Source organism: Sapajus apella, unplaced genomic scaffold (assembly GCF_009761245.1).
Source record: "Sapajus apella isolate SASKATOON/1434 unplaced genomic scaffold, GSC_monkey_1.0 scaffold17, whole genome shotgun sequence".
Classification (NCBI taxonomy): domain Eukaryota; kingdom Metazoa; phylum Chordata; class Mammalia; order Primates; family Cebidae; genus Sapajus; species Sapajus apella.
In genome coordinates, this window is record NW_022436957.1 from 10,290,402 (window position 1) to 10,538,778 (window position 248,377).

At 37.3% G+C, this 248,377-nt stretch overlaps 1 protein-coding gene across 5 annotated transcripts; it reads left to right on the top strand.

Annotated features, from left to right (window-relative positions):
* The first annotated feature begins 31,268 nt into the window (after positions 1–31,268).
* GLRA2 (glycine receptor alpha 2) lies at positions 31,269–240,762 on the top strand. Of its 5 annotated transcripts, XM_032285934.1 has the most exons (11): positions 31,305–31,514; positions 31,951–32,128; positions 32,988–33,205; positions 34,246–34,379; positions 69,678–69,745; positions 76,437–76,660; positions 99,228–99,310; positions 102,065–102,202; positions 103,947–104,161; positions 186,215–186,364; positions 239,161–239,533. In XM_032285934.1, exons 3-11 carry the CDS (start codon positions 33,186–33,188, stop codon positions 239,437–239,439), a joined length of 1,311 nt encoding a protein of 436 aa, XP_032141825.1. In that variant the 5' UTR covers positions 31,305–31,514; positions 31,951–32,128; positions 32,988–33,185; the 3' UTR covers positions 239,440–239,533. The 5 variants fall into 5 exon arrangements, with proteins under 5 accessions (XP_032141823.1, XP_032141825.1, XP_032141822.1 ...); XM_032285932.1 differs by lacking the exon at positions 32,988–33,205 and having other exon boundaries at positions 31,269–31,514; positions 239,161–239,439; XM_032285935.1 differs by lacking the exons at positions 31,305–31,514; positions 32,988–33,205 and adding an exon at positions 69,837–69,904 and having other exon boundaries at positions 31,782–32,128; positions 239,161–239,439.
* The last annotated feature ends 7,615 nt before the right edge of the window (positions 240,763–248,377 follow it).

Below are 248,377 nucleotides of genomic sequence, written 5' to 3' on the forward strand. Positions count from 1 at the left end.
TTTCTCCTTGAAGACAGAAAAGGATACAAAATGTGATGGACCTGGGCTTTGCAAACAGTAGCTAAGTCACAAACCACAGTACAGTCCTTGGAAACCTGGTGAGAGAGGGGCAGACTGAGCTTCCACTTCCATCGAGACACATGATATGTTTGCTGGGAGCATTTTCACTTCACTCATTTCATAAGGGGGCATTTGAACCAGCCTTTAAAAGGCAAAAGCTCGATTTTTCTTAGTTTTAAAAAATGTTGTGATTTATTAAACCTGTGGGACAGTTGGCCTCTAAGATGTACTTTGCTCCACCCCCTCCCATCTACCTCACAGCTAGGCAGACCAACTCTGTCAAAATGTGTCTCTTAAAAATCCTGTTTCCAAGTGGCTCTGCTTAAGGAGGTGCTCTAACCCAGCAATAACATCCTGGAATAGAACAGACAGCAAGAGGGATTATGCATCACAAGTAAAGTACCTGCAGTCACAATTACAACTCTGATATATAGTGAACACTAACCTATAGCTTATGCTCTTTCAAGGAAGAGATGTTATTTTCATTTCTTCAGAGTTCTTGCTAATGTGAGAGTTCTTTAAAAAGTAAAGAAGTTATGTAAATACTGAGAGAGAGTCATACCATACTGATTGCAAATAATTCCATGGTTACCTAAAAAAAAACTTAGTCTCAATTAAAAGGAAATTGTGTGACTAGAAGTAAAATAATTTGGTAAGGTGTTAGTTACCAGGAAAAATATTTTAAAAACCAACTGATTTACTCATAGAAACCAGATAGAAATAGAACTGGAAAATATAAACCTCATTAACAATAAAATAAAAACTACAAATTACATAGAAAGAATTTAACAAGGAAAGTGTAACATTTATTTAAAAGAGCTAAAAATTTTATTGAAGGACATAAAATGAGATCTGAATAAATGGATTGATAAACCATACCCCTTGATAGAAAGTATTTTCCCCCTTAGGTCATTGACATTTATTTTTATTTAATTTTTTATATCTAATAGATGTATATATTTCAAGGGCACATGTGATCATATATTTATATAATTTGTAAAGATCAAATCAGTGTAATTGGGATATCTGTCACCTTAAATACTTGTCATTTCTTTATGAAAGAAACATTTGAATTATTGTCTTCTAGTTATTTTGAAATATATAATAGATTATTATAAACTGTAGCCACCCAACTGATCCATCAAACATTAGGTCTCATTCATTATAACAAACTGTATATTTATACTCATTAATCAACCTCTTTTCATTTCCCCCTCCCCTGTACCCTTCTCTGCCTCTGATAACCACCAATTTACTCTATATTTTTATTATATTCACTTTTTAGGCTCCCACATGGGAATAAGAATATGTGATATTTGTCTTTCTGAGGTTGGTTTATTTCACTTAACATAATGACCTCCAGTTCTATCTGTTGCTGCAAATGATGGAATTTCATGGTTTTATGGCTGAATAATATTTCATTGTGAATATATACTACATTTTCTGTATCCGTTCATCCATTAATAGGTACTTAGGTGAATTCCATATCTTGGCTATTATGAATAATGCTGCAATAAACATAGGAGTGCAAATATCTCTTTGATACATTGATTTCCTTTTTTTTTGGATATATACCCAGCAGTGGAATTGTTGAATTATGTGGCAGTTTTATTTTTAGGTGTTTGAACCTCCATACAGTTTTCCATAGCGGCTGTACTAATTTACATTTCCAACAGCAGTGTACAAGTATTTCTCTTTGTCTACATTCTCACCGGCATCTGTTATTTCCTGTCTTTTTAACAAAAGTCATTTTAGCTGCAGCGAGGTGACATTTCACTGTGGTTTTTATTTGTATTTCCCTTATGATTAATGATGTTGAGAATTTTTTCATACACCTTTTGGCCATTTGTATATCTTCTTGAAAGGAAAGGAAAAAGGAAAAGAAAGGAAAGGAAAGATGTGGAATCAACCTAGGTACCCATCAATGGTGGATTGGGCAAAGAAAATGTGGTACATATACACCATGGGACACTACACAGCCATAAAAAATGAAATAATGTCTTTTGCAGCAACATGGATACAGCTAGAGGCCAATATCCTATGCAAATTAATGAAAAAACAGAAAATCAAATTATCACATGTTCTCACTTTTAGTGAGAGCTAAATCTTGGGTACATAAAGATGGGAGCAATAGACACTGGAACTCCAAAAGGAAGGAGTAAGGGAGAGAAGCAAGGGCTGAAAAACCTCCTTTTGGGTACTATGTTCACTATCTGTGTGATGGGGTTAACAGAAACCCAACCTCAGCAATATAACCTTGTATGATAACAAAATAACAAAACTACACCAATACCCCCGAATCTAAAATAAAAATGGAAATTTTTAAAAAAGAAATATCTATTCAGGTCTTTTGCCCATTTTTAATTGGATTATTTGTGGGGGTTTTTTTGGTTGCTATTGAGTGGTTTGTGCTCCTTAAAGATTCCAGTTATTAATCCCTTGTCAGGGAGATAGTTTGCAAATATTTTCTCCCACTTTGTGTGTTGTCTATTCACTTTGCTGTGCAGAAGCTTTAGCTTGATATAATCCCATTTGTCTATTTTTGCTTTGGTTACTTGTGCTTTTGCAGTCTTCTACAAAATATTTTTAGCCAGACTACTATCCAAAGCCCTGGAAACTCTGCTGTATATTGTGGCCAAAGGAGACACAAAATCTGAGTGGCTGTTCAGCATCACCATGCTGTCTCTTTCTTCTTTCCCAGCTAGATCACTGTGTCTTTTCAGCAGTAGATGGCTGCCAGGTTTTCTGAGGCCCAGGTTTGCCTTGGTTCTAATACACAGTTAGGGTGCCATCCAACCCATATGGGAAAGTTCCAAAGGGATGTCCCAGTAGTATGAAAAGTCTTGCTAGGAGTTCATGCTCAGGGGACCTGAAACAAACCTCCTACAGCATGGTGATGCTGAACAGCCACGTTGGATGGTAGTCCTACCTCACCCCTTTGTCTTTGACTGTCCTCAGGGATGTTTTTCTTTTCAGGTACTCTTGATGCTCCCTGTGAGTTGAGGTAGGGACACATCTCCTGCCAGGGAACCCAAGATGGTGGAGAAGCTGGTTGTTTACCTTGATCTTACTTTTACCAGTGTAGAAACCATGGGTCAGGGAAAAATTTTCTGTGCATTTAGTGGTGGACAGATTGTAGGGAAGGGTGTCACAGATGTACAAATCCAATTCTCTTTCCATCTTTTCCGTGGCCCCAGAAATGGTCTCATCCTCATATTTTACTTCTTAGATATTGCTGGTGATCATCTTCACACTGTATATTTGCTTTTGGTTCTCTGTGGTGGTGGGAGGAATGAAGCCAGCTTATATCGACACCACCATTTTGGAAATGGAAGTCCTCAGAAAGTCTTAATGAAAATACAATTTCTTTTCAAATAAATACATTTATTATCATTTCAATCAAAAACCCAACAGCGGTTCTTTATAAAATTGATAAAATGATTTTTAGTGCATATAAGAAAACAAAGTATGCAAAAATTGCCAAGAATGTTTTTTAAAAAGTAGTAAAAAAAAAAATTTGTCCTACCAGGTATTAAAATTAAAGACTGCAGTATTCCAGAATCTTCCTCTCAGCATCTGTTTTGGAGGAACCCACCATGACACAGTAATGATCAATCTGTCACTCAGCCATATTTTGACGGGATGTCAAAATTTAATTTCAACAGTTTTTTATACAGATAAAGGAACATGAAAGGAAAGTGTATTTAAACTTTTTAAACCCACATATTGTGGCCAGTTGGGTCTCAGGTGGGCTATGCATTCATAGCATAGTCTTCATGATCCATCTCCTATTGTCTTAGGCCTTTTGTGCTTTGCTTTTTAAACTTTTGCCTTTGTGACCTGGTCCTCCTCCTTGACTGGATCGTTTTGCTTGTGTTCTATCCAGTACAACCCTTCCCTGCTTTGCTTGTCCTTCTGTGATTTGGCACCCCTCCTAGTGCTTTGTTCTGGCTTGGCCACCTTTATGCTCCACTTGGCTTTTGCCCAAGAGACAGCACTTTTTCTCACTTGCTCCATCCTTACAGGCAGTTCCAGAATTTCAAATTTAGTCATAGCCTCATTCACATCTATACTGCTCTCCCACTGAAGAAAAATATCTCCAGTGGATTATAGCAAGTGGCTATACTTAAGAAATTTGGAAAATCCAGGCATGTTTTGTTTATCAGCCAGGCATCATAACTGTAGTTTTATTAGTTTGCTCAAGCTTCCATAGCAAAGTACCACAATCTACGTGGCTTAAGCAACAGAAATGTTTTTTTTTTTCTGAAAGTTCTGGAAGCTAGAAGTCTGAGATCAGTGTGTAGTCAGGGTTTTTCTCCTGAGGTCTCTCCCTTGGCTTGCAGATGACTGTCTTCTTCCTATGTCTTTATACATTCTCCCTCTGCATGAGTCAGTGTCCTAATCTTTTCTTATAAAGATACCTGTCATATTGAACCAAGACCCACTCCAATGACCTCATTTAGCCTTAATTACTTTATAAAACTCTATCTCTCAATATAGTCATGTTCCGAGGTACTAAGGGTAGAATGTCAACATAAGAATTCATGAGACTCCACAGTTGGGCCCACAACAGAAATTTGGCTGCCTGGATCAAACATATACTCACCACTTTCTAGTTAAGGGAGTCTGAGCAAGTTCCTTCATTTATTTAGGCTTCAGTTACCTTCTCCATAAATTGAAGAAGTATTTGCCTCATAGAACTGTTGTGAAGATTAAATAAAAATGGATGTGTAAGGTGCCTGATTCATAGTTAGCACTCAATAAAGATTAACTATCATTAGCATCTTTAACATTTGAGCACCAACACAGAATCAGTACAAACACACATAGAAGATATTGATATACCTAAAAATGTGCAAATGTGAGACTTTTATTTAGTTGCTCATTTGCTTAACAGGTATTTATGGAGTACTTATTGTATACAGTCAACTCTTATGATTTGAGATGATTATGTTCTCTAAAGTCACTGTGAACACTGAATTATTTAATATTGAACCATTGCTCCTAGGGGAAACCCAGGATTAGGTTCCTATAAGCCTCTAGCCACAATATTTTCAACAACTGACCAATATACAACTTTGTTTCATGTGTGTTTCTGTTTCAAAACACTTTGTCTAATATATATTGTTAATTTATTAAAATTGAACTCATGACCTACAGTACATCACTCATACTTGAACAAAGCTTATCTAACATATGTGTTTTCTCTGTAATGCATACCATGGCGTTTTTATACTTAGCGACATTAGACAGCTCTCCAGCACTACACTACATTTTAAAAAGTGAAATTACCAAGAAAAAAGCATAAAATGCAAAAAATAAATGGCAATGAATATACTACAAAAAGGACGCTTGTTTAGAGTCTGAGAGCTGAAACACGAAGGCAATGTCACCTTGATCAACCTCAGCTGGGAGCATGCATGCATATTGAGAGACTAAAATTTTTTATTGCTTAGCACATATCCATGAATGACCATAAAACTGCTGCTACTATTTAGGAGGTTGCAAATAAATTTTGGCAAGTAAGTTAGTTCAAAAATACAGAATCCTAGAATAATGAGAATCAATTGTACGTCAATCACTGTATTAGGTTCTATGGCACACTACAGAACAAGGCAGTTTCTTCCATGTTGCTACTGTCCAGCAGGGGACAGAGCAGTAGAGTGGCGAAAGAGGGACTTAATGAGTGACCTAGTGATTTAAGGAGTTTACGGAAATATTCTGATTCTTTGAATCCTCTGAGGAGGAAGAGGATTTCAAGTATCTGCCTCCTGAAGGAGCACTGCTGTCACTCCACTTTCTGATGATTAGTTTCTTTCCAGAGGGTACCACAATTGGGGAAGACCCTCTTGAAGTTCAAATTCAGTTATGTAGTATGTCAGCATGTTTTTATGTGTCCTCTGTCTCTTGGGAAATGGTTGCACTTGACTGAGATGGAAATAGCATTATCTCTTTTACTCAAATGGTCCCTGGCTGCAATACTTTTCCTCTTCAGTGTGTGTCGCTGACGTTTTGGTGCCCTCTTCAATGCCAACTGCCAGCATTCGTCAAGGTGAGGGCATGAGGGCAATGAGCAGATTTCTGTTGGGGACTCATATGGACTTGTTCTACTCCACACTCTGCCACTGAACTTTAATACAAGGATTCCGAATTTCCTGTGTGCGTGAGAACCTCCTGGAGGGTTTTTAAAAACCAACAATGCCAAGCTCTATCCCTGACCAATCAGATCAGCTCTGAGGGTGGGGCCCAGGCATCTGAAATTTAAAAATTAAAAAAAAAGAATCCTAGATGAATGTAATGTGCATCCAGAGTGGAGAACCACCACTTTCATTTATTTGTGCTTCAATTTCCTCATTTATAGGAAAAGACATTGGCATCTGATGAGTCCCAAGAAAATATGCTATAAGCTACAATCCTAAATTCTGTTTCAAAACTACCAAGACACTTCTTCCTGCAGTCCTTTCTTCTACTAATATAACTACTATAAGAAATATGCTCATTAACAGATTTTCTTCCTCACAGTATGTTTATGACATCATTGATGTCTGTCTCCCTATTCACAAGTTTGGAAGGAAGTAAAGTGATGTTTTTCCTTCCAAAGAAACAAAAACAAAAGAAGCAAAAATATAACTCAGCGTGTACTGAATGGGAACAAAAACACTATGATCTTTCACATGATAGCTGAACTTCAATGCTCTGTGACATGAATTTCAATGTCATTTTCTGTCTCTAATCACATCCCTGAAGCACTGAGATCTGAGTGCCATCGCTGTGGCTAGAGGCAGCAAAAGAGACACAGAGTTGAGCCAAACAGGTTTTTTTGTTTTTGTTTTGGAAAAAGAACCTGTCTGGGACTCTGAAAAATAGTTCAAATCAGAATCTACAAAGTAAACCTAGAATAGATTTGAGTGGGCAGATGAGCAGAGCAAAGGCCACCAGGCTCTCCCCACAGGCCAAATTATGAGTGAAGTAAGAGGACACTTTGGCAGAGTTCTCATCAAATAAGACACTAAAATTCCATGCTTGAGTTACTTAACAAAACCCTCTTTGTATTATATACAGCAAGTCTCCTTAAAGTAAAACAAAATTGTGAGAATAATTATCTCCTACTAATCTGTTATGTTTGTATGAATTGCCTGGGGCATAAAATATATCATTGATATCCAGCAGCCAATATATGATGTTTTTCAAACCTGTTGGCAATAAAAGGAAAAGGTGATGGAAAGAAGCTCTGAGAAAAATTTGAGTTTGGGTCTAGGAACTTCCAGAATATACCAGAAATTGGGCAGTATTGATTAGTAAGGTGTCAGCAGTTACTGCAATTCACATGAATGGCAAGTGACACTCTGACACTCAGTGACATCTTCAAAGACTACACATCATCAGATCCCAGGGAGAAAAAATAAAGCCTGGGTAGAGGGTGCTGTCCATGACACAGAGAAGTAAGCAGGTAGAATGTGTCTACAGAGTCATGAATCAGAAACTAGGAGGTCAGGAAGCAGAAATTAGCAAACCAAACTCGAATATTGAGTTCCAAAGGCTAAAGCATTCTGTGAGTCAGAAATCTAAAGTGAGACAAACTTACCTAGAATTCCAGCAACAAGTACAGAGCTGTTAATAAGAAAAGATCTGGGAACTGGAGACTTCCTGATAGAATGACCAACCCTTCTGGTTTGTCTGGTACTTTGTTGGTTTTAGCACTGAAAGTCCTGTACCCAAAGATAGCTTTTCAATCCGGGAAAACAGAAACAGTTGATTATTCTGTTGTTATATAATCCTGAGCCAAGACTGAACATTTTCTGAGTAAGAGGAGGCCTATTCTAAGGAAGACTACAAAAGGATACAGCCAATTTGAGGGAAATGTCAGAGAAAGAATAGGGAATCAAGAATGAACCTTATAGCTAATACATCTGGCCATGGGTTAGACATTCTTCTGAATATCCTTTCATTTATTGGGACTTCAGTTTCCTTATCTGTAAAATGAATACTTGGGATTAGGGAAGTGACTTTCAGTGTTTTTATTGTTCTCCTTTAAAAGGAGCAGAATGTTTTTACAGAAATTAATATATAAATCAGATAAAGCAGAGCTGCTGGGTTGAAGCCAGGTTGGGAGACCTATAACCCTGACCGCTTGGCTGTACACTCATTTCTGCCCCCAAACAGCCCCTGAGACATCTGTGCTGGACCTATATGGCTCTGAAACACACAGTTTTAAAACCAACAACTGGATGATCTTCACATTTTCGCTCAGTCAGAAATCCCATGATGCCTTGACCATCTGCAACGTTACACCTGTTTTTCCCGAAGTGAATTAACTGTCCCTGCCTCAGTTATCTCTCCCTCTCTCCAGCACATACACTATTCAGAATACAGTCAAGGAACCAGCTTGTTTGGGCTTTGCTTACTCTCAGAGTCAATGCATAGAAAACATAATGAATTAATAATCTCTGGTGGGTATGAATATGGGTAACAGATGTTTTGTGGTTGCATAGAATGTTTGTGTCTATGTTTCTATATTGTCTACAATCTGAATATATTTATTTAGTTGATCTTATTTAAGAGGTCAACTGTTTACTTGATCTTATACAGTAATCAACTGTTTGTTTACCCAGGACTGAGAGACTGTCTTTGGGTACAGGCTGTCTTTGAGTCTTGGACAAGCTTTGGCCTCATCTATTCTATTTGATCTACTTACCTCCTCCTGCGACTTTTTTTTTGGTTCCTCCCTTTTGCCTTGCATCCCTGCTTTCACATTGCATGTTTTCAGTTTCTCCTACATCATTTTCCACCCTGAATTTTCACCCCCTTTGCCATGTTGGCTTCTAATGTGAGTTTCATACTTTAATTTCATAAATTAGCTTTTATGTCCCCTGTTCCTAGGGGACTGAACATGCCACACTGTTCCTAGTGGATCTACGTGCAAGCTAACTTCCTGGCCAGAGGCCTCTTTTCTCCTTGCAAATAGCTTAGTAATCATGCTGTACCCACCTGTAAGACTTAAGGGGTGATTGATTCCCATTTTGTTAGGCCTCACAGGATGTGCTTCCCAGTGAAAAAGATGTTCTGATAAAGAGGAGCCAAGTCCTTGAATCTGACAACCCTAGATGGTACACCATTTGGTCTTCCAGAGGATGAAGACACTCTAATTGAGCCTCAAATCTTGCCAAGGTATGTATACTTCCCTTTGCCATTTATAATCAAACTCTATGGATAGATATTGATGACCATGTCACCTTAAAAGGATCAGGACCACAGAAGTACAGCAAGCCCCACTTAGTACATTGGAAGGTGGTGGAAGAATCAGGTGACAACTGTTTGTAAGAATATGTTTGGTTTACTTAGGAAGAAAGGATACTAAACAAAAGCAAAAATCTTTATCTGAGTAATTGCTCATGAATTATACTCTGCATTCCAGCAGTTTACCCAGTTTCAACCATTCTTTTCTTCAATTACCTAGTACCTGATCATGCCCAATTAGATTTTCTTGGTCTTCTGCTTCCACATTAATTTGTGTCCTTGGACTATCAGATCTGATTCTGTACAATGTCATTTGTTCCTCTGTCAATAATTCTGCATATTTTAAACTGTCCAACCTTGCTACTTCCTGATTCTTAAAAGATGGTAATGGATAGATTTAAGTTAGGATGAAATGTTCTACCACTGATTAATTTTATGAGTCTTTGCAAATTACGCAAAGTCACTAAATCTCACTTTTTAGCTATTAAATAGGAAAGATTTGCCACATAAGATTGTTGTGAAGATTAAATTATAACATTTATCAAATGTTTAGCATGATATCTGCCCCATAAAAGGCGATCATTGTTTATAGAAAGCAGGACTACTCCAAATGTGGTTCATGGAGCAGTGCTGCTTGTTTGTTACTGGTTTGTGATGAAAAAGTACAGAAATTGAGAGTCAGCAGTTAGAAACTTTTAGATTGGAAAATTTTCTTTTAAAAAAGCTGGTTCTTTCCTCACAGATAGTTTGAGAAGCACTGATATAGTTGGAACCTCAGTTAAGAAAATGTCTGGCCGCTTAACATATACCACCAGGAAAGACATTTTTTTTTTTTTTTTTTTTTAGTCAAAGTCTCGCTCTGTCACTCAGGCTGGAGTTCAGTGGTGCAATCTCGGCTCACTGCAACCTCTGCCTCCCGGGTTCAAGCAATTCTTCTGCCTCAGCCTCCCAAGCAGCTGGGATTATAGGTATGCACCACCACACCCTGCTAATTTTTGTATTTTTAGTAGAAAGGGGGTTTTACCATGTTGGCCAGTGTAGTCTTGAACCCCTGACCTCAAATAATACACCCATCTAGGTCTCCCAAAGTTCTGGGATTACAGGCGTGAGCCACTGCACGACATTCTTAAGGATATTCAATGACCTCTGAATTTTTTTGCTGCTGATTGTCTTCATGGTATTGTCAATCCTGGAAATCCCGTCTGTCATACTATTACATTTGTGAAGGATCTCTTTCTCTTTTTTGCTCATCTGTTGGTGTCTGTTAAAGAAACACAAATTAACATTAACACTTGTTCAAAACATAGCTCAGAAAATCTGTTTCAAAAGCACACGGGATGCATTCCAAAGCCAACTGGCATTTCTGATTTGTGTTACTCATGCCATTTCTCAAAGCTGTCAGGGGATAATTAAAAGTCAGAAAGGAAAATTTAATTCTTTTCATGTTAAAGTATAATGACTGTAGTAGAAAGAAAACATTAACATTTTCAGAGGAGGAGGAGAGGAGGGCTTGATTAAATCTAAAGAAAACAATCAATTCTAAATGTATGCTGTGGTCACTTTATACATTAGCTTCAGGACAAGAGTGGCATTTGGAGCACAGACTTTTCAAGGCATTGGCACTGGGCCATTCCTGTAGCACGCAGTCATTATGGAGACATTTAATTAGTGCATTTTGCATGATTGCCTATGGACATAGGAAGGGCAATGTGCCATCTAGCACTTTTAGGGTCAATTGATGGCTGAAGAGAAGGCCAGCCTGCAAAATCATGATAAATTGTATGAGATTAGGGACTTCATATTACTTCAATTTTTAATACACTCCGTGCCTAGAATAGGGCCTGGAACATAGTAGACTTTCAATAAAATATTTGTTGAATGAAAAAATGAATTTCAAGGTCACCAGTTAAGAATACAACATTTTGTCATTGATTTGGTCCAGGATACCTGGTCATGCGAAATGGTAGAACCAGGATTCAAACACATAGATGTCCAAATCCAGACTTCATGTTCATCCTACTACAGCCTGCTGCAGAGATGACACCAGAAACAGATGTCATGTTCTTCCCAATTAGCCCTAGGATATCTCATCTAGGCCACCCACTCCCCAGATTTCACTGAGACTGTGTTACTCCTCACGTCTCCCACTCCTCTCTAAAAAGGAATGTATAGTAGCACCTCTTAAACTTGTTACCAGGAAGATAAAGTTGGATGCTTTTACTGTGGGCAAGAAGTCTTCCATTTCTCTGTCTTCATCTATAGAATGTGTTCTGGCTTTGTCTTAAAGAATTCAAACTAGCCCTTAGGGATACAAAAGTAGAAATTACTATAATAGATTGAAGAATAAAGCCAAAGTGAAATTTGATTCTAAAGATTCATTCTAGTCTTTATCTTCCCTGTTCCAGCAGCTTCATGTACTATATTACCCCTGAGCTTCCTTCACTTGAATATTTTTAATACAGTAACAGAACTAACAACAGTGTTTAGTTTAAGTAAACATGATAGCACTTTCCAAGTAAATTGACCTCCTTTCATTGATCAGCAAAGACAACCAAAAATTAGATGAGCTCAGTATTGTGCCCTGAAGGGAGGAAGATTCACACTTTGTTATATTGAGGGGGAAAATGACTTTCAGACTCATAAACTCAGAATTCTTTAATTTGACATCAATAATCTAATGTAATAGCTTCATAAAGTGGGGCTTAGGACTTAAAGTATTGTAAAAATTGAGGCCAAGCGAAAAATAGCGATGAAGGCATGGGTTAAAATGGAAAGAAATTAAGAAAGGCTGGAAAGGAAGAGAAACAAATCAAGGAAAAATGAATAAAAATTTCAAATCCAGCTCCTAACCAGTGTTGCTTCCTGGCTTAGATGCTATGAGAAATGTGAAGAATGAATTTCTGTGTCATCTTTTGATGAAATATGTTTTACACCTAAGTTAATAATTATACCTAAGTTTACAGTAAAGTGAAAAGGCATAATAAAGCAGAGAAAATTTTTGCTAGAGGTGATTTAGAAGAGGGAAAAGTAATGTTTGCTCACAGCTAGCAAAACAAAAAGGTGAAAAATAGCAAAGTGAGTTAAAATCAGAAGAGAAGCGTTTTTTAAAGACAATCTCATAAGCCATGTTAGGCTTATGTGGGGAAGGGTCCTGGCAGGAAACAAGATACACTCAAATATGGTAAATTAGAGAGGATTTACTAAAGGGACTTTATATAAAAGCTTGTGATTAAAATTAAGGGAAGAAAACTAGGGATGGTAAAAACACCCAGGGGCCAACAATAGCAGGGAGCTGTTATCATCCTAGGTCTAAAAGCACAAGAGTAGAAAATCATTATTGAAAACTAGGAAGAATTTTAGCAATAGAAGAGAGTCGTCTTTCAGGAACTGTGGCCTACAACAGAAAAGCAAAGCTACCACCAGGTTTCTGCTCAGCTAGGAGGAAGCTGGTGAAATAAATACCCCAATTTGTCTTTCCTTCCTAACTCTCCTGCTGGTGCCTTATATTGGCTGAGCTGAATTGTAAGCCAAATGTCAATGAAGCCTAATTTTTGCAGTCCATTAACATTGGCCGGCAGAAATATAGAGCAGGATGAAATGTGGAGAGGGAATCTGGAGGAACAAAGGGAGAAAACAGAATGCCCAGGAGTCATGGGCCCTTGGTGATGAAAAAATACCAGAAAAGAATAGACTGTCAGACATAACTGGAAAGTAGAGTGTGCCATCCTGGTCAAGGAGCTGGAACTCCATGGTGAAGGGACATATCCCTGGGGAAAATGGGTCTGTTCAACATAACAGAATCAAAAAGTCTGAAGTCCACAGTCAGTTTTCGATATCCTCATGGAACAAAATATGAATTATGGCATCATTTTATTTTAATAGTTAAGTGGCTTCTGGAAACTCAAGAAAATGATTTGTCATCCATTGTTCATAGCCCATTTCTCATTCTTATTTGTATCAAAGCAACTTTGTAGACAAGATATTGAGAATTACATTCATCCTTACTTTATAATACTTTATGAATAAGTAGAAAAGCTTATTTTCTAACTGTATGATGAAAGCCTATACAACTGGATTTGTTTAGCATTTAGCTGAAACCTGATTTAGTTTTGTAAAGTTATTTGGCCTTATGTTTAAGGCTTTGAAAAGTCTAGCATAAATAGTTTTACTTAAAAGGAGAAGTGGTTACTCATTTGTTTCAATATCTTGAGGTTACTCATTTGTTTCAATCTCTTGAGTTTATTATGTTTTTGGTATGCTACTCAAGAAGCAAACATAATTCAATTTTTTCCATAGACTTAGTCTTATATTTACATTAAATTATCTCAAGCCCCCTTTAAATATTTTTCTCTCCTAGAAGACCTTTCCTTTGTATCAATAGAATTCTCCCCTTTATTCATATTTAGCAATTTATCTAAGTCATTTGGCATGACTGTTAAACATGCTCAGAATTGCTAAAGTTAATAACTTAAAAGTTGAAGTATGTTTTTTCTCCAGAGTTTCATATAATAATTGCTCAGCTGAAAAATAATATAATCTTGTTTTCTTCATTCACATATATTTTGCATATATTATTCATCATCATTGAAAATGCATCACTTTTTAACTGTTTTCTTAAATTAATGTGAAATGTTGAAAACAAATTATAATCACCTCCTTACAATTAAGGAGGTTATTATGTAAAAAGCCTCATGTGATTGTGATAATGAAAAGTATTTATTCAACACTAACAACTTATATTTATTGGAGTCCTTGAAGTTTATATAGCCCTACAATCCATGTCATTGCATCCTTGGTACAACCAGGATGGTCTAGAAGAAAAGTGGTATTATTTCCCATTCTACTAAACTGGGGCTTAGAAAGGTAGAATAATTTGTCTAAGATTGCATAGCTGGTAAGTAGGAGAGGTAGAACTTGAATATATATCTTCTGAATCTTCCAATTAATACCATGCACCATAGCTGCATAGGCCTGTAAGAGGATAAGCGGGTTTATGAAAGAAACACGTTTTTTGAAAAGCACTGTTGATGGAGATTCCATCCATTTCTTTGCTGGTCTAACCATCAACCATTTGGCAAGAATTCCTACCATTTATGTGTCTTAGAATTATGGCCCCTATATGGCTGTCCAGAAAGGAGATGGGGAAATGCTGGTTTGGCATATTTTAGAAAGTGAAGCTGATATCCCTTTATGATTAAAACCCTTGGCAAAATAGGCGTAGAAGGGACATACCTTAAGGTAGTAAAAGCCATCTCTGACAAACCCACAATCAACATAATACTGAATGGGGAAAGGTTGAAAGCATTTCCCCTGAAAATTAGAACAAGACAAAGATGCCCACTTTGACCACGTCTATTCAACATAGTACTGGAATTTCTAGCTAGAGCAGACAAGAGAAAGAAATAAAGGGCATCCTAATTGGTAAAGAGGGAGTCAAACTATCACTGTTTGCTGATGATTTAATCATAAACCTAGAAAACTCTGAAGACTCCTTCAAAAGCTCCTAGAACTGATAAATGAATTCAGCAAAGTTTCAGGATACAAAATTAATGTATACAAATCAGTGGCTCTCCTATACACCAACAGTGAACAAGCTGGGAATCAAATCAGTAACTCAACCCCTTTTACAATAGCTGCAACAAAACAAAACAAAACAAAACTTAGGAATATGCCTAACAAAGGAGATGAAAGACCCCTACAAGGAATACTACAAAATGCTGGTGAAAGACCCCTACTAGGAATACTACAAAATGTTGCTGAAAGACATCCCAGATGACACAAACAAATGGAAACACATCCCATGTTCATAGATGGGTAGAATCAATATTGTGAAAATGACCATACTGCCAAAAGCAATCTACACATTCAATGCAATGCCCATAAAAATACTACAATCATTCTTCACAGAATTAGAAAAAAGAATCCTAAAATTCATATGGAACCAAGAAAGAGCCTGCATAGTCAAAGCAAGACTAAGCAAAAAGAGCAAATCTAGAGGCATCACATTATGTGACTTCAAACTATACTAAAGGGCCACAGTCACCAAAACATGGTACTGGTCCAAATCTAGGCACATAGACCAATGGAACAGAATAGAGAACCGAGAAATAAAGCCAAATACAGCCAACTGATCTTCAACAATGCAAACAAAAACATAAAATGGGGGAAAGAATGCCTGCTCTATTCAAATCGTGCTGGGATAATTGGCAAGTCACATGTAGAAGAATGAAACTGGATCCTCATCTCTCACCTTTTACAAAAATAAACTAAAATAGATCAAAGACTTAAATCTAAGACCTGAAGCCATAAAAATACTAGAAGATAACATCAGAAAAACCTTTCTAGTCATTGGCTTAGGCAAAGACTTCATGACCAAGAACCCAAAAGCAAATGCAACAAAGGTAAATAACAGGGACTGTATTAAACTAAAAAGCTTCTGCACAGCAAAAGAAACAATCAGCAGAGTAAACAGATAACCCACAGAGTGAGAGAAAATTTTTGCAATCTGTACATATAACAAAGAACTAATATTCAGAAGCTACAAGGAACTCATACAAATTAGCATGAAAAAAACAAGCAATCCCATCAAAAAGTGGGCCAAGGACATGAATAGACAATTATCAAAAGAAGATATACAAGTGGCCAACAACGATATGAAAAGATTCTCAACATCACTAATAATCAGGGAAATGAAAACTAAAACCATAGTGCGATACCACCTTACTCCTGCAAGAATGGCCATAAACAAAAAATAGTAGATGTTGGCATAGATGTGGTAAAAAGGGAACACTTACACAAAGCTGGTGGTAATGTAAACTAATACAACCACTATGAAAAACAGAGTGGAGATTCCTTAAAGAATGAAAAGTAGAACTACTATTTGATCCAGCAATCCCCCTGCTGGGACTCTACCCAGAGGAAGAAAAGTCACTATACGAAAAGGATGCTTGCACATGCATGTTTATAGCAGCACAATTTGCGGTTTTAAAAATATGGAACCAGCCCAAATGCCAATCAGCCAATGAATAGATAAGGAAATTGTGGTATATATATCCCATGCATTACTACTCAGCCATAAAAAGGAACAAAGTAATGGCATTTGCAGCAACCTGGATGGAGTTGGAGATCATTATTTTAAATGAAGTAACTCAGGAATGGAAAACCTAACATTATGTGTTCTCACTCATAAGTGGTAGCTAAGCTATAAGGATGCAAAGGCTTAAGAATAGTACAGTGGACTTTGGAGTCTCGGGGGAAGGGGTGGCAGAGGGGTGAGGGATAAAAGACTACAAATTGGTAGTGTATACTGCTTGGGTGATGGGTGCATCAAATCTCAGAAATCACCACTAAAGAACTTATTGATGCAACCAAACACCTCTGGTTCCCCAAGAAACTTATGGAAATAAAAAATAAAAATGTATTTTTTTTTTTTTTTTTTAAAAAAGGAACATTAAGGGCACACACAGAAAAAAGGAAATGGGGCTTATATTGCTGAAGACAACATTTAACTTGTCATTTAACATTCTCATATAAAGTAAAACTGGTATCTTGGACTCTGAGAGTCTGTTTCACTCTCTGTTGGGCTACACCTTTTAAAGTGGTAGAGAGTTTTGGAGTAGGATTAATACAAGGTATGCCTTGAGTTAGGAAGAAAAGCCAGAGAAAGAAAGATTATTTAATTCTCCAGTTTAAAATGTCAATTCTGGTGAACAATTATTTTAGCATTTGAAACCTTCAGCCTTTTACTCCCTTTATTTATCTCTCTGCTTATCTTCATCTTCCTTGGTTTTTCTTTCTACTTTATTCCAACGTGGTGTCATATTATAGTTTTAATCAGATTAATCTGGCACAATTTCTGCCTTTCCTAATAAAATCTCATTTTTTGCCTTAAAACCCATTAATATGCTGTGTACTTTTAATATTTACCCATTTGTATAGCAATTTCTGTTTACCACTTTATCTTGCATCTTATACTTTCCTTTGAGAGCAGTTTTCTTTTTCCTGAAATAGCCCTTTACTACTATTTTATTTTTCTTCTATTCCCTTTCTCAAGTTCTAATGGTAGTAAGCATTTCAGTTTTGTCTTTAAGTATGTTTATTTCACTCTTGTTTTTTAAAAGAATTTTGCAGATATATAATTCTATGCTGTCAGTTACCTTCCCTGAGTCATTATTGGTGATAATTCAGCCATTCAACTGCCACCTAGTAATTTTAAAAATTCTATTTCTGACTGATCTCAAGACTTTTTGTCTTTAGCTTTTAAGTTTCACGTTCAATACAATGTATTTAGGTGTGGCAATTCCGAATTTTTCCTGAATTTCACTGGAATTCCTAATCCCAGGTTGTTTTTTTTTTTTTATCAGTTCTGAAAAATTTTAGCCATTGTCTCTTCAATATCACCTCTCCTGAAATCTGTTATTCCTTCGAATCACCTGCTTGATATGTGTTAGATCTTTTCCCTCTATCCTTGGTGTTTCTTAACTTCTCTTTGATGTTTCCAAATTATTTGTCTCTGTCTGCTATTTTCTGAATAGAACTTTTGGTTTATCTTCCAGATCAATACCTGTAAGTTAAATCTAATATTATTTTAAATAGTTAGACTTCTATATGTTAATTATTATACTTTTCATTTCTAGATATTCAACTGGTTAGTTTTGAGTCACTTGTTTCTTACTCATTCTTTGCCTTTGTAATTGTTAGACATATTTAATACATGTTCTCTAGGTCTGATAATTCTGATATCTGAAGTGTTTGAGTATCTTAGCTATTACTTGTTGCTTCTCCTGGCTCTTATTCATGATGTTCTTGTTATGTCATGTATCTTGTGATTTGTATTTGCAAATCCTATCTGTTAGAACATTAGCTGAAGAAAAACCTTGAGATGTGTGTTAAAAATTTGTTTCCCCCAACTTAATTTTCATTGCTTCTACCAGAGATACTTGGGATCACCAACTTAAAATAACTTTAAATAAATTTTTGGTTTAAGGTATTTGGATCATAGAGTTAGTACTAATTAGAATCATAAACCTATATGATGTTTTCCCTTGTTCACAAATTCTCAGACACTTTTAAGTTCCATTTAGAATCAGGTTTTGAATAGTCATGTTTCCTGCTATCCCTCCTTTTGTGTAGCACACCTCATGGCTCATATAGTAGAGAATCTTCAAATAGATTATCCACCCTACCTTGGCTCTAGTCTTTCTCTCTCATCCCCTCCCTTCCCTGCCAATCTGCATTAAAACTAAAGTCATAGGTGTCTGGGATCAAAAGGCACTCTAATCTGTCTTTAGCATTTAAATTTTACTCTAAATTTATGCTTTCTTGTTTGGACCTCTGAGAATTTTTCTTACTTCATAGTCAATTTACGCTTTAAAAAAATTTTAGCATAAAATGTAGGTGTTTTATAGTGAGAAGTTTTTCAATCTATTTAATCTTATTTATTGTGACATGGAACTCTCTCTGCAAATATTAATACTGGCAATCCTTTTACATGACTGTTGTAACTAATGTTCACAGACAATGGCCCAGTGAACCGTACCTTCCAGAATTCACGCCCTAGAGAAGTTTCTTCCTGTGTTGAAACTGAGCTGGCCATACTTAACTAGTAAAATGCAAGAAACTGTGACACTATATGACTCCCAAGTCTAGGTCATATGAAGCCTTGTAGCAGCCTCTTGCTTGTTTTTTTGGAATGCTCATTGTTGGGATATACCTTCTTAGACCCAGCCACCATGGTGTAAGGAGCCCAACCTCCAGAAAGAGGTCACATGTAGGTTATCTTGTAACTGTCCTAGGTGAACTCCTATTCAATATCAAACAGCCAGCACCAAATATCAGTCATATAAGCAAGCCATCTTGGAAGTTTGGCCCAATTAAAACTTCAGATGACTCAAGCTTCAGCTTCCATGTAACAACTAGGCATATCCCAAACAAGAATCTCTGGATGAACCCACTCAATCTTCTGGATCATGAAAGATACTAACAAATTGTTGCTTTAAGCAAGTAAGTTTTTGGATAGTTTATTACACCACTATACATTACCACATCAACAATCAAGACTTTTTTGAATTAGCAACCCTTATATCACTTTGAAGTGAGTTTGCAAATCTATAGTCTAACATGCTGTGTTAATATTACAGGGCATTTTAATTTTTGAACTCTTAAAACAGGAACACCTAATTTTTGTATCATATATAATTAACACAAATCAATTAATAACTATGACTATATGAAGGTGGATAATTAATAGAGATACTATTTACTCTAGGTATTATTTAAATATGAGAGACATTTTAAAAACAGTAGAAGATTGTATTAGTCCATTCTCATGTTGCTATAAAGAACTGCCCAATACAGGGTAATTTATTAATGAAAAAGGTTTAATTGACTCATAGTTCTGCATGGCTGGAAAGGCCTCAGAATTTACAATCGTGGCAGAAGGGGAAGCAAACATGTCCTTCTTCACATGGTGGCAGAGGAGAGACTGAGTGCCAAGCAAAGAGGGGAAAGCCCCCTATAAAACCATCAGATCATGTGAGAACTCACTTACTGTCATGAGTGAGCATAGGGGTAATAACCACTTTTGTGATTGAATTACCTCCCATCGGGTGCCTCCCACAACGTGTGGATTATGGGAACTACAATTCAAGATGAGATTTGGGTGGGGACACAGCCCAACCATATCAAAGATAATGTAAGAACACACCTTCATAATCTCAGTATTGAAAAATATTTCTATCACAAGGTAAAAACAGTAAAAGCTAAAAACCATAAGGGGAACAATTAATAAATTTTACCGATAATATTTTTTTATAAAATTGATAAATTTTATTAATAACATTTGATTAATAAAATTTATTTTAATAATATGATCATGAAAGTGGAAAGCCACAAACCAGGAAAGGATATGTGTAAGACACACAACTAGCAAAGGATTGTTACAAAATAGTTTTTATACATATAGAAGACAAAGAAAACAACTTAATTGAATAGTTTTCAAAAGAAATAAGCAGGTATTTCACAGATGGAATACAAATGGTCAGTAAACATATTGAAACGGTACTGAACCATTAGAAATCAGATAAAAGTACACCAAAATCACAGTGAGATGTTATTTAATATTGTCCAGATTGGCAAAAATTAAAGTCTGAAGAGGCCAAGTGTTGGTAGAGATACAAAGTTATGTCTTTTTTTTACATTAGTTATAGCTTTTTTACATTATGGCAAGAACATAAATTTTATATCACTTTAGAAAACAGCTTGGCATCCTCTAATAAAATGGAAGTTGTGTATACATTAGGATCCAATAGCTCTTCCTCTAAATATGCATGCCAGAGAAACTTGCACATATACAACAGAAGAAATATACAAGAATACTGTGCAGCATTATTTATTATGGCAAAATCACACAAACAAAACTAGAAATGACCCAAAGCCCATCAGCAGTGAAACAGATAAAGAAATCATAGAATGTTCAAAGGATGGAGAAATACAGCATGAAACTTAATGAATTCTTGATATGTACAATTACATAATATTGACCAAAGAAAGTCGCAGAATACAAACATTCTCATTCAATTTATGCACTCTTTAAAACATGAGAGACTAAACAATGTGTGTGTGTGTGTGTGTGTGTGTGTGTTTGGTAAAACAAAGCAAAGAAAGAAAATGCTAAGAAAAATTTTCAGTATAAAAGTTAACATAAGAGATATGATAATAGATTACCATTCAGTAGGATTCAGAGGTGTTGGTGATTTTTTGTGTCTTATGTTATCTGTGGCTACAAGGCAGTTTATTTTATTATATGCAATTTATGTGTATTATGTACATTTGTATAAGTGTGTAGTATTTCATCATATCCCAATTTCAAAATGCAATGAATATTTCAATTAGCAGTGAAGTTAATCAAAAATGAAGCTTAAAAAATAAGTTTGAGAGATAAATCAAATCCCAATCCAAGAAATGAGTAAGGGAAGCAGATGTAAATATTCACTTTCTCAAATGAGTATTTAAAAGTTAGAGGTGATACCCTCAGTCTATATAGGTTTCACACAGCTCTTTCACATTTCAACTATAGTCATATCCCATTACCAGTGATAATGTCATGTTTATCACAAAAGCTTGCAAGGCAGCATGCACCCAGGAAGCTTACACACTGTCCAGGCCTACATGGGTTACTTGGCAGCCCAGTAGCTATATTTTCATTCTGGTTTTTATGTCAGGTTATTAGGTGTTATAGAGGTAGTATGTGACATTCATGGTTAATAACATATTTGAGGCTCTCACAAGATTAATTTTGTAAACCTGCAAAGCTAAGAACCAGAATTTAGACTGTGAAGAATACATGGATGAATGCCACATTTTGAAACGTCTTGGGTATCAGTAAGCTGATCTCCCTAGATACTGTATATAACCTACAGCCCCACTTTCATAATATTTATTTTCCTTATCTTCACATATAGATAGATTATAAGTCCCTACAAAGCAGAAAGAATGTTTCATATTACTTTGCCTTATCTTCGAAGAAATAACAGTATTTTGCATATAGTAAATGCCTGATTCATATTCATTGACTAGTTGATTGGTATGGGACTGTTGGGTACACATGCACTAATGAGTTACCATCTATATTATACTTCAAAATAATAATAAAAAGTCATTATCTATAATGTAACGCCATGTCAGCTACAAAATGCTAGCTGACTTGCAAATGTAAAACTATTGCTGTTGTTCAAGTTCAAGTAATGCGATCTTTCCAAATTCAGCTCCTTTTCAGCATTCTCTGAATCCAAGGCAATCCAGAAGAGGCAATTTATGGGATCAGAGGTAGACACTAATGAAGTCAGTAACAAACATTTAAATCGTGAGAACTCCCCAAAATACATTTTCAGCAAGGGTATCATAATAACGAAGGTGATGTCAAGGCATTTTTTACGTCAGTGGCAGAACCAGACCTAGAAGATTCTAAGACAAGTGCTACTGCAACAATCAATCTCATTATTATTCATTATTATCATCTTTAGAGTTGTAGCAAAGAAGAAATATTTCTAATACATCCAAGTGGAATTATACTTTATTTATCCTCCAAATTTTTGTTTGTCCTGTTAATGTTTATGAAAAGAAATGCTGCATTTCTCACATTAGCCAACAGGGAAGCAATCACTTGCCATGAATCATCACTGGAAATATGAATTGTTTCAAGCATTTGACATATTTGTGGCCTGTGAACATTGAACACTAATAAGCAGAACTCCAGTCCTAAAATAAATTTTCTGACTTCCAAACAATTTAACCCAGAAATGTTCTGGACAGACATCCAATTGCCTGCATGGAGCCTGGAAGAGCAGTGATTTCCCATTTAGGTTTCATGTCCTTGAAACTTGCTTCTCTTCATGGTGGGCATCTTTGTGCCTTCTGCAAAATAAAAAGGAGAGACGCAAGCTGGATTTTTGAAAATGAGAGAGAGTAAATGCAGAGTGACATCAGCTCTAAGCATTCTTGCTCTATGGACAATGCTGGCCATTGAAAACAGCTTTATATTCATCAGTACCAATGCTTGTAGCAGCCTGCACAAATCAACATACAGAACCTATGCTTTGTTTTTCACCATCCTTTTTTCATTCCTATTCTTCTAACAACTTATCTAATCCAACAGAGTGGGCTCTATAATATGCCTTTCATTTCCAATATAACCATTGCAGGGAAATAAAGGACATATGGGCCAATCAGTGGCCATGAAAGTCAAGAGCCATTGTGGACTCTGCAGTGGTAGCTCAGAGGTCTCAGTTTGAAAGAAACACTCTCTACCCGATCCCTGAGATATTTGTGATGTTTAATTTTAGGTGTCAACTTGACTGGATTAAGAAATACCTACAGAATTGGTAAAGCATTATTTCTGGGTGTGTCTGTGAAGGAGGGTGTTTCCAGAGGAGATTGGCATGTAAGTCAGTGGAGTGAGTGGGAAAAATCCATCCTCAATGTGGTTGGACACCATTTCATAGGCTTGGTTCCCGGATAGGACAAAAAGGCAGAGGAGAGGCACATTCATTTCTCTCCTCTACTGAAGATAGGACACACTTCTCCTATCATTGAACATCAGGACCACAGACTCTCTATCCTTTGGACTCCAGGACTTGCATCACTGCCCTCTCCCACATGTTCTCAGGGCTTTAATTTCAGGCTGAGAGTCACACCATCTTCTTCCTTGGTTCTGAAGTTTTTGGACATAAACTGAGCTATCCATCAGCTTCAGGGTGTCCAGCTTGCAGATGGCCTGTCATAGGACTTCTCAGCCTCCATAAGTGCATAAGCCAATACCCCAATAAATCTCTGTATATATCTACACAGGCATACCTCAGAGTATTGTGGATTTGGATCTAGACCATTGCAATAAAGTGAAGGTCATAATAAAGTGAGTCATGCAATTTTTTTGGTTTCCCAGTGCATATAATAGTTATGTTTACTATAGTGTATTAAAGCGTACAATAATATTATATCTAAAAATAATGTACATACCTTAATTTAAAAATACATTATTGTTAAAAATGCTATCATCTGAGCCTTCAGTGAGTTGTAATCTTTTTGCTGGTAAAGAGTCTTGCCTCTATGTTGATGGCTGCTGAATAATCAGGGTGGTAGTTGTTAAAGGTTGGGTTGGCTGTGACAGATTTCTTAAAATAAGACTACATTGACGTTTGCAGCATAGATTGACTCCTCTTTTCATGAAATATTTCTCTATAGGATACAATGATGTTTGATGACATTTTATCCCCAGTAGAACGTCTTCCAAAATTGGAGTCAATCCTCTCAAACCCTGCAGCTTTTTCAACTAAGTTTATGGAATAGTGTAAATACTTTGTTGTCATTTCAACAATGTTCACAGCATGTTCACTAGGAGTTGATTCTAACTCAAGAAACCACTTGCTTTGCTTATCCAGAAGTAGCAACTCCTCACATGTTTACAAGTTTTATCATGGATTTGCAGCGATTCAGTGATATCTTCAGGATCCACTTCTAACTCTAGTTATCTTGCTTTTTTACCACATCTGCAGTTACTTCCTCCATTGAAGTCTTGAACCCCTCTCAAAGTCATCCATGATGGCTGGCATCAACTTCCTTCAAACTCCTGTTGATATTTTGACATCCACTCATGAATCACAAATGTTCTTAATGGTATCTAGAATGATGAATTCTTTTTAGAAGGTTTTTAATTTACTTTTCCCACCTCCATTAGAGTAATCACTGTCTATGGCAGCTATAGATTTACAAAGTGTATTTCTTAAATAATAAGACTTGAAAGTCAAAATTATTTCTTGATCTGTGGACTGCAGAATGGATGTTGTGTTAGTAGGCATGAGAAAAACATTAATCTCCTGTACATATCTGTCAGAGTTCTTGGGTGACCAGAACCCTTGGGTGGATTGTCAGTGAGCAGTAATGTTTTGAAATGACTATTTGTTTCAGAGAAGTAGGTCTTAGAAGTGGACCTAAATGTTCAGATTAGCTGTCATCCAGGCTTTGTTGTTCCATTTATAAAGCAGATGCAGAGTAGAGTTTGTATACTTTTTAAGGACCCTAGGACTTTAAGAATGGTCAATGGGCATTGTCTTCAACTGAAAGTCACCAGCTGCATTATCTCCTAATAAAAGAGTCAACCTGTCCTTCGAAGCTTTGAAGCCAGGCATTGACTTCTATCTAGCTATGAAAGTCCTAGATGGTATCTACTTCCAATAGAATGCTATTTCGTCTACATTGAAAATCTGTTGTTTACTGTAACCCTCTTCATCAATAATCTTAGCCAGATCTCTTAGATAATTTGCTGTAGCTTCTACATCAGGACTTACTCTAGCATGTTGGATTTTTATGTTATGGAGGTGGCTTCTTTACTGAAAACTCATAAACCAACTTCTGTTAGCTTCAAACTTTTCTTCTGCAGCTTCCTCACCTCTTTCGGCCTTCATAGAATTGAAAAGAGTTGTTGAGGCCTTGCTCTGGATTTGACTTTGGCTTAAAGGAATGTTGTGACTGCTTTGATCTCCAGTCCAGACCACTTGAGCTTTCTACATATCAGCAATAAGGCAGTTTCATTTTCTTATCTTTTATGTGTTCCCTGGAGTAGCACTTTTAATTTTCTTCATGAACTTTTCCTTTGCATTCATGACTTGGCTGTCTGTGCCAGGGACCTAACTTTTGACCTATCTCAGCTTTCCATATGCTTTCTTCATTATGCTTAATCATTTCTAGCTTTTGCTTTCAACTGAGAGACATATGACTCTTCCATTCACTTGAATACTTAAAGGCCAATGTAGGGTTATTAATTGGCCTAGTTTCAATATTGTTGTGTCTCAGGGAATAGGGAGAACCAAAAAGATGGAGAGAAATGAGAATGGCCAATCGGTAGAGCAGTCAGAACACACATAACATTGATCGATTAAGTTTGCCATCCTATATGGGTGTGGTTCATGGTGCCTCAAAACAATTACAGTAGTAACATCAAGGATCACCAGTCACAGGTCACCATAACAGATATAATAATGAAAAAAATTGAAAGATTGTGAGAATATTGTCATTTCAACAATGTTCATAACATCCTTAGCAGGTGTAGATTCCATATCAAGAAACCACTTTCTTTGCTTGTCCATAAGAAGCAGCTCCTCATCCATTCAAGTTTTGTCATGAAATTGCAGCAATCCAGTCACATAATATGACATAAAAACACAAAGTGAGCACATGCTGTTGGAAAAATGGTGCCAATAGACTTGCTCAATGCAGGATTGCCATAAATCTTCAGTTTGTAAAAAATGCAGTATCTGTGAAGCACAATAAAGCAAAGTGCAATAAAACAAGATGTGCCTATATATACATATCCTATTGGTTCTGTCTCTCTGGAGAACTCTAATACAGTATTATGGGTAGTTTAGAAATGGCAGTCACCAATATTGATATCACAAACCATATGGCTTAGTAAATATCATAATGGCCATGTATCCTCATGCCAGAGGGTCTTCTCATCTAGAAATCTATTTTAATCTATGGCCCTATAGTGAGAAGAGAGTCTGTTTGAGACAGGTGAATCTCTCCTAAAATTCGGGAGGTACATTTTATCAAGGTGAAATTGTCTTTATTGTTCTCTGTGAGGAAGCATCTCTAACAACAAAAGATTTGGTAAAACAGCTTCTTGCCTTCTCTAATTTGCCTCAAACCTCTACTTGGTGGGTGTCTATTGCAAATTAATAGATCTTTTCTTAACTTCTACTTCATATATTTAAGTAGAGGAAAGAATATCTGTACTTGAGAAGGACATTTTTTCTGTATGAAGACCTGTTCTGTAAAAGTCCTGACACAGGGTATTGGTATATTAGAAATCTTTTGACTCTTTCTTTGAGGAAATTGACTCTGAGGCTCTTAATATGGGTATTCCATTCAACACATTTGTGTGTGTATATATGTTAATATAACGGTAACCAAAATTTAATGGAATGGAATCACAAAAACATAATTATTAAAAGTAGTTGTAGGCATACAGTAGGCTTTCAGTCACTTAAAAAATAACAGCAATCATACATAATGAGAAATAATTTTTTTCATGGGCAGTAAATATAAAAAGCATGACTGTCACTTATATAGACTTGAGTAAATTGATCAACTTACACAAACTATAGATTCCTCATTAAAATATACAGATGTCAATTATTTTTCTGCCACATAATATGGGTATTTTAAAAACTATAAAGCATTATGTATATGTTAGAGGTTCTTAAGATTTATCAATATCAGTAAATGATGTTAAGAAAGGTGTTTTTATTTGTTTATATCTATTTTTTAAAGTTTAATATGTAGCATCATATAGACCAAATATTGTATGTTGGTCTTTATGACATTATAGGATGGGTCACAATCTTTTCATTTCTCTTGCAAAAAGAGTACAAAATAAGATTGCCACAAACCTCAACCACTTATAATTTGGTTAAGATAGAGGCATAGGAGAATTAGTCTTCAGTTTCCACTGCATTGCAAATAAATCTTACTATCCTTGAAAGTGGAGTCGTTGGCCAGGTGCTGTGGCTAACACTTGTCATCCCAGCACTTTGGGAGACTGAGGCTGGCAGATCATGAGATCAAGAGATCGAGACCATCCTGGCCAACATGGTGAAACCTTGTCTCTACTAAAAATACAAAAATTAGCTGAGCATGGTGGCATGTGCCTGTAGTCTCAGCTACTTGGGAGGATGAGGCAGGAGAATTGCTTGAAACTCGGAGGCGGAGGTTGCAGGGAGCCAAGATCACACGACTGCACTCCAGTGTGGGCAACAGGCTGAGACTCTGTCTCAAGAAAAAAAAAAAAGAAAGTAAGTGGAATTGTCCAATGAACAAAGCTAAAACACAAATTTTAACAGTGAGTAGATGTGATTAAGTAAATTGAGTAAATGAGATTAAAAGTCTAAAAACACATCCTCAGCTCTGATTTAATGTAATTTTCAAGAGTATTCTACAGCGAAATATTTTATGTAACATGTATTTATGTAATTATATAATTTGTGTTATATATGTTTTACATATTATGAGAATGAGACTGAGAGGGATTAAATGGCTTGTCCAAAGTCACATAACCAATGAGTATTAAAGGTAGAACTCAAATCAAGGATATTGAATTCATAATCTCTTACTTTGATTTTAATTTTATGCTTTAGACTACTGTGCCACTGAACTTGATTTCCTTTCAAATAATCATAGATCTTAACTTGTTAATTCCCTAACAAGTAGTTTTTTGAAAGAACAATTTGTGAACTGTGCATATGTACTTCTGCTATTTTGCTTAAGCCACAAATTTCTGGTACATATTTAAAATTGTATCCTAGTTATCATCAATACCATTATTATGATTGTCATTATCATTGAATGTATGGAGATACAATGGTGGACCAAAACATGTACTGTCTCTGTCCACTGCAAAGCTTGCTACCTAAGCAAGCAATCATACACATGTATACATGCAATGATGATGAGCTCCTTGAGTCAGCATTACAGAGCACTATGGAGGCCTGTAATACAGTTGATAAAGTAATGCAGGTCAGGAAAGGCCTTCCAGAGATGTGAAAAATAGGCTGGTGTTAACCAAACAAAGATGGGGGCATGAGTACTTCATGGGATTAAGCAATACAGTAAGCATTAGGGACTAAGAAAAATACCAATATGGCTAGAGGGGAAGAAATGAGATGATTAGTGGATGAGATGAAGAACAATGTAGGTATGGGCCAGACCATGTGGAACTTTTAGGTCATTAAGTAGTTTCCTTGTTCTACACAAATATCAATGAAAAGCCATAGCATTAACCAGGAGCTGTGACATAATCAGATTCTGATTTTGAACAAATCATTCTGGTTTCAGCGTACAGGATGAGGTGGAAGAAGCCCAGCTGTTGGTTCAGGTAGACTAGTAAGAGGATGATTGCAGCAGTCCAGGAGAGAGATGAAGATAAGATGAAGACGAAGATAAGAGATGAAGACTTCCAACTGGGGTCATGGAAGTTAAGATGGAGGTAAGTGGAAAGATTTGGGAGGAAAAAGTAAATAGGACTTGGTGAAGAACTAGATATGGTGGATGATACAGAGGGAGTCCTAAAGATGATGCCTTTGCCTTTGGTTGATAACAATGAAACAGACACAGTAGAATAGGAGTAGGAGTTTGAGGAATATCAGAAGTTTGGTTTTAACACGAGGAGTTTGAGGAGCTTTTGAGACACCCATTAGGAATTATTTAGAAAGCAGCTGGATATATAGGTCTGGGTAGAAACATACCTTTCTGTGTCATGTGTATAAAATATAATGGAAGTTAAATTACCATAATATTGTCTAAGCGAGTGTAGTGTGAGAAGAAGAGACAGCCTAGAATATAGCCTTTAGGAAATCCAACTTTTATAGGCCAGGTAGAGGAGGATATGCCTGCCAAGAAGACAGAGGCAATCCAGGAGTGCACTGTGTCACAGGGTCAATAGAGGGAAGTGTTTCAAGAAGGAAGAAAAGGCCAATGACATTAGGTACCATGGAAATGTCAAGTAAGATGAGAACAGAAAAATGTCTTTTAGACTTAGTTACAAGAAATTCACTGGCAGACTTAGAGCTGTTTCTGTGGATTGATAGGGCTGGAATCCAAATTCAGGAGAGCTGAGAAGTAAAATGAGGAGGCTAAACTAAATCCTCTTTAATGTCCCTTACAACTCTACAGTAATATAATGCTGTGATTTCATACTGCCAGCCAGTCTCCTTTTGTCACAGATTTCCTTACTCATCCTACTCCTGGTTAATAACACAACTCTTGTTAAAAGAAATGATTTACAAAGACTCTATTACTTTAGGCATCCTTACAACCTTAAACAAATTTGAGACAAATCATTTTCGTCTATCTTTATACATATATTTTCTTTTGGAAAGAATCTTGAACACAGAAAAACTTGTACTGTTTTTCCATGTCGAACCAATTGGAGAAATGTTTCCAGGAATTGATTTTATTTTTTTGGGTCAGCACTGCAGGGATAAAATCAGGTCTAGAGTTTCCATGTGGATGAATTTGGAAGTGAACAAATTTGAAGCTGCAGTCCAGGGATGTCTCACACTACATCATACTGTTTTTCTTTTAAACTGAATCATTTTCTCTAGGCTTTGAAAGTTAAGAAAACACATTTGAAGAATTGATTCTGTATGTAAGTAGAATGCTTGGGCACTACTGCATTTCATCTAAAAAGAGATTCCTATATATTCACTGTCTTAGCGGGATATAAATCTTATGAAAAGGCATATAGACTCTTGTTACTCAAAGTGTGATCTGTGGACAAGCAGCATCAACTTCAGCTAGGAACTTGTTAGAAATGCAGAATCTGAGGCCCCACCCCAGACCTTCTGGATCATAGTCTGCATTTCAGTAAGATCCTCTGGTAATTTATCTGAACATTAAAAGGTAAAAAGAACTTGCCATTTTTTTTTTCTCAGAATCTACTCTTAAAGACATAGAATTCATTGTTACTCTACTGTAATATTTAAGTTAATCCAAAGTTAGTCATTTATGGAATAAAAATTAATCATTATTTTGTTTTAAAATTAAGACCTACAGTAAAGTGCATAGGTGACTAACAAGGGATATTTAACAAACAAAAAGTAGATTACTCTCCTAGCTTATGGTAGGACATGCATTTTTCATTCCCCCTTCTCAGGAGCTGCTAATCATCTGCATTGTACTATCTATCTTTCCTCTTTTTTATTAATAATAATATTTGTAATTTTAATTTAAAATAGCAGGGTTATCTGCCATAGTTTCGTATGGACTTAAGAACTTCCACTATTTTCAGTCCCTTTAGCCAATCTAGGAGAATAGCATATGCACTTTATTACATGACTGTTCCTAGTGATTAACATCTGGAATGGGCAGATGAACTGAACTCCCAGTCTCACTTTTCTTTGCTTCATATCTAACATGGAGCCCGGCTCTAACCTTTAACCAGGCCAAAAAAGGATTGCTACTGCCCCCTGCCGGCCCATTGTCTCTTTTCCTTTTCTACCAATCTGTGACTTAAGGATGCCCAAGCATTTAGAGCCACTAAAGAAAGCTCAGTTGGAAGGGGCTTTCCCTAGTAGAGAGGTAGAGAGATCCTTTGGTAATAGGCGGCTAAAATCAAATGAAAACATTAAAAAGGCGAGGAAGGCATAAAGGACTTCTAAATTAAATTATCAATCTTCATGAACCTTATTCTGCACACGGGCTTCTCTATGCCAAAGAAATGTCCCCTTCTCTTCAGCACAGGACTCCACTTTTTGCCTCTGGCTTCCACTGACAAAGAGTGACCTGTCCACACCCTTATTATAATTTCAGTACTCTGAATCCTGTTCTCTGTTTCCCTCAATTTCGTTTTCCCACGATTAAACCTTATTCCCTTCTCTTTTCTGCTTCAAGCTCCCGTACCGCCCACCCACGGGCAGGCTAGCATTTCTAGGAGCTCAGACCCCACCTCCCTCACTCTCTCCATCTCCTGACCTCTGTTCTCTTCTTGCCGTCATCGCACCCCCTTCAGTACCCTCTCACTGAACGGCCAGTTACTCTTTGCCTTTGAACAGCAGGCATGTCCCCTCTTGAATGCTTCTCCCCGACCCCCGCCCCAAGCGACTGAAAACGGAAACATGCGCACTTCAGAGCTTGGAGCTGTCCGAGTGCTGAAATTTATAGGCTGGGTAAGATCACGTCTCCGTCTCTTTCTATAGCCCTCATTCCAGCACAGGATCTCAGCAATTTTTCCCTCTTCTTCCCACCCACTCCAGCTCACAAAGTCCTTTCCTCTCCCTCATTTACAACTTCTTTTTAAAAAGGAAAATTTTCTAGAAAAAGGGCTTTGCTAAACAGAAAAGATATAAAACAAAAGCCACAGCTACCCGACTTCCAGCATGGCATTGTCAGCAGCCCCCTTTGCATGGTGATGCGATTAAGGTAGCAGCATTTTTATTATTCAGGAAAAGCAGCTGGGGGATTCATCAGTTCTGAGGCTTTGTCTTTCCTGGGTTAACTGATGGTCCCAAGCCTCAGTTTGACCTGACCATGATGCCCGAGATTGGCACTTTTTCTTTTTTCTCAGCAAACTGTACAAAACCAAATCTCTCTTTGATTTTAAAGGAAACTAGATTCCTGCCAGATTTTGAATCTGGACAATAAATAGATACTTTGTCCTAACATCTTTCTGGAATCATTTCGGGATATTTTCCACAAGCAACACAGAAACAGGAATGAACCGGCAGCTAGTGAACATTTTGACAGCCTTGTTTGCATTTTTCTTAGCGACAAACCACTTCAGGTAGGTGAAACGACTTTGCATGTTGATATTTAAATTGTTTAAAAAAGAATGTGTCATTCAATTGTTATCTATTTCTCTGTGCCCTGGACTATATTATTTTGATTTTATAGAGGAAAGTTAGATATCTTTTGTTCATTTAAAAAACCTAATAATAGTGGGAGGGTGGTAAATTTTGACAAAAGCAAGTTTTATGATGCATAGCCTCACTCTATGCAATTCAACACAAATTTTCACAGCCAATGTGATATTAAGGTAGTCTGATAAGTTGCATGCTCTTTACAATTCTATATAAGGGTGATATTTTTGCTTTCAAATTTTTCTGAAAGTGATTTAAAGGGATTATTTGGTATAGTGTTTTTCATATGATAAAATGATTGTATTAATTTGGCAGAAGCATGCTTATTTTAGATAAAATATAAAAGGTCCCTAATTCTCAGCCAACTTGGGACTTCTATTATATTTCAGAAACTAGAAACGTACTATGAGAAGTACAATTCAGTAATTTTCTTGAAATATCAAAAATCTCTTTTTGCTACTATATTCTATTCAGTCTGTTTGGAAATTGATTGCCTACCAAAATTTAATTAATATGACATATTTGTATTTATGTACATATAAGAAATTGAGCATCCATAATTAAAACAAGTGAGAGATTACTATTTGCATGTTTGCATTTTCTACATAGTTTACTAGTTGTCAAATCAGTTGATACCTCAAAATATCAAATCATTACCAGTAAGTTAAATAGTCATTCAATAACAGGGGATCTAAGACTCCATAGAGATAGGAGATGCTCTTAACAATAAAGTATAGGACTCTAAATTTAATTTTCACTAAATATTATGGCATTTTTTCACAGAACCAAGATAAATGGAACACGTAGTAATAATGCTATGAATACTGGGAAAACCCACTATGTTCCTTTCAGGTTTACACCTCCTACTATGATTAAGAAAAAATATAGGCTGCTTTTTATTAGAATCATCATCATCATCATCATCATCATCATCATCCTCACCACCACCACATGATAATCAAATAATATTTGATTAATCAGATGAATCTGCATATGAGAAAGTGAGTATTTATATATGATTGTATCAATTTTTAACTCCTACAAAATATTTATATCATCTTTGCACTTACTTTGAACACCCCTTCTTTGAAAAACTGGCAAGAATGTGTTATTTTCTTAGTGATAGAATTAATAAGACTATTTGTTAAACTGTTGAAAGTAAAGCTTGTAAAATATATACTTTAGGGAAGAAATTTCAGTTAACCACTATGTATTGTGAAAGAATTTTGCTACAAACCAAATATGCCCTTTTTAATAAGCTCTTTATTACTTTTAACAGGAAAATGAAATTCTGAGAAATTTTTCACTGAATTTTAGTGTTTTGATAAAAAAGTCAAAATGATTTAGAAAAGTGTTTTTATTAATATTTTTAAGAGTCAACAATTTAAATGCTCGTATATAAATAACTGATAAAATAATAGAAGTCACAGACATGCTCATTGTTGACCTATTTTAAAATGAAATTAAATGTTCAAATGAAGGTTCTCTTTTAGATATCTCATTGAAAAATAGTAATAGTTGATAGCTGGATTAGAACTAGCAGATGGTAAAATAAACAATGAAATAATAAGTTTGTTCTGCCCATATTATTATATATTTCTTATAAAAGGTAGAAGACTTATATTTAGGGCTGATATGCTGAAACAATTTTTTGAGGCATAGAGTAGTGATTTTTAGACAATCACTTGAATTTTTTAAATTATCTCATTTCTCTGACAACTCTAGATAGAAATAGTTTTAACTATATCTACATAAAATCTACAATCTAAAACTAAATACATTGTCTTTTCTCAAACATCTTAGGATTAAAGCTTGGAGATGTAGGAGATGTGATTCAGGATTTATAGTTCTTATCATTAAAAGTTAACTTTAGAACCATGTACAAGTTCAGAAGTTGGCCAAAAAGTTTGGATTTTTCTAGTTTTCTTCATACTAACATATCGAATATCTTTACCAAAATGTAATGTTAAAAATTCAGTGAGCATTTGTTCTCAAAGGATGAAAATGAAACCGTTGCTAAAAGAGTTAATGATGTGTTTAGGGCAGCTTTCTGCAAAGACCATGACTCCAGATCTGGAAAACAACCTTCACAGACCCTGTCTCCTTCCGATTTCTTGGACAAGTTAATGGGAAGGACATCAGGATATGATGCAAGAATCAGGCCAAATTTTAAAGGTAGGTTCTACTTTAACTTACGTTAAGCCTTTGAGAAATCTTCTAGATGTTTGAATAGTTAACTCTGCAAAACATTTTCAGGGCTTTTAATTATAAAATGAAAATTATAGTGTTCATTTTATTTTGGTATTCTTTTGCATTAGTTACTGACATTTACATTTTGCTCATCGCTTGCCACATTTGAAAACTTTCCTTGTTTGTGTTCTATTTAATGAATAAAACTAGTGTCATAAATTCTAACCATAGTCCCTGCTTTTTCTTAAGTGGAAGTATGGCTGAAAGTGAATACAGAGCAAGTGATAGACTTGACATCCTTGAATATCTACCAGGACGCATGCAAGATTCAATGGTTACACCAAAATATTTGATTTTAAATACCTACATCAAAGTGGAGTTTAAATCCCTATAAAATATGCCACTTTACATACTTCCAGGCCTCTTTAATTTTTAGACTTTGTAAGAAGAGATTCTAATTTTTCATTCCCTTTTATTTAAGCATTCACATTGTTTATTTGAAATTGTTTGAAATCAACAAAGATCACATAATTGTAAAGTGCACATGTCAAAGATGGTGGATACTTTCTTTGTTCAATTAGAAGCAAACCAATGTTTTTTGTTTTTATTTGTTGAACATTACAAAAATATAGTTAATAGTCTCTAGAAATGCTTTTTAAATATATTTAGTTTAATTTTATTCTGAATCAGGAAAAAACTAATGAGAACCAATGATTAATAATTGAATCATGTTGATGTTTTAATTTTTAAATATATAGTTTAAGTGACATTGTCTTTTATCTTGTAATGAAATTTAACATAAGGCATTTTGAGGTGTTTATAACATTTTGTAAAAGAAGAAACTTATAATGTTCTTGATATTATGTAGCAATTCATGCACTGTGTTAATTTTGTTTATTAACAATTTAATTGCACACTTTTCTTCAGTGTTGATTAATTTTTATTATTGAAAAATATAGGCATAAAACTGAATTCTGAATTCATTTCTTCTTCAAGTGTTACACCTCTGAATATACCCAGATATGGGCACATTTTATAAATAAATATGTCAGAATTTTGGTGAAACAGTATATTTTAAGTATCCCCAAGAGAGACAACTGAATTACACTCAGAGATCAATTTTTCTGAGAAAAAATATCTTCATGTTCATCCCATTTCTTAATTTTGTGGTCATTGCTTTGGAAGTCAATATCTGAAATAAAATCTTGTGAGTAACAAACTAAGAACCAGCTTTCAATGGGATTGCTCATTCATGTATTTACCCGCTAAGCCACTCAACAACTTTTGAGTTTGGGCTATCTGCAAAATACCAACTGTTGGGTGCTTTTTAAAATTGGGAGATGAAACAGTTTAGGTGCTTCTATTAAAAATTTTAATGGAGGGAGGAGATGTTACATGAATACTTTTAATATTAGATAGAAATAAGAAATTACCATTATTAAGTATAGATAAATTGCTACAGGATTCCAACAAATGGAAAGGTAATTTCCTATTAAGATATTCATGGAAGGCTTTATAGAGAAGGTCCAGAGATGGAAAACTGTTTCAAGTTTACAAGCATCTTGTTTCATAGCTGTTATTCATTTCTTTCCAGAAATACTTTTTCAAAAGGGCAGAAAAGTACAAAGCGTAATAAAACAAACACCCATGTTGACATTGGTAATTTAAGTGACCCCAGAAGAATCAGCTATCATTTCCACGTCCATTTTTTTCCTGGTTCTTCTGGGGTTATCACTTTTGGGAAATGACATTTATCATGGTTCCAAAGGATAAATAAATGAGGAGAATGTGAGGTTCAGCCAAGTGTGGCCATGTTTTCTTTGATCTATCTACTACTTAAAAGCCTAAGTACAGGGTATTTTAATGAGTTATAAAAAAGAAATGGGGTGGATATCACTGAAGACTCTAACATTAATGGGCTTCATTGAGTTTTATCTCCCTCTTCCTTTAACTTTCTACTTCTATAAACCACTGCTACTTCTTCATAAAATTTATTTACATAGGCCATTTATATCAGCTCAATTACGTGACCTATCCCAAAGTTCTCTTTGTTTGGGGGAGCTTGATTATTTCTGGATTTAAAACTCTTCCCATTATTTTAGACTGAAATCATTTTTCTTGATGTTCCCATGGAATTTTATATGTCTAATATGATCTTTCTACATATTTATATTTTATCTATCCACTCCCATACCACATCTGAGAGGGCAGGGAAGTACCTTATTTTATATATACATACATAAAATATTGGTAATGTAGGGAAAATATCCTTTTCTCCAGGATAAGGAAATTAGAACCAAGACAGAGAGAAAAAGCTGGATAAATTATGAAGATTAGTGCTTCCAACTAGTTGTTGTAGTAGAGTAGAATGTGAGGGTGGTAACTTTTGAGAGACCAGCCAGTATTCACAGTGGCAAGCAAAGATGATCTTAGCTTAGGTGGAGAGAAGGAAAGAAAAGACAGAGATAATAGGGAACTTGTAACATGGAGGAAGCTTACACAAACACTGTAATACTTCCCATAGTTGGTTTGCACTGTATCAATGAGGACTTTTATAAGTAGGTAGAAATGAAGGGAGATTAGGAAATGTGATTGAATATAGAATAGTGACAGTTTCCCTGTAAATGCGAAAAAGCACTTGACTGTGATAACTATAAACATGATGGTGATGATATTGACAATTAAAATAATGGTGACTGATAAGAAGACAGAAGGGCAAAATTTGGCCACCAGAATAAAATCAAGAGCCAAATATGTGCCATTGAGGTAAATGGAATGGTTATTCTAGAATTCTTATTAAATATTAGCATATTTCTCTGTTTTCCTTGCTGCCATGCATTGGCAAGGGAAAAAGAAATGCATAAGTGTAATTTTTCTTATTGGAAGGAATTTTCCTGTATCCTTCAAGTCACTAAAATATTGCATGTCTATTCCATATCCCTGATGGGCTTTGAAAGATGTAATAATGGGCATATATATATAAGGAGGAAAATGGATGTAAGCTAGAAAAGATAACCAGAAATGATTCAGACTTAGAGTTTGTCATTGAGAGACATTCTTAGAAACTATAGGAAAAAAATAGCTTTTCTGATGTGTTGAAGCACAAGTGTATAAACAAAGTCATGAGTCAGAGTTGCCAATTGAATTTCATCTGTAAGATCCATAGAGACCTGTTTCAAATCTTGTCAAAACATACTTTTCAAAATCCTCAATTTGATAAATCAGATAAAAACACAAGCTATGTCCATTCACAATTACCTGGTTCTGAAACCATGGCAAATGTTGATTCTATATCAAGAGATGAGCCTCTTTTCAAATCACCTAGGTGATTTGTTTCATTTTATGTTGAATTATCATGGTGTTATTCCATCATCCTATCAGATATTCTTCTGTCAGTATTATTGTATCATGAAAATGCCACATTAAACATTAGGCTTTTAATGAAATGTTCAAATCTGGGCAAAATGCATTAGTTCTGTTTCTTTCTTTTTGAAATAAAGCTTTTTTCTATTTTAATGAAATTTTCTTTGAAAATAAAATTAACTTAGAATTACATCCTCGTTTTCATCCCAATGTGAATAAATATATTTCACTATAACATTCTTTTTAGGATAGGATCTAGAGTAGATAATGCCAGGAGATGATTATTCATTCCACTTCTTTGTGCCTGCCATGCACACTATTTTTTCCCACATCTAGAGACCTAAGTTGGAAAGTGTAATGTGTGACATTAAAACCTACATTTGCATGAAATATGTTTTTCTGCAATTTCCAAAGACTTAGCAGCTCAAGAGGTGTTTCAAGTATCATAGATCCACTTCCATTAAACCAGAGGCCTTCAGATTTTGCCCCTTGAAAATAATCCTGTCTGTAGCCAAGTGGAGCTAAAGTTCAAATGTTGTGAATACCAACCCCTGTAGAAGGTGCTTGAGCACAAGTGTCCAGCAGGGACACTTGGAAAGGGTGCTTCTTTTAGTTAATGATAATGCAACTCCATCATCGCCATTTCTTTGATCAGCCTGGTGGGCATCAGACATTACTATGGATCCTGAGAAAAAAAGAGCAAAATGCTTGCAAGTATCAGAAGCATTGTGCCTGAGTGCAGAAAGTAGCAGAAGCCTCAAGGCACCTGAAAAGGTAACTTCATGGTCATGCTGACATTGTGGTTTTATTAGGAAATACAGACAGTATTTGGTTCAATTATAAATCACCTTGGAAGTGATTATGGAATTATCTGGATTATCTGCTTGACAGTTACCTTCTTCACAGAAGAATTCATATTCTCCCTTATTTCTAGGTCTCCCTTAATTAATCAAGAGGCTTGAGGTAAATCACTCCTTAATGGCAGAGATGAAAAAAAGCCCTAATGGCGCTAAGCTCACATTGAAACATATGAGAGTCATTGTTAGAAAGTATACAGAAAAATGAGTTTTCAGGTGTCTGTGAATGTCAAGCATGAATCAGAGTTGTCAATTATAAAACTTTTAAAATGATATGAATATAGCATATGATTTTTTGAGACACTATCTTTTAATTATGAAAGCAGTCATTTTAAAATGGCCTAGAACTAAGCCCAATTCTGAGACAGCTGACACTCCCATTAGGGAAATTACTCTTGGCTGAATACATAGGCTATAGTTATCAGTGGGAACCATTCATTGAAGAAATTAAAGGACAACTAAGGGAGAATCGAAAGAAGGAAAGGAAGAATAGATTTATTTTAGGATAAATTATTATAAATTATAATGTAATTTATAATAATGTCTATATATATACACAATGCTGTGTTTGTATATGCAATAGAGTGTCCCTAAAAGATACACAAGAGAGTGAAAATATCAGATGCTTCTGAGAAAGGGTACTGGATGCCAGGGAGACAGGGGTAGGAAGGAAAGTTACTTCTCTCTGTGTGCTTCTTGAATGCTGATCATTACATGTATTTCCAATTCAAAGGGGTAATTAATTGTTAAGTATTTCTAAAGAGGTAAAGCTGAAGGGAGCTGTTCTCTTGGGTAGTATGGCCCATGGTGGCAGATTAGAGTCAATGTCACTCTTACTTTAAGTGCAGTAACATGCATGTGGCCTAATTTCAATAGTGCTCAAGCCCTTAAAAGAAATCCCTTGCCCAATAACTATTTTAACCTAGCTTGCTACTACAATGGCTAAAATTACAACACTGTTGCTTCTGCTCTTGGATTAAAGATTTTATTTCATATTAAGACCACATGATGGAAATGACAGTAAGCCCAATTAATCGTTTGCTCCATAATTTAAACGAGAGTATTTGGTTGTAGTCTGGCACTGGGGAAGAATACTGATGGTGCAAGGATTTATAGAATAAGACAATAGGGGGAAAAAGTTATTGAAAGGAAAGGCTGGGAGTAGCAAAGGGGAACATATATGATAGTTTTGTTCACAGATGATATTGATGAAGATTTTTGAACATCCAAAAATCACTGGCTGTGTCACAATGTATTATACAAATGTGTTGGTTGGTGTTCATACAGCTTTTGCATGCTGCATAAACACCAACCAACACATTTGTATGCACTAGGCTCCTACTATGGGCCCACAAGGTTTTTCAGGAATTTGAAGTGGCATCAAGAGGGCATCTGCAGAATTCTAATGCACCCTGGTAAAGCATATTCCAATAAGTTTGTCAGCATGTCTTTCATTCCAAGATGACAGTGTAGTATAGTGGAAAGAGCCCTGAACTTGGATCCAGAAGACCTAGATTAGGTTTATGTCCTGGTTCAGCCATTTTTGAGAAAAGGTGTCTTCACTGTCTGTGCCTCAGATTTTCTTCTGCCTTTACCTACCTCATTTGGATTGTACTGAGGATCAAATGATATCATGAGTGTTAATTATTTGTTTTCCACTGTTACTATTATACAGATATTTGAATTATTGCAATTCCTCCATTTTTCTTTTACAGCCAACACTTACTTTGTATTGTGAAAGCTTGATCTTCATGATGATTAGGTCCTCACAGCTGCTTGATTTTCTAAATGGAAAGAAACAAGTTAGAGAAATTCTGGCATCTTAGATTCCTACCAGAGTAACCATAATGTAGATGTCATATGCCTCAGTTGGTTTTCCTTTTATTAGTTCACTGGAAAAATTTCCAACCTGAAATGGCTATTTCATATTCCTAAACATAAAACAAAGAGGGAGCCATTTGTGGGAAGGAATATATTTACCCATTCAAATCCCATGCCTGATTATTTTCTTAGACTCATTTTTTAAAATAAACCAAGTAAGAGACAGAACAAATTTCACCTAGTCCTATGAAGGAGGACCTTCAATTTAACTGTAGATAATATGTCTGCCATTTCTGATGTATTTTCTTGTCTAGTTACTATTAGTTGCAAGGTTCATTGCATAATAGTGCTGAATTGATTTCTTGTTTTAGAATAAGTATTTAAAAGAGAGCATTTTGTCTCACAATATGGCAGGTTAAGAGTACCAGAAATGGAAGCCCATAATTTAGTCTTTGAGAAAGTACTGCATTGCTCCTTGGTTGATTCTGGATGACCCCGTATCCTTAATTTTCATTATTGAATGAACTTAAAATTTTATCCTGGGTTTATAAAGCTTGCTGATCCTCCACGTCCTGAAGGATAAATCAGTCAATTTTGCTGATAATCTGAGGCTTCATTTAGAAAAAGCTAATGGCATCAATATTCAGGTCTCTGAATAGAGAGTATAATGTGTTCAGTTGGGGCAGTTAGGTTTAGAGTGAGAAAAAATAGTCATTAGTTTGTTGATACTGTTGGATATTTTTCTTGTTGTGTTGCATCACACACTTTGGAAAAGGATCTTAAAAACAGAAATATGTCCGACCAAACTTCAATAACAAGGTCTTTGGAAGCCTTCTGGGCTTCCTTTGGAATTAATGCCTAGGAGGTTGTCCTGACTGTTACATGAAGCATTTGCTCATTGACTATTTTCCTGAGTGGGCTACTCTGAACACTTATGACTGATTACAGACACCTTCAGCCATGCAGAAGCCACTAAAGGAAGCATATGAGCAAAAGGCATAGGCCTCAAATGGGTATTCTAAAGTGTGCAGTATATATAAGAACAAAGTTACTATGTTACTCACTTGGAGTCTAGTTTGGCCAGCCAACCAAAGTGGTTTTGAGGCAAATACAAGAGAGAAGCTAGACCCTCTCTTAGACTCATGCTATGGCTTGTGTACCCAACATTCTATTATTAACATAATACACCAAATGGTGGCTCTGTACACTCATCCAAAGGGGCAAAATGAATTCTGGATTCAGTAAAAGTATGAAAAGTCCATAGGCAATTATCTTTTGAGAAAAGGCATCTTCACCTATCTGTGAAGTATGTATATGACTGAATAAGAGTTGTTTTCTATTTTTTCTTTTTTTCTGATGAGGGTGGAACATATTTTCTTGTGAAGAAAAAAAGCCATACTTGCCTATGCACTATCAAAGCAATAGGATAAATTTGTGGCAAGGAAGCATAAATGTGGGCACAAAAAATTACATCTTTATATTTGAGTCTAAACACACAGTTCATTTGTTAATTCTCTTAATAAGTAATTAGTGACGAGTCATCACATGCCAGGTGCCATTGTTAGGTGCTAAGTGTACAGTAGTAAATAGAAATTTAAGCTTTTAAATGTCCGTTCTCACTATTACTATCTCACTTCAATAAAAATTGGAATATAATTTGTAGGTTAAATACTGTATTATCTAGGATCTTTGCAGGAAAGAGACTACAAATTTCTATGGTGTAAGAGAAAAAACAACCCTTAAAGGGAGAGTGTAGTATTCTGGGACTATCAACAGTAGACCTGAAGAAGCAAGGGAGGGACTGATTACCAGAACCTGGTGAAGGCAGCTATATAGAAGGGTCACCTAATAAAACCTGTGGAGCAATGTAGTCAATTTGTGCTATCCTAGCAGGGAGTAAGCCTGGGAATAAATATCTAGACCTTACTCTCCTCCTGTTTTCTATTATCCTGTGGAATCCTTTCATTAGCCAGATGACAGAGAGCAAGGGAGCCCATTGATACAAGCCCTGAAGGACAGCTTCTAGGGTACAGAGAATAGAAGAGAAGAGAGGGCGTGGGGTGGGGGAATGGAAGACAACCAGCACAAATGTCAACCTATGAGCAAACTCACCCCTCACCATTCAGGTGGTTGAGCAGACATCTCCAACACTGATGACAAATTTAGTAAGCATTCCTATATCAGTCTGGAGAAAAGCAGAGAAGAGAGAGAAATATAGTATAATGTGATTGTTCTGTCTCCTATATGGAAGAGGTGCAATAAATGGACTGGTATATATGTGTGTGTAAGAGAAAGAGAAAAGGAAGGAAGCAGGGAGGGTGCAAGGTGGGGGAGGAGAGGGAGGGGTACTAGAAATAAAGGGAGAGAGATAGGAAGAGATGGGGAGAAGAGAGAGAAAGAGCAAGGGAGAGAGAAAGGAGAAAAAGATCTTCCTGTGGAGCATATGAAAATAATACAGTTACCTTTCTGTCTGATTTAATATATTTGCTAATATTAATGTGCTTGTCCCTACAGTAATTCCCTCCAGGCTCCCCAAACCAGGTGTTGTAGGTTTAGAGTTGAGCATAAGATTTAATGCCAAGTCTCTTTGGGGCAGCATTTTTTAGATAAATTCTTTCCTTTCATGCTCTTTTGTTTTGCATAGACCTGAAAAAAAAGCGTTAGAAGAAACGATTGGGTAAGGGGTTAAAAAGGCATGAAGACCAGGGGCAGAGTAGTGTACATTTCCAGGAAATGGGGAGTTCTGGGAACAGTTGCTCATTTCCCACTCCTTGGCTGGTTTGATTATCACACTTGAAATGCAGCTACTTATCTTGGCAATTCTGCTACTTTAGGAAAAGCCCAGGACTACTTTACCACACAATATTTTTTTTCATTTTTAAAACACAAATGTACATAAAAGGTAATATAATGTATCTTCTTCTAATTTATTTGCATTTAAATACTTCAAGATGTTGATTTCTAAGAACCACTTCATGACCAACAAGACAGTCAAGATTTATTTTATAACACTTTCTATTAGAAAAAGCATTTTGCCCATTCCCTACCACCCAAATAAATGTATTTAGAAAACAAGGGAATCTGTTTATTTATATTTGAACCCCAAAGTTTCTGAAAAGTGAGTGAGGCACACATTTGGCAAACCACACTTTAACAACTCAAGTTAGATGATGTAATTCAGGATAATTTATAAATATAATGTATGGTGCTCACAGTGGATTTCTTATATTCTACTTTTTCCTTTGAATTAACCCTGGTTTATTACATGAACTTTGTATGTAGTATGCCAAATCAAAGGATTTAGGATTTAATACTAAAACAAATTAGCAACCAACCAGATGTGTTTCTCAGGCCACGTTTTTCAGAAGACCTGCTTCAGAGCCACCTGAGAGTCTGGTTAAAAATGCAAATCCTGGGCCCTACACCACTCCATCTACAAAACATATGGATGATGGGATCTTGGAATATTCATTTTGTCAAAACAAATCTATAAATTTGGAAAAGGAAAGGAGACTTTATTTCTTGTAGTGTTACAGACTGCAAAGTAGCCATCCTGCAGGCTGGGAAGCATGTCTTTGGCCAACACCAGAGACAGGTACTTCAAAGGAGGGGTTGGCTAAACATATATATCCAACAGGTTACAGAAGGCTATGAATATTCACAAAGGTGGTTCTAATGCATGTGTATAAAGCAAGCATGCATGTAACATACAACCCATGTTCACTTTGTTAACATTTAAATGTATTACAATTAGGGCCTATATGTCAAGGCCTTTTTAGGACACAAAGGCATGCAAAAGCGATCTCTGTAAACCAGCTAGAATCATCAGTCCATGGTTGGTGGTGGTCTTCTTATTAGGAGACAGTTACTGAAATGAGTCTTGTGTCTGGTCAAAGCTGTAGTTATAATTGGTGGAACAGGGGATCATTTAGTCAGCATCTGTGAATTGGATGAGTTATAATTGTTTTAATATTGCTTTTCTTGAGGCCAGTGCTCATTTAACTGCTAGAGAAGAAAAAAAACACCTTGTGGCAGTTCGAACATAGTTTGTTCTTTAAGTGTAGGGGTGCATGACTTACCCCTTGCCTAGCATGGTTTTAGGCCATATGTATAATTTGGTATCTCATTGCCACAGAGAGTCTGTTCTGTCAGCCTTATGATCTCTATTTTAACATTAATTCTGGTCAGTTGCTGTGTCTAAACCCCAAAAGAGAGGAGGTATAATGAGTTGTGTCTAACCTTCTGTCCCATTGTGACTGGGAACTCAATTTTATGGTTTTTCTGGAGTTGCCTTGGCTACAAGAGAATCCATTCAGTCAGTAGGGGCTTAGGATTTTATTTTAAGTTTACAACTTTGACAAAGCCTTTACTCCTTACAGGTTAAGACCTACAGGACTAGAATAAGAATGTTTTGGCCCTTATATCGGAAGGATGATATCTGCTTTATAGTATTTTCCCCAAGATCATATATGCCCATATTTTTTTACCAAATAAGGGTGGAAAATTCCACAAGAGAAAAAAATATCTAAATTGAGACTCATGAGATCTGGTTTTAACTCCAGTTTTGACATTTATGACCTGGAGTATGCCACTTAACCTCTCTGGGATTCACTCTTGTCATCTGCAAACTACAGGACTTGGAACAAGATGTCTCTCTATTTCATTTCTAACTTTCATGGTCCCTGGTTCTAATAGTCTAAATTAATATTTGAGTATGTCCTTTAGTAAATTGTTGACTCACCCACAGAACTTGGATGTATCCAGTCTTCCTAGATAATAAGTTTCCTCTCTGGGGAATTATTAATTCTGTCCAGCATTTTTTACAGTTGTCTATCTTATATCAACTTCCAATATTTCAAGAATTGTTATTGCAGGGAAGACCCTGGAAACTTATGAGGAGGTCACTGAAGAAATAAGCTATTAAAATTTTGCCTTGCTCTTGGTTTGGAGGTAGCAAATTCATGTACAAAGCCTGCTTCTGGGAAATGTAGCTACCAAGTTTATTTAATTCAGCATCTGGCCAAAGATGTTTACCAAAACACTAGTCCTGTGAAATGTTCTTTCTAATATAAGTTTTTAAATGTAAAATAAGTATAGGAAATTAGGCAAAATATCCTCTGAGAGAGACCAAATATCCATTCGCATATTAAAAAGATGTGAGAAAATATTTAGTAAAAATAAATTCACAAATAAATATTTAACAAACTTTTACACAGGGGTTTTCCCGATATTCACTTGATTACAGATTCCTTATAATAAGTAACATCCTGGAGAACTAGTGTTTTATGAATACTTTGGAAAATGTAGTCTTGGTAAAATCCAGAAATCTAAACAAATTTTGCCATGAAAATAGATGACGATGATGGGTAACTTAAATATATAAAATATAATAATTTTCTAGAAAGAGAATATTCATAAGACTGAGAAGGCCCTGGTATTCAGTAAATGAGGCTTTCATTTTGATACATGGTCAACATTAGCATTATGATGCCACAAGAGAATTACTCTACAAGTTAGAATATTATTGCAGTATACTTTTCTCCTGCTTCATCTACATGAATACATAAACAAACAGTGACACTTTGAAAAGCATAGAGAAAAAAAAATAGTCAATACATCAAAATACCTTGATCTAATAAGTGCCTTGTTTCAGTCTTTATGATTTACAAAAGCTGACTGACAAATATACATTTACACAAGTGACCTTTAACCTTGAACTAGAGACATTTCTTCAGCGGGATATGACAAAGTCTCATACCTGTATGAAGAATTTTCTTCTGTATTGCCATCTTCTTTTGCATGCAGCTTTCAAAAATGGGTAAATATTGTAGTTGTGCAATCTCCACTCGTTTGCTGAGAATATTTTTTCTATCACTTCCTTGGAATGAAATTTTTAAAATTTAAATCTATACTAAAAATCTCATTTAAAATTGAAATTATGCAATATGTGTCTTAAATGACTTGTGTAGATTTAAGATTAACTTCCTATTTATTAGTATTAAGGCATATTTCAAGTTTCTCTGCTTAAAAATGGTAATCTTTAATATACTTCAATATATAAATTCCTAGGAAAAACTATTGAAAATTATTTTCAATGAAGATGGATACAGAAAATGAAATACCTTTGAAATATCACTAAATGCTTGGGGAAAGGATGATTATATATAGATATTCTTAAATATAATATATACTTAACTTTTAAATTACTAGTTCCTCCCCCATGCTTTCTCCGAGAGTGTTTGTCAGGTAAGCAAGCAGGTTTTTTTTCTTCCTTCTTTTCACTCCAGGCTCTTAGCAAGAGATAAATAACAGAGTAGGGGTAGTGAAATAGTGAAGCCACCTCAGACTTAATCAGTGGCTTCTAATTCATGTCATTTATTTTACACACGAGGTGAAAACACATTGATGATGAAGCCCCTACCCATTCTCTATCAAACTAATCCTCTATTTGAGACAAAGTATCCACAGTGATGACATTAGCATTGTTAGTATTCCACTGCACAGCCCACAGATAATGGAATACCAATTGGCTTAGTGCATTTTGTGTTGCTCTGACAGAATACCACAGACTGGGGAATTGATGAAGAGTGGAGATTTATTTCTTACAGTTCTGGAGGCTCGGGAGTCCAAGGCTGAGGAGCCTGCATCTTGTGAGGGCTTTCTTGCTGCACCTTCCCATGATAGAAAGTAGAAGGGCAAGAGAGCATAAGGAGGAAGGGGAAGGGGACTGAATTCATCCTTTTATCAGGAAGTCATTCGAATGAGAACTAACATACTCCCATGACAATATCATTAATCCATTCATGAGGGCACAGCATTCATGACCTAATCACCTCTTGAAGGTATCACCTCTCAACATTGTTGAACTAGGGATTAAATTTTCAACACATGAATTTTGAGAAACACATTAAAACCATAGTACTGATTAAGTTTGTCTTTTGATTGAGGTCGGCAGTCTTAGATACACTGCATCTTGAAGAAAAACTGAATGAAGGTTAGCTATAAAGAAGTTAGTTGGGCATGCACACATTTGCTTATTTGTCTTCAAATTTTGTTTTATATAGACTGAGTGCCTGACTTAGATCCTTTGTTATAATTTGCTCTGAGGGTCAACAGCTTCTCCATTTCCAAGGGACAGATGGTGTCATTAGATATTCGGAATGGGAAGGTGGCTTTGCTGAATTATTAGTTATAGAAGTCAAGGAATATGAAGAAGAGGATAAGATTTTCTGTGGAATCCTGGGATTTTCTTTCCAAAGGAAGTATATACAGTGTCTTCTCAAAATATAAAAATTTAAGGCATCATCCCTGTTTGAAAGGGAATGTTACATATGCTCAGGGTCATGCCTTGTGAATAGGAAGCCTGGCACTGAAAATTTCACTTTTTTCAGAGGGCTATTTAAATAGATGAATGCCACTCTACCTGTTTTCTCCAAAATTTAAGGTCATAGTTTGATAATGTTTCCTGTACTATTCAGTATTTATTTAATCTGAAATATTACCGTTTCATTTCCTAGAATTCATGCCCCCTCTGTAATCAGTGGCATGCTTGACATGATTTTTATCAAACTAATCCTGTATTACCAGACATATTTTCTCTAGCTCTCCCAACATAAAAGGAATTATCCACAGTCTGGAATATGTGTTCCTTTTATGTCCCCCAAGTTTCTGACTCACGTTTGTTTATCGTGCACATATGCTTCATCTAAGTGCATCCTTTAATCAAATATTCTGAGCTAATATTCCCACTTAAAACCCAGCAGGCGGCTTCCTGTTTCATAGATTTCCTGAATGCCAATGAAGTCTATAACATGCAGGGCTTTCCACAGAGTGTATGAATTTGTGACTTGGGGCAGATATCCTAACGCCCATTAAAAGAAAGGATTTCCTTGGCAAAAGAATACATTTTTATCTCAAGGAGAAAATGCCATGATTCTACTTGTCAACCAGCTCTGCAAATAGGATAATTACACACATGGGATTTTTTTTATGTCTGTAGTTGAAACTGGGTTTGCAAATGGCTCCTGGGTAAAAAGTCTTCTATAGCACCCCTGCCTCCCAAATGAGTTCATTTGAGAGGTGCCAATGTATAGTTAACAGCACCGTAGTTTGGGTGAAGGAAGCTTTCTGAAGCTCTGTAAGAGTGGATTGACATGTGAAGCTTTCCTGATTGAGTTATTCCTTCATCATAGGGCCTCTCTCATTTCCCCACAGATTGAAAAGAATATAATTATTATATAAGAATTTGGAGCCATGTGCTAACAATATGTGTCATAATAAATTGTGCATAAAGTCTCAAGTAAGCAGGTAGCCTCTCAGTGTCTAACTTTTCATATAAATGCCAGAATAAATTATCTGCTTCAGTGATAGAGCGATGTATTTGAGGGTATTAACAAAAAGTGTCCATCAGTGACATCATGTAAGATGCCATATACATCACAGACTGACACCTTCAAAAAGTATTATTGACTTTTGTTGGGTGATGTGGCAGGTGCAAAGAAGGCAAAGAAATAAAGAGGGGATAATAAATAGATCCTAAAGGAAAGCTTAGATCAGAAATAAACTCCTGTACTTTTTTTAGAAAATCCATAGTGCAGCTGCTCTGGGGTGCCTGATTGGCTATATCTTTATCTGAATGCACAGAAAAAGCAAGCTGAGCTGTCACCCAAGGGAGTGCAGAGCTCAAAATACTAATATCCTTGATATTCTAGGTCTCTCATGACCCTTGAAACTCTCCTAGGCCTTCTCATCACTTTTGGATAAAGTCCATACACTTGCACGTGGCAAACAAAGGTCTTTATGTTTAGGTTCTTTACTATATCTGTCTGAGGTTGAGTTTCCAAGAAGCAGACCCTGTGTGAAAGAGATTTATTAAGAATAAGCAATCATGGGACACATATAAGACAGTGAGGAAATCAGACAAGGAAGTGGGAAAGCCAAGCAAACATCAATATTGTCAATTTCAACATCTTCATTCCACATCTCTAGCCTCGATCCCCATTTGCCATTCCTCAACGCTTTTATTTCTGGTGCTTGGCACTTGCATTTCTCTCTACCATGCCTGCCTTTCCAGCAGCTTACTCTCTACTCAGATTTTAGGTTAATGTCATTTCCTCTAGAAAACCTCTCTTAAACTACCAATCCCAACCTTTCCTGCATGTTCAGTCTAAAGTCTATCTTGTGATTAGCTGCTTCTCTATTTCTTTCCATCTTAGACTAGTTCAAGAAGGCTAGGATTAAGCTTATCTCATTCTACATTGTACTTCCAACAGTTGACAGTAGGTAGGTAGTCAATAGACATTTATCACATGAATTTAAAAATTGATAATAGTAATCTTTAACCTCAGTACCAGTGCAAACTTGAATATAAGAACTGAACTAGGTTATTAAGTTAGCTGCTAATAATTGTGACACACTTAAAATTCATGAAGTCCTTTCCTATGTATTATCTCATTTGACTCCTCATTTCATTTTTTAATATAAAACAGCCAGAATTTTATCATTCTTGTAAATTAGGGGGAAGAAAATGTTATTCTGCTGCCAAGTAGGACTTGGACAAACACTGCCTTTCCTTATATATAACCTAGGATGGATGGGTGTATAAGTCATTAGAAAATGACAACAGAGATACTCATTATCCATATGCAATCCTTTACTGAATATACTTGTAACATAGTTGTTCGCCTTTCTATTAAAGTTTGAATTGAATTCATCTTTGAAGTCCCAGGTTTTTGTAGGTTTTTGAAGACCCTGTTTATCTAGGAACTTAATAAATATTTAATGTTGAGTAAGTGGATTTATTCACATGTAGACATATATCACACATTTATTATGCATATGACACTGCACTAAGCACAAAGTAAAGGGTGATTCAAAGGAGAATTGTTAACTTGCTAGCATTCTAACCTACAACTTTACTATCCCATCTCCTTCTATTTTACCACTATTCCAGAACCAATATCCTATTTATAAAAAGTTTTCTTTTCCATGCCTAATAGCATGCCTAATAGATGCCATGGATAGTGGCATCTAACTTATCCAAATAGAATCCCTGGCCTAAGGCACTCCCCTGCTCAGTGTCTGCAGTGTTCAGTAAATAAAACCAAATGCATATAAATCATACATCATGTTAATATTGGACATACTTGGATTGCCAGGAAGTTCTGACTGCAAAAGTAATATCAGGTTTACTTCATGGTTATAGCCCATACTTCCTTCCAGCCAGTGAGTCTGTGATTGGACATCTTCTAAAATTCTGCTTCTGATCCCTCATCTTCCAGCTTTACAAAAAAATTGAAGAGTAGTTGTCAAGGTACAGGACTCTCCCAGATTATGAGACAGTGAATCAAAAATCTTTACAAAAGACTAGGGTATTCAGTAATAGTGATGACCTTTATATTTCTCTAGGGGGCCCTTGAAACATGAGAACTCAGTCTACCAAGGAGGAAAAAGAAGTACCTCTAGGTTTTATAAAAGAGAAAGTACGTGAATTTCATCTTGAGAGACAAGTAGGTGTTCAGTGAATGAAAAGGGGAATTTCAGATGGCGAACTGTCCATGTCTAGAAAGAATATTTCTAGTTTGGGGTATAATAAAAAATGAGTATATCCAGAGGAAGTAAAAGGGAGAAATCATAAGATGATGAGGATACAGAATAAAGTTAGTTAAGGCCAGAGTGTAAAGAAAATTACTGAGGCATAGATTTAACCACAGGTAACAGGAAAGCAATCAAGGTTTTTAAGCAGAAAAGGTGCATAATTACATATGGTTTCTAAGGAGATAACTCAAGATACCTTTCAAAGGATATATGAAAAAGGTAAGGGACCAGGGTGCCAGGACAATCACCCACAAAAGAGAGACGATGAAGGTTTGGGCTTAGGGAGTGGCAATGGGTTAGAAAGCAGGGGTTAGAAAGCAGGGCAAGATTCACAGGTTTATTCACAATAAACAAGGTGAAATTGCATCAGATAAGATGTAGAGGGTACAATAGAAAGAGTAATGTTTGACTCAACGTTCCATTTTGAGCAACTAAGCAGACTGATTTTGTTTATTCATATAAAGGACATATGATGATATCTAATCTACAGTTGAAAATGTTAATCTTGAGCCAAGAACAGATACCAGCACTATAAATGTAGGAATAGTAGTCATATAATGACACTATTAGCTAAGATCACCCAGTGACAATGTGTAGAATAAACATAGAAGATGAATAAGAATAGGATTTCCATGAACATGAACATTGAAAGAATAAGAGGAAGAGAAGGACTCAACAAGGGATACAGAGAAAGAGTGGTTGGAAAATCTGAAGGAGAACCAGAAAGAGATGTAGTCATTGAGGGAGTTCTGCAGATGAGGAAAGCGACCATTACAACAAGTGCAGCAGGAATGTTGAATAGAAAGAGCAAGAGAAAGAAGTCACTGGATTTGACCAGTGACATGTTTGACGTTAGTAAGGGCAATTTCCCTAGAGTGGTGATAAAAACGCCTATACTGAGTTGGTAGAGTAAATGAGATGTGACAAAGTAGGGAAAAGTAAGATTTATCATTTAGAAGATTGATGCCAAAGAGAAAGAGAGGGATTGTATATTAGATTACAGAGTTTGAGGGAAGGGAGTTTTATTTTATTTTATTTTTGATGATTTAGATATTTATTGTCATTCCTTTATATTTAATATATTTTATTTTATTATATTGGGCATTTCCCACAGCAACTATGCTTTTAATAATCAGAAAAATAAATATATATATATATATAATTATATAACATATAAATGTATGTATTATATAGATATAATTGTTATATATAATTATATATAAATATATAATTATTTTTAATTAAGACGAGAAGAACACATTTGTAGAATACAGGAATAGGAGATTGAAAGTACAAGTGAGATAGAGGATAATTAATGGAGCAGTTCTGGAAGGGGCAGCAAGAATCAATCTTATAAGGTAGATGAAGAGATTATCCTTGCACTGAAGGAGAAATACTATTTCCTTACTCTGATAATAAGTTTTACAGGTGGAGGGGAAGGTAGTCAGATAAGTTCAGATCACATCCAATGATCAGTATTTTCTTGGTGAAGTAGTATTCTGTCATCTGTCCTAGAGGGGCTGCTCCCACAAGCATGGGCTGGTCCTGGGCACAGTCACCATGAAGCTAAGAAAAGAGCACTAGGCCCTTGATGCTTTGATATCTGCCATCTTTACCACCAGGACAGACCAGCAAGACTCAAAAAGCATTTAAAAATTTTAAACACATCATGAAAACAGACTTTTCTAAAAATACATACATACACTTCTCAGTTGGCTTATTGAGTAGGAAGATATTTTATGTATTTCAAACATAGGTCCCAGAAGATCAAGCCAGAATTGTGTACAATTCTCAAACAAAATATGAACAGAAGTAAAGGGACTCAGTATCCAAGTTATCCATCAGCTCACTTCTTAGCCAGTGCTTTATTCCTCACTGCATCCATGCATATATTTCACACCATTTTCATTGTAGGAACCCAGATATTGTTAATAATAACATTGTTGGTTTATATTAATGACTCATTATGTGTCAAGCATTTAAGCACTTTGTGTATTAACTTATTTAATCCTTCCAATAAACGTATAGAGGTCGTTATCATACATGTTATTATCCCTATTTCACAGCTAAGAAAATGGAACAGAAAGCTTATTTGGTTGCTTATGGTCATACAGCTAGTAAGGGTGCAGAAGTGGCTTTTAATTCCAGGCAGTCTAGCATGAGTCTGCCCTCAATACTATTAGTGGGATAGTAAAAACCTTAAAGCTTTTGTTGGTGTATACCAAGCCTATAATCATTTCTTGAGTACAGCCATGCTAGGGGCTTGTGAGTCTGGAGATGTGCCTAAGGATGTGTTTATTATTTAACTTTACATTCTCAGATTTGAGTACATTAATAATTTTCCATAAATATTTGATGAATAATCAAATGAATGCACAAAGATTATTTCTCTCCAATCACCCAACAGCTTTCTGCTTGAGATGTATTGGAACTAGATTGTAGATCATGGGGTGGAGGTGTGGTAGAGAACGGTTGGTGGCTAAGGAAAGCAGAAGAGATACAGGGACTACTGCGTCCATGGGCTACATATTATATGATTTTGTCTGTGACTGATGGCATTTTGTAAACATTTTTGACATCTTCCAGTAAAAATTTGTGATGTACTGAACATATTTTAAGAAAATGCTATGATATACCAAAAACATGCCCTTCCATATGACATTTTATCTAGTCCTATAGTCTGCTTCCAAATAGTGTTGTTCTCTGGGCCCTAGGAATGCTTTCATTTAACAATCTCAAATCGTTTGGGCATAGTAAGAGAAAACTGTAAGTCTGAGACAAGAAGCCTATAATTTATTCTCTTTATTATTACTTTCCAACACATATGAAAAGCCCAAGCTTGCTCAGGAAATAGGAGAGGGAAAAATTCGAGGGCTGCTTGCTGGGATGATGTTTCTTCAGAACTAGGGAGACTGCTGTCTGAAATAATATACTTGCTATTTTCTTAAGTAGAGGACGTACTTGCTGCTTATGTTCAAATTCAAGTTAACTTTGTAGCAAGGTAAAAATTAATCGCAAAGTATTTATGAGGGACATTTATGATGTGCCTAATGTATAGCAACTTTGCGAACTCACAGAAGCAGTGACAGGCAACTTTTGTACTTCAGCAATACATCATCTTCCTTAGCAAATGAAATAACAGACATAAAACCAGTCTGAGCAACAGAAGCCAACTCCTGTCTATATAATTGTACAACTATATATGAAACTTATGTCATTAGAAGTTTTGAATAAGGGGAATTGATAATGGCTGAAGTGTAAGAAAGAAGTGGAAAATTAGGTGAAGACTTGGAGTATGGGTGGGGTATACAAAGGCAATGTGTTCCTCATGATGTGGCTGATAACATGTTAAGTGTGTCATATGTATGCTCTCATTTGTTCTCTACAAGTTTGAGAAGTACTACTGTTACCAATTTCCTTTTTCCAGATCCAGAAACTAATGTTCAAAATCCTTACAGCTGGCACAGCTGTGACAGACAGAGAAGCTAGTCAAATCCAGGCCCTTATGGTGGCTTAGGCAGGCTAATAGCGTCTGTATTTGCAAATATACAGATCATATGACTGGAGATGAATGTTTAGAGAGGTATGCATCGACCCAAGCCAATACCCAAAAAGGCTCTCTTAGTAGGATTCCTCCCTTTTGACTTGTCAGACTTTCTACCTCCATTACCTGAGGGTAGGAGAATGAGGCCATTTCTCACCAAAGGACTTGCTTTTCTATAATACTGCTTTAATGTGTCTGGTACAACACTTAAAATTAGAGACTCTTTAAAGCCTCAACAAATGTTGTCTCTAGCGTGAAAATATCACTGGTAAAAACTCTATTCTGTTTCATTAGCAACACTCATGTCCTCAAATTATAACCCTCTCGGGGTCCCAAGGTGATGCCACTGTCTATTATCATGAGCACACAGGCAACAATGGTGTCTCGTGGGAGAACGACCTCCTCAATTTCAAGTGTGAACTCAACTATGATGAATGAGAGGAGGCCACATGGCTTCTTTAATCTTGGAGGGACAACTGTATTCAGCTCATTAGCAGAGATCCTGTTATGTTGAGATGGAGGTAGAGATATGTAATATTAAAATGCAGACATAGAGCAGTTTCTCCATCACCTTAAAACTGTCTAACAATGCAAAATGTCGGGGGCTTCAAATCAGAAAAAGGATATGCAATAAAGAGCAATAATGCAGGTTCAGCCTTCAATTGCTGATTATACTTTGACTAGCGATATAGACTCCCTATAAGATAGAGGCATCTCTTCCCCCTCCTCTGCATGTGAAGAGATACAACAACCCCTTGCAAAGAACCTCTGCTCTCCTTTCCCTTTCTCCTTTTCTCATGCACAATTTGTTGCCTCCTCTGCTATGTTCCCTTAAACACTATTTTTATTATCACATGACATTGTAATTAGTCTAATCCATGTCTTTCTGCCTTGACAGATTATGGCTTTTTTGAATACAAAGATTCAGTACATTTTGGTATTCCCAGGACCTTACAAGTCACCAATGTCAGTGTCTTTCCTATATCCCCTGTCCCTTACCACATCAGTGTACAACCTGACTTCCACGTGGTGGCAGCTGCATTTCTTTGTTGAGGGCATTCTCTGATCCAAGCCATTTTGCCCACCCTTGTGGCAGACCAGAACTAAAGGTGAATTAATGTCTCCTGAGAGTACTCTCATCCAATGACTGATGGAAATCAATTTAACATGCAACAGCTCCTTCTCCCCTTGGGCAGAATAGCTCTGAGGAGTCCTCCTATACTGGCTTCCAGAGTTGCTCATGGGACAAAGTTTCATTTGCCATCAGAAAATAATGGACTTACTAACACATCTTTTCTTGTTAGCCTAACCTGTCTGACTTCCCCACTTCTCATCCAGCATATTACTTACATCCCTCACAAATGACTTTCACCTAAATCTTTGACTCAAGAAGAACACAAACTACATAAGCACCCAATATACAGAAGGAGTTCAGTAAATGTCCTTTTAATAAAATTGAATTACAAAGATGCATAGTGTAGCATGAGGTAAAACATGGAAGTGCTATGCTACATAAGTGCTGGTAGCCTATCAATCAAATTTGGGTATTGTAAACACAAGCACCATGATTTCAGGATTTCCCTTTGCAGTAGGAAGGTGGCTGTCCTAGTTGTTAGTAGAGAAGAATACATTATCAGAAGCTCTGTCTTCTATTTTTAGATTTCTTGCTGACATAGAAAACCTGTTTCCTAACGGTACAGTGGTGACCTTCCTACCCTCAGAGAAATGGTGCAGAATGGCGAAGGAAGAAACAAGTCCCCATTTGTGGAAGCCACAGAGGAACAGAGGAGAGAAATGAGTGCTTAGGTACTATTTGCTGGCAGACATGGTGCTTTTAGATCTCTTTTGACAGCTAAATAGAAAGTGTTGGGTTGCGTAGCAGTGCAATGGCCTTGAACAGGATTTAGGTCTCCAAGCTGCTAAAGCTTGGCTCTGAGCCCAAGACGTCCAAAGAGCAACAATCTCTTTCTTTTTTTTAAACTTCACATTAAAAAATAATTTTCCAAAATAAGGTAAAATAATGACTCTTACACAGCTATGTAATTAATACATGTTCAAGATTTTATTTAACTCATTAGTCAATGAGGAAACCAGGCAGATGGTATAATCAGTTCAAAAAAACTCTCAAAGAACAGACACATTTATAGATGAAAATATTGAAATGTGCAAATGGAGGCAAAATTAGCCTCTCCCACAGTGGGGGAAGGAAGTCACTTGAACCTCTACATGACAGTATTTCCATACCTATAAGCAAGGGATGTTTTTTATTAGTTATATAATTTGCAGACTTGTAAAATAGCTTCCATAGAATTAGAGTCAGATAACACTGAAAGGTATACTGTATAGACAATGTATAGTTTTTTACCGAAGAATAACTTTTTCCTCATGATTGTTAGATTTAATATAATGCAATATTTCTCCAATAAGAGGAATTAGACTTTTTCCTAGAGCTTACTTTTAAAATCCAGGTCATTTTCTTAACACTGTAAGTAGCGATGAGAGTAATAAAATACAGGGTAGAGATATTATGCTTGAGAAAAGTACGTCTGATTGTTAAAGAAAAAATCTCAAGGTTTAGGAGGAAGATCCTTCCTTGATAGGGGAAGGAAGGAGATGGTAACAGAAAAGTAGTAGCTGGTATTTCACATTTGCACTATTTTATTCAGTTTTTCCAATGAACCTGAGAGTTAGGTGAAGTTATTTCTCCTTTTGTAGGTGAGAAAATGGGAGCCCAGAGTAATTAAGTAGCCTACATAGGGTCATACAAATAGTATATAGTAGAGACAGGATTGAAACCCAGTCCTTTTGGCCCTGAAGTTTATGATTTTTTTCCCATTATGCCATACTGTACTGGTAAAGGATGATGTTAGGAGAGAGGGCAACAGTTAAGAATTTCCTGATCCCCACCTCAAACAGGGCAGTTCAGCAGTGGTTTTGAAGGAGCATGTAGCAATGCTTCTCATTGGTGATTGTCATATTTTTGTCATAATTTTCTCATTCTGTTGAGTGCTCTGGAGAGATAAGCAGAATTGTCTTATGATCTCATAGACTTAGCTTAAACAATTGATTTAAATGAATTGCTTTTTGAATGAATTGCTTTTTGAAGCTGAAGAAATGAAGGCTGATTAACTGGGTTAAAATGCCTTAAAAGTTGTTCTGAATCAGATTTCCTGGGTTGCCGCTAAGAGTTCCTTATATAAAAATGGCTTATATTCTGATCAGTAGCATTCACGGAACATTTATTGAATGCCTACTATGTGCTAGTACTATATTAATTGCCAAGGAAACACTATAGTGAATAAGATAAAAGCCATGTCCTGTCCAGAGCAAACTAGAAAAGATTAGACAGATATAAAAATTGACTCTAATACAACAAGATAAGGGTTATAGGGTTATAGAAATGCTAAGACAGGTGATATTCATATATGGGGAGAATCATGAAGAATTTCATCATTTAGGTATCATTTGACTTTGGAGGATGAGAAGATTTTACCTTGGAAACAATTATGTATATGTATGTATGTCCTATCAGCCAATTCCATTATTATAACTCCAAACATAGCATAGTTTCTCCTCAAAAATTATTAATGCAAAAAAATTGATTTCCAGTTTGTCAGGGCCAAACAAGTTGGTGAACTTGTTATTCATTTCACAAACTAGTAGAGGATTCAATTAACATGAGAGAAAGTCATCTTTAATTCTATTTTTGTTACTTCCTAAAAGGAAAGGATATGTCATTTGGGTTCATGAAAAATTATCAGGTCTTTATATTTCAAAACTAATTTCAAATGGCATTCAAAATCATTTTCTTCTAAGGCTAAATGGCCCTTTATTATCCACCCCAATCACAAATAGCGAGAATCCCATGTTTTCAAGAAATTGTCTGATGACATTTTATTATAGCACAAATCATAAATATATGTAAATTATTCTTACAAATTGTTCTCATTCTGAAGGTTCCATTTAGTCTCTGAGATATTTAAAATAGTAAATGAAGCTTGTTTCCACAAGCAAAGTGCCCTGAAACTCCAAAAACATAAACTGTTCCCTTTAAGGTCACTATGATCCTGCAATGAACAAAAAAGCAGCGTTCACTTGTGTTAGAAAAGGCCTAGTAAAAATGCCCTCTCTGTGACGCTTGGTTGGGCATACATATTTTGTTTCATCTGACATTTGTTGTAGAGTGACTCAAGACCTTTTCAGCAAATTGTTTCTGACTTGTCCTTAATGCCTGATTTTGTTTTATTTAGCACCATAATTCACCATCTAATTGTAAGTAATAATTAGTAGAAGACCAAGTATATACTAACACACAATGGGTATTCAATAAATATTTGTTGATTTAATCAGTGATTGAGGATTTGTAACATGCAAATACACGGAATTCAGCAAATGTCTGCAAATTCAATTTTCTGATTAACAAACCCAACAAAGGAGTGTAAGTTCTATTATACTGCCACCTTTTCACCCAAAGTATGTCTAAATATTTTTTAAAATCCACACTCATCCTGCAACTTTACTTTCTTTTTATACTTTAGTGGTTATCAACTAGGGAGATTTTATCTCATAGAGGACATTTGGCAATGTCTAGACACATTTTTGATTGTCACAACAGGGGGCATGGGGGATGGGGTACTACTGGCATCTAGTGGGTAGAGGAGAGGGATGCTGCTACACACCCTGCAATGCACAGAACAACTCCTAACAAAAAAAGAATCGTTTAGTCCAATAGTCCCAAGGTTGAGAAAGCCTATTTTAAATAAAGAAGCTAGCAGCAATGATCTCAAATTCATGATAGCTACATGGGTTTTCCAGATATGAAGAATGTTTATGCATAATTCCCAGAAACAAGAAAGATGTAAAAGGGTCCTGTCAAGAAGTCCTGTAGAGCTAAGAAGAAAAAACAAACAAAATAAAGTTTATGGAGAAAAGAGAATGGAAATGGGATAAGATGGTCATTATTTCAGTAAAGATTGGCGTAGAGGATGTTAGAAGATCTAAGTTGTAGTCTCTAAGATTTTAGTTTATATTAAAATGAATTTGACAACGTATTTCATACATAGGCATATTTTACAATCCAGTGAACTTACAACAATGATAATACTGCTACTACCATTACTATAAATAATAATAGTAACTATGATCTATTAAGGAACCATTATGTGCCTTCCATACCTTATTACTAATTATCACAATTACCATCAAAGTAAGCATCATTATTCCTGTTCTACAGAATTAGGCTAAGAGAGTTTTTGGCAGCTGTTTAAAGTTGACAGGTGGAAATAATCAGAGGTAGTGTTAAAGATAAAACAGGCTAGTAGCCACCATATTTCAAATATATCTTTAAGTAGTATGACCCAAAGTCCAGGTTTTCTCAGGACAGTCCTGGTTTATGCCTGATTTTCCTGTATAATTTTTAATAGCACTCACTTTCTCTTAAAAGTGATCACTCTTTATGAAATGATGAACTCTCTCTTATCTCTTATTTTTAAACTGGAGAAATCTGCATCAGGCAAAGATAGAAACTTGCTGGCATTCTCAAGGCCCTTTGACATGTATCTGAGCCATGTGTTTATTTGTCTATTTACTTACCCTTGTGTGAAAGGAGTTGACAACCGGTGGCCATTTGTGGGATGGACTCAGAAGATGTTATATACTATTTGGTTTATTGATATTAAAGATACCTTAGGTGTTAATTAATTTCTTTGTATGGAATTTTTTTTTTCTGAGATGGAGTCTCACTGTCGTTCAGGCTGGAGTGAAGTGGCACTATCTCAGCTCTCCACAACCTCCACCTCCTGAGTTCAAGTGATTCTTCTGCCTCAGCTTCCTGAGTAGCTGGGATTACAGGTGCCCACCACCATGTCCAGCTAATTTTTGTATTTTTAGAAGTGACAGTGTTTCGTCATATTGGCCAGGCTGGTCTTGAACTCCTAACCTCAGGCGACCTGCCCACCTCCATCTCCCAAAGTGCTGGGATTACAGGCATGAGCCACCACACCCGGCCTGTCTGGCAATTTTCTAATTTCTATCAACATAGCTGGTCCAAGTCAAATGGTTTTGCTAGCTATCAGGCTGTGGGAATGAGGAAATGTCCAGCATGTTTAGTTCTCTGAATGTTTTACCTTTTGCACAAACCTGGAATGTCAGCAAACAAGGTGGATGCAGTAAGTCTGGTAAAACCATTTGAGTATGTGTTGAGCAGAAGAATCAATGATATATAATTTACCTATGGAAAATTTTCAAGGAAATTAAAACAGTACAGTGGGTTAGATTGTGGGGCCATTTCTAATTACAATCTTGACATTTTAAAAATGTCTCTATTCTTTCAGATTAAATGCCTTAAATTCTCCCTCATAAAGGGAATGCCATGAAGAAAAGCCATTCCCTCTCCCTTGTGATCCTCCTATCTTCCAAGGCTCTCTGTTTCATGGGCATCAAAGCACTATGCCACATAGGAAGCCATAATAAGAAACAGTGCTTACTGACGTTCAGATATCAAGGCTCTGACCCTTAACTCTACAACTTCTTGCTTCCTCCGTGTGCTTTATTTTCCCCCTTTGTCTATTGAGCTAATGGCAAGAATCTTTATGCTAGACAAAATCTTTTTATTTTAAAGGAAATTTAATTTTTGTATTTATCTAGCACATATGTTTAATATTCCATTTCTATCCAAGGGCCCCACATTAAAGCAATTGTGGTACATGAAGATACATTATTCATGAGAAATTGCAAAGTGAAAATGCCATTTTTTTTCTATTTGTGACAAGAGTGAAAAATAATATCATTTTCATCTTGTAACTCAACATTTCCCTCTGTTTTCAAGTCGTCTTTTACCTTAAAATGATGCTGGGAAATAACTAAGGAAAACTAACAAATAGAGACGAATTGTCTTGGTGTTACACAGGATACTCTATTCTTTCCCAATGTTTACTTTTAAATGGAATCCGTCAAATGCTTTTCAAAAATTATTATTTGGCCAGATGTGGTGGTTCATGCCTATAATCTCAGCACTTTAGGAGGCTGAGGTAGGAGGATTGCTTGAGCCCCAGAATTCAAGAACAGCCTGGGCAACACAGTGAGACCCTCGTCTCTACAAACACTGCAAATTTTAAAAAATTAGCTGGGCATGGTGGTGCATGCCTGTGGTCCTAGCCACTCGGGAGGCTGAGGCAAAAGAGCAAGGCTGCAGTGAGCTGTGATTGTGCCACTGCACTCTAGCCTGTGTGACAGAGAGAGACCCTGTCTCAAAAAAAAAAAAAAAAAGAAGAAAGAAATAATAATAACATTTATTGTTAACTTAGAAAGCTATGGTAAATACAAATATATATACACACACATATATAATTTAACATACATACATTAACAAGTGTTTTAAAATATAGTCATGAATAATAGAAAACATTTTTGTGTCTAGTTTTGAATATGCAAAATACAGAAGTCTCATGTATTTTTATGAGCAATGCAAGTCATTATAATAGCTGAGTCATATATATTAAGTATTTGTTGTTCATATTATCTGGCTTAGCCCTGTTTGACTTCCGTATTACCTTCTAAGTGTTGTGATGGTGTTCTGATTAAGGCTTGATGGTTTTTCACCTGGGCCCACTCCAGTGCATCTGGCCCCGAGGCCATCATTTCCCATCCAGTCTTTCTGCTATGACTTTGTTCATGCTACACAGCACAATAACAAACTCATTGTAGATAGTCCTACAGGCAGTCCCTGTGCCCTTCCACGTCCATGGTCAGTCCTCACTTTTAGCTATGGAAAGACCGTGGAATTTTATAATAATTCCTGTTGTTCTCTAGCCTCCTAGTCTGATTAGGAGCAGGGCCAGGCAAACTTGGCTTACAGACCAAATCTGGCCTACCACCTGTTTTGTAAATAAAGTTTTACTGGAACACAGCCACACTCATTTATTTACACGTTGTCTACAGTTATTTTCACTACAAAATCAGAACTGAGTAGTTATGACGGAGATGTTGCAGCACACAAAGGCTAAACTATTTAATATCTGGCCCCTTAAAAAATGATGTTGGCTAGAGCACTGAGTTTCTAAGAGCTCAGCCAGGAATTAATAAGTTTGTAAAATCCAGTTATGAATAGAGCTTTTCACTCACACCCATAAGTTATATATGCAGACTAGAGAATTGTAAATTTAGTCTTAAACAGATAACTGGGAGAAGTTAAGCTGACTTTAATGATTTTCCTCTTCTTTTGCCCCTCTATCCTAAGTACCTACTCTGCCGCCCCAATATAACATTTCTTCCTTGGCAGGAGCACAGTTTTATAATAGCCCTATGATTGCTTTTAGTCCTTTTAATAGTTCTGTTGTTATCATCTAACATATATATTGTTCAATAAGAATGCTTTAATTGATTTAATAAATGAAAAAATGTAGATCAGCATTTTCAAAGCTATGTTTTACAGAATGCTTGCTATCTTAAATGTGCTCCATGAAAAAGATGGTCTATCTAAAAAACAAAAGAAACCTATGGTAATAAGTTTGGGAAATAATGACACACACTATTTTTTTCTTTTTCATGAGCACCACAGTTCACATGGGTGTATTAAAGTTTGGAGAAGGGAAGGGTGACATCAACAAAATGGCACAGTAGGCGGTTCAAGCTCTTGCTCCCCTACAGAAACATCAAAAAGAGTAGAAACTGTCAGAACTAATTTTGTCAGAACTCTGGAAAAGTCAAAAGTTTACAGCAACCAAATGTCCACTGATCAAGAAAAAGGTAACTTCAAAATGGTAGGAAAGTTTTGTGGCATTTTTACTCACCCTTGTCCCATGCCTTCCCTGGTATGGCAGTAGTTTTTGGTTTAAAATTGGTAGTAGCCTACACTCCTAGTATGGTGCCCTGGTCACTTAATCTAGAAGGAGTAGACCAAACCTTATTCACAAATTATTTTGTGTGTCTGTTCTAACCTTTCTATAGGCTACCAGAAAGACAAATGCAAGGAGTTTACATTTGTTTTCTAGGGCTACCATAACAGAATACCATAGACTGAGTGGTTTAAATACCAGAATTATACTTTCTCACATTTCTGAAGGCCAGAAGTCCAAAATCCAGGTGTTAACAGGTTTGGTTTCTTTTGAGGCTTCTTTCTCTGGCTTGTAGATGTCTGCCTTCTCACCACATTTTCACGTGGTCTTTCCTCTGTGTAAACACATCCCTGGTGTCTCTTTTCTCCTCTTCTTATAGGACACCAGTCATATCAGATTAGGGCCAATCCTCACTTAACTAACCTTTTATAGACCTTATTTCCAAATATGGTTACATTTTGAGGTACTGAGGGTTAAGGCATATGAATTGTGGGTGGGCGGGGGGGTGCACAATTCAGTGTATGACAGTGCTCATCTCTGTTTTTACCTAACTCAGGATGGAAAGGCAATAGCATTGATTAAAAAAATACTGAAAATCAAACTAAAAATCTTAAAGGGCAAAACATTACAATTGAAACACACAATAGACCATCTAAAAGCCTGGGACTAAAACCTGGAGAGAGTTTCTTAGGGAAATTAGGACATTCAAAATCGGCCATGCATATGGCCAATTTAGAAAGCCACTGCATTTTCAGAGAAAAATGTGTGCTCAGAAAATACCTGACCAAAACCTTAGCTTTCACCTTGGGCTGATTCCTAGATTCAGTTCAAGTCTAGCTAATTGTTGAAGGGCTCTAGCATAGAGCCAATCTGCCAAGACTGGGAGAGGTATATTTTGTTTGCTTGTTTGATTGGTTGGTTGCTTGGTATTTTAGCTCCTGATATTCAAGAAAATCTCTCATAAAACTCTAGCTGAACACAAGCTGACAAACAAAGACTACAGTGACCACACATGAGAAGGAATATTATAGTCCTTGAAGAAACAGTTTTGGAAAGTAACTAAGCAAATAGCCTACTATACCCTTCAACAATCAAAACATTCAGCAAACCCTAGAGAAGGTAGATAATTTTCAGTAACCACATTACGATAGTCAAGTAAACAGTTTTCAACAAAAATCACAATGCATAAAAAGTAACAAGAAAGTACTGGCCAATTCAAAGGGACAAAATTAATTGATAGAAATTATGCCTGAAGAAGTTCAGACACTGGGCTTATCAAACAAGGACTTTGAAACCACTGTCTTAAATATGCTCAAAGATCTAAAGGAAAACAAGGACAAAGAATAAAAGGAAATCAGGAAAATTATGTAGGAATAAAATGAGAATATCAGTAAAGAAATAGAAGTTATGAAAAGAAACCAAATAGAAATTCTGTAACTGAAAGGTAAAACAGAAACAGGAAATTCACTAGGGTAGTTTAACAGTAGGTTTGAGCAGGCAGAAGAATCAGTTAATGAAGATAGGAAAGCTGAAATTATCAAGCCTGAGGAACAGAAACAAAAAAATAAATAAAAATAAACAGAGCCTAAGATACCAATGGGAACCCATTAAATAGGCCAATATACCCATTCTGGAAGTTCCAGGAGAATAAAGAAAGAATGGAAAGAATATATGAATAAAAAATTTTGGCAAATGATGATTCTCACATTTTATGAAATATATAAATCTATAAATCCAAGAAGCACAATAAATTCCAAGTATGGTAAACCCAAAGAGATTCACACTGAGACATATAACCGAGCTGTTGAAAACCAAAAACAATGAGTACACTGTAAAAACAGCAAAAGAAAAATAACTCATTACATACATGGGATCCCTAGTAAGACTATCAACTGGTTTCTCAGTGGAGAATGACAATGGGATGATACATTTAAAGTGCTGAAAGAAAAAACTGTAACTGAAAGTTTATATCCAGCAAAACTGTCCTTAACAAATGAGGGAAAAATTAAGACATTACTAGACCAGCAAAAGCTGAGGGAGTTCATTACCACTAGACTTGCCCTGTGAGAAATGATAAAGAGAGTCCTTCAAATTGAAATGAAAGGATTCTAAACAGTAAGTAAAAGTCTTATGAATAAATAAAGATCTCCAGTAAAGGTAAATGTATGGGCAAGTATAAAAACATTATTATTGTATCTGGGGTTTATAATTGCACTTTTATCTCCTACAGGATTTGGAAAGACAAATGCATTAAAAAATTATTAGTTGATTTTATTGTGCATGCAATAAAAAGATATAATCTGCAACAACAAAAACATAAAGGAGAGAGAATGATGTTATATAAGAATGGAGCTTTTGTATGTTATTGAAATTAAGTTGGTATAATTTCTGACTAGGTTGCTATAAATTTAGGTTGTTAAATGTAATTCCTATGGTAATCACAAACAAAATATGTAAAAAGTTAAAAAAAAAAAAGGAAATGAAATGAAAATCCAAATGGTTCACTACAAAAAAGTCAACTAAACATAAAAGAGGTCAGTAATAGAGGAAATGCAGAACAAAAAAGCTATGAGATATTCAGAACACAAAATGACAGAAGTAAGTTGATCCTTATCAGTAATTACTGTAAATGTAAATGGATTAAACACCCTAATCAAAAGACACATATTGGCAACAGTGCTTTCCAAACTTGTTTGACTTCAGAAGTTTTACAAATAGACTACAGTTAACATTTCAAAGGACATTTATGAAAGAGAAACAAGGTACAAGGGATCATAATTTTGAAAAGGAGAAAGATGTTCTGCAGCAACAAGTCCCCCTTGTTAAAGTGCAGACTGCTTCAGTAGGTCTCAGATAGGGCCTGAGATTTGGCATTTCCAGCAAGCTCCTAGGTGATGCTGATGCTGCTAGTCCTCAGCCTACAATTTGAGTGGCAGGGGATATAATAGTACTGTTATATGAAGAATAGCACTATTCTTCATGATCTTGTTCCCTACCATAGTGAATTTCATCAACTGATATGAAAGTGAAGATGTTAATGGACAATAATCAACAACTTCTTATGCCTCCCAAGTAGCATAATTACAATTTTATATGGGGTTTTAAGACAAATACCTTAATCCAAAGAAGATACTCTGAGAAAGTGATATATAGCAACAAAGAAGATAAATATGGGACGTGGATTGTCATACTTCATGCTGGGGGCAGTTGAGGGGGAACTGTTTTTTCAAATACATTTAAAATATGCCAGATCCATGTCTTCCATTTATATTTAGGATTGCATACTTAAATTATGGCATATTACTCTGTCTCATAAAAATGAGGGAAAAAAATTAAAAACGAGAGCAAGAGAGAAAGGGAAGAAGGGAGATAGGTGACAAGAAAAGAACAAAGGATAGGAACGATAGTGCCACGAAAGACTAGATGCCTACATAATTCTTTTTACCTGTCAGATTTGTATTCATTTCATTTTGGAATGTTATCACTTTGCTGATAAATCAATTAGATGAGGTTAACTAGTGTAAAATGTTTCCTTCTGTAGTTTACAGAACACATTCATTTACTGGTGATCACATCTAAGAAAAAGTCCCTGTCAATCAGAACACCTGAGCAGACTATTATGCTAAAGGCAGATGAAAGGTTGTGCTGGCCCATAATAGGATAACTCCTCAAAGTGAGGGGAAAAAACGTTATCTACAAGTCAAGCCAAAAAACTTGCAGATCAAGTTCCATATTTAGGTAGCGTATACCACTAGGATCATTGTATTGGCCTCAGGCTTTTTACCCCTGTAGTTAAGAAAAAATGTCCTTAAAATTAGGTGATTTCTGCCTCTTATAAACTCTGTGACCTTGGGAAAATGAATGATTTTTATGCCTCAATTTCTCTCATCTGAGAAATGGGGGTCATGATAATTATTGAAGAATGAAATAAAGCACTCACTGGCACACAGTAAGGTTCAAATATGTGTCAGTTCTGAGTATATGCATGTGCTCATCCCTCATCAAATAAACTTACTTTTCTCTTTCTAAGGTTTTATATAGAAATCCAAATGAACCTTGAAACAAAATGCCCAAAATTGAAAAAGTCAAATGTAAAGAATTAAGAGAGGTACAAACCAATGTAAAATACCACGGTTAGCAGGTCAGGAGGGCAACAGGATACTATGAAATGAGAGTAGTGCAGCAAAATGGTTGAGAGTTTAGGTTTTTGGAATCAGAATGATGACACACTGAGTCTCGGCTTTTCTAATTATTGTGATGTGACTTCAAGCAAGTTAACCTCTCTAACACCATGTTTCCTCATCTGTAAACATTTACTAGAGCAATAAACAGATTCTTCTTTTGTGAGGATTACACTAGATAATTTAGATAATTTTTAATGCACTTAGCACAGTGCAGCAATATATGGTAACTTAAAAATTATTTTGACTTCCAGCAACATAATCATAATGCCACTTATCAGGAAAGATAAAAACAAATATATAATGGTATGACCCAGTTTTCTAAATGCTTTCAAGCCAGTTGGGTAGGCTAGACAAGCAGAAAAAGTGTAAGATAGACAATGTTTAAATTTTCAAATTTCTGCTGGTTAAATGACATTTCTCTTCTTCCTATTTCTTTTTCCCATCATTAATTTATCTGTCTTGCATATAAGAATTCAGGAAAGTTTTCCACCTTGAAGTGGATAATCTCAAAGAAAATATTTCATTGTGGAGAGAGAGGGAAAAAACAAACACATATAATTTCTTGTGACTTGCCTCTGCCTTGTCTAATTTATTTCTTATTAGCAGAAAAATATATTTGTTATAAAATAGAATTTTATGGCCAAGAAAAAGAAACTATCTATTTTGTTTTTTTTATTTTGAGTAAGCAATAAAGAAAAACAAAATCAAGCAGAGTAGAAAGTGACCATGGAGAAGAATTCATCATGGCAGATGCTGACATAAGAGGGGCAGGGTCAAATTTAAAATACTTGGAGCATTTCAAAGATGTCTACTGAAAATTGTTTTGGTAATATGGTGGTGCCTGTGATTCTGTGCCTGCAAATATTTTTTACAAATCACAATTACTATTTAATTAAAAACAAAAAAATAGTTATGTTTCAAAGAATAACACACACCTCTTTTACCAAAGCTCCTTGCTCCTTCTTTTACCAAAAAATTTTGCCTGAGGAGTTAAATTAGCCATTATATCCCAAATTTCCTTTCCTTGTTTCTAAAACCTGACATGGACTTCTGAAGAAGTTTCAGTGTTTAAGGAGTTTTCACTACCAGCCTTTGAGGGAGGCCTTAAGCCAAATTCCTCTTCTTTTGGCTCCTACAGGTTTGTTGAGTACTGAGCCAAGTAAGGTGTTTCTTGAACTGGGCTGCTGATCCTTTGTCACATGAAGACACACACATTTCTACAGGAGAAGGCAGCGAGTAAACAAATACTTCATGGAAATATTAGCTCAAAAAGCATTAGGTGAAAATTCCACAAAGACAATAAATATGTTCCCCAGCAAAATGTTAAACAGGGAATCATCAAACAGTGATTTACCTACTGACAAAAGATAAGAGAAAACGAGAGCTGTAGTCAGCCTAGTCACTGTGTCTCTGGAGATAAAAGTGGACCCTTTCCTTGTTCAAAGCACATCTAGGATGCAATAATCCTTTATACCATATTTACTAAGGCAACATATGGATATTACGTGATATTTCTGTTTGTGTTTACGTCTTAAAATAAGTAAATTTTCTTTGCTATATTTCCATACATCATTTTTCATTGGTGGTCAGGGGATATAAAGGAGTGGGGTAAATTCAGAGGTGTCAAGAAAATAAAAGTAACTCACTGATTTAAAGAATGTCATACAAAAGGAGGTGGATGTTCCTGACTCATCCATAACTCAAAATGCAGCTCCATTTTGACCTCATGACAAGGCTATTTCATCACTGTGAGGCAACTGCTGTTGATGTCTACAATGTTGATAATCCTAAGGTCAAAAATAAAGCCACCACCCAAAAGGCTATTTTAATAGCAATGTATGACAATGAATTCAGTTCAATAGGTTTCAGCTTATATTTTCCAATTCCAATACTCTTCAGGGTAAGTTGCCATTGCTTAACAGCCATAATCTGTTATCATTACGCACCTCTGGGTAAAACTTTTTTTTTTTTTCAATCTCACCATCATTTTCATTTTATTCACATCTCTAGCCAATTTCACAGATGTTAATGGAGCTGTATTTTTGTTTCAATGTATATTGCAATATTCTTATTGCATTCTGCAGGTCCTCCAGTAAACGTTACTTGCAATATTTTTATCAACAGTTTTGGATCAGTCACGGAAACCACCATGGTAAGTGCTGCAATGCCACTGGCAAGAGAAATACATGACTCAATTATGCTATAAACACAAACTGTCAAATTTTCTATTGTTCAACTTTCAGGGCCTCCTGTAAATGTTACCTGCAACATATTTATCAACAGCTTTGGGTCAATAGCAGAAACTACAATGGTGAGTGGGACTGAGCATTGAAGCCATCGTGTGAAGGAATGGGATGTGGGATTGAAGTGCACTGTGACATATTTGTGGGACATTTACTGAGTGCCAATTTCCAACTTTGCTCACCTCTGAAAAGCAATAATTTATACTACTTCATTTTTTAAGTCATTTGTCAAGTGTTCATTACTCAATATTCACTAATCTTATATCCATCATGCCAGAGAAAATTTTAAAACACTTGATGTTTTACTGGTTTTCTGTAGAATTATCCACAATAAACATGATGCATAGTTATGGATATTTAAATAGGTGCATCTCCAATGCTTCAGAAATATAAATTTCAAAGTTTGTGAGATGTAATAGTATACCCAGTTTTTTACATGTAATAGAATTTTTAAGATAGTTGAGCCTCACTTCGATGCCACATTTAAGATATATTCCAAGGGGCTGAACTTAAAAAAATATACATACACATACACACACACACACACGATTTTGTTGGCAAGAGAAAGTAGTCCCAAGTCCATAACAATTATACCATATGCATGCCTTTCCAAAAAAAAAAAAAAAAGAGCCCATAAACTTAAAGCTAGTTAGAAGCTCATTATAGAGTATGAGTAGACATGTTTCATATATGTGAAAAAGATTTCAGATGCTTTAAAAAATTTTTTCTTTTGATATGGAGTCTCTCTCCGGTGCCCAGGCTGGAGTGCAGTGGCATGATCTCGGCTCACTGCAACCTCCACCTCCCAGGTTCAAGCGATTCTTCCACCTCAGCCTCCTGAGTAGCTGGGATTACAGGCGCATGCCACCATGCCTGGCTAATTTTTGTAGAGACGCGGTTTAACCATGTTGGCCAGGCTGGTCTTGAACTCCTGACCACAGGTGATCTGCCTGCCTCGGTCTCCCAAAGTGCTGGGATCACAGGCATAAGCCACCACAGGATCTCACTCTTCTGCCCAGCCTTGGACTGCAGATCATGGCCCACTGAAACTTCGAACTCCTGGGCTCAAAGATACTCTTGCCTCAGCCTCCCAAGTAGCTAGGACTACAGGTGCACACCACCACATCTAGTTAATTTAAAAAAAATGTGGAGATGGGATCTCACTATTTTTCCCAGGCTGGTCTCAAATTCCTGGCCTCAAGCAATCCTCCTGCTTCAGCCTCCCAAAGAACCAGCATTACAGGCATGAACCGCCACACCCTCCTTATAAAAGTCATGGTCATGTTACCTGTGACATAGCCTATTGGATCATTACTCTTACCCCATAGAATTCTAGGCTACAGCATGGAGCTTGCATTTTGGGTGAAATATTTTCTTGGTCCCCATATATTTACTTTAAGTCCTAAATCAACTGGCTGGATCTAATTGGCATGACTATGTGAAGTTTACACCATTCATTCAATGAAACCAAAATCAAGTATAATTGAATTTGACTAAGTATTATGGTGCCTGATGTCCTAAAAATAATAAGCATAATAACACTGAAAAGTAAAAAAACAAATGTTCCCTTATTTATGTGAATTTTCTCTTTTTGGCCACAAGAATCATGTTTAATAAATTACTGTACTTTGTGGTGTCCTTCATGTTCGAAATAATGAATTTACCTTTACCACTTTTTTCTACTAGCAAAATTAGACATAATTCAACTATACTACCCATGTTGATATTACTCTGAAACATTATTACCCAGAAATGAGACTTGTGAGGCTTTGAAAGGATGTAGTGCATTTAAAAATTTACCTAAATAGGATAGTTTTGATAGGGTTATTAAATGACTCATAAGAAAAGCTAAACACGGACAGAGTAAACCAGCTCTCGGGTTGGCATTCAGTTTCTGTCTCTCCCCTCTTGGCTTTATTCTAATAAGAGAGGGGCAAAGCTTCCAGTAGCCCAAATCACTGTCACCAGCTTTACACGATGGCATTCAATGACAAAATTTGCACGACCTAATGCTGATTGCATTAATTAGATTCCCATGTTGCTTTGATTAAATCTCCTCATTGCATCTTATTCTCAATCAAAAATGTAAATGTGCACCTTTTCGATGTTCATTAATGCAAAACAAGTTAAACATTTAAAGAGATTAAAATGGGAGCTCTGGATATCCTTGTTTTCTGCTGTCTTTAACAGCTACTGACAGTGTTTCATAAATCAGCGGCTTTTTCCTGGCCACTTATTAAGTGACCTATGTCATACTTCCAATCAGAAAATCTGCAAACTGTTGCTCAAGGGTAACATAAACAGCCTGTCTCTTCTGTATAACACAGATTGAATTGCATGGTTAGAAGACCAATGTGTATTGTGCCTCTTTTGTTTTACTTCTTAGCTTTGTTATAATGACAACCTCATTTACTTTAAAAAAATGTATCTTGTTTCATTCAATTTTGGCTTTGGTGCAAAACTACAGAAAATATTTTTTGGAACTCTATCATGCTTGTCAAAGAAGGGATCCTCAGGCCACATAGGGTAGGATTGGCAAACTTTTTCTATAAAAGGCCAGACAGTATACTTAGGACTTTGAGAGCCAGATAGTCTCTGTCACAACTGTGCCATTCTGCCCTTTTGGCATGAAAGCAGCCATAAACAATAGTAAGCAAATAGTTGTGGCTGCGCACCAATAAAGCTTTACTTACGAAAACAGGCCAAGGCCCAAGTTAGCAAATAGGTGTAGTTGTACATCAATAAAGCTTTATTTACAAAAACAGGCTGAGGCCAAATTTAGGCCACAGACCATAGGTTGCCAGCCCCAGATTTAGGGCATCAATATTTAAATGGATGTATAATAGTAAGAATGTGAGAATTCCTCCAAGAAAGGGTCTTATCTTCCAAGATAATTGAGGCCCTGCCTGGGACTCCACCTAGTACACCAGTCTTAATTAGCTCAGGCTGTGATAACAAAGTATTATAGATTGGTTGGCTAATAAACAACAGAAATTTATTTCTAGCAGTTCTGGAGGCTGGAAGTCTGAGATCAGGGTACTAGCATGGTTGGGTTCTGATGAGAACTCTATTTGGGTTACAGACTGTTGACTTTTGGTACTCTCGCATAGTAGAAAGAAAATTCTCTGGGGTCTCTTTTCTAAGGGCAGTAATCCCTTTCTTGAGTGCTCCACCCTTACAACTTCATCACCTCCCAAAGGCCCCACTTCTAACCTCCAATATTATCACATTGGAGGTTAGAATTTCAACATAGGAATTTTGAGAAGACACAAACGTTCAGTCCATTGCACACACAAAGTGTCATCACAGCCCAACTTTCTTTGCCATACCTCTAAGATTTTACCATCTATGAATTTACTGCTAGTTTAACAAAATTTGACTCTGAAAAATTGGTCAAAAAAATTAAACAGAAACGGGTTCTTCCCTGAACTGCCTTTAGTTGTAGTCAGAATCCTTAGCTTTATGCACAGTGATGAGATCATTGAGAACATTGATTGTTGCTATTTTCTGGAGGTAATAGTTTTGATTTCTCTACATTTTCTGAAATAAATTATTTTCAATAATGCCTCAGAATTTTGAGTTTCTAAACCTACTGATTTTCCTCTCTTCCCTTACACTTTACTCTCACCCCATTATCCAAATAACATTATTAAAAGATTTAGTTTGGGGTATTTGTTTCCAAAGAAAAGGCAATGATTAGCTACTTCAAGAACTCAACATGACTTTCTTTGGTGCGATCTAGTCTTCCCTTCCTATGGTTAATGAAGTCCCACTAACTTATTGTGGGTCTTGTCTGCCCACCAATTCTCACTCTGATATGTTAATGTCAGAGATTTGTACTCACAAGACAACACATTTGTGTTACTCTAAGGAATATTTTTATGTTTCATTATTTTTATGGATAGGTTATTCAAAAAATGCATTTTTGTTCATTAAGAGGCAGAAGAATCTATTAGTGGTAATTTCTAGTTGACCCAGCATTAAGAGTATTCAGTGGAACAAATTTTGTGTGGTCCCAAAGATTTAGATGACTAATAAGAAGAAAATGATAAGACAGGTTATATTCTGTTTTCAAAATGTGAGTTTACCATTTTCTTTTCTTTTTTCTTTAGTTTCTGATGGCAAGTGAATTTACAGGATGGAGAGTATATTTGTAACCCCTATTTCCCAATATAAAGGCATAGTTTGAGAATTTTAGTAATGTCATTAAGGGTCAAGGGTGCTTGCATACCATCTGTACGTAGCTTTCCCCCAAGTTTGGGCTATCAGAAAATAGAGAAAAGCTGCTCTCTTCCCAGCTTCCAAATGACTGCCTGGAAGGATGTAGGTAGCTAGTATGTGATTTAGACATACAGGTGCTGGAAGACTATCCATGACACAGCAGTGGGTCCTAGTCTACTCCTTACTTAACAGATAGGAGGGTGAACTGAAAGTGTACAAAATGTGTCCACTCAGAGAACATCTCCAGAATATAATTCTAGCTCCCTCAAATCCTTTCCCCAAGCAAACATTTCACATGTTTTGCTGGTTACTTCTGCTGAATGAAGAGTTGTTTTATCTCCAATCTGAAATCACATTCCTGAAGAACTCAGATTAAGAAGGTAGACAGCCTCTTATTAGAATGCATGTTGTGCTATAACTGCTGAAATAAGACTGTGGGCCCCCTTTGATTCTATAGCTACATAAACAAGTTATAAGAAGATGCTAACTTTTCAGGGATAGCAGGTAGCTACATTTATTATTTCTGACTTCTTAAGAATGAAGAATCTACTATAAGCCTGACTTATTATTTATTTATTTAGAGACAGAGTCTGCCCAGGCTGGAGTTCAGTGGCACAATCTCTGCTCACTGCAACCTGCGCCTCCCAGGTTCAAGCGATTATCCCATCTCAGCCTCCCGGGTAACTGGGACTACAAGCGTACACCACCACGTCTGACTAATTTGTGTATTTTTAGTAGAGATGGGGTTTCATCATGTTGGCCAGGCTGGTGTCGAACTCCTGACCTCAGGTGATGCACCTGCTTCAGCCTCCCAAAGTAATGGAATTACAGGTGTGAACCACAGCATCTGGCCCAGGCCTGACATTTTTTAAACAAATATATAAGGGTGAACTTGGTCTCTAAATTAGCAGTGCAATGGTAAAGCCTCAATTTATCATAAAGTAACTGCCCCCTATAACTTCAAACTCAAAGTTAACTTCCCATATTAAAGCTCACACAGACTTGAAATTAGGCCTACTTGGGGAACTCTTCCCAAGAGTACTGCCTCCAAAACGCTCTATGAACTTGATCATCAGGATGAATTTGAAAAAAAAGTCACGGGAATTTGTATGGTTTAGTAAATAGATTTTAAAAAACCTGTATTGAAGCTTTTTTCCATATATCCTGATCTTTACAATTTAATTATTTCTTTTCCCTTTTGATCCTGGGGGAATTTGCCCAAACTTGCCATCCTAAAATAGTCTCCAGAGTACCCAGTAGAGTGACCAACTATCCCAATTTGCCTACACCAAGGAAGTTCCCTGGATGTGAGAGTTTTGGGGCCAAATTTGGGAAGTTCTCAGGCAAACCAGGACAAGTTAGTCACCATTAGAGTAATGTAAATAATGACCAAAAATCCAGGTACGAAATATGTGGAGATGGAGCAAGTAAGGGTAAAATATGTAAAGGAAAGAGAGTAAGAATGAATTAGTATATATCACACTTGTGGTCATAAGTAGCAATAATGCTTAACTACTAGCTCCAAAACCACAGGCTGGCTTGATTAGGGAATACTGTTGACGCCTCAATCAATGTCGAGATTATCAATTGAAGTAGTACTTTGAATGAACCTCAGTACAATTCCCCAGGACAGCAGTCACTGCCCCAAGCTATTCATTAGCACAGAAGAAAATTCCCAGACCAAATGGGAATGCTAGGGGTATACTTAAAACTCCTACAGTGTTCAGATTGAGAAAACATGAAGCATATCTGTTTGGATGAAGCATCAAGTTGGCTAGTGTAGATACAACCCATTCAGAGGAAATTATAAGAATTTCAAAAGGAAGTAGCTGCAAAGAAAGTATTTTGTTAGCATGAAAGATGTTGATGTTTATGTTGATAAATTTTAAAAATACTGCACCATCATGTCATGGTTTTGTAAGATTTTCACTACTCAAATTGCGTGGTAGGTTTCCTTCTGCCCAGAGCATCTGAGCAGAAAGACACTAGAGATCATGTGATTTCTGATTTGGAAAATGAATCCGTTTTATTTGACAATCTGCCATCACAGACTGATTTCTGTGTTCATGATTACCTTTTTCTGTAGAAAAATTGGCTTGAGTTAATATTATTTCATCCCAGAATGAATAATTTAAACATTAAAAAATCCAAGTCCACCTGTTTTATTGGTGTTCTGGTTTGGTTGAATCTTCCCTTTTCTTTCTCCCTTCTGTCCCTTCTCCTAATAGAACTAAATGGTTTATTATGGCCAAGGTAGAAACAGCTTGGTTTACTCGGACACCAAAGCTGTACCAAATCAGGGAGAAGAGTGAGAGCGAAATGAAAATATATCTCTTCTGCCAGGGTAATCAGTAATGCTTGTTCATGGCATTTCTGTAGGACTACCGAGTGAATATTTTTCTGAGACAACAGTGGAATGATTCACGGCTGGCATACAGTGAGTACCCAGATGATTCCCTGGACTTGGACCCATCTATGCTAGACTCCATTTGGAAACCAGATTTGTTTTTTGCCAACGAGAAGGGGGCCAACTTCCATGATGTCACCACTGACAACAAATTGCTACGGATTTCGAAAAATGGCAAAGTGCTTTACAGTATCAGGTAAGCCTCCATTGGCTGCACATGTTCGTGTCTCCATTTCTCTCCTAATGTAGAGTTGCCTGACTCTGCAGAGTAGGATGTATGTAACTATTTGACTTTCGTGGTTTCTTGTTATTGAATCTTAAAGTTGGCGGAGAGTGCCACAAGTCCCCTTGGTCTCATAAATGTTATTCTTCACAACAAAAATGTATTTGGTAGGATGGTATATGGGTAATGGTATTTTGTAATCACCTGCACAAATGTGTTCTTGATTGCTTCAATAAAGGAAGTAGAGGCTTTTCAGTTCAATTGCCATTAAGCATAATGTACAAAAATCTCATTTCAATAATTCTGACATTCTGTAACATTCAAACACACACACACATAAACTCAATAGCTCTGCATAGTCACTGTAACATACTTTTAGCTGGATAAGTGGAGGCCTGGTTCCAATGTCAGCTTTGCCTCTAAGTGAACATGTGACCTTGATCTCTTAGCTTTTCTTGAACTTGGGCCTGGGACAGACAATTCCTGAGATCCAGTTTTGCTTTTATATTCCAGTATAATCTTCTCCAGAAGTGTTATCACTCTAGGCTCAAAATAATCTCCCCCTTTTCTGAGCTCTAATAGCAGTTTCTCTGTGACTCTGTAAGGCTCTTGTTTTTTCCCACCTTATATTTTGGTTACTTTTGTTCATGAGTATAGCATAAAAACATGCATTTCTGGAATTAGACAAATATAGAATCAAACCCAAGCTTTGCCCTTACTAAGTTATGTAACCTATAACCCTCAGTTACCTTAATTATAAAACGGGAAACACCATGTTTATCTCTGAATATTCTTATGAGAATGAGTAATGTAGTAGTCAGCAAATATTTTCTGTAAAAGGCCAGATATTATTTTAAATGTTGCAGACCAAACTGCCTCTGTTGCAACTACTCAATTCTATCATTATAGCTCAAAAGCAGCCTTAGGTAATATGCAAACAGTTGGACACAGCTGTGTATCAATAAAATTTTATTTAAAAAAATAAGTGGTGGACTGGATTTGGCCCTTTGGCTGTAGTTTGCCAACCCTTGATATAAAGTATATTAAAAATACTTGCCATAGTACCTGATGCAGAATAAATGTTTGATAAATAAAATAATGGCTATCTGTATTTTAAAATCAGTTCTTTTTTTAGTGCTCAACATCTCAAATCATTAGAGAAATGTAAATAAAAACCACAATGAGATACCATCTCACACCAGTCAGAATAGCTATTAAAAAGTCAAAAAATAACAGATGCTGGTGAGGTCACAGAGAAAAGGGAAAGTTCAGTCATCGTAGTAAGCAGTTGGCAATTTCTCAAACAACTCAAAGCAGAATTGCCGTTTGACTCAGCAATCCCATCATTGGATATATACCCAAAAGATTATAAATCATTCTACCATAAAGACACATGCACCATATACATATGTGTATGCTCATTGCAGCACTGTTCACAATAGCAAAGACATGGAATCAACCTAAATGCCCATCAGTGGTGGACTAGATAAAGAAAATGTGGCAGCTGGGTGCAGTGGCTCACGCCTGTAATCCTAGCACTTTGGGAGGCTGAGGCAGGTGGCTCACAAGGTCAGGAGTTGAAGACCAGCCTGACTAATGTGGTGAAACTCCATCTCTACTAAAAATATATATATTTTTAAATTAGCCAGGTGTTGTGGAACGCACCTGTAGTCCCAGATACTCAGGAAGCTGAGGCAGGAGAGCCACTTGAACGCAGGAGGCAGAAGTTGCAGTGAGCTGAGATCGTGCCACTGCACTCCAGCCTGGGCGACAGAGTGAGACTCCATCTTAAAAAAAAAATGTGGCACTATACACCATGGAATAGTACACAGACATAAAAAAAGAATGAGATCATGTCCTTTGCAGCAACATGGATGGAACTGGAGGCCATTATCCTAAGTGAACTAACAAAGGAACAGAAAAATACTGTTCAATGAACAGTACAGTACCGTTCAATTGAACATGTAGTAGAAATGCTACATGTTCTTGCTTGTAAGTGGGTGCTAAACATTGAATATATATAAACACAAAGAAGGAAACAATAGACACTGGGGCCTACTTGAGGGTAGAGGGAAGGAGGAGCATGAGAATCAAAAAACTGCCTTATCGGGTCCTATGCTTATTACCTGGGTGGCAAAACAATCTGTACACAAAACTCCCATGACATGCAATTTACCTATACAAGAAGCCTGCACATGTACCCCTCAATCTAAAGTAAAAGTTTAGAAAAATTAATGTTATTTATCAATAGTAAGCTCTTAGCTCTTTAAATTCAAGATATTTGGTTTTTGGTTTTTTTTTTTTGTAACATCTACCAAAGGTTTAGGACAAAGTACTGTATATGAGAGAGAGTACATTGAATAAACTATTGGCATTTAAAGGTCCTTAAGAGAATGCCCCCTTTCTCTCCATAATTTTATTACCAAAAAAGTGGACAACTAGTCTCCTTGCAAATAATTTTTCCAAGTTTGCAGACTCACCATCATCACCACCTCATTTGACAACTCTATATATGATTTAGTTCTGTATTGTAAATTCCATTCTTATACCTAGTAATTTCATAGCCTGCTGATGGCTGAGAACCCCATTGTCTTGTGGAATAAAAGAAGCTGCTCATTTGTAAAAAGTGGCAAAATCACTGCTTGCAGAGAGAACCAGAAAACTTCCCCCAACCCAATTCATTTTTAAGGAAACACAAAATATTCTCCATGGTGATGTGTTTGGTAGGTGTAAAATCCGGTACTGAGCACAATGTAAGTTGATGGGACCTGACAAAATGGTACATATGTAGAGTGTGGTGCTAGGAGGGAGAGTTATAAAAAGCAGCACAGAGTATCAGCTGCCCCAGCTAATCCTCGGGGCCTTGGGTGGCGTTTGCTCTAATGAATACCAGACATCATGCACTGCTGAAATCGAACTAGGTTGTTGTTGCTGTTGTTGTTTTCTTGCTGTTCTATGAAGGTATTTACATTCTAGAATCGTGAAGAATATAATGCTCCCAAGCTTAGACCCAGAGGCAATTCTTGTATCTCTGGTTCTCTGGTATAGCACATTCAGGCCCTGAAATGCCCTAACAATTGCTTTAGATTAGGTGGGGTTTGTCCTATGTTAGGCTGTTTTAGACTTTTCTTTCATTGTATTCTCTGAAATAAAAACCTTGGTAAAGGAGAATTAGAAATACCATTTTAAGGAGGTACAAGCTGTTGGGAGATTTGAACTACAAGAATCTAATTATTTGCTTAGAATGAGCCAAATATCCAGAACTGGGTAAGATATGAACCTTCCCTTGGAATGACTTCAGTCTAACAAGGAAGGTGGACACATGATAAATTAAGTAATACGAATAAATAGGAAACAAGGAAAACAAAAGTGGCGCTAATTTTGCCAATGAATTATGTGACCAAAATATTGTTAGAATGTGGGTGTTGGCATCCACACTCTTGTTTTTCACTGGGCTTAATTTAACTAGAGGCCAAGGAGTAACTAGTGCTAATAAATACCCAGCTGCAGTTTTGACTCAAGTTTAGGCCAAGGGGCAACAGTTGTCCATGTCTTAAAGGTGCTGAAAAGTTTCTGCTGAAGTTCCATTAGAAAGTAATTTCCCTGCACACTCAGGTTTACAACACAAATACTCCCAGGAGAGGTAATCCATTGGCTTAAATCTATTGTAAGCTCTAAAGAGCTAATATAAAATTTATTTCTGATAGTAAGCTTGATGTCTGTGAATAGTGAGAATGAATACATTGGATTCCTAAGAGGAGAAATGGGATAGAATGAAGAAAGGTTGGGAAAGATACAAGGAAGGGGCTAGAAGTACCAAAGAAAAACCCAAAAACTGTCTCCACATTACACAGTAAATACTTAAGCAATTATTTAATTATGTAAGCATGTGGTCCACATGTTAAAAAGTAATGTTCTGCCTTGATACTCTGTATTTGCATTTTCCTGAAACCTAAAGCAAATACTAGTCTCATTTAATCCGGGAAAAATTCCATGCTTTTCTTAGCTTTGTAGGTGTAGGAGTAGAATTAACTCTCCATGGACACAAAAGCCCAAGGCTTTGATGGTCAAACAAAACAAATAGAGAACTATACAGTCCATTGATTTCATAACAAGTAATATTACATTTCCTAATACTTCATATATCTATATTCCAAAAGGTAGGGGTCTGGAAAAAAAAAAAAGAGAGAGAGAGAGAGGGCAGTAGACCAGAACTCCATTAAGTGCCCTCTTTACAAACCCTTGGGGTATTTGAGTAAAATTCAAACAAATATTTTAAATAGGAAGTAAAGGTCTTAGCTCAGTGTTAACAAACCCTTTATCTGGTGATGCAGGACACAATATTTGTTGATGAAAAAGTATCAATTAATTTCTGTCCATTTTTCTTCTTTAATATTCATTCTCTAATGTTTTATCTTACTCTCTATTTTTTCTAAGTCCTTTGTTGACCCACCCCATTAATTATTGATCATCTCTGACAAAAGTATACATTTTGCTTTGTAAATCCTCTTCAGAGAAAGTTAATAATCCAGAGACTGTACTGGGCCTAGAGATCAAGTACTGAGTAAGATGTCCTTCACCTTGGATGGGGAAAGAGAGTCAAATTCTAAATTCAGAGAGAGTCACATTCTAAATTCACATAACTTACAATGACTTGAATCCATACTGAAATAGTGAGGTGAGTCTTGAAGGTTGTATATACTATTGTTTAAACAGCATTTGTTGAATTTAACATAATGAGTTGAAATAAAGGTCAGGACATCATGGGATATGGTGGACAACATGAAAGTAAAAAGGAGAAGGTGAGTATTTTTGATGAAGACCAGATTGTCTCACATGCCCACAATACCTTTGCTGATATTGTCTTCTTTTTAAAAATCCCATTGCTTCTGAGAATTTAGTCAGAAATATGACTTTTATAGAGGGATAATTTTTAAATTTTAAGTTACCTTGTAAAATATCTATTTTTATTGATAAGGAAATGACTTCTTTCAGAAGTTGGATGAGCCAAAACAATGGAGCTAGTAAGTAGAAAAGCTAGGACAAGAATCAAGGCTCTTGACTTCTCTTTCAGTGCTGTCATCTCCTACCCGCCTTAATTTCTCATTTACTTCAATCCAACTCCAAAGACACAAACACAATTCATGATGCAGCAAAGGGCATGATTTCATGCTTTTTTATGGCTGTATAGTATTCTATGGTGTATATGTACCACATTTTCTTTAATCTACCACTGATGGGCAGCTAGCCTGGTTCCATGCCTACTATTGCAGACAGTGCTGTGATGAACATACAACTTCATTTGTCTTTTTGTAGAATAATTTATTTTCCTTGGGGTATACACCCAGTAATGGGATTGCTGGGTCGAACAGTAGCTCTGTTTTAGGTTATTTGAGAAGTCTCCAAACTACTTTACACAGTGCCTGAACTAATTTACATTTCCACCAACAGTGCATAAGTGTTTGCTTTTCTCTGCAGCCTTCCCAACATCTGTTGCTTTTTGACTTTTTGATAATAGCCATTCTGATTGGTGTCAGATGGTATCTCACTGTGGTTTTGTTTTCATTTGTCAGATGATTAGTGATGATGAACATTTTTTCATATGTTTATTGACTGCTTGTATGTCTTCTTTTGAGAAATGTCTGTTCATGTCCTTTGCCCATTTTTTAATGGGGTTATTTGTTTACTGCTTATTGATTGGCTTAAGTTCCTTATAGATTCTGGATATTAGACCTTTGTCAGATGCATAGTTTATGAACATTTTCTTCTATTTTGTAACTTGTCTGCTTACTCTATTTATAATTTCTTTTGCAGTGAAGAAGCTCTTTGCTTTAATTAAGTCCCACTTGGCAACTTTTATTTTTCTTACAATTACTTTTGGGGACTTATCCAAAAATTATTTGCCAAGGCCAGTGTCAAGAATGGTGTTTTCTAGGTTTCTGTCTAAGATTTTTTTTCTTTTTCTTCTGAGACAAGTTCTCGCTCTGTCATCCAGGCTGGAGCACAGTGGTGCAATCTCGGCTCACTGCAAACTCCGCTCCTGGGTTCAAACGATTCTCAGCTTCCCAAGCTGAGAGATTATTGCATGTGTGTACCTATGCAACAACCAAGCTTCCCAAGTAGCTTGGATTACAGGTGCATGCCACCATGCCTGACTAATTTTTGTATTTTTAGTAGAGACAGGTTTTGCCATTTTGGCCAGGCAGGTCTTGAACTCCTGACCTCAAGTGATCTACCTGCCTCAGCCTCCCAAAGTGTTGGGATTACAGGTGTGTGCCACTGTGCCCAGCCTTGTCTAGGCTATATTTTTTTTAATTGTATTTGGTCTCTGGGGTACATGTACACGTCCTGCATCCTGCGGGATTGTTGCATAGGTACACACATGCCATGGTGGTTTGCTGTTTGCTGTTTCCATCCCCGCCACCCACTCCTCCCCTCCGCCCGTCGCCTACATCAGGCATTTCTCCCGGTGTTATCCCTCCCCATCCTCCCCGTGCACCCCGCCGCTGTCCATCCCCTCCCCTCCACCCCCACACCGAACCCTGTGAGTATTGTTCCCTTCCCTGTGCCCAAGTGTTCTCATTGTTCATCACTGTCTATGAGTGAAAACATGCTGTGTTTGGTTTTCTGTTCTTGTGTCAGTTTGCTGAGAATGATGGTTTCTAGGTTCATCCATGTCTCTACAAAGGACACGAATTCATCATTTTTTATGGCTGCATAGTATTCCATGTATATGTGCCACAATTTTTTGTTCAGTCTCTCATCGATGAGCATTTGGGTTGGTTCCAGGTCTTTGCTATCGTAAACAGCTCTGCAATGAAGATACGTGTGCATGTGTTTTTATGATAGAACAATTTATAATCCTTTGGGTATATACCCAGTAATGGGATTGCTGGGTCAAATGGAATTTCTATTTCTAGATCCTTAAGGAGTCACCACACTGTCTTCCATAATGGTTGAACTAATTTACACTCCCACCAACAGTGTAAAAGTGTCCCTTTTTCTCCACATCCTCTCCAGCATCTGTTGTCTCCAGATTTTTTAATGATCGACATTCTAACTGGCGTGAGATGGTATCTCAATGTGGTTTTCATTTGCATTTCTCGAATGACCAATAATGATGAGCATTTTTTCATATGTTTGTTGGCCTCATGTATGTCTTCTTTTGAAAAGTGTCTGTTCATATCCTTTATCCACTTTTGAATGGGTTTGTTTTTTTCTTGTAAATCTGCTTTAGTTCTTTGTAGATTCTGGATATTAGCCCTTTGTTCTGATGGGTAGATTGCAAAAAATTTTTTCCCATTCTGTTGGTTGCTGGTTTACTCTAATGATTGTTTGTTTTGATGTGCAGAAGCTCTTAAGTTTAATTCAATCCCATTTGTCTATTTTGGTTTTTTTTGCCATTGCTTTTGGCGTTTTAGTCATAAAGTCCTTGCCTGTGCCTATGTCCTGAATGGTTTTGCCTAGGTTTTCTTCTAGGGTTTTTATGGTGTTAGGTCTTATGTTTAAGTCTTTAATCCATCTGGAGTTAAGTTTTGTATAAGGTGTAAAGAAGGGGTCCAGTTTCAGCTTCCTGCATATGGCTAGCCAGTTTTCTGAACACCATTTATTAAACAGGGAATCCTTTCCCCATTGCTTGTTTTTGTCAGGTTTGTCAAAGACCAGATGGTTGTAAATATGTGGCGTGGCTTCTGAAGCCTCTGTTCTGTTCCATTGGTCTATATCACTTGTCTAGGATTTTTACAGTTTGAGGCCTTACAGTTAAATCTTTAATCCATCTTGAGTTAATTTTTAAAGATGGTAAAAGGTGGCAGTCCAGTTTCATTCTTCTGCATATGGCTAGACAGTCATTCCAGCACCATTTAATGGAAAAAGGTCCTTTCCCCATTCTTGTTTTTGTCTGCTTTGTCAAAGATCAGCTGGTTGTAAGTATGTGGCTTTATTTCTGGGTTCTCTGTTCTGTTCTATTGGTCTATGTGTCTGTTTTTGTACCAGTGCCATGCTGTTTTTATTACTGTAGCCTTATAGAACAGTTTGAACTTGAGTAGTGTGATGCCTCCAGCTTTGTTCTTTTGCTTAGGATTGCTTTGGTTATCTGGGCTCTTTTTTGGTTCTGTATGAATTTTAGCATAGCTTTTTTCTAATTGTATGAAAAATGACATTGTTAGTTTGATAAGAATAGCATGGAATCTGTAAATTGCTTTGGGCAGTATGACCATTTTAATGATATTGATTCTTCAAATCCATGAGCATGGGTTGTTTTTCCATTTATTTGTGTCATCTCTGATTTCTTTCAGCCGTGTTTTGTAGTTTTGCTTGTAGAGATCTTTCTCCTCCTTGGTTAGCTGTATTCCTAAGTATTTGTTTCTTTCTTTTTTTTTTTTTTTTTTTTTAAGTTATTGTCAATGGTATGGTGTTCTTAATTTTACTGTCAGCTTGAATGTTATTGTTGTATATAAATGCTACTGATTTTTATACATTGATTTTGTGTCCTAAAATTGTACTAAAGTCATTTATCAGTTTAGGAGCATTTTGGCTGAGTCTTTAGGGTTTTCTAGGTGTAGAATCATATCGTTGGTGAAGAGAAATAGTTTCATTTCCTCTTTTCCTGTTTAGATGCCTTGTATTTTTCTCTTGCCTGGTTGCTCTGGCTAGGAGTTCCAGTTTAACAGGAGTAGTGAGAGAGGGCATCCTGTGTTGTTCCAATTCTCAAGAGGAGTGTTTCCAGTTTTTGCCATCCCGTGTGATGTTGACTGTGGGTTTGTCATAGATGGCTCTTAATATTTTGAGGGATGTTCCTTTGATTGCTAGTCTGTTGATGGTTGTTATCATGAAGGAATTTTGAACTTTATCAAAAGATTTTTCTGTGTCTATTGGCATGATCATATGGTTTTGTTTGAACCTTCCTAAAATATATGCATATTTTGTACATTAGGGTATTTAAGCTACTTTTTGTTTGTTTGTTTAGGGGAAGAGGTCCTTACCTTTACTTAAGAAGCTATGATCCTCCAACTGTTAAGAGCTTTGTTTCCAGATTTACTGCATGCCTCCAAAATGGGTATGCCTAAAGGTGAAGTTATTAAGGAAATATTTTTTGCTTTTAGTGTCTTGTCAGACCAGTTGTCTGGGGGCCTCATTCTATCCTCTAACTGCAGGTAGTCTTCCAAACCATAATAATTATAGAACTGCCCCTCCACAATAGCAACCTATATCACCAAATCATCTGTTCACCTCATCATCAATCTTTATCTGACCTAAAACTTACTCATTTGTGGCACTGGAGGTGATTTACTGGTTAATCCTTTTTTATTCTATTTGCAGTTCTAGGTGTTGATGATTCAGTATTCTGCATTCCCAGTAGTACTTGGGTTGTAATAGAGAACTCTTGGGGATTGACAAGCTTTTCCCTCTGATGATAGATTACAGGCACCACTGAGAATAGGCAGAGTGCAGATTTCTAGATAGACATCCAATGGTATTCCTCCACATAATCTTGTCTAATGACCAACTCTAGCCACATACGTAAAAGGCTAGCTTTTCTCACATGGCCTCCCATCCTTGACTCACCCTATAGTCTGATAAAAGAACTTCAAAAGATTCTAACTTTAGTTATAGATTTTTTTATGTCATAGGGAAAAAGGACATTCTCTATTTAGATGTCAGAGCCAAAAATAAAATGCACAATGAACTGAAACCTGCCTTAAATGTTACCAGTGATGATGCTTTGACTATCTTACTCTCAATTTTGATGAAACACATAAGCCTATATTTTCTATTAGAAGGCAGCTATGAAAATCTATGATTTCTTCTTCCTGTGCATATTTGGACCATTGTTTATCTTTATATTCTATAATCCAGGCAAAATTACATTTTCACTTTCTTTGTGTCCAAATCCTCATTAGTATTGTGACTTGACTAAATGAAGTAATTAATATCTGTAACATAAGCACCCACATCAGAATTAAGCAGTCTTCAGAGATGTACTAGGAAATGCCATGGAAACCACAATAATTCCATTCTTCCTAGAGGCAAGCAATGTTGGGAGGGTGGGAAGTGCTGGCATGCACATATGCTAGTGGATTCAGCAGGAGCTGTGGTGTGGAGGAACTATTTTTGGAGAGGAGCCCTTTAAAAAGGTATGGCTGAGAATGGAAATATAAAGGTCCAGAAAGGTTGTATATATGAAAAACTCTCATAAAGTATGAAAAGCTTTGTTGAGCTTCTGCATAGGTTAGAAATACATGAACACTATGAGACATAATATTGGTTCAGACACAACAGAATAAGGATCTTGTATTAGTCAGGGTTCCCTAGAAGGACAGAACTAAAAGTTACATTATTTGTGAAAGGGAGTTTACTAAGAAGAATTGACTGACTCACAGAATCACAAGGTAAATTCCCATGATAGGCCGTCTTCAGGTTGAGGAGCAAGGAAGTCAGTGGTGGGTGAGTCTGAGTCCCAGAACCTCAAAAGTAGGGAAGCCAACGGTGCAGCCTTTAGCCTACGACCAAAGGCCTGAGAGCCCCTGGCAAACCACTGGTGTAAGTCCCAGAGTCCAAAAACTGATGAGCTTGGAGTCTGATGTTTGAGGGCAGGAAGCATCCAGCAGAGGAGAAAGATGAAGGCCGGAAAGCTCAGCAAGTCTGCTCTTCCATCTTCTCCTGTCTGCTTTATTCTGATTGCTGGCAGCTGATTAGATGGTGACCAGCCAGACTGAGGGTGGGTCTGCCTCTCTCAGTCCACTGACTCAAATGTTAATCTTCTTTGGGAACACTCTCACAAACATACCCAGGAACAATACTTTGCATCCTTCAATCCAATCAGGTTGACACTCAGTATTAACCAGTACAGATCTTAGGCTTGTTGGAAGACAAAGAGGTACTTGCTCAATGAAATACATGGCAGCTAGCATGACCACTTGTTCTTGACTGTTTACCTGAATGGACTAGCAGTAGCAACCAGTAGGTTTTTCTCTATTTAGAGATAACTTTCCATTTCATTAACATTCATCAGAGTTTAATCTTCAGGCCATGTGCAAAGAACAGAATACTGAGAAGGTGACTCAGGGCATTGTGATCTCCACACTTCCTTTCATCATTTACTGTATCTCCCAGAATCATAGAACAGCCTCTTCAGCCCCATAAGTTTCTCATTCTGGGTCTCAGTTTCCTCTATAAAATGAGACTGAACCAGGGAATTAGACAAAGTATGAGGCTCTTTCTAGCGCCATTAATAGTCTATAACTCAAAATAACCTCCCTCTCCTTCCCAAACCACAAAACACTTTCATGATGAGTAAATAAGAGTGCGTTCTTCATGTCCCTTAGGGCTTGAGTCAGCAGAGGAGATTATGAATTTCAAGGTGCCTGTCTTAAACTACTTGGATCTTTGAACCCTTCTCTCCCCAACTAAATATACAACTCCTGAGAAGAGGAACCTGATTTTAGAGTAGATTAGGGAGGATTGGACTACCTGTAATTTAAGAGGCAGCATTAAAACATTCAACATGGCCAGGCACAGTGGCTCAAGGCTGTAATCTTAACACTTGGGAGGCTGAGGAAGTTGTATCACTTTGGCTCCGGAGTTCGAGACCAGCCTGAGCAACAAGGCAAAACCCCATTCCTACAAAAAAAAAATGCAAAAAATTAGCTGGACATGGTAATGCATGCCTGTAGTACCAGCTGATTAGGGGGCTGAGGCAGGAGGATCGCTTGAGCCCAGGAGGTTGAGGCTGTAATGAGCCAAGATAATGCCATTGCACTCCAGCCTCGGTGACAAAGTGAGACTCTGTCTCATAAAAAGAAAAATTCAACATAAGACAAATATGACATTTTACACGATGATAAATACTGAGTACTAAGTGCCCTGAGGAATTTTCCAGTCATAAACTAGATCATTTGTATCCTCTAATTCAATCAGCAGGAATATTTGTGAACTATTATTTTAGAATATGTTCATGGATCATGGGTCTATATACTTTTAGACAATTATACAAAGATGGTTGGCTGGGACAATAACTGAATATTTAGACTAAAGGAATCACGTGGTAGATTTGAGCCAACAGAGTTGAGCGTTGTCTGCTATTAGCCATCACCTGAATTTTCTTGTGGCAGAAAGCCAAAGGAAAACCAGAGGTCCTGGTGAGGAGGCTCAACTTTCATTAATGTGGGCTTCTACCTGGTCTACACTGCTGCTTTTGAAAGTCTCCCTGGATGACATTAATCCTAAAATAAACATGCATAATATCACCATGGCTCTTATGAAAAACATGAATTACTTTAGTGCATTCTCATAGCACATAATCCAGAGGAGAAGGTACCTTATTTTAAAATGGAAAAAATATTGTGTCCATCTTCATATCTCAACAGTCTCTCCAACAAGTTTCTTCTTGCTCGTGGCATTTAAAATTACAAACCAACATCTGTATCAAAAAAGATACAATATTTATCATTGGACAGTCATTGAAAAATGGTTAAGTACATATATTAATACAATTATGTGATGTTCCACATGAGACATACTCTTAGAGCAAAGCCATCCCATTTCTGATTGATCAGTTATTTCAAATGACAATAAAACAAAGGTTTTATTTGATGTTTCATTTTAGTATGGATATTTTGCTAAACTTGAGCAATCAGATGAAGGACAGAAAGCAAAAAGTAAGCTAGGGGATTTAAGACAGAATTCTATCAGGGCGGGACAAATGTCAATTCTGAGGGTCAGGAATGCTTAGATTCAAATCCAATTTTACTAAGTGGCCATAAGAAGTCATTTAACCTTTCTTTGAGCTGCAGTTTTTCTCAGTTCCAGATTCATAATAAATGTTCAATGAATGTCTTAATTACCCCTGACCTGGCTACAGGAAAAAAGGGAGGAAGGAAGGGCAACAATTCCTTCACCTTCCTTAACACATACGTATGGACACACCTGTACCATTCAGGTTCCACTCACCTTCCACACTTAGTCCAAAGCAGATGGATACTCTCCTTGCCTTGAGTTTCCTCTTTTTGGGAGACATGTAGCTTATAACACAGGTGACAGTTGCATCTACTTTCAGATAATAGACTAGCTGATGCTGTTCCTACCCTTTAGGTGCTTATTAAAAGTAAACTGAGGAATTGTGCTTGGTTTCAAAGTGTTACCCAGTCAAGGATGGACCATCCTATCATCTGAACAGAACTCTACTCTCTCTCCAACCTTTGCCACCAGAAACAGTTGTCAGTAAGTTTCTACCAGTTACCACAATGGAAGTCTTTCTAATGCAGCAAAATACCAGCCAAGTAACACAATTTTGCTCTCAGTTGTCAACAGGTACAAGGTTACTTTGGTTTTCTCAAACCATATTTGCAGTTCATAAGCAAGCTTATACTTGTTCTGTTTCCTCCTTTTTTTTTTAAAGTAAAATAAACTCAAAACATTTTAAAAATCGCCACATTGTACACTAACCCTCTTTTTCTTCACTTCAATACCATTATTAAATAGCTATAAGACTAGACACATAGTGACAATGAAAAGGCAGTTCTCATTATTTTAATGAGCAGTCTACATTTTATCTTCACCAATGTTTGGATATATAAATAAATACAAGATGTGAAATGACTTTGAAATTTAAAATGTAACTAAGATCTGGGGGAGTATTGATTATTTAAATCTTTGGTAATTTGAGCTTCTTCCTCTGATGGTGTTCAATTTATCCCTCTTCTGTTCAACATCTTCAAAACATTTTCATTCAGGAAATATCAAAGCACTTGGGAAAATTTTAGCTGCAGATTTATCAGTTGCTCTCCAAGTTGAATCCAATCCACATTTGGATTTAATTAACATGGGCCAACCATATGTGTGCTCACTTTCTGAAAGGACCACACACAGATGGGAGCAGATATTGTATTTTTGTCCTTCCCAGCTACTATTGCCCAATGCATATGGGTATTTTCTATGATGCCTTTATAATATTTGGTAAACATGGACCTTCCTACTCAGCCACCGGGATTTTAGTCAGGGGAGAGGAGAACAGTTGATGAGCCAAGCAGTGTTGCCATTTATCTCCTCCATATCCCAAGGTCAACAGGAAAAAAACAGAAAAAAGAAAAAAAACAGAAGTGCTTATTTGGAATTAATGGAAAGAGTCTAACCATACCACTTAGAATCAAAATGGGGTTTAGATCCAGCCTTAGACAATATTGAAAAAATGATATGTCTCTGGTGCCCAGTCACACTGTTCTGAGCCCTGTTTTTCATCTAGTTTCATCTTTCCCTTCGATTTTCTTAGTATGACAGTCTGCTCTTGGGGATATCAATAGGTAATCTGGGAATCTATCAATTCATTTAGCCTATTTCCCAGACAGTAACCTGATATGCTGCCAGCAGCCTGAGTAGAGTTCACTGCCTGGCCTTTGCACATTGGCATGTGTTAAAAGGCATGCTGGTTTTGGCTTCTTCTCTGTCTCACCTAGAAACTGTCCTCCTACCCCTCTTAGCAGCTCTCCTAGTTTCCTAGCCACACCTACCATATTCTTGGTTGCCAGTGGACTGATTTTGGCTTCACTGCCCTGACTTAACTAGCATACTTCTCCAATGTGACTGAAACCTATGATTAATACCCCCAACTTGTATCATTACTCTAAGTCAATCACTTAGCAGCCTACTTGAGGCTAACTGTGTACCCTGATGTTGAGAGGCTGAGGCAGGAGAATCACTTGAATCTGGGAGATGGAGGTTGCAGTGATCCAAGATCGCCACTGCACTTCAGCCTGGGTAACAGAGCAAGAGTCTGTCTCAAAAAAAAAAAAAAGAAAAAGAAAAAGTAATATTTCCCAAAGGAGTGCTGCTGTTAATGAAAAATTGTAGATCCCTTTCTTAATTCTCTTTTCTATTTTGCTTTCAAAATCTTCTCTTTTTTGTCTATCACATTGACAGAAATCAAAGTCATTCTTTGGGACATGTTGAAGTAGTACTCCTTAAAGTGTGATCCAGGACACCAGCATCGGTGTCACCTGGGTTACTTAACAAGAGGGCCTGACAATCTGCATTCTGACCAAGCCCACCAGAAAATGTTTATGCTCACCAGAGTCTGAAACCCGCTATACTAAAAGATGTTTGATCAGACAAGCAGCCTAGCAGTGTTTTTATCCCAGTGACTTCCTAATCTTCCCTCCCTCTCTCCATGTGTGGGTTGTATTAATGATGCACTTTTAACTTGACTTCTAACTTGCCCCCAGGCTGATTTCACTTAAGGTCTAGGTGGGTTAAGATGACACTCTTGTTTGATACTTGATGCATCCTGTCAAATCTTCCTGACACTAGAATGTCACATGGTTCAGAAATTTCAAGGTACAACTGGGAGGAAAGATTGAACTGATCAACATGGTAGGGGAAGGCCTTCCCTATGTTCACAGTCAAAGAATGGATAGTGCTCTAAGATGTTGGATGACAAAGCCCTGTGGAAGCAATAAATGTCTCACCTATCTGCCCAGATTGCCAAGAAGTTCCTATTTTAAGAAGTGTTACTTGTACTTAAAGCTTTTGTCATATTCAAGAGGGTAAATTTACCTATAAGAGGAAATCCTTCAAGCTGGTTGCCTTCACTTACAGTCTATAATTGCAGAGATGTTGAGCAGGATGGGGATGTTTGTTGGGGGAGGCCCAGACATTTAGTCAAGATCAAGTAGCTCTTTATGGGTAAGCCAGGTCTATCACCCAGGTCTCTAGGCTGCCGGGGGAGGCTGGAGGAGTGTTTAAAACAACAGGCCATGAGAATTCTCAGTGTCTGAGGAAAAATGAAAGGAGTATCCCTGACCAAGCACAAGGCAACTAAGATATCTGTGACCAACTCTGCTGACTTCAGAGACAAAGGAGGATAGTAAATTGGTAACAGGTTATTTTCGTAAGGAGGAAATGTGAAATACGGTAGAGTGGGAAATAATAAAGGGAATTTGATGTCAGTTAAAGTTGTATTCAAATCTAACTTTGGTCACTTACTGGTTTTTTTACTTTGGGAGCAAGGCTTAACCTTTGTGAGCTTCAGTTTGCTTATCTCAGAAATGGAGGTAACACTGTCTGCCTTGTGTGATAATACTCAGTGATTATAAAATAATAAGAATGCTTGACCCACAGCAGGTGTCAGAGAATTATGATTATTAATACTATTATCACCATCGCTTTAATTTTTATTTTTCCTTTCTAAGTGTTTTCATCCCAAAGGAGCACTATAGGTTCCAGCCCCTAGATATGTCCATGTGCCACTGAGAGTTTATGGTGTGTTGCCCCAAAAGAGGAACAGCAATACCTCCCAAAACTCTCTTCTTCGTTCTGAAAAACACAGAAAGATCCTCTTGTTCTTCCTCTCTGAACAGCAGAAACTATTGTTAACCATTAGAATTAACTCTCCAAAAACAGCATGTTGTCAGCCCTTGCTTTAGGGAAGCAAATCACTCACTAAAATGTGTATTTGTATCTGAAAATTCATCTTCTCTTCAAATGGTGTTTCTCCCTCAAGAGTTTCACTGGGAATGAACTCCAAGTTCTAATTCTGAGTTCCTTATGAACCAGTAGTTGCTTTATAAGTCACGCAGCCTGCTGTCTGCCATAATGTTGTAATGTTAAATGATTAATTTACATTTTTCTGGCAATGTGAAAACAGCCCTAGCGTTGGCCCCAAGTACTTGACCACGGTTCCAGGACAAGTGAGAATTTGCCAGCAACTTGGAGGCACCAGGCAAGCTATGGTAGTCCTGTAATTTGGCAACATCCTGTGAACTCTGATGACTGGCCTCATCACTTCTAAATCCTTTGTCCTTTCCGAATTCCACAAAATAAAATCCTGAAATCTTCCCACAAATTTTAGGATACTGATTCATTCATTTGTTCAACAAATATTTATTGGATATCTACTTTGGTCTAAGCATTATTTTAGATGGTAAAAGGGAGAGGGGTTCCGCCTTTATAAATCTTGCTTTGTAGTAGGGAAGAAAGATAAACAAAAAATATAAAAGTTATAATATTTGATTCAAAAACTGAAAAGGCAGTTGAAATAGTTAACAGTGTTTGCATCTATCGTCATTTAGATTTTAAGTGAGGTACAAACACAAGAGTTGGTTTTATGAGCAAGGTGAACTCAATATGAAAGTACTAAAAAACGGAAAGGGCAGGAAAGGTGAGATTTGGGGAGATGGACTTCCTTTGTTTTATTCTTTGCCTTTAAAATTGGAATGCTTGCTCAGCCTTCTTACTTTCAGTAAAGAAGCAGGGCCTCTGTGAAGGAACTTTACTCCTTCTCTTGTGTAAACAGGAGCAGGGGTGCCCTGAATGCACAGTGGGGCAATGGACAATAATGCTTCAGGAAATGAGTTGTTTAACGAAAATCAAAAGGAAGAGGGGCAGCCTCAGCTCAATGCCTTCATGTGCAATAGCCTTAATATTTCAGATTGTGGGGGAAGAGGACAAATCTGACATGCTGGTCGGTGTCTGCCAGTGAAAAGTCTGAGTTTCCAGGGAAGTTTGGAAGACTACTGACTTCCCAACTAAAATAATTAATTCTGTGAGATCCAGCCAAAATGGGTGAAAAGCCAGAGCAAAGAAAATAAAAATTGTCCCCATTTTAGTATATTTGTGTATATACATATCAGCCTTATTTGATGCAATTTCTGCATGTCTGCACAAAATAGTAACAAGTTTGCTTTTTTCCCAAAACTCATATTTTAAAAATCATAAAATAGCCTTTTTGAATAGCAAATGTGGTGACTCTTACTTTTGTAGTTTCTTGTCTGGGAGCACAGTGAAATATTCTAGGGTGATAGAAATGCTCTAAATCTGGATCTGAAAGCTTGTTAAATGGGTGGATATAGATGTAAAAAGTAATTGCACTGTATTTTAAGATTTGTGTAGTTTTACTGTATTTAATGTATACTATAGTAGAAAAAAATGAAAAAGGAAAAAAATAAGTAGAGGGAAAATCCTAGATTTTAGGCCTTGAGATGCATGGTAAACTGGATGTCATAATTTTTTTTTTATTGCATTTTAGGTTTTGGGGTACATGTGAAGAACATGCAAGATTGTTGCATAGGTATACACGTGGCAGCGGGATGTCATAATTTATGAGCTTTGAGGCTCAGGCAGGGACTGATTAGATCTTTACAATACCTTTCTATTTCCTCAGCTGATGACATGATTTAACAAACTGAGAAACTGTTAACTCTCCTCCTTATCATTGGCACCCATTGGGTTCCAATATAAAACCTATCTAGAAAGGAATTATTATTTTCTACATAATAGAAAAACAAAGAAGAAAAAAATTATCCACTGGGTTCTCAGCTGAGATGAGATTCAGGGATAGTATCATGCTTGTTAGGAATTTCTCTTAGTGGGGTCTCCCATGATGTTAATAGTTTTGACTCCCAAAATGCTGAGTTCCTCTAGGGTAGTTAGATCTGCCACAAAGGCAGTAATAATTGTGTGTGAGACCTCTGTTTCCTCAAGCAATATGAAAAGGTCATTTTGCAAAACAATCAAATTCAGCAAGCCCATGATTAGGAATATTGAAGTTGGGTTGCTTCCAATAACAAACCAATATATAGTTGAATTCTGTGATGTTCTTAAAAGAAAATGTTCATTTAAGCTGTGTTCATTTTCATTTTTATTATTTTTAATTTCTTAAAAGTAAACTTTTAAAAATCATAACGAAATTTCCAGATTTTCTGGTTTTGATTCACTGAAACAAATTATCCATATGCCATCTAATTATTTTCATATAATGAACATTTTTAAATTTAAATTTTAATTTTTTGAATTGTAAATTAACAAATTATAGTTATATATGATTATGGGGTAAAAAGTGATGCTATGATTTATGAATACAATATGGAGTTATTAAATCAAGCAAATTAGCATATCCACTCCCTAAAATACTTATTATTTTTTTATGGTAAGAACACTTGAAATTTACTCTCTTAGCACTTTTGAAATGTACAATGCATTATTATTTACTACATTCACCATGCTATGCCATATATCTCTAAGAGAAATTAATTCCTTCTGACTAATTGAGGCTTTGTATCCTTTTGTAGCATTATTCATAATAGCCAAATTGTGAATGAACATATTTTTGTATGATGAAATATTTATTTTTTTCTTTAAAAAACAGAAAAATTCTCATTGTGGTAATAATAATTTTAAGCTCATAGACCCTTTTGAGGTTTTTTTTGCCCTTAAAAAGGTGTCATTTTTTTTTAACCAGAAATAATCATTTTGATTCTTTAATTCTGTCCTTATTTCAAAGCATTCATGGCATTATTGTATACAAAATTTTGTTTCCAAAAGAATAAAGTCTTTATGCTGGGAAACAAAAACTAAATACCTGTATATTTATAGCTATATCTATAGATGAACTCCACAACAGACAAAAATATTTTCCTGACTAAAATGTTATTTTTAAGTCAGTTGTTTAGAATTATAAGCCACAATTTTTCCTTTAGAGGCATGTTGGGGTTCTCAGAATAGTCCATAGAAGCTAGCTAATTTATTTAGCAATGAATGTGAAATGCTGTATGTTTATGGCACATTTTAAATAATCATGATATGATTGTAATAGCAAAAAGTTACTGAATAAAATGGAATTTTATAATTTTACCTTTCAGTTACTGTTTGAAGAAAGGCACAGCTAATTATATGAAGATGAGAAAGCTGTTATGAATAGTTATTATGGACATTTTCAAATAATTTATACTTGTCAATTCAGATAATGAAAGATAAAAAATAAAAACAAAATATGAATCATCCCACTAACCAAAAATATCTAATCTTAATATAATGGTGTGTTTCTTTCCAAGACTGAAACATGTTTTTACATTGTACTGTTTTCTATCTTTCTTTTTCCTATCATTATAAATAATTTTGATGATTGTCAGCATGGATTCTTTGTCAAATCTGACTTCAAATCCCAAACCTGTCTTTTCTTTAAAATACATGTGCTAAATTTTGTTTTGTTTGCTTTTACTTAAATATATTGTAAAATAAAGCAGAGAAAGGAAAGATAAAGGAACCAGGAAAGCAGAGCAAGAATAAGCATGACAGCAAAGGAGAGTTTAGGTAACTGTGTGAGAAATTTGAGGGGCCTTTGGATATAAAAGTTGTTGGAGATAAGATGAACAGAATTTGAAGCAGTCAGCTTTAGAAAAATAGGGATTGTAGTATTAGGATCAAATGAGAGTAAGCATCAGCTTACATACCTCATCATTTGATTGATGACAAACCAATATTTAGCAAGTTTAAGGTCTTGTTTGGGAGAAGAGATAGTTTAGGGCAGTTCTAGAAAGGAACCAAGATTTCCAAGGAAATCCAAATTTCCTTCCTTGAGTCTTGGAGATACAGAAAAATGGAAGAGCAAGAGGTTCTGTATCATTCCCTTAAGGATTAAAAAGGGAAATGGTGGAAAATAGATGGTAGCTCAATGAATATCATGATATAAGGATCAGCCAGAGTTGACTGGAGTTCAACAAAGAAAAGAGGAAAGTTGACTAGAGTAGCCATTACTACGTGCAGAGCGCTATGGACTATGTATAAACCATCATTTATTTATCTTTTCTAGTTAGATAATGAGTAGTTTGTTTTTTCTTTTCTTTTAAATTTTTTTATTTCCATAGGTTTTTGGGGAACAAGTGGCATTTGGTTACATGAGTAAGTTATTTAGTGGTGATTTGTGAGATTTTGATGCACCCACTACCCGAGCAGTATACACTGAACCCAATTTATAATCTTTTATTACTCACCTCCTTCCCACCCTTTCCCCCTGAGTCCCCAAGGCCCACTGTATCATTCTTAGGCCTTTGCATCCTCATAGCTTAGCTCCCACTTATGAGTGACAACATATGATATTTGGTTTTCCATTCCTGACTTACCTCACTTAGAATAATGGTCTCCAGTCCCATCCAGGTTGCTGCAAATGCCACCAATTCTTTCCTTTTTATGACTGCATAGTATTAAATCATATATATGTACCATGGTTTCTTTATCTACTTTGTCCTTTTTATGACCTAACCCTGATGCCACTTATTTGTTGATTGATGGGTATTTGGGTTGGTTCCACATTTTTGCAATTGCAGATTTGTACTGCTATAAACGTGTGTGCGAGTATCTTTTTTGTATAATAACTTCTTTTTCTCTGTGTGAATACCCAGTAGTGGGATTGCTGGAACAAATAATAGTTCTATTTTTACTTCTTTTAAGGAATCTCCACTGTGTCTTCCATATTGGTTGTGCTAGTTTACATTCCCTTTAGAGGGGTTCCCTTTTCACCACATCCATGCCTACATCTATTACTTTTTGATCTTTTTATTATGGCCATTCTTGCAGGAGTAAGGTAGTATCACATTGTGGTTTTAATTTGCATTATCCTGATCCTTAGTGATGTTGAGCATTTTTTCATATCTTTTTTTGGCCATTTGTATATCTTCTTTTAAGAATTGTCTATTCATGTCCTTAGCCCACTTTTTGATGGGATTGTTTGTTTTTTTTCTTGCTAATTTGTTTGAGTTTATTGTAGGGTCTGAATAGTAGCCCTTTGTCAGATGTATAGATTGTGGAGACTTTCTCCCACTCTGTGGGTTGTCTGTTTACTTTGCTGACTGTTCCTTTTGCCATGCAAAATAAATGAAAACACAAAGTGGGGAAAGGATGTCCTATTCAATAAATGATGTTGGGGTAATTGGCTAGCCACATGTAGGAGAATGAAACTGGATCCACATCTCTCACCTTATACAAAAATCAACTCAAGATGGATTAATGACTTAAATCTAAGACCTAAAACTATAAAAATTCTAGAAGATAACATCAAAAAAACCCTTATAGACATTGGCTTAGGCAAGGATTTCATGACCAAGAACCCAAAAACAAATGCAATAAAAACAAAGATAAATATGTGGGATTTAACTAAACCATCATCTTGAAATGGGTTTTTCTAGCTCAAGAACTATTTGCTCCAGAATTATAAAAATTCTAGAATGAACGCTACAATATATTGTTAACCCATCCATGTAGTAAATGAGATGACTGTGGAGTTAAGCATTTGCCCATTTGATGTAAGAAGAACCAGCACTTATCACAATCAGTTTTACTTATTACATCATTTTTGTCCTTTTAGCAAAGTTCAAACTGTAATTCTAAAACAGTATAAACTTTATATTTTTTGGACATCAGTGAGAGTAAGAGCCTATTGTTCTTGTTACATTATATCTCAGTGGTCTTGTTTATTCTAGTACAAAGTTGAGAACAGCACCATTGTTAGGGAAGGAGGGAGAGTCAGAGGGTGGAAGATGAAAAATAGAGAGTAAGAGGTTGTGGTGAAATACTACAATATTTAAAAAAAAAATTATCAATGACTGCTCTTCATTTTAAAAACAAAAAGCACTGCCCCGAGTTGGAGCTTAGATTTCATTATTTGAATCAGTGTCACTTTGCTTCATGCCACATGTATTTTGTTTGTTTCTCAACAATTTGACTTCATAGATTTAAAACTGATTTTTATTGTTTTGTTTGTTTGTTTGCTAAGACTCACCTTGACCTTATCCTGTCCTATGGACTTGAAGAACTTTCCGATGGATGTTCAGACCTGTACAATGCAGCTGGAGAGTTGTAAGTCACCACTGTTGAAATGATTCCCTGCTTGTTTTAACTAATGATCTGGTTCTTTTAGTAAGTCATTAAAGAGAATGGGCCTTTATGACTCATTCCCTATCTACTGACCAACCCCCAATGTCCTATGGAAAGACAAATCAAAGTGTCTGTGTGCATATGTGTGTATGTGTGATACAAAATCTCATTATCAGTACAGCATAAACAACATTTCAAAGTAAAATGCCAAATAACTTGCCTTTTCTTAAAAAAAAAAAAAAAAAAAAAAAAAAACACCTGATTTAGTAAGCTTTTCTTTGAAATGAAAATGTCTCCTGGGAAAATTAAAATTTTTAGTTATTAAACCTTTATAGTCAATCACTCTTTAACCAGAAAATTGAATTTCTTTCCATCTTACGCCCATATAGACCATCACCCCAAAAGGAATTCAGGCAGGAAGGGATAATTGCTTTGAGATCAAGACATAAGGTCCACAGCCAGAGGAGAATGCAAGAATGAGGGGAATGAGATGAGGTGGAATTAGATAGAATAAGAGGCATTTCTCTTAGATAAGCAGTGGATACACAAAAGCATGGTGAAGCAAGTAAAAAAATGCCATCTACTTTGTCCTTTTTATGACCTAACCCTGATGTCACTAAAATCTTTGACACGTGCCACCACAAGTTGCTGATGTCTCCAAGGTAACACGATTTTCAGTTAACGGACATGAAATTATTTCTGGCTTGGTCTATCAGTTTCTCTGTTTGTAAAGTAGAGAGAATAATAAGTGCCACTGACCTACAGGGATGTTAGGAGATTTAATGAGACAGGGGCAAGCAAATACTTTTAACTTCTGGGTTTAGAAAAATAATATGTGTAAAAAGACTTATCTATTACTTAGAAAGAGGTAGTGATGGGGTTGGTTTCATTGTGAACATTTAAAATCACTATAAATTTCCCGTGAAATATCCCACAGAAATAAACAAAATGATGAAACCTCTTTATTTTAAGAAGTTGTCATAGATAAAATGAAAATGTCTGATTTAAAATAGGCTTTATGTATTCATTTTTTCCCTATTCGCTACTTCTCTTGAGAAGAAAGTTGAGAAAAATGTTTCCTTACATAATGACTGCTTCTTTGTGTCTTCTCTACTGCTCCACAATCTCCCCTGCCTCAACTCAAGACTTTTATTTTCTCTGTCAAACAGTAACCATAGCTGTCAACGGATGCTCATCCAAGGCTTAGAAAATTTGAATTAGCAAATATGCTGTGTTCTGGCATGACCTAGAAATAATGAAATCAAAGAAACATGATGTTATTACCACTAACTTTGTATGTGAATGGTGGGAATTATTATTTTTCCCTTTTCTACCCCAATATTACTTTCTTCATCCCCATGTTTTTACCTCTGCTGTCTTCCCCATGCTAGGGCTTCAGGTGCCTGACAAGTACTTTTATTATGGTGGCCAATGAGAAGCTCATCAGACAATAATAACATGGGGTATTTTGTGAGCTTAGATTATTTATTGGAGGTTTCCAAGGTGTACTCATACAGAGTTGCAGTGGAAGAGATAGGGTTTGCCATTCTCTTTGTGGACCATCAATGCTTTTATAGGGCCTCTTTGTATCTCCTTGCTTTCCATGTTCTTACTATTTTTTTTTTTTTGGCTTTATGTTTAAAAGGTAGTTCAAAGAAAAAGGAAAGTCGATTACAATTAAACTTGCCATTGATTTCTGGGTAGCTTTGGTGAGTCATTATCTTGTAGTAAATAAGAATAAGAATCTGTAAACTTAAGAAAAAAACATGCTGAGGCTTTTGGCCAGCCAAGACCTCACCTAATATCCTCTGTCCTCATCATTCTTATTTGAAAAATTCAAATATTACACACAAAGGGAGAAGGTAGAGAAATGTTCATGAAAGAAAAGTAGGCTTCATTTCTAGAGTAGAGAAAAATCCAGAAACAATTGACAGATTATGACCTAGCTAGCAGGAGCTTGGAGACTAAGAGCTAATTTTGGATTACCAAACTGATAACAATCTTATTTTGGATGGTTCGAGTCATATAACAATATGATCTTTCCTAAGAGGGGATCTGTTTTACTTCATATTAATAATTGTGATGAGTGGGCCCATTTAGCAAGACACTAGAACAAATGAATATTCTTAATTTGCATATTCTACAATTTTCTCTTAGGTTACCTGCCTATATTCTTCCTCATTTGCTAAAGTAGAAGGACATTAACATAAGCTTTCTGAAATGCAAAGCTAATAGACCCTAGGAAAAGGACCAAGCCTGCAATGGGAATGTTTTAGACAGGCCTGTGATGAACTCATTCTCATTTAAAAAAAAAAAGAATGGTTTTCATTTGAAGTACTAAGACTGGCACTGTGAGTTGGATTGTCTTATTGGATTGCAAAAGACTCAGCTCTTGCAAATAAAAATCTTCAAAGGATTTTTTATGTTTGTTTACTTGTTTGTTTTTCAGAAACAGTTAGTGAATAAAAAGGCAGAAACAAATAGACTTTTAGATTTCATTCTCTCATTACACAGAAAAAAAAAAACCCATCTATAAATAGCTTTCTGTCTTAAATTTCTTTGGTTCCAATGACATAGAGTTGTAGTGATGATTGCAGCTCTTTTATTAAGAATGCTCTTGAATTGACTGAACACATGTCTGCTTTAGATCGTTTCCTAATGTTTCTTTACATGGATAGACTTTCAAGCTTTCTTAGAAAGCCACCTTCAATTTTCACTATGATTTCTTTACTTCAGTTGGGTACACGATGAATGACCTAATATTTGAGTGGTTAAGCGATGGCCCAGTGCAAGTTGCAGAAGGACTGACCCTGCCCCAGTTTATTTTGAAAGAAGAGAAGGAACTTGGCTACTGCACAAAGCACTACAACACCGGTAAATTGTTTGTTTGTTTGTTTGTTTGTTGTTGTTTCAGCTGTTAAACACAAGTAAACTCAATTTGCAGCTTGGAGTATGTATCTTTTACTCTAATTGCTGCATATTTACCAGGCAAATAGACGTATGTGGCATGGACCTTTTTTATCTCAAAACTCTCTCAACAGATAAGATTTCTATACCCTCTGGAATAGGTCAGCAAACACAAGAGGTTATTCCTCCATAATATAGAGAGAAGGAGAGAGAATTTAGGATATTTTTCTGTTCTCTAGCTGACCATCTGTTGTTAAATGAGTCTGAGGAAGGGTGTAGAAAACCTCATTAGGGGTACAGAAAACATGAATTCTGGCTCCTTTCTGGCATCCACTCTTGCCATTGGATCCTTAGGTCAATTTGCACCTCCTGCCTAACTGCCTTAGTGTGTAGTGGAAAAGAGAGACAATAACATATGCCTTTGTAAACCCAGAAATAGAGCTGTTGTGCTATTCAGTCCTGGATAGCAATAGAAGTTTGGATGAAAGTCAACTGGCAGGAATTCAGCTGGCTCTAAAGTCATGTGTTATCAGTAGTGCTGACAGACACATGGGGTTGTGGGGCAGGTGGTGACGGGAGAACTTGAGGTGGTAGCAACAAACAGGCATCTGTGGTTATCTGGAAGATTATACCTGCCCAGAAAAGTTGATGGTTTTTCCCAAGAAAAAACATGGTGTTCAATACCATGCTAGCTGATCATGAAGAGACAATGAAGACATTATGGTTTCTCCAGTGACTGGTCTAGGTCCCTTGCTGAGGAAAATAGTTTATGCACACTTGTTCCAGCAGTCAACAGTGACGCCTTATGAAGTAACCAAAACCTGATTCCAAGGTGGTTTTTTTTTTTTTCTGACCAAGAAAAATTCAACCCTATGTCTTACAAATCTTGTAATCTGTATGGACTAAGCAAAATTACCTTCTGGAGTTCTAACTCCAACTCAAGAAGAAAAAAGTGGGAAGACATAGCAATATATATCTCTTAAATGGTAAAAGTTTTAATATCTTTATATGAACTCCTTTTTACAGGTAAAGAAACACTGTACATAGTTCCTAGGCATATGCTAAATGTCCTGAAGCAATTACCCAGAAGGCTTGGAAATTTTTACAATGAGTAGATTATACACAGGCTTATACAAATGTACATTTTTCTCTTGCAGTTAATAACACAATGATAGATACACAGTTCTTTAAGTACTTTGTAGTTTTATGTAAACTGCACTACTTTGGAGGGAGTGGCTTCAACTATTACATAGTGTATGCCATGTATTATGTATTATATGCTATATAGTATATGCTATATGTATATGCTATTAACATATTATATGCCATATATTACATATAACCCCACAAAATTTGAATATTTTATTTCCACTGGTCATTTTCTGTCAGTCTTGCACACTTTGAAGTTCTGTCTGAAACAATCAAGCTGCAGCAAGCACAGATTTTAAAAATTGAATATGTCTTATGGTTTTGGTCCAGTGACTCTTTAGATCACACATTCTCACACTATTATTATCACTATTATTTCACAGTAATTATTTCTATTACTGGTTCAGTTGGAGAAGAGTTGAATTGGTTATATAGGGTGATCATTTTGTGCAATCTTCCAAATCCCTCTGCAGTAGTCTTTTTTTTTTTTTTTTTTTAACAACGTGGGATAATGGAAATATAAATTCAAACTGGACTTTAAATTATCATTTCCTCCATCTAGGAAAGTTTACCTGCATTGAGGTCAAGTTTCACCTGGAACGCCAAATGGGATATTATTTGATCCAGATGTACATCCCAAGCCTGCTTATAGTAATTCTGTCCTGGGTTTCCTTTTGGATAAACATGGATGCAGCCCCCGCCAGGGTTGCACTGGGCATCACCACAGTCTTAACGATGACCACCCAGAGTTCAGGCTCCAGGGCATCTCTGCCAAAGGTAAGAAATCTTGCTTGACAACAGATGGTTTTGGTCCAAATGTTCCAAAGGTCTTGTGGGCTGGACAGTTCTGTGAAGACAGAAACACTGGCCACCCTATGGCATTGTCATAGATATGAATGCAGTAAGAGGACAAAAAGCTGAGTTTGAGAGAATCAGGGCTCTGGAAACATGGGGAACCCTCAAAATGATATCATTTAGAAGAAAGGGAAATTAGTATTGAGAGGGAAGAGAAATGAGTACAGGCAGAAACATAGCTTAAAGATTCTAGGAAGACCTTGAGTGCTTTTGACCTCGGTTGTTTATGAGCCATGAAGCTTGCAAGAATTGGAATAAGACTAATGCAATTTGTGCCATGTTTTCAAGTATTTATTGGTGAAGCTATTGCAATTAATATGTTCAATGAAGTCATTTATAGTAATAAAAATTTGAATTAGGCTCCTAGAAATTTACACAGAAGAGCAGAATCAATGAATATATGTAAGAGATAAATGTACAATATTAGGGTTCAGCAATCTGATATATGAAATATTGCTATGCTTTAATTTCCTTTAGTGGCTGATATGCTACTATTTTTGAGTGACACAGTTACTTAGAGAAGGAACAGTAGAGTCATCCAAAATGGTGAAAATTCCTGGAACTGTGGTATGGTGGCAGAGGAGTGTACGATCAATATCAGGGATATATAGACTTTTGTAGCACCTTAAATGATAATCCATAAGTAGCTGTGTAATCTATTTTTATATAAAGCAGGCCATCTGCATTTGTAAATATTGCTTAAGCAAGTAATGATAAATGTCCCACTTGTGAAATGCTCCAGCACTCCGTAAGTGTGACTTTGTGTGCTTCCCCCTTCTACTTAGTACACTGAGCCATTGGCTTCAAGTTTCCAGAAGTATGAGTTCAATTTATGATTCAGTGTACATTGTCTCACACTGGCTGAGCAGTGTCTCCAAAATCCATTTCTGGAAAATAATTGAAATGTAATCCCATATTTTTGCTGGCTTGAGTTTATATTTGGTTGTGCTGAATTTGACATAATGAGAAATGTTAGATCATGTTCCACATTATCTCCCATGTCCAGAAGATAAGATGACATATGGAAGAGGTCTGTGGTTATAATAGAGGTGGGCTGAATATTGGAGAAATAGTTACATAACTTCTTAACTCCCATGCCTCCAAAGGTAAATATTAGGTTTTACATGCTCATAGAGAAAAGAATGGAGATATCTCTAATACTTTATCTTCTAGAATAGTAAATGGTATAATGTACCTGTACTGTTTTTCTATTGGAATATAGTTGTCAGAAATAATAACAGCTTTTTTTTACTTACATAATCAAAAATCAATTTTATTTAATAGCACTTCTAATCCACTCTGTGTCCCTCCCAAACAGGTTCATTTGCTTATTTCTTATTAGTTATTAGCATACCATTAAACCTCAGGTTGCACAAACATATATTTCACAATTTAATAGACAGCTAAAGTACTGGCGAAAAATTATGAGCATATAATGTCAAAATATAACACATTTAGCCTCCAGCTGTTCATTTCTATGAAAACAGTAGTCATTTATCTTCAAAATGGGAGTTTGAGTTTTTAATTCATTCTATATAGCTGTTATGATTCCGCATCAATGGTCAAAACTATTACTAAATAAATGTTCACTGATCAGTGATCTTTGTATGTGGAGGCAATCAGGAACTCAGATAAACCGAAAAAGAGTATAATCAAAAATCATTTTATACTTGGCTCTGAACTCATGGTGATTAATTATCCTTTTGCCACCATTAGATTCATCTTTCTCCATGTACTTTTCTTATGCTGTTATTAAACATGGTTGGCTTTCAACTGACCATGAGAAAAATGTAACTTATATGGATGATGGTGTGAAACAAACATGGGATAAAAAGTGAGTCATGGAAAATAAAGAATTGGTCATACAATTACTTACACATGTACATGCATGTAAATACTCTTTTTAATTTATAAACGTTGCAATCCCCGAACAGATGCTCCACTGTGGTGATTATACAGTTACTGCAGGGCCTCCTTCAATGCTCTGTACAGAGTATACATGCACATTACACTTTAAGATGTTTGTCATAGAAAAGATAGAAAACAGAAAATATCATTAATGTTAACCAACCACTAAATAACCGTGATTAAGACTTTGGTGTATTTCCTTTCAGTCTTTTCTCTATGTGCATTTGTGGGCAAGCCCACTCACATGCACACACAGAAAACTGAGATCAAACTTACACCACCTTAGATAGTTAGAGTTTTGTTTTTTGGTTTTGTAAGTATGATAATTACAAATACATTTGCATAAGGGTATCTCTATCCCACTGTGTTCTGGATGACATATATACACACATACACACACACACATACATACATACACACACACATATACATACATACACACACATATATATAATTTTTAATTTTAAAAAATCTTCAATGCAAAAAAGGATGGGACTGGGGATGTTTAGAGTGAATGAGGGAAGATCTACAAGAAGATGTTTGATGGGATATATGTTCCATGCAGGCAAGAACTTTGTCTTGTTCATTCTGTTAACTTCAACACCTAAAACAGTATGTGGCTTAGAACAGATGATCAAAAAATTCTCGTTGAATGGATAAATTAATGAGCATCCATGTTCTCCCATGAGAGGTCATGTTGAAGATATTAGGTTAGTGCAAAAGTAATTGTCATTTTTCTCGTTAACAGTAATGGCAAAAATCGCAATTACTTTTGCATCAACCTAGTAGATTAGACTTGAAGCAGAATCTGTGGGTAAAAGTTACACAGAAAGTATTTGAGATTTAATATACAGAAGAATCTCATAATAATATGACATGTAGTATAAAGGACTGGAATTTCTCTAGAGTATGTCCCTTTTTTCCAGAAGTTCTCAAGCAGACTTCGGGAAGTTAAAAATATATGAACAAAGACATATTTCAAAATATAGGCAGGCCTTGATCTAAATCTTAGAGCCTTTACTTTGCTCAACCTCTCTAAGCTTGTTTCATTGTTTTGAAAATGAGAACATTATTATCTACCCCTTAAAACATTAAATGAGAATGAGATGAACCACTACCTATATAAATTGTTTAGCTCAGTTTTTCTACATAGTTGGTACTCAACTCATTCTGGTTAATTTTATTGTTACTATTCCCTGTCCATAATGTAGTAGAAAAGACTGTTCCATGGAATGAGAGGTTATATTAGAAAATGCATAAAGGGCCTTATGAATAGAAGATGTCCTATTCTTTGGATGGCTCATTATTCACTTACGGTGGTACTTTCAGTGAGATTAACCAAAGTTTGTCATATGTGTGTGTGTACATGATACAATTGGCCCTCCATATATGCAGGTTCTGCATCTGTAGATTCAACAAACTATGGATCAAAAATATTTTTAAAAAACAGACACAAAACAATAAAAAAATACAACTAAAATAACCAATACAGCATAACAATATAAAACATTTGCATTGTATTGGGTATAAGTAATGTAGAGATGATTTAAAGTACATGGGAGGTTGTGTATAGGTTATATGCAAATATTACTCCATTTTATGTAAGGGACTTGAGCATCCACAGATTTTCACATTTGCAAAGGTCCTGGAACCAATCGCCTGTGGATACCGAGGGGCAACTACGTATGTATGTACAAATACACACGTGTATGCTTTTTACAGATAGTTCATTGAATGGGTTAAGCTCCAGAGGGTCTGAATAAGGTATGACTCAATTCTTCCCCACTCGCTGCCATTAAACACCCTCACTTGGCTCTGTCTTCCCTGCCCCTGGAGGATTCTATAGATTCTCAGTTACTATATGCTATGCTATTAGACCTGGAATGTACAAATGTGTATTTTTCAATTTAACAGAGAGCTAAAGTATCAGTGACAAATACCTTAGGATAATCTATCATCAGACTTTTAAAAAATTATCTCATCTGAAATAAAACTTCAGTCTCACATACAATTCAATGCTCTTTTCTTCCCTTGCCCCATGCTCAGGCCTGACTTTTGCCTTGAAAATGTACAGCAATGTAGAGCACATTGTCTATTCCTTCACAATTCTTCCCCTGCATTTCTGACTTTTGCCTTCAACTCAAATGTTGCTGACTTCAGCACTGTTGAGGGCTGAGGGTAATGGGAAAGATGGAGGAAAGTTGCATGTGACCAATGCTTTGATACACTATTAGTGCCTTCTCTAATGGCAAGCCCCCAAATGCTGGATTTCTTTTGAGGTGAACTTGAGTTCTTTGGCATCCCACATACTACACCATTTCCAGATGAATAATGTACTCTCTGGGTGATGTCTTATCTTCTTAGCTAACCTCCTATGAGCATATCCCATACAACATATTACTCCTCAGGTCCCCTTCCTCAAGAAGATAGCCCTCCTGATTGACATGTTTTCCAGATGATTCACATTTGGCTATCTTCCATACCATTTATTAGGCTTACTAAGGACTTGTGCATTCTTGCCTTGCTAAATGATAGAAATGCTACTTAACCAACTGCTAATCTTTCTGCTTTCACCCTACTATCATGGGTATTCCACCTAACCTACTGCCTTCAAAATTCATTCAGGTAAGAAACAGATATTGATGTTCACATTTTCATATAAAACCCAAATGACTAAGGACAAATGAGAGATTCTCCTAAGAACTCTGATCCAGGAGCAACTTGTTGGAAATTCAGCAGCTTACCAAATATATGGCATGTGGAAGAGATAACAGCCTCTTCTCTTACAGGGGTGGGTATAAACCACCTTCTATCCATCTTTAGAAGAATAGGGAGAATGCCACAGCACTGTCAAAATCCACAAATTCCATTACTTCAATTAATGTTTTCAAATGTCTAGTTTTCTGTAATATTACAGGGTGTTAGGCGTAATCATTTCTAGACAGTATTTTCTGTCTTCTAGAAAGTACTGTATCTGGCATATCTATGTGCAGTGTCTCCTTTAGCGTAAGGCTTTAGTAAAAATACTGAGGCAATAAGAATATCCTGTTTCCATACTGTTACAAATATAAATATACATTCTTAATTTTAGACTTTTATCTCTATGAGGGCAAGAACTTCACTGATCTTGTAAATGTTCATGTACCCACTCCTCAGCACAACTCCTGGTTCATAGTACGTGCTCAGAAAAGAGTAAATCAGTGAATAAAAGAACAGTATTGAAAATACTTGTAATCACAGGGTATTCCTAGTGTAATTTAATTGCTGATTCATCCATTCATTTATTCAACTTACACTTATTGAATGTTTTATCTGTGCCATGCATTCTTCTAGGGGTGAAAGATAAATAAAACACAACCCCTACCTTCAGGAACTTGTAATCTGCTAGACCAGAGATAGGCATTTGGAATGGTGATTATTCAACAATGTAGAATATAAAGATATGTGAAGTAGGATGCCTAACCTAATAAGTGGAGTGGGGAGGAATGGGTGGGTGAAGACAGGAGACAAGAGAGAGGAAGGGAGCAAGGGAAGTAGAGAGAGCAGGAGCAGACTTAGGAAAGTGGCCTGAAGGAGGGAGGCTGAGCTGAATCTACTAAGCATATTAAGTAGGTGAAGTAGGAGGAGGTAAAGGGCATTCCAGGCATTGGGGATCGTCTACTCATAATATTTGGGCTACACTTATAAAATAAGGCTTTCTAGAAGAAAATCTGGGCACGTTTGAAATATGCTTCACACATTTTAAACACATTTCAAGTAAGAAACGTGTGTTTATTGATTCCAAGTTAATTTCCTACCTTCCTGCCAACCCATACTTTTTGCGTTTTTGTTCTTGATTTTTTATTTTTCAGAAGTTCAATCCCTTCTCTAAACACCGGAAAATCAAATAGCGGCATGATATGTGTTTCATAGGTATCTTTCCCGTTGAAGCTATAAAATTGGTTTTTAAACATATATCTCTGCCGACCCCTAAAAAGCTATTGTGCTGGCAATAACTTCTTTTAACCCTTTGGAGCATAAAGCCTCTAGTGGCAGACTAAAGACTGCATGTTGTCCCATCATCAGGAAAGTATGAGGATGGAAGACTGAGACATCAGGCAGGCTTTGTATATTGCAAAATAAGATTAAATGATTATTTTCCTTTACTCAATGTTTATTATAGCTAGATGATTTATAGCCACTCCTAAGTGTGTCTTGAGTCCTCATTTGTGGCTGCAGCTCTGAGACTACAGAAGTGAAAGCAAACACTGGAATAGCTAGTATGACCTAGCTGTGCAGATGACTGACAGGTCCAGAACTGGCTCTTTGAAGCAAGGATCCAGAGGCATTGTCTTTAGCCATTATTAACTGGGATGCCCTATTTCCTATATAAGGAAATTTCTCCTTACTTTTCAGCCATCTGGTCAACTAAGACCAGCTGGACCATTTCAAGCAGCTGCCAAACACAGGACACTCTTGGAATTTAAAACGAAAGAGGCCATACATAGTTTTGCCACATTTGGTCTTGCTTTATTCCCCCTACCAGAATGCTTCTAACTAGAGACTGCAGTAAGAGAACTATGAAAACAGTAAGACTGATACCTATAGGAGCTTTTAAATAAAGATTTGTTTGGATATCTATTTTAGCTCTAAAAAATAAAGATGATTGCTCTTGAATCAGGCATATCCCCAGCTAATTTCAATGACTTTTCCAGTATTTCTGAAAGAAGTTGGAAACAGTTTTGCTTTGTACATAATGACGATCTTATGAAGTTCTTGGATAAAAGATTAAAAAGTATGAAAGCCAAGCAAATTGATCTGCAGGCCTGCTTGCTTTAGCCAGATGTCTGCATATGTAGGAGACTTCGTAAACTTTCCCTCCTAACATTTCCCAAGCCACAGCAAATTGAAGAGTCGTTGTTGTAGTGAATGTGTGATAAGAATAAGCAAAGAGATGATGTGTGAGGATTCTCTGGGGACGGAGCTGAAGCACGATTGGCACTTTAGTTTAAGTATGTTGTTGGCAGCCTTTGCAGGGAAGCTGACAGTGAGAGAGGCTATCCAAGCTATGCTTCTGCTCAAGTCCTAGTGAGGCTCGTAAGTCTTTTGGGGATGGCATTTCAAAGTTCAGGATTATTTTGAACTCTTTCTCTTTCGATTTCACTAAAATGGGTAACTATGGGCCCAAATGGCTTTGGTTCTTATAAATACCACACAATGAGGAAAAAGTGAACTATTGTGGAATATGCAATACAGTGTCAGGCAGTGTGTCATAATACATGACCACATTACAGACAAGAAGAAACAGAACTTCTGTCCTTAAGAAGACTTAAACATAAAATGGAAGATTATAATTCAGTACAGTAATGGCAGTAGATTTTTTACAAAATGGCTATAATAATTTTCCTCCCTGTATCTACACCCTTGGGTAATATCTTCCTCTTACATTGACTGTAATGTTGACCATGTGACTTGTCCTGGTCAATGGGACAGTGGCAAACGTAACAAAACTAGAGGCTTAAACAATGCTTGCATATTGAAGCTGGCTCTCTCCTGCTACTCTTGGGATGCTGTGAACACTACTACGTGAATAAGACCAGGTTAATCTGCTAAGTGATAAGAGACACATGGCCCAGTTATCTCAATCACCAGGTGAGGCCATGCAAACACATGAGGGTGTTCAGCCACTGCCATGTGGAACAGAGATAATCCTTCCCAGATGAGCCCAGCCCAAATAGTTGAACCAGAGAATGGTGAACAAATAAATAGCTATCATTTTAAGCTACTAAATCTTGGGGTAGTTTGTTACACAGCTAAAGCTATGGCTGCTAAGAAGGATCCTTGATCTAGTCAGGAACTTCCTGGAAGAAGGGACATGAGGAAGCAGTACCTGAACCAAATTTTCTTGGAAATGGATAAAGTTTTTATTTGGACACAAATTCTTAACACCACCATGTTTTAAATTAAATGACTGATATTAACTTTAGTTTTCTTGGAACAAGTCGATAATAATATATAGGATAAGGATATAAGAATATTTCCATTTAGTCTGGTGATGTTCTTTCTAATTTTGAAATCACTCTTAAAATTTACCATCTCTTTCAGGTAGCTTTCTCAAATTCTTTGGAAAAGTTTCCTCATAGCTTTCCATAAGAAGCAGCCCCAATTAGGCAATTGTTAAGTGCTGATCTCATTTTATAAAATATCTCTCATGGCCCAGGAAGGAGAACGATGCTGATGATAAACATATCAATTTGAGCACTCACTAACAATTGGGCAAGCTTTCCATTTTTGTACATATCCTTATACTAAATATGCTTATTTCATGAGAGAGGATTATGTGTTTGTATACATGCATGGTAATGTAGTCATTTATGTAAAGGGCATTATGTTTATGAATTAAAATAAACATAGATATAGCATAATAGGGAATATTAGAAAGCTTTCAGCTGATGCAGTAATCTTCTGTCACTGTGTAAAAACTTTGCTACTGAAAATAGTAAAAGTCTGGCTTATCATGAATGGGTTCTCTCCTGACGGTCTTATAAGGCTGAAATCAAAGTGTCAGCTGGGCTGGGTTTTTCTCCGGAGGTTCTGAAGAAAAATATGTTTCCAAGATCATTTTTGTTGCTGGCAGAGTTCAGCTCCTTGCAGCAGTAGAGATGAGGCCCCCGTTCCTTGCTGCTGGCTGTTAGCCAGGGGCTACCCTTAGTTTCTAGAGGCTGTGCATATTTCTTTAAATGTGGTGCCTTCCATTTTCAAGTCAGGAACAGCACATTGATTCCTTCACATATTTGAAATCTTTGCCTTCCTTTACACCAAGATTTAAAGGGCTTGTTAATGAGATCAAGCTCACCTAACAATCTCTGTATTTTAAGGTCAACTGATATGGGATCTTAATTATATCTGTAAAACCCCTCCATAACAGTCTCTACATTAGTGTTTGATGGAATAACTAGCAGGATTATGCACAGCCAGGACTGGAAATCTTGGGGGCTCGGGATTTAGAATTCTCCCTATCACACCTTTGTAGTGGAATACTCTGGATAGTTTCCCTGATTCCATTTTGCCTTCTACATGGCATTTTTAACACAACAGCCAGAAAAATCCTGTTTAGCACCTCCCTGTTGAACATTTTGCGGTTGCTCCCCATCCCACTCAGAGCAAAAGCCAGTGTCCTCACTATGGTGAACAATGTCACTCATAATCTATCCCCTATTCCCTCTTGACGTCATCTCCCACTAACCTACCCCCCCAGCTCACTGCTTTGGGCAAACCGACCTTCTTGCTGTTTCCCAAATATACAAGGCATGTGCTCTGGGTCACTGCAATGACTGTTTTCTGTGACTGGAATGTTCTGCCCTCAGATAGTCACATGACTACCTTCTCCAAATCTTTATTCAAACTGTATCTTCTCAGCAAAATCTGGTCATTACCACTCTGACCCAGGCTGTCATCAACACCCTGACCTAACTCAACTTTCCAATTTTTTTTGTTTCCCCACAGTACATTATTAGCTTAGAGCAACACTGTGATTTATATCAAACTCTATTATGGATTATGTTTATTGTATATTATCTGTTTCCCTTAGCTTGACTATAAACTCCATGAAGGCAAGGTTCTTTATCTGGCTTGCTTCCTGCAATAGCATCTAGCCGATCATATATGCTCAATAAATATTTGCTGATTGAATGAATGAATGAATATCTACATCTCTAGAGTTGGATCATGGAGAACTATCCATCTAACCTTGATATAATATATGAAAAGAATAAAAGGGAACCTACATAGCCAGGCGCCGCTCCCCCCACTTTTTTTTTTTAACTGGTTATTCTTTACCACAGGGAATTCGGCTACCTATGGTATGTTATTCTAATATAATAACATTTTACAAGTTTCACTTCTCTGATAGTATCAAGTAGTGTCATATTTCTTTTTCTTTGATATATATTTTTTATAGAGTAATCAAAGAAATAATAAAATAATCGTTTAGATAACAGGGCATCAACACAAGACTATTTTTGCCTCAGCTTTGCTTCCTCAGCACTGTCACAACTAATTTGGAGGTTTTTCGGTGTGCTGACACAAGCTTCCGTTGTTCCTTCTCACTTCTCCAGTTTGTTAGGACGCAGACTTATTCTCTGAATTCTGGTCTATAGGATTTGAAGTTGGAATAAGCCAGTAAACTTCAGAGAATTAGAAAGAAAGACTGTGTCATTGGAATGTAGAGGATAAAGGGGAGATGGCAAACACAGAGGCATGTAGGTCACATAGGACCTTATGGGCCCCAGCAGGAAGTTTGAGTTTCCTCATTATGGGGATGTAACATAATCCAATTTATTTGTTTAAAAGAGCCATACTGATTACTGTGTAGAGTAAGATTTGAGAGGGGATAGGGTGGATGTAGGGAAACTAGTTGGGGAAATCAACTGTAACAAGGGAGAGGAGGCTTGGGTGAGGTATTGGCTGTTGGAATGAAGATAAATGACTGGATTTGAGATAAATATTGAAGATAGAATTAATGAGACATAGTAATTGATTATATATAAGGAATTGGTGGAGATAGAAATGGGCCAAAGACACATGAAGACACATCATAGGGGAAGAAAAAATGAAGGCTCATAGGCTTGACCCAAGGACAACACATTGGGGTTGGAAGAAATAAGGGTTTTGAGTACAACCTGGTGTCTTATAACTAGGACATGAATAACAGGGAAAGAAGGCTGTGAGGAACAATGAAAAGCTTCTTCCATAAAGCACTGGGAGCACAAGAAACACTGATTTGTGGCTTATATACCAAAGAGTAGTGTCATTGGGTACTGAAGCATACTTCCCCATTTAGGGCTATTGATGGAGCACAGTGTTATTCAGTAGTGCCCATCTGAACCAGAAAAGTAGTGGGAGAGTTCATTGCCTGTGGTTTTCATCAACAGAAAACAATAACTGCAGCCCCACCTTGTGACACTACTAATTTTAGGTTCCTGACCATCAGCCTTTGGTAGAAAACCCTACCCAGGGTTTTTAAAATTGAGATGTTTAGATCATTTAGATTTCCTATGACTATTGATATGGTTAGGTTTAAACCTACCATTTTGCTACTTGTGTTTTATTTGTCCCATTTGTTCTTTGTAACCTTTTCCTACCTTCTTTTGGATATCATATTTTTCATTATTATATGCAACCTTTGTTAGCCTATGGTCCATAACTCTTTTTGTATTTTTTACATTGCTTTAGGGTTTATAGTACATTTCTTTACTTATCATAGTCTACCTTCAACTAATATTATATCCTTTCTCATATAGTATAAGAGATCTACAAAGCAAACTTCTATTTTTTTAAAATTTATTTATTTAACTTTAGGTGCATACTATATCTGGCATTTCTCCCCAAGTTATCCCTCCCCACCCCCCTATGTATCTCCCCTACCCCCCCAACTGCTCCCAGTGTGTGATGCTCCTCTCCCTGAGCCCACGTGTTCTCATTGTTCAACACCCACCTGTGAGTGAGAACATTCGGTGTTTGGCTTTCTGTTCTTGTGTCAGTTTGCTGAGAATGATGGTTTCTAGATGCATACAAGTCCCTACAAAGGACAGGAACTCATCGTTTTTTTTTTACGGCTGCATAGTATTCCATGGTGTATATGTACCACATTTTATTTGTCCAGTCTATCATTGATGGGCATTTCGGTTGGTTCCAGGTCTTTGTTATTGTGCACAGGTCTGCAATGAACATACTTGTGCATGTGTCTTTATAGTAGAACAATTTATAGTTCTTTGGGTATATGCCCAGTAATGGGATTGCTGGGTCAAATGTACTTTCTCTTTCTAGATCCTTGAGAAATGGCCACATGGTCTTCCACAGTGGTTGAACTAATTTACACTCCCACCAACTGTGTAAGAGTGTTCCTATTTCTCCGCATCCTCTCCAGCATCTGTTGACTCCAGATTTTTTAATGATCACCATTCCATTCTAACTGGCGTGAGATGGCATCTCAATGTGGTTTTGATTTGCATTTCTCTAATGACCAGTGATGACAAGTATTTTTTCATATGTTTGTTGGCCTCATATACGTCTTCTTTTGAAAAGTGTCTGTTCATATCCTTTGCCCACTTTTGAATGGGGTTGTTTTTTTCTTGTATATCTGTGTTAGTTCTTTGTAGATTCTGGTTATTAGCCCTTTGTCAGATGGGTAGATTGCAAGAATTTTTTTCCATTCTGTTGGTTGCCAATTCACTCTAATGATGGTTTCTTTTGCCGTATAGAAGCTATGAATTTTAATTAGATCCCATTTGTCTATCTTGACTTTTATTGTCATTGCTTTTGGTGTTATAGTCTTGAAGTCCTTTCCTATGCCTATGTCCTGGATGGTTTTGCATATGTTTTCTTCTAGCGTTTTTATGGTGTTAGGTTTTATGTTTAAATCTTTAATCCATCTGGAGTTAATTTTAGTGTAAGGTGACAGGTAGGGGTCCAGTTTCTGCTTTCTGAACATTGCTAGCCAGTTTTCCCAACACCATTATTTATTAAACATGAGTCCTTTCCCCATTGCTTGTTTTTGCTGAGTTTGTCAAACATCGGATGGTGGTAGATATGTGGTGTTTCTTCTGGGGCCTCTGTTCTGTTCCATTGGTCTATGTCTCTGTTTTGGTACCAGTAGCATGCTGTTTTGATTACTGTAGACTTGTAGTATAGTTTGAAGTCCGGTAGGGTGATGCCTCCGACTTTGTTCTTTTTGCTTAGGATTGTTTTGGCTATGCGAGCTCTCTTGTGATTCCATATGAAATTTAAAGTGAAGAAGTTTAACTTTCAGTTTTTCCAATTTTGTGAAGAAGGTCATTGGTAGCTTCATGGGGATGGCACTGAATCTATAGATTACTTTGGGCAGTATGGCCATTTTCACGATATTAATTCTTCCTAACCACAAGCAAGGAATGCTTTACCATCTGTTTGTGTCCTCTCTTATTTCGTTGAGCAGTGGTTTGTAGTTCTCCTTGAAGAGGTCCTTCACATCCTTTGTTAGTTGTATTCCTAGGTATTTTATTCTCTTTGTAGCAATTGTGAATGCTAGTTCGCTCTTGATTTGGCTCTCTGTTTGTCTGTTATTTGTATATAGGAATGCTTGTGATTTCTGCCCATTGATTTTGTATCCTGAGACTTTGCTGAAATTCCTTATCAGGTTGAGAAGATTTTGGGCTGAGACGATGGGGTCTTCCAGATATAAAATCACGTCATCTGCAAATGGAAACAATTCAACTTCCTCCTTTCCTAATCAAATGCCCTTTATTTATTTTTCTTGCCTGATTGCTCTGGCTAGAACTTCCAATACTATATTGAATAGGAGTGGTGAGAGAGGGCATCCTTGTCTAGTGCCTGATTTCAAAGAGAATTCTTCCAGCTTTTGCCTGTTCAGTATGATATTGGCTGTAGGTTTGTCATATATAGCTTTTATCATTTTATGATATGTTCTGCCAATGCCTAGTTTATTGAGAGTTTTTAGCATGAAGGGCTGTTGAATTTTGTCAAAGGCCTTCTCTACATCTATTGAGATAATCATGCGGTTTTTGTCTTTGGTTCCATTTATGTGATGGATTACCTTTATGTATTTGTGTATGTTGAACCAGCCTTGTATCCCCAGGATGAAGCCTACTTGGTTGTGATGGATAACCTTCTTGATGTGCTGTTGCAATCTGTTTGCCAGTATTTAACTAAAGATTTTTGTGTTGATGTTCATCATGGACATTGGCCTGAAGTTTTCTTTTTTAGTTGAGTCTCTGCCTGGTTTCAGTATCAGGATGATGTTGGTCTCATAAAATGAGTTAGGGAGGAGTCCCTCCTTTTGTATTGTTTGATACAGTTTCAGAAGGAATCGAACCAGCTCCTCTTTGTACGTCTGGTAGAATTCAGCTGTGAATGTGTTTGGACCTGGACTTCTTTTGGTTGGTAGGCTATTGATTGCTGCCTCTACTTCAGCCGTTGTTATTGGTCTATTCAGGGTTTCAAATTCCTCCTGGTTTAGTCTTAGTAGAGTATAACTGTCCAGAAATTCGTCCATTTCTTCCGGGTTTACTGGTTTATGTGCATAGAGCTGTTTGTAGTAATCTCTGAAGGTAGTCTGTATTTCCGTGGAATCAGTGATGATATCCCCTTTATTGTTTTTTATTAGATCTATTTGATTCTTCTCCCTTTTCTTTTTTATTAATCTGCCTAGCGGTCTATTTTGTTGATCTGTTAAAAAAAGTCAGTTCCTGTATTTATTGATTTTTTTGAAGGGTTTCTTGTGTCTCTATCTCCTTCAGTTCAGCTCTGATCGTAGTTATTTTTTGTGTTCTGCCAGCTTTTGAGTTTTTTTGATCTTCCTTCTCTAGTACTTTCAATTTTGATGATAGGGTGTCAATTTTAGATCTTTCCTTGTTTCTCATGTGGGCATTTATTGCTGTAAATTTCCCCCTTGACACTGCTTTAAAGGTGTCCCAGAGATTCTGGTAAGTTGCGTCTTCATTCTGATTGGTTTTGAAGAACATCTTTATTTCTGCCTTCATTTCATTGTTTATCCAGTCGACGCTCAGAAGCAAGTTGTTCAGTTTCCAAGTGGTTGTGTGGGTTTGAGTGTGCGTCTTAATCCTCAGTTCTAGTCTGATTGTGCTGTGGTCTGAGAGACTGTTTCTTATGATTTCCATTCTTTTGCACTTGCTGAGGAGTAATTTGCTTCCAATGATGTGGTCAGTTTTAGAGTAAGTGCAATGTGGTGCTGAGAAAAATGTATATTCTGTGGATTTGGGGTGAAGCGTTCTGTCTATGTCTATTAGATCCACTTGGTCCAGCTCTGCATTCAAGTCCTGGATATCCTTGTTTATTTTCTGTCTCGTTGATCTGTCTAATATTGACAGTGGAGTGTTGAAGCCTCCCATTATTATTGCGTGGGAGTCTAAATCTCGTTTTAGGTTGTTAAGAACTTGCTTTGTGTATCTGAGTGCTCCCATGTTGGGTGCATATATATTTAGGATAGTTAGCCCTTCTTGTTGGATTGATCCTTTTACCATTATGTAGTTCCCTTCTTTGTCTCTTTTGATCTTTGTTGGTTTGAAGTCCATTTTATCAGAGACTAGGATTGCAACCCCTGCTTTTTTTTGTTCTCCATTTGCTTGGGAAATCTTCTTCCATCCCTTTATTCTGAGTCTATGTGTGTGTCTGTATGTGAGATGGGTTTCCTGAATACAGCACACTGATGGGTTCTGACTTTTTATCCAGTTTGCCAGTCTGTGTCTTTTGATTGGGGCATTTGGGCTGTTTACATTCAGTGTTACTATTTTTATGTGTGAATTTGATCCCACCATTTTGTTACTGGCTGGTTTTCTTTCCCATTAGTTGACTCATTTTCTTCATTGCATTTTTGGTCTTTGCCAACTTTTGCAGTGACTAGTACCTTTTCCTTTCTGTGCTTAGTGTTTCTTTCAGGAGCTCTTGTAGGGGAGGTCTGGTGGTGACAAAATCTCTCAGTAATTGCTTGTCCATAAAGGATTTTATTTCTCCTTCACTTACGAAGCTTAGTTTTGCTGGATATGAGATTCTGGGTTGAAAGTTCTTTTCTTTAAGGATGTTGAATATGGCCCCCACTCTTCTCTCTTGTGGGTTTCTGCAGAGAGATCTGCTGTGAGCCTGATTGGTTTCCCTCTGCGGGTGACCTGACCTTTCTCTCTGGCTGCCCTTAGCATTTTTTCCTTCATTTCAATCCTGGTGAATCTGACAATTATGGGCCTTGGGGTTGCTCTTCTTGAGGAATATCTTTGTGGAGTTCTCCGTATTTCTTAAATTTGAAATTTGGACTGCCTTGCTAGGCTTGGGAAGTTCTCCTGGATAATATCCTGGAGCATGTTTTCCAGCTTGGATTCATTCTCCCCATCATATTCAGGTACACCGATCAAGCGTAGATTAGATCTTTTCACATAATCCCATATTTCTTGGAGGCTTTGTTCATTTCTTTTCACTCTTTTTTCTCTTGTCTTGCCTTCTCTTTTTATTTCATTGAGTTGATCTTCAATCTCTGATATCCTTTCTTCTGCTTGATCGATTTGGCTATTAAAACTTGTGTTTGCTTCACATAGTTCTCGTGCTGTGTTTTTCAACTCCATCAAGTCTTTCTTGTTCTTCTCTAAGCTGATTATTCTAGGTAGCATTTCGTCTAACCTTTTTTCAAGGTTTTTGGTTTCTTTGCATTGAGTTAGAACGTCTTACTTTAGCTCAGTAAAGTTTGTTATTATCCACCTTCTGAAGCCTGTTTCTGTCAATTTGTCACACTCCTTCTCAGTCATGATGTGATCTTGTGTTGTTGAGGAGTTGTGATTCCTTGAAGGAGAAGAGGTGTTCTGGTCTTTGATGGTTTCATCTTTTTTGTGCTGTTTTTTTTCCCATCTTTGTTGGTTTACCTGGCTGTGTTGTCAGGGAGCTGCTTTAAGAGGTCGCTTGTCTGCCTGTCGCAAACTTCTGTTTCTTTTCCTCCAGCTTTTGTATAGTTATTGTCATATATCTTATTTCTTTATATAACATAAACCCCACAATTCATTTTTATTATTTTTGTCTAAACAATCAGTTATTTTTTAAATTATTTAAATTAAATAATTTGAAAAAATCTTGTATATTCACCTTGGTAGTTACCATTTCCAATGTACTTCATTTCCTGGGTAGATACATAATTCCATCTGGTATCATTTTTATTTTACCCATGGGAATTCTTTTAACATTTTTTATAATACAAGTTTGCTGGCTGTAAATTATTTCAGCTTTTATATGTCTGAAAAATGTTTTATTTCATGTTTGTTTTAAAAGGATGTTTTTATTGGTTGTAAAATGCTAGATGGACCTTTCTTTTTCCTAATAAGTAGCTTAAAGATGTTTCTCTAATTGTCTTCACACTTGCACTGTTTCCAATTTAAAAATCTACTGTCATCTTGTCTTTCTTCCTGTGTACATAATGTGTCTTTTTCCCTCTGGTAATTTTAACTATTTTATTTTTTATCTGGTTTTGAGCAATATAATTATGATGTGGCTCAATGTCATTTTCTTAATGTTTCTTCTGCTTGGAGTTCATCAAGCTTCTTAGATTTGTGGATTTATAGTTTTCATAAAATTTGGAAAAATTTTTTACCCGTTTGTTTCTCAAATAATTTTTTTGTGCTTCCTCTGTATCCTTTCCTTCGAAGACTTAAATTACATGTACATCAGGTTACTTGACATTGTTACACAGCTCACTAAGCATCCGTTCTCTTTTTGGTCCTTCATTTTTCCTCTCTCTTAGCCCATATGTGCTGCTATAACAAAATACCACAGACTGGGTAATTTACACAGAACAGAAATTTATTTCTCACAGCTATGAAGGCAGGAAAGTTCAAGATCATGGCACGGGCAGGTTTGTTGTCTGGTGAGGGTCTGGTCTCTGCTTTTAAGATAGTGCTTTGCACACTGTGTCCTCTGGAAGGGAGGAACACTGTGCCCTCACATGGCAGAATGCAGAAGGGCAAAAGAGCATGGACTCCTTCCGTTAAAACCCTCTATAAGGGCACCTAATTCCATTCATAAGGATGGAGTCCTCATCACTCAATCACTTCCCAATACTGTTGCATTGAGAATTAAGTTTCAACATAAATTTTGGAGAGGATAAAACATTCAAATCATAGCACTCTGTGTGTTTCATTTTAGTTTTTACTATCTTATTTTCAAATTCATTTATCTTTTCTTTTACAATGTCTAATTTGCTATTAATCTCAATCCAGTATATATTGTTCATCTCAGACATAGTACTCATCTCTAGAAATTTGATTTGGGTCTTTTTTATGTCTTCTATGTCTCTTGTTAACCTGGTCCATGTATTATCTGACTTTTTGAGCATACAAGATACAGTTATAGTGGGTTTTGATGTCCTTGTCTGCTAATTCTAACATCTGTGTCAATTCTGGGTTGGCTGCAATTGGTTTCTTTTTCTCTTAATCATATGTCTTAATTTCCTGCTTCTTTGTATGCCTGGTAATTTATTAGATTCCAGACATTGTGTTTTTTATCTTGTTGGGTATCATGTATAATATAATTGAAACTTTTGGGACAGTTACTTGGAAACAATTTGATTTTTTTGTCTTGCTCTTAAGATTTTTTAGGCAGGCAAGATTCTTTTGAGCACTCTATTTAATGTCCTGTAAATGATAGAGTTTTCCAATCTGGCTTATGGAAAAAAGCACTGAGAATTCCAAGTCCTGTTTTCTCTAATTCATTTTGATGATCCTTCCCCTGGCCTCAGTTACCCTTCTCACATGCATGCACTTAGTACTTTGCTGAGTGGCCCAGAGGAATCCTCTGCAGACCTCTGGAGTTCACACACACACATATATGCTCTCTCTCTCTGTCTATATATGTATATATGTATAGACAGAGACTGTGTATGTGTATATATATTGTCTTGTGTGTGTGTGTATATATATATATAGACATATATATGTATATACAATATATATAAAGACAGTATATATAATTGTATTCATTCTGGTACTCTTTTTTGTCAACTCCAGCTTCTGTGGACTCAACAGACCCTCAGATCCAACTTTTCAATTCTGGGAGTTGGTTGGGCTCTGCTTAGATTCCTCCTCCCTGCATCATGACCTGGAAACTTTCTCTAGACAGTAAGCTGGAAAAATAGTAGCACTAACCTCATTTCTTTCCCACCTTTTAGGGATCACTGTCCTTTTTTACTTAATGTCTGTTGCCTTAAACACCATTTTCTAAATATATTTTATCCAAGAAGTTCAGTTGATTCAGGATGGAGGGTAAATCTGGTCCCTGTTACTCCATCTTGACATTAAGTGGAAATCACTGCCATGGTTTTGAATCCTTGATTTCTTTTTAAAATTTAACATGGAATGTGAATAAATTAATGTGACAATGTAGATAATTGAAATAATTATCACAACTAGAATTAGTTTGTAAATGCTTAGTACAGTTTTTCTAATCAATGAAGACTGCATTTATTAAATATATCGTCTGTGAACTCTATGACTGAGAACAAATTTTTATAAAGGATTTAATAATTGGTATGTGTATCATGAGTATTAATATTCTAATAGAGAAATCAGTTTTGTTCTACAAAATGTTTCATCAAAAGGTTTCAAGGTAATATCTTTCAACATATTTAGGCTTACAATTGCTGATTATTCTTAATTATTTTTAAATAATACATTGCAAACTGTTTCCAGGGGTAGAGGACCTTATCTCCCATCCAGCAACCTCTTTCTACATGTCAATGAACCACTTTTCTTAATGGTTCATACTTACTCCCATAGATGCTGCCACTAAATCTCATATTCACTTTAATTTGGTTTAAATCAATTTAATAAATATTCAAGGTACACGTACAGTATTTGGTATTAAATGGGTCAAAAAGATAATAAGATAGTTTCTTCTCCATCAGGAATTTATGATCCAGTACAAGAGTCAGCAAACATCATCTGCAAAGGACCAGATCGTAAATATTTTAGGCTTGCAAGCCATAAGGTCTCTGTCACAATTATTCAGCTCTGCAGTTGTTACACAAAGACAGCCATAGACAACATGAAAACAAATGAGCATGGCTATGTTCCAATAAAGCCCTTGATCTAAGAGATGCAGAGAACTACAAACACAGAACAATAGATATATCACAAAGATGACTGGAAACAAGTGTTATGGGATGTCAAAGAAGGGAGATTAATATCTTAATACTTGATTTGTAAATACAATGAATTGGCTAGGTGCGGCAGCTCATGCCTGTAATCCCAACACTTTGGGAGGCTGAGTTGGGAGGATTGCTTGAGGCCAAGAGTTTGAGACCAGCCTGGGCAACATGATGAGACCCTGATTCTACAAAAAATGAAAAATAAACTGGGTGAGGTGGTGAACACCTCTAGTCTCAGCTACTTGGGGGGCTGAGGCAGGAGCATAGCTTGGGCCTAGTTGTTCAAGGTTATAGTGAGCTATGCTTACACCACTGCACTGAGTGACACATTGAGACTATGTCTCTAAAAAACAACAACAACAAATGAACAATGAACTATTTGAGAGAGGCAGCAATATTTGAGCTGATGTATTTAGATAGAATTACAAAAAGCAGGAATGACAGGGTGTATTAGTCCATTTTCACACTGCTATAAAAAAAAGTGCCTGAAACTGGGAAATTTTTAAAGGAAAGAGATTTAATTAACACATAGTTCTGCATGGTTGGGAAGGCCTCAGGAAACTTACAATCATGGTGGAAGGGGAAGCAAACATGTCCTTTTTCATGGCAGCAGGGGAGAGAAGTACAGAGCCCTTATAAAACCATCATATCTCATGGAAACTCACTCACTGTCATGACAACAGCATGCGGGAACTGCCCCCATGATCCAGGCACCTCCCACAAGGTCTCTCATCCAACACATGGGGATTACAGTTCAGATTACAATTCAAAATGAGGTTTTATTTACTTTTTGAGATGGAGTCTCGCTCTGTCACCCAGGCTGGAGTGCAATAGTGCAATCTCGGCTGATTGCTACTTCTGCCTCCCTGGTTCAAGCGATTCTTGGCCACAGCCTCCCAAGTAGCTGGTTGGGATTACATGCACCCACCACTACACCTGGCTAATTTTTGTATTTTTAGTAGAGACAGGGTTTTACCATGTTGGCCAGGCTGGTCTCAAACTCGTGACCTCAAGTGATTTGCCCACTTCGGCTTCCCAAAGTGCTGGGGTAACAGGCATGAACCACTGCACCTGGCCTCAAGATGAGATTTGAGTGAGGATACAGAGCCAGATCATATCACAGGAGAAAACCTGAAAGAACTAACAGCGATGAGTAAGCACAGAAGATTTTAGAAAGAAGTATATAGTTCTGTTTGGCTGGCATGTTGATTATACTAAGGGGTGAAATCAAAAAATAAGGAAGAAGTGAGGTCTTTGGATCAACCAAGACAGAAATAATGTCTTCCTCTTATAGACCTGCTAAGGTTCTCTCTTTGGTCTTTTATTTATTGTGCATTATATTACGGTTATTTTTACACTTCTCTTTGTTCCTCTACCTAGACAATCCTCACCTTTAGGGCAGTGATTATATACCATTCATCTTTGAATCCCCACTGTTTCTAGCACAGAGATAGAGCCAAATAGCATAACAAAAATATTTGCAGGGCTAATAATGAAAACATCCACTTCAGCCCAAACCATTTGGGCTTACCAAATAGATGTTGAGGTCCTACAGAAATGGTCTAAAGACTAGCTTACTGACAAGGAATGAAAATGTCTATTACTTATATTAGCACCTTTATTTTTCAACAAAGGTTTTGGTTAGAGATCTTTCAACTGTATGTGGGTTAATTCCATCACAATATAGATTTGACCATAATTAGTAGCCACTTGAAATATAACTTCTAAGTTGAAACTCTCCACAGTCTATTTGGAGGAGAAAATCCATATGGATAAGTATTGGGGTTTTACTTTTTAATCAAAAGTTTAATTAACTGAATTAATCTTTATGTTTGAATACATTTTTGCATGAAATCTGGAATAAATAATTCAAATCAGTATAATATTAAAATGAATACTAAAGCTTAGAAAATGAGTTTAAAGCTTATGTGTTCTATTAATTATGTAGCAGGAGACAAAATTGTCTATGTCAAATTTAACCTGAGAAGACAGGAAAGCTAATAAGATTCTCAAATCCTCCTGGAATCACTAGTATCTTCATAGAAATCACTTTGTAACATGTATAATGTTTCATAAAGACATAGTTTTCAAGCAGTTCTTTAAAGAAAAACATCAAGTGGTTAGCATTTAAATGAATCCTTTGAATTGCAATGAGAGTAAATAACTGCAGAATTATAAATTAGCTCTGTCATGTCCACTGAGAAAATGAAGACAGGCAGCAAAAATGGAATCTGACCACACATGTGTGGCTGAGAGAAGAGGCCCAGAATAATTTAATGAAGATTTTCTAGAAGCAAATAGTGACACCATCCATCATCAGGATCTGTTTATATAACACTTGTGTGTTTGTGAGACTATGTAGGTGGTAGCTTATGAGAAGGAATGTTCTTTTGTTAGTAAATGTCACCAAATAAGCAAATAAGAGAAATATGAAGGCCAAAAACTGTGTTACTATTCAGAAGATAGTTTAGCAACAATACGGTGTAGACTTCAAAATATGAAAAATCAAGGAAATTTCTGTCATTGTCTTTAAGGGCCTCCAGAAAAGTATTAATTTGTTCTTTATGTAAATTGAATGAGGTCATGTAAAATGTTGTCATAGTATATCTATTGAAAACAACTCCTAGGGAGGAATTTTGAGTACTGTACATTTCCCATCCCCAAATCATGGAGATCAAACATTGCAGTGTGAATTGAGAGCAGAGAGATGCTTCCCCTTGTTCCCCAATAGAATCACTGCTCCTCATATTTCCTGGACCAACTCAGATTGGGTCAAATGAATATGATAGAGTATGTCCAAGAAATACAGGAGCCAACTGAATAAGTTCCCAGTGACCAAAGCTGGAACTATTTAAGCAACAAAATAAAGTAGTATTGAATCATTGCCCACATTATAAAACAAATATCCATAAGATCATACTGATATAAAAAATGATTGCATAAAAATAATTGAGGTAGAATAAACGAATCTCCCATGCAGAATTCCAAAAAACTGATATAGATATTCTGCCCTCAAGGAGGTAGAACATAACTCCTCATTATTTAAATATGGTCTTCCCATAATGACTTCCTCCCATAGGGTACAGTGTATGGCAAGTGGAAAAAAGAGTAACTTTACAGTAGAGAAACCTGACAAACACTACTTTACTCAGATGAGCAAGGTCAGCATCAACAATAAGTTATATTGATTGTGCATCACCTTAGCATGATGCGATGAGAAGGGCACTTTATCTCTGTGGTCTTACTTCCAAAAACCTATAACCCTAGTCTAATCATAAGGAACACATCAGACAGTTCCCAACTGAGGGACATTTTACAAAATACCTGAGCAGTACTTGGCACTGTTCAGTTCATCAAAATTAAAGAAAGCCTGATAAAGTGGCACAGCCAAAGGGAGCCTAAGGAGAGAATGATGACTAAATGTAATGTGGTATCCTGGATGGGATCCTTGAACAACAGTAACAAAAAATGTTAGATAAAAACTAAAGTATCAGTATTGATCTGTCAGGTGTGATAAATGTGCCACACCATAGTAAGATGTTAACACTAGGGGAAACTAGGTGTGTGGCATATGAAAACTGTATTATCTTTACAACTTTCTATAAACCTAAAACTATTCTAAAGTTTTTAAAGTTTATTTTAAAAAGTGATAAATACTTTAAAGCAACTGAAATAACTCAGAATCTAAGAATGGATGTGTGCTTAGGCATTCAAAATGGACTGGAGGGCTGGAAAAATCTGTAGGAATCCTCTTTCTCTCTGTCTCTGAATAAGAGACCTACTTTGTTCTATTCTCTCTCTCATTCTTCCTTGTCCCTTAACCACAAAAGGTAGAAAGCCTGGCTATGGGCAGTGCCAGTATATTCATGTTATAAAATACTAGACACCTGGAGAGAAACTGCTCTTTCTTTTGACCCAATTCCAAATTCTCAGAGGAAAGGATCATTCACTTTGAGGCAGTGGTTGACTTCTGAATCCTATCATCTGTGATGGGGGTAGGTTCAGGAAAGGGACTCTGATTAGCCTAGCTTAGGACCCCTGATCACCCTGGACAAATGTATTGCCATCAAGGGAGTAGAGTTACATGTATGTACTTGACTTCCCAGTGTATCATCCCTGTGGATGCTGGGGAACTATGGGGGAGGTGGAATGAGAAAGAAAAGGTGCTTCTCCCGGGATAAAAAGTGGTAGAAAGTACAGAACAGTTTCCGCCCAATAAAGCTAAAGGAGTTAACAGTTAAGTATCTAAGTGAGGGGGGAGTAGACTTAATATGAAACATAAATATTTAGCACTTCTGAAAATATGCAGGTCTAAAATCTTCTATCGACACACTTATGAAATCTCCTAAGCTCTGAAAACGAAAAGGTTTCCCATAGCTAATTTGGCAGCAAAACCTGTTCTGAACTGATGGGAGGCTAATTATAGGCTTTGTGTATCTCATTTAGTATGAATATCCATAGTGTTTTCCAAAGAAATATTAATGTATTTGATTACAGGGTCTTCCCCAAGCCCTACTGGGAGGAAGTGACATGTAATAAATTGTGTATGTCACAGTATTACTTTAATAAAATCTGAATAACTCTGAATTACAGTGTATAATAGCTTCCACAGGTTTCATATAGGGGATACATTTATAATACTACATACAACTTTTGGGGAGATCCAAGATGGCTGAATAGGAACAGCTGCAGAGTGCATTTCCCAGTGAGAACAGCGCAGAGGGTTAGTGCTCACCGCATTTCCAAACAAGTTTTCACTGCCCACAGACCAGGAGATTCCTGGGCTGAAAAGCACCACAAATTTTCAGTGTGGTGGTTTCAGCTGGTGCCACATAGGCCCACAGAAACTCAAACATTCTGGGCGGCCATTTTGAATGGTGCCTGGAACACCTGGAAGACAGAGCCAACAATTCAACTGAAAGAGAGGGGGCTGAGACAGGGAGCCAGGCAATCTGGCTCAGTGGGTACCACCACCACAAAACAAGCAATCTGAAATGCTCTGGATTGAGAGTTTCACAGCAAGCACAGCTAGATCCAGGACCATCCAGCACAGTGGGGGGAAGGGCATCCCCCACTACCGAGGCAGTTCACACAGCAGCTGGGCAGAGCCTGTGGCAGCTCAGCAATGCCTCTGCTGGCAGACTGACTAGACTACTCCATGCAGGGCAGGGCATGTATGAAAAAGGGCAGCAGCACAACAGGAACTTATAAATAAAGCCAAACTTCCTAGGAAAGAGCACCTGGGAAAAGAGGCTGTTATGAGTTCAGCTGCAGCACACTTAAAGGGACCTGCCTAGCAGCTCTGCGTGGAACAGCAGAGTTCCCAGCATAGCACTTGAGCTCCTATAAGGGATAGACTGTCTCCTCAAGCAAATCCCTGACCCCCGTATACCCAGAGACACCTAAAAAAGGAGAGCTCAGGCCAACATCTGGCGGGTACCCTTCTGGGACAAAGATAACAGAGGAAGAAACTGGCAGCAACCCTTGCTGTTCTGCAGCCCCCTCAGGTGATCCCCAGGTGAGTGGGGTCTGGAGTGAACCTCTAGCAGTCCTGCAGCAGAGGGGTCTGACTGCTAGAAGGAAAACTAAGAACTGGAAAGAAACAGCTTCAACATCAACAAAAAGGAGGTCCACTCAGAGACCCCATCCAAAAGTCACCAACTACAGAGACCACGGTAGATAAAACCACTAAGATAGGAAGAAACCACCGTAAAAAGGATGAAAACACCAGAAACCAGAATGCCTCTCCTCCTTCAAGGGATCACAATTCATCACCAGCTAGGGGGTCAAAAATGGATGGAGAATGAATCTGATGAATTGACAGAAACAGGCTTCAGAAGATGGGTAATAACAAACTTCTCAGAGCTAAAAGAACATGTGGTAACCCAATGCAAAGAAACTAAGAACCTAGAAAAAAGGTTGGACGAGATGCTAACTAGAATAACCAGCTTAGAGAAGAATATAAATGACTTGATGGAGCTGAAAAACACAACATGAGAACATTGCAAAGCATACACAAGTTTCAATAGCCAAATCGACCAAGAAGAAGAAAGGATATCAGAGATTGAAGAGCAACTCAATGAAATAAAACAAGAAGGCAAGAATAGGGAAAAAGAGTGAAAACAAATGAACAAAGCCTCCAAGAAATATGGGATTAAGTGAAAAGACCTAATCTATGTTTGATAGGTGTACCTGAATGTGATAGGGAGAATGAATCCAAGCTGGAAAACACTCTTCAGGATATTAACCAGGAGAAATTCCCCAACCTAGCAAGCCAGGCCAACATTCAAATACAGGAAATACAGAGAACACCACAAAGATATTTCCCAAAAAGAGAAACCCCAAGGCACATAATCATCACATTCACCAGGGTTGAAATGAAGGAAAAAATGCTAAGGGCAGCAAGAGAGAAAGGACAGGTTACCCACAAAGGGAAGTCCATCAGACTCACAGCAGCTCTCTTGGCAGGAACCCTACAAGCCAAAAGAGAGTGGGGGCCAATATTCAACATCCTTAAAGAAAAGAACTTTCAACCTATAATTTCGTATCCAGCCAAACTAAGCTTCATAAGCAAAGGAGAAAGAAAATCCTTTATGGACAAGCAATTGCTAAGAGATTTTGTCACCACCAGGCCTGCCTAACAAGAGCTCCTGAAAGAAGCACTAAACAAGGAAAGGAACAACCAGTACCAGCCACTCCAAAAATGTACCAAATGGTAAAGACCATTGACACAATGAAAAAAATTGCATCAACTAATGGGCAAAACATCCAGCTAGCATCAAAATAGCAGGATCAAATTCACATAGATCAATATTAACCTTAAATGTAAATGGACTAAATGCCCCAATCAAAAGACACAGACTGGCAAATTATATAAAAATCAAAACCCATCACTGTGCTGTATTCAGGAAACCCATCTCACATGCAAGAACACACATAGGGTCAAAATAAAGGGATGGAGGAAGATGTATCAAGCAAATGGAGAGCAAATAAAAGCAGGAGTTGCAATCCTAGTCTCTGATAAAATGGATTTTAAACCAACAAAGATCAAAAGAGACAAAGAAGGGCATTACATAATGGTAAAAGGATCAAAGCATCAAGAAGAACTAACAATCCTAAATATATACACACCCCATACAGGAGCACCCAGATACATAAAGCAAGTTCTTAACAACCTACAAAGAGACTTAGACTTCCACACAATGATAGTGGGAGATTTTAACACTCCACTGTCAATATTAGATCAACGAGACAGCAAATTAACAAGGATGTCCAGTACTTGAACTCAGATCTGGACCAAGCAGACCTAATAGACATCTACAGAAATCTCCACCCCAAATCCACAGAATATATATTCTTCTCAGCACTGCATGGCACCTACTCTAAAATTGACCACATAATCAGAAGAAAATCACTCCTCAGCAAATGCAAAAGAACGAAAATCATAACAAACAGTCTTTCAGACCACAGTGCAATCAAATTAGAACTCAGGATTCAGAAACTAACTCAGAACCACACAACTTCATGGAAACTGAACAACTGGCTCCTGAATGTTGACTGGATAAACAATGAAATGAAGGCAGAAATAAAGATGTTCTTTGAAACCAATGAGAATGAAGACACACCGTACCAGAATCTCTGGGACACATTTAAAGTAGTGTCTAGAGGGAAATTTATGGCAGTAAATGCCCACCAGAGAAGTGAGGAAAGATCTAAAATCGACACTCTATCATTGAAAGAGCTAGAGGAGCAAGAAATAACTAAGATCAGAGCAGAACTGAAGGAGATAGAGACACAAAATACTCTTCAAAAAATCAATAAATCCAGGCGCTTTTTTTTTGAAAAGATCAACAAAATTGACAGACTGCTAGCCAGGTTAATAAAAAAGAAAAGGGAGAAGAATCAAATAGATGCAATAAAAAGCAATAAAGGGATATCACCTCTGACTCCACAGAAATACAAATTACAATCAGAGATTACTACAAAAAACTTTATGCACATAAACCAGTAAAGCTGGAAGAAATGGAAAAATTCCTGGACTCTTGCACCCTCCCAAGCCTAAACCAGGAATAAGTCAAAACCTTGAACAGATCAATAACAAGGGCTGAAATAGAGGCAGCAATCAATAGCCTACCAACCAAAAAAATTCCAGGTCCAGATGGGTTCACACCTGAATTCTACCAGACGTATGAAGAGAAGCTGGTACTACTCCTTCTGAAACTATTCCAAACAATACAAAAAGAGGGAATCCTTCCCAAATCATTTTATGAGACCAATATCATCCTGATACCAAACCAGGCAGGTACTCAACAAAAAAAGAAAACTTCAGGCCAATATCCATGATGAACATAGATACAAAAATCTTCAATAAAATACTGGCAAACTTATTGCAACAGCACATCAAAAAGCTTATCCACCATGATTAAATAGGCTTGATTCCGGGGATGCAAGTCTGGTTCACCATACACAAGTCTGTTAAAGTAACCCACCACATAAACAGAACGAAAGACAAAAACCACATGATTATCTCAATAGATGCAGAGAAGGCCTTTTACAAAATTCAGCAGCGCTTTATGCTAAAAACTCTCAATAAACTAGATATCGACAGAATGTATCTCAAAATAATAAAAGCTATTTATGATAAACCTACAGCCAATATCATACTGAATGGGCAAAACCTGGAAGCATTCCCTTTAACATCCAGCACCAGACAAGGATGCCCTCTGTCACCATTCATATTCAGTATAGTATTGGAAGTTCTAGCCAGAGCAATCAGGCAAGAAAAAAAAATAAAGGGTATTCAATTAGGAAAGGAGGAAGTCAAATTGTCTCTATTTGCAGATGACATGATTGTATATTTAGAAGATCCTATCATCTCAGCCCAAAATCTTAAACTGATAAGCAACTTCAGCAAAGTCTCAGGATAGAAAATCAATGTGCAGAAATCACAAGCATTTCTATACACCAATAACAGATTAACAGAGAGCCAAATCATGAGTGAACTCCCATTCACAATTGCTACAAAGAGAATAAAATACCTAGGAATATAACTAATAACGGATGTAAAGGACTTCTTCAAGGAGAACTACAAACCACTGCTCAAGAAAATAAGAGAGGACACAAACAAATGGAGAAACATTCCATGCTCATGGTTAGGAAGAGTTAATATCACGAAAATGGCCATACTGCCCCAAATAATTTATAGATTCAATGTTATCCCCATCAAGCTACCAATAGCCTTCCTCACAGAAGTGGAAAAAACCACCTTAAACTTCATATGGAACCAAAAGTGAGCCCGCATAGCCAAGATAATCCTAAGCAAAAAGAACAAAGCTGGAGGCATCACGCTAACTGACTTCAAACTATACTACAAGGCTACAGTAATCAAAACAGCATGGTATTGGTACCAAAACAGAGATGTAGACCAATGGAACAGAACAGAGGCCTCAGAGGCAATGCCACACATCTACAACCATCTGATCTTTGACAAATCTGACAAAAACAAACAATAGGGAAAGGATTCCCTGTTTAATAAATGGTGTTGGGAAAACTGGCTAGCCATGTGCAGAAAGCAGAAACTGGACCCCTTCCTGACACCTTACACTAAAATTAACTCGAGATGGATTAAAGACTTAAACATAAGACCTAACACCATAAAAACCCTAGAAGAAAATCTAGGCAAAACCATTCAGGACATAGGCCTAGGCATAGGCAATGACTTCATGACTGAAACACCAAAAGCATTGGCAACAAAAGCCAAAATAGACAAATGGGATCTAATTAAACTCCAGAGCTTCTTCACAGCAAAAGAAACAATCATTAGAGTGAAATGGCAACCAACAGAATGGGAAAAAATTTTTGCAATCTACCCATCTGACAAAGGGCTGATATCTAGAATCTACAAAGAACTAAAACAGATTTACAAGAAAAAACAAACAAACAAACCCAGTCAAAAGTGGATAAAGGACATGAACAGACACTTTTCAAAAGAAGACATATATGAGGTCAACAAACATATGAAAAAATGCTCATCATCACTGATTATTAGAGAAATGCAAATCAAACCCACATTGAGATACCACCTCATGCCAGTTAGAATGGCAATCATTAAAATATCTGGAGACAACAGATGCTGGAGAGGATGTGGAGAAATAGGAACACTTTTACACTGTTGGTGGGAGTGTAAACTAGTTCAACTATTGTGGAAGACAGTGTGGCACTTCCTCAAGGACCTGGAAATAGAAATTCCATTTGACCCAGCAATCTCATTACTGGGTATATACGCAAAGAATTATAAATCATTCTATTATAAAGATACATGCACATGTATGTTCATAGTGGCAGTGTTTACAATAGCAGAGACCTGGAACCAACCCAAATGCCCATCGACAATAGACTGGACAAGGAAAGTGTGACATGTATACTCCATGGATTACTATGGAGCCATAAAAAATGATGAGTTTGTGTCCTTTGTCGGGACATGGATGAATCTGGAAACAATCATTCTCAGCAAACTGACACAAGAACGGAAAATCAAACACTGCATGTACTCACTCATAGGCTGGTGTTGAACAATGAGAACACATGGACACAGGGAGGGGAGCATCACACACTGGGGTGTGTTGGGGGGAGGCCAAGGGAGGGACAGCAGGGAGGTGGGGAGGTTGGGGAGGGATAACATGGGAGAAATGTCAGATGTAGGTGAAGGGAGGATGGAGGCAGCAAAGCACATTGCCATGTGTGTACCTATGCAACTATCCTGCATGATCTGCACATGTACCCCAGAACCTAAAGTATAATAAAAAGTAAAATAAACTCCCTTTCATATAAAAACATACTACACATAATGAAGTAAATAAATGTCCATTTTTATTTAGTTCTGAAAACAAGAACCACAAAAATAAAAACCATACAAAAAAGCCAACATGTTCTTTTTTTAAACCATCTAAACAAGTCTTGGATATAAGCAAGGCTAATACTAGTATTACATTTTAGAAGTAAAAAAGGAGTACTTAAAGACGATTTTACTAGAGATAGGGTAGGGTCTGAATATCAGGTCTCCTAACCAGTAGTCCAATGTGTTTGAACTACCACCCTGCATTTCAGATGAAAGAGAGTTATTGAATTGGCATTGTTAGCATATAGGTAAAAGGGTAACAAAGCAACTTAATAAGTGGCTTGATATTTGGAGAAGTATGAAAAGGAACGTTTGCCAAGGATCTTTGTGGAGGGTGGTAGTGGGAGGATGGAGTAGAATAGACTATGTAGGAAACTGCACAGTGTAGCTTTAAAACCTATAATTATAACTTTTGCTGTATCTTCAAAGGAACATATTTTCATGGTATTTTTTCTTGCTTTTGCAACTAACAGCTTTCATGATCTTCCTTTATTATTTATATGAAGGCCAAGTTTCAAATATTGTTTCTCATTCAAATAAGCATATGGCCATTTTCTGATGAGGAATTTTATTTTGTTATTTTTACATTAATGTTAATAATGAAATATTATTTTTATCCTTCCATAAAGCAGTGATTTCCGTTACTTTTGGGTTTGAGGACCTTCCTTTTAATTTCAAAATATGCCATGTCTCCTAGATGAAAGTAAGTTTATGTTACTTTCCTGAAAATATAATTGAAAACACAAAAACTACTATGAATTCAGGTACATTCATACCAGCACCTATATGCATTTGATAATTAGGAGCATATAAGTAGAAAGTAGAATATTTATTCATTCTACTCAATGCTTTGTGGAAATATGAATTCCTAGAAATGTCTAAGTCTCCCTGTATTATAGTCTATTCCTGTTTTGACTAATTTAATTAAATTTACTGAAATTATAAACCAGAGTAAATGGAATTTAAAAGATATATTTGATATATAATTCAAATACCATAATGGGCTTAGAATAATGCCTCTCACTCAGTAAACACTTATAGAGTGAATATATAAATGCTAAAATTCTTGGGGAAGCAGTCTTCCACAGTAGATAAAACATCCAGGGTTCATACTTCCTTAGATCTGGATCCTTTGTTGATGGTAAATACCCTTGGTCAAGACAGTTACTATACTAGCTACCTCTTAAGGCTGCTGTGGGGTCTTACATGATATATTCCATAAGTTAAGTCTAATGTGGTATATTCCATAAAAGATAATTATCTTTCTCTCTCTTCCTTCAAATTCCTGCTAATCTTCCTCAGGGAGTCACCCAAACTTCCTTCCCAGGAGAGACTCAATGGGAACCCCCTTCCCAATGCTGAGAAATATGACACTATTGACTTTATACGCCATGAAGGCAGAGACCCATTGTGTACCCAGCATAGCAGAGATGTTGGTATGAAGCAGGTGTTCAATATATATTTGTTGAATGAATAACTAGAGGAAAATTGAGAATTTCCCAATTGAGGAAATCCTGCATCAGAAAAGGAAATCCTCCATCAGACAAGGAAATCCTCAACACTTAAATAGTTAAGTTAGGCAACTTAACAGTCTAAGAGGAAAATTCACTCCTGCACTGCAGTTACTTATGTTTTTCTGTATTCAGTGACAATCCTTCCCTATTTTAGTGCCAGTGTGGGAACCCCAAGGACAACTGTCAAAAACAGCTCTTAGGTTGTGTGCCCCTGTGCTTTCTACACCTCAAACACTGCACATCATTAGCAATGCTGAGACTTGTGTTGCCTTTGTAAAATTTCTAAATTCCAATGAATGCCTGCAGATCCTACCAAAAAAACCCTGAAATTGGTAAACTTGAGAAAAGTTTAATCTCATTTAAATAAATCCCTGTTTGTCCACTTGCTTTTTTTTTTAATCTTTACTGTGAATGTTTTCATATAGACATTTTAAAACTTATTTGGCAGAATGTTTGTAATAATACAAAGAACTGCTACACAGATGTCAAAACATTCATAGTAAAAAAGCAGTTTTTCAATGATATATAGAACAAGTATATTTCATATGTGAGTTTCACATATTTTGTGATCCAATCAGTATTCCGAATTGGAAGAATACCTTGCAACTCTGTTCCTATGCCATGCATGGTTTGTCCTTCTTTGCATTTGCATTGTCAAAGTATAGTAATGCCCAACCCAAACCACAGCATGTGGATACATATTTTAAATTGATATTATTTTTCATGCTTGCCTTCCTTAAAGATTTGTTTATGGTTTTTTAAAAAAGCAAGTCGTAAACTTCCCACTACTTTGCCAAAAGATAGGCAATAAATAACAAGTACTTTTAAGAAAGGAAACACACAATGCTGCACCATATTTGCTTGGAAGATGCCTAACATTATGTGGTAAACTCATCACAAAAAAAGTAATCACTCAACAAATATATTGCTTGTACCATGAGCAAAGGAATATCATGCAAATGAAAAGAAAATGAAAAAGAGCTAAAATGTCCTGTTCTATTGCAAGTAAAACATTTCTCAGACACAAAGTCTTCTTTTTCTTCTTCTCATAGTAAAACATATGTACATTAACTGCATAAAATGCCCTAATGTTAAGTGCACAATCCATAAATTTTTATATATGTATACGGTTCAGTTCAAGATATGGAATATTTCTAGTATCCCAGAGGTAACTCCTGTTCTGACTTGTTCATCTATTGTTACTTTTGCCTCTTATTGAACTTCATATAAATGGAATTTTGCAGTATGTGTTCCTTTATAGCTGGCTTCTTTCACAAAACTCAATCCCTCTGGGATGTATCTATGTTGTTTGAATAACTATAATTTGTTCCGTTTTGTTGTCCATTCGCCTGTTGGTGGGCATCATTTCCAGGTTTTAGGCTATTATGTATTAAATCTGCTATGAAAATTTGGTACATACTTTGGATGGACATATGTAAGCATTTATCTTGACAATATATCTGTGAGTAGAGTCCTGGGCTATAGGGTATTAATATGCTTGGCTCCAGTGTATATTGACAGTTTTCCCAAGTAGTTGAAACAGTTTACACTCCCCTAGCAAAATATGAGAGTTCCAATTACTCCACATCCATGCCAACACTTATTATTGTCAGGTTGCTACTTTTTTCATTGTAACCATTCAGATGATATTTAGTGGTAGCACATTGCGGTTTTAACTGGCATGTTCCTGATTACTAATGATACAAGAAAACACCTTATCACATGCTCAGTAGCCATTTAGTTGTCTTCTTTTGTGAAATGCTTGTTCTAAGTTTTTGCTCATTATTTTATTATCCGAGCACAAGTCTGGATTTGAAGTCTTTATCCAAGTATTCTATGTTGAGTTCTACCTGATTTTAATAAACCAGCCTAATTAAGTTTGTCATGGCTAATAATTTTTGGCTTTTTTGAAATTCTCTGTGGTGTTTTTCAGAAGCAGTGGTTTTAAAAGGACTATTTTTTTCAAGAGCAGCATTCTATATGGTAGGACTTCTGTCTTGCATATATTATCAGAAGATAAAATCCCACAGTTTAGTGGTTCTGATGAGATATCTGGGTTCAAACCATGTGAGGTTAGTTTTATTTACATACTTCTGATACCTCATCTATAAAATGGAGATCATAATAGGACCTGCCTCATAGTGTTGAAGAGATCATTGGAGTAGACCTATATGAAGTTCTTTGGGTGATGCGTAGTACAATGAAAACCCTCATTAAGTTTGGCTATCGATAACATGCTTGGGGTGTCATATTAGGCCATCATTGTGTCTGTTAAATTAAGAGAAGGTTAGAACATTATCCAACACACTGGGGAAGTATTCACATGTCGATCTGGACTACTCAGACATAAACTGAGTGGATTGGGCTGAATCTCTAGGTCTAGCTGTGTAAAATGACCACTGAAATGATCACTGAAGCCTGTTGTAAATGTACTTTCTGGTCCATTTGGCTTTGCAGACCCACCATATGCCTAATGGCTCTGTTGGTATATGAATTAGGAAGGCCTAGGCCAAATTATACATATTCGTGACTGGTAAATTGTTCAGTCTGGCTCTGGGTAGAAACTAAAAGATTTAGGAGAAAAAGAGCAGCTTCCTTTCCAGGCAGCCCAAGACACAGAAGAACTTTAATAAAATAGAAACTTAGGTTCCACAAGAATCATCTTGTAAAATCTGCAGTACACTCATATAAAGGTTATATATATTCAAGGGCATCCAAGTGGCCAGAGAAAGCAAGTCAAATGTGACAGGAGAGGAAATTGCCTAAATAAGAGAACCTCCGCTCTGCCAGTAACTTACAGGGGGCCATGGGGTTTTTCTCTCATTAAGTCCATCTGCCTGGGCTGGGTGCCTGGCAGTTCTTCTGCTAATGAGAAGCTGCTCTTCCTAACACTGGAGGAAATAAGTCTTCATCTCTATGTCTTTGCATGTGCCAGTGGCATGTCAGAAACAATTTTTCTGTGCATTTCAAGGCGCAACCAAGTATGATTATTCAGTCACCCAGCTCCTTGGCCATTGGATGCAGAGGACAGAGACAATGCTGACTACCTGTCCTTCTTCTGCTGAGTCATTGTATTTCTGCAGGGAATCACATCTTTTATCAATCTATGCCATCAAGATAGTAGCTTCCCATAAATGCTTATGTGAAAATGTACAATGATTTGCATTTGATCATATTTTTTAACATTTCATCATGTTATATTTGTATGAATTTCTTGCTATTACATATCCATATAGCATGTAATTGTTTTTATTTTGATTACTTTTTTTCAACTTTCTACTTTCTAAATTTTAAGAAATTGACACAAGAATTATTTGGCTCAAAGGAAAGACAGACATTAAGTCTTTTTTAATATTCTTATTGATCTGGTATGGTAAGGAGATTTCTAAAAATGCCCTTTCCCATGAAGATTACACTCCCTCTTCCCCTAGAACCAGTGAGCTGATGAGATATCATTTCCATGATGGCATCATGTTATATGGTACAGTTGACCCAAATAGGAAGATTATCTAGGTGGGTCAGATCTAATCAGACTATCTCCTAAAAAAGAGATATTTCTGGCAGAAGAGAAAGTCAGAGAGATTTGAAGCATAAGGGAGATTCAGCTGTGACTTGAAAATAGAGGTAATCACAAGAGGAGTGTTGGCAGCCTTAAGGAACTGAAAGAAGCCCCTGGCTGACAGTGATTAAGGAAACAGGTATCTTAGTTATGTAACTGCAAAGAACTAAATTCTGCCAATAATAGGAATAATAACCTTGGAAGAGGACTCCAAGTTCCAGATGAAAACACAGCTGGCTGATGCATCGAATTCCGAATTGTGAGACACAAAACAGAACACTCATCCGTGATGTGTCAGACTTGAAACCTACAAAAGTGAGCTAATACATGGCGGAGGGATGTTGCTTTACACCACTAAATTTGTGGTGATATGTTAGGCAGCAGTAGAAAAGGAATATATCTTGTTTCTTCTCATTGTGTTATTTTAAATGGCTGAGCAGTAGATAATGATTGGGTAGCGAAAATTAAGTGGCCTGAGAAAAACTCAGGGGTTAGCTCAGGTTATTTGAAATCATGGGGTTATTTCACTAGAAGGAGACTCCAAATGACACAATCTTGCTAGTAATTATTGCAATATAATTGGGACAAGGAAGAAAGAATATCAAGTCTGCCAGTGGGATCTTAAGAGTTCACCAGGTGCTGAGTTTGACAACCATTTTTCCTTCAAATTTGAATTATACCAGGAATTTTATCTGCTTTTTGAGCTCTCCTTTTCTACTTGGCATACAGAATGCTTCCCCATTCATTTGACAACCTGGACAGGTTCAGTAGTGCCACGACAGCTCCATCAATGAAATGGGAACATGTTGACATTACATGTCTTTGTCACAAAATCCATTATTAAAGCCTAAATGTCACAAGGTGATAGAAAAGTGGAAGGTGGGAATTAGTGATTAAAAATATTAAATGATTTCCAGAATGATAGGAAACTATAATATATGGATCCAGAAATCTTGGAAGAGAAACAGGATGAAAGGATGGGTCCTGGGTGTGCCTAACATAGAGATAAAATAAGAAACCATTGAGAGTGAGGAATACATTTCTCTTTCTCCAGCAGCTCCTGGGAACAGATGTGCAGGTCTTCTACTCTGCTGTAGTCCACTCGCCTTGGGCTCTGCTTCCCACTATCTGTCACCAATCTTGCTGGATTTTCTCTACACTCCTGACCTCCTTTGCCCTTCTTCTGTGGCTAGGAGCAGAGCTCTTTCAGTTCTCAAGATAAGATTTTTTTTCAGAAAGATTTCCCCATAATAGTGCCCAAATAGTGCTGTTTTACAAAGCACTCTCCTCAACAGAGGTCACATCTTTTGCTTTGTTGGATGAGTTTAGATAGACTAGTGGGACCGTCAAATGAAGAAATACAGTAGATGTTTTTAGGAACAGGGAAATTGAGAGTCATGGATTTTCATAAAAGAATGGGGCAATCTAGATATTTAGAAAATTCCTCTTTCAGAGACTATGATGAGCTTTCTAAATATTATAATAGATAATTCTTTACAGAAAAAAAGTATGGTTTCCTGACCTGCTACTTCAAGTGAAGTAAAGAAGTATGGCATTCTCTACAGCCCAAATCTCAAAATAGAAAGCCCAGGGTGTCAAATCAGGGTGATTTATTTTATTATCCTTACATACAGTGTTTCTTTTGCTTACATAAGATTTTACAGAATGGATTTTATTGCTTTTTAAAAATTAACATGCTTTAGAAAAAACTAAAAGTCTTGCTCTACCAAGCGATAATATTATTCCCTACCTAAATGAGTGGTTCTAAATCCTCTAAAATACTACACTGTCCTTAAACATTCTTGCTAGTCAAATGCTGATTTGAGGAAAGGACAAACAGAAGAAAATAATTCAGTTCAGTATTGTCTTTTGGCTTTACAGTTTGATAAAAGCAATTTCTTTCTTTCTTACTTATCTTCTCCCTTTCTAGTGCTGAACTCCAGTACTAATCACAGCACTTTAATGAGTGTTGTAAATACTGTACACTGTTGGATCTCTGAAAATATAATACTTAAGCCTTCATCTTTATGTGAAGAAAAATTTGGATGCCAGCACGAATAAAGTTGTGGCCTGCACAGCTTTACTATATGGTCATTAATGAGAAATGTTGGTTTTAAAGAACTGATGTGACTTCCCTGATCCATATTAATAGCATAGGTAGGTAGAGACAAACAGAAATTGCGTGTTTCCTCTGTGTTTGATTAATTGATTTGGATAGACAAAAAAATGATTGTACGGTGGAGGGTATATATTTCCTTGATTTGAGCCATAAACCCTCTTTACATATAGATCAAAGTGTCTAATAGATATTCTTCCTTTCCTTCTACTAGTAAAGATGAGAGTTTAGTTGATGTTTTCATTTTTCTCTTCTCCATTCCTGATGGCTACATATGGTTCATATTTTTGGTGAGTTCTATTTCCCAGTATCTTCCTCTGGGATGGATTATCTATTTATCAATAGAAAACTGAGAAAAATACAGAGAAATGACAGTAAACTCTATTTTGTCTCCTCTCCTCGAAGCCCATAATTAGACACAGTGCCCAAGTATATATGCAAATGGCAGAGCCATTTTTCAAAGCAAAATACTTTGAACATAGATCCAAACAAAACACAACTCTAAATTCATTATCTCACCTCTTTGCAATTAACCTAAAGGAAAAACCAGAACAAGAACACACCACAGCTTTTGGAAGAGTCCAACTGGGGCTTGCTGGGCTTGGTGCATCATTAGATAACTGGTTTTCCCACAGAGTGAGATAGATGTCCCTTGAACAATAATTAAAGGGCTTTCATCTGTTGGGTTAATCAAAACTGCCGATTTGTTTGCCTATTCCCATGCTTTGCTGTCCTCCTTGTACAATACCTCCATTGATCCTCTGTGAGCTGAGAAGTATCACAAATATAGTCTATGAAGAAATAGCTCTTCTACCTTCCAACCTGACTACATGAATACACAATTAAAGCCATCCCTCTGGAATAAGTGGAGACAGTTGGACAGTGGTCCAGAAGATGATGATTAAGTAGTTAGGGAGGGGAATTACATTATACTAAGAAATAAAAATAACCAATTTAATTGGATGCCAATTATGTAGCAATCCATGTTCTAAAAATGATTTATACATATTATGTTATTTAATGCTTAACACAACCCCATATGGTAAAAATACTGCTATTATAAATGAAGAAATTCAAGCCTACAGTGCTTAATTATCTGGACTTGGCTTGCATAGCCAGTAAGTGGCAGGGACAAGATGAGAGCTTAGAGATTTAAAATTCTGAAGCCACGTGCATTATGGCTCCATTCTGGGTTCCTTTAATTGGCACAAAATACTGTTCTTGTATTGACTGCTTACATGGTACTGGGCATTGTTCTGAATTCGTTATGTGACTAATATTTTAATTAACATATTTAATCAAACAAGAAATGAGGTAGGGACTGTTACTAGCCCATTTTATAGTTTCATAAACTGAGGTAAGAGAATCTCAATAACTTGCTATCTTCAGAAAGAACATAGGGAAGAGCTAGAATGTGATTTCAGAAAATCTTGCTCTGAAGACTGCACTTTTAACTGCAACCTCTCTTTGTATCACTAAATAACTAATTTGAACCTTTCCTGTGATAGGAAGTTAGCAAAGTAAACTTAATTTGAGGAGCCAGACTCAGTCTTATACCAGTCCAGTGGACTTGAAAAAGGATAAGTGAAATGTGCGGGTAGACTTATGATAGAGAAGACTTAGGGTGATACAGTCCAGAGGCAGGAGTTTAACAAAGGTAGAGGAGATCAATTAGTGGAGAAGGGTGTGCATCCCAGTGGCAATAACCTCAAAGATTTACCTAGGGAGGCATGATCCTTTAATAGTGTTAAAAATAAGAAGTCACTGTTAACTCTGGTCTTCCACTTTCCCTTCTTGCCCTATGTGTCCCAGGACCTTGTAAAAGACAGTGACAGCCACCTTGGGGCAGGGTTCTACAACTGCAAAAAACTGATTAAGTCAGGCAAAGTAGGTCAACATTCTGCCTTCACATTAGCTCTACAGAGCCTGACACGGGGAAGCATGAACAGATGTTGGGCAGTACACAGAGGGATCCAAAAGCATCTAATTAAACACAAAAGTGCAGAAGGAACCGGGAGAGTTACAAGCTCAGGGCTCACCATGGTCACAGGGAGATCGAGGAGCCAAGAGCCATTGGTAGTAACACCAATGTGTGTGCCCCAGAACACATTTGTCCCAAACCTTTGTCTTCAACTGTGGGGTTGAGAGATGCATGAATTTAAGCTAAAGGCTGATTTCAATCATGGTTATAATAGTTTGTATAATATGTTAAATTTACAAATGAATTTCCCATCCATGGTATTATTAATTTCCAGAGTGGCCTTCAAAGGGAAGCAGGAGTAGATCTCCTTTGCAGAAGAAGCAATTAAGGGTCCAAGCCTGCTACCAGTGCTTGGCAGTACCAGAGTCGGAAACAAGTTCTTATAACTCCCAGTCTGCGTATACATAAGGCTGAACAGGGCAATTTGGAGATAGGGAAAACAGGAGACCAATGGAACTCTGCTAATAGGTGAAAACATGCCACAAGTCAGGAGAATCAGTATTAAGAGAAAAATGCAGGGAAGCTAAGGAAAAACGTCATTTATTTTATTTAAGGTAAAGATGGATGTATGTTTGCGGTTATGTAGATGAAGCATTCACATTTACATGGTCATTTATCTAGTCAGATCATGGGAAGGTACATAAAAGTGGTGGCTTTTGAGATAGCTATGATATTCTTAGGGAGAAATGAGTAGAGAGAATGTGAAGGTGAAAGAGGCAACCTGAATGAATGTCAAAAAGTAGAAATTAAGGGCATAGTGAAGAAAAATGAATTGTCCAATTTAAGTGTTGCAATGGATATGTAAAAGGAAATAGTGAAAAACAAAGCTGGAAAGTTTGGAGGATGATATCATAGAATCCTTTAAATGCCAGGTTAAATAGTCTGATCTTCATTCATTCATAAACAAACAAGACTTACCATTACACATTGAGGCTTACAGTCTAGTGGGGAAAATGAACATTTAAATAAATAATCAAGTACTCTAAGGTAAGTGTACATATGAGGTTACAAAAATTCAGAGGGTTTGATGAACTCTTCCTGGAAAAATCACAGGGGAAATTAAATTTGAACGAAATCTTGACTAACCATAGATCTAAATAAAGTAGCTAAAATTATTAACTTCTAGAAGGAAACAGCAGGGAAAATCTTTGAGATATTGAGTTAGAGAAAGTCTTCTCAGATCACAAAAAGCACAAACCATTAAAAAATGATAAAATAGACTTTATTAAAATTAAACTAACATTTAAGAAAATGCAAAAGCAAGTCATATACTTGGAGAAGATATCTATAAGACACATAACTGAACAGAACACTTATATCCAAAACACACAAAAGAGCTCCTAAAATTCAGTAACAAGAGAAAGAGCCCAGTAAAACAATAGGCCAAGAAATTTTAACAGACCCTGCAAAAGAAGTTATACAAATGACCAATTTAGCTTAATTTAACTTAAATTTAACAATTTAATGCTCAACATCATTAGTACTAGGTTAATGAAAAATAAAATCATGAGATATCATTATACACCTACTAGAATGGTTAAAGTTTAAAAGAATGATTTTACCTAATGTTGGTGAGAATGTGGTGCAACTGGAATCCTCATGCACTTCTGGTGGAAATGCAAAATGTTTAAAAATAATATGGTAGTCTCAATGTGGTTTTGATTTGTACTTCTCCAATGACCAGTGATGAGCATTTTTTCATGTTTTTGGCCACATAAATGTCTTCTTTTGAAAAGTGTGTGTTCATGTCCTTTGCCTACTTTTTGATGGGTTGTTTTTTTCTTGTAAATTTGTTTTAATTCTTTGTAGGTTCTGGATATTAGCCCTTTGTCAGATGGGTAGATTGCAAAAATTTTTTCCCATTCTGTTGGTTGCTGATTCACTCTATTGATAGTTTCTTTTGCTGTGGAGAAGCTCTTAAGTTTAATTAGATCCCATTTGTCTATTTTGGCTTTTGTTGCCATTGCTTTTTGTGTTTTAGTCAGGAAGTCCTTGCCTATACCTATGTCCTGAATGGTATTGCCTAGGTTTTCTTCTAGGGCTTTTATGGTGTTAGGTCTTATGTTTAAATCTTGAATCCATCTGGAGTTAATTTTTGCATAAGGTATAAGGAAGGGGTCCAGTTTCAGTTTTCCCAACACCATTTATTAAACAGGGAATCCTTTCCCCATTGCTTGTTTTTGTCTGGTTTGTCAAAGATCGGATGGTTGTAGATGTGTGGTGTTATTTCTGAGGCCTCTGTTCTGTTCCATTAGTCTATATCTCTGTTTTGGTACTACTACCATGCTGTTTTGATTACTGTAGCTTTGTAGTATAGTTTGAAGTCAGGTAGGGTGATGTCTCCCACTTTCTTCTTTTTGCTTAGGATAGTCTCGGCTATGTGGACTCTTTTATTCATTCCATATGAAGTTTAAGGTGGTTTTTTCCAGTTCTATGAAGAAGGTCAATGGTAGTTTAATGGGGATAGCATTGAATCTATAAATTACTTTAGGCAGTATGGCCATTTTTGCGATATTGCTTCTTCCTAACCATGAGCATGAAATGTTTTTCCATCTGTTAGTGTCCTCTATTATTTCCTTGAGCAGTGGCTTATAGTTCTCCTTGAAGAGGTCCTTCACATCCTTTGTTATCTCATGCCAGTTAGAATGGTGATCATTAAAAAATCTGGAGACAACAGATGCTGGAGAGGATGTGGAGAAAAAGGAATGCTTTTACACTGTTGGTGGGAGTGTAAATTAGTCCAGCCATTGTGGAAGGGTGTGGCGATTCCTCAAGGATCTAGAAATAGAAATACCATTTGACCCAGCAATTCTATTATTAGGTATATACCCAAAAGATTATAAATCATTCTATTCTAAAGACACATGCACACTTATGTTAATTGTGGCACTGTTTACAATAGCAAAGACCTGGAATCAACCCAAATGCCCATCAATGGTAGACTGGATAAAGAAAATGTGGCACATATACACCATGGAATACTATGCAGCCATAAAAAAGGATGAGTTCGTGTCCTTTGTAGGGACATGGATGAAACTGGAAACCATCGTTCTCAGCAAACTGGCACAAGAAAGGTTGTTCTCACTCATAGGTGGTGTTGAACAATGAGAACACATGGACACAGGGATGGGAACATCACACACATGGGTCTGTTGGGGGTGGGGTGCTAGGGGAGGGATAGCAGGGGCGGGGGAGATTGGGGAGGGATAACATTGGGAGAAATACCTAATGTAGGTGACGGGGGGATGGAGGCAGCAAACCACCATGGCATGTGTATACCTACGTAACAATCCTACAAGATCTGCACATGTACCCCAGAACTTAAAGTATTAGTATGTATGTGTATATGTGTGTGTGTGTGTGTGTGTGTGTGTGTGGGTGTGTGTGTGTGTATATACACACACATACACACGTATATATATAATAATATGGTAGTGAATTATATAATTTAAAAATACACTTACAGTGTAATACAATGATCCTATTCCTAGGTATTTACCCAAGAAATTTTCAAACATATATCTACACAGAGACTTGTATATGAATGTTCAGGGTAGTATTTTTTATAATGTTCCCAAATATGCAACCCAAATTCCATCAGTAGTAGAATGAGTGTGAATACTGTGGTATATCTATACTATGAACTTTAAGAGTATAAGGACTGGTAATCATTAAATACATGTGTACCTATAGAACTAAAAGTAAACTATGGCTATAAAGAAGAAAACATAGTAGATAATGGCTTTATGTTTGGTCAGTGCAGATACCGTACATCTAGCAAGAATTAAAGAAGGAGAAGAATAAACTCATAACCTTGTAATTTAGAAAATTTAAGTCACTTTAAATTAATTGTATTTTTAATGTTGAGAGATTAAAACAATTTTTTTTTTTGAGACCAAGTCCTGCTCTGTAGTCCAGGCTGGAGTGCAGTGGCACAATCTCAGCTCACTGCAACCTCCACCTCCCAGGTTCAAGCAATTCCCCTGTCTCAGCCTTCTGAGTAGCTGGGATTACAGGTGTCTGCCACCTCGCATGGCTAAAATTTTTTTGTATTTTTAGTAGAGACAGAGTTTCACCATGTTGGCCAGGCTGGTTTCAATCTCCTGACCTCAAGTGATCCACCCACCTCAGCCCTCCAAAGTGCTGGAATTACAGGAGTGAGCCACTGCGCCTGGCCTAAAACAACTTTTAAAGTAAATAAAGAACAAGATGCAATACATCATATTTATTCCTAATATTTAAGTTTTCTCTGACCTGTCTTATCTGACTCCAAATATTCCTAAGTCTTCTTCCCTACCTTTCATCAGGGATACATGGATTTTTACTGCTTACTCTAAAAAACATGGAGCTTAAAAATGTTAAGCAGATATAAAAAGTGATTTTCTAAAAATTGATCATTAAAACACTTCATTGTTCTTAATTAGTTGACAACTATGAAATGACTGTTCAATGCTAACATTCTAGGTAAGCCAAAAAAGTACCAAGTTACAGATTCATATGACACATAATATTCCAGCCCAGGTAGTATTTTGTTGCATACATTGAAGCTTAATAGGAATATTTTAGTTTCTGATTATTGCAGGACTACTGAACTAGTCGTCTTCAATAATTAATGAAACATTGGTGCAAGGAAAACAAAATATAAACACACCATAATTAGTACAGGGAAATCTTTAATGAAATGTTATAATATATAATAAATAACAATTTTGAAAGCTTTTGCAAACTGTGTTTTAATCATGTTTGTCTCCATGAAGCTGCTAAGTTAATTAAACAGGCAAACCAACTTGAGACAAGGAAATTGATTTTCTGCATAGGGCACTCTCAACAGAGTAGCAGACATAAGAAAAGGATCAATTTTTCTTCATGGTGTGCAAATTAAGTTCTGTTCAGAAAAAAATAGCAAAATCCCTGTTTCCTTGTTCTCCTGTGCTCTTTTGTTCTTTAGTGACTTGTTAATTAAGTAAATATGGCAGGAAGGGAAAATACATCTGAATATTCTCTGTATCTTTCACTTTCGGTAAGTCTCTTGTCTCAGAGAGAGCTTCCAACCACTCCTTCCAGCCTCCTCCCTAATGGAGCCTGGGCACCCAGGCTTTCTACCCACTGAAAAATTCTAGCAGCAATTTATTTACCATAAACCAAAAAAATTGTAACTTGTGCATTGCAATTTTTTTTATTGTACTTTAGGTTCTGGGATACATGTGCAGATCATACAGGATTGTTGCATAGGTACATAGAGAGTCTATTCCTTTGTCTTCCTTTTTATCACAATCACCCCCATCTCGACATGTGTCCCAGGTGCACAAGAGTCTTATTTTCATTTGCATCCTAAAAGGGAAATCAGGAGGATCCACATTTGCCTGTATTTATAAGGCTAAAGAAAGCTTAACGGTGGCATCCCAAGCTTGAGCTCTTTGACATGGGATTTTATTGTTTCAAGGGCTTCATCAATGTCCATTTATAATCTGGAATAAGTGAATGGAGGAATCTTTGCTTTGATGCATAAATACAAAGCGAAAGATATCCCTTTGTGAATTTTGATGCTGGAAAGTGTGTTCTTGTTTGGAAGGTAGAAAAGGGGTATTTTCCTATGTCCTTTGCTTATTATGACATTAGTAAAGATCTCTATAGTCCAGAACTATATATGAACAGTTCAACTATCATAGTGCAGTATTCACTGTAGAGTGTGCCATCTCTGAGATAATTTTGTACAAATGTGAATATATCTTTTCCTCTTTAGTTGAATGTGAACAACACCAAGACCTTTATCACTTGGGAAAGAACTTTTACTGCTTCATGAGGGAAGAATTTTTGAATAAATAAAATTCAAGCAGGAGCTTTTAAATAATTCCAGAAAACTCTTTTCCCACACTTTGTAATTCCAAACCTGGGGTTCGGAGGCAATATAGTTTTTTTAGATGTAAATATCTGAGTTGTGAGAAATTTCAAAGTAAAACTGATATTACATTATTATATAATTATTATGTATTATAATATAAAGTCATGTACAACATAATGAGGTTTTTGGTCAACAATGAACCACATATACAATGGTGGTCCCATAAAATCATAATACTGTATTTTTACCATGTGTTTTCTATGTTTAGGTATGTTGAGATATACAAATAGTTACAATTTTATTACGGTTGCCTACAGCATTCAGCACAGTAACATGCTGTACAGTTTTGTAGCCTAAGAACTATAAGGTATGCCATATACCCTAGATGTGTAGTAGGCTATACAGTCTAGGTTTGTGTAAGTACTACTTGTAATGTTTATACATCAAAATTGCCTAACAATGCACTTTGTATCCCCATTGTTAAGGGACATATGATTGTATATAGCATAATGCCATGTTATGATATTCAGATATCCCCCAGTAAATCAGATCTATTATGAAATAAATGTTTGTATTGCCCCAAAATTTCTTGTTGAAACCCTAACCTCCAATGTGATGGTATTTGAAAATGGTGCCCTCTGGGAGGTAAGCAGGTTGAGATGAGGTCATGAGAGTGGGGCTTTCATGATGGAATTAGTGCCCTTGTAGGAAAAGACACCAGAAAGCTTGCTTGCTCTCTTTCTCTCTCTCGCCTATGTGAGCACACAATAAGAAAGACACCATTCAAGAGCCAGGAAGAGAACCCTCACCAGAACCTAACCATGCTGGGATCTTGATCCCAGACTTTCAGCTTCCAGAACTGTAAAAGAATAATTTTCTGTTGTTTAACACACAACTTGTAGTGTTTAATTATAGCAGTCAGAGCTGACAAAGACACTAACTCAGAGCATATTCAACTAACTTTGCTTAGTGTTCTTTCCCAAGACTGTCATCTAGCCACTGTTTTTGCTTGCCTGAGCAAAAATTGAGTCAGGGGATTACTAGACATAAGTAAGGGCAGAAAATTAATCTGGTGTCCTTAACGTAGTAGAATAACACTGCTTTTGTTGTCCCTCTGTATTGCTCTCCACACATACAGGCATATCTCATTTTGCTGAACTTTATTGCATTTCACAACTATTGCATTTTTTATTTATATTTTTTATCATACTTTCGGTTCTGGGGTACATGTGCAGATTATGCAGGATTGTTGCATAGGTACATACATGGCAATGTGGTTTGCTGCCTCCATCCCCCCACACCTATATCTGGCACTTCTCCCCATGTTATCCCTCCCCAACCTCCCTACCCTCTGCTGTCCCTCTCCTGCCCCCTCAACAGACCCAAGTGTGTGATGATCCCCTCCCTGTGTCCATGTGTTCTCATTGTTCAATACCCACCTATGAGTGAGAACATGTGGTGTTTGTTTTTCGTTCTTGTATCAGTTTGCTGAGAATGATGGTTTCCAAATTCACCCATGTCCCTACAAAGGACATGAACTCATTCTTTTTTATAGCTGCATAGTAATCCATGGTGTATATGTGCCACATTTTCCTTGTCCAGTCTATCATCAATGGGCATTTGGGTTGGTTCCAGGTCTTTGCTATTGTAAACAGTGCTGCTATGAACACATATGTTCATGTGTCTTTATAGTAGAACGATTTATAATCCTTTGGGTATATACCCAGTAATAGGATTGTTGAGTCAAATGGAATTTCTATTTCTAGGTCCTTGAGGAAGCGCCACACTGTCTTCCACAATGGTTGAACTAATTTACACTCCTACCAACAGTGTAAAAGTGTTCCTATTTCTCCACATCCTCTCCAGCATCTGTTGTCTCCAGATTTTTTAATGATCGCCATTCTAACTGGCGTGAGGTGGTATCTCAGTGTGGTTTTGATTTGCATTTCTCTAATGACCAGTGATGAGCATTTTTTCATGTTTGTTGGCTTCATATATGTCTTCTTTTGAAAAGTGTCTGTTCATATCCTTTGCCTACTTTTGAATGGGTTTGTTTGTTTTTTCTTGTAAATCTGTTTTAGTTCTTTGTCCGGTGGATATTAGCCCTTTGTCAGATGGGTAGATTGCAAAAATTTTTTCCCATTCTGTTGGTTGCCAGTTCACTCTAATAATTGTTTCTTTTGCTGTACAGAAGCTCTGGAGTTTAATTAGATCCCATTTATCTATTTTGGCTTTTGTTGCCAATGCTTTTGGTGTTTTGGTCATGAAGTCCTTGCCTATGCCTATGTCCTGCATGGTTTTGCCTAGGTTTTCTTCTGGGCTTTTTATGGTATTAGGTCTTATATTTAAGTCTTTAATCCATCTGGAGTTAATTTTAGAGTAAGGTGTCGGGAAAGGGTCCAGTTTATGCTTTTTCACATGGCTAGCCACTTTTCCCAACACCATTTATTAAACAAGGAATTGTTTCCCCATTGCTTGTTTTTGTCAGGTTTGTCAAATAATCAGATGGTTGTAGATGTGTGGCATTGCCTCTGAGGCCACTGTTCTGTTTCATTGGTCTATATCTCTGTTTTGTCACAAGTACCATGCTGTTTTGATTACTGTAGCTTTGTAATATACTTTGAAGTCAGGTAGCGTGATGCCTCCAGCTTTGTTCTTTTTGCTTAGGATTGACTTGGCTATGCAGGCACTCTGTTGGTTCCATATGAAGTTTAAGGTGGTTTTTTCCACTTCTGTGAAGAAGGTCATTGGTAGCTTGATGGGGGTAGCTTGAATCTATAAATTATTTTGGGCAATACGGTCATTTTCACGATACTGATTCTTCGTAACCATGAGCATGGAATGTTTTTCCATCTGTTTGTCTCCTGGTTTATTTCCTTGCTATTGCAATTTTTCAAAATTGAAAATTTGTTGCAACCCTGCACCAAGGAAGTCTATAAGCACCCCTTTTGTAACCACACCTGCTTACCTTTTGTCTCCGTCACATAATTTAGTAATTCTCACAATATTTCAAACTTGTTCATTATCATTATATCTGTTATGGTGATTTGTGATCAGCAATCTTTGATTTTACTATTATTTTTGGCAGGGGGTGGGGGTACCAGGAACCATTCCCATAGAAGTTGGTAACTTAATTAATTGATCAGTGTTGTATGTGTTCTGACTGCTCCATGAACCAGCTGTCCCCCAGGCTCTCTCCCTCTTCTCAAGCCTCTCCTCTCTATACCTTGAGGCACGCAATATTGATTATGACCCTCTTGGATGACTTTGATAGATTCGAGACTTCAGTGCAGGAAGTCACTGCAGGTGTGGTGGAAATAGCAAGAGAACTAGAATTATATGTGGAGCCTAAAGGTGTGACTGAATTGCTGCAATCTCATGTTAAAGTCTGAATAGATGAGGGATTGAAGCAAGGAAGTGGTTCCACAAGATGGAATCTACTTCTTTTTTTTTTAATTTATTTTATTGCATTTTAGGTTTTGGGGTACATGTGAAGAACATGCAAAATTGTTGCATAGGTACACACGTGGCAGTTTGATTTGCTGCCTTCCTCCCCATCGATGGGCATTTGGGTTGGTTCCAGGTCTTTGCTATTGTAAACAGTGCTGCAATGAACATTCGTGTGCATGTGTCCTTATAGTAGAACGATTTATAATCCTTTGGATATATACCCAGTAATGGGATTGCTGAGTCAAATGGAATTTCTATTTCTAGGTCCTTGAGGAATCGCCACACTGTCTTCCACAATGGTTGAACTAATTTACACTCCCACCAACAATGTAAAATTGTTCCTATTTCTCCACATCCTCTCCAGCATCTGTTGTCTCCAGATTTTTTAATGATCGCCATTCTAACTGGCGTGAGATGGTATCTCAATGTAGTTTTGATTTGCATTTCTCTGATGACCAGTGATGATGAGCATTTTTTCATATGTTTGTTGGCCTCATGAATGTCTTCTTTTGTAAAGTATCTGTTCATATCCTTTGCCCACTTTTGAATGGGCTTGTTTGTTTTTTTCTTGTAAATCTGTTTTAGTTATTTGTAAATTCTGGATATCAGCCCTTTGTCAGATGGGTAAACTGCAAAAATTTTTTCCCATTCTGTTATGGGACCTAATCAAACTCCACAGCTTCTGCACGGCAAAAGAAACAGTCATTAGAGTGAAACAGCAACCAACAGATGGAATCTACTTCTGGTGAAGATACTGTGAACATTGTTGCAACAACAAAGGATTTAGAATATTCCATAAGCTTAGTTGATAAAGCAGTGGCAGGAGTTGAGAGGATTGACTTCAATATTGCAAGAAATTCCACTGTATGTAAAATGCTATCAAATAGCATCATATAATACAGAGAAATCTTTCATGAAAGGAAGAGTAAATCAACACGGCAAACTGCATGGTTGTCTTATTTTAAGAAATTGCCAGCTGGGCACAGTGGCTCATGCCTGTAATCCCAGCGAATTGGGAGGCTAAATAAGGAGGATCACTTGAGGCCAGAAGTTTGAGACAAGTCTGGGCAACATAGCAAGACTGTCTTTACAAAAATAAACCAGGCATGGTGGTGTGCCCCTATATTCTAGCTACTGGAAAGACTGAGGCAGAAGGATTGCTTGAGCCCAGTAAGTCAAGGCTGCAGTGAACTATGATCGTACCACTGCACTCCAGCCTAGGTGACAGAATGAGACCCTGACTGTTAAAAAAAAAATGAAATTACCACTGTCACTCAACATTCAAGAAACACCACTGTAAGCAGTCAGTAGCCATCAATGTCAAGACAAGACAATGCCACACCCTCTACCAGCAAAAAGATTACAGGTCACTGAAGGATCAGATGATTGTTAGCATTTTTTAGCCATAAGGCATTTTTAAATTAAGGTATGTACATTGTTTTTTAGACATAATGTTATTACATTGTGCTATTTTTTAGATATGCTACTATGTCTGGAATTTCTAGACATTATATTTAAACATAATGCTATTGCATATTGCTGTTGCACACTTATTAGACTATAACTTTTCTATGCACCAAGATACCAAAAAATTGGTGTGACTCACTTTTTTGCAATATTTGCTTTATTACAGTGGTTTGAATCAAACCCATAGTATTTCTGAGGTATGCCTATAGTTAGCATGTGGACATGTTTTCTATCACTAATGTATTTTAATTCTCTGAAATCAGCATCTACCGCTAGTGAACTTACATTTAAACTCAGTGCCCTAAGCATGATGGATACGCAAATATTTTTGGTTGAAGGACATAGTACCCTGGATTTTCAGAGTACAGTTATATTAGTCCATTTTCATGTTGCTGATAAAGGCACACCTGAGACTGGGTAATTTATAAAGAAAAAGAGGTTTAATGGACTCACCGTTCCACATGGCTGGGGAGACCTCACAATCATGTTGGAAGGTGAAAGGCACATCTTACCTGGCAACAGATAAGAGAGAGAATGAGAACCAAGAGAAAGGGGTTTCCCCTTATAAAAACTATCAGATCTTGTGAGACTTACTACCACAAGAACAGTATGGGGGAAACTGCCCCCATGATTCAGTTATCTCCCACCAGGTCCCTCCTATAACACATGGAAATTATGGGAGCTACAATTCAAGATAAGATTTGTGTGAGGACACAATTAAACCATATCAACAGTATTCCAAAATGGAGGAGAGGGGAGCTGTTTGGATTAAAAAATAATAAGCCAGTTGTAATATAGACACTGAGTAGGGACTGCTTGCACATGGAGAATTCTCTAAAGATGCAACTAAGTGATTACTTGAGAAAATCCCAGAATCCTGAAATTTCATTCTGCAAGTATGGAGAAGTTAGGTAAAAAACCAAGCAAGCGAGGTGGAGGAAAGCTAGGTTATGTGGAACATCTGTGGAACACAGAGCCGAGTGTCTGCCAAGGTTCTCTATTACCACTGCAGGTGTGTTCCTGTTCTCCCCACTGTACTCTGGGCAAGGTTGCCTAAAATAGGCTTCACTTCATTTTTGTTCAGCCACTCCTGATTTACTTCCTTCTGTAGACTTGGAAATCTCATGGCCATATTATGTTCTCCATGTTAAATCTCTGTTATTCTTGATGAAAATAATCCAAACTGAGGGTTCCTGCTCAAACTCTCCATCTGACTCTTTGATGTCCACTGTTCCCTAGAGAAATGTGAAGTTGGCTTCTGCAGCTGCACTTCTGGATTTGTTCCATTCTCAGAATAGGCCCAAGAAGGATGTTTCTATAGCTTGGTACTTATTCTTAGCTCTTAGAATATTTTCTTAATTGCTTCCCTCCACATCCTCCTAGCACTTGTGAGCTATGCTTGCACTGGGCTTTGTTGCTGGCATTTGTACATTGTTGTTTTTCCATTTTTTCCCAAATATAATGTAACCTGACTATTAAGTATGGGGTCTATGCCATGAGTCCATCTGTGTTGTAATGTGGCTCTCTGTGTACTTCTTTCATAACTATACAAATACTTTTTCTTCTAACCCAGATCACTTATACTCTAGAACCTCCCTGTTGAAAGTGAGATCCACAAACCAGCAGCATAGGCATAACCTGGGAACTTATTAGAAATGCAGGATCTCAGGCTCTATCCCAGACCTACTGCATTACAATCTGAAATTTAGCAAGATCCCCAGGCGATTCATGTGCATATTACAATTTGAAATAGTATACTGGGCTAGAGTGGTAGCTTTTGAAGCTGGTTGTACAGTAGTCATATGGAGAACTTTTAAAAAATATGAAAGTTGGGTCTCACTCCTAGGGATTCTAATATAATTGATTTGAGTTAGGGCCCTAATATGGATATTATTTTCAAGTTTTATGTTTGTTAAGTTCCATGTTTATTTCATTTCACAGCTGAAACACATTTCCCTAGAATAAGCACTATTAGGTGAAATTTGTGCCCTTTTAGCTGTACATGTTGTATATTCTGTGTTAGACTAGAAGATCCTCGAGGGCCACTTCCAGATTTACTATGTTTTGTGTATCCTCCAAATCATCCTTGGTACAGTGTTAAGCGTATAATGGTTGTTCAATGATATGTTCATGGTTGATGGGGTACTAAAGCAGGAGGGAGATGACTAGCATTTATGTCCTGGCTCTGTAAGCCATGACCTCTTTGACTTGGAGCAGATATAGAAGCATAGGTAGTAATAAGTGCTAAGAAGAAAAAATAGAGCACAGTTAAGTGTTGGAGCATGGTTAATTGTTAGGTGACAGTGGGAAGAGTTTATTTAGCTGGGTTATCAGAGAAGACCTTTCTGAAGAGGGGACATTTGAGCAGAGACTTGAATGGCCTAAGAGGCAAGCTAGGCAAAGATCTTGGGTGAGAAAGATCTTTCTAAACAGAGAGCCTCCAAGAATAAAAGTCCTGCATCATAAACAAGCTAATGATGGTCAAGGGCTAGACAAAGAGCAAGGGTGGTTGTATTCACATTCTTTGTGGATGTCCCTAATCTACGACTTAAAGGATCCAGTAGATGTATTTAAGTCTTAAAACTATCAAAGCTTTAGAGCATTTATGGGAACCATAAATCACCTGCAGGTATAAGTATCCAGTGTTTGCAGCAGCACAAAAGTAACGGAAAGCCAGAGTGTCATCATCATTGGCTCAACTTCTCTACTTTTCAATATAGTAATATTTTACTTTAGGACCAGCAGGATTGTGACACCAAACACATACAGATATAATATTTACTGATCTAGGCAGTGCCTTGAGTTCAGCAGATTTACTCCTGCTCTGTTATGTGATGTAAAGGTCCACTGAGGCACTCTTCTGCTTCTGTCTCTTCCCCTTTGAGTGAACTGCTCAGAAAACAAGTATCAATACAAAGAGCCAGCCCTCTGGGCATGGTGTCCTGGGTGTTGGGGCATGGCTCTGAGACTCTGGTTCCAGCCAAGGGGCTGAGTGGCATTAATTTTGTTGCTTTCCTGCTTCTTGACACATTTTGTTTTAGATATCATCGTTTTATTTCTACAGTTCAGCTGCCAAAGTCCATCTAAAGTACATAGACTTGTGTCCCAGTTATAGAAATCTTAACTGCAAAATTTTCAAGTTAGAATATCAGCCCTCACAAAAACAATGCTCGATGATGATGATTGGTGATGATGATGACAATGATGATGATTACGAGTAACGTATCCACAGTGGGTCTCCTCTTTTTCACATGTCATTTGACTCTGGCAGTGCACATTAAATATTCATAATACAAGAGCATTAACTTACACAAAATAACTTTAATTCCATTTCATTTCTCTTGTAATTACCTTATATGTGTTATCAAATTTGATCCCCCTTCTGCATTAGGCACTGTCTTCGTTACCAGGAGCTAAGTCACATAGACATTAGGCAACTTGTCCAAAGTTACACACTTAACCAGACCTCAAACCCCAGAATTTCCGGTTCCAAAATTTGAGTTCATAGTCATATTACATGACTTCCTGAGTAACGACCACTTATTTTACAAAATTTGACTCAAGAATATACTCTCAATGAAACTTTTTCTTATCTACCCCTCATTAGGTATAAACACTATGACAAAGACTATATTATTATCATTTTCTGTTCTTATTCTATGTCAAGCTCTGTGCTTGGTGCTGTTGCTTGTATAACCCTTACAATGTTAGGCTGCCTCCTGGCCATGCAATAAAATGGTTTTATTCAAAGTCCTATACTGTAAAATTAAATTGTATTAGTCTTTATTGCATTATTTTTTAAAACTCCAGAAAGGTAATAGCATTCATAACACAGAGCAACACTTCTGATAATCTTTTTCTCCCTCTGTCCTCATCCTCTCACATCTTTTCAGACTGCAAGCAATGCATGAGAGCTGTATCCAATCCCACTTCTGCCAAACTCTAAAAATCTTTCCTCAAAACTTATTCCAGGTTTGATTTTCTCTTCTGTCTCTTCCTCGTTTCCTTCTTTTTCTTTCTAAATCTAGTTTTTTCCCTCTCTCTAGAGTAGCTTTGCATCCTTTCCAGTGTAAATAAATCTGTGTCTTAGCTTCTTCACACTGGCAGTTCTACAGACCCAATGAAATGAAAACTGAATCAACGAACCTCATCAAAGAGACAGACCTAGCAACAAAGGAATTTTAGAAGAAAAAAGGAAAAGAAGGCAATGATCATCCATATATTTATATGTTGCCCTTGTCATATACATATTCTTATTTACCAACACCACTCTTTTTTAAAATTATTATACTTTAAGTTCTGGGGCACATGTACAGATCATGCAGGTTTGTTACATACGTATACACATTCTATAGTGTTGGTTTGCTGCATCCATTGCCCTGTCATCTACATTAGGTATTTATCCTAATGATATACCTCCCCAATCCCCCCACTCGCTGCTATTCCACCCCTAGTCTCCCACCCCCAGGCCCTGATGTGTGATGTTCCCCTCCCTGTGTCCATGTGTTCTCATTGTTCAACACCCACTTATGAATGAGAACATGCAGTGTTTGGTTTTCTGTTCTTGTGCCAGTTTGCTGAGAATGATGGTTTCCAGTTTCATTCATGTCCCTACAAAGGACATGAACTCATCCTTTTTTATGGCTGCATAGTATTCCATGGTGTATATGTGTCACCTTTTCTTTATCCAGTCTATCATGGATGGGCATTTGGGTTGGTTCCAAGTCTTTGCTATTGTGCACAGTGCCACAATAAACATACGTGTGCACGTTTCTTTATAATAGAATGATTTATAATCCTTTGGATATATACCCAGTAATCGGATTGCTGGATCAAATGGTATTTCTGGTTCTAGATCCTTGAGGAATCACCACACTGTCTTCCACAATGATTGAATTAATTTACACTTTCTAAGAGTGTTCCTTTTTCTCCACATCCTCTCCAGCATCTGTTGTCTCCTGATTTTTTAATGATTGCCATTCTAACTGATGTGAGGTGATATCTCACTGTGGATTTGATTTGCCTTTCTCTAATGACCAGTGATGTTGAGTTTTTTTTTTTTTTTCATATGTTTGTTGGCTGCATAAATGTCTTCTTTTGAAAAGTGTCTGTTCCTATCCTTTGACCACTTTTTGATGGGGTTGTTTTCTTCTTGTAAATTTAAGTTATCTGTAGATTCTGGATTGTAGCCCTTTGTCAGGTGGGTAGATTGTAAAATTTTTTTTCCCATTCTGTTGGTTGCCAGTTCACTCTATTGATAGTTTCTTTTGCTGTGCAGAAGCCCTGGAGTTTAATTATATCCGATTTGTCTATTTTGGCTTTTTTTGCCATTGCTTTTGGTGTTTTAGTCAGGAAGTCCTTGCCCATGTCTATGTTGTGAATGGTATTGCCTAGGTTTTCTTCTAGGGTTTTTGTGGTGTTAGGCCTCATGTTTAAATCTTTAATCCTTCTAGAGTTTATTTTTGTGTAAGGTGTAAGGAAGGGATCGAGTTTAAGCTTTCTGCATATGGCTAGCCAGTTTTCCCATTTATTAAATAGGGAATCTTTTCCCCATTGCTTGTTTTTGTCAGGTTTGTGAAAGATCAGATGGTTGTAATTGTGTGGCATTCTTTCTGAGGCCTCTGTTCTGTTCCATTGGTCTATATCTCTGCCTTGGAATCAGTACCATGTTGTTTTGATTACTGTAGCCTTGTAATATAGTTTAAAGTCAGGTAGCATGATGCCTCCAGCTTGGTTTTTTTGCTTAGGATTGTCTTGGCTATGCGGGTTCTTCCTTGATTCCATATGAACTTTAACGTGGTTTTCTCCAGTTCTGCGAAGAAAGTCATTGGTAGCTTGATGGGGATAGCATTGAATCTACAAATTACTTTGGGAAGTATGGCCATTTTCATGATACTCATTCTTCCTAACCATTAGCATGGGATGTTTTTCCATCTGTTTGTGTCCTCTCTTATTTTCTTCAGCAGTGGTTTGTAGTTCTCCATGAAGAAGTCCTTCACTTCCCTTGTTAGTTGTATTCCTAGGTATTTTATTCTCTTTGTAGCAATTGTGAATGGGAGTTCACTCATGATTTGGCTCTCTGTCTATTGTTGGTGTATAGGAATGCTTGTGATTTTTGCACATTGATTTTGTATTCTGAGATTTTGCTTAAGTTGCTTATCAGCTTAAAGAGGTTTTTGGCTGAGACAATGGGGTTTTCTAAATATACAATCATGACATCTGCAAACAGAGACAATTTGACATCCTCTCTTCATACTCAGATGCCCTTTGTTTCTTTCTCTTGCCTGATTGCCCTGGCCAGAACTTCCAGTACTATGTTGAATAGGAGTGGTGACAGAGGGCATCCTTGTCTTGTGCCAGTTTTCAAAGGGAATGCTTCTAGTTTTTGCTGATTCAGTATGATATTGGTCGTGGGTTTGTCATAAATAGCTCTTATTATTTTGAGATACAATCCATCAATGCCTAGTTTATTGAGAATTTTAGTATAAAGGAGCTGTTGAATTTTGTCAAAGGCCTTCTCTTCATCTATTGAGATAATCATGTGGTTTTTGTCATTGGTTCTGTTTATGTGATGGATGACGTTTATAGATTTGCAGATGTTGAACTACTTGTATCTCTGAGATGAAGCCAACTTGATCATGATGGATAAGCTTTTTGATGTGAGGTTGGGTTTGGTTTGCCAGTGTAGCCTGGAGATAGGGTAACTGCCAGTTTTCCCAGAAAAGCCCTGAGTCCCCTTAGTTTCCAGTAACTCAGGATGATTGGTTGTGCTACCTGGAGGAGCAATTCCACCTCTTGGTTTCCTCAATTGTCAAAGGTGGGGCTGGTGATGTGTGGCCTGGATACTAATTTTCCCCTCATATGTTTGCTCAAAGGTAAAATAAGGCTGGGCGCAGTGGCTCATGCCTGTAATCCCAGCACTTTAGGAGGCCAAGGCAGGAGAATCACTGGAGGTCAAGAGTTCAAGACCAGCTTAGCCAACATGGTGAAACCCCATGTCTACTAAAAATATAAAAATTTTTACCATCTTAAGATGAAAAATCGAGGATCAGAGAGGGTTATCTCTTACCCAGTGGGATAGGGTGAATGAATACAAATCCAGAATATGAATCTAGTCTGAGTAAATAAAAGCCCTCAAGTTTAGCCAGACTAGTCATTGGATATGTTGCTTAATATCTTCAACCTGCCTTAAAGGCTCAATTGTCCTCTACAGAGCAGGGGTCAGTGAGCTATGGCCCATGAGTCAAATCCAGCCCACTACCTGTTTTTGCAAATAAAGTTTTATTGGAACATAGTCACACTTATTCATTTACATACATCTGTGGCTGCTTTTGCACTACAGAGGCGGAGTTGAGTAGTTCTGACAAAGGCTGTATTGGTCTGTTAACTTAATATGCTTACTATATGGCTCTTTACAGAAACTTTGCTGTATCCAACTATAGAAGACCCTCATACCCTCAGGGTAGACCTCATAGCACCTCTTATAGTTAACCAGAAATAGGCCAGTTCACCAAAAATCTCTCTGTAGATTATTTATGACGTTTACCATACTATATTTAACAATCTAACAAAATGTATTTATATCAACTACTTATAGGATTTAAAGTAATTTGTATTAGGTGAAATTAACAGCTTTTGAATCATTCTGCAAAAGTTTCTTTGCTTGGTTTTTATTTTTTCTTCTTAATTAATATGTCAGTGATGCTCAGTTTTTCATTGCCCTTGCATCCTGCTGAGTTAGCTGGAGGGTTTGGGGTAGAGAAAGGGGACTCTGAGTCTGGGGAAAGCAGAGAGGAGAGCCATTTTAGAGCACAGCCTGGGCTGCCATCAAGAAGAGTGAACCTGGGAGAAAGAAGGGGAAAGGCCAAGTACAGGGAGATAGGAGACCCTGCAGCTGGGGGAGAGTATGGCAGACCAGAACTCTGGATTCTAGCTCCTCACAATATTAATGAGTGAGCCCTACTATCCCATCCAATACTAATTTCTGTCAATCTACAAATAGTTTTAAAATATTTGGTAATTTGATAAATTTGTTCAATATGACACATAGATCATTCAGTGGATTTATCTGTTGCAAACTGGGTTCTGGCAAATTGTTTTAGTCAGGAAGTTCATCAAGAAATGTTTATGGGGCATCTACTATGTGCCAAGTACTCTTCGGATTTATCAGTGAAAATTTAAAGACCCCCATAATCTTCTTATAGGTTATATTCCATTGGGGGAGACAGATAATAAGTAATATATAAAACAAATGAGCAAATTATATGGCACCTTAGAAATTGTTAAGTGCTGTTGTGGGGCAGGAAAGAATCAACAGTGTAATGAAGATTGAGAATACAAATGGAGGAATACAATTTTAAATAGTATGGTCAGGGTAGACCTCATTGAGAAGATAATATTTGAGCAAAGTCTTGATGGAGTAAGGAGAAAGGCACATAAATATCTAGGAAAGAACATTCCAGGCAGAGGAAACAGTCAGTGCAGAGACTTTAAAGTGAAAGCAACAAAAAAGACAGTGTGTCTGGAGTAAAAAGTGAAGGGAGAATTAGAAAATGAGGTCTAAGTAATTATGGTGGCTTGACCATGTAGGTCCTTGTTGACCATTGAAAGGATTACAGCTTATATACTAGGTGAAATATGGGCCATGGAGGTTTTTGGATAGAGAAGCTACATGGTATGACTTAGGTTTTAAAAGGACACTGCAGCTGCTTTGTTGATTATAGACTCTGGGTGAACAAGGGAGGGAGCAAGAATACCAGTTAGGAGATTACTGAAGTTATCAAAGTGAGAGATGGAGACTGGGACCAGTTGCTAGCAGTGGAGAGATGAGAAAGGGTCAGATTTTGCTGCATGTATACTGAAGTAGAGCCAACAGGACTTCCTGATGGATTGGACATGGGATTTAAGTGAAAGAAAGTAGTTAAATATTTGCGTAGTGACTAGAATGATAAAGTTAGCAGCCTACATGACCATAAGAAAGATTGCAAGTAGAACAGGTTGATGTAGACATCTATGAGACATCAAAGTAGAGTAACTGAATAGACATTTGATATAGGAGTGTGGAGATAATAGAAGATTTTAGCTAAAGATGCAAATTTCAGTGATTGAAATACAGCTCCTGGCATTTCTTTGTTTCTTTTACTAGACTGTAAATTATTTGATGGCAAGACCCCGTATCATTCATTTATCTCTAGCCCTTAACATGGTGCCAGAAACATAATGGATAACAGTGAATTTTGCTGATGTTCAAAGATACTACATGAATGAATGAATGAACAGACACATACTTTTATGCAGCTAATTTATGCACTTTGAGAAAAGGCCATTTTCCTCCTGCGGAAGGAAAAAAACCTCAAATTGCTCCATTTACCTCTAATCGTATTTAGAAAGCTTGCATGTTCAAGCAGGTATCATAGCAAAGGATCAAATATGGCCTTTGAACTTGGCAGTGTGCTATCTTTTCCATCATTTTAGTTGTATTAAGAGATAATAAATATATTGACAGTCCTAGTTATTCTTGTTTTAAGAGAATGACTCATCGATCAAAGAAGAGTTGTCAATTTTTAGACAAGCTGGATCAGAGTAACTGAATTCTAAAGTAAAAGGTCAGGAATATTCATCCATCTGAGAAAAAAAATGTATAGCTGACAAACTAAGACAAGAGAAAAATAGCTTCTAGGAAGTAGATAACTTTATTATAGCTTAATTTAAAAGTAGAAAACATTTGCCAATATCCACAGTCTAAGAATTAAGTATATTTTTGCAGATTAATAAATTTTGAAGTTCATATCTCAAGCCTATGATGTATTAAAAGTAGCAACTCTGTCCAAATAAATATAATACTAATATAAGTATTTTATCGATTTTAATTTCCAGCTTACATTTAAGAAAGGGAATGGAATAGTTAGGTAGATAAAACTGATTTATTATTTTCCTGAATATTACCAAGTTTGTTACTCTAATTCCTTCTGTTGAGTTGTGACAAATGAGAATAAATTATACATTCTCAGATTTCTGCTCCTTTAGAATTCATAAAGCAGAATAAAACACACACACACGTGCACACACACACACACACACACACACACACATACATATATATACATATATATATACACAGACCAATTAATAAAAACTCATGATCAACAAGGCAGTTTTATTTAAAGGAACAGATATAACTTGATTTCAGAGTTGCAGAAAGCTTGGCTCACATATTTTTACATTAATTTCAGTATATATTACTGCACAGAAAGATAAGCAACACTATTTACTTAAGTGAACTCATTTTTAAAACTGTAATTTCAGATATGAATGATGATAGAAAGCAGAGAAATTATCCTGATAAGCATTCCAGGCACCAAACAAAGCTTATACGAATATCCAAGCCTTAAAGATTTAGGCACACATGAGTTATAAAAATATTTATTTAATTTTCTGAGCAGGAATAGATTTATATGAATTCCATATAAGATATTTTTTAAAGTCTTCCCTGACCCCATATTCTATGAGCCCAGTATTTAAGTTTGTATCTCTGTCAACAGGTAAACAGTTTATATATATATATATTAACAACACATTACAGTTACAAAGTTAACTTATAAAAGGATTAAAACATAGGATACTGAAGAAGACTATGACAGAGCATGGAATGTCTTTTCATTTGTTCAACTTTTGTGTTTTTGCACATTTCCTGTTAAGTTTATTCATAAATATTTTTCTGTTGCTATATTTTTCATCATATTTTGTATGAATAAAAGTTATTAATTTCTATATATTAATTTTGTATTTTACTACTTTACTGAACTCTCTATACTGGTAGTAATAGATTTTTCAGTTGGTTCTCTTGCATTTTCCAGATAGACTGTCATATCATTCACAAGTAGCTACTACCATGTTACCATTGCCTTTCTAATTTGTATACGTTTAGTTATTTTTCCTAAGTGCCTTTATGTCTACCTTGAGTACAATGTTGCATAATCATTGTAACATAGTATCCCTGTCTTGTTCCTGATACTAGCTGTAATTCTGTATTTCCCCATTAAACATAGTTTTAGCTTTTGAATATACATATATATATATATATATATATTCTCTGAATTAGTATTATTGAAGATTTTTTCAAGAATTTAAGTTGAATTTTGCAAAATCTGTTTAGCATATCAGTAGCTGATCATATAATTTTTGCATTAGATTCCAGGCCCAGATGAATTCATAGAAGACTTCTAGTATACCTTGAGAGAGTAGATGATTCTAATTTGTTTTGTCAATTCCAGAACCTAATGTATAAAGGAAAAACTTCTAAATCATAAAGCAAGCATAACAGTGATACCAAAATTACTAGAAAAGATTACACATATGCACAAGCACATACACAAAATAACTGAAGACAAGTCTTACTTAGGAAAATTGATGTAAAAATACTAAGTAGCAAACAATTCAGCTGGAAATTTTAAAATAATAAGTTATGACTAAGTATAGTTTATTCAGTAATGCAATGATAATGTATTATAAAAAAATCTATTGCTAAAATAATTCATATTAATTTATCTAAGGAGAAAAAAGCGTATGTCTAAATGCTGAAAATGGTAGCCCTTGAAAAAAATTTTTCTATGTAAATGGGCTACTTAGATCCTTAAATTTAAAAAAAATATCCCCTCAGTCAGTTTTAGTAAATTGCATTTTTCTACAAAACTGTCCATTTTATCCTGGTTTTACAATGTGTATGTATAAGTTAAAGGAGTCTCTTATAAGTCTTAATTTTTTGTGTTATTTCCCATTATCGTTTCTTTTTTATTTTTATTATACCTTAAATTCTGGGGTACATGTGCAGAATGGACAGGTTTGTTACATTGGTATACACGTGCCATGGTGGTTTGCTGCATCCATCATCCTGTCATCTAAATTAGGTATTTCTCCTAATGCTATCCCTCCCTAACCCCCTACCCGCTGCTATCCTTCCTCTAGCCCTCCATCCCCCAACAGGCCCCAGTGTGTGATGTTTCCCTCCCTGTGTCCATGCGTTCTCATTGTTCAACACCCAGTTATGAGTGACAACATGTGGTGTTTCTTGTTTCTTATTTTATATAGTTATATTTTCTCTCTTTCTTGATTAGTCTACCTAGTTTATTTTATTTCAAAAGCTAGTTCTTCATTGTATTGATTATTCACATGATATTCTCTTTTTAACTCATTAACTCCTGCTTTTATCTTTAGTAATTCCTTCTATTTTCCCCTACTCCATCTTGTTGTTTACTGATAAAATTATTAAATATAAATTTCATTCCGAGTATGTCTCTAGACAGATCATATAAATTGTGGTACAAATTGTTTTATTACTATTTTTTAGACACTGTGCAATTTTAGTTTATATTTCTTCTTTGATTCAAGGACTAAGAGAAATTCATGCCTTCCCCAGAAAGCAAAACCTTTTTATTACCTACATTTTGTTGTTTTGTTTATTTTTAGTTTTATCATATTATGAGAAAATGTTTGCTGTACTGTTTTAAATTTTTCAAATTTATTGAGATTGCCTTTGCAGTCTAGTACATGCTTGATTTTTTATGACTACTCTATAGGTATATGCAAAGAAGGCATATTTTCTATTTACAGAGTTCAGAAAATACCAGTGAGATTTTCCTTATTACTTATGTTACTTAGAGCTTGCATTTGCTCTCATGTCAACTGTCAGCTTACTAGGCATTTCCATAGACATCTTTTCAAACTTGCGCAACGTAAGGCCAGATGATTTCCTTTTCTCTGCTTTTCTAGCACCTGTACTTCCTGCTGCCTTAACAATTCTTGCATTGTATTATAATTTACTTGTCCATACATTCAAGGTCCTTGAAAACAGGACCTGACAGCTCTTAGCACATAGAAGGACCTCATAATCATTTGTTGCATGAATGGATGAATATTTTGTAACTTTCTCCTATTTAGAATTTCTCTTAAAGAAAAAGGCTGGAGGGGAGTGGGTGGGGAAGGAGATGCTGGGAATAAAATATTCCCGATACATTGGAGGTGTCTGGCAAGTGGAAGATCTTCCAAACAAGTTCTATAATTCTCAGCCAGATCCTGGCAGCCTAACATGGTACTTGGATATGGATCAGTAGCATGCTGTCAGCTTAAATGCAACAGGAAAAATGGCAAAGTGGCCAGTGTTCATCACCAGCATCACCTATTTCCCTAATTTTGTACCCTGCCTCTGAAGACAACACTAATCACACATTATTATTCTGGTTTCAGTGTTTAGAAACTTCCTCAGTCCATTTCTCCTGTTTGCAATGAAAATTCCAATTAGGCCAGTCTCGATTGAGTACTGGTTTTATTAAAGTAACTTGCAAGGAGTTGTGACTGATTCTATGGACTTAATTTTTCAGGACATATGTTCATTGCCAAATGGGAGCCGCTAATCTAAATACATCTTCTGAATAGTCCTTCCACTTTCCTGCCTAATCATGCTTTGAGAATGCATGGAATCAGCATAGTTTGTTGGAGGCAGCCATATCCCTTTCGTTTCCTCATCTGAAAAATGAGAAACTCCATTAGCTGATTCAGAAAGTTGTCTCAGCTCTGAAGTTCTGTCATTTAGCCTTTGTAAATTATTTTAAATAACCCCAATCACCATTGGATAATTGGTGAGGGTAAGCAAGGGAAATATTGAACTCATACTAAATCCTCAAATAGCAGAGGATATGGTGGTGGGGATGTATAGTCAGTCTTTGGCCATCCACAGCACTGAGGTATGGCACAAATAATCTTAACAGTGAATAATACAGAAATAAGTTATCAATGATCAGAGATAAAGAATAGGGAAGTACCTAAGAGATCATCTGGTCCATGCTCTTTTCATAGACATAAATCCCCAGGAAAAAGGTATTGTAGGTTAATCAAATATTCTTATTAATTGTTAGATACAAGACACTAGGAAAACTAATGCTGAAAGAATTAGAGTACAATAAAAAAATATTCCAAGTGGTAAAACTAGAATGAGTATGTGATGTCACAGTGGAAATCAAGATGAACCAAGAATCTAGCTCCAGGCTTGATTTTTCTCTAAACTAGCTCTTTGACATTGGGAAAATCTCTCAAGCTCTCTTACCTCATTATCTGCACAAGTATTGTCTGTAGAAATATGAGTTATATATTAAATTTCTGAAAGATCAGTGTATCCTACACAAAATGCATAATAATTTTTCACAGTAACAATGTGTTTCATATGAGAGAAAATCAGGCAAAATGATACAAACTTGGTATTTTCATGTTATTCATTAACGAAAACCTTCATTATCATGAAGTCATAACACTGGATAAAGCTCAACAGATGTTTATGGTAAAGACCAAATTCAGTTATGAATTATAAAAGCATAAATTAATCTCTAGCATTTGAAAGACTATACAGTTGATATCCAGTTTATCCAAAATTCCATTGAAATAATTTTGCCTAGCTTTCTGAAAATTGATAAATAGTTCTGGATATAAAGGTAAAACTGAGCTGTTTCAAACCAAAGAGTAATTTTAAAACAAGAACTGTAGCAGGGAAATTAGCCCTTTTCTGATAGCACTGATGTCAAGATACAGCAGTTTTCTCAAATCTCTTAAGTGCTACTATCCACGAAGAAGTCACACAAGAGTGACTCCCACATTTAACTTTAATGAAGATCCTAAATTGGATGAAACTATTAATTAATCTAACTAATTTGCAGCACTCAAGGCATTGATTCTAATGGCAGGATAGAGTATAAAAGGTTAATTCCACCATGATGATGAGAGTTAACATGTTTGAGCAGGTACAAGGCACCAGGCCCAGTTCTAAGCATTACCTACTTATTATTTCACAGATATCTTAATACTTAAAGCAAACCTGTTAGGTGGGATCTATTATTATCCCCATTTTTCAGCTGAGAAAACTAAAGCACAGAGTCACTAAGTATCATATCAAAACTGTACAGCTAGGAAGAGGCAAGACAGGATTTAGACCCTCAAAGTCTAATACTAGTGCTTACAGGGTTTACCACCACTGTAACTCAGCACTGGTAAAATGCAAGTTAATCATCTATTCTCCTGTATTTCTTTACCTCTGCAAAACAGATTACACAAGGGCAGGGACCAAATGTTAATTATCTTTGTATACTTCTAAACATCTCACACACAAGGAACAGTCTGCAATAATTTGTTGACTTACTGCTGAAAATATGTAATTCATTTTGGGGTCCAATAGCTGTATATACAATGACAAGTGGAAATTGAGATGAGAATTTAAGTGATTCTGTAACAAATTCTTACAATGAAATGTTTTAAAATATGAATAATCCAGTTTTACTTTTTATGATCATTAAAATTAGAGAAAATTTGTTGATTCAGACTATATTAGGTAATGGTTAGCTTGAATTAAAATATATGATTAGAGCAGGAATTCATAATACTTTTTCTATAAAGAGATCAACAGATAACATTTTAGGCTTTCTGGGCTTTAAGTTCTCTGGTAGCTGCTCAACTCTACTATTTTAAGTAGAGACTAGAGAGCCATAGAGAATATGTAAATGAATGGGTATGGCTGTGTTCTAATTAAACTATATTTACAAAAGCAGGTAGCAGAATAGATTTAAGTGATGGGCGGTAAGTTGATGACTCCTGGACTTGAGCTTAGGTAAATTGATTTTGAATAGCTACTTTTATACATGTTCAAGCATGGAGCCTACTTAAATAGATTAAAAATGAATAGATTATGGATTTTGTTCTCTTATACTGATTAATTATCCTCCTAGATACCTTGCTTATTATTATTAAACTAAACTTTTCTCTTTAAAAAGTAAAAATGGGCCGGACACAGTGGCTCATTTTCCTGTCTTCTTCTGAGCCCTCCAAACTGTTCCAACTTCTGCCTATTACCCAGTTCCAAAGTCACTTCTGCATTTTTGGGTATCTTTTCAGCAATGCCCCACTGTACTGGTACCAATTTACTGTATTAGTTTGTTTTCACACTGCTGATAAAGACATATCCAAGACGGTGCAATTTACAAAAGAAAGAGTTGAATGGACTTATAGTTCCATGTGGCTGGGGAGGCCTCACAATCATGGTGGAAGGCAAGGAGGAGCAAGTCACATCTTATGTGGATGCCTGCTGGCAAAGAGAGAGCTTGTGCAGGAAGACTCCCATTTTTAAAACCATCAGATCTTGTGAGACTTACTCACTATCATGGGAACAGCACACAAAAGACCTGCCCCATGATTCAATTACTTCCCACCAGGCCCCTCCCACGACACATGGAAATTCAAGATAAGATTTGGTTGGGGACACAGCCAAACAATATCACTGTTAAAATCCTTTAATTGATGTCCTTATCAATAGGAGTAATTTGCACTTTCATAATATCCACATCCTTATAGTCTCAAAATGGAACTGTGACTCTGTCTTCCTAAGGAGCTTGGGGTGGGACAGAATATTTATATAAAATTTCTGCAAATAAGGTACTCTCATTATTTACCTGACCCCAGGAGAGTTAGTATATGCTGAATAATTCTTGCGTAGTATTAGACAAGAAATACTAGTTTCTGTTTAAGCTATATCATTCTAACTTTATAAATTTAAAACTAGCTGTGCAGAGCAAAAAAGGAAGTGATGGGTGTTAAATGATATGGATAATATAGGTTCTAAACTGATTTGGTACTTGGTGCTTGAAGACTGTTTTTTGATTCACGTCAACACTACATTCTTATTGGCGATGGGCAATTCAGCCAGGTATAGGATTTTTGCTAATAAGAAAAAAAAATTCAGGAGTATGTGTGGTTTCTCTGTTATCCTGGTTCTAAATGGCAATGATGTAGCAGGAATCATTTTTGTGTCAGGCTCTCCTGATCTAAATTGGGGTTTGAGTTATTTGTTTCAGTAAACTGCAGAGCCTGTAGTAAGTATTTGGTTGCATACAGTTTATTTGAATGGTGGTCACAAGAAAGACAAGAGAGAATGTGGAATATAAATTAGGGAAAGGAGAAAAGGCAAACAAGTGTATTATTGAGTTGGTTACCATGAAGGACAACTAGTGTTCAGTTCTGCTGGGGATCCTCTAAAAACCGTGTAGAATTCTCTTCAGACTTGCCCCAACAAGTACCTGGAAATCTAGGGTCTTTATCGACCAACACTCATCCCTCCATGGTCGAGGACTGCCCCTGGTAGTGTTCTAGACTTCCTTGTACGCATGTCCAGAAAGCTTGTAAGGTGCTAGAGAAATCTCTTAGGCAGAAAAGCAGAGCTTGGGGTGAGTTGCTGAGGGTTTGTGAGAATTGTCCTTTGAATTTGCAAGGAAACTCGGTGTATCTGCTATGCACATGATATTGCACAGGCAATTGTTTTTCCTGGATTAGTACTATTTGCTTCTAAGCAAGGAATTCACTATTTTAGGCAGGTCTTGCCTGGCACATAGAGGCATTCAATGAATAGACATTATCAGATGATACTGAAAGTACTAAGAAGTTGGAGTAGAGTACCTGAAGGCTGTTACTGGGACTCATAGCTGTGATCCCCTTGAAATTGGGAACCCATACTGCTATTGATGTGGTTTCCTCTCTTATGACTTTTTATTTCCCTTGAGTCGCAGAATCTTAGAATAGCAGAACCCTTAGAAATGATCAGCTTAGGTCAGGCATGTTGGCTCACACCTGTAATCCCAGCACCTTGGGAGGCTGAGGCAGGCAGATCATGAGGTCAGGAGATGGAGACCTTCCTGGCCAACATGGTGAAACCCCATCTCTACTAAAAATACAAAAATTAGTTGGGCATGGTGGCACACGCCTCTAGTCCCAGCTACTTGGGAGGCTGAGGCAGGAGAATTGCTTGAACCCAGGAGGTGGAGGTTGCAGTGAGCCAAGATCACACCACTACTCTCCAGCCTGGTGACAGAGAAAGACTCCATCTCTAAAGAAAAATAAAAAAAGAAGAAGGAAAAAAAGAAATGGTCAGCTCAATCATTTTATATCCCCAACGGGGAGTGTGAGGCCCATATCGTGAAATAACGTGGCCAAATCTGCAATGTCAACCAGGGGTAAAGCTGAAGTCCACATTCCTGGCATCTTCTCATGGCTATCTCCAACACAGCCTTGCTGCTTTCTCTTACTTTAGATAATATACTGGATTGGTTTCCGCCAAGGGGCTGAGGTTGATCTAAACTTTCTGAAGCAGATGTATGCAACTAATATGTTAGAAACTGATGCACTCTATCAGCCCAACCAAAATATTTTCACACAATTTATCTTTTAAGCATTCTGTACCCTTCCATATTGAAAAATAATAATGCTGTCTGATAGCGTGACCTTTTTATTTCTTCAAAGAGCTTATACATCTAATTAGAGCATTTTATTCAAGATGGAGTAGGATTTCTTTTTAATTATTACAGCCTCCTGTAGGCTAGTATATATTGCAAATAAGCATCAACTATTAGTGGGTGATTTGTGCTTCTGGGTTTTTTTTTTTTGGTAAGGAGAAAGGAATGGAGCTGAGTTATAACAAAATGCTGCTCAGCTATAGGAAGTGGATACAGTAGAGACATAATCTTTGGTAATTCATAACTGACAAAAAGTGAGATCAACAGCCCAGCCAGAAGCTTTTGAACCACATTAATTACCAACCTTTGATTGGCCTGTAGCTACTTTTCTTGTTTTCTCTTCCCCACATGGAAACCTGGAGTATGGTGGATGCCTGGAATTTTTCCATTTCAGTTTTACTTTGAATGGTATGAAACAGTAGGTAGCTGATTAGCTTCAAGAGCTTTAGGTTAGAACACACTAGGCTTGAATGCCCAGAGTCCCATGCCTAAAAGGGAGGTTTCTGGCAAGTTGGCTCCCATGGAGATATCCTTGATGACCTGCGGCCTCCACTGTGAGCTTACATTAAAGTACAGAGCTAACGCTACACTAATCCGCAGGCCAGAGTCTGGGTGGGAAAGCTTCTCGACTACCACTGACTACCATTCAACTGAAATTGATATTTCCCACTATACTCTCATATGTGAAATAATGTATGGTAGCATTGCAGTGGTCAAAGTGTGCATTGGTGGGGAGGTTTAGCACCAGGAGGGGCGTCTTTGTACCCTGGAGTTATCACAAGATTCTAGGTGTTTTGGGTATATGATTTCTCCATCACTGCAAGTTGAACTGAGCTTCTAAGACTATCTCTATTTTGTAGTCCAGAATCACCCATTCACTACATATCCTACCCACTGGTCATCTCAGGAGTATACCATCCATGATTGTTATGAGATGATGAAGCGTCTGCACATAGTCACTCAACACAGGTATACCCACTCACTCTGATAAGGTTCTGAGTTTCAGAAATGGTCACGGGTGAAAGGTTTGGCCAGTGCTTCCTTCCTTCTTGATCTGGCTCCTCATCCCACTATAGGAGAGATAGCCAACTTGCACACCATAAACCAACAAGCCTAGTCCAGGGAGTAGAGACCGGTCAGCAATTCCATATTCCTCCTCTCATCACAATAAACCTTACCCACCAAGGCCTTTCACTTGGCCTAATCCAAATAACAGTTATTAAACTTCCCTCTTTTCTTTCCTGGCTTATGAGTTTTGAACCTGGGGTAGGGCGGGGAGTAAATTCGCAAATAGTATACGAGTAGTTGAGGCACTAATTGCTGAGAAAATGCATGAAGATTGTGGTTATCTGCCATCTATGAACATTTATCTTCATAGTATGTCCATGGCTGCAGGTGTGACAGTGCTAATACAGTTTCTTGCTTGCCAGTTCCACTGCATGTACTTTGTCACCTCTTTTCCACATCAGATGTCATCATCTGATGTAACCACAGTCTGTAATTCTCCTGACTCACTACTGAAGAGGGAGGTTCCCACAGGGGTCAGTAAGGCAGAAAGGCACAAAATTTAGAGATAAGCCAGATTTAATGCAAATTGCAGCTCAATCATTTTTTTGCTGTGTGATCTTGGTAAATTTAATGAGTGAACCCAGTTTTCTTATCCTTATAATGGAGACAACTCATAGAATGGTGGTGTTTTAAGCTTTTTGTTGATGATAGTGGTGGTGGTGATTTTGTTCTGTTTTCCTTTTGTGACAGCATGTATCAGCCCCCATCACATACAGGAGTGCTGACTGCAGTGAAGTTTCATTTATGTGAACTTAGATTATGTGAATTTAAAACACTGCAATATAAAAATACTAACAGAGTCTTAGTGCACGCACAAAACATGAAATACAAGATATTCTACTTTACATTTATTCCTCTAGGGAAAACTGTCTTGAATTATGCAAGTTTTAAATTATGCAATGTCTTCTGGAGCTCATCCCTTACAAGCCAATGTGTCTGAGATTCTACAATCTGCCAAATGAGTGTTAAGATTTACATAAAGTATCTTATTCAATCCTTCAATGATCCCATGAAACTGGAATGTGTGGGCCCCTACTTTGATATGAAGAAATTAAGATTCCAAAAGGTTAAGTATTTTTTCCAAATTCATTGGTTATTCACCTAGGATTCAAATCCAGGTTGATCTAGCTTCAAAAATTTTCATTATTTTTCATTTTCTTCCTTTCTTCCATATCTTCATAGTCTCCCAAGTTTTTCTCCTCTCTCTTTCTCATTCTCTCTCTCTCTTTTGCGCTCTCTCTCTCTCTCTACCCCCCCTCACACACACACACACACACACACGCACTACACAAACATTTATTAAGTGAAGCATCATCTCCCCAAAGCTCATGGTTGTCTTACCAGTACTGAGATAACCCAATTGGCCCTTTTCTTCATTGAGATTGTTTTTCCACCAATGGGAAGTTTGCTCTGGACCCCCATTCCCTCCTCATTCCTGCCCTTGTTAGGTAATAAACATACATCACTTGTTTTGTCAGTGAAGGTGCAAGCACAGGACGTAGACTATGGCAGCAATCAGTATTCTTGTCTATCAGCCAAAAATGTAGTAACATGGCAGACGTAAGCAAAGGGAAGAAAGATGCTCTTTTGCCCTACTTCCTCCAGATGCTAACCTCTCCTTCACTTTGACTCTCTCAGATGCCTACATTTTCAGGAAGCTGAGACTTGGGGGTACCTTTTTGCAGGATGTCCCTATGGTGACTCTAACAATGGATATCACCTGGTGTTGCTTGTATATTCTAGGGCTGGCAGTTTTGCTCTTCTTGTACCTCTCTACCCATGAAACTCACATGGATAGTAAGTTTTGGCAAGCTACTTTAAACAATTTTCTGACCACCATAATGGAGAGAAACGTATTCATCTTTAGAAATAATATCAATGCACTAGGCCTGTATACCACCCAATGCCCAACAAACTAATTGGTCCCCAAAGGTCCATTTATAATTGGTTGGTCCCTGCAGATGCCAGGCTTGGAGGCAATGCCACCCAATATCTATTTCTGCCAACAGCTCTTTCACAGTAACTCTTTACTCAATTACTTGGCTTAGAACCCAACAATGATATTAGACATGGAGAGAAAATGGGGTGAGAGTGGTGACACTGGGATGGGCCAGGTAGTCAGTGCTGTCATCATCCATCTCTGCCAAAGAAATCTGGTTTTCCCAGCATTAAACAGCAGGTGTGAGCTCTTTAATTAGGCAATAAAAATGGCAACTTGGCAGTGAAACTATAAACATGAAATGGTACAGCACCATGAATCTTTGGCACTAGGATGAATTTGACTATGTATTTTTTTTTCTCATGATACGGTTACTGAATATAGGTAAGAGACAAAACAGAAAAGCAAAGCCAGAATTGTCATTCCCACCTCTGTTCATTACTAGCTATAAAAAATTCAGATATGCATTTAATAAACTTTTTCTCCCAAAAAATGGGAATGGAAAGCGTAATGGTATACTTTATGGAACTTAATAAAAGATAAGTTGATTTTTATCAAACTTATGATACAAAAGCATTCTATTTTATATAACAGAAGCTACCAAAGCCTTCTATTTTATATAATAGAAGCACATCTCAGGCTACTGTGGCCAACAGGTATCTGTCATTTCAATAGCTGCATTAATCAAGGTTAAATATTCTCCACATATAAATTAGATACAATGAAATTGTACTGTACAGAAGAAAAAAACTTGTTTTGCTTTATCAATAGTTTTCAGGCATAGTTTGAGAATAATTAAACATTTTTTATTTGTATAAACGTAAGTAGCACAAGTGCAATTTTGTTACATGGATATATTGTGGAGGATAACTAAACATTGACTCAAGCAGGTGGTGTGAGTAATCATTCCACTTAAGAAAGAAAACCATCTGAATATTTTGAGATTGCACTATGAATTCCATTCTGTTTCTTTTCTATTACAATCACAACTATCATAGTCATTTGTGATTTTTCTCGTAGTGAACTGCTCTCTGCACATGTTCATTAGCAATCCTCCTTGATTAGCTGCTGGAGGAATGTCACAGCTCTCTGGGGTCAGCCTAGGGGCTGAGAATGTGGATATACTTTAGTTGACACATTATCACATGGAAGTTACTTGCCCATGAGGAATGGAGAGGGCATCCAAGCTGTAAGGACATTTAGATAATCCTTGTACAATGTTGACTCATTCTTCTGTCCTAGAATAAACATCAGGTAGAAAATGTCCCAAACAATAACAACAACTGGCTTCATGGCATAGGAAATAATATAGTATCTGAAAACAGACAAAACAAATTGTGGGGCTAAAGTAAATGAATTAACAACTTGATTTTCCACTTTGAAACTGAACTAAGGATGTAATTCATGAAAAAAATTGACTCAATAAAACTTGCCAACGTTTCCAAAATTGCCAAGACAGTACTGAAAAGAATATAAAAGAGAAATATCTCTAAGAAATGTCAGCATGATGCCAAAACAAGTGAGCAACTAACAAATTCCACCATCTAACTTATCTTTTCCAACTACAGATAAATGCTTATCTAGCACCATGAAACCCTAAATAACTTGACTGGTTCTACTTTCCCACCAGATATATTTATAAACTATATAAGTTGTAAGGTCATATAAATAATAAGTATTCTCCTTTCTCTTAATGAAAATAAACCCAAAGTAATTTGGCTGTCAACAACTATCATCTCTAGAAAAGTGAAACTACATTTTTCTTCTTTTTGTTGTCTTTTTTTTTTTTTGTAGCTTACTCTTCATATAAAACAATAATTGTGAAAGAAATTTGAATTTATATACCACTTGGAAAATTTGACAGTCAACAAAAACTTACGGGGATACTTACTATATGCACAAAAACTTATCCTCAGTGTCATGGGTACAGAATACATTACTGGATCTATATTCCCACAAGTATCACATACTTTAGTTGGGTGGGTAAAACGGATGCATGAAGTGAAGACTTAAACTGGATGATTCGATCTGTAAGTGCATTACAAATTCTAAAGATGGGCAAGACCATCATGGGCTAGAACAGGCAAAGAAATTATCACCTTGGGGGTGGAATTTGAGTTCCTTCTTGAAGAATTACCTGGAAATAAACAGATATAAAATGTGGGAAATGTTTCTATGCTGGGAGAAGAGTGTAGACCAGGGGTTTTCCACCTTATAACATTATTAACATTTGGGACTGGGTCATTATTTGGATTAAAGGCAGTCTTTTGCATTGTTGGCTATTTAGTAGCATCCCTGGTCTCAACCCACTAGAAACCATAGCAACTCTTTACTTCTCAGATGGAAAAACCAAAAACATCTTCAAACACTGTTGGATGTTCTTAGGAGCAGCATCACTTCTGGTTGAGAACCACTAGACTAGACATAGTTACCTGGGTTTGTTTTTTGTTTGTTTTTGTTTTTGCTTTCTCTCTCTCAGGGTTTTCTAACCTCAGAATTATTGGCATTTTGACTGTATAAGTCTTTGTTCTGGGTACTGTCTTGTGCATTATAGGATGTTTAGAAGCATCCCTGACCTCAACTACTAGATGCCAATAGCACTGCTCCCTGGTTGTGACAACCAAAAATATCCCAAGACATTGCCAAATGTCCCCTGGGGTGAAAAGTCAACCTCATTTAGGAACCACTGGTGTAGACAAGGTCATCAGTGGGAATGGATTTGCCTTACTCAGGGCTAAGCAAAATTGCTTAAACAAAATACAAAGCTTGTGTTATGAAAGAGTGCAATAAGATTGATTAACTAGGGTAGACACATGCTGTGCAAGGCCTTGAATACCATAGCCTGCAATAGGCAGCCATGGTAATTCCTAAGCAGATGTGTTTCAAAATCAAATTGGTGTTTTAAATTTTATTTCACAGAAACAAAAGACTAGGTGCCATGGGGGAAGAACTGAGTGCAAGGCAACCAGTTAGGAAGTTGTTATAATAACCAGGTATAAGGTGTTGATGGACAGAATTAAAGTGACATCTTTGGAATGGAGAGAGTAAAGAGTAAACCCAGGGTTGCTTTAGAGAAAGAAATGCTGAGTCTGTGCAATAGATTGAGTATTGGAGATGAAGACAAAGGGGGGGAAACAGTTGTAAAACCAGGTTGCTAGTGAGAAGAAACATTTAAATGAGATGAATAAGAGGCGGCATTTAATAAATTTAATTTTGCAAATACTAACTGTAGCTATTTTAGAATTATCACAGAATGCTGGTGAGAGACCAGGACTGAGGGAATAATTTGGGAGCTTTGGAAACACAAAACCTTCATATCCTCAATGAATTCATCCACTTTTACATCTTTCTTCTTATTCCTGTGGCTTGATACAATAGAAGTTTCCCTCTCACTCACAGTATGCTCCACAGTGGGGTGGGTGGCCCTAGGTCTTTTGGGGATCCAAGCTTCTTCAATCTTATGGCACTGTCATCTTAAACAGGTAACATCTAAGATGGCTGCAGAAGGTATAGTCCTAAGGGCCTCATTGAAGATTTTAGAGGTCCTAACATGTGTAACTTCTATCCACATTCCATTGAGGATCCAACAGAACTGGAAAATCTAGCTTACAGGTAGAGGAAATTAATAAGACAGGACACAAACAGATGGAGAAACATTCCATGTTCATGGTTAGGAAGAATCAATATCGTGAAAATGGCCATACTGCCCAAAGTAATTTACAGATTCAATGCTATCCCCATCAAGCTACCAATGACCTTCTTCACAGAACTGGAAAAAACCACCTTAAACTTCGTATGGAACCAAAAGAGAGCCCGCATAGCCAAGTCAATTCTAAGATAAAAGAACAAAGTGGGAGGCATCACACTACTGGATTTCAAATTATACTACAAGGCTACAGTAATCAAAACAGTATGTTACTGGTACCAAAACAGAGACATAGACCAATGGAACAGAACAGAGGTCTCGAACGCAATGCAACATATCTACAACTATCTGATCTTTGACAAACCAGACAAAAACAAGCGATGGGGAAAGGATTCCCTGTTTAATAAATGGTGTTGGGAAAAGTGGCTAGCCATGTGCAGAAAGCAGAAACTGGACCCCTTCCTGACACCTTACACTAAAATTAACTCCAGATGGATTAAAGACTTAAACATAAGACCTAACACCATAAAAACCCTAGAAGAAAATCTAGGCAATACCATTCAGGACGTAGGTGTAGGCAAGGACTTCATGACCAAAACACCAAAAGCATTGACAACAAAAGCCAAAATAGACAAATGGGACCTAATCAAACTCCACAGCTTCTGTACAGCAAAAGAAACAGTCATTAGAGTGAATCGGCAACCAACAGAATGGGAAAAAATTTTTGCAGTTTACCCATCTGACAAAGGGCTGATATCCAGAATTTACAAAGAACTAAAACAGATTTACAAGAAAAAAACTAACAAGCCCATTCAAAAGTGGGCAAAGGATATGAACAGATACTTTATAAAAGAAGACATACATGAGGCCAACAAACATATGAAAAAATGCTCATCATCACTGGTCATCAGAGAAATGCAAATCAAAACAACATTGAGATACCATCTCACGCCAGTTAGAATGGCAATCATTAAAAAAGCTGGAGACAACAGATGCTGGAGAGGATGTGGAGAAATAGGAACACTTTTACGTTGTTGGTGGGAGTGTAAATTATTTCAACCATTGTGGAAGACAGAGTGGCGATTCCTCAAGGAACTAGAAATAGAAATTCCATTTGACCCGGCAATCCCATTACTGGGTATATATCCAAAGGATTATAAATCGTTCTACTATAAGGACACATGCACAGGAATGTTCATTGCAGCACTGTTTACAATAGCAAAGACCTGGAACCAACCCAAATGCCCGTCGATGATAGACTGGACAGGGAAAATGTGGCATATATACACCATGGAATATTATGCAGCCATCAAAAACGATGAGTTCGTGTCCTTTGTAGGGACATGAATGAACTTGGAAACCATCATTCTCAGCAAACTGACAGAAGAGCAGAAGATCAAACACCGCACGTTCTCACTCATAGGCGGGTGTTGAACAATGAGAACACATGGACACAGGGAAGGGAGCACTACACACTGGGGTCAGTTGCAGGGAAATAGGGGAGGGACGGTGGGGGGTGGAGAGCTGGGGAGAGATAGCAAGGGGAGAGATGCCAGATGTAGGTGATGGGGAGGAAGGCAGCAAATCACACTGCCACATGTGTACCTATGCAACAATCTTGCATGTTCTTCACATGTACCCCAAAACCTAAAATGCAATAAAATAAATAAATGGGAAAAAAAAAAGAAATTCCGAAGAATATACCCAGTCTCTGTTATAGGACTCAACATACACACACCACCAGCACCACCACCACCCTGACACACAGAAATAAGAAAGCTATAGGAGTGAATTATTTCACTGAGGATATGAAGACAGAGTGAAAACTGAGGAGGAAAGAGTTCAAGAAATACTAACACTAAATGGAAGAAGATGTCCCAAAGAGAGTAAGGAATATCAGATCATTCAGAGATGTTGCTGATTCACAGATGTTAGAGAGCCTGGAAGAGAACCAACCTATATATAGACATGAAAGTGCCAAGAAGAGGGGAGGTAAATTTACATAAGGAGGAAAATGTCTGCTTTGCCAATACTCTTGCTTTTGGGGACAAATAGCATCATAATAATTGTAAAAAAACAAAACAAAACAAAAACCTTATACATCTACACCCCACCTCAAACCCAACATTAGCTTATCTTTACAAGCAGTTTGAAAGCCCAAACCTATCAGCTTGGCTTTGAATGCCTTCTTTTGCTAGCCCAGCCTACCTGTCCACCCCTCACCATTACCTCCCAGGTACCCAGCATATTCTGGTCACTGGGTTGCTCATTATTCACAAGACCACCATACTTTCTCCCATCTTTATGGCTTTGCTTTTACAGTTTCTTCTACCCATCAAAGATCTGGCTCTCCCCAAGCCCTAAATCAAATCCTACACCACCTAGGAATAAAGCCTTTACTGATGTTTCCGTCGACATCAACCTGCCCATATTCCACCAGACTTTTTATCCTTCTTTTACTTTGTCATGGGGAACTATCTACTTTGTATCATTTATATGTTCATGTGACTGTCTCCCTCAGTAGACCATGGGATTCTTAAGTAGTGAAGCAGGGCCACTGAGATGTACATCCCCAAGAAAAACAAGATAACACTAAAGTCTAGGTCAAAGGCTGAAAAATGTTTTCTTTATAGAGCCATATGGTATTTTAGGCTTTGTGGCCATTTGGTTTCTGTCACAACTACTCAACTGTGCCATTTTAGTGCAAAAGTATCCATAGACAATATGTAAATGAATGAATATGGCTGTCTTCCAATAAATATTTATGAAACAGGCAGTGGACTGGATTTGATCCATGGGCTATAATTTGCTGCTCCATAATCTATGTGAATGATACTTTCTGTAGCACAGCATGAGTGGGGTCCCCTGAAGTATAATCTGGGAAGTCCTGGAGATAATTAATATACTTTTCAGTCATCTATGTATCTTTTGCCCCATCTCCCACCAGCACCTAGTACTAGTACAGCTTTCCATGTAGTAGGCTCTCAATGTTTGTTTTTGTTTTTCTGAATTAAATATGCCTGAAAAGTTACCAACTTAGTAAATCATAACAGCATTTCGAGAGCTTAATTACCTTTTAAAACTATCTTGCCTTCGTCCGCTTTTGAACGGGATATGTTCTTCGCATGTACCCCAAAACCTAAAATGCAATAAAAAAATTTTAAAAAAAAGAAAACTATCTTGCAAGTTTGTAGTAAAGTAGTTCAAGAAAGAATCATGTAAGCCCAAGAATCATAAAAGGAATGTACAAGGGGTGATGTAAGCTCAAAACGTCTAAGGATTAGCAGTCGAAAGGAGGACTCTGGCAACAGCTAGGTAAAAGCAAAAAAAGGCATTTCAGTTCTGAGAAACCAGCACCACAGAACACAACATCATATGTAATAGATGTCTCACAACACCCTCTAAATCCATGTGAATAATGCATTTAATGCCAGCACTTCAGTGCTAAAAAGATGTTCATAATTTGGAGGAAACTCAGAGACCAAGCAAAATGATTAAGAGACTGGAAGTACTCATTTATGAGCAGCTGTAAAAGAGCCAAATACAAGCTTGGTCTGCTGATTGCTAGAAGATGGGAAAAAGGTATACAAATTACTAAATGCTGTAAACACCAGGAAGAGGAGGAATGATGGTCAGCTCTATTGGACCTGGCTCTTGGTATGCACATATCTCAGGCATTAACACATTCCTCTCATTATTGGTTCTTAAAACATTTATGTGCCATCTGAATAATATATAACTGGAAATGTTGTGATTGGTAATGTTCTATAATTACAGGAAAATAGGATTGCTCCAGAAGAGCAAATATAAGACAAACTATTGTTTATTAAGGAAACAAATGTTCCAGGAATGTTAGGTGGGCTGACAGAATAAAAACTTACTAATAGTTCACTCTTCGAAGTATGAAATACATACAATTGTGGGTAATAGTATATCATTCATAACTGTTTAAAGTAAAGCACAAAAATAGATATTTCCCTCCCTTGCTCCCTTCCTCCCTCCCTCCCTTCTTTCCTTCCTTCTGTTTCATTCAATCATTCAGTTATTCAACCTTCAGTCCATCTATCCACCATTGATCCATCTACCACGTATTTATCCACCATTCCATCTATCCGTTCCACATAACTGCTGCCTACCCACTATTTGCTAGATCCTGTGCTGGTGATACATAGTAACACCAGCACAGGGCCTAAACTAAAAACAAAAAAAATAAACTTACAGTCTCAGAGTAGGGTCAGTGAATACTTTAAAATATAATTGGTCAGGCACAGTGGCTCACACCTCTAATTCCAGCACTTTGGGAGGCCGAGGCAGGCAGATGATTTGAGGTCAGGAGTTCGAGACCAGCCTAGCCAACATGATAAAACCCTGTCTCTACTAAAAAATACATATGTTATCCAGGTGTGGTGGCACATGCCTATAATTCTAGGTACTTGGGAGGCTGAGGCAGGAGAATAATTTGAACTTGGGAGGCAGAGGTTGCAGTGAGCTGAGATCACGCCATGGCACTCCAGCCTGGGAGAAAATGCAAGACACCATCTCAAAAAATACACACACACACACACACACACACACACACAATTGTAAGTTTAGTGAGATGAGGTTCATCTTCCATCACAAGTAAAAAGTGGGCTAAGAAGGGACAGATAGATTCCATAAAGAGTGATAAGGGAACAAAGAAACATGGCCCCTAACTCAAATGAGAGAGAGGGGAAAGGTTGGGGACACTTCCCAGAAGAATTGATATCTGAGCTAAGTCCTAAAGAATTCTGAGGAGTCTATTAATCAGAAAGAGTGGGAATAAGCATGCTAGGTAGGAAGAATAATGTGTTTAAAGGACTGGAGATAACAAAGTGCTAGATCATTTTGTCACAACACACGTGGAACTGACACAAGTACTTCAGATTGTTTTAGGCAAATAGTGTAAGGCAGATGGTGATCTTAAAAATCATTAGAATATATTATAACTGTGGGTGGGTTTTATTATCCTTACTAACTTTTGCCCCCAAAGTTTCTCCACTAACAAAATCACAGCCTTATATGGCCAAATAATTGCATTTATGTAGCACTTACTCTGTGTTTGGAACTATTTTAATGTCTTTATATATAGTAAGTGATTTTATCCACTTAACAACTCTATGTGGTAGGTACCATTATTGTTCCTATTTTAAAGATAAGGAATAGAGGCAGAGAGAGGTTAAATAACTGAGTTATACAGATAGTAGCACAGCAGCATTTGTTACTTGGGGCATCTTGCTCCAGGACCTCTGCTTTTATGTCCACTGTGCTGCTGCAAACCTTCTAATTCAAGAGCCTATTTTCATATCTTTACCTCTGTAACTCACCTAAAAGATGATGCAACAAATAATCAGGGACACAGCCAAATATTTTGGGAGAAGAATGTTTACAGCAGCAAAGTTTATAGTCATAAAATATATAATAACCTATATGTCCTACAATGTGGAATGTTTAATCATGGTATAGACCATTAAGCAAGCATTTTAAATTATGATCCAGAAATAAATAAAACATGGGAAATGCTCAGTATAAAGGTCAAAGGGAAATGCAAAGAAACAAATTATGATCCTAGCAGTGTGTTTGCATGTGTTCGGAAAGGAAATCCACTAGTCAGACTGAGTTCCAATTCCAATCTTGACTCTGTTATTTATTTCTTTTGTGACTTTGGGTAATAATTTCACCCCTCTGTATCCCAGTTTTCTTATCAGAAAATTGGGATGAGTTGTTGTAAGGGTTAAAAAATTCACACATGTAAAATGCTTAAAATGCTGGCAAGCACTTGATAGGTATCAAAATATAGGAAACCCTATTAAACACTTAAGCAAACACTGAAGGGTTATCAAACTTTTCTTTTTAACCAGATACCTTCTCAAGGCTAGATTCCTGATGTTTTACTTTGGTTGAATACTCTTAAGTTTTGAGTATTTAAAACTATTTAAAATTGTGTTTTCATGTCAGTTAGGATCAGTAAATTGAAGGAAATTACAAATTGGCTTTTGAAGAGCCTAAGGCCATAGTTTATTTCTCATCCATGTTTTGAAATGATCTTAATTATGTTTGTTTTTAAATGTTAATTTAAAAAATAGAAGGAAGTAAGCAGTTTTAACAGTAGCATCTAATCTATTTTGCCTCAAAGTTTTTTCTTTTTTAACTAAGAGAATAATTTATTATTTTTAATTGACAAGTAAGAATTGTATATATTTATGGTGTACAATTTATATTTCAATATATGAACATATTATGGAATGTCTAAATTGAGCTGCTTAACATATGCATTATTTCACATATTTATTTGTGGTGAGAACACTTAAAATCTACTCTCATCAAGGAAATTCTTGAAGTCATCTTTGGAGCTGGTCTCAGGAATAAAGCTACTGGTTCAGGGGCATGTGACTTTCACTGCTTTGCCCAGAATCTTCAAAGTCAAATCAATGGTTTAAGCACTTTCTTAAGAAAACACTGGAAAATCCTTGACCGAGGAAATGAGGTTATTTTGCTGCTCACACCATTAAGAATCTGGTTTCCTGGCAAGCTTTCATAGCCTCTTTCTCTCTTTCTCTTTCTTCTCTCTGTGTCTCTCAGGTCTCCTATGTAAAGGCGATTGACATCTGGATGGCGGTGTGCCTTCTGTTTGTGTTTGCTGCCTTACTGGAATATGCAGCAGTGAACTTTGTCTCCAGGCAACACAAGGAGTTCCTGCGCCTCCGAAGGAGACAGAAGAGGCAGAATAAGGTAAGATTGGCCCTCAGTTCAGACAATGTAGAGCTTGAGTTGGTTCGCCAGGCAATGTAATTGAGAAAACAGAAGAGCACACAATAAGCAAGAAGCCAAGTTTAATTATTGTTCTGATTTGTCCTACTACACTGACACAGGCTCAGCTTAGGCCTTTAAAATTGGGGAGGATTGTCAGATTCAGCAAATAAAAATACATGTCATGGAGTTAAACTGGAATTTCAGATAACAACAATTTTTAATATAAGCACATCCTAAATATTGCATGGGACGTACCCATACTAAAAATTGTTTATCTGAAATTCAGATTTAACTGGGCTCCCTATATTTTATCTGGCAACTCTAATTGGGGACATATACTCAATTTGACAAAGTTATTTTAAAATCCTGGTTCTTCTGAATATTTACTGTGTGTGCGTGTGCGTGTGCGTGTGTGTGTGTGTATGTGTATTTGACTGTGACTGTGTGTGCACATCACAGATTTGATTGACTTTTTTCATCAATTGCTCTGCCTTTATGTAAATAATGTCGTGCCCATGTAGTCTGCAACTGGACAAATCCAATGAGACGGAGCTCATTATTCCAACTTAAACTTTAGTGAAGAATCCTAAGCTTTACCCTGTCCAGAGACTCGAGGTTTGAAATGCATAGCTCAAGATCTCCAGTCCAGTGGTTCTCAAACTTGCCTACACATTAGAATTGCCTGGGGATATTTTTAAACTCCCAAGCCTTAGACACACTTTACACAATTAAATCTCAGTCTTAGGAGGGGCACCCACCTCAGTATTTCTGCAGCTCCCCAGGCAATTCTGGTGTGCAAACATGTTTGGAAAGCACTGCTCTGGTTTATAATCCAATCTCATAGAGGCTATCAAAAGGCTTGCACATGTTTCTCTGGGAGAGAAACATGCCCTTTGATATGGAGAATGTTACCTCCTGTAACAATATTGCTTGAGAACTAAAGTTAAAATTTTATGTACAGTAGAGAGAGAGATTTTTCAAAATCTGTTTCAAAAAATATTTGAAAAATTAAACCTGTTAGTGAAGTAATAGTCAGATGCTACTCTGTTGGAATGAAAACAAAAATGTTTCACAGTCACTATTAATGTTGCAAATAACTAGATGTATTTGTTGTGAGTTAGACATTGCTTATATTGAGTTTCTGTGGGTATGAGCTGAGTTCTGACTGCATCTACTAAAAGGTTTCCTGCACATACTCTGGGCTGGAAGAGATAAATCTATCCTGTTAGCTGCCCTGTCTCGCTCTTCATTACCTCTCAGGAACATTTTGTCCTGCCATAGATAAGGAAAACAAGTGAAGAAACACAAATATCCTCTTTGCTGTACATTACCTTTTAATATTGTGCCTTTCTCAATTTTCTCCTTACTTCCTCCCTGTTGGTGCTAACGTTTCTTTAATCACATTCACAGAAGTCCAGCATACAGCAGCACAATTTCAGGATCACTTGTGCCACACAGAAAATATTCTTAGATCATGATGGTATTTCAACACAAAATAGTATAGAGTTAAAAGAACTCATACTGCAACTGCCTATTAGTCAGTGGATGGTTTAAGTCCTTCAACAGCTTCTTTTACATACAGTAATATTGCCCTGGTTTCCCAAACTTACCTTATCATAATAAGACTCACCTAGGACCCTTGTGAAACACTAATTATCAGTAAAATTCCTTTCAGATGTTGATTTATAAGGTTGGGTGGAATACAAGAATCTGTACTCTTAATAAGCACTCTAGGTGATTCTTACAATGAGATAAATTTAAGAAACACTATCCTGGCTTACTGACTGTATGCTCTTCTAGACCAGAGATTAAAAATGGGTTTCATTTTGCTTCCCAATTCTAAATAATTGGTAGGGTATTTTTGAAATGCTGTGTGAAGGATTCTTAGACTGTATCTGGGCTCTGTGGGAATGAGATCTGTGATTAATTAGCAATGTCTTACATTACATAATCAGACTACTAACACAGGTTAAATATATGTATTTATTCATTCAACAGATGTTTATTGAGCACCTACTATGCTTAGACATGGAAATCTGGGAATACAGTAGAGAATGAGAGAGACAAAGAAGTAGAAAATGAGGTTGAAGAATAGGTGATTTCAGATTTATTTGCAGGCCAGTATAAAGGATTGTATTTTACGATTGGAATCCACTAATTAGTTTCAATAGAGAAAATACGCTATTGAGTGCATAGCAGCAGATCAGTTAGGAGGCTACTGTAGAAATATAGGTGGATATGTTGATGGCTTAGCTTATGGTATTAGTCATGAGAATGAAGGAGAATGAAGGAAAGTGGTTAGGTTCAGGATTCTTTCATTTATTTCACAAAAATTTATTTACTTCTTACTATGTGCCAGGTACTGTCTAAACCCTTAGAATACATTGCTTCAAAGAAGAGAAAAAACACAACTTTTTGATGAAACTTACATTCTAGTGGTTATGCTTTGGAGGTAAGACCAATAGGTCATGCTAATGTATTTTATGTGAAGAGGTGAGAAAATGAAACAAATTGAATATGACTCAAAGATTTTTGACTTGAGCAACTGGGTAGGTAGTGTTACCATTTATTAAGATAGGGACTATTGTGACAAGCACAGATTTGGGGTGGAACTCAACTCATATTTTTATGCTCTTAAGTTCAGATGCCCATGAGACATCTCAGGAAAGTTGGCAAGTGATTAGATAGAAATATATGCTCAAGAAAGGGATGAAATCTGGAAATGCATATTTGGCAGTGACCAGCAAATAGATACTGTTTTAAATCTACAAAACTAGGTGAGATTACACATTAAGATAATAGAAACAAAAAAGCTCTGAGAATGGAGCATTACATCATTGAGAAAGCGTATCTAGAGTGGAATGGGCAGTAAAAGGAACAAAGGAAATGGTGGCAAACTTTAGATATCACTTGCAATTGCCTTTACTGTGCAGGGGAACATAGAAGATGGTATGGAATAAAATGTGTACTCATGGGGGATTTTGTTTTTCTAAAGTAGAAAAGAATGCATGTGACAAAGGGAAGGCTCATGAAAAGGGAGGTATTCACACTGCAGTGAAAGGAGAACATAATTTCAAGGACAAATGTCTTGAGAAGGTAAGAAAAAATACAATTCAGAGCAAAGGGTCAGGGTTGGCTTTACATGGAGACAATTATTTTATCCATTTTAATAATGACTTAAATTATTGCCAATTCATAGATGAAGATACTAAAGCACAAAGAGGTTAAATAGCTTATTCATTCTCACGAGTCAGGAAGTGGCATAGTGGGATCTGAAGTGAGATACTGTGTTCCCAGAGTCTGTGTGCTTCAACATTGTACAAACAGAATGGGAGAATGACTATGGTCGCTAGTCGATTGGTATGTCCAATGATGGTAAGATGAAGGAGCTCCTAACTAATAGCTCCTATCATGTCCATGAATTCTGAGGCTAGCTATCAGCTAAGAGTATGGTGAAGAAATACAGGTTTGAGGAATAAGGAGCAACTATTAAATGTTAGTTTGGGAGAGTAAAAAAGCCATTGCTCCAAGAAGAGAGATGGAGCAGAATGCTGAGGCAGAGGCAGTGGGAGTGCCCACATAAGAACTGTGGTTACGACTTTAACATGTGAACAATCAGGAAGTATGTGTTTTCCCCCAGCAAGCTTCCAGGCTCAGGTTCAGGTACTGAGATAACAGGTATTTGAGTTTAAATACAACTGAAGTTTTGCCAAGTGAGGAGGAAAGTGAGTGAAAGACAAGAAGATAATAGAGGAGTCAAAAGAAGAGAAGTTAGAAGGGAAGAAGGAAGGAAGGAAGAAACAAAGAAAGGAGAAGAAGGAAGGGAGAGAGAGTGGGAGGGAGGGAGGGAAGGAGAGATGGAAGTGAAGTTAAGGGAGCTTGCATGGCAGTAGTTGCAGTGATAAACCAGAAATTCTAAGGTAGATAAGAGGGGGCAGAACATGAAAGAGACATTAAGTGAGAGAGAGAGAGACAGAGAGACTGACTCAAAATTAAGATTTCACAGGAAGTAAAGACAAAGATAAGGTTATGATCATAAATAAGCATATGGGACTAAGGTTGGGTGGCGAAAAAATTATTGACAACAAGGCAGTCCAGGAATTGGAAGGCCTAGAATGGGGTTTATTATCTATGTGAATATTTAAGACCCCCCAGAAAAGATGACATTAGTAAGAGTGTTGGATTGACAGGGAAATGGATGCTAAAGTCATCAACTAATAAAGGAGTGCAATTAATAAAGGATAACAGCACAGATAGATAACAGCAGCAATAAGGAAAATCAGTGGTGAAGTCTAATGACCTAAACTTCAGAGACGCCAAAGGAGCTGGGTTTGAGGAAGGAGGATAAAGATATGGTTTGGGCATTGCAATGGGGAGCAAAAAGGATACCTTTGATTAAAAGATGTCTTAGAGATGCCAGTTAGCAGTTACAATCGCTGCTATGCTTATTGAGAAATGCAAGTTTGATTGTTTTACGCGAAGATGTTCTTGAGTTTGTGCATCTCAAAATGGCTATTCAGAATACAATGGTTTATTATCAGAGTTAAGTCTTGAGGGGAGTTGAAGAGCAAATTAAATCATGCTTAACCTTTGCAGTCAAGGTTCCTAATTATCATAGATGATTGAATTTCGAAAAAAATAGGCAAGAGATATTTCCAATTATTTGTCCCTTAAGAAAGCCAGCATTTTTCCATTTTTAAAAAAAGTCTGAACCTAGGTTAGAAAAAAATAACAGGAGCTAACATTTATTGAGGGCTTACTATATGCCAGGTACTATCATTTAATCACTACAAATGTGTGAGTAATGCAATCATACAGCCCAGTTTATCTGGGAAAGTCTTGATTTAGGCCCATTTTTCCAATACCTTGTGTGATTTAAAATTTGTCCTGGATTACTCATTTTAAATAAAATGTTTTTTATTAATAGTTGCACTAAAATAAATGGAAATGGGTTTGGTGGACCTCCAGTTTATTTTTTTTTTTAATTTATTTTTTATCTCTTTTTTTTTTTTTTGACCTCACTTTATAGACCTGGCTTCTGTCGTAGGGTGATCCTCTGCTATGGAGGTATGCATGTGCAGTGAACAAGTTCTCACTTTAACACATGGTGAAATCTAATAGAAAAAAAAATAGTCACTACTATCCAAGCCTCTTTTATGTGTTACAGATGCAGTGTCATAACTAACACTCCCTTTCCAGGATAGCTTGCAGGGAGCTTGCTTATAAAATGAAGTGCAATTGGGATACCTGAGGCTGGGGACAGAAGTTGGTCTTTGTCAGTGATGGGTCACTGCTGCCCCTACTGGTCACTTGGGATACCAGCCTTGTTCTATGGCATGGCATGAAAATCCATGAAGTCACCAGGCTATCACTTGGTAGGGTTAGTGGAAAACATGGAAAATCACAGGTTTCGTAAACATGAAACAAAAAGGAAAGAAAGACTGAGCAGTCTTGCTGTTGAGCATCTGAATTCTCATAATTGAGTGATTTTGTCATTTTCTGTATGATATAAATCTGTTTTAACTATGTTTTATTGTTTGATAATACTTTTTTTAACTTGGCAATGGTCAACATTACCGAGTTGTAATGTCTGTCAGTACCACTTGCCACTTTCAAAATTGTTCTTGTTTGGATTGAATTAAGTGAATAAATTACCTAGTAACAATGAAGATAGTGTTCTTATCTGAATTTACAGATGAGGAAACCAATGCAAAAAGAAAATAGGGTGAGGCAAGGTGAAGCAAATAGGGTGAGGCAAGTGAGTCACACAAGTACAGGGTCAGATCCTGTTTTATTTCTGATTTGATGTTTTGTTCACCATGGATTTTTTGTATTAATAATGATGTTTTAAAATGTTGCATTAAATATCATTTTGGTACTGGAGTTTTGGGTACCCCCTCAAATTTTGCCCCTGAGGCCTCACTTGTTTTCCCCTAGTTTGGGACCCACCTAGTCATGAACTACTAAATTAATTTTCACAGGCTCTAAATGCATTGTGGCCTGAGTTAAATTTTTTTTTTACATCATTTAAAAATGTTCAATATTCCGGCCAGGAATAGTGGCTCACACTTGCAATCCCAGCACTTTGGGAGGCTGAGGTGGGTGGATCACCTGAGTGATCAAGACCAGTCTGGCCAACAAGTCAAATGCTGTCTCTACTAAAAATATAAAAATCGGCTGGGCATGGTGGCTTGTGCCTGTGGTCCCAGCTACTCAGGAGGCTGAGACAGGAGAATCACTTGAACCCGGGAGGTGGAAGTCGCAGTGAGTTAAGATCATGCCACTGTACTCAAACCTGGGCAACAGAGTGAGACTCCATCTTAAAAAAAAAAAAAAAAAAGGTAAATATTCCCAAGGCAAAATGTCTCTTTAATTTCCCACTAAGAAACTGACCTCTGAAACAACATACAGGTTGATATTTTAGAAGGTATAACAAAACACAAGAGCAGATCATCGTCCAAAAAGACAATGGCATTAAGCTTTATTCAAGGAAGGTATTTATTGAGAGAACACCTGAGATTACATTTACATGCATGGGAAGAGTGAGCAATCAAGTTTACTTGTTTACTGAGCAATCAAGTTATCAAATGGGGTCACTTTCAAGGAGTTGCCAGGCAAAGTGCAATTAGGTATATTTGCTTTGATTATCTTTTCTAGGTTTTGCAAAGTAGCCACTGTCAATTTTATCAAACCAGTTTCTCAGAAACAATCACGCCCAAATCTTCCCTGACAGAACTGGCCAACCCCAGTCTATTAGAAGCTGATGCCCCATGTCAATGCAATAAAACCCTGTTTTAATGTTATCTCCTCAGCTCCAATAAGAAACATGCATGCGCACCATGTGAAGTTACAAAAACTTCTCTATAATGCAGCCTCACCTGCATTTATCTCCCATTTTCATTTTATATCTGGCTGTACCATACCTTACTTCTGCCAGTGTGCCTAATTTCATATGTTTCCAGTTACCCAGAGAGCCCTGACTTATTTTTGCTCAGCTACTAAATAGCAATTGTGGCTGCTTAGGAACATGATTATGGCATGTAGGTGACAAGTTGTGTTTTACTTATTTTTCTTCTATTTTGTTTTGTTTTTATTTGAAATATAATAGTTGTATATATTTGTGGGGTACAATGTGAGGTTTTGAGGTTTTATACATTGTATTATGATCAAATCAGGATAATTACTATATCAATCATATGAAACTTATTTCTTTATCAAAATCATCTCTTCTAGATATTTTGAAATATACATTAACTATTTTCACCCAACTGTGCAATAGAAGACCAGAACCTATTCCTCCTATCTAACTGTAACATAGTACTCATTGACTAACTTCTCATCTCTCTGTCCCCCTCATTTTCTCTAGCTGCACTGATAAGCACTATTACACCCTCTACCCCCATGAGATCAAATTTTTTAGATTCTACACATGAGTGAGATCATGTCCTTTGCAGGGACATAGATGGAGCTGCAGGCCATTATCCTTTGCAAACTAAGAACAGAAAACCAAATACCACTTGTTCTCACGTGTAAGTGGGAGCTAAATGATGAGAACGCATGGACACATAGAGGGGAACAACACTTGAAAGGTAGTCTAGGCATGATTGATGTATAACATGAAATGGCAGTAGTATCCCCTATCTTTATCTGGACTTTTGAATACTCTTAATAGAGCACTAAATTATAGTATTGCTTTTAAGTAGTCATATTCCATGACTGGCTCATTTTGAACTTGCTAATGCTTATTAAACACCCAGGTTTTTTTCTCTTTAACACACATAACTGTCAAGTTATCCCCTCTTGATTTTGCTGTTGATTTTTTTTCTACCTAAAGAAAGGACTTTATATTTATTCCTGTAAATTTTCATTTTGTTGAAATTGGCCATTGTTCTAGATTGTATTAATCTTTGTGCTATTGATTCAATCATTTGGAAAATCAGGTATAACTTCTAGATTTGTACCATAGGCAAAGAATTGTCAATGTCCTTTAGCCAAAGACCACCAGGAACAAACCTGTAGTTAAACAAGGTGGGTTTACTACTCTTTGCAGTGAGGGAGAACACATACAATGAAGGGTTGAGGGTGATGGTCTCCATCCAAAAATTGGTTGATTTGAAAGGGAAAAGTCTAAGGAAGCAGGAGTGTACTCTAGATTAGATACTGTCAGAAAATGGGCAAAATTTGATGATCTTAATAAAGCTTATCTATAGAAAGGCAGACTAGAATGAGAATAAAACTGTAATTGTCTAAAAAAACTAGCAGTAATTTTAACCAAGAAAGAAGGATGTTTAGTATTTTGTAAGTAGCATAGTGGCCTGTTTTGTCTGTGCTTAGACAAAATCATGAAATGGCCTTGTTTTGTCTCACTTTACCAGGGTCTTAGGCTACCTTTGTCTAAGGCAACTTGGAGTTGTGGTTTTCTCCTCCTAAAATGAAGGGGCTAAATTGCCAACATTCAAATAGAGGCTTTATAATGTAACAGTTCTGTGATTTTGGTAGGCAGTGTACTTAAAACTCTCTGTACCTCAGTTTCAGAGGCACAGAGATGAATAATAATATTTACCTTATAGAATTGTGGTGAAAATGTGCTTCCCTGGATAAAGCTCATAAAACAGGCCTTGGCACATAGTAAGTTCTATGTTTAGTTATTGCTCATTTTGTGTCCACTTTCTCTACCACATAGGTATGTAGCAAACTCTGGGTCATAAGGTTTTTGTGTTCAATGTATTGGCGAAAATGCTGCACAAAGCAAATCAAGTATCTTAGAACAGCTACAATAGCTCTTATATTTTTACTCTTCTTGTCTTTCTTCCACAAAGGGAAATTAGATTGCATGGCAAAATATGGCCTATATACAACTTCTAAAATAACTTTATTCATAGGAATAAAATAATGAGTTTGTGTTTTCACTCTGCAATATCTAAACAAGAGAGAAGTGGAAATAACTAGGCAGAAGCTAACCTCTTACGTTTTGCCTTCCATTGATACTGGCTGTGACTAAACTAGGTCTTACATGCATAGAAACCTTCCCCTAACTTAAGAGAAGCCATTAAGATCCTTCAAACCCAATTAGAATGTGAACTGACTTTGAAAGAAGGCTGTTGGAATGCAGATGTCACTGCCACTAAGTCTAATCAACAAACAAATCTAAGCAAATGAAAAACCCACTGAATTACAATTAGAGTGGGGTCAACCTTTGAGAATCCTGCTTAAGTCTTTTTACCTTTTTCTCTTCCTCTCTAAAAGCTTAGAAGAGTAGTTGTAAACCTAGGGCAATTTTGCACCCAGGGGACATTTGACAATGTCTGGAGATCTGTTTAGCTGTCATATCTGGGAAGGGATGCTACTAGCATCTAGTAGGTAGAGACCAGGGATGCGGATAAACCTCCTAGGATATACAAGACAGCAACCCACAACAAAGAATTGCCTAGGTGTAATGCTGATAGTGGTGCAGTGGAGAAACTCTGGTTTAGAACATTGTGAGTCTATATTTCTTGATATGCAAAAGCCTCAACTGTTTTCTCTTTCTTGTATGCAAATCATGTCTCACCTGCAAACATTACCTGCACACCATCAGAAGAGCTCTTTCAATTCTGCTAACTTCAGTCAAACTTAACTCTTCCTGCAAGATCTGTACATAAGTGGAGCCCACTGGGTGATGGCATGTTGTCTTTCCCTTATATTAGAAAAAGGCGAATTCTATCCAGCAGCCTGTCATTGAAATTTGGTTTCTTTATCCAAATATATACTCAATCGAGTATGAAGGAAAGCTCCATCTGACTGGCTTCATTAATTAAGATACAAATCATGTGGTTCCACATACCACATGCCCTGAGAAAACAGATCTATGATGCTATGCTTCATGCATGAAGTAAGGCAGGGTCTGCATCTGGAAAATATTAGGTTCAGACTCTGAATTAATATCCAGATTCTGTTAGATGGAGAGGCTTCTACGTGGGTAGGAAAAAAAATGTTATTTATTACGCCTATTTAAGAAATGCTCAGTAGTGTGGAAAGTCATAATGAAAGCTTATTTTTAGGATTAATACCTGGATGTGTGTGATTCAACAGGTACACACAATGACGTTAGTATAAAAAGAGAGGGAAGACAGTGGGACAGCGTTCAATAGAAGAACAGTGGTTTCAACCATTCTAGAAGGAATCCAGTGGAAATGTTTCTATTCGATTTATTACTAAAACTGGGAGAAGGCATATAAGAAGCTTCACTACTTAGAACAGCAATAAACACAGGAATTGAGAATAACCCATAATAAGCACACTTGTCTAGTCAGAGACCACAATAAACAGTTTACAGACTGGAGCTGGTACAGACCACACCTTGACCATCCTGCTCTAGACCAATGTTTCTCAAACTTTGGTGCACATGAGAATTACCTGGAGGCCTAGAGAGACTTTTGATTCAGTAGACCAGAACAGGACCCAATATTTTATTTCTCTAACAAATGCCAGGTGACAAGTGATGGTCCAGAAAACCCCTAAAATACCTTTTAGTAATAGCAATGCTGTAATCATACTTCATACCTTTGCTACTAGTATGTCCATAGTCATATCCGAGACATTAACCCCAGTGATTGATTCCATGTTGGGAAATTGGTCACTGAAAGATTAACAAACAGAGAATAAGGTGTTTTGTAAAAGATGTTTAGACTCAAAATCCTAATAGGTCTCCTTTTTCCTTTTCCTTGGAAAGGAAACTCCATAATCATAACTTTTTTTTGCCTTTCAAGAAGAATATCATGAAATGATGTGTGTTCTCTTTTATCATTTAACATTTTTTTCCATATTCTGCCACCTGTTTGCACAAGGTGCTTAAAGAAGATTTCATAGATCATTAATTAAGGCAACAACTGCTCCCTTAGCAAGCATGATATTGAAAAGGTTGTGACTGCTTCCCCAGGGAAGCCAAAGGTGTATTTGTTGTTTTTTATCTTAAAGGTTGAGGAGTTTAGATGAGTCTTTAACAGACTTGCATGGATAAAGATTTGGACTTTATTGTGAAACATTATGAATAAATAAACATCATGGTACTTTGTAATTGCCTATTTCACTAGGATATAGAGCTGCTGCTTGACAGGGACATAAAGACCTGAAGTATTTTTAAGGTGTTTTCTTCTAAGCATGTTCCATTTTTCTAGGTATTATGACAGATTGTTATGTTAGGGCTTGCAATATGGAATTCTCTTTTGCAAAATATGAAGCAATTTGTAGAAGCAGGCCTGCAAATAAAACCCCTTCTGTTTTAGTGTCTCCCTCCAATTGTTACTTTCATCTCAGACCATTTCCCATTTTCTCCATTTTTCTTTCCCACATTTCTTCCTACTGAATCACATTTTCCTGTCTCTAATTTTATTTTTATTTATTTATTTATTTTTTTTTTTTGAGATGGGGTTTCACCATGTATGTTGGCCAGGCTGGTCTTGAACTCCTGACCTTGTGATCCATCCATCTCGGCCTCCCAAAGTGCTGGGATTACAGGCATGAGCCACTGCACCCGGTTCTAATTTTCTATTCTTTTTTTTTTCATTTTTTTTCATGTTTTAAAAAAGCGACATTGTTTTATTACTATCCACAGGTGGGGCCTGCATGAGGTGGCTGGTGTGCTGGGCTCAAGGGGTAATGTGTGGGCTATGGAGATGATGACAGAAAGGCTGGAAGGAAATGGGGTGGATTTGAAGGCCTAAGCGTTCCTCAGGTCCACTTCTGGGAAGGGACAGCCTTGAGGAAGGAGTCATGGCAAGCCATAGCTAGGCCACCAATCAGATTAAGAAATTCTGAGAAATCTAGCTGCCCATCACTGTTGGTGTCCAGTCTATTCTTCTTAATTTTCTTTTTCCCTTACCCTTAGTCTCATCTCTTCAGACTATCTCATTTTGTTCATTCATTCATATACTCAGAGTAAATGTATTGTATACTTACTATGAGCAATTCACAAAGTCCAATAGACTCTGCCTTTGAAACTCACAGTCCAGGGAAAAACAAGAAAAGTATCTGCCTATTAGTAAATGTACATATCATGATACGGGCCATAGAAGTGCTATGGAAAGACACAGAGGGGCCCTGTGGTAGATATTATCAATATCCCATCCATATTTCCATGGCACTTATTGTTTCTATATACTCTGATGGGCTTCCTACTGCAAGCTTCACTCTGCCTTGATGTGGGAGGAGAGAGGGTGACATACTTCAGGAACAGCCCTCCACCAGTTATAGTTGGGGGCTGGGAATAAATAGCTTAGTTTCCTTGTCCCTTGGAGGTAATGTTTCATACTGGCTCCCAGTGGGATTGAGCTCCAGTTGCCCACAGTGAGTGACTTACCAATGCACCCTGAATTGATGTCTTTCCTTGCTTTCCCTCACATTCCCATGCCTCTACTGGTGCTTCCAAGGATCATGTCCCAAATAAAGTAATTAAACACATTCCTGCCTCAGGGTGTTCTAGAAAAAAACCAACTAAGACAAGCATGAAGCCAATACCTGGGCTAGGGAACTAAGCAGGTACCAGGCAAGGAAAGACTGCACCATGCTAAAAAGGTTGAACTTCCTCCTGAAGGTGATGAGGTGACAATAAGGGTATTTAAACAGGGAAATAGCATGGTCAGATATGCATTATGGAAAGAGCAATCTAGCACTCTGGAGCATGTTTTGAACAGTGCAGGACTAAGGCAGGAAAAGAATAGAAGGTTCTTGTAATCAAAACCAGGGGTGGTAAGGGCCTGGAAAGTATTAAGAAATTAAATGGCCTTTAAAAAAAATAGGAAAGCAAAGTCAACAGGACACGTACTAATTAACTATATGAAATGCAAAGATGAAGAAATTAAGATTACCTCTAGGAGTATGGCTTTATCAGAGGGGGATTGTGGTGTTACAAGATTGGGGTGGTGACAGGCGGAGGGCAAATATTAAATTCAGTGTGGGATAGGTGAAATGTGAGAGACAGAGGTAGCAATGTTCATGAGGCAGTCCAGCACTCAGGAGAGAGGACTGTGTTGGACAGACATGCTGATAAGTCATTAGGATATAGATGGAGATTAAAGTTATGTAAGTGGATGAGATTACCCAGCAGGAGTGTACAGAGTGAGAAGCAAAGTGGAAGGGAAGATGAAGGGGAAAGGGAAGGGCAAAGAGAAGGGCAGAGCAGTGCAGGGAAGGATAGATAGGAGGGCACAGCAGGGCAAGGCAGGGCAAGGCAAGACAAGGCAGAGAGCTGAGGACAAAGCACTGCGAGCACCAGCATCAGAGACAGGCAGGGGAAAAGGAGCCTATGAGGGAGACAGAGAAAGTCAGAGGGTGTGTAATCACTCAGAGGCTAGAAGAAGAAACATATCCAGGAAGAAAGTTCATAGTATCTAAAGATGTAGAGTTCACATAAAATAAAAGCTAATAAGCAGCCATGGATTAGTCAAAGGACACTGGTAACCTCAACTACAGCAGGCTCCATGGAGAGATGGAGGCAGACACAAGATTTTAGGGAGTAGTGAAAGGGACAGTGAAGAAGTGAGGAAATCAGGTGTAGCCATTTTATTTTTTATTGTGCGTTAAGATCTGGGGTACATGTGCAGAACATGCAGGTTACATAGGTATACACATGCCATGGTGGTTTGCTGCATCTATCACTCTGTCATCTACATTAGGTATTTCTCCTAATGCTATCCCTCCCCCAGCCCCCCCACCCCCTGACAGGCCCCGGTGTGTGAAATTCCCCTCCCTGCGCCCATGTGTTCTCATTGTTCAACTCCCACTTATGAGTGAGAACATGTGGTATTTGGTTTTCTGTTTTTGTGTCAGTTTTCTGAGAATGATGGTTTCCAGCTTCATCCATGTCCCTGCAAAGGACAGGAACTCATTCTTTTTTATGGCTGCATAGTATTCCATGGTATATATATGCTACATTTTCTTTATCCAGTCTATCATTGATGGGCATTTGGGTTGGTTCCAAGTCTTTGCTATTGTGAACAGTGCTGCAGTAAACATATGTGTGCATGTGTCTTTATAGTAAAATGATTTATAGTCCTTTGTGTATATACTTGGTAATGGGATTGCTGGGTGAAATGTATTTCTAGTTCTAGATCCTTGAGGAATCGCCACACTGTCTTCCACAATGGTTGAACTAATTTACACTCTCACCAATAGCGTAAAAGCATTCCTATTTCTCCACATCCTCTCCAGCATCTGTGTCTCCAGATTTTTTAATGATCGCCATTCTAACTGGCATGAGATGGTATCTCAATGTGGTTTTAATTTGCACTTCTCTAATGACCAGTGGATGAGCTTTTCTTCCTATGTTTGTTGACTGCATAAATGACTTCTGAGAAGTGTCTGTTCAAACCTTTTGCCCACTTTTTGATAGGGTTGCTTTTTTCCTGTAAATTTGTTTAAGTTCTTTGTGGATGAGTGGAGACATTTTAACCAAGACAAAGAGAGAGAAGTGGCTGAGGAGACACATAGGCCATGGATTTTTGTTTGTCAGTTGGCTGGTTCTTTTGTTTTTTGTTTATTGTTGTTGTTGGTTTCATATATATATATATATATATATATAAAACATCACTTTACTCTAAAATTTACATGGAAAGACAAATGAGTCAAAGGATAAAGTAGGAGGAATGAGTCTACCCAATTTCAGACTTACACAGCAACAGTTCAAGACAGTGGGATTGACAGCGGAACACACATATAGATCACATATAGCTCTGTCCAACAGAATGGGGAACTTAGACTCACACAAATATGCTCAACTGATTTTTGAGAAAGGTGTGAAAACAATTCAATGGAGAAAAAATAGGTGCTAGAACACTTCAACATACTATCTACCCCAGAAAAAGGAATCTCAAGTTAAAGCTCACACTTTACATAAAAGTTAATTCAAAATGCATCACAGACTTAAATGTAATATGTAGGCCAGATGCTGTGGCTCATACCTGTAACCCTAGCACTTTAGGAGGCCAAGGCCAAAGGACTGCTCGAGGCCAGAAGTTCAGGACCAGGCTAGCTTTTAAATTTTTTGTATTTTTTTTTTAATGAGTGACTTGAGTATATTTAAATTCTAATGACAGAGTTGTTTATAGAGAGAATAATAAGAAATTAAATGGCCTTTAAAAAAAAATAGGAAAGGAGTTTTGTGGAAAGGTGGGATAGCATGCTTAGATGGAGACGCTAGCCATACCCAGTAGAAGAGATTCCTTCTGATAACTGGGAGAAAAAAGAAATAAGAATAAGGACATGGCATGTTTGTGGGTGGGTGGGTAGGCAGGATGTTGAAGGAATCCCCACATGATGGCATCTGATTGTTTTCTGTGACAAAGGAAACACATTCATTTTCAGAGGGTAAAGAGAGAAAGTGACAGAGTAGGAGGTGTGAGAACAGTGGGAAAAGTTTGAAATGTTTGTGAATTGTGAAATGCATCACCAGGATCCCACAAAAGTTTTCTCAAGACGCCTTAGGGTCCAGTGGAGGTAGAGGAAACAGTATATGTAGGGGCATCAATGTGCTGGGTTGGGTGAAGTTCTCTAGAGAGGCTCAGCAGCCTAGAATAACAAGATGGTAGGTTCCAGAATTGAACTAGTGAGGACTGACTGAAATAAAAGTGGGCAACCTCTGGTTCAAAAATGATTAAGAATTTCAAGATGGCAACAGCAGAGCATTAAACTAAGCCTAGCACCCCTCTTTGTATGGTCCCTGTGTGTCTGCACAGGTTGCACACCCGTGAAGTCAATCCTGGATCCAAGCTGAGGGTTTTGCCAGACAGCATGGATGAATGGACAAAAATATGGATCATGTGATGGTCCAAGCAGGGTAGAGAAATGGGCATATTGTAAAGAAGAGATAAGGATGAAAGGAGAATATTTTACACATAAGTGAAATAAATGTAAGCAATAAAATGTGGCAGTTAGCATCCCACTTATTTACTTCATTAGCAATAAAATAGTTAACTCTAGCATTTAATTTCAATGATTCTATTTCTACAGTTATCAAATTTAGTCGAAGTTCTAGTTTTGCACACAGACCTTCAGGGAGTTTTGCTTTACAAATTTTTTGAATGGAATTCAGTGTTTCAATGAGAAAGAAAACTTGTATCAACTAGACTCCTTTTTGTGTTGTTTTGTTTACTGGGGTAGACAGGCTCAGACAAATATTTCAATACAGAATGTTGTGTGCTACAGGAAAGGTTTAAGTGGATGATGATTTAAAGTTGTGACTGAGGACAAAGCTTCTTCTCCACTTCGTAGCACCAGGGAGTTGAGCCTTTGTCTGGGTCTTAACACAGGAGTAGAAATTTGCCCGGTCAAAAAGAGAATTAAGAGGATATCCAGGCTGAGGAAACAGTTATGCAGAGGTTCAGATGTAAGAAACAACATGTTGCTTTCAATACATCATAAAGAGTTGGGTCTGGAAAGTGCTAAAACATAGGGCCTAAGAGGAAGTAAAACTTCAATTGCTCTTGAAGTAGGAGGCACAACAAGGCTTTATAAATGCTACAGTCACATTGGAACTGTGGAAATATCACTCTGTATAGAAAGAATCAGATTTGAATAAGGCACAAGATCAGGAAAATGCTGCTTCAGCATTTCAATTTAAGAACACTCTCTCTTTTTTTTTTTTTTTAAACTGGAATGTGGTGGTTCACCAGTTTGTCTTATTTTTTTATTTTATTTATTTTACTTTAGGTCCATACTATATCTGGCATTTCTCCCCATGTTATCCCTCCTCACCCTCCCCTCCCTCCCCAACCCAGCTGTCTCTCCCCTACTCCCCCAACTGTCCCCAGTGTGTGACGCTCCTCTCCCTGAGTCCACATGTTCTCATTGTTCAACACCCATGTATGAGTGAGAACATACGGTGTTTAGCTTTCTGTTCTTGTGTCAGTTTGCTGAGAATGACGGTTTCCAGATTCATCCAAGTCCCTACAAAGGACACGAACTCATCATTTTTTATGGCTGCATAGTATTCCATGGTGTATATGTACCACATTTGCTTTGTCCAGTCTATCATTGATGGGCATTTGGGTTGGTTCCAGGTCTTGCTATTGTACACAGGGCTGCAATGAACATACTTGTGCATGTGTCTTTATAGTAGAACGATTTATAGTTCCTTGGGTATATACCCAGTAGTGGGATTGCTGGGTCAAATGGAATTTCTATTTCTAGATCCTTGAGAAATCGCCACACTGTCTACCACAATGGTTAAGCTAATTTACACTCCCACCAACTGTGTAAGAGTGTTCCTATTTCTCCACATCCCCTCCAGCACCTGTTAACTCCAGATTTTTTAATGGTCACCATTCTAAAGGGTGAGAGATGAGTATCTCAGTGTGATTTTGATTTGCATTTCTCTAATGACCAGTGAATGATGAGCATCTTTTCATATGTTTGTTGGCCTCATATATATCTTCTTTTGACAAGTGTCTGTTCATATTCTTTGCCCACTTTTGAATGGGGTTGTTTGCTTTTTTCTTGTATATCTGTTTTAGTTCTTTGTAGATTCTGGATATTAGCCCTTTGTCAGATCGGTAGATTGCAAAATTTTTTTCCCATTCTGTTGGTTGCCAATTCACTCTAATGATGGTTTATTTTGCTGTGCAGAAGCTCTGGAGTTTAATTAGATCTCATTTGTTTATCCTGGCTTTTATTGCCATTGCTTTTGGTGTTTTAGTCATGAAGTCCTTGCTATGCCTATTTCCTGGATGGTTTTACCTACGTTTTCTTCCAGTGTTTTTATGGTGTTAATGTTTAAATCTTTGATCCATTTGGAGTTAATTTTAGTGTAAGGTGACAGGTAGGGTTCCAGTTTCTGCTTTCTGCACATTGCTAGACAGTTTTCCCAACACCATTTATTAAACATGGAGTCCTTTCCCCATTGCTTGTTTTTGCTGGGTTTGTCAAAGATCATATGGTTGTAGATGTGTGGTGTTTCTTCTGGGGTCTCTGTTCTGTTCCATTGGTCTATGTCTCTGTTTTGGTACCAGTACCATGCTGTTTTGATTACTGTAGCCTTGTAGTATAGTTTGAAGTCTGGCAGTGTGATGCCCCTGGCTTTGTTCTTTTTGCTTAGGATTGTCTTGGTTATGTGGGGTCTTTTGTGATTCCATATGAAGTTTAAAGTGTTTTTTTTTTCCAGTTCTGTGAAGAAGGTCATTGGTAGCTTGATGGTGATAGCATTGAATCTATAGATTACTTTGGGCAGTATGGCCATTTTCACGATACTGATTCTTCCTAACCATGAGCATGGAATGTTTCTCCATCTGTTTGTGTCCTCTCTTATTTCGTTGAGCAGTGGTTTGTAGTTCTCTTTGAAGAGGTCCTTTACATCTTTTGTCAGTTATGTTCCTAGGTATTTTATTCTCTTTGTAGCAATTGTGAATGGGAGTTCACTCTTGATTTGGCTGTCTGTTATTGGTATATAGGAATGCTTGTGATTTTTGCATGTTGATTTTGTATCCTGAGACTTTGCTGAAGTTCCTTATCAGTTTGAGAAAATTTTGGGCTGAGATGATGGGGTCTTCTAGATGTACAATCATGTCGCCTGCAAATGGAAACAATTCAACTTCCTCCTTTCCTAATTGAATACCCTTTATTTCTTTTTCTTGCCTGATTGCTCTGGCTAGAACTTCCAATACCATATTGAATAGGAGTGGTGTGAGAGAGCATCCTTGTCTACTGCCTGATTTCGAAGGCAATTCTTCCAGCTTTTGCCCATTCAGTATGATGTTGGCTGTAGGTTTGTCATATATAGCTTTTATCATTTTATGATACGTTCCATCAATACCTTATTGAGAGTTTTTAGCACGAAGTACTGTTGAATTTTATCGAAGGCCTTCTCTGCATCTATTGAGATAATCATATGGTTTTTGTCTTTCGTTTCATTTATGTGATGGATTACATTTATGGATTTGCATATGTTGAACCAGGCTTGCATCCCCGGGATGAAGCCTACTTGGTCATGATGGATAAGTTTCTTGATGTGCTGTTGCAATCTGTTTGACAGTATTTTACTGAAGATTTTTGCATCTATGTTCATCATGGATATTGGCCTGAAGGTTTCCTTTTTAGTTGAGTCTCTGCTTGGTTTTGGTATCAGGATGGTATTGGTCTCATAAAATAGGTTTTATACAGTTTCAGAAGGAATGGAACCAGCTCCTCTTTTTACATCTGGTAGAATTCAGCTGTGAACCCGTCTGGACCTGGACTTTTTTTTGGTTAGTAGGCTATTGATTGCTGCTTCAAATTCAGCCCTTCTTATTGGTCTATTCAGGGTTTTAACTTCCTCCTGGTTTAGTCTTGGTAGAGAACAAGTGTCTAGGAATTTATCCATTTCTTCCTGGCTTACTGGTTTATGTTAGTGGAGCTGTTTGTAGTAATCTCTGATGGTAGTTTGTATTTCTGTGGTATCAGTGGTGATATCCCCTTTATTGTTTTTTATTGCATCTATTTGATTCTTCTCCCTATTCTTTTTTATTAATCTGGCTAGAGGTCTATTTTGTTGATCTTTTCAAAAAACCAGCTCCTGGATTTTTTGATTTTTTGAAGGGTTTTTTTGTGTCTCTATCTCCTTCAGTTCTGCTGATCTTAGCTATTTCTTGTCTTCTGCTAGACTTTGAGTTTTTTTGATCTTGCTCCTCTAGCTCTTTCAATATTGACTATAGGGTGTCAATTTTTGATCTCTCCTTGCTTCTCATGTGGGCACTTATTGCTATATATTTTCCTCTAGAGACTGCTTTAAATGTGTCCCAGAGATTCTGGTATGTTGTGTCTTCATTCTCGTTGGTTTCAAAGAACATCTTTATTTCTGTCTTCATTTCATTGTTTATCCAGTCAACATTCAAGAGCAAGTTGTTCAGTTTCCATGAAGCTGTGCAGTTCTGGGTTAGTTTTTGAATTTTTAGTTCTAACTTGATTGCACTGTGGTCTGAGATACTATTTGTTATGATTTCTGTTCTTTTGCATTTGCTAAAGAGTGATTTGCCTCCAACGATGAGGTCAATTTTAGAGTAAGTACAATGTGGTGCTGAGAAAAATGTATATTCTGTGTATTTGGGGTGGAGCATTCTGTCTATGTCTATTAGGTCCGCTTGGTCCAGCTCTGCATTCGGGTCCTGCATATCCTTGTTAATTTTCTGTCTCATTGATCTGTCTAATATGGACAGTGGAGTGTTGAAGTCTCCCACTATTATTGTGTGGGAGTCTAAATCTAGTTTTAGGTGGTGGTTAAGAACTTGCTTTATGTATCTGGGTGCTCCTGTGTTGGTACGCATATATTTAGGATAGTTAGCTCTTCCTGTTGGATTGATCCTTTTACCATTATGTAGTGTCCTTCTTTGTCTCTTTTGATCTTTGTTGGTTTGAAGTCCATTTTATCAGAGACTAGGATTGCATCCCCTGCTTTTTTTTGTTCTCCATTTGTTTGGTAAATCTTCTTCCATCCCTTTATTTTGAGTCTATGTGTGTCTCTGTATGTGAGATGGGTTTCCTGAATACAGCACACTGATGGGTTCTGACTTTTTATCCAGTTTGCCAGTCTGTGTCTTTTGATTGAATGTAAATGGCCTAAATGCCCCAATGTTAATATTGTTATGTGTGAATTTGATCCTGCCATTTAGTTACTGGCTGGTTTTCTTTCCCATTAGTTGACTCATTTTCTTCATTGCATTTTTGGTCTTTGCCAACTTGTTTGCTTTTGCAGTGACTGGTACTTTTTCCTTTCCATGCTTAGTGTTTCTTTCAGGAGCTCTTGTAGGGCAGGTCTGTTGGTGACAAAATCTCTCAATAATTGCTTGTCCGTAAAGGATTTTATTTCTCCTTGACATACGAAACTTAGTTTGGCTGGATATGAGATTCTGGGTTGAAAGTTCTTTTCTTTAAGGATGTTGAATATTGGCCCCCACTCTCTTTTAGCTTGTAGGGTTTCTGCTGAGAGATCTGCTGTGCGTCTGATTGGCTTCCCTCTGTGGGTGACCTGACCTTTCTCTCTGGCTGCCCTTAGCATTTTTTCCTTCATTTCAACCCCGATGAATCTGACATTATGTGCCTTGGGGTTGCTCTTCTTGAGAAATATCTCTGTGGAGCTCTCTGTATTTCTTGAATTTGAAATTTGGACTGCCTTGCTAGGCTTGGGAAGTTGTCCTGGATAATATCCTGCAGCCTGTTTTCCAGCTTGGATTCATTCTCCCCATCATATTCAGGTACACTGATCAAGTGTAGATTAGGTCTTTTCACATAATCTCATATTTCTTGGAGGCTTTGTTCATTTCTTTTCACTCTTCTTTCTCTTGTCTTGCCTTCTCTTTTTATTTCATTGAGTTGATCTTCAATTTCTGATATCCTTTCTTCTGCTTGATTGATTTGGCTATTAAAACTTGTGTTTGCTTCACATAGTTCTCGTGCTGTGTTTTTCAAATCCATCAAGCCATTTATTTTCTTCTCTAAGCTGGTTATTCTAGTTAGCATTTTGTCTAATCTTTTTTCAAGGTTTTTGGTTTCTCTGCACTGAGTTAGGACGTGTTCCTTTAGCTCAGTTAAGTTTGTTATTATCCACCTTCTGAAGCCTGTTTCTGTCAATTCGTCGCACTCCTCGGTCAAGTTGTGATCCTGTGTTGTTGAGGAGTTGTGATTCCTTGAAGGAGAAGAGGTGTTCTGGTCTTTGATGTTTTCATCTTTTTTGCACTGTTTTTTTTCCCATCTTTGTGGATTTACCTGGCTGTGGTGTCAGGTAGCTGCTTGATGAGGTCGCTTGTCTGCCTGTGGAGTCACTACTGGGTTTCTAGGGACTCCTTCAGGTTAGTAGGCAAGAACACTCTTAATTGTATAATTAGTCTACACTTACCTGAAGTCCCTCCCTAGAGGCTTAGATCATTATTACTATTTTAGTTTGCCTTTTTGTAATTTTGCTAGAAGTAGCTTTCCAAATCTGGAACATATATTATAAACTTAGCAAAGCTTGCCTTAAGTGTGAATATAAAAGTGGCTTTCTGGTTTGAATTCTTTGCAGTAACAAGAGTGTCTTATCATTGCTGTAACAAATCACAAACTTAATGGCTTAAAGCAGGAAAAATGTATTATCTACGGTTCTGAACGTCAGAAGTCTGAAATGGGTCTTGCTAGGTTAAAATCAAGGTATTGGCAGGGCTGCATTGCTTCTGGAGGGTTGTCACGGGGATTCAGGGATTGGGGGCCATATCAAAGAAGAGGATATGACCACATAGGCAGTAATATACAACCAAGTTTATTGAGTGGCACTTGGACAGAGTTGCATGAAGAGGTGGCTCCTCACAGCATGGAAGGATCCATAGGCTTAGGGAGAGAAGCCACTATACTATACAGAGAGGAGAGGACAAGGGACTTCCAGTGGGGAGATGAATCTGAGGGGGCCCACCTAAGTGATGTTGCTCAGTTGCACAGTGGGGGAGCCTCTGGGTCAGAGAGCTTCAAAGAGTAGTAATACCATGGGGCCTTATAAGTGCAAGGCTCTATCTTATCAGTGGTCACCAGATGCTAGGCATGGTTTCATGGGCTATGGAAAACAGGTTCTAGATGGTTAAAAATCTGCTCATTTATTTTTAAAATAATGGAATGTGTATTGAGTTTGGTGCCGGCAGGCTTTTGAGATAACAGGTCTCAACCTGTAGTGGGGAAATAAACAACCAAGGGGACAATAGATAGAGGCCATCTTTGGCTCATTTATATAACAGTGTTCTAGGGGAGAATCTGATTTCTTGACTTTTCCAACTTCAAGAAGCTAATTAAATTCCTTGGATCATGGTTCCGTTTCTCTAATTGACCTTTCTTCCATTGCCACGTCTACCTCTGACCACAGCTGAGAAAGATTCTCCATTTCTAAGAGTCATGTGATTAAATTGAGATCACTTGGATAATCTAGGGCCCTCTCCCCATCCCTATTTTCTTAATCACATCTGCAAAGCCCCTCTGCTTTGAAACGTAACATATTCACAGGTTCCAAGGAGTAGGACACAGACATCATCTTTGGTAGGCATTATCCTGCCTAAAACAAACAGCACTGGTTTCTACTGCAACTCTGAGAGCATCTGTTGGGCACTGTAGCATGCTCTGTGCACACTCAGGGTAGGCCAGAAGTGCCAGGGACTGAATGCTACAGGAGTGTCCCTCAACCCATGAGAACTGGGGATTGGTGGCTAAATACCAAGCTTCCTCAATCCTTGGTAGGTCAAGTCTCAGTCTCTCAGAGGTTTGAGCCCTCTTTGGCAACAGTGGTCACTTTCTGATTATTCACACATCCTTTATTAACTTTTCTCCTCTCCGTGTACTACTTCCCCACTCCCTTACCACACTTCTGTTGTTGCCTCCCAAGTAAACCTTTTGCATGCAATCCCTCATCTCAGGGTTGCTTTGGAGAGAAAAACAAACTAAGGTGCAATGCCTCCTGGGCCAAGGACCTGATGAGAATCACAACCCACTGAGCCCCTGCTATTGCCTCCACTAAACAAACACCAAACTGATTCTGGAGGACCTTTTGTGCCTAAAGTGTGGAAACAGAGGGAATCTAGGAGCAGCAAGTGGCATCACTGAGAGCCAAACAACGGTTTATCCAAATGACAGATAAACAACTACATTCTCTTTATTGTACCTTACAGTGGGATTGCTAAAATATTTCTGTGCTCCTGAGTTTCTAAAATAGGTTTCATAGTACAATTCTATTGCTTTATATTCCTGAAACCAAACCTGTGCCTTCAGCTCTACTAATGTTTTATAAAGGCTATGATGGTAGATATCCTGAACCTTCTTCTTTCACTGTCTAGCTCTTAATTGGTGTAAGATTCTTTTTTTTTCCACTTTAAAATCCAGACCCTGAACAATGGTGTAAGATTCTTGATGGCAACTTGAGCTGTAGTTATTTCAGCATAACTGAACTCTCATAAAAAGATCTAGCTAAATGATGGAGAAGTCTGGTGCTTCTTTGGCATTACATCAGAGAGATGTGGGTTTGCCTAATCATAGTAGTAATTTGTTTCTTTCACTGTTATTCTTGTTTGTAATAAGCTATTTGGGGACAATATGCTTAAGTGGAGTTATTTCCTACCTGATTGATGAGGCAGCATTAGGTGCAAGTATAACCGTATATAAAATAAGTGATCCTGGCTCTATGCAGGAGTGGGTAAAAGGAAATGACCCCTGTCTTCTTAGTTTTCACTCTAAGCTGCTAGACAATCCTAGAATTAATTTATTCAACAAATATTTTTTGAATGCTTGCCTTGTACAGAGTTTTGTTTTAGATAAGGGGTAGATAAAAACCGCTTGAAACCTGTTTTCACAAAATTTTAGAGGTCAATATCAGAAAAAAATGTAAAATTTTCTAATATGAGGTAGAGAATTTTAAGAACCACAAGAGTTAATAGTTGGAGCTGTGGCAATTCCCAGGAAGGAAGAGTACAGTGTACTTCCAGCCCTTTAGGAGCGGGGAGATTCTCAAGAAGGAAGCAGCATTTCTAAAGTTCATTTTATCCTAGAATGTTAACTGTAAATTATTCTAAACTCATCTTGTTATTGTCAGTAAATGAAATAGAGATTAATTAAATCGGTAATGAAAACTGCACTCTTTAAGGTGGCATTCAATGCTCATTAGAAAGTGGCCTTATCCTGCCTTGCTGATATACATTTATATCAGATGAACCTGGAGAGCTTCCCACTCCAAGACCTTCAAGACGAAAGTGAGAGTCAGTGACAAGGAAGCCTTGTTTGATCTAAGGCAGTGGTTCTCAACCAGGAGCTATTTTTCCCTGCTCAGGGGACATTTGGCAGTGTATGGAGGCATTTTTAGTTCTCACAACTTGGGATTGGGGACTGTGTGTGTTGCCAAACTCTAATGTGTAGAGGCCAGGGATGCTGCTAAACATCCTACAGTGCACAGGATGGTGCCCACAGCAAAGAATCATCTGACCCGAATATATATAGTGCCAAGGTTGAAAAATCCTAATCTAAGGGACAGAGGCATGCTGTGCACACAGAGGACTGAGGTTTAGCTTCATGAGTACAATCTGCTTATGAAAAGATGTCACTCCTGTCAGGAGTAATTAATTAGAGCTAGTATAACCCAAATGACAAAATAGTCAAAAAAGAACCTTTCATTAAGAATTTCCTTTTTTTGTAAGTGAGCTCTTTTATTCTACCTGAAGTTCTTTTTATTTATACCATATAGCAAATAAGGGATCCAAAATATGGTTCTTTGTACTGGTAATGAACAAAGGCATGAATTTTGTTGGGTGTATGATTTAATTGCTTTTCAGAATGTTGACATGGGTGTAAAAACATCAGGAGGTTAAGTTATTAAATGTCCCCACTTCATTTCACTCTATCTGCTGCTGCTGGGATTTGTTCAAGAGAAACAGAAGTCATGCTAGAAATAAGCTCTGGTATTTTCTAGAAGTACAGTACAGTTCTCAATCCTGGTTACACACTAGAGGCACCTGGGAGCTGTTAAAAATCTACATGCCCAGACCCCTACCTCAGACCATTACATCAGAATATTTAGGTGTAGAGCTCAGGCATCTTGGTTTTTTTAAGGCTTCCCAGGTGGTTGCAATGGAAAGCCAAGTTTGAGAACCTTGCTTCTTTAAATGTCATCTGTTGACCAGCAGCATCAGAATTACCTAGCACTTGTTAGAAATGCAGCCTCTCAGGCCCTACCCCAGATCTGTGGAATGAGAACATGCTTTACAAAAGGATTATAAGGAGATTCACAAGCACATGAAAGCTTGAGAAGTGCTGCTCTGAAATCTATTAAAGAGAGTCCACTTTAAAAATGTATGCAGATTGCAATATGCACAGTCTAAAAGAAGGCATACTATTAAGACATGGAAAATGCTCCAAGGCTTTAAATAAAATTATTTTCACTTAGGAAGAAATATTCAGTTTATTACTATGGCTTGAATGCTGTGCTTGGAGATCTGCTGCTCTCTTCAGAGCTGCCAGGCAGGGACATTTAAGTCCACTGAAGCTGTACCCACAACCACCCCTTTTCCCAGGTGCTCCGTCCCAGGAAGGTGGGGGCTTTATTTATAAGTCTTTGATGGGCTATTGCCTTTTTTCAGAGACGCCCTGCCCAGTGAGGATGGAGTCTAGTGACACAGTCTGCCTGCAGAAGCCTTGCTGAGCTGCCGTGGGCTCTGCCCAGCAATTTTGTTTACACAGGCAAGATTAAAACTGCCTACTCGAGCCTTAGCAATGGTGGCCGCCCCTCCCACCACCAAGCTCGAACGTCCCAGGTCAAGCTCAGACTGCTGTGCTGGCTGTGAGAATTTCAAGCAAGTGGATCTTAGCTTGCCAGTCTTCATGGGGGTGGGAACCACTGAGCCAGATCACTTGGCTACAATACAGCCTTCTTTCCAGGGCAGTAAACAGTTCTGTCTCACTGGCATTCCAGGCGCCACTGGGGTGTGAAAAACTCTTGTGGCAACCTCAGTGTCTTCCCAAACAGCCGCCCTGGTATTGTAGGCACGGGAGGGAATCTCCTGGTCGTTGGGTTGTGAAGACCATGGGAAAAATGCAGTATCTGGGCCGGGGTGCAGGCCACAGTCCCTAATATCTTCCCTTGGCTAGGAGAGGGAGTTTCCTAGCCCCTTGTACTTCCCAGGTGAGGTGATGCCCCACCCTGCTTCAGCTCACCCTCCTTGGGCTGCACCCACGTTCCAACCAGTCCCAGTGAGATGAACCAGGTACCTCAGTTAGAAATGCGGAGATCACCCACCTTCTGTGTTGATCTCTCTGTGAGCTGTGCACCGGAGCTGTTCTTATTCAGCCATCTTCTCCAGCTTTTTAAAAAAACTATAATTGACAATTAGAAGTCATATATATTTAAGGTATACAACTTGTTGATTTGATATATGCATACACTGTGAAATAATCACCATGATCAAACTAATTACCATGTGCATCATTTCACACAGTTACCAGTTGCTTTCTGTTTTTCCTTCCTTTCTACCTTCTTTCCTACCCTCTCTCTTTCATGAGAACACTAAAGATCTACCCCCTTAGCAAATTTCAACTATACAGTTCAGTATTGTTAACTATAGTCACATTGTTATACATTAGATCTCCAGAGCTTATTCATCTGGCATAACTGAAACTTTGTGTCCCTTAACAACCATCATTCTACTCTCTGCTTCTGTGAGTTTGGTTATTTTAGATTCCACATGTAAGTGAGAATCTGTAGTGTTTCACAGCAAAAAAGTTTTGAAAGCCAGTGCTCTCAGCATGATCAGGCCAGGTAAACAAATTCACCTGAGCATCTCAGGCTTAAACCTTCTCAGCTACCCTCAGGAGGCAGTCACCGATACAGTAGCAGTGGTCATTTTCTTGCCATGATGACAGGGACAGGAGGTATATGTTGCACTAATTATATTGTACCTCACTAAAACTTGCTAAGCCTTAGCTGTTGTTTTACCAGCCCACATTCACACCTCACCTGAGTATTATGACACCCATGATCCAGTGGGCTCATCACTCCATGACCTGCCTTCAGAGTTCAAGCTGTGTCATCCTCAGCTGCACACAACATCTGCTCAATTATACAGCACACAGCTGGGAGAAAACAGACACCAACTCAGGACTTAAATCCATTTTCTATGAAAATATAACTTCTTAGAACCATATCAGGTTTTCTTTGTGTCTCTAATTATAACTATTGTATAGACATTTTTGAAAAGGAAAGAGAGATCTGCACCCAGTGGTACATGTCTATAATCCCAGCTATTTGAGAGGCTGAGGTTGGCAGATCAGGTCAGCCCAGGAGTTCAAGGTTGCAGTGAGCTATGATCATGGCACTGCACTGCAGCCTGGACAACAGAGCAAGACCCTGTCTCTTAAAAAAAGAGAGGGGAAGGGCTACAGACTCCCCATCATTTGACAAATACTGTGTTAATACCTTCATGCACATTTTTTTCTTAACTAGAAACTCAGTTGGTCAACAACTAGATCAACAGATAATGGCATTATTTTCCCATAGTGACCAATCTCTGTCTTCTGTGTTTACTTCAATCAATCTACCCCCTGGGCCTATAGATAAATTTTCTCTCTGAAATCTTAAATCTGGTAACCATTATAATGAAGCAGAGAAAGGGGAACTCTCAGAAATGCACTGCAGAAACTCCACTAAACAAACTCTCATTTCACCCATAATTTTCCATTTTCTTTTTCCACTTTTTTTTGGCAAGAGTTGTGTATAAGAAGCTACAGCTGAAGTGTCAGTGAACAAACAAATGGTTGTGGGGAAAGCATAAGGGAGCTAGGGCACAAATGATCTGCGAAACTAAATCATAAGCCAGAATAATGGAGGATAGACTGTTTCTGGTTCATTCTGCTGCTTTAATCTGCAGTACAATGCTCTACCTCTGAGCTATACCCCCTCCTTACTCCGCTGCCTTGAATGTCCTTGGGAGAAGCAATAGGAAACGGCCTCCTGATGGTTTCCAGTGTTCACCTGCTCCAGTAACTGCTAATTTTAAAACAGAACCTACAGTCTAAATTCATTAAAGAAGAGCTGGCTTACCAACATCATTCAAATTCAGGAGATAAGTTTGGCCAGAGAAAGCAGGTTTATAGTTTTTCACCTGGAGACACACATTTGTTCTACAGCTGTGGAAAGCAATGACGTGATGCCCCACAGACGTCTTTCTCCTCAGGACCTGTCTCACTGTCCCTCTGTTAGAAACTCCTAACACTTCTCCAAGTCACACCTGGGCGATTTCATCATGAACCTAACTGTCTCTTCTAAGTTGGCAGGAAGACATCAAGGGCCAGACCAAATATAGATCTGATCCTAGTGACTGAGTTCTCAGTTCTTGAGTTTACTGAGCCCCCTGCAGAAACAAACAACTCACCAAACATCCACTGAAAACAGCATTGACTTTCATCCTCTGAGCTACTTCCAGTAGAAATTGAGCAATAACAGGGAAGAGGGGAACTACTTCCAGTGGTTATCTGGAAGGTTGATATTATTGCTTGAAGCCTCTAGACTATCAAAATAATATGAACAGTGTTGGCCTCTAAAAGGACATACATTCAGTGCCTATTTCTTTTCATAATTCGTAGTTTTCTTATTCTATATTTTATATATTCTATATTAGGGTCATTTTCAAAATCATAACAGCAGCCAAGGGACTTGTGGCTTACTTAAAATCCTTAGAAATGATGAAATAAAATATTGTGTAAGTCAAAGATAATTGAAAGAGGAAAATATACCTGAACTGAACTGTTGTTATGGTTTATTATATTAGAGCAGAATTTCTCAAAACTATACTACAAAGCTACAGTAATCAAAACAGCATGGTACTGGTACCAAAACAGAGATACAGACCAATGGAACAGTACAGAGGTCTCGGAGGCAACGCCACACATCTACAACCATCTGATCTCTGACAAACCTCACAAAAACAAGCAATGGGGAAAGGATTCCCTGTTTAATAAGTGGTGTTGGGAAAACTGGCTAGCAGTGGGCAGAAAGCAGAAACTGGACCCCTTCCTGTCACCTTACACTAAAATTAAATCCAGATGAATTAAAGACTTAAACATAAGACCTAACACCATAAAAACACTAGAAGAAAACCTAGGTAAAACCATTCAGGACATAGGCATAGGCAATGACTTCATGACTAAAACACCAAAAGCCTTCATGATTAAAACACCAAAAGCTTTGGTAACAAAAGGCAAAATAGACAAATGAGATCTAATTAAACTACAGAGTTTCTGTACATCAAAAGAAACAATCATTTGAGTGAACCAGCAACCAACAGAATGGGAAAAAGTTTTTGCAATCTACCCATCTGTCAAAGCGCTAATAACCAGAATCTACAAAGACCTAAAACAGATTTACCAAAAAAAAAAAAAAAAAAAAAAAAAAACCATTCAAACGTGGGTGAAGGATATGAACAGACACCTTTCAAAAGAAGACATATATGGGGCCAAGAAACATGAAAGAATGGTCATCATTACTGGCCATTAGAGAAATGCAAATCAAAACCACATTGAGATACCATCTCACGCCAGTTAGAATGGCGATCATCAAAAAATCTGGAGACAACAGATGCTGGAGAGGATGTGGAGAAATAGGAACACTTTTACACTATTGGTGGGAGTGTAAACTAGTTCAACCATTGTGGAAGACAGTGTGGGGCTTCCTCAAGGAACTAGAAATAGAAATTCCATTTGACCCAGCAATCCCATTACTGGGTAATAGCCAAAGTATTATAAATCATTCTATTATAAAGATATATGCACACATATGTGCATAGCAGCACTATTTACAATAGCAAAGACCTGGAACCAGTCCAAATACCCATCGACAATAGACTGGACAAGGAAAATGTGGCACATATACACCATGGAATACTATGCAGCCATAAAAAAAAGCAATGACTTCACGTCCTTTGTAGGGATATGGATGAATCTGGAAACCATCATTCTCAGCAAACTGACACGAGAACAGAAAATCAAACACTGCATGTTCTCACTCATAGGTGGGTGTTACAATGAGAACACATGGACACAGGGAGGGGAGCATCACACACTGGGGTCTGTTGGGGGATCCAAGGGAGGGACAGTGGGGGTGTGGGGAGGTCGGGGAGGGATAACATGGGAGAAATGCCAGATGTAGGTGATGGGGCGATAGAGGCAGCAAACCACATTTCCATGTGTGTACCTAAACAACAACCCTGTATGATCTGCACATGTACCCCAGAGCCTAAAATACAATTAAAAAAAAAAACTGGACTAGAATCTTCTGAGAGATTATAGAGAGCCATAGCAGGATATAGCTTATCAAATACATCTTTCCTGAACTTAGGTCAGCACCTTCAATGTGGTTTTCCCTCTTAGAATTCTTAGCAATATTTATACAAACAGACTCCATAAATAGAAGATATGTAAATTTTCACTTAGTCCCCTAACCCATTTGACATTTCCAACAAATGGTTGAATACTTGACTATTTCTAGCAATGGTGAATTCATTACATTCCAAGGTGGTATATTCCATATTTAGTCACAGAGTTGTTAAAAGTTCATCCTGATATAGAGTTGAATTCTGTATCCCTGTAATATCAAGCAATAATCTCTGATTAGTTTCTTTGGAGCCATTAATACAAATAAGAGTGAACTCAAAATAGCCCTTCACTCTTTTGAAAACACTCATCATATCAGCCAAGATCATCTCTTCTCAAGGCCAGCTTTTGTTGTTCCTTCTATTCTTGTTCCTTCTATGCTTCCTCATGTGTTGTGCTTTCAGGAACATTCACCACCCTGGGAGGGTTCCCTTGCCCCCAACCTTAATCTCAATCTGTCTTGTTTATATGTCATAATCCTACCCCATTTTCTGTCCAAACACCCAGGGACAACATTCTATAAATTGGGATATCAATGAGATTCTCTCTTTCAAGAATTCAAACAGAGGTTCTGATATTCTAATTAGATGATAGTGAGGACTTGAGTTGAACAGTTTTCCATAGGGTTGAGTCTGGTGTGGCCTGACTAGAACATGCATGATTATAGGAATCTGGTAAGAGAAGAGCGGAGATAGGAGACAGTATCATCCCTGAGAAATTGAGAATAACCTCCCTTCCTGACTTGCTCATTGGAGCTCCTGGGCTAGGTAGCCTTGTATATACCATCATGCTAACATTTATTAAGTGTACACTATATACCAGGCACATAAGCTTTTACTGTACATTATTTCACTGAATCCTCTCAAAGAACCCTCTAAGGAAGGAGATATCATCTCTATTTTACTACAAAACAGACTGACGCATGTAGTAAGTGACTTGCCTAGTTCCCACAATGGTTAGTGGCAGAACCAAGATTTGAAACCAGAGTTTTGCTCCAGAGCTCAGGCTTTTCACGTTTACAGGGCATTTCTTTCCTATCCTTGGAAACTTATGAGATTATCTCACAATAATTTTCTTATAGTAATTCCTTAAAGACAGTCCCATTTATTTAAGCTACCATGAGTGAGTTTCTGTCCTTTGTAACATATCTTCTACAATTAAGATGCCAGATGGTTAAAAGATACCAACTAATGGCCAAATGGCAGAGGCAGTGCATTATGTCAGGTTATTATAGAAGAAAAAATGCCATCTAGCTTTCCTTTAATTTTCTTGGTATAACATTACCTTTTCCATAGTACCTGGTGGTCTGTGTATTCCTTTGCCATAGCAGATATCACATTATATTATAGTCATTTGTCTACATCAGGGTTTCCCAACCTTAGTGCTGTTAACATTTGAGGCTAGATAATTCATGTTTTGTGGTGGGGGCTGTCTGGTGCATTGCAGGATGTTCAGCAGTATCCTGGCCTATACCCACTAGATGCCAGTAAAATACCTTCTCCCAGTTGTAACAACCAAAAATGTCTCCAGATATTGCCAAATATCCCCTGTGGGCAAAAATGACCCCGGTTAAGAATCACTGGTCTATGTGTTCTAGATCCCCTCCCCTAATCACACACTGACTTCAAGTGCAGGATTTTGTCTTCTTTATCCTTGTTTCTGTCCAATGCTTGGTACACTAAGATAATCACTTTTAATTTTTAAAAAACTATAGTTACTTGCATTAAAATGGTGATTTGTAGTTAAAATTCTGGAGTACCTGTATACCTGTATCCATCTGGGTATAGTCATGAAGACAAAGAAACTAAAAGTAGTACCAAAATCAAGGGCTTAATATAGAAATTAGGGTTTATATGAACGTAGGGGAATAACTGGGAGGATGAAGGTCTAAAAGGCCATAGTCAAAAGATGGGACTTAACATGAAGTTCTGAGTAGAAAACCAGGTGTCCACAGAAAAATCTGAGAAGTCATCAGGTCTAGGCACCAAAGTAAGATCATAAAGTGGGAGTCCACAGAAAGGTCTAGCCACACTGTGTCTAACAAAGCAGCCTTGTCTGACCTCAGTGATTCCCAAAAGTAATAGACTTTGCTTCCTTTCTACCTTCCAAATCTTCCAAGTTTATTTTACTGAAAAATCCTAACCTGGAACCAATACAGAAGAGAATTCTGGGAAATGCAGTTCTTCCTAGCCTTAGGCAGATGCTTCTACAGGAGTAATGGTGCCAGATAAACAACAGATAATCCCATACAACAACCACTTGGGCACCAAGTGTGTGAATATATATAGAGAGAAGTGGAAGCATGATAAAGGTCTAGAGAATTAGCCAGTCAGGATCATCCAAGTTAATAAACAAGCGAATGCTTGATGTGATTTGTCACTGATGCCATTGTTATTGTTTTGAGTTTAGTGGTGGGTATATCCCCTAATCACCTGTCCCCTCCAGTCTCAACATTCACTTTGCAGCCTGGACAGATGGCAAATGATATTAATAATCAAACAGCTCATATTCCAGATGGAAGATGTTCATCTTAATGCTTCTTAGAATTCAGTGTGTCTTTTGAGCACTCTAGCTAGAGCAGAATTGACAAAAACTGCTAGGAAAGAATTTCCATATGCAAGACATTGCTTCTTTTATGAAGAATTGAAATATCACAGCTGTGTTATTAATTTCTAAACTACTCTCTAAGGCTACAGATGATATTAAATGAAAAGATTTCTGCTTGATAGATTTTGAACAGAAAGCCAAACAATTATTTTTAAACAATTACTTCTAGTCCATTTAAAATGTGGTGCTGTAGGTGAGGTATGGTCCAAAGAAGACTTAGATATATACTTCACTGTAGAAAATTGGATTCAAAATATATATTGAAAAGACATGGATAGACTTCAGAATTTGCATGGCCTCAAAACCTAAAAAATTTACTATCTAGCCCTTTACAGAAGATGTTTGCTGACCCCTGGGCTAGAGGGGGAACAGCAGGAGTTGAGGTCTGAGACTTAAAGGGGATGTTACAAGGACTTATGAGGAGAACCACTGGAGAGTTTTGAGCTGAAGATGATCTGATTTTACTTAAAATTTAACAGGATCCCTTTACTTACTATGTTGAGAATAGATATTATTGTTGGGAAGACAGGCCTAGAAGCCAGTAGACCTTGTAGAAGTCTATTGCAATAATTCTGGTGGGAATTATCCTGATGAGCCACCAAGAGGTGGCTCAGACCAACATGTAGTGTTGGACATGGCAAGAAGTGATTAGATTCTGGTTTGAAGCTTGAGCCGATTCTATTTTCTGATACTAGATATGTTGTTGCATAGCCCCATATAGGTGTAGGAGAGGCTAGAAAATTCAGACTTTCCACGTACACGTGTCTGACCAGCCAAAACAGGTGTTCTCAAGTAGGGTTGATTTACTTATCCAGGAGACATTTGGTAATGTCTGGAGACATTTTTGCTGTCACAGTTCTGGGGAGGGGGGCTACTGGCATCTAGTGGTGAAGGCCATGTATGCTGCTAAACATCCTGAAATGCAAAGCTCACTTCCCAAGAACAAATACTTATCTAACCCCAAATGTCAATATTCCTGCAGGTAAGCAACCCTGAACTAAAGAAAGATCCACCATTATGAGAAGAAATAAAGAATGGGTTTGGGTGGTAACTAGTAGTATAGCCCAGCTCAACTCCCTATGGCGCCACCCCAGCCATTTACAGGCTGTGACATCATCAGTTCCACAATTTCTGCTCATACCATAACCAAGTTCTGTTTGTTCTCCCTTGCCTATACATTTTCCCCATTACTGGGGATGATACCTGTCATGAATAAGAGGCCCTAGTGACATTTTTTTAATGCAGAGGCTTGTAAAAATAACATATGTGATCAAGGCAGTGAAGGTGATTTTGTATAATGACAGCCAAATGGTATAAAGCACCACAGTGCAGGTATTAATTTAAGAGATTTATGAAGAGAATATTCCATTAATTAGAATTTTAAGACTTAAAATGGATGTTTGGTAATTACTATACATTTACAGGGACTTTACTTTCCTTGCTAAATCCAAATGAATAGAATATGAGTTCAAATACCATAATGTTATACAAATATTCCTTAGTCTTTTGCTATGGGTGATAACTAATAATATCTAATTTATTTGGTAAAATATTTGAATATATCTAATACATACTGACTTCTCATTTACCTAGCTTTATCATTTTGAATTGTAAACAGAGACATAAATAAAAAAGTCTTCTTATATTCTAAAATGTTTGTCTATTCCATTTATTTTCCTTGCAAAGAAGTATGCACTTTCTTCTAAGGTTCTTAATAGGGCGAATCTAATTCTCACACTATGTGGCCACTCACAAGCTTAATACTTGTCCAAAAACATGGACAGTGTTTCAAAAATAGAATACCTCAGTTATTGAATGACATTGTTAAGCTTAGCTTTGCCCTAATTTTATATAAATCCAATATGCAAAAATAAGCCATATGATAAATAAGCAAGGAAATGACTTTCCAAATAACAAAGTACTTTTTCATATTACGATTAATTTAAGAAGCCTTTACTTTATACATATATACATTCAATGTAGGAAGATTCAACCACATATTATTCTAGGTACTAGGGATATAAAAATATGTCAGAATGGGTCTCTGTGCTTGAAAGTTACATGAAAGAGGCAGACATGTAAATAGCTGAGTTTAATATGATGCAGTAGATTTCATTATGGAGACATGTACTACAGGAGGTAAGGAGGAACCCATGGCTCAGGCTCAGGGGACAAGAAAAGGCATTCTGAATGGAATAATGGCAGAGTGGAATCTTAAAAGACACGAAGGAGTTTACCAAGTAAAAAGAGGAGAGTTATTCTAAATAAAGGGTAGCAGTTTATAGTCAAAGGTCATTCAATCCTATGAGAGAAGTAAGTGTAAGGCAGGACATGGGAGTCCTTGAATGTCACACAAAGGAGCTTGGGAGTGGTCATTAAGGAGATGAGAAACTGTTGAGAAGTATTAAGTCTTGAAATGGAAACAATGGCCCAAAGGCATCTATTCCACTACTAAAGTAGAAGGCAGGGACAGCTCCATAATCTGTTCGGCACAGTGCAAAATTAAAATGTAGATCCCTTGTTTAACAATTATTATGAATTTCAAAATGGCTATAGCAGACCATTAGGCCAAGCACAGGACCCTTCTAAGCAGGCACTGTGTGATTAGATAGTATGCAGACTCATAAAGCTGACTCTGTCAGAAGGTCTCAGGGCAGGGGTAGAAAGAAGACAATAAGACCATTATTTGGATGTTTCTACTCCCTGGTTGGGAAGAAAAATCTTAAATATATCAACCAGCTAGAGATTAGTCTCAAGGCAACATACTAGACAGCATTATAGTCCTATACCCAAAACTTCAGAAAATGGCCAAATATTCTCTCTCTTCATTTTAAAGATGAGGAAATTGAAGAGCAAAAAAATTGAGGGACTGTCCCAAGCTCATACATCTAGGATATGGTAAAGATGTGAATTCAACCAGTCTTTCAGATTCTAACCCAGTGATTTCCTCTGTTCCTCTACAATATCCAGGCTATTTACAGTGAGTGGAACAGGATAGAAGTTCTTTGAGGGAAAAGATTGATCCAGAGGCTGCAAAAAGGACTACAACTGGTAAAGAGAGAGATATCTCCAGGAGACAACTTCTCCCCTACTCCAGGGAGCACTGTTTTTCTGTGTCCTTACTTAGAATCAAGAGGATCATTCCAAATACAATTATTGAGTAATGATTAGGAATCAGGCAATGTACTAGAGAATAGGGCTACAGAGTTAATTTTGACACGTCCCCAGGAGCTCACCCTCTGGTGAGCAAAGATAATAGTGGAAATCAGCTGTCAAAACCCAGAGTCCTTGAGCACTTATCCTTTAATATGAATAGGAAGGAATATTAAAGAAAATAATAGAAAAATGGAAATTAATTCCTGAAACCAATAGGTAACTAGAAAGTCTTTTTCAAAACAGGAGAATCCTGGATAACGCTGAAAGGTCAAATTGTGCCAAAGGAAAAAAAAAAAATAGGAGAATCATGGATGATTTGCACATCGTCTTGTATGTTTCAACAGTGTCACCATCAATACCTTCACCAACTCTGGAGACTTTAGGCTAAAGTGAATCCCAATAAAACCTTGTACATATCTCAAGGATATGCCTATTATACTTTATTTAGTTATTTACGGCCCCTTCAAAAAAAAAAGCAACAACAAACCTGAGGTGTCCAAAGTTTAGAAGTAGATCTTAATCATCATGTGCTTCCAGAGCCAAGTCCAGTGCCTGCCCTATAATAGGAGCTTCTTATTCAACATTACTGCTGATGGTCAGTAAATTGAATGAACTGACAGATGATATCAGTGTAACTGTGGACACCCTCCAAGTGGAAGACGTGGGTACAGAGAAGCTTTCAGTGCATCAAGGTGAGAGAAGCAGGGTTGGCCATATCTAAGAGATACTTCTGCCATTTCACCCTTTTATGCTTCTGCCAATTTTTTCACTTAAGAAAGTAAACAAAAAGTAGATATCAAGTCCTTTATCTGGGCTTAATTCTTATATATACTCCTATACACAGTTCTACCTCTCACTGATAATTTTAAATTGAAATAATCAAACTACTTTATAGGACACAGGCTCACTTTTCCAATCAGGTCAGGTTTTGTTTGTATTCATTCACAATCTTTACCTATGTATAAGCCTGTATTTATTTGTAGAGATCATTTTTCTAAGTTTATTTTGTCTTAGAGTTGTATACAGTTATAAGCACATTCAACTCTATAGAATGCAGATATTATAGAAAAGTTAAGTATAAATCACTTTATATGGACTACATCATGAATTAGGTAAGCTTGGGTTTACTAGCAACTGGAAGATCCTTCTATAAAATAAAAAAAAAAAAATCCACCAGTCAACAAATAAGGATTTATCAAGAATTTTTTGAGCGAGCATTAGATTACTCAGTTATGAATCCAATTTCAAGGAAATCATCCACTAATTTATTGCTTTTACATGGTTCAGATACTTATTTTGAAAGGAAGCATACTTATGTTTGGTATTATAACAGAGAAGGGAGTAAATATGATTCTCTGAAATGGTACCCCTGAGAATGTTATCAGGTATGACACTGGTTTCCTGCTTATGCATCATTACTGAGATGAAGTCAAGATGTTTATTTTTCAAGCAGAAGTTACATTGTCTATCAATATGACATTACATTATAGTGCTGCTAGTTCTTCAGTGATATTATTCCTATATGAGGTTGGATGTTGGAGCCTTAGGCAGTGATGCCCTATCTCAGATGACTCAGAGAAGATACAGGCAGCTCATTGCAGAGAGAGCCACTGGCCAGATTACCTATCTTACAGAGCAGTTTTTACCAACCAACACTGTACTTAGATTGGCATTTTTAGTCCTACTTTAAATTTGAAAAGCCAACCAGTGGTCAATCAGGGACACATTCAATCCCATATATTTGTAATATTTATCTTACTTTATGCCAGGAATTCTAGGTTTAGATAACTAGCTATTGAAAGTGTAATATTTGGCACAATGATGACTCAAATAGCCTGTTCCAGTTACTGTGCTGAATAAACCACCTCAAACTTATTGGCACAAAACAAACAACATTTTATTATGCTCAGGAATTTGTAAAGGGCAGAGTATGGATAACTAGTCTCTGCTACAAGATGTCTGCGGTATTAGCTTGGATGACTCAAAGACAGATGGTTACTTGACATCTAGGAATTAGTTATCTGTAGATTTGTTTGTTCACATGTCTGGTGCCTACGCTAGGAAAACTCTAAGACTAAGACTGCTAATCAGAGTGCCTACACAGAGCCTTTCCATGTGGCTTGACTTCTTCACAGCATAGCAGCCTCAGGGTAGTTGGATTTTTTATATGGTATCTGAAGACTCCAATCCCAACTGTACCAGTGAATATGGCAGAGCTGCATTGCCTTTTATGAACTAACACTGGAAGTCATACAGTGTCATCTTCACTGCATTCTATTAGTTACAAGCAAACATAAGCCTGCCCAGATTCAAAGGGAGGGGACATAGACCCCTAACTCTCAATAGGAGCAACTTCAAAGTCACAATGAAGAAACCATGTGAATGGGATATATCATTGTGGCCATCTTTAACAAACACATTCTGCCATAGTCCACCCTCTTCCCACAGCAATTCACATCCCTCCCACATGCAAAACATGCTCACTCCCTTTTCCAAAACCACCAATACTAAATGCACACCTACAGTAATGGTAAAATAGAAAGCTGTTTTTTGTTATTGGTGTTTTATTTTCTTTTCTGGGTAAGGGAAAATAATTAATGACCTATAAAAGACTTCCATGGGTGAAACACTGATTATAGGTATTGAACTAAAGTATAGCTCAACCTGAAGAATAGAAGATACTTTCAAACTCTTCATCCAATAAGGTATCAATATCAAAAGTATACAAGAAAGTCAAACAACTCAACAGCAAAAAAATCCAAATAATCCAATTTAAAAATGTAAAAAGTATCTGAATAGATGAATAGACGCTTCTCAAAAGAAGACATACAAATGACCAATAGGTATATGAAAGAATGCTCAACATCACTAATCATCAGAGAAAAGCAAATTAAAACCACAATGAAATATCATCTCACCCCAGTTAGAATGGCTATTATCAAAGAGACAAAAAATAACAAATGCCAACAAAGATGCAGAAGAAAGGGGACTCTTGTATACTGTTGGTGGGAATATACATTAATAAAGCCATTATGGAAAACAGTATAGCTCAAAAAGCTAAAAATAGAACTGCCATATAATCCAGCAATCCCAATACTCAGTCTATATCCAAAGGAAAGGAAATCAGTATGTTAAAGAGATATCTGCACTCCCATATTTACTGCAGCACTATTTACAAAAGGCAAGACATGAAATCAACATACATACCCATCAACAGATAAATGGATAAAGCAAATGTAGTATTCATACACAATGGAGTACTATTCAATCTTAAAAAATGAAATCCTGTCATTCATAGCAAGATGGATGAGTCTGGAGGACATTATGTTAAGGAAAATAAGTCAGGCACAGAAAGAGAAATACTACATTTTCTCACTCATTTGTGGGAGCTGAAAAAGTAGATCTCATAGAAGTAGAGAGTAGAATAGTGGTTGCCAGAGGAAGAGAAGAGTAGGAAGGAGTAGGGAATAGGGAGAGGTTGATTAGCAGATACAAAAATACAGCTACATAAGAAGAACAAGTTTTAGTATTGCATAGCACTACAGTAAACAATATTTTTTTCAAAGAGCTAGAAGAGAGGATTTTGAGTTTTATCAACACAACAAAATGATTACTGTTTGAGGTGATTGATATACTAATTAACCTCATTTGATCAGTACACATTGTACACATGTATCAAAATACCACACTGTTTCTCATAAACATGTACAATTATGTGTCCATTAAAATATACTTAAAAAATTTCAATGTACCTCAAAACTCAGGATCTCATCTGGTAAGTCAAATGAAACATTTCAGGTTAAGCATTTTGAGTAAATTATGGAAACCTGGGAACTAAAAGACAAGGTATCTGTTCCACTTATCTAACAGACAATATGGAGATATACAGAGGATAACTGTTACAGACTCTTCCATTCAAAACTAGGGGGAATAAAAGGCACATGGCAGTCACTGGTTAATAGGAATTCTAAAACCTAGAAAGGTCCATGTTGGAAGATCCTTGTTTGGAGGATATATTTCTTGGTTGTCCTCTCTAGTTTTTGGGTCTGCTCTCTGGACTCTTATTCTGCTATTTGAATCATCATTTTTTTCTGTAAGAAGGGGCACTTGTTTGCAACTGAGCAACCTTCTAAGTCTATTTCTTGTGTTTAAAAGATTAGGAGTCTAAAGACCTCCTTTCACTTTATACTGTCTTTGTTGTTTTCACTCTAAATATACAATTCTTTAAAAACAGTTCAGAGCAGGACCGGGCATGGTGGCTGATGCCTGTATTTCCAGCATTTGGGGAGACCAAGATGGGAGGACTGCTTGAGTCCAGGAGTTTGAGATCAACCTGGGAAATACAGTTGAGATCTACAAAAAATTAGCCAGGCATGGTGGCACATGAGCCATCAAACTTGGGAGGCTGAGGCAGAGGATCACTTGAGCCTGGGTAGTCGAGGCTGCACTGAGCCATGATCATGGCACTGCACTTCCAGCCTGGGTGACAGAGTGTGACCCTGTCTCAAAAAAAAAAACTGTTGGGGCTTATGAATAAATTTATTATCTACTTCATTAGACAAAAGCTATACTCACAAATATTTTTAAGATAAGCCCTATTTTAGTTAGACAGGAGGAATAAATTTTAGAGATGTATTGCATAGCATAGTGACTATAGTTAATAATAATGTATATTTAAAAATTGCTAAAAGTAGATTTTAAATGTTCTCACCACAAAAAAAATGATTAGTATGTGAAGTAATGGATATGTTAATTACCTTGAGTTAATTATTCCACAACAAAACATTGCATTATACTCCATAAATATATACAATTATTATTTGTCAATCACAAGCCCTTGTTATCTTAGGCTCCCTATGAGTTATGCTGTGTGGCCCAACACTCTTAATATTCAAAGGAGCTTATTGTTTAGAGGAAATAATCTGTAAGGCATGCTCTTATGATCCTTATAAATCCTATTATCTGTCTGAAAGAGCTTATAAGGTGCTGCTTTAGATATTTCTCAGGTTTTAACGAAGAATTGTATAGTCCCACCCTGTATATGGTTTTTTTTCACTGAGGCCTGTTCTGATTTGAGGATGCTTTGCAGGCTGAAAAGACTTATTCTGGATCCTTTACATTTCTTCCAACTTCTACTTGGACACTTAATAGCCTGTTTGTCAGTTCTTTGTCCTCTCTCAGTTTGGTATTAGCATCTAAAAGTGAAGCAGTATCCCCAGTGCTCTACCTGGAAATCTCCTTAGCTAGATCATCAGTTTGATTACGTATATTTTGTTTTCCATGTTATCACAGGAAACAAAGTTGGTAAACTTTTCCCTATCCTCCAGCTTTCAATAGCAATTGCATTTCTCTCCTCCCAGCCTTCTAACAATCTCCCTGAGGTCCTTCCAGTTTCTGCCTGCTGCCTGGTTCCAAAGATAATGCCACAACATTTCAGTTTTTGATACATCACCAATTATCTGTGCAGCTGTCTATTACTGCATAATAAATCATCCACATCTTGGTGGCTTAAAACAATAATAAGGAGTTCATTATCTCACACTTTCTGTGAGTCAAGAATTTGGGAAGATCTCAGCTAGGCAGTTGTGGTTTGCGGTCTCTCCTTTCGGTGCAGTCAGACAGTAGCTGGAGCTGGAACAGTTGGGAGTTGGCCAGCCATCATTCTCTCTTCATGTAGTCCCAGGGCTTTTCCATTTGATTTCTCCCCATGAGCTACTTTGAGTTCTTCACAGCATGGTGGTCTCAGGGCAGCCAGACAGCTGACATGGTGGCTCATGATTCCAGGCATCAGTTCCAGGAAACCAGAATTGGAGCTTCATCACTTTTTATGACCTAGCCTTAGAAGTTATTTAGTGTCACTTCTACCATATTCTGTTGATTAGGAGGGAGTCACAAGCCCACTCAGACTCAAGTGGAGGGGATACAGATCCCATGTATCAATGGAAAGAGTGTCAATGATAATATTGTTAAAAAAGCATATGGGGTGAGAGATACTGTTGTGACTATCTTTGCCAAACACAATGTAATACAGTCTGTAACTTTTATATGACATACGGGAGCATGCAGAGGAGAAAGAAGTGGGAACTGCTTCTCTTCTCTTTGCCTTGCCAACATGCCACTATACTATCCACAGACCAGTTTTAGAGGTCCCTGGAGGATGAGTATAGGGGATCTCACCAGATGACCCAAACCATGGGTACTCCATAAAGCTTTCTTTGGAATATTTAGCTGACATGCAGAACGATACTTATAACTTCATTTTATTCTCGGCATCAGAGCAAAGATTTATTCTGAATCCAAAATTATTTATAAGTATTGCCATATCTTGGAAGAACTTGAAAAGTATTTAAAAGAATAATTTTGACTCAGTTTTTTCATTGCATTATTGGTCTTTGCCATTTGGTACGCTTTTGCAGTGGCTAGTACTTGTTCATTTCTGTGTTTAAGCATTCCTGTATACCAATAACAGACAAACAGAGAGCCAAATCAAGAGCAAACTCCCATTCACAATTGCTACAAAGAGAATAAAATACCTAGGAATACAACTAACAAAAGATATAAAAGACTTCTTCAAGGAGAACTACAAACCACTGCTCAAGGAAATAAGAGAGGACACAAGCAGATGGAAAAACATTCCATGTTCATGGTTAAGAAGAGTCAATATCATGAAATTTAATGCTATCCCCATCAAGCTACCAAAGACCTTCTTCACAGAGCTGGAAAAAACCACTTTAAACTTCAAATGGAACCAAAAGAGAGCCCGCATAGCCAAAACAATTCTAAACAAAAAGAACAAAGCCAGAGGCATCACACTGCCTGACTTCAAACTATACTACAAGGCTACAGTAATCAAAACAGCATGGTACTGGTATCAAAAGAGAGACATAGACCAATGGAACAGAACAGCGACCTCAGAAGCAACACCACACATCTACAACCATCCAATCTTGACAAACCTGACAAAACAAGCAATGGGGAAAGGACTCCCCATTTAATAAATGGTGCTGGGGTGGGTGTTGAACAATGAGAACACATGGACACAGGGAGGGGAGCACTACACACTGGGGTTTGTTGGGGGGAAATAGGGGAGGAACAGCGGGGGGTGGGGAGTTGGGGAGAGATAGCATGGGGAGAAATGCCAGATGTAGGTGATGGGGAGGAAGGCAGATCACACTGCCACGTGTGTGCCTATGCAGCAATCTTGCATGTTCTTCACATGTACCCCAAAACCTAAAATGCAATTAAAAAAGTATAAAAATAAAGAAATAAATAAATGGTGTTGGGAAAACTGACCAGCAATGTGCAGAAGGCAGGAACTGGACCCCTTCCTATCACCTTACACTAAAATTAACCCCAGATGGAATAAAGACTTAAACATAAGACCTAACACCATAAAAAACCTAAAAGAAAACCTAGGCAAAACCATTCAGGACATAGGCATAGGCAAGGGGCTTCATGACTAAAACACCAAAAGCAATGGCAACAAAGCCAAGATAGACAAATGGGATTTAATTAAACTTCAGAGCTTCTGTACAGCAAAAGAAACAATCTTTAGAGTGAACCACAACCAACAGAATGGGAAAAAATTTTTGCAATCTACCCATCTGACAAAGGGCTAATATCCAGAATCTACAAAGAACTAAAACAGATTTACAAGAAAAAACCAACTCATTCAAAAGTGGGGAGAGGATATGAACAGACACTTTTCAAAAGAAGACATAGATGAGGGCAACAAACAAATGAAAAAATGCTCATCATCACTGTCATTAGAGAAATGCAAATCAAAACCACATTGAGATACCATCTTACACCAGTTAGAATGGCAATCATTAAAAAATATGGAGACAACAGATACTGGGGAGGATATGGAAAAATAGGAACACTCTTAGACTGTTGATGAGACTGTAAATTAGTTCAACCATTGTGGAAGACAGTGTGGCAATTCCTCAAGGACCTAGAAATAGAAATTCCACTTGACCCGACAATCCCATTACTGGGTATATCTCCAACTGACTATAAATTGTTCTGTTATAAAGACACATGCACATGTATGTTCATTGCAGCACTGTGCACGATAGCAAAGATTTGGAACCAACCCAAATGCCCATCAATGATAGACTGGACAAAGAAAATGTGGCACATATACATCATAGAATACTACATACCATAAAAAATGATGAGTTCATGTCCTTTGTAGGGACTTGGATGAATCTGGAAACCATCATTCTCAGCAAACTGACAGAAAAACAGAAAACCAAACACTGCATGTTCTCACTCATAGATGGGTAATGAACAATGAGAACACGTGGACTCAGGGAGAGGAGAATCACACACTGGAGTCAGTTGGCAGGGGCTAAGGGGATGGACAGCAGGGGGTGGGGAGGGATAAGGTGGAGAGAAATGCTGGATATAGATGAAGGGGGAATGGAGGCAGAAAATCACCAGGTTATGTATGCATCTATGCAACAACCCTGCATCATCTGCACATGTACCCCAGAACCTAAAGTACAATAATAAAAGAATAATTTTAACTATTGGCTAATGGCTGATTTTAGCATAAGTCACCTTCAGTATTTTTTTGTCTTGCAAATAGTTTGGGGTTTAAAAGGCTACCAGTCATGCATTAAAATATAACCAAGTATATGCCTCCAGCTGAGATCTCTCTCTGAGTTATAGACTGTCCATTGCAATCACCTACCCTATGTATCTATTTGAATGTTTCAAGTGCATGTAAATCACATTGTTTTCCCCCAACTTAATGTGATCCTCTTTTGGTGTCTTCTTTCTCATTGAATGGCATTATTATCTATCTAGTGGTTTAAACTGGAGATTAACCTTGATAACTTCCAATCCATCTCTAAGATCTACTGATTGCCCCTCTATGTCTACAGTTGCCACACTGCTCTCCACCTACACCACCACCCATTAAGTTCAAATCATTCTCTGTCATCTGGACCACTGCCGTAGCTTTCTAACAAGTCTTCCTGGGTTCACTTTTGCCTTCTCTAGCCAGTCATCCACATGGCAACCAAAGTGATTTATTTCAACAGGCTAATCTAGTAATGTCATGCAATCCCCATTAAAAGCCAGCAATGGCTCCCCTTGGTTCTTAAAATAAAGCTCCATCAAACACTGGTTTACAAGGCCCTATATGATGTAGCCCCTGGTTCATTTATGAAACACTGTCTCACTCCACATTCCCCCTGTATTCCAGGCCTCAATTGCATCCCTTAATTGCAGCAAACCCTCCTATCTCAGACTTCACCAAACCCTGCCTTCACCTCTTTAATGCCTCTCATTTTTCAGACCTCTAATGAAACATCACTTCCTAGGAGAAAAGTTTCTCTTATCTGTCATATTAGACCAGGACCCCATTTAGTAAACTCTCATAGCATCTTATAATTTTCCTTCACATCCTTTATCATAGTTAGTAATTATATATTCATGTGATTCTTTTATTGCTTGCCTTCATCTCAAGGTTGCAAACTCCTTGAAGGTAAGAATCAAATCCATTTGGCTCTCCACTGGATCCCCAGCCTGGCATCTCTGCAAGCCTTTTCCAACCACTCAATCTAAAACACTCCCTGCTCTGCCACTTGCCTATCTTAGGTCTGTTACCTCAACTGTTTTCTTTTTTCAAAGCACCCATCATTATCTGTCTGTATGTGTATCTTGTGTGTATATACATCTGTATATGTATATATGCATGTATATGTGTGTATATGCATGTTTGTATATGTGTGTATAATTTATTTACTTGTTACTGTTTCCCCCTCCAGAATGTAAATTCCAAAAAAAAATCAGATACTTTTGTGTTCTTGTTCACTATTGTATCTCTACCACACACCTGACACATAATAGGTACTCAATAAATATTTACAAATATTAGAAATAAGCTAGGCACTATGGCTCATGCCTGTATCCCAGCACTTTGGGAGGCCAAAGTGAGTGCATCACCTGACGTCAGGAGTTTGAGACGAGCCTGGCCAAATGGTGAAACCCCATCTCTACTAAAAATATATAAGTTAGCTGGGCATGGTGGTTGGTGCCTGTAATCCCAGCTACTCGGGAGACTGAGGCAGTGCAATCGCTTGAACCCAGGAGGTGGAGGTTGCAGTGAGCTGAGATCATGCTACTGCACTCCAGCCTGGGCGACGAAAGCAAAACTCTGTCTTAAAAAAAAAAAAAAAAAAAAAAAAATGAATGGCACATGCTGAAGAAATAAATCCGGGAAGTTCCTTTCTTTAAAAATTAATGATAAAAATATGCTGCACTGAAAAAGAGATAATACATTGACATGCTTTCCTTTTGGAAAAATTGCCTTTCACAATCTGCCCCAAATGACACTTTCACAGTTTTAATTCATTTCAGCACATGTCATTAAGCAACAAGGGGCTATATTTGGTTTACTTCAACTTTGTTGTTCTGCAAAGCTGAGTCAGATTCTTCATCTATAATCTTTAATGGAAGCCATTTTGGATTTGATAGGAGCAAAAATGTACACAGATCAAACACCAGAGACTTTGGAATCATTTTTAGAATCAGACAGACCTGGATTTGAATTTCAGCTTCAACATTTATTAGCACTATAACTACGGAAAGCCACATAACTTTTCTTGGCCTCAGTTTTCCCAGGAACCATATGACTTGGGGGGGTCAGTTTGGTAATAGGACTGACGATAGTTTTAAGTGAATGGTACAGACTCTTAATCAATGAATGCTATCCGTTTATTATTCATGTATATTCCCATAGTACCCATGATACAAAGGAGGAAATTGAAGCCCTAACAGTTGAAGAAAATGCCTCAAGGCCATTCCCCTTATATGCAGGTAATAGAAGTTACCAGGTCTGTGATTAAGCATCATTCAACCATCATTTGCTTGGGAGTCTTTTTCAGTGAAAACCCACCATGTTTGAACACATACTGCTTCCTAAGAAGAACCAGAGAGTCTGTTATGTCCTTGCATTGAGTGAGACTCATTACAACCTTTAATTCTAACTGAGAAATTTCCTGTTCCAACAGAAAGGAAACTTAGTCCAATCAAAAAATCTGGGTGAGAAATGTGATAGAAATATTTTCCCCATCCCAATTTTTCAGAGTTGTTTTATTTCCTCCTATCTCAAGAATAAAAGAAAAATTACGAATATAGACTTTGCTAAAATGTTTTAGTTTGTAAGTACCATGTTCTTTAATTATATTGAAACTTATGACAGTTCACTACAATGCAATTCTGGTGGGCTTTTTTCCAATTTCACAATGAGACAAGAATTATTCTAAACATAAGAATGAGAAAATTTTACAATAAGTAAAACTGATGCATAAAATAGATAAAATTAGATAATAAATTTCAAGTAAATTGCATAGTGCCATGGCAGCACTTCACACAGCAGACAGGATTAAGGAGACCTTATCAAAGTGGGATATAAAAATTGCATGAATTGAAAACTTGACTGGATGGCTCATTTTCTGAGAGAATTTAATCAGTGAAGAACAAAAGAGGGTCAACTACAAGTGTTTATTGCTGCTACTAAAGATGGAAGATGATTGATAATTAACTAATTGAGTTCCTGGCTAGTTAGAAGAAATGGAGAATATATGCCTAAAATTAATTCTTTCTAAACTGGAAGAACCTAACTGACTCTACTCAGTTAGGTGCTCAACTCAGCTGTGCCTACAGATTGTTCTTTATTTTAGTTTCAGTTTATCCATGACTCAAGCTCATTTCATATAGGAATCTTGTCATATTAGCACAACATTTATTCTGAACCTGCTAGAAAAGCAATTAGTCATTTATTATAACACAAAAAAAATTCATACTGGTTGCAATTATGTTTTCTGAATCAAAACCATCTCCTTTGATGTGAATATCATAAAGTTCTACATTTAAAAGGCATTGAATGCATCATAATGGTAAATAAGAAGACCCTTAAACTAGCATTTATACATCCTGCATATAAAAACTTAAATGGATAATATTTACCCACAACAGATTTATTTTTGTGGCAGAGAATTTTTTTTTCTTTTTTTTTTTTCTTTTTTCTTTTTTTTTCTCTTTTTTTCTTCTTTTTTTTCTTTTTCCCCATTTATTTATTTTATTGCATTTTAGGTTTTGGGGTACATGTGAAGAACATGCAAGATTGTTGCATAGGTACACACGTGGCAGTGTGATTTGCTGCCTTCCTCCCCATCACCTGCATCTGGCCATTATTCTCAGCAAACTGACAGAAGAGCAGAAGATCAAACACCGCATGTTCTCACTCATAGGCGGGTGTTGAACAATGAGAACACATGGACACAGGGAGGGGAGCACTACACACTGGGGTCAGTTGGGGGGAAATAGGGGAGGGACGGTGGGGGGTGGGGAGTTGGGGAGAGATAGAAAGGGGAGAGATGCCAGATGTATGTGGCAGAGAATTTTAAAGAATTGATTTAATTAGCTATAACTATGCTCAGAAGCATAATTTGAAATAGTGTTGAATGAATGAGGAAAGTATTTTCAAGTACAGGGAAAACCCTCTTAAATTCCCTTTCATTCATTATTCAGCAAATGTTTATTAAGCACCCACAGTTTGCATGACAATGTACAATATAATGAGATTCTAACCTGGCATCCTTCTATTCTAGCTCTGGTAGTTAATTGAATGAGTTAATCTTTTCAGCTGTCCATTCACAGTATGTGATGAAGAACTATAGAAATCAAATGAATGAGTCAGTCTGAAAAGACACGTGGACATGTATATTTAAGTTTCCTCTTGCTTTGTATGCCAAAAACAGTTTACTACCTACCTACCCTTTCTATTTCTTTAGTGGCTTCTGAATTTGAAAGAATATTATCTTACTCAGGCAGTGAACTATATGCTTAATCGTGAGTCTCTGAAGGTTTATAGAGGTGAGAACTGTAATTTGCAAGATTCTGCAGATATGGAAAGGCAAAAAACAGCACAGTAAATTTGGGCAGATAAGAAGAAAGGTATTTTGAGGGGTTGTTTCTATTTGAATAGTAATTTTAGACTTAATAATATAGAATAAGTTGTACATTTTAGAGATGGACATCAGAACTCATCTAGACTAGTGGTTTTCAACATTTTACATTAGAGTCACTGGATCTTTAAAAATATAGATCCTAAGTTCTCATCCCCAGAGACTGGTCTAGAAGGGGCTGGGAGGGGAGGCGGGTATACATGTATTTGTAAAAGTTCCCCAGCAGCCAAAGCTGAAACACACAGATCCAGCGCAGCCTTGACATTTTTGGCATGAGGTCCCTGAGGCCTTGAAAGAATAAGTAGCTTGCCTAAGGTCAACACAGCTTAGAAGCCTTGGAGCAGGCAAAGAACAGAAATATCCAAATTCCCAGAGCAGATCTCTCTTTACTAAACCAACTGGCATCATTTTTACTTTACTCACATACTGGCTGAGATCTAATTATCAATTAGTAGTAGTTGGGAAGTCCAAGAATGCCTATAACAAGTCCCCTCCTCCTAATGACCTGTGTGTGCTTCCTTTTCTTGCTAAGCACTAAATACGTCTTCAGACACTTATGAGGACACTGATGAGACTGTAATAATTATCTGGTTATTCCACATTTTGAAAAGCTTCACTTATTTGAAACTTTTACATCCATAAAATATATCATTCATATTTTAAGGCAAAGAACACAGATTTAATATTTGAATCTGGGTCCCATTTAAGTCTTCATTATCGAGTTTATATAGCTGAGCACATGGAAGTACTCAGATGTTAGGCTGGATTTTGTTTGCTGACTTCCTATACGATAATACCTTTAATTTTGCCCCTTCCACCAGATTCTGAAAGCTCCATGCAGGTAGAGACCTTGTCCAACTTCATCCATTGTCTCCCAGCACCTAGTACAATGCTTGTCACACAGGCAACACTCAACAATTAATGGTTGAATTAAAAATCCCTTATTATATTTTGTTAAGAAATGAGACAGAATGACTTTAGCCAACGTGTGTAGGACAATCCCATATAAATAAAAGTATGGAAAAATGGCTTTATAAAATAGTACTTTTACAGTTACTTTTTAAGGAGATTTGGTCTGATTTTTGTGATATAATGGTCTGATTAAACGTTACAACTTGGTCAAGACAGGAAAATCATGTGAGCCCTGGAGTTCAAGACTAGCCTTAGCAACAGAGTGGAACCCCATCTCTACAAAAAGTTAAACAAAAAATTAGCTGGGCATGGTGGCTCATACCTGTAGTCCCAGCTACTCAGGAGTCTGAGGCAGGAGGATCACTTGAGCCTGGGAGGTCAAGGCTGCAGTGAGCTGTGATCATGCCAGTTCATCCCAGCCTGAGCAACAGAGTGAGACTCTGACTCAAAAAATAATAATAATAAAGGTTATAATTAATGGTTTTTATTGGAAGCACTAGGTACATTCATTAATGAGATATACTAATTTATCAAGCAAGTGAGGTTTCTGTTTTCTAAACTGATTTTCCTAGAGATCAAATTTACATGGTGAAGGATGACATGGAATATTTGGCAACTATTCACACTTGCTATCTCTCCAGCTCAAATTCCATTGCATTGCCAGGTTGCAATGCAATGTTCAGCCATGTTTAGGGCTGGCTTCACCAGAGATACTCTATCACAATGGGCAATGTCAATAAATCGAAGCCTCAAAGACTCTGCTGAATACTCTTCTTCATTTCCAGGCTGCATGTATCTCCCACAAAGGGAGGTGGCACTTGGGTACTACACTAATCTAGCTAAATGAGCCTACATGGAAGCAAATCTGTTCTGCTTTCCAGGTTCTGCAGCTGCTCATCTGAGCATGTATACTATAAATTAACCTACCTATTCTGAAGTCCTTGCACTTCTCTTTAAACTGTTCCATGCTATTTCATTCCCCATTTTGCACATGATAAAGTGTAATTAACTGAAATAGTTCTTCTTACCTTCCTTACCTCTCCAGAGATCTGCTGTTGAACTTACAAAACTCATTTAAGTACACAAGGTACAATTTGTCCTTGCTGTACCATTCATTTGAGCTATAGTTAGGCAGTCATTCATATTATAAGTCCTTCATTTAGTATACCTTTTATGTGTGGCTGAAGACACTACAGACATGAAGTAAGCATTAATGAAATAAAATTAACACCAAGTTTCCTTGTCTTTTGGGAAACGTAACCATTATTGTTATCTGGCAAGATAAAGAGTTCAGTGCCTCTGGTGACTCAGAGGAGTTGCTATTATTGTGGAAGGCAGTAATCTAGTTACAGAAGATAATTCAATTGATGGCAGTTTACAGCTAAGTCATTTCAATCCCACCTTTTCAGCCCCATCATTTGACCCCCTCCTTTGACCAAACAGCACACCCAGATTCCATACATTTTTAAGGCCTTTACACCAAGGAATAAATATAATTTTTGTCCTTTACACCAAGGAATACAATTTTTCAGACTTTTATATAATTTATGTAGAAATAATCAATACAAATATAAATGACATCAGCTAAAATGACACATTTAAATACGGTAGAGATGATTCACTAGCCAAATTTTGAAAATCAACACTGGAAAAATAAAATTATTAATGAATATTTAATCTCTGCTATGTAACTGAAATGAACAAGAGGGCTGGAAGGGGAACAGGTGTTTATTTGAGGGGTTTATCTTAGATGTAACATCAGCATTAAAGCTAATGTTAATGGAGGAACTGCACTGTGCATGAACCACAATACTATAAGTTACTTGGACACACAGCACAGGCTCAGTACATGTTTTCTGAATGAATGAATGAATGAATGAATGGTCTTCTTCAGAGATTTACAGTGTAACATTGGGATTTAGAGAACTGCTTTAAAATCTCTATTCACATCTAAGGATTAATAAACTAGATTTTGGGGAAGTCAGTACTGAATACACTGTAGGTCTTTCTGTTTGTTAATTACTTAACATGATCACAACGTCATTATTCTTACCCTTAATTTCTCAGTCTGAAAAGTTAATGAACTGTATCTGTTCCATGAATAATTAAGTTGAACTTGAAAGAGAACTCCCTATTCCAAAAGACTCCCACACCACCAGTTAACTGTGATTTATACTTTTACTTCTAAAGAATTTTAAGCATCTTCCATCTAACTTGACTGACAACCAATCTGTGCTTCCTCTGTCTTTATTCTGTCAGGAAGAAGACGTTACTCGTGAAAGTCGTTTTAATTTTAGTGGTTATGGAATGGGTCACTGCCTCCAAGTGAAAGATGGAACAGCTGTCAAGGCCACACCTGCTAACCCACTCCCACAACCCCCAAAAGATGCAGATGCTATCAAGAAGAAGTTTGTGGACCGCGCAAAAAGGATTGACACAATATCTCGAGCTGCCTTCCCATTGGCCTTCCTCATTTTCAACATCTTTTACTGGATCACATACAAGATCATTCGGCATGAAGATGTCCACAAGAAATAGATGTGCCCTACAGACCCTGGGACCTTCTTGCCTCAGTGTTATGCTTGTAAATACACAGTGAAATTGTCTTTATATCATCACTTTGACAGAGGAGGAGATTGAGGGAGGGGGGAGGGAAGGTCATGGGGGTGGGTTTCCTGGCACCTACATGAAAAAAGACAAGTTATATGGGCAATGAAGAAAACTGCACAAAATTAAGGGGTTGCAGAATCACGGGAGCATAATTCCCTTCCATAGTCTTTAGCATTGTTCTTTCAGTCAGACATGATATGTGCATCAATCAGACATGATAACGTGGGGTCAAGTTCTTAAGGGCTGTCTGCGTTTTGGTCCTTTTTGTTTGGTTTGGCTTGAAATAATTATGGTACTGAAAAGTTAGCTACACACACACACACACACACACACACACACACCCTCTCCCTCAAAAATGCTTAACCATCTGACCACAGTGACTAGCCTATAGTGAGTTGAGGACCAAACTTTTTCAGGAAAATGCTGCCTCGTTTTTAAAAACAAGCCTCCTAAGCTATGTTCTTTACAATGTCTGTAATTAGTGTTTCACCTGAGAAATCCTTTTGTGGATCGTAAATTATTTCTACTTATCCAGTAAATAACAATGACAAAGTAAACGCCAATGACAAAAAAATTTCTACTTTACTGTCCATATAGGTGTGCATTTTATTTTTCTTTCTAATATAAAATTTTGAAGTTTAAATTGTGTATTGTGTAATTAATTTGATAGTGTACACTCTTAACAATAAACGCCCACTTTATTTTACATCCGAGTTAGCATACTATATATATATGTGTGTGTATATATATATATATATATTATTTTTTTTTTTTGCTTTGGCTATATTTACCTGTGACTTTAATCGCCCAACTGTGACTCAGCCATTGCAGCTACTCAGCTACAGTATTTGTGGAGATGGTGTGTCCTGAACAGTGCAGCTCAGGTCAGCTTGAACTTTCCATTTCTGCTCACATTGTAGGTGTAACTACTAGTCCTAATGTTAACTGACCCATGATTTCTACTGTCAATCTAAGTGAACATTGTTTTAAATATTCTTAACTAACTTAAAGAATTTTAAAATGGTACTGTGATTTTCATAACCCGTTGCCTTTTTGGTACCAGAGCTTCGTGGTTTGAATCCTGGCTACATGTTTTACGTAAGAAAAAAAAAAAACGTATTTTTGCTTACTCAGATAAAAGACAACCTGTAAAAATATAAGGAAATAATTAAATTTTACATGTGCTGTACAAGGGATTATTTTAAAAAGCATTTGTTGAATTTCAATAAAGCTAAGTGTGCCACAAACTTCTCTAGAGGCTTTCACTTTCATTTTTGAATTAAAATGTAATTTTTTTTTGAAAACTTTTGTTATTATACTTTAAGTTCTGGGATACATGTGCAGAATGTGCAGGTTTGTTACATAGGTATATATGTGCCTTGGTGGTTTGCTGCACCCATCTACCCATCATCTACATAAGGCGTTTCTTCTCCTAATGCTATCCTTCCCTAGCACCCCACCCCCTGACAGGCCTATTGTGTGGGTTCCCCACCCTGTCTCCATGTGTTCTCATTGTTCAACCACCACTTACGAGTGAGAACATGCAGTGTTTGGTATTCTGTCCCTGTGTTAAGTTTGCTGGGAATGATGATTTCCAGCTTCATCCATGTCCCTACAAAAGGCATGAACTCATCTTTTATATGGCTGCATAGTATTCCATGGTGTATATGTACTACATTTTCTTTATCCAGTCTATCACTGATGGGCATTTGGGTTGGTTCCAAGTCTTTGCTATTGTGAACAGTACTGCAGTAAACATATGTGTGCATGTGTCTTTATAGTAGAATGATTTATACTTCTTTGGATATATACCCAGGAATGGGATTGCTGGGTCAAATGGTATTTCTGGTTCTAGATCCTTGAGGAATCACCACACTGTCTTCCACAATGGTTGAACTAATTTACACTCCCACCAACAGTGTAAAAGCATTCCTATTTCTCCACATCCTCTCCAGCGTCTGCTGTTTCCTGACTTTAATGATTCTCCATTGTAACTGGTATGAGATGGTATCTCAATGTGGTTTTGATTTGCATTTCTCTGATAACCAGTGATGATAAGCTTTTTTCACATTTGTTGGCCACATAAATGTCTTCTTTTAAGAAGTGTCTGTTCATATCCTTTGCCCACTTTTTGATGAGGTTGTTTTTTTCTTGTAAATTTGTTAAAGTTCTTATAGATTCTGGATATTAGCCCTTTGTCAGATGGAGCAATTGCAAAAATTTTCTCCCATTCTGAGGGTTACCTGTTAAGTCTGATGATAGTTTCTTTTGCTCTGCAGAAGCTCTTTAGTTTACTTACATCCCATTTCTCTATTTTGGCTTTTGTTGCTATTGCTTTTGGTGTTTTAGTCATGAAGTCTTTGCCCATGGATATGTCCTGAATGGTATTGCATAGATTTTTGTCTAGGGATTTTATGGTTTTAGGTCTTACATTTATGTCTTTAATCCATCTTGAGTTAATTTTTATATAAGGTATAAGGAAGGGGTCCAGTTTCAGTTTTCTGCATATGGCTAGTCAGTTTTCCCAACACCATTAATTAAATAGGGAATACTTTCCCCATTGCTTGTTTTTTTCAGGTTTGTTGAAGATCACTTGGTTGTACATGTGTGGTGATATTTCTGAGGCCTCCATTCTGTTCCACTGGTCTATACATCTGTTTTGGTACCATGCTGTTTTGATTACTGTAGCCTTGTAGTATACTTTGAAGCCAGGTAGGATGATGCCTCCAGCTTTGTTCTTTTTGCTTAGGATTATCTTGGCTATACGGGCTCTTTTTTTGGTTCCATATGAAATTTAAAGCAGTTTTTTCTAATTCTGTGAAGTCAATGGTAGCTTGATGGGGATAGAACTCAATCTATAAATTACTTTGGCCAGTATGGCCATTTTAACAAAATTGTTTCTTCCTATCAATGAGCATGGAATATTTTTCCATTTGTTTGTGTCCTTTCTTATTTCCTTGAGCAGTGGTTTGTAGTTCTCCTTGAAGCGTCCTTCACATACCTTGTTAAGTTGTATTCCTAGGTATTTTATTCTCTTTGTAGCAATTGTGAATGGGAGTTCACTCATGATTTGGCTCTCTGTTTTTCTATTATTGGTGTATAGCACATGATTTTGTATCCTGAGACTTTGCTGAAATTGCTTATCAGCTTAAGGAGATTTTGAGCTGAGACAATGGGGTTTTCTAAATATACAATCATGTCATCTACAAACAGAGACAACTTGACTTCCTCTCTTGCTGTTTGAAGACCCTTTATTTCTTTCTCTTGCCTGATTGCCCTGGCTAGAGCTTCCAATACTATGTTGAATAAGAGTGGTGAGAGAGGACATCCTTGTGTTGTGCTGGTTTTCAAAGGGAATACTTCCAGCCATTGCCCAGTGTAATATTGGCTATGGTTTTGTCATAAATACCTCTCATTATTTTGAGATACATTCCATCAATACCTAGTTTATTGCATGTTTTTAGCATGAAGGGGTGTTGAATTTTGCCAAAGGCCTTTTCTGCATTTATTGAGATAATCATGTGTTTTTGTCATTGGTTCTGTTTATGTGATGGATTACATTTATTGATTTGCATATGTTGAACCAGCCTTGCATCCCAGAAATGAAGCCAACTTGATCGTAGCGGATAATCTTTTTGATGTGCCGCTGGATTCGGTTTGCTAGTATTTTATTGAGGATTTTCACATCAATGTTCATCAAGGATATTGGCCTGAAATTTTCTTTTTGTGTTGTGTCTCTGCCAGGTTTTGGTATCAGTTTGATGCTGGCCTCATAAAATGAGTTAGGGAGGAGTCCCTCTTTTGCTCTGGTTGGAAGTATTTTCAGAAGGAATGGTACCAGCTCCCCTTTGTACCTCTAGTAGAATTCTGCTATGAATCTGTCTGTTCCTGGGCTTTTTTTTTTTTTTTTTTTTTGGTTGGTAGGCTATTAATTACTGCCTCAATTTCAGAACTTGTTATTGGTCTTTTCAGGGATTTTATTTCTTCCTGGTTAAGTCTTAGGAGAGTGTATGTGTCCAGGAATTTATCCATTTCTTCTAGATTTTCTAGTTTATTTGCATAGAGGTGTTTATAGTATTCTCTGATGGTACTTTGTATTTCTGTGGGATCAGTGGTAATATCCCTTTTATCATTTTTTATTGTATCTTTTTTATTCTTCTCCCTTTTTTTTTCTTTATTAGTCTGGCTGGCAGTCAACTTTGTTAATCTTTTCAAAAAACTAGCTCCTGGGTTCGCTGATTGCTTGAAGGATTTTTCATGTGTCTATCTCCTGTTCGGCTCTGATCTTAGTTATTTCTTTTCTTGTGCTAGCTCTTGAATTTGTTTGCTCTTGCTTCTCCAGTTCTTTTAATCGTGATGTTAGGGTGTCGATTTTAGATCTCTCTTGCTTTCTCTTGTGGGCATTTAGTGCTATAAATTTCCCTCTGAATACTGCTTTGGCTATGTACAAGAGATTCTGGTATGTTGTGTCTTTGTTCTCATTGGTTTCAAAGAACTTTTACTTCTGCCTTTATTTTGTTATTACCCAGTAGTTATTCAGGAGCGAGTTGTTCAGTTCCATGTAGTTGTGCAATTTTCAGTGAGTTTTTTAATCGTGAGTTCTAAATTGATTGCACTGTGGTCTTAGAGACTGTTTGTTATAATTTCCATCCTTTTGCACTTGCTGAGGAGTGTTTTACTTCCAATTATGTGGTTAATTTTAGAATAAGTGCAGTGTAGTGCTGAGAAGAATGTATATTCTGTTGACTTGACGTGGAGAGTTCTGTAAATGTCTATTAGGTCTGCTTGGTCCAGAGCTGAGTTCAAGTCCTGAATATCCTTGTTAACTTTCTGTCTTGTTGATCTGTCTAATATTGACAGTGGGGTGTTAAAGTCTCCCACTATTATAGTGTGAGAGTCTGTGTCTCTTTGTAGGTCTCTAAGAACTTGCTTTATGAATCTGGGTGCTCCTGTATGGGATACATATATATTTAGAATAGTTAGTACTTCTTGCTGCATTAATCCCTTTACCACTATGTAATGCCCTTCTTTGTCTTTTTTTGTTGTTGTTGGTTTAAAGTCTGTTTTTATCAGAGACTAGGATTGCAACCTCTTTTTTTTTTTTTTTTTTTTTTTTTTGCTTTCCATTTCCTTGGTAAATCTTCCTCCATCCCTTTATTTTGAGACTATGTATGTCTTTGCACATGAGATGGGTTTCCTGAATACAGCACACCCATGGGTCTTGACTCTTTATCCAATTTGCCAGTCTATGTCTTTTAATTGGGGCATTTAACCCATTTACATTCAAGGTTAATATTGTTATGTGTAAATTTGATCCTGTCATTATGATGCTAGCTGCTATTTTGCCCATTCATTGATGCAGTTTCTTCATAGTGTCGACAGTCTTTATAATTTGATATTTGTTTTTGTAGTGGCTGATACAGGCTTTACCTTTGCATATTTAGTGCTTCCTTCAGGAGCTCTTGTAAGGCAGGCCTGGTAGTCACAAAATCTCTCAGCACTTGCTTGTCTGTAAAGGATTTTATTTCTCCTTTGCTTAAGAAGCTTAGTTTGGCTGGATATGAAATTCTAGGTTGAAAATTCTTTTCGTTAAGAGTGTTGAATACTGGCCCCCACTCTCTTCTGGTTTGCAAGGTTTCTGCAGAAAGATCCACTGTTAGTCTGATGGGATTTCCTCTGTGGGTAACCTGACCCTTTTCTCTGGCTGCCCTTAACATTTTTTCCTTCATTTCAACCTTGGTGAATCTGATGATTATATGTCTTGGGGTTGCTCTTCTCAAGGAGTATCTTTGTGGGGTTCTTTGTATTTCCTGAATTTGAATGTTGGCCTGCATTGCTAGGTTGGGGAAGCTCTCCTGGATAATATGCTGAAGAGTGTTTTCCAATTTGGTTCCATTCTCCCCATCACTTTCAGGTACACCAACGAAATGTTGGTTTGGTCTTTTCACATAGTCCCATATTTCTTGGAGGCTTTGTTCGTTCCTTTGCATTCTTTTTTTTTTCTAATCTTGTCTTCATGCTTTATTTCATTAAGTTGATCTTCAATCTCTGATATCCTTTCTTCTGTTTGATCAATCCAGCTATTGATACTTGTGTATGTTTCATGAAGTTCTCATGCTGTGTTTGCAGCTCCATCAGGTTATTTATGTTCTTCTCTAAACTGGTGATTCCAGTTAGCAATTCCTCTAACATTTCTTCAAAGTTCTTAGCTTCCTTGCATTGAGTTAGAACATGTTCCTTTAACTCAGAGGAGTTTGTTATTACCCACCTTCTAAAGCCTACTTCTATCAATTCATCAAACTCATTCTCCATCCGGTTTTATTCCCTTGCTGGTGAGGCACTGTGATCCTTTGCAGGAGAAGAGGCATTCTGTTTTTTGGAATATTCAGCTTTTTTGCACTGGTTTTTCCTCATCTTTGTGGATTTATCTACCTTTTACCTTTGACGTTGGTGAGCTTCAGATGAGGTTTCTGTGTGGACATCTTTTTGCTCATGTTGATGCTATTCCTGTTTGTTAGTTTTCCTTCTAACAAACAGGCAGGCCTCTCTGCTGCAGGTCTGCTGGGGTTTGCTGGAGGTCCACTACAGACCATGTTTGCCTAAGTGCCACAAGTGGAAGCTGCAGAACAGCAAAGATTGCTGCCTGTTCCTTCCTCTGGAAGCTTCGTCCCAGAGGAGTACCTGCCAGGTGCCAGCTGGAGCTCTCCTGTATGAGGTGTCTGTTGACCCCTGATGTAGGTGTCTCCCAGACAGGCGGCACAAGTTTCAGGGACTCACTTGAGGAGGCAGTCTCTCCTTTAGCAGAGCTCAAGTGTTGTGTTGGGAGATCCACTGCTCTCTTCAGAGCTGACAGGCATGAACATTTAAGTCTGCTGAAGCTACACACATAGCTGCCCCTTCCCCCAGGGGCTCTGTCCCAGGGAGATGGGAGTTTTAACTATAAGCCCCTGACTTGGGCTGCTGCCTTTCTTTCAGATATGCCCTGCCCAGAGAGGAGGAATCTAGAGAGGCAGTCTGGCTATAGTGGCTTTGCTGAGCTGTGGTGGACTCCGGCCAGTTGAAACTTCCAGAGGGTTTTGTTTACACTGTGAGATGAAAATCACATACTTAAGTCTCAGTGATGGCAGATGCCCCTCCCCCTACCAAGCTTGAGCATCCCAGGTCACCTTCAGACTGCTGTGCTTGCAGGGAGAGTTTTAAGCCAGTGGATCTTAGCTTGCTGGGCTCCATGGGGGTGGGATCTGCTGACCTAGACCACTTGGCTCCCTGGCTTCAGCCCCCTTTCCAGGAGAGTGAACAGTTTTGTCTTGCTGGCATTTCAGGTGCCACTGGGGTATGAAAAAAAAAAAAAAAAAAAAAAAACTCCCACAGCTAGCTCAGTGTCTGCCCAAATGGCCACCCAGTTTTGTGCTTGAAACCCAGGGCCCTAGTGGTGTAGGCACCATAGGGAATCTCTTGGTCTGTGGGTTGCAAAGACTGTAAGAAAAGCATAGTATCTGGGCTAGAATCCATACCATTCCTCACTGCACAGTCCCTCATGGCTTCCCTTGGCTAGGGGAGGGAGTTCCTCTATCCCTTGTGCTTCCTAGGTGAGTTGATACACCACCCTGCTTCAGCTTGCCCTCTGTGGGCTGCACGCACTGTCTAACAAGTCCCAGTGAGATGAGCCAGGTACCTCCGTTGGAAATGGAGAAATCACCTGCCTTCTGTGTTGGTTTCAGTGGGAGCTGCAGACCAGAGGTATTCCAATTCAGCCATCTTCCAAAATGTAGATGATTTAAATGACAATGATAACTTGTATTTTTGTATCTGGTCTTCCTCATAAGCTTGAAGCACTTATACAACTATTATATTCTTGATGCTTTAGTATCTCCATGAAGAAAGAAAAAATATGTTTTTCTCATTGTAGAAATAGAAAAATGGAAGTATTAGTAGCCATTGTGAAGTTGGGAACAGTGGCTCATGCCTGAAATCGCAGTATTTTGGGAGGCTGAGGCAGGTGGATCACAAGGGATTGAGACCATCCTTGCCAACATGGTAAAACCCCATCTCTACTAAAAATATGAAAAAAAAAATAGCCAGGTGTGGTGGTATGTGCCTGTAGTCCCAGCTATTCGGGAGGCTGAGGCAGAAGAATTGCTTGAACCCAGGAGGCTGAGGTTGCAGTGAGCCCAGATCACGTCACTGCAGTCCAGCCTGTCAACAGAGCACAAGTCCATCTCAAAAAAAAAATAAATAAATAAATAAAAGAAAAAGAAAAGTACCAAGAGCACTGAGGTACCATAAAATTTTAAGGTGAAATGAAAAGAGACCATCTATTCAGCTACCCATCCTGACTTTGTCAAGAATGGAATTCCAAGATGAAGGAAAAAATGTGAGAGCTCCTGTGAAGTAGAGGTAATTTGTGTTGACTCCTGTAGACTGTCCTTAATCAAAGATATTAATTAGTATTCTGAGGAAGGTATGAATTCATAAGACAATGTTTATAGCCTTTTTCAATCTATTCAATATTGAATAATTTTCATATAGAGGAATAATGCAGAGTGGTTAAAAGCCACCTTTTTTAACTTTATGAGAGTGGTTAAAAGCTATGACTTTTAACCACTTTGGAGAGAGGGAGACTAGTTCAGCCTCTTATCAACAGTGTGACCTTGGCATGGAATACTATGCAGCCATAAAAAACGATGAGTTCGTGTCCTTTGTAGGGACATGGATGAACCTGGAAACCATCATTCTCAGCAAACTGATACAAGAACAGAAAATCAAACACTGCATGTTCTCACTCATAGGTGGGTGTTGAACAATGAGAACACATGGACACGGGGAGCGGAGCATCACACACTGGGGTCTGTCGGGGGGAAATAGG

Excerpts from the sequence above, each read along its gene's own strand:
- GLRA2 (XM_032285932.1), top strand. The coding sequence starts at position 32,061 with ATGAACCGGCAGCTAGTGAACATTTTGACAGCCTTGTTTGCATTTTTC. Across the intron at positions 34,380-69,677 it reads AATCAGGCCAAATTTTAAAG|GTCCTCCAGTAAACGTTACT; the intron begins GTAGGTTCTACT and ends TGCATTCTGCAG. Across the intron at positions 69,746-76,436 it reads CAGTCACGGAAACCACCATG|GACTACCGAGTGAATATTTT; the intron begins GTAAGTGCTGCA and ends GCATTTCTGTAG.